The sequence below is a fragment of the Talpa europaea genome, assembly GCF_964194135.1.
Source record: "Talpa europaea genome assembly, chromosome: 10".
NCBI classification, from domain to species: Eukaryota; Metazoa; Chordata; class Mammalia; order Eulipotyphla; family Talpidae; genus Talpa; species Talpa europaea.
In genome coordinates, this window is record NC_140077.1 from 65,715,507 (window position 1) to 66,003,864 (window position 288,358).

Here is a 288,358-nt window from a genome sequence, read left to right on the forward strand (position 1 = left end):
TCCGACCCACAGAGAGGAGGAAAACAACAAACCAAAACGACCAACACGGACAAACTACGCAGCAAGCGGGACTGTGAGTGGAAAGGAACTATTGCAGCCACCACACCCCGAGAACGGGAGCTGTGGAGAACCCTGCAGGATTCGCCGCGGTGGTGAGCGAACGGCTCCGGGCGCCATTAGAGAACAGCAGAGACCACCGGAGGAGTCCCGCACACAGCCCTGGGCCGGCGGCCGGTAAGCTTGCGTGGAAAAGCTGCACGCTTGAAAAGCAAACACGGATCTCGCGGCTGCCCAGGTCCCCGCGCCTGCGACCTAGGCTTGCTGGGAGAGGCATGGGGACCCTCACTGAGGTGAAAACCCCTCACTGAGTAATCAGGAACCAGGCACCCAGGCTTGGGAGCTGGGTGCAAAAGACTCCATTTTTGCGGGCACTGAACTGGGCTACAGCCCGCGAGATGGACCTGAGGGCTTTGGAACTGAGACCCGGGACACGAAATTCGGGGTGTGGGTTCTCCACAACAGTGGGGCACAAGACAGACACAGCACCCCAAAGCTGTTGAGGTTTACCCTACCATTCCCACTCCGTTCCCTGTCCCACGGGGTGGAAAAATCAGCTCCCCATGGGCTCTAGGAGAGATCTCTGGCACCACCTAGCAACTTGAAACGAGCAGAAGGCTCCTGGAGGTGCCAGTGGCCAGCTGGGAAGTTAGCCCACGCCAGGCCCCTTCCGACCAGTAGTCTGAGCCCACAGGGGGAGCGGGCACCCACGGCCGGGGCAGACCGGGCGCGCAGGAAGAGTGTGCCTGAGACCGGACGCGCAGGGAGTGCGCCCCACATCGCCATTTTAGAACAGGGACATTTCTTCAGTAAAGACTGCTTGCAGAAGGCTCCCTCAGGAGCCAGAGGTGAGCGGGGAAGCTCGCCCACACCAGGCCCCTTCTGGCCTGCAGTCCAAACCCAGAGGGGGAGCAGGAACCCACCGCCGGGGCAGACCAAGAGCACAGGGGAGTGTGTCCCCACATCGGCATTTTAGAACAGGGACCTTTCTTCAGTAAAGTCTGCTTGAAACAGACAGATGGCCCCTGGAGGAGCAAGAGGGGAGCAGAGAAGCTCACCCAAGATGCCAGCCAGTCCCAGCAACACAGTATCCCAATGCATACGACAAATTAGAAAACAGACAGTAGGGAGTAGAAGAACCACACACAACCTAACAACTCCTCAGGAAAAAAGCACACCACAAAAAGAAAACCACCCTCCAGATTGCAACGACAGTAACTTGGAAGAACTTCTGAGCCTTCCAGAAAGAGAATTTAAAATTGCCGTGATTAAAAAAATGACAACTCATAAAGGAAAACAAAGATCAGAAGAAGGAAATTGAGTCCCTAAAGAGGGAAGCAAAAGAAACGCAGGAGATCAAAGAATTAATGGAGGAACTAAAGAACTCTGGGAAAAGCAATGAAAGCAGAATAGATGAAATGGAAGAACGAATAAGTACTCTTGAACACAGAAATAAAAAGAACCAAAACAGAAAAGGAAAGAGAAGTACGAAGGAAAAAGAACGAAGAAAGACTTCGGGAACTATCTGACTCCATGAGGAAAGGAAATATAAGAGTTATAGGAATACCAGAAGGAGAGGAGAGAGATGTAGGAACAGAGAAAATATTCAAAGAGATAATTGAAGAGAACTTCCCAAATGTGAAGAAGGAGCTGAAAATTGATATACAAGAACCATGAAGAACACCAAATTTCCACGATGAAAGGAAAAATACAGCAAGACACATAATAGTAAAGCTCCCAAAAATCCAGGGCAAGGAAAAAATAATGAAGCTGACAAGAGAGAAGAAACAGATAACATTCAAAGGAAAACCAATCAGGCTGACATCAGACTTCTCTGAAGAAACACTACAGGCAAGGAGAGAGTGGAGGGACATAGTCAACAGACTCCAAGAAAACAGATGCCAACCAAGAATACTCTATCCCGCAAAGCTCTCCTTCCTCTATGAAGAGAGAATAAGGACCTTCCCAGACAAACAGAAACTCCGGAATTTCATTACGACTAAACCCCCACTCCAAAAAATACTACAAGAAATCCTAAAGCCAGAACCTCAGAGGGACGAATAACAATGAAAGAAGGCCAAAAAAAAAAAGTTATTAAAAGAATAAATAAATAAAATCAAAGGAAAGACAAACACAATGGCAAATACAGATGCTAACATATCAATATTAACTCTAAATGTAAATGGACTAAACTCTTCAATAAAAAGACACAGAGTTGCAGCCTGGATTAAGAAACAAAACCCAACCTTTTGCTGTCTCCAGGAAACACATTTAGCTACAAAAGATAAAAATAGACTCAAAGTTAAAGGTTGGAAAACAATCCTACAAGCAAATGGACCAAAAAAGAGAGCAGGATCGGCTATACTTAGATAAAACAGATTTCAAACTGAAAAAAATAAAGAGACCCCAACGGTCACTACATTATGATCAAGGGGACAATACTTCAAGAAGAAATAATACTCATTAACATATACTCACCCAACAAAGGAGCACCAAAATATATCAGACAGCTGTTGTCATCTCTGAAAACAGACATCAGAGAAAACACATACGTAGTGGGAGACTTCAACACACCACTATCAACAATGGATAGATCAACAAGACAAAAAATAAGTAAAGAAACTAAAGCTCTAAATAAGGACCTAGAGCATTTGGGCTTAACAGACATCTATAGAACACTAACCCCCCAAAAAACGGAGTACACATTTTTCTCAAGCGCACAGGGATCATTCTCCAGGATCGATCACATACTGGGGCACAAGACAAACATCAACAGATACACCAAGATTGAAATCATACCAACCATCTTTTCTGACCATGAAGGCATCAAACTAGAAATAAACCATAAAAAGAAGGCAAGGAACTTTCCTACCTCATGGAGATTAAAAACCACACTACTGGAAGACCACTGGACTAATGAGGAGATCAAAGAAGAAATTAAAAAATTCTTTGAATTGAACGACAAGGAGGACACCAATATCCTAAATGTATGGGATGCAGCAAAAGCAGTAATAAGAGGAAAATATATAGCAATAGAAGCTCACATCAAGAAACAAGAAAGAACTCAAAGAAACAACCTAATCTCGAAGCTCAAAGATCTAGAAAAAGAACAACAAAAAAACCTGAAAACCAGTAGAAGAAGAGAAATAATAAAAACCAAAGCAGAAATAAATGAAATTGAAACTAAAAAAGTAATCCAAAAGATCAATGAAACCAAGAGCTGGTTCTTCGAAAAAATCAATAAAATAGACAAACCCCGAGCCAGGCTCACAAAGGAAAAAAGGGAGAAAGCACAAATAAACAGGATCATAAATGAAAGAGGAGAAATCACAGCAGACACAGCAGAAATCAAAAGAATAATCAGTAACTACTATGAACAGTTATATGGAAATAAGTTCAACAATCTAGAGGAGGTGGACAAATTCCTACAACTCTACAATCACCCAAAGCTAGATAAAGAAGAAATAGAACACCTAAACAGACCAAATACAAGCAGCGAAATTGAAATGGTAATCAAAAACCTCCCCAAAAACAAAAGCCCAGGACCTGATGGTTTTACAAATGAATTCTACCAAACATTCAGAGACGAATTAGTGCCTATCCTTCACAAACTCTTCCAAAAAATTGAGAAGGAAGGGACAATACCAAACACGTTCTATGAAGCCAACATTACACTAATACCAAAACTGAACAAGGACAACACAAAAAAGGAAAACTCCAGGCCAATCTCCCTAATGAACACTGATGCAAAAATCCTCAATAAAATTTTAGCTATCAGAATCCAACAATGGGGCCTCCCCGGTGGCGCAGCGGTTGAGTGCTGGGTTGCGAAGCTGCCCGCAGCCTCTGCGACGCCGGTTCGATCCCCGGCTGCTCCCCGGCCACCGGAGGAGGGTCCCACATGGCGCGCAGACCTCTCCTGCCGCCCGCTGCTCCCCTCAGCAGTGTACTTCGGTCCTTCTGCCTGCTCTGCTCCCCGCTCTGGCTCTGGTGAATTCTCTCACCCTCCCGCGCTTCTGACTGTACCCAGTGCTTGTATAAATAAATAAAATAAAAATAAATAAATAAATAATAAAAAAAAAAGAATCCAACAATGTATCCATAAGATAATTCACCACGACCAAGTAGGATTCATTCCAGGGACACAAGGATGGTTCAACATCCGAAAATCAATCAACGTTATCCAACACATCAACAAAAAGAAATATAAAAACCATATGATAATATCAATAGATGCTGAGAAAGCTTTCGACAAAGTGCAACACCCATTCATGATAAAAGCCCTGGAAATTCTTGGGATGCAAGGAACGTACCTCAACATCATAAAGGCCATATATGAGAAGCCAACAGCCAGTATCATTCTCAATGGTGAAAAGCTGAAAGCAATTCCATTAAGATCTGGAACAAGACAAGGATGTCCACTCTCACCACTGCTTTTCAATATAATACTGGAAGTCCTAGCCAGAGCAATAAGACAAGAGAAAGACATACAAGGAATCCAAATAGGAAAAGAAGAAGTCAAACTATCACTATTTGCAGATGATATGATAATATACATAGAGAACCCAAAAAACTCCACAGAAAAACTAATTCAACTCATCAATCAGTTCAGCAAAGTGGCAGGATACAAAATCAACACGCAAAAGTCAGTAGCCTTCCTATACACAAATAATAAATCTGAAGAAGAAGAAATAAAAAAAACCATCCCTTTTATGATCGAAACAAAAAAAATCAATCAAATACTTGGGAATAAATCTAACAAAAGAGGTAAAGGACCTATACAAAGAAAACTATAAAACACTGTTAAAAGAAATAGAAGAAGACACAAAGAAATGGAAAGACATCCCCTGCTCATGGATTGGAAGAATAAACATTATTAAAATGGCCATCCTACCAAAAGCAATATACAGATTCAATGCTATTCCCCTCAAAATTTCAATGTCATTCTTCAAAGAAATAGAGCAATTATTGATGAAATTCATATGGAATCAGAAAAAACCCCGAATAGCCAAAGCTCTCCTGAAAAAAAAAAGAAGGGAATGGAGGCATCACACTCCCAGACTTCAAACTCTACTACAAAGCCATAATCATCAAAACTGCATGGTATTGGAACAAGAAACAGACACAAAGACCAATGGAATCGAATGGAAAAATCCAGAAATAAACCCACAGATTTATGGTCAACTAATCTTTGACAAAGGAGCAAAGACTATGCATTGGAGCAAAGAAAGTTTGTTCAATAAATGGTGCTGGGAAAACTGGGTCGCTACATGCAAAAGAATGAAGCTTGACCACTACCTCACCCCATACACAAAAATCAACTCAAAGTGGATTAAAGAACGAGACATAAGACCTGAAACCATAAAATACATAGAAGGAAATATAGGCGAAACACTACATGATATTCACATCAAAGACATCTTTACAGACACATCACCCAAAGCAGTGATAGTGAAGGCAAAGATAAACAGCTGGGACTACATCAAATTAAAGAGCTTCTGCACAGCAAAAGAGACAATAACAAAAAGAAAGAGAAACCCCACCAACTGGGAGAACATTTTTGCACCCAACACTAATGATAAAGGACTGATCACAAAAATCTTCAAAGAGCTGATGAGACTCAACAACAACCAAGAAAATAATCCAGTCAAAAAATGGGCAGAAGAGCTAAAAAGAAATTTCTCTGAAGAGGAAATGCAAATGGCCAACAGGCATATGAAAAAATGCTCAACATCACTTGTCATCAGGGAAATGCCAATCAAAACTACCATGAGATACCATCTTACACCAATGAGAATGGCACATATTAAAGAAACTAGCAACAACAAATGTTGGCAAGGGTGTGGAGAAAAAGGAACTCTCCTGCACTGCTGGTGGGAGTGCAAACTGGTCCAACCACTATGGGGAGCTGTGTGGAGATTTCTGGACCTACTAAACATAGAGCTTCCATATGATCCAGCAATTCCACTCGTAGGTATTTACCCAAAGGACACAGAAACATCAATTCCAAAGAACACCTGCACCCCTATGTTTATAGCAGCACTGTTTACAATAGCTAAGCTGGAAACAGCCCAAATGCCCAAAAATAGATGACTGGATCAAGAAGATGTGGTACATATACACCATGGAATATTACTCAGCATTCAAAAAAGATAAACACATGCAATTTGCAGCAATATGGATGGCGCTGGAAGGGATCATGCTCAGCGAAATAAGCCAGAAAGAAAAAGAAAAATACCAGATGGTCTCACTCATAGCAGGGATCTAGAAAACTTAAATAAGGGACCTGAAAATGAATAACTATAAGAAAGTGAAAATCAAAATCAACAAAAAACTATGAGCCAGAGACACTTTTTGGGTAGTGGGGTGGGAGGGGAGGGATTGGGGTCAAAATGGGGGGGTTGCAATTGTATGGGGAATATAAAAATAAAATCTATTATTTAAAAAAAAATTAGACAAGGATACAATGGCCCTAAGTAAAGCTCTAGATCAAATGGGCCTAACAGACATCTATAGTATTCTGTGCTCTCATAAAACTAAATGCATGTTTTTATCAAGAATTTCTCTCCATGATGGACCACATATGTGCTACAAGATACACATCAACAATACATGAAGATTGAAATCATACCATCTTCTCTGGCTACAAAGACATCAAACTAGAAATCAACTATGAAAAGATAGCAAGGAACACCTTATCACATGGAAAATGAAGAACTTGCTACTGAAAGATCACTGGATTAATGAGGAAATCAAAGAAGAAATTAAAAAAACACATTGAGGGGCCTCCCCGGTGGTGCAGCGTTTGAGCGCTGGGTTGCGAAGCTGCCCGCAGCCCCTGCGGCGCCGGTTCGATCCCCAGCTGCTCCCCGGCCACCGGAGGAGGGTCCCACATGGCGCGCAGACCTCTCCTGCCGCCCGCTGCTCCCCTCAGCAGTGTACTTCGGTCCTTCTGCCTGCTCTGCTCCCTGCTCTGGCTCTGGTGAATTCTCTCACCCTCCTGCGCTTCTGACTGTACCCAGTGCATGTATAAACAAACAAACAAAAAACAAAATAAAAAAATAATAAAAAAATAATAAAAAAAGGGAAATTAGAAAATATTTAAAAAAAAACACATTGAGACAAATGAAAAGGAGGATACAACTTACAAAATATATGGGACACACACAGCAAAAGCAGTAATATGAGAAACGTATATAACAATATAGGCCCACATAAAGAAGCAAGAAAGAACCAAAAAACAAAACAATCCCGTCTCCCATCTCAAAGAACTAGAAAAAGAACAACAAAAATACCCAGAATACAGTAGGAGGAAGGAAATAAAAAAATACAAGCAGAAATAAATAAAATAGAAATAAAAAAGTCCAAAAGATCAATGAAACTAAAAGCTGCCTCTTTGAAAAAAAAAATAGACAAACCTCTAGCCAGACTCACAAAGAAAAAAAGGGAGAAGAATCAAATAAATAGGATCATAAATGAAAGAGGAGAAATTACAGCAGATACAGTAGAAATCTCAAAGATCATTATGAACATTTATATACAAACAAGTTCAACAATCTAAAAGAGATGAACAAATTCTTAGAACTATACAAACATCCAAAGCTCAATAAAAAAGAAGTAGACATCCTAAACAAACCAATTACAAGTAGCAAAATTGAAACAGTAATGAAAACTCTCTCCACCCCCCAAAAAAGCCTAGGATCACATGGTTTTACAAATGAGTTCTAACAGATGTCAGAGATGAAAGAAGGAATACTACCAAATACATTTTATGAAGCCAAAATCACACCAATACCAAAACCAAACAAACACCACACAAAAAAGAAAACTAGAGACCTATTACCCTAATTACCACAGATGCAAAAATCCTCAATAAAATCCTCTCGAGATGGTATCACCTGGGTGAAATGGGATCAACTTCCCCCCCTAAAAAACACTGTTAAAAAAATATTTGCTCAAAGCAAACCTCAGAATTTCCCTGACAGAGTACAGGGACTTTCCCATGGAGGACTTAAACTACTTTGGTGGCTTGCTGTGGAGAAGAAGTAAGAGGTGAAGGAGAACAGAGCTGGGAGAGTAGATATCCTAGCTAGCAGATAGGCTGGGGCTAGTTATCTGCAGCATGACAGAGCACCAGGAACACTCTGGGTCACTATGAATTTTACTGAAAGAAGTTTTCAGAAAGGGACTGTAGTCAAGCACAGGTGCAGGTCTGACTTAGGACACTAAGAACTCTGTGACTGGTTTGGGCAAGGAAAGGTCATTTCCTAATCCCATCCCAGAAGTAAAAGATCAAAGAGTCACCAGGCAGAGCCAGACCAGTCTCTCAATTTTGGGCACAACAGTAGAGAAAAGGACTGCTGAAAGAGAACACACCAATCCCTTTGGAAAGAATTCTTTTTTTTTTTTTTTTTAAGATTTAATTATTTATTCATAAAAGAGCTGAGGTGCAGGCGAGAGGTGCAGGGGGGTGAGAGAATTCACCAGAGACAGAGTGGGGTACAAAACAGGCAGATTGATTGAAACACACTGCTGAGGGGAGCAGCGGGCGAGACAGGAGAGGTCTGCCTCACTATGTAGGTAGCTCCCTGGCCGGGAATCTAACTTATGCTGCGATGGCTGCAGGTTGCCTCATAGTGCAGACACTTAACCCCTTGCACCAACAGGGAGGCCCTGGAAAGAATTCTTGAAATAGAAATCTTGAGTGTCAAATGGTCTCTTGAAGAATTATATTAATTTTAGAGAATTGACACCAATTCTATAAATCTCTCACACAAAACAGAAGAGGAGGGGACACTTCCAAATTCCTTTTATGTGGTATCACCCTGAAAGCCTGACAAACAGTACCAAAAAAGAAAGCTATAGGGTTTAATCCAGGTAGGTAAGACTGATTAATTTTCAAATGTTGATCAATGCAATCCACCATATGAGTTAGTCAATAAAAAAAAAAAATTACGTCACTTTATCAATTGAATTGATGTAGAGAACGCATTTGACAAAGTCCAAAACTTATCCATGATAAAAACTCTCAGGAATTGAGGGGCATTTCCTTAACTTGATAAAGACATCTTCAAAAAACTTACAGCTAATGTTATACTTAGTAGTGAAGATAGAATGATTTGACCCTAAGTTTGGGCATAAGGGACTTGCCACTATTCATCAAAATATTAGAATTTCTACTCACTGTAGTAAGGAAGAGGAAATAAAAGGTATACCAATGAAAAAGGAAAAAAATAAAGTTGACCTTGGTTTTTGGTGACATGATTATCTATGTGGATAATCGCAAGAAATCTACAAACAACTCCTGAAACTAATACGTGATTTATTGTAGGTTGCAGGTTGTTAGATATAAAATCAACATATAAAAATCAATTTTATACTAGAAATGAACATGTGGATCCTGAAATTAAAATTAACACTATTTGTAATTGCTCCAAAAAACTGTGGTATAAAAATCTGACAATATAGGAATGTGAACTGCAGGCATCGGGAAAGTGCAGCCCCTGTGTCATTGTTGTAAGCTAGGGAATCCCCTGCTGGAACTGAGAAAATGCAGAGGGAGGGTATTTTCGGGGACAGCGCCCATCAACCTATCCATAGCATCACTACCCTTATGGAGTCTGGTATAACAGTTCCAGGCTTGGTCTGGCCACCAGTTCCTAGCACCCCAGAAGGAGCACCCCAAAGAGATGCCCACCAGTACCCGTGGCACAGTGGCCCAACACATAGACCAACTTAGAAAACAAACAACAGAGGGAAGGAAAAATACAAATAACCAAGCAAGCCCTCAGGGGAAGGACATCACAAAAAGAAAATCAGCCACCAGAACTCAACAATGATGACATGGAAGAACTTCTTTACCTGCCAGATAGAGAATTTAAAATCATCATGATTAAAAAACATAAAGAATGGTATGAGAAATATAATTAATGAACTGAAGAATGAAATTGAGTCCATAAAGAAGGAAATGAAAGAAACACTTGATTAAAAGATTAATGGAGGAGCTAAAGAACTCTGGGGAAAGCAACAAAAACAGAATTGATGAAATGGAAGAATAAATCAGTACTCTGGAAGATACAGATATAAAAAGAACCAAAAAAGAAAAGGAAAGAGAAGTATGAAGGAAAAAAGAATGGAGAAACACTTTGAGAAATATCTGACACCATGAGGAAAGGAAATATAAGTTATAGGAATCCCAGAAGGTGAGGAGAGAGACCAAGGAACTGAGAAACTATTCAAGGAGATAATCAAAAAGAACTTCCCAAGCATGAAGAAAGAGATGAAAATAGACATACAAGAAGCGAGAAGAACACCAAATTATACAATGAAAGGAAAACTACAGCAAGAAAGATAATAGTAAAGCTTTCAAGAATCCAAGACAAGGAAAAAATAATGAAGCTGAAAAGGGGGAAGAAAAAGATAACCTATAAAGGAAAACCAATCAGGCTGACATCAGACCTCTCTGAAGAAACACTATGGGCAAGGAGAGAATGGAGTGACATATTCAACAAACTCCAAGTCAACAAATGCCAACCAAGAATACTTTACTCTGCAAAGCTCTCCTTCCTCTGTGAAGAAAAAATAAGGACCTTCTCAGACAAACAATCTCCAGAAATTAATTGCTACTCAATTCCTTACTCTAAAAAGTAGTACAAGAAGTCCTAAAGCCAAAACCAACAGAGGAATGACTAAGAACAGAATAAGGCAAGGAATAAAATCACAAAAAGACAAACAAAATACGACACCAACAAATCAATATTAACTTTAAATATAAAAGGACTAAACTCATATAAAAAGACACGGAGTAGCAGGCTGGATTAAAAAACAAAATCCAACTTTCTGCTGTCTCCAGGAAACACATTTAACTACAAAAAAATAAACATAGACTGAAAGTAAAAGGTTCGAAAACAATCCTACAAGCAAATGGAACAAAAAAAGGAGGCAGGAACAACTATGCTTATATCAGAAGAAACAGACTTCAAATTTTAAAAAGTAAAAAAAAAAAAAGAGAGACATCGACAGACACTGCATTATGATTAAGGGGACACACATCAGGAAGACGTAACACTCATCAACATATACTCACCAAATGAAGGAGCACTAAAATATATAAGACATGAACTTTTTCAAAAAATTGAGAAAGAAGGAACACTACTATGTTATGAAGCCAAAAATACACTAACACTAAAACCAAACAAAGACAACACACAAAAAAGAAAACCACAGGCCAATCTCCCTAATGAATACTGATGCAGAAATCCTCAATAAAATCCTAGCCAACGGAATCCAACAATGCATCAAAAGGATAATACACCACGATCAAGTGGGATTTATTCCAGGGGTAAAAGGATGATTCAACATTTGCAAATCAATTAACGTAATCCAACACATCAACAAAAATAAAAATAAAAACCATGTGATCCTATCAATAGACTCCGAGAAAGCATTTGACAAGGTTCAACATGTATTTATGATGAAGGCCCTTGAAATTCTCATAATACAAGGATAAAAACATGATAAAAACCATATATGACAAACCCACAGCAAATATTATTCTCAATGGTGCAAAGCTGAAAGCCCTTACTTTAAGATCTGGAATAAGACAAGGATGTCCACTTCCATCACTGCTCTTCATTATAATACTGGAAGTCCCAGCCAGAGCAATAAGACAAGAGAAAGATATACAAGGAATTCAAATAGGGAAAGAAGAAGTAAAACTATCACTATTTGCAGACAATATGATAATATACATATACCCTAAAAATGCCACAGAAAAACTAATAAAAAAAATCAACTAGTTTAGTAAAGTAGCAGGATACAAAATCAACACACCAACATCAGTAGTCTTTCTATATGCAAACAATCAATCTGAAGAAAAAGAAATCAAGAAAACCATCCCTTTTACAATTGAAACAAAAAAATCAAATACTTGGGAATAAACCTAATAATTTGTAATTTCCTAATGACTTTTGATAGCAAACATCTTTTCATATAGTTATGGCCATCTTTATATCTTCTTTGGTGAAATGTCTGTTCAGATATTTTGTTCATTTAAAAAATATTGGATTATCTTCCTATTTTTGAATTTTAACTATTTTTTAAAGTTTGTATATATTGCATTCAAGTCCTTTATCAGATGTTTTTTGCAGATATTTTCTCAGATCTATGATTTGTCTTTCCACTCTCTTAACAATGACTTTCTCAGAACCATTTTTAAGCCTACGTATTTTGTTGTTGCTGTTTTTGCATGTTGATGCCCAGTACTTTCAGCACTATTTGTTGAAAAGAGTATTCTTTCTCCATTGAATTGCCTATGTAGCATGTTGAAAAAACAGCACATGCATCTACTATAATATCAAACAATTGTCCTGCAGGGTATGATCTCAGAAAAAAAAGATGTAGGTTCATACAAAAACCTTAGTGTGTAATTCATTTATGTAACATCCTCGAAATAACAAATTACAGAAATGGAGAATAGATTGGTGATTGACTTAAGAGATGATAGATGAAAGGGAAGTGATATGGTTATAAAAGAGCAACATGAATTCACTTAATGAGTATTGAATATATATTCTTCTCAAGTGTGGATTATCCGTCTTCTCAGTTAAATCATAAAATAAGTCTCAACACATTTAAAGGATAGATATAAAATACAGCTTTAGCCATAATGGCATGAAGTTACATCGGTAACAAAAAGTTGGGAAACTCACAAATAAATGGACATTAAACACCACACTCTAAGTGACCAATGGGTGAGATAGAAGAGCTTAAAAAGGGAAGTTAGAAATATTTCAAATGAGTAAAAACAAGGACAAATCATATATACATGTATATAATATATATATAAACATGCAAATACAACAAAATTCACAGGGTGCTGTTAATACAGTGCCTCAGGGATTAAAAAAAATTTTTTTAAGATTTATTTTTATTTATTTATGCATTCAATAGCTGGGGTGTAGGTCAGAGGTGTGGGGGCTGAGAGGATTTACCAGAGACAGAATGGGGAGGAGAACAGGCGATTGATTGAAATACACTGCTGAGGGGAGCAGTGGGCATGTCAGGAGAGGTCTGCTGTGCCATGTGGGTAGATCCCTGGTCGGGAGACTGAACTCATGCTGCAGTGGTTGGTGATAACTTGATAGTGCTGAGACCAACCCCTACACCACCAGGGAGGTCCAAAGATTACTTTATGAAATATAAAATATTAAAAATTAGAGGAAAAAAAGGAAATAAAAAGCTAGCTCCTTGGAAAAAAAAATTGATGAAGCTTTACATATATTGATCAAGAAAATGAGGGAAAATTCAAATTACTAGAATTAGAAATGAAAAAGAGGGTATTACTATCAATCAGAAATAAAAAGGATTATAAGGTAAATAATTATATACCAATAATTAGATAACTTAGATTAGATGAATAATTTCTAGAAAGACAAACTTACATAACTCAAGTAGAAATAATCTGAGTGGACCTATGACAAAAGACTAAATTTGAATCAAAACAAAATTACACAAAATTAAGTCCACAGGCCTAGATGGCTTTACTATCAAATATTGAATTCTATCAAATAGTAAAAAAATTAATACTAATTCTTCACAAATTCTTCAAACACAGAAGAGGGAGATTCTCCGCTTAAGTCAGTGACATCCTGATAATAAAACTAGATGAATACACTAAAGTACATTGCAAAGCAGTAATTTTTGAGATTGGACACAAAAATTTAGAAAAATACAGTGATATATAAAAAAGAATTATATGCAACCTCAAAACTGGATTTATCTCAAGAATGCAAGGATGGTTCAACATATAAAAAAAATCTAAGTAATTACAAAGGCATTTCTTAGGCAGATAAAGGGCATTTGTGAAAATACCTCAACTGCTATATTACTTAATGGTGATGGATGTATTTCCCTGAAGATAAGTAACAAGTCAAGGATGTTCACTCTCATCACTTTTATTCAACATTGTACAAAAGGTTCTGGTCAGAGCAATTAGGCAAAGAAAAGAAACAGAAAGTATCAGGTAGGATAAGTAAACTTCTACTCACAGATGACAGGATCTTATACATAGATCCTATTCACAGGATCTTATACATAGAAAATCCTAAGACATTGAATAAAATATGACAAAAAACTAATAAATGAAATCAGCAAGGTTGCAGAAAACAAAATATACAAAATTGATTGTATTTCTATAGACCTGCAATGAATAATCTGAAAGTGAAATTTTAAAAGTATTTCCACTTACAATAGTATAAAAGAATAAAATACTTGGAAATAACTTTTATCTGAAAACCAAAAAATATCAATTCTGGAAACTATAAAACATTATTGAAAGAAATTTAAGAAGACTTAAATAAACAGAATTTTATGTTCATTGATTGGAAGGCTTGATGAGATGGCAATATTCCCCAAATTGATCTACATATTCATTGCAATTTCTACCACATTTGCAGCTGGCGGCTTTGTAGAAATTGAAAAGTTGATCCGAAAATTCATAGGAAAACTCAAAGTCCCCCAAATAGTCAAAACAATCTTGAAAAAGAATAAATTGACAGAGGCACACTTTCTGATTTCAATACTTACTATAAAGCAACTATAAATTGGTCATATAGTATTGATGTAAGGACAGACACAGTTCAGTGGAAAAGGACTAAGAGCCCATAAACTACCCATGTGTCTACAATCAACAGATTTTCAACATTGGTGCCAAGACAATAGGAGAAAGAACAATCTTAAATAAATTGTGCTAGGGCACTGAATAAACACACACAAAGCAATGAAGTTAGGTTATTACCTCACACCATATGCACAAATTTACTCAAAATGGATCAAAGTCCTGAATGTAAAAGCTAAAATGATAAAAATTTCTAGTAGAAAACACAGGGATAAATTTCCATGACCTTGGAACAGTTTCTTAGATATGAGACCAGAAGCATAAGCAGTAAGACAAAATAGAAAATGGACTTTATCCAAAAGACAACCCAATTTAAAACATGGCACAGGATCTTAACATTTTTCCAAATGAGATAATCAAATGGCAATAAACATGTAAGAAAATGCTCACTATATTTAGTCACTAGGGAAATGCAAAATCAAAATTACAATGAAAGACCATTTCATCCACACAGAGACTGCTATAATCAAAGTATCAGAAAAGAATTTGACTCAGAGTCCTCAAACACTGCTGCTATGAATATAAATGATGTAGCCACTTGGAAAGTAGTCTGGCAGTTCTTCAAACAATTACAGAGTCACTGTATGACCCAGTAATTCTACTCCTATTTATATATTCATAAGAAAACATATGTAAACATAAAAACTTACATAAGTTATTGCATTAGCATTATACACAATTATCAAAAGATGGAAATAACCCAAATGTCCATCAATGGGTGACTGGATAAACAAAATGTGGAATATCCTTAAACTGGAATATTAAACTAGAATATTACTTGATCATAAAAAGGAGTAGAGTACTGATATACTATATTGTTGAAGCTTGAAAACATGTTAGAAAAAGTGAGTCACAAGAAATCATATATTCTAATTCCCTTTATACAGAATATCCAAAATGGACAAATCTATAGTGACAAAATTGTTTGGTGATTGCTTAGACATAACGGAGATGGGAGGGCGGGGTATGGCAAAGGGTATGAAATTTCTTTTTGAGGTCATGAAAATAATTTACAGTAACAGGTGATGTTAACACTAAAAACCATTTAACTGTATATTTTAAATAGGTGAATTGCACATTATGAATTATAACTCACTAAAAATTTTTTTTTAAAAGGAAAACCTTCTGGTGATGAAAAATGTAGTGTATTTTTTTTTAAAGATTTATTTTTTTATTTATACAAGCACTGGGTACAATCAGAAGCGTGGGAGGGTGAGAGAATTCACCAGAGCCAGAGTGGGGAACAGAACAGGCAGACTGATGTAACACACTGCTGAGGGGAGCAGAGGGCACGGCATGTCGCACCATGTGGGACCCTCGCTGGTGGCTGGGGATCGAACTGGCGCTGCAGAGGCTGTGGGCAGCTTCGCAGTCCAGCGCTCAACCGCTGTGCCACCAGGGGAGGCCCAAATGTAGTGTATTTTTAAAAATCAAAACCAAGGAGAGAAGATCTGTTTAATTTTACAAAGAACTATCAAGCTTTATATTAAAGTAACTTCTATTTTGCCTTCCTGCTAGCTATATATGAAAGTTCTAATTGCTCAACATCCTTATAAGTATTCAATATTGAATATTTGAAAATATCTAAGCCAATATTATATGCACATTTTATCACTGTGACTTAGTGTTTTCTGAATGACTAATGATATTGGGCATCTAATGTATCTGTAATGCATAAGTCTTTAAGCTTGAAATAAATAATTGAAGAAAAAAATTGTACCTCACAAAAATTGAGAAACTAAGTCAACACACAAAATTTAAAGATGAGGAATAATCTAGGGGAAATGTTTGTCTTATGTGTGGGAGGATATACGTGTGTGTGTGTGTGTGTGTGTGTGTGTGTGTGTGTATAAGCTCCCATTGCACCAAGCTAATTTGTAAAGGCTTAGACACCTCACATGTGAACTGGAGGCAGAACTTTAAGAAGAGCAAGGCAGGCCCAGAAGATAAAGGCACCAATGTTCTGCTTGCAAATAAGACCATCAGGGGTAAATGTGGAGCATTGGTGGACACAGGTAGGAATGTCAGTAGGCACAGGCATAGATATTACGGGTCGGGATAAGGGGAAAATGGATAGTGGCTCAGGGTTCATTTGCAAGGGGACAAGGGATAAGGCAAAGCCATGGGGCAATTATTGCTTGCTGGCTATTCCTTTTTCCTCATCCCCTTCTGTTTTCTAGAGAAAATCAATTACTTGTATATTAGGGTATTTATTTTTATTTTTTAATCATTTTTTAAATTTTATTTTATATAATTCTTACATCATTTTTCTTTTTGCACATTGTATGCATTTTCATTTTGGTTATATTCCCCATACAATTCCCACCCCCCTTATTTTGGCCCTAATTCCTTCTCTCTCCTCCACCCCACCCCTTTAGTGTGTCTCTGGTTTATAGTTGCTTGTTGATTTTGATTTTTACTTTATTATAATTAGTCTTTTTCCTGGTCCCTTATTTAGGTTTTTCTAAATTCCTGCTATGAGTGAGATCATCCGGTATTTTTCTTTTTCTTTCGGGCTTACTTCGCTGAGCATGATCCCTTCCAGCTCCATCCATGTTGCTGCAAATTGCAAGAGTTTATCTTTTTTGATTGCTGAGTAATATTCCATTGTGTATATGTAGCACATCTTGATCCAGTCATCTATTTTTGGGCATTTGGGTTGTTTCCATAGCTTAGCTATTGTAAATAGTGCTGCTATAAACATAGGGGTGCAGGTGCCCTTTTGAATTAATGTTTCTGTGTCCTTTGGGTAAATACCTAGGAGTGGAATTGCTGGATCATATGGAAGCTCTATCCTTAGTAGGTTGAGGAATCTCCACACAGCTTTCCATAGTGGTTGGACCAGTTTGCACTCCCACCAACAATGCAGGAGAGTTCCTTTTTCTCCACACCCTCGCCAACATTTGTTGTTGCTAGTTTTTTTAATATGTGCCATTCTCACTGGTGTAAGATGGTATCTCATGGTAGTTTTGATTTGCATTTCCCTGATTACAAGTGATGTTGAACATTTTTCATATGCCTGTTGGCCATTTGCATTTCCTCCTTGGAGAAGTTTCTTTTTTAGCTCTTCTACCCATTTTTTTTTAAAGATTTATTTATTTATACAAGCACTGGATACAGTCAGAAGCGCGGGAGGGTGCGAGAATTCCCCAGGGCCAGAGCGGGGAACAGAACAGGCAGACCGAGACAAAACACACTGCTGAGGGGAGCAGTGGGTGTGGCAGGAGAGGTATGCATGCCATGTGGGACCCTCCACAGTGGCTGGGGATCGAACCGGTGCTGCAGAGGCTGTGGGCAGCTTCGCAGCCCAGCACTCAACCGCTGCGCCACCAGGGGAGGCCCCTCTTCTGCCCATTTTTTGACTGGATTATTTACTTTGTTTTTGTTGGGCCAGTGGAACTGAATAGAAAATCCAGAAATAAACCCACAGATTTATAGTCAACTAATCTTTGACAAAGGAGCAAAGATTTGCAATGGAGCAAAGAAAGTTTGTTCAATAAATGATGCTGGGAAAACTGGGTCGCTACATGCAAAAGAATGAAGCTTGACCACTATCTCACATCATGTACAAAAACCAACTCAAAATGGATTAAAGAAGTAGACATAAGACCGTTCCATAAAATATATAGAAGTAAATATAGGCGAAACACTACATGACATGCACCTCAAAAACATCTTTACAGACACATCACCCAAAGCAGTGATAGTGAAGGCAAAGATAAACGGCTGTGACTACATCAAATTAAATAGCTTCTGTACTGCAAGAGACAATAACCAAAACAAAGAGAAATCCCACTGACAGAAAATTTTTTCACACAACACTAATGATAAAGAACTGACCACAAAAATCTAGACAGAGCTGATGAAACTCAACAAAAACAAAGTATATTAGGGTATTTAAAATTGTCTCAATGGTTAATGATGCTATTTTCTTTTTCTTCTTTGGGCTTTTTAAAATTTTTCTGTAGTACTTTTATTGCAACGCCTTCAAGTTCACTAATCTTTCTTCTGTGATGTCTAATCTTCCACATTCCTATCCCATCTATTTTTCCATCTGGATGTGTGTGGTAGTTTTCATCTCTAGAAATTAGACCGTTTCTCTTGTTATGGTCTTCTATGTCTCCACTTTGTGGACATAAGGATTAATATTATAATAATGGTTTTAATGTCTTCTGTTAATTCTTACATCTGTGTAAATTCTGGTTCAGATTTGGTGATTGATTCTTCTCATCATTTTGGATCATGTTCCTGCTTCTTCATATGCCTGGTAATCTTTGGATACTAAGTGGTTTACCTCCATGATATATTTTTTTTGCTCCAGTGTAAACTCTTTCTAGGTAATTAAGGACTCATGTTTGGACTCATGTTTGTTTTCCATCTCCCAGGAATCACTGTCATTCTTCTGATATCCAGTGTCTTGAAACTATTATTTATTTTGATAGTCCTTTTGATTGTTTCAGGCAGGAGAACCAATTTAGTCCCTGTTATTCCATTTTGACTGCAAGTAGAATAACCTTGCCAGTCTTTCTGCTTTGCTGATAAAGACAATCAAGATTGTCATTTCTTTTTTTTTTTTTATGGGACCCTTGCCGGCGGCTGGGGAATGAACCGGTGCTGCAGAGGCTGCGGCAGCCTCTTAGCCCAGCGCTCAACTGCTGCACTACCAGGGGAGGCCCAAGATTGTCATTTCTTTAAGGGAGCACTTACTAAGTGGTTTACCTCCATGGTACCAGTTAGTTTTTACAACCAGGCAGGTTTTCGACACTCATCTCCATTTGACAGCTGAAAAATGAGCCCCAGATCATGCTGATATGAGCCCCAGACAGGCCTATCTGTCCCAAGGCTGTGCGCAGTTCTACTAAGCTCTCAGTGCTTTGTGGAGTTGCCATGGACTTCCTCGACCCAAACATTTCTGGTTTCTCATTCCTTATCTAGGTCACACTTACAGCCTGGCTTTTGAGGAATCTATGCTCATATGAACAATGTGCATTAGCATTGTCAAACAAGCCTGTGTGATAGATCTCTCTAGTCACTTGACATCCATGAGTTAGGCAGTGAGAAGTCCAATAGGCAGGGAAGCAGGCAGAGGGCATGTCAGTGGCCCGTCAGCCAGGCCTTACATTTCCAAGTCCAGAACTCTGCCCCAGACTGAGGATCACACAAAATTGACAAGTAGATGCCAGGGGTAGGGGTACTCAACCTTCACCATGCTTGGAGATTCTGTGGTTCCAGATCTCGTCTCCTGTGTGTCAGCATTTGAATCACTTTTAAAGAAAATCCAAGCTTGTAAAGAAATCTTCAGAAAACCCAAATCTATACTTAGCTGATTTCCTTCTATGAAATTAGCAAGTCAGCTGCAAAATTTGGTGCTTAGATGACTAGGGACCTGGGCCACAGTACAGCTGAAACTAAGGACTTTAGACACCTGGCTTGGGAATTGACACATGAAGCAAACTGCCTGCTAGTTCTAGTTCAGCTTGAGGTGTTGCACAACCAGGGAAGGGACCCACATGCTGGAAGATGAATTTTTGCAAGACAAGGTGGGGCTGGGGAAGGGGGCATTAGCTCTGATGTCCTATCATTACCTATTTCAAAAGAGGGATCCATGGCAGGTTGGGGGAGGGAAGGGGAGGTGGAAGTTAGAAGGAAAAGGCAAGGGAAGCAAGGATGATTTGATATCCAATGCATGTTCATTTATTTTACACTTACAAAAGAAGTTGCCCACCCCAGTGCCCATTACCCCAAAAACAGTCTCTTTTTACAAACATTTAAAAATCAAAACCAAATGAAGATAGACAAGTTAATTTCAGTACAATTATTTTTCAATGCAGTTCTCATAATTAGAGTTAAATTTCCTACAAGTGACCAATGTCCAAGTGACCTATAGGGAAATCCTGATTATTGGCCAAAAGGAAAATTCCATATTACAAGTTAGCAAATTCTAGTACAAAAATAGTCCGTGTGTTGGAATAGCTTTTCCTTTTACATAGGTTTCAGGTCAGTCTATTGACCACATAATACACTATTGTTTCAGGATTCTCTCTTTCACAAATGGCTCATTCATCATAGCTGAAGCAGCACAGCACCTGCAATGTGGCAGGCGCTAGTGTCCACAGTGGGACTGTGCTGAAGATAGCAGGCCTAAGAGTGCCTCATGAACCCAAGGCAGCAGAACAGAACCCCAGCTCCAGGTCTGCATGGGGATCCTGGAGAGAGAGACGAGTTGAGGGCACAGCTGCTCCTTTCTGAGGGAACAACAGGCCCAGGACACAGGGGAAGTCTGACCAGGGAGCTCGGGCAGCACTGGTGCAGGACAGCCCACCTCCTGCCAGTGTCTCCTCATTCTACAGTAGCCAGAAGAGGTGAGAGGTGGCTCTGCGCGTTGTCAGCGAAGAAGAGTGTGACCCTGTCTTGAGGCAGCTGGAGCAAGCTACTTGTCCCTCAGTATGTCAAGCTGTTCCTGACACTCGGTGAAGAGGCGCTGGAAGCGGAGGTTCTGCCCAATGACTGGCAACAGCTCCTTCAGCAACTCCCTCTTCCGCAGACCCTGTGGGCACAGGAGTGACAGTTGAGTGCCAGTGTTAGTGAGAAGTCCTAACTGTGGAGGAGTCCCTAGCCTGGCAGAGATCCTTGTGTTTGTTCATCTGAGAAACCTAGATGGATGACAAGAACTTCTCTGCATGCCAGGAAGCGAGAGCTGAGTTTAAATTTCCTGCAAGTGACCAATGTCCAAGTGACTTACAGAGAAATCCTGATTGTTGGCAAAAGGAAAATTCCTGGGGCATGGTGCAGTGTAGTGGCAGGGTGTAGTACAGTGACAGTGTAAGGATATGGTAGAGAAAATTAGGGTAGTTTGTGGTTCTCTGTATCCCTTAAGTCTGTTGGCATAGTCAACATTGGCCTTAGACAGCAATAAACTGTGATCACTCCAGGGTAAGATGGAAGTAGGAAATCAGGAGAAATATGTGGATAGTTACCGGGCGGGTCTACTCCCTTATATGTATGCTCTCCAGGGGCTGGAGTTCAAGTCCAGGGGTAAGGGGGTGCTAAGGCAATTAACTGGCTTTTGTTTCATGGGTGCTCTATCCTTAGCTTTTGCCTATGTCTCCTCCATATCTGAGTGCGTGGGCATCACAGCCTGCATTGGGCCCTTCTGCAATATGCACTGTTGAATAGGGTCTCTACTGCATAGACCCCTGAGGGGCACAGCAGATGCAAAGGGAAAACTATCAACTGCCAACACTGACCACTGGAAGAGAAAGACCACGATGTTAAGACAAGCATGGTGACAACAGCAGGAATTAAAGAACCAAAAGTAGACTCTGAGAATATCAAAGACAGAAAAATTTTTAAATTTTCTAAGAACAAGAGCATATCACCTACAAAGGAAAAGACATCAAGATTTACATCATAGTAGTACTTTTAATATATCGGGGGGAAAAATTCACAATCTTTACTTTTTAAATCCAGTCAAAGGCTATTCATGTAAGAGGGTATAAACAGAGGTATTCTTTGGGTTGCCACAGGAAAAGCTCACCCAGGAAATGTTTTGGAGGAAATGCTCAGAGATAATTCAGTTGATACTAAAAGAAGGAAAGTAATATGATCAACTACTGCAAAAGTTTTTGTGGGTATTAAAAAAACAAAGGGAATCAGAAAATGTAACTTGGTGATAAAAAACAATTTATCAGATCCAATAAACCAAAACCCAGACATATGATGGTAGCAAGAAACACTGGATATAGAAAGGCTGAAAGTTAAAGATGGAAAAAGATGTGTAGTAATAATTTTTAAAAAAGAAAGCTAGCATTTTATAATTATCAAAGTTACAGTCTGAAATAAAATCATTAGGGAGTAAGTCAAAAGAGAGGGACAAAAACATCCTCACAGGGAAATTTTAATACAGATTCAATTAGTTATGAGTCAGAAAGCCATTATCTGTAGGTTCAGAAAATGTAAACACATTTCATTAGTAGATATGACCTAATGCATGTATACAGAGCGAGGCACCCAAAATCAGAGAACACACATTCCTCTTTGGCATTGAAGGAAGTATGAAAAATTGCTCTAAAAGCATTTCAACAAGATAATAGGTTGCACTAGCATAGGCCAAATCCACCCTCTAGTCATGCAGTCTTGCCAATTTGTTTATATAGAATGCTGCCAAGAGCAGCTAGGTACCACAAAAATTGTATGGATTTGCAAAGCCTGAAATGCTTACTTCCTGGTCTCTTACAGAAAATCCCTGACACAGATTATGTTCTTTGACTAAAATATAACTTAGTAAAAACTCATGGATCAAATTAATTAATTAGTTTTAGTTAACTGAAATTAAAAACAATTTCCAAGTGAATGGTAATACTGCAAAACTAGTGTGATACAACAAAAGTGGGGCTTACACTGGACCACTATAGACATAAAATAACTTTATTGGAGGGCCTCCTTGGTGGCCTAGGGGATAAGTCTCAGCACTATCACCCCTGTGGCCTGAGTTTGAACCTGGGCTCGGGAGGTAATCCACATATGGCACAACAGATCTCTCCTGTCTCACCCATTTCTCCCCTTAGCAGTGTTATTTAAGGAAATCTGCCTGTTCTGCTCCCTATTCTGTCCCTAATCCTCTCACACCCTGCACCTCTGGCTTACATCCCAGATCTTCTACACAAAAATAATAAAAAAGAAAATAGCTTTATTGGAGAAGATGAGAGAATGACCAGAGTCCAATCTAAAACTCAGTGGAAAAAAAAAAAAATCAGATAAAACATTTTGAAAAATAGAATGAAAGATGATAAGAGTTAAAAATCAATGAAATTAAAAACAATAGGGAAGAAGACTAAAGTCATTTTTTGAAATGTCTAAAGAAAATAAACCTCTGGCAAGATTAATCAAGAAAGGAGGGAGAAAGCTCAATGAAAAATAAAGAAGGCACAAAATTTTAGATGTAGAAGAGATAAAAAGTAATGAGTAGTATGAACAATTTTGTGCCAACAAATAAGAATAGAGAAAATGGACTAATTCCTAGAAAAATAAAATAAATCAACTGATTCAAAAAGAAATAGGAAACAGGATTTTTATCTTACCACAATCAGGTATACTAGAATTTTTAATTGATGTCTAAGAAACTTCCAAAGAACAGACTTTTTGCAGTGTTATGCAAATATAACTCATCCTACAGCCAGACAAGGACAGCATGAGAATAGAAGATCACAGGCCAATTCATCTGTGAAGTCATATATATAAATCCTTTATAAATTACTAGCAATCAATTCTAACAGCGAATAAAAAAGAGAACTATTATCAAGAAAAGTGAGAATTAAATATTAGAAAAAAGTATAAAATATCTAAGAATAAATCTCACAAAAGATGTGTATGGTGTATGTACTGAAAACTGAAACTTTAGTGAAAGGCTTTAAAAAAAAATTTGAAGGCCTCCCTGACGTTGCAGGGGTTTAAAGACAGTGCTATCAAACTATCACCAGCCACTGTGGCATGAGCTCTATCCCTGTCAGCCAGGGAGCTAGCTACATGGCGCAGCAGACCTCTCCTGTCTTGCCTGCTGCTCCCCTCAGCAGTGTATTTCAATGAAGCTGCCTTTCTGCTCCCCTCTCTCTCTGATGAATTCTCTTACCCCCTACACCTCTGGTTACAACCCAGTTCCTTTTTTTTTTTTAATAAAATATACATATATTTATTAACTTATTTTTAGGCAACACTATTTCTTTTCTTTTCTTTTTTAATTTTTGTATTCCCCATACAATTGCAACTCCCTGATTTTGACCCCAATCTCCCCCCACCCCCCCCAAAGTATGTCTCTGGTTCAGAGTTGTTTGTTGATTTTGATATTTTCTTTCTTATAGTTATTCTTTTTCCTGGTCCCTTATTTAGGTTTTCTAGATTCCTGTTATGAGTGAGACCATCCAGTATTTTTCTTTTTCTTTCTGGCTTATTTCGCTGAGCATGATACCTTCCAGCTCCATCCATGTTGCTGCAAATTGCATGTGTTTATCTTTTTTGAATGCTGAGTAATATTCCATGGTGTATATGTACCACATCTTCTTGATCCAGTCGGCTATTTTTGGGCATTTGGGTTGTTTCCATAGCTTAGCTATTGTAAATTGTGCTGCTATAAACAGAGGGGTGCAGGTGCTCTTTGGAATTAATGTTTCTGTGTCCTTTGGGTAAATACCTAGGAGTGGAATTGCTGGATCATATGGAAGCTCTATCCTTAGTAGGTTGAGGAATCTCCACACAGCTTTCCATAGTGGTTGGACCAGTTTGCACTCCCACAAGCAGTGTAGGAGAGTTCCTTTCTCTCCACATCCTCGCCAACATTTGTTATTGCTAGTTTTTTTTATTATGTGCCATTCTCACTGGAGTGAGATGGTATCTCATTGTAGTTTTGATTTGCATTTCCCTGATTGCAAGTGACGTTGAACATTTTTCATATGCCTGTTGGCCATTTGTATTTCCTCTCTGGAGAAGTTTCTTTTTAACTCTTCTGCCCATTTTTTGACTGGATTATTTTCTTTGTTTTTGTTGAGTCTCATCAGCTCAACCCAGTTCTTGTATGCATAAATAAATAAATCTTTTAAAAAAATAAAATCTGAACGAAGACAATTTTTTTTCAAATTTTTTTCTTTTTTTTTTCTTCCAAGATTTAATTATTTATTTATTTATACAAGCACTGGGTACAGTCAGAAGCACGGGAGGGTGAGAGAATTCACCAGAGCCAGAGCAGGGAGCAGAGCAGGCAGAAGAACCGAAGTACATTGCTGAGGGAAGCAGCGGGCGGCAGGAGAGGTCTGCGCACCATGTGGGACCCTCCTCCAGGGGCCGGGGAGCAGCCGGGATTGAACAAGCGCTGCAGAGGCTGCGGGCAGCTTTGCAACCCAGCTCTCAACCGCTGCGCCATGGGGGAGGCCCAAAGAAGAAGACAATTTTTTTTTTCTGAAAGTACTTCCAATCATATGCCTGACAGTTTTTAATGCAACCTGACAAATTAATTTAAGCTATATATATGGAGTAAAAGTCAAGAACACCATAGATATTCACTATCCTCTTAGAGATGCAGGCTAATATGCCAAGCTTTGCCATAAGAGAGAAGACAAGACAGATGTGGTGGAGAACAACAGGGGATTATTCAATAAATTGAATTTGAGAACATACTGGGTTGATGAAAAAGTCATGACATTTTTCTGTTTTTCAAGCAAAAACGTGTCATGACTTTTCCGACAACCCAATATTTACCCACATGGAATACAGATTTAAAAATGGATCCTTAATCGAAAACATTCCCCTAAAGGGTTCAGAACTTAAATGTTAAAAAGTTATGCTTTTTTAAAAGCAAAATAATGAAAACAAAGTTTGTAGTTTATAGCATATATAAAAGTAAAGGTAGGGCAATAATACCACAAAAACTAGGAAGGGATATGGTAAATATACTATTAAAAGATGCTTTCAGAGTATGTGAAGTGGCAGCATATCACTTGAAGGTAGGCTGTAATAAGTTACTTAGGGTACTTACAGTGTAACTACCCTAAAGCAAGCATTAAAACAAACAAAAACCAACTGCTCCTTATATAAATAAAGCCCAAACAAAAAGGAATTAACTAATAAACCAACAAATGGATAAAATGGAGTAACAAAAAATGAAATTAATTAAAAAGTCAAGATGGTAGATTTAAAACTAAACATAAATGATCAATGTAAGTCTAAATCAATTTTATTTGGTGACACTGCGTTTTTTATTCATTAATAGTATTTAAAAGGCAAAAGCACAAAACTTCTAAATCTTTGTTAACGGTTACACAATTCTAAAAACAATTTGTGGGCCTCCCCTGGTGGTGCAGTGGTTGAGCGCTGGGTTGCGAGGCTGCCTACAGCCTCTGCAGTGCCAGTTCGATCCCCGGCCACCCATGAGGGTCCCACAAAAAAAAAAAAAAGTGACAATGATAACAAAGTGGGGATGGGTGGAGCTATAAAAGGAGTACAGTGTTTTGTGTGCAATTAAAATTAAGTTACTAGTATTACAATAAAGAAAAAATCAAAATCAACAAGCAACTATAAACCAGAGACACTAGAGGGTAGGGGGGGCAGGGAGAGAAGGGATTGGGGCCAAAATCAGGGGGGTGCAATTGTATGGGGAATATAACCAAGATGAAAATGCATACATTGTGCAGAAATGAAAAATGATGTTAAAAATGTATAAAATAAAAAAAAAAGAAACAAAAAAATTAAGTTATTAGTGGTTTAAAAGTTATTAGTGTTTTTGGTAATCCTCAGGGTTACCAAAAAGAAAGTATCTATAAAATATACATGAAATGAGGTGGGAATCAAAATATGTCTGTCACTGAAAAAAATCACCATACAATCGCTAAGATATGGAAACAACTTAAGAGCCCATCTATAGATGAATGGATAAATAAGATATAATTTATATACACAATGGAATACTAATCAAAGATAAAAAGATGAAATTATGGACTGTGAGGGGATTATGTTAAGTGAAATAAGTCAGATGGATAAAGGCAAATAATGTATGATTTCATACATTATACAGAAGACAAACAAAGTAAACAAACAAAGGCTTAGATTCTGAGACTACAATGTTGGTTACCAGAGGGAAAAGGTGATAGAAAGTATACAGAATGGGCAAAGGGTGGTAAACTGTATGGTGGTGGACAGAAACTAGACTTTTTGATGGTGATAACGTTGTATATACAGATGTCCAAGTAAAGGTTGCATACCTGAAACTTATATAATGCTATAAACCAACGTTATCTCAACAAAAACAACTTAAAAAAAAAAAAAGGACCATAGTAAGGGAAGATATGAGGGCTAAAAAAAGCTATAAAACAAAGAAAATAACATAAACAAATTAGCAATACTAACTTTACTGATCAGTAATTACTTTTAAGTATAAATGAGTATAAATTTGTATTTAAATTCCCCAATCAAAACAGATATGTAAACAGGATCCAACTATATGCTGCCTACAAGGAACTTACTTTACATCTAAGGACACACATATATCGAAAATGAACGTTGTGTTTCGTATTATGCAAATTTGCTGAATACCTTTATTCTCCAGGTCTTTTGTGGAATCTTTTAGCATTTGCAACATATGAGATCATGTTGTCTTCAAACAGTTAAGTTTACTTTTTCCTTTCCAATTTGGATTTCCAATTTTTTCTTACTGCTCTAAGACTTCTAGTACACTCTCTTAAGTAGAAGTAGCCAAAGGTCATCCTTAGCTTGCTTCTGTCTTTGAATTTAGACATAAAAGCCACCTTGTGACCATAAGGGAAAGGTCAGGAAAAATCACACAGTTGTATAGATTACTAAGTCCAAACCACTTACATTGGAGGAGAGAAAAAGATCTATTTCAGCTACCATTAGACAGGGTGTCATTAAACTACAGTTGAAAGCATCTGTCATGGACACCAGGGACCATGAGCAGACTGGCTATTTTAAACTGCTTACAGAAGGTGGAAAGGAGGTGGGGCCACACTGATGGGTGACCTGTGAAGGAAGCCACAGGTTCTCCTGTACAAAACCCTAATGAAGTGTACTGAATGGAGCTAGCAAGAACAAGCAGGAAGTAGGGAGAGGAAGATGTGGGAGAAAGGAGGATGTGTGGCTATTAACTAGTGGCACATCTGTGACTCTTCCTTTGCACCACAGTGGCTTGCAATGTTTGCTTTCAGACTGAAACAGAACTACTGTGGAGCTCTAGTTGACATCTCAGGCTAATGTTCCACCAGAGGGGCAGCTAGGTCAGAGTGAAGCCCCATAACTTGGTCAGACGGAAGGACTGGTTAAGCATATGTCTGTTTTCCACTGAAGCAGATAGCCTGTTAGGCTTCCCCAGAGGTGAGGTGTGCTTGGGAAGTGGCTCTACTCTTGCATAAGGAAACCTGAATCGGTTACCAACTTTAGTCTTTAACTTGTAATGACAAGAAGAGGTCCCCAGATGAATAGGAGAAAATATTCAAAAGCAATGACCACAATAAATGAATGAGAAATGAGAATGAACCTTAATAAGACAGATAATTCAGGGAACAAAGGTTAACATAAAAAATAAGTTCTGCTTAGTATTTGTAGCTTATATTTGGGAAGGTTTACTAACTTTTCATTCCAGTGACAGACAAGGTAATTCAGAACCCTTCCTGCTGAGGACATGGGACAACGCTGGACAAATATAAACAGACCTCACAGAGCTAACCTGCTAGTGCCAAATGATCAGGTACCAGTGTGGGGAAGGTAGGATCCAAGAGAGGAACGTCTTTATCTTGGGAGCATTTATTGATGAAGAAGAGACTAACTGACCTTCTGACAGACTTGAGGGCCTAGGGGGAACCAAAGCAGAGGCCTAGCTCCTATGAAAAGTGGGGGTCCCTAATAAATGCTCCCTTTTTTATGTTGGCATTCCAAGGGGATGCACCCTAGAATAAAGGAGAACTTGAAGTAAAACTGTTCCTGTACCAATTTTGAGTTTCCAGGGAATTGATCCTAGGACTCCATAAGGCAACAAAATTAAGATCTACTACAACAAAATAAAATGGAATAAAAAATAAAGAAGGCAAGTACACACTACACCCTCAGATCCATGTGGGTACTGACCCTCTAATCTTTCTAATCTCAACTCCTTTCATCCTCTATCACCACTCTGCTCAGTTGATCCCATTACAAGTTTTTAACCTCAGGTCTGTATTTGCTGTTCCCTCTGCTTACAAACTCTTTCTTCAGGTATCTGCTTCCCTCACCTTTCTGGCTCTGCTCTTAGTTAGGCCTATCTTGATCACCCAATATAAAATAGCATCATACCGGGGCCTCCCCGGTGGCGCAGCGGTTGAGCGCTGGGTTGCTAAGCTGCCTGCAGCCTCTGCAGTGCAGGTTCAATCCCCGGCTGCTCCCTGGCTACTGGAGGAGGGTCCCACATGGCGCGCAGACCTCTCCTGCCGCCCGCTGCTCCCCGCTGCTCCCCTCAGCAGTGTACCTCAGTCCCTCTGCCTGCTCTGCTCCCCGCTCTGGCTCTGGTGAATTCTCTCACCCTCCTGTGCTTCTGACTGTACCCAGTGCTTGTATATAAAAAAAAAAAAAAAAAAACAAACAAACAAACAAACTTAAAAAAAATAAAATAGCATCATACCTATAACTCTGTATCCCCCAACCTCTTTGTTTTTGTTCCCATAACCACCACTCCCACCATATATTATACAGACTTGCTTACTGTTTATAATTTGCCTGTCTCACAAGAACATAGCTCCATGAAGTCAGAGCCTCAGTTGATCTTATTCACTGCTGCCTGCCCCATGCTTAGACTGGCCTGGCCAGAGCAGGCACTCCATCAGTATCTGCTCAGTGAGTGAATGAAGTTATGGAGCTAACTCTTGGATCCATCATTTCTCCCATCCCTCACCAATTTGTTCCTTTTTCAAATCAATCAATGCAACAGCATCCACTCACTTAAGCCAAAAAATCTGGAGGTGACATTGTTAATAACTCTTTCCCTCACCTATTCCACACCCAACCCCACACCCTCTAAGTCTTCTTGTTTCTGCCTCCAACATACATATGGAATCGGTCTCCTTTCCATGGCCATCACACTGATCCAAGTTACCTTTATCTATTGCGGAAATGGCTACAAAATAACAAGCCATACCTGGTTTTCTTTGTCAGTTCATATCATCTCTGTATAAATTCCTCTCAGATTGTTTTGCCTTAGATTTCAGCTCCTTAAAAGGGCCCCAAGGTCTACTCTCTGCTATCTCTCATGTCACCTAACGCCATCCTCTCCTTTGTTTACTATGTTCCAGCCACAGTACTCTCAATGTACTGAGTCCTCTTTGCATTTACCATCTGTTCTACCAGGAACCTCTAGGTCTCTGCACAGCTGGTTTATTCTTATCCTTGGGTCTCATCTCCAGGGTCCTCTTCTAAGGTCTTCCCTGGCCAATTTTTCTGGTAAAGCACAGGCTTTTACTGCTCTGCTTGTTTCTTCTGAGCATAATCCTCAGTGTAAAATGGTCTTATGGACGCTACTGCTTACTTGTTCCTTATCAGACTATTGCTCCACAAAGGCAGGGAACGATCTTTTACCTTTATTATTGAACAAGCCCAGAGTCCTTGCCAGGCAGCTTTGGTCAGGCTCCCAAAGATAGAGTGGCTGAGTACTCCCTAGGCCCAACGCTGAGGGACCCCTCCTGCCAGGTCATGGAGTGCATAGCACCTTGCCCTTTTCCTGCTGCTTGGGCCCAAGTCTATTGGGGAGGAATTTTAAAGTACTTTGGCTTATTTAAAGTCTCCATTTTCATTTTCAAGAGTGAATTCTTGCAGCAAGAATGAAAGAAGCACCTACCACTACTGTTGACTCCCACTGGCTTCCAGTGGAGTAGTGAACCGGACCCAGTAAGTCCTTGCATATTTCTCGGAGTCGGTATTCAAACCCTAATTACAGAAAAAAACAAAAAACAAAAAACAAAACAGAACAGAAATAGGATCACATTACAAAAAGAAATAAAAAATCAAGAATATGCTGTTGTTGTGTATATCAAAGCAGAATGAACAAATGCTGGCTTTATTGCTTATATGGGAAAAACTCCTTGTGGGTCTCTTAGTTTGGGGCACTGCGACCCATAATGACAGATTCTCATTCGCCCAATCCCTTGACAACATAAACATAAGCTGTGCTTGAAAACTGAGATGTAGCTAGATCTGGGATAAAATTCCCAAGGTGATGGGAAATATGGGAAATTGTGGAAAGAGATCAGACTAGTCAGATTTGTTTGAGAAGATGTTCTGGCAGCTGGTGTGAGAGGAGATCAGCAGGCTTAGGAGGTCAGCCCTTAGGAGACAGGAGATAGCAAAGGTCCCAATTAGAACGAGAAGGGAGCAATTACGTGGAGATGGTGAAATAAGCTCACTAACCCAGGGTTATGGGCACAGCCAGGTGGAGTGCCAGAAAGACTAGAAGTGGAATTTGGGGGTGGCCTGTCAGCTGAACCATAAGGAATAGATAAAATCACCCAAAGACAAGGATGGAGAATAAGAGGAATGAAGCTGGAATTCGAGAACTGACTGGGATTTCCCTTTGAAAACTAAGTCTTCCTTTCCTTGTTAAGTCTGCAAGAGACAGAAGAGGCAACTTGTATATGAACACTGGGAAAGATGTGTAGAAGACGGTGGAAGAAAAGCAAGGGGTAGAAAGAAGTGATCCCATAAATGAGAGCAGGGCCTGGAGGAGGCAGCAGCTTTATGCAAGGAGTTAGGGTGAGTCCTTATCAACACCCAGGAATAAGCAAACCAAAGATGAGCCACAAGAGGGGGAATAAGGTGTGACTGGAGTGAACTCCCCAGCATAGGAATGACAAGTCAGTATCGGATAGTTACATAGACTGAGTGGGAAGAGTAAACATCAAACTCATTATTGATGTCCACTGGGGAAAGAAATGGGGTTTCATTTCATGTTGGTCAGTCATGTTTGTTGTCATCAATAGCGTAGACACTACAGTTATAGCAGCAGAAGCACATGGCATGTGAATTCTAGGAGTTACATTATAGGGGCTTGATATGTTTTTGCCTTTTCTGTACTTACATTTATTTCTCTAAACCATAATAAAAATGAGGAGGGTGATGTCAAAAGCAAAACATGAAGTCCAGGACAGGCTGCTCTGTCATCAGGCTTTGGGATGTGTGGTGACACAGGGAGTTTTGGGAGGGTCATTTCCCAAGATAGAGGCCTGGAGGCCAAGCACAAGCGGGAGGAAGACTGGTAATGTTACCCTTCACTTGCCTAGTAGAGGGATGAGAGGCTGTTGGAGGTCACTCCAAGAGCAGGTCAGTCACCTCTTCTGATACACCTTGCCTTTTGCAGACTAACGGAATGTAGTGGATGGAAGGGGGATGGAGATACAGGGGAGGGAGCACAGATGTTCTCTGAGAAGCCGAGCTCGGAAAACCTGGGCTGGAGGGCCATGGGGAGGTGCTCAACAGCAGGCTGGCCCTTCCTGGGCAGGAAGGGCTCAGAGGAGAAAGAGAAATGCAGGCCCACCAATGCTGCCAGAAGATGCTCTCCCCTGGGGTGATTGGCTTGCTGACCACTGACACTCCAAGGGTGTGATAGAGGCAGAATATTCTGGTATTCACAATATTCACAATATCACAATATCACATTTGCTTCTTCTGGAAATGTCTTCCCACACATTCTCTGCTCCTACCCCCCTCCCTCTGTTAATCCTCCTGGCCTCAGGACCTACTCCATTTAGGGCCTTGGAGTAGAATGGGCAGGATGCCCACTGGGCTTGTCCAGATTACAACTCAGGCTGGGTGACATGGGGCTGAGGGTCCATTTCACTGATGGGAGAGCAAGAAGTTAAGGCCCCTAAGAGTGACCACGGGAGACTAGGAAGGAGAATATAGAGAGCCCCAGGGCTGTAATACCCCTGCCTTGATTCGATTGATTTGAGTAGGATCATGTTGGGATGGGGACTGTATATGTTCCAGGAGGACTGAGGGGTCACTAAGGACCTCACCTTCGTTCACTAGGTACCGTGCATAGAGGAGGAGCCAATGGCGGTATTCGTGGCTGGACTGCAGTGTAAGCGCTGCGGCGACCTGATTCTCCAGGTAGGCTAGGGTGGTCTCCTGCTGCACCACATGAGGCACGGAGAAGAGACGGGCCGCCTGCCTCCCTGAACTGCAGAGACCAGCAGAGCACACATGATAAGGCAGCAGGCACCTTGGAGGGAGGTGAGGGTGTGGGCTGGAGACAGGAGGCTGCCACTATATGTCCCAGAGCACCATTGAGAACTCAGTGCTGTGATGGGGCATTAGAATCCATGCTAGCCCACCCATCCCCAAATCCTAGCCATAGCCCCCCCAGCTGCTCTGGCTCCCTAGCTGTATCTCACCCTGTACCTGTCAGATAGGCCGTTAAGGTACAGGCTAGTGGCTCATTCCCCCCACCTAAATAAAAAACTGCTCAACATGGGTGATCCAAGACCCCTAGCACCTTAGAGTGGCATCTGGGCCATGAAGTAACATGGTCTACATTCCAGGTCCCCAGGATATTACTTGACATGGGCCCACAATGCTTGGTAACCCAACCTGCCTGTGCAGGACTGGGCCTTCACAACCCAGCCACTGTTCCTGCATTCAGGTCACCTACGTGGAGGCGTGGCCCTGGACTATGGCTAAGGGTCCCGAGCACAGCATGGCATCCTGGGGAGGCAGGCTACTTCTGAAGTCCGCACACTGGGCCAGGGAGTCCTGCTTGTCAGAAACCAGGTTCCTAGGGAGGAAAAGGAAAAGACAGGAAAAGAGCTCAGAAAAACTATGAGGTCCTCCTGAAGAGATTGGTGATGAGGCCAATGAGAAACAAGAGCCATGTGACTACTACCAGAACACCAGTGAGGTTGGTGTCTGTGTTGTCAGCACTGGGTTCCTTATGGGCAGGTTTCATAATAAGGAAACATCAATGACAGTGGAGTTAGCAAGAGGATTCTCCTGTGAGCACTGCAGCCTCATGGTACTCATTCCTGAGGACAAGTCACCTGTGTGTGAAGTATGCCCAGGATGTCCATCTGCTCTAAGGGTCCTCATGGTCTGGTCCCTCAGAAGCTGTCATGGTCCCAGCCTTCCTTTGCTTCTAAAACCAGGTAGGCAGATCTTCACCTTCTCTGAACTACTCCCATCTTGGTCAAGTAAACATGCTTTACACACTTTAAAAACAGCTCAGTGTCTTTGTAAATATATCCAAGATACTAAGAGTCATATATCCCTTCCTAAATAACTGGCTTGTTTCTATTATTACCAGAGTCATATATAATAAACAACACTGGATAATTTGGAGGAGCAGGGAGTGGAGATTTGTGGGATTATCTTGCTTTTTCTAATTTAGGAAAAAGAGGATAAATATGTGACAGACAACTGTTAACAAGAAAGGTAGGGTATAGACAAATGTATAGACAAAAAAAAGCTTTTCATTTTCAGAGTGGCTGGCATACCACTTATTTTTTTTCAAAGATTTATTTATTTATGCATATAAGAACTGGGGTACAGGCCAGAGATGCAGGGGTTATGAGGATTCACCAGAGACAGAGTGGGGAACAGAACTGGCAGACCGACCGAAATACACTGCTGAGGGGAGCAGCGGATGAGACAGGAGAAGTCTGCCCTGTCTTATACCACTTACATATTACACATGCTGACTTAAGAAATTTTACAAATTTGAAATATACAAATTCCAAAAAAAAAAAACCAGAAGAAAGGTTCAGATCATTGCAGGTAGTAAGTGATGGTACAACCTTAGCTAATTCAGGATGTTAGTAATAAGTGCTATTTGGCTCGTCCTAAGCTACAAAAATTGAAAAGTGCTGGCAAGGTTACTATGAAGTCAACTTATTTCAAAGAAGGTGACCTCAGAAAATGATATAAAAAGAAAGCACCTCTGAGCATGGGCTCTGAAGCCAGAGAGGCTGTGAGCTGGCAGCCTGCCATGAGGACAGTGGAGCTTATACTAGCAGGTTTGAGTTTTGTCTCTTTAGGCTGGGCTGTTACTGTAGCTCCACTCTAGGGAAAAAGCTTGGCAGGCTGGACCATAAAAACTGAGAGCCTTTGTTTGCTACTCTGGGCTCCAACTGAGTAGGAGCATTGCATTGGCAGTGTAGTGGTGATAAGCACAGCCGCCTTGAACAACTCAGAAGAACATGGGGCAGAGGGCATGGAGAACGAGGGAGGGCAAGGTCAGGGGATTGGCTTGCTTACCATGTAGAAAGTGATGGATTGAAGCAATATGCCTTCCCATCAGACAGGTTCATCACTGGGATTCCATGCTGTGTCAGCAAGATCTGTGACACTGTCATGTCACTTCCTGGGGAGAAGGAACACACACACACGTACACACACGTACACACACATGTACACACACGTACACACACACACACACAACACGTTTCTAGGTGAGCTCACACATGTACCAAAGGAGGAACCCGAACCCTGGCTCTCATAATCCCAGCAACAGGTATCCTAATGCTAAATTCAGCAGCTAGAGAGTTGCTGCTCTGCACATACTATTCTCACTGCCACCCCCCAGACTCTGTAACCTCTTAAGGACCCAATCATCTGCACCCGCCTCCTACCCTGAAAAAGGGCCTCTCTCCCTGCAATGTAACTGTACCCTCTGTCACACTGAATACCTCACACAGGGTCCAAAGCCAGGCTCTCTGACTAGGCTGAGAAGGGCCCTTCATATTTGGATCTGGAACTTGAGGTATCCTATGCCCCTCAGCCCCCCGAGGCAGCCCACTGCTGGGGTTACCTGCCAGGATGGAGTGTAGAGATTCTTCTTTCACCACAACCACCTGTCTGTGAACATCCCTAGGAGGAAGATAGGGAGTAGTTTACTTGCCAAACAGGGTAAATGCATTAGAGCATACCTCAGAGCTCAGACCCCAGCTCTGTGGTCCCTGTTGCATTCCCAGCTTTGGCTTAGGGGTTCTGGGCCACATGTGGCTTCTACCCCTAGTATCATTACAGTCCCTCTGCACATCCACAGTAAAGCATCCAGAAAACAGAGGCATGGGGGCCTGCTACTAACACCACACCAACTATGTTAGAAGCATGGCTCTGCTGATGAAGCCCATTATTAGGACTCTGGCATATGCAGCTAGGTATTTGTCATGTGGTGTGCTTCTGTAAGGGTGTTAGCAGGAGCAGGGAGGCTGTCCCACTTCCTCTTGAACATCACCCTTCTTCCCTACCCCAAATGAGGCAGCCATCACAAGCAATGTCCAACTGCTTGGTCTCTTGAGTGCTAAAATCCTTAGGCCTGCCGTCTCCAGGGCACATCCTCTGCTTGCCCCTTTCCCTGCAGTGAGGGGAGACCACCACAGACTTGTTCCGTCCTACCTGGAGCCCACCCCACCCAGGGCCTTTCATCTCACCAGACTGACAGCGTGGCTGCAGCAGTGAGTGCCATCACGTAGGAGCCTGTGCAGTGCAAAGTGGAGATTGGGGATGGCAGGAGGATGGGAGGGAGGAGGCGGCGACCACAGGTGGAGAACACTGACAGCATCCTTTTTTCACAGGCGACACACACCACATCACTGAGAAGACAGAAATGGGGTCAATGTCAGGGGGGTTGGGAACTACAGCAGAGAGAGCAGTCCCGAAATGCAGACTTCCCTGTGCCTGAAGCAGCCTTCCCCTCAGTAGGTGTAGTAGAACGAGAAGCAGAAAGAGGCCTGGCGTGAAGATCAGGGCAGAGCCTCAGGGCTGAAGTTGTCTAGCACAGCTCTCCAATTAAAGAGACCATATTCTTCTCCAAACCAGGAGCTGCTACATCTTTTTCTGAGCTCACCCTGAGGTTAATCCGGAGGTGCGAGTACTTCAGAGAGCCATGATAGGTGACAGTGACCCAGTTAGCACACTCCACTTATCAGTGCCCACTCTTGGCCAATACTGGTAAGACTAGTGCTAAGAAAGCTTCTGCTGAGATAGGCCAGAGTCTGGGAAAAACAGAGCATGTCTCCACAGGGGATGCCAGCTGTACGCTCAGGTCTTTGCATCTGGGATAGAAGAGGTGTGTCATCTCCTGAGCAAGAAATGCTTCACAAGCAAGAGTGAGGGTGACAACAAGTGACCACCCTCTGACTGGCCAGCAATCCCTCAGGTGTGCCCAGCACAAGCAGGCTGCTTCTCAGTGAGGGCCTCTGAGGGGCCCCAGCCACAGATTAGGATGAGGTCAGAGACAGCAAGATCCTGGACCCACAAGACCACCCAGAATCCCACTCATGTAACTTCTGTTTGTTCAGCCAATGCCTGTGGTCTGCATGGGCAGCAGACTCACAGCAAGGCCGGCTAAGGAAGGTGCTCTATCAACTGCCTTTTCCTAAGTAGGCACTGCTATTAATGGCCTTTGGGCTGGGAGAAGCAAGTAAAATGTTTTTGTTTACAAGGACTATTTGAGTAGGACTGGCAATAGGAAGTTTTCTGTGACTGAATTCTGTCTGTTCATCTCTGGTGGGCAGGTTTGTCCTGAAGGCAGACCACTACAGAGGGAAGGATTTGGCCCTGCAGCCAAATCAGCTGCCAGACCAGGGACAGTGAGGGGGTGCTCACAGCAGCACGCATCATACAGGCCTCTTTGCCCTTCACTAGTTCCTGACATTCGGAGCTCTGCCCACTTATCTTGAAGTGAAACGGAAGGAAGAGAATGGAGGTTCCTTCTGAGCCCAACACCACTTGCTCAGTGCCTATGGGAACCTTGACCTAAAACAGAAAGACAAGTGTTTCCAGACACTTGTGAAAACATTTTACATGTAACCTCATGGTAAATGACTAAGAATCTAATTAAAATGATGATCTTTTTTTTTTCTAGTTCCATCACTTTTTGTTTTATATAATAAATTTTATTTTTGTATTCCCCATACAATTGCAACCCCCTTATTTTGACCCCAATCCCTCCCCTCCCGCCCCCTACCCCCCAAAAAGTGTCTCTGGTTCATAGTTTTTTCTTGATTTTGATTTTCACTTTCTTATAGTTATTCATTTTCCTGGTCCCTTATTTAAGTTTTCTAGATTCCTGCTATGAGTGAGACCATCCGGTATTTTTCTTTTTCTTTCTGGCTTATTTCGCTGAGCATGATACCTTCCAGCGCCATCCATGTTGCTGCAAATTGCATGTGTTTATCTTTTTTGAATGCTGAGTAATATTCCATGGTGTATATGTACCACATCTTCTTGATCCAGTCATCTATTTTTGGGCATTTGGGCTGTTTCCAAAGCTTAGCTATTGTAAATAGTGCTGCTATAAACATAGGGGTGCAGGTGTTCTTTGGAATTGATGTTTCTGTGTCCTTTGGGTAAATACCTAGGAGTGGAATTGCTGGATCATATGGAAGCTCTATGTTTAGTAGGTCCAGAAATCTCCACACAGCTCTCCATAGAAACCACTTTGCACTCCCACCAACAGTGCAGAAGAGTTCCTTTTTTTCCACACCCTCGCCAACATAAAATGATGATCTTAAGTTATTCACCTGTGTTAAAACCTTTGTAAGAGTATGGAACACATGGTCCTGATTGGGGGACCTATGCCTCCACAGGCACCTGAGGAAAATGCTGGTCCTCTTTCCAGACTGAGCAAAAGGCAAAGCCAACTCCTTGGCCTGGAATCCCAAGGGAAGACACTGGATACTAATTCACTGAACCAAGGTCTACTATCAAAATGCAGAATATGGAAAGAGTTGGGTTGAGGACTTGGGAGACAGGAAATCAGTTCCAACCTCCTTGGATAGATTTTGGGAGGCCAGGCAAGGCTCAGTCTGGAACCTGAGACTTCAGGAATTTGGCCAGACAAGGGAATCAGAACATGTAGGTAGAAATCCTGGCTTGGACTTTTTCCCCAATTGTCACATGGTGACAGTGGTGTCAAGGGGAGGTGTAGGGGCTGAGATGACAGATTCACATGCTTAGGGGCTAATGATTTTGCTAATACTAGGATGTGAGAACAATGCCACTCCTCACAGACAGGCCATGTTATGGGACAGTGACTGCCACGTAGTACAGTGCATTTGTTTGCTATACATTAAAAGCTGGGCCAGGGGCCTCCCTGGTGGCATAGCGGTTCAGCACTGGGTTGCGAGGTGGCCCGCAGCCTCTGCAGCGCCAGTTAGATCCCCGGCTGCTGGGCGAGGGTCCCACATGGCGCGCAGACCTCTCCTGCTGCTCCCCTCAGCAGTGTACTTCCTCAGTCTGCCTGTTCTCTTCTCCGCTCTGGCTCTGGTGAATTCTCTCACCCTCCCATGCTTCTGACTGTACCCAGTGCTTATATAAATTTAAAAAAAAAAAAAAAAAAAAAAAAGGCTGGGCCAGGCAAATATGCTTGCCCTTACCAGCTGCCAGCGGCAGTGAGGATCCGACTGGTGAGCACCGTCTCCCATTCCTTCCCTTCCCGGTTACATTTCAAGCGGCTCAGCTTCACACCCCCAACAGCTGTCACTTCATTCTCCACCTCAATGTACATGGAGGGATCAGAGCTCACCTGAATGACAAAAGCAAACATAACATCTTTCTGGGTGACAATGGACTTACTCAGAATTGGGCCATAGGACAGGTGAGATGCTCAGAGGTCCCTGAGGCATGAGGAAGACACAGAGAGGCATTCATATCTGACTGGCCAACAGGAGGGTGGTGGTAGAGGTGTTAGGGTACAACAGGGGGGCCAGAGGGCTAGACTTGCAGCCCCCAGGGTAGGGGGAGTCCTTCTTGTTATCTGCCTTGTTATTAGAGTAGTAGAGCAGAGAATCAGTGTCAGAGTGAAGACCCTAAAGCTTCCTAATCCTACTACCTCCTCTCACAAGGGAGAATATAGAGAAAGCAAGTTACTAGGTGAAGAGCACACCACAGATGACTCAGCTGGTGACAGACCTGGGAGTGGGACACTGGCTCCTGCCTCTTAGTTGAAGGAATTTTCAAAGACTGCACTGTATGGTCACAAATGAGTCATAATCAGTGGTTGGAAGAAAAGTCTAAAAAAACTCTTAAGATCCTCTCCAATTCCTTCAGTAATGAGTCTCAGTCCTGCTCAGGTGAGAACAATTTCACGGGAACATCTCCAGAATATTGAATGTAGAAGAGCCTATTTCAGTACCTGATTCCATATGAGTGCATCTCTAATGTCCAGGGAACTGACTATGAGATATTCTGTATGGAAAACCAGGCAGAACAGCTAAAGAGTTTGCAGCCACGTGGCCACAACTGTGAGTGACATGGGGCAGAGGCTGGCTGTTGTTGGGAGGCAGGCCTTCACAGGTACTGAGAAACCAGCATTCAGCTAGAAGAGTTTGGGAGGGGAGTTTGTATACTCAGCCTACATTCACATCAGCAACAAGAACAAAACATATGTGTCCCTACCTACTCTTAGTCCAGAAGGATCCATGGCAGGAAAGGGTGATATCTGCTCCCTGACAATCCTGGGATAGGGCAGTTTGTGGCCAGTGAGGAATGACCTACCTGCATAGGGTCCTAGGTTTCCTGAGGACATGCACCTGGGTTGAGGCTCAAAGGGCATGAAACAATGGAGTGTGCAAAGGCCTGACACAGGTGCTGGACTGAGTAACTACAGGGCCTCTGGTTATAAGGACTATTTGCTCTAGTACGGTGTCTTGAACCAGCACAAAATTATAAGCTTCTACTTCAAAAGCTCAAACAGCCCTCATAATGACTGTGCAGGACACTGGGAAGCAAATAGCTAGTGGGCTAGTTGGAAGCTGTTGTACTATGTGGTAGCCCAAGGAGGAGGTTCAGGAACAAGTGTGGAGCTCAAGGAGTCTTCCAGAAGGGACACCTGAGACAAGTCTTGAGAAGCTGGGAATCCAAATGATGGCAGCAGTGACTATGGGGGCAAAGTCACAGAAGATGAATAGGGGTAGAGGGCAAGGGATAGGGTAGGAGGGGGTGTGTGTGGGGTGGGGGGAAGTGTAGTGGTGCTGGGAAAGGGGCTAGTGATTTTGCTAATACTAGGTGGTTGTACTGATCAGTCACAACTTCCCCCAGGTGATGGAGAGCCACTGGAAAATAGCCCTCAGTCAGTGACAATTCAGGGTTTATACTGGGGGGAAGAGGGAAGAGAAGGTATACTTGTGAGGGAGAGGTAGGAGACCTTCTCACCTGGAGGGTGAATGCTCTCTGGGGGCCCGGCATGGGCAGCTTCAGTGCAGGTGCTGGTATAGACAAACACATGGCGTCCTTCTCTGTGGTCAGGGTAGCTGGGGACTGCAAGAGAAGAAATGTCCCTGAGCCCTGTCCCAGCACTGTAGGGCACTGTCAGGTAAAGCTCAATTACTCAGAGGTGAGGCGGGGCCTGTTACCCAGCATTTCTACCCAATCTGCAGGTGTATAAGTGCAGATTATACCCACTTTACAGAGAGATAGCTGATCCCAAGGAAATGCTCAAGAACTCTGGATCAGCTGAGGGCAGGTCTGGGGAAGCATGGCCTCCATGCTTTCTCTGGGTGAGTACATGTCTAAGGCAGTGACCACGCTGAAAAGGCAATGCTGTGGCATGGGGGTCTCCCTTCTCCCAACTGGGCATATGCTGGCCCTAGTACATAAGTCAAGAGATGGGCTAGGGAGGCGTGAGACCATTGGCCTTACCTGGACAGACAGAGACATGGGCATGAGCCGGGCGTCCTTCCGAGGCCGCCCTTTCTTTTTCTTCTCTACAGTTTCCACCTCAAGCTCCAGTTTTCTCTTGGACAGTGAGGAAGGCTTGGTCACAGGGACCTTCTCGTCGCTGTCACTGCTGCTCTCCAGTAGGTCCCGAGGCCTCAGCTCTTTCACAAGATTCTGTTCTTTTAACCTGTACAAACACAGATACCATTTTTTTCTTCATGACTACTAATTTTATAATAATTAAAAAAAAAATACTTATCCCCAAAAGTTGGTAAAAAAAAAAAAAAAAAAAACAGGAGAGCACACTGGTTTTTGCCTCAAAATGAAGAGTTTGAAATGACTCTGATCACTCCCATTCCCAAATAATAGGAAAGCTGAAAATCAACAGATCTTAAATTCACCAGAGAAGTAAAGTCACAAGGCAAACAGCCACTTTGAAAACTGGAAAGACGGATGAAGACAGAACACTCCCCAGCAGCAGATGCCCTTGGAGCTCTAACTGGTGGAATGTCTTAAAGCTAACTGATACACTACTGGTGGCTAAGTGTCATCTGGCCTTGTGAATTAAAACTGCTAGGAGTGGTACAGTCGTAGGAGGGAATCCACACTTTTGTTAGTTTTACCTCCAGCAGCTCTAAAGGGTTCTCATGTGTTTAAAGGGTTCTCAAGAATGAAAATTGGGGTGAATACCTAGCATCCTTCAGTTGAGGGAAGGGAAAAGCATTGATTTCAAACACTATGAGTTCTGTTCTCATTAACAAAAGTCTGCCCTCAAGGGAAACTACTTCACAGAAGCCTTATGGGACCTGGGTAAGACAAATTAACCAACTCTACCCTAGTCTCACATGCACATGCACACACAGAAGGAGGAACTCTTCTTTAACTTCACAGTCTAGGAACTCTGGTCTCACAACAAATCATAAGATTATAGAATTCTCCTCTTCCTTAATACCTCATTGCCAAATCAAGAGGACTCCCAACAAAATAACATTAAATTGTAACTTAGAGACCTGCAAAACAGATATTGTTTAGCAAGAAGTTTCTAGGGAAACTTCTCAAAGACAACAGAGGAGATCTAAGCAAGGACACTGGAGGAAATGGGAGCCTCATACAGATAAAGGCATCAATAAACATGGCTCAACTCTTACTCTGATCAACAGAACAGCACACTATAGGCCTTCAATCTCAATTCTGGTTATAGTCATGTGTCACTTGATGGGGAATTGTTCTGAGAAGTGTCAATAGGCGATTTCCTTGTCAAATGGCACAGGGCATAATTACATAGACCTAGATGGTATAATTTACTGTACATCTAGGCTATATGGTATGACATATGGTATATGACATATGGACTACAGTTGCATATGCAGGCAATTGTTGACTGAAATGCCATTAAACAATGCATGTACTCAATACATCACGTCCAGCTTTCACTAACCAAAAAAATCACAAGATATGATAAAAGGCAAAACAAAATCAAACAAACAAAATGAAATACAGTCTTAAGAGAGAAAGCAAGCATCAGAACCAGAGTCAGATATGACAGAGATTTTGGAGTTATTAGGGAAGGATTTCAAATATGTATAATTAATATGCTAAGGGCTCTACTGGGAAAAGTTGAACATACAAGAACAAATGGTTAATATAAGCAGAAAGAATTTAATATTAGAGTTGATAATATAATGAACATATATATTGAAAATAGTTTAAAATATATTCAAAATTAGTGAAAGATACCAAATCACAGAGTTGCTTAGAGAACTTTACTAAGGACAGTATAGGCACCGTAAAACAGAGTTGTTTAGAGGGATAAATTATCAAGTCAACACCCACACTTATCATTCAAACTGCAAAAATATGAAACAGAAAATCTTGAAAGAAAACAGAGGAAAAATAACACCTTACCTAAAAGGAACAAGGATAAGAAATACACAATCTTCTTCAGAAGCTATTCAAACAAGAAATGAATGAAATTTTTAAAGTGTTAAAAACCTGGAATTCTTTATCTAGTGATACAGACCTAATTTGCAAAAAAAAGCTATATTAAGTTATTCAAAAAAAGAAAATGATATAAGTCAGAAACTCATGTCTGCAAGATAAAAGAGTCTTAGTATAAATGAATATAAGGGCCTCCCTGGTGGCACTAGGGGTTAAGACACAACCTATGAAGCTATTCGGAGCCACTGCAGCACGAGTTCGATCTTCGGCCAGGGAGCTACCCACATGGCACGGCAGACCTCGGCTGTCGCGCCCACCCGCTACTCCCCTCAGCAGTGTATTTCAGTCAATCTGCCAGTTCTGCTCCCCATTCTGTCTCTGGCAAATCCTCTCACCCCTTACACCTCTGGTCTGTACTCCAGTTCTTATATGCATAAATAAATCTTAAAAAAAAATGAACATATAACTTTATTTTCCCTATTCTTTTAAAAATTATTTTCTTACATTGTTGTTAATTTTTTAGAGTATTTGACTTTTCCAAACCCAGACATCACACATTCTGTGATTCCAATTATATGAATGAACAAATCTATGAAGACAAAAAGTAGATTAGTGTTTGCTCAGCCTGGGATAGAAATGTTCAAAATTGTGATTGTGTTGATTTTTACATAACTTTGACTATACCAAAGAAGCGTTGACTTTAAGTGCAGAAATTGTGTGGTGGTGATTACATCTCAGTAAAGATGATATCAGAAATTAACACATATACATTCATACATATTTCAGTTTAACTATAGTAAAGGAGCCAAGACTACAATGTTGGGCCCCCCTAGTGGCCTTGGCTCAGCGCTATCACCACCTCAGCCTGAGTTTGATCGCTGGCCAGGGAGCTAATCCACATATGGTGCAGCAGACCTCGCCTGCTTCTCCCCTTAGTAGTGTATTTCAGTAAACCTGCCTATTATACTTACTCCCCACTCTGTCTCTGGTGAATCCCCTCTCACATACACCCCCCCACTTGGGCCTATACCCCAGGTCTTCTATGAAAAAATTAAAAAAAAAAAAAAAGACTGCAATGGAAAAAGAAAAGCCTTCAACAAAGGATGCTGGAATACTAAGTCTTAAAAGCATGCCATGTGGTTTGCTCCCTGGCCATCCAGGGATTGAACTCGTGCTCCAGTGGCCGAGGATAGCTTCATAGGTTGTATCTTAACCCTTTGTGCCACCAGGAAGGCCCTGCAGATACTTGGTTTTATTTCTGGACTCTGAGTTCTACTCTATATCTTTATGTTGGGCCTCCCCTGGTGGTGCAGGCGGTTGAGCGCAGCGCTGTGGAGCTGTCCACAGCCTCTGCAGTGCCAGTTGGATCCTGGCCGGCTGGCGAGGGTCCCACGTGGCGCAGCAGACCTCTCCTGTCTTGCCCGCTCCTCCCCTCAGCAGTGTATTTTGTTAGTCTGCCTGTTCTGTTCCTCGCTCTGTCTCTGGTGAATCCTCTCACCCTCCCGCGCATCTGGTCTGTACCCCGGATCTTGTCTAAATAAATAAATAAATAAATCTTTAAAAAAAAAATCTTTATGTCAATCCCTGTGTCAGTGCCACACAATTTTGATTATCACCACCTTGTACTGTTTTGAAATCAGGAAGTCTAAGTCCTCCAACTTTGTTTTCTTTCCCCTAAGACTGTTTTGGCTATTCTGGGGCTCTTGAGTTTTCAGATGAATTTTGGGATCAGCTTTTCAATACCAAAAAACCAGTTAGAATTCAGAAAAAAGACTATATTGAATCTGTAGATCAATTTGGGGAATACTGCCATATAAATAATATTAAGTCTCCCAGTCAATGAACATGAGATGTCTTTCCATTAATTTATGTCTTTAAATTTTTTAAGCAATGTGTTTTTATACTTATACTTTATTTCTTTTGCTAAATTTCTTTTTTCCTGCTATTGAAAATAGAACTGTTATCTTAATTTCACTTTTTGATTATTCTTTTCAAGTCAACAGAAACACAATTGACTTTCATATGTTGATTTTGCATCTTGCAAACACTGCTCAAGTGATTTGTTCTAGAAACTCTAGTATAGTGTTGATATGTAAGCAGCAAGAAATATGATATTCATATCTTGTTCATGATCTTAGGGGAGAAACATCCAGTCTTTCAATATTCCTATGGTCTTGTGGGTTTTCTAAAGATTCTCTTCATCAGATTGGTGAGGTCCTTCTATTCCTATTTTTTTTTCCCTTGTTAATCACAAATGGGAGTTGGATTCTAATCACGTGCTGGTTTTTTATTCTACTGATATGATATATTACATTGAATTTTATACGTTGTACCAACTTTACATTCCTGTGATCAATCTCACTTGGTTACTATATTTTTGAGGAATTTTTTGTTCCTATTCATAAAAGATACTGATTTGTAGTTATCTTTCTTAATATCTTTGTCTGCTTTTGGTATCCTGATAACAGCCTCACAGAATAAGTTGGAAAATGTTCTCTTCCCTTTTTTTTGAGGAGCATATAAAGGATTGGTATTGGGGCTTCCCTGGTGGCACAAGGGGTGAGGGGTTAAGTCTCAGCACTATGAAGCTATCCACAGCCACTGCAGCATGAATTCGATCCCTGGCCAGGGAGCTGATCCACATGGTGCAGCAGACCTCTCCTGTCTCGCCTGCTGCTCCCCTCAGCAGTGTATTTCTGTACACCTGCATGTTCTGCTCCCTGCTCTGTCTCTGGTGAATCCTTTCACACACCCCCGCCCAGACCTTAGGCCTGTATCACAGTTCTTTCCATGTAAAAATAAATAAAATTTAAAAAAAAAAAAAAAAAGAATTGGTATTGCTTCTTCAAATGACTGCTAGAATAAAGCACTAAAGCTGAGCCCAAGCTTATCTTTGTGGGTAGTGGTTTAATTACTAACTCAAACTCTTATTATAGTCTATTCAAATTATTTCCATTTGAGTCAGTTTTGGTGATTTATATCTTTCTACCTATTTTTCATTTCATCTAAGTTATCTAACTTACTAGTAAACAGTTTAAAATAATAATCTTCATCCCTTAAATTTTATAAGGTTGGTGATAACACCCCTTCTTTCATTTCTGATTGCATTTATTTTGTAATTAGAATTTGTTTGCCTTTTTGCAAATGAAACTCTACCTGAACTATTTTTCATAGTGTTTTAGTCCTCATAAATATTAGTGAGCATCTACTGACCTTATTTCCTGAATGCATCTCTTTGGAGGAAGTTGAGTAAACATTTCCACTGCAATGCTGTTATAAAAACCTCTGGACATAACAGATTTCTTGGGTCAAAGGCATCATCACTGAATTCCAGCCTGGAGCCTCAGAGCACTCCATGCCTGCCTTTTCCCTGCTAATCAGCAAGTGTAAGTAGGCCTGTTGACCCCTCCAAGGCCCCCCTCTGGGCACCATCTTCTGCTCTTCTCCACACTAACAGTCCTAGGTCATAGAAATGTGGGCATGTATACACAGTGCATAAAATTCTGAATTCTTCCCATTAGCATCCACATGAAAAATTGGGAAAAGCCAGAAACCCCCAACTCTGTTTCATAAAACCAAAAAGCCTACCTCCATTCTTCTGATGCCATACAACAAAATACATCAAGAATGTCTTAACAATGGGAAACTGTTATATAAATATCCAAATTATTTGATCACTTTCTTAGTTCATCTCATCACCGGCCTGTGAAATTTGCTTCTTTGGAAATGTCCCAGTTCATGCTGCTCTACTCCTTATGACCTGGACCACTGTGAAAGCCTTCAGGTAGCCTCCCCACCTCATGCCAAATACCCAGTCTATGTGAATTTAAACCAATGGGCACCTGATACTCCTGGGAGCACCAGGTTGTAGAATCACAGCAGTTGCTCCCTGGATTTAGATAACTTCTCAGGAAGAACAGAGGTGCTTAGAGCTCCAAGTCTACTCCATCCTAGCTTCTGTCTGCTCAAGTTAACTTAAACCCCTCTGTGTCTCTGACTGATACATGGCCTTAAAACAGGGCAGAGTGCTGGACTCACAAGTTCATCCAGAACTGCCAGCCTACATTTGGGCAGCTAGTATTTGGCACAGACTCCCTGAAGACTCTTGGCTAAGAAGTACCAGTCAGGTTGTAGGGACCTTTTTATCCAGGCCCTATGAACTATGAGGGAGCAATAGCAGGAGATAACAGACACCGCTGCTCACTGTGAGACTTGGATCAAGACTGTTTTACAGGTGCTCACGTCTTCAATCTTTGAGTCACACCCACTATGAGGCAGGTATTCTGGGGAGAGTCATTCTGCCTGGGAGGCGACAGGCTCAGAAAGACTATGTCTTGCTGAAGATCACCCCTTACCCCTCCCCCCACAATGAAGTGGGGAACTGGGATTCATCTACAAGGAGTATGGCTCTGAGTACTGTTCCTAACCACCGTATGATACTGTGTCTCAAAGGAAATCTTCCATTGATGGACCATATAAGCAGGTCTGCCTAGCTTTTGAGAATAAAATAGCCATATCAAGAAAGCTGACATTTTTACAGAGCCTTTATTTTACAGAGCCTTTGTTTTCTTGTTTTCCTCATATAAGGACCCAACCATAATTTAATCTTAGAATTTAACACCAAGCTTTTGGAATCTCTCCAGATACCTCTGCGACCTTGGAAGCAGTAAACTCGGTCCTCAGTGAATGCTTGCTGACTGCTATTTTCAAGTGAGAAATCAAAAACTACCACCTTGAGGGCATAACTGTTGAGGGACCAATCATAGTCACATAGTCAAGACTTTGCCTTTTAGCAGCCCTGATCCAAGGGTTATCCTCTGTGCTTCTCAAATCAGGGTGTACATTCCCTAAGAGATAGAAAATGGTATGACAAGTGCCATGAAATAATGAGGCAAACATGGGGTGGCAGAGGTTTCAACTTTGCATTAAGCCTATAAAACAATGATCAATCCCTCTCGACAACTGCACCACAACATGCCCTCTTTGAGGGATTCTTGCAATTTGCCTCTTTTTTTCCTCTACTCCTTACTTCCATAGCACTTGCTTAAACTAGCTCCTCAGATCAAATGCTTACTTCAATTGGGTCATATGCTTACTGGAAATGACTGATTTTTTAACTGCACTGATTTTTATTTCTTTTCTAAAATTTTTGGTCATTTTCAAATATATTTAGTCTTTTTTTGATCGTTCATTATTCTGAGTTTTATTGAGCTATCATTCACATATCGTAAACTTCAATTTAAAATTATAGAATTTAGTAGTTTTTATTATAGTCATTATGTCATGCAACCATCAACATTAATGCCAGTCTATTTTCACAAACCCAAAAGAAACTCTGTGCCCACCAGCAATCATTCCCTTTCCTCTAATCACCTATCTTCTGGCAATGACTAATCTACTTTCTCTCTCTATGGATTTGCTTATTTAGAAAACACACAATATGTGGTCTTTTGTGATTTGCTTCTTTCATTTAGCATGTTTTCAGTGTTTGTTCCTGTTGTAGCACACATAGGTACTTCATCCCCTTTTATTGTCAAACAGTATTATATTGTATATTCACTTGTTAAACCATTAATCAATTGGACATTTCTACTTTTGGGCTATGAGTTTTAGTAAGAACCTTGGTGAGCAAGTTTTTGTGTGATTATCTGTTTTCAGTTCTCTTAGATATACACCTAAGGGTGCAATTGCTGGGTCAACTGGTAATTTGGTTTAAACCTCTGAGGAACTGCCAAACTGTCTTCTAAAGTAATGGAACCATTTTATACTCCCACCAACAATCCATGAAGGTTCAACTGACCCCCTTCACTAATACTTACTAATACCTGATTTTTTTAAGATAGCCAGGCTAGTAGGTTTCAAGTGGCATAACTGATTTTGATTTGTATTTCCATGATGACTTTGATGGTGAGTGTCTTTTTATAAAGTGCTTATTGGTCACTTGTGTGTCTACTTCGGAAAAATTTCTACTCAAGTCATTTGTCTATTTAAAATTGGATCAATAATGTTTTTATTGCTGAGCTGTGTTCCTTATTTAATTTGGATCTTTGATGTATACGTGTGATTTGCAAATATTTTCCCCATTCTGTAGCTTATCTTTTACCCTCCTGACAGCAACTGTGAAGCACAAATGTTTTTAAGTTTGATGAAGTTCAATTTATCATATCTAAGAAAGGGTTGCTTAATCCAAGGTCACAAAGATTTACTCTTGAGTTTTGAAGTTACAGCTCTTACATTTGGGTCTGGGAAACTTTTTGAATTAATTTATATATGGAATAGTATATTAATCTTTCCTCACATTTCCTTTTTCATGTCATTTAGACCATATTTATTTTTATAGTTTCCACCTGAGAATTCTATGCTCAGTGTTTTACAGATGTGTAAACCTCCTGTTCATGGAATCTCCTGAAATTTGTGCACAATGCACTTTCTTTCTTCATGTTTTTGTTACTTTGTTATTGAGTAGGTAGTACTGGCAGATGGAAACACTGCACACCTTGGGTCAGGAAATGTCTCTGAAGGGTGAATTTACATTTGATTTGTCAAGTGCCTTTGGGTGTTAATTAGAACCAGACTCTCCTTTGTGTTCATTTCTCAGCTTGGTGATTCCTAGAAGACAAAGGTAGCACTAACTAATCCCAAATTCATAAGCGGGCAGGCTGAGACTGGCCAATTTGGGCCATGCTCTTGTGTTGCCAGTCAGATTTTTTCCACTTCTCCCTCTCTCTGGAGGTGCACTTTCCCGAGCAGCTTGCCTTTATGCTAGTGTCTTAGTTAGTCCCCTGCATAAATTAGGCCCATGTCACTGTCTTGAATCTGTGTGGTCATGAAAATTGGTTACCAGGTCACCAATTATCAGCCCAGTACCTACTGTGGTCCTGCCCACTGCTCTACTGTTGTGTGAACTAGTCACATATTTTAGATTTTTGCATTACATTTCTTTCAGCATGTCAAAGTGTTAGCTGCAGGAAAGTTTTTGGCTCCTCCATAATGCTGGATAGACAAACTGCTAGATACAAAGATCATATGCATTATCTTTATACTAAAACCAGCATGATCATACTAGAGTAGAATACAAGGTACCAAAGAAAGGTCACAGATGTGCCAGCTGATTTGAAGGGGGAGTCTGCCTGCACTGTATCTCAGGGCTGTTCTCCATGCAGAAAAAATCCTGCTCAGACAAGCATATTTTAGACCATGAGTGAAGCCCTGGGGTGGCATACTGAAGTCTTAGCTCCAAGACACCATGCACTGCAAGGACAGATTTCTTCATAAATGTTCATTGGGCACATGCTGGATCTGAAGCCAACTGCTCCAGTCTACATAATAGCTCTGCATTAGGCTGAGGTGGTATAGGTTAGGGTGCCCAGGGCTGCACAGTCTGAGTTACTTTATGGTGGAATGCAACCCCACAAGCAGGGCACTTTAATACCAGGCCTCTGGAAGAAGGTGACCCAGAGTATCTTAACTCTTTCAGCCTCAACTTGCTGGGCTCTGCACTAAGCTCTGTGCAGTAAGTTCCATGCCATGCAGGCTCAGAGGGAGGGGTCCTCCCAGGAGTCAGAGCAGCTCAGTGCCAATGGAAGAGGCTGACACATTTGTTCCGGTCACCTGCTGCAACTCCCAGAAATGAAAAGTGACATCTCATGAAACTTGGCTGCTGTTTGCTCAGGGAGGCTCAGAAAGTAGGTAATACAGAGCCCGCAAGTATTCAGAAGTCCATCTGACTTCAGAAAGACCTCTCCTTTGACTTGCATCAGTTTCTTACTTCCTGGTCAGTTTCTGAGCAGAAGGCCATTGCTTCCACAGTGCAACAGAATTAGAACTTTCTCTCTCTCTCACCAATCTCCTGTTTCTCTTCTGGGCAAAATATGGATTCTGATCAAACTTTATTCTCAGCTTAGCCTCTGTACCAACCTTGGGCCTGCTATGTCTTCCCCTTCAACTCCTTTCAGCCATCCACCCACTTGAAGTAAGTACTCATTTCTCTACAGAGCAGGAACGACTGCAGTCTACTTCCACGTGGGAGGAAGACAGGTTGCCTGGTGGGAAAATAACATTGCCCTGCCGGCCAGAGTCTGCATACTCCCCCAGTCTCAGTGACCCAGGCCCCGGTCTCAGCAGCCACCACCTACCTTTCCATGGCTGTTGGAGTCACACTGGTCAAGGCAGGAGCACCTGATGTGGCTTTGGACCGTTCAGTGAATCGGGAGTCAAATGCTTTCATTGGTTCAATCTTGGATGGGGTTGTTAACACAGAGGGAGACGATGCAGCAGGAATCGAGGTAGCATTCACACTGGGGTGGGGTGAAGATGGGAGAGCAAGTCAGATCCAATCTATCAAGGTTGGGAGCCCTGGTTTGTGTTACTTGGAACCAAGTGAAAGGGGCACAAAAATGAAACTTCTATAAAAAAACAATTGCACATTGTAATATATTACTCCTGCTTATATCTTTAATATTTTCATGTGGTAAAACTCGAAGTTTGGCTGAGAAGGTTGTGGGCAAACCCATTCACATTTACCTCACTGCATTGTTCTGAGAGCTTTCTGGTGTATTGTAAGACCTTGAAAGTGGTTCTTGCAACCTCTTTTTCTAACTATGTAGCCCAATCTCCACAACTCAAATGTATTATCTTAATCTCAAACCACTTCAAACACTAGTTTTTCCCATTTCAACAATGGATCTGACAATAAAAGCCCCTACCCTGGGTCCTAAAGCTACTGTCTATTTATGGCCTTCATCATCAACAAAGTGTCCTCTGGCATAGGAAGCTGCTCCCATCTCAGACACAACTACACATTCTTCATACTCTCCCTAAGTGCTTACCCCACAGGCCTTGCATTTTACACCTCAGAGGGGGACTGAAGCATAAGCTTGCCTAGTTCCTTCCATGCCCAGGAACATCCCAAATGCCAGCCCCAAAGTCACTGGGCTTCTAGAGTACATCAGGTTAATAGTCCCCCTACAGCCACCTGTCTGGATCCCACACGAGATGCCTGGGAGACATCCTGGAGAACATGCTCTCCTACTTTTACAAACTGTAGGGCCAACTATTGAAACATTTCTTAGATCTGGGCACAGCAGTACACTTATCTCCCTTCCCTACCACTTCTCAGAGGTTCAGGGCTCTGCTCTTACCCTGTTGCCTTCCCATACCCTTTACCTTGGCTTGATGGGTCCTGTTTGGGTGCCCTCTAAGAGGTCTTCCTGAGATCTGGCCACTACATTCCCCTTGGATGGCTGTTTCTGCCCTGCACCTCTGTGGTTTACTCTTCCCCCACTAGACAACATTTCCCTGGGGACGAGGACTCATGCATCAACCCTTAGTAGATGCCTGGGTGTAACCCAGCGCTGATGTTGGGCAAATGTTTACTTGGTTTTTATTAATGCTTACCTGTTCCTTTCTTTTTTTTTTTTTTTTGGCATAAAAGAACTGGGGTGTGTAGGCCAGAAATACTAGTGGTGATTCATCAGACACAGTAGGGAGCAGAAAAGGTGGATTTACTGAAATACACTACTAGGGGAACAACGGGAGAGAATGCTGTACCATACATGGGTTAGCAACCTGGCCAGGAATCGAACTTAGGTCGTAGGTTTCTGGCTTTTAATTTGGTTTCCAAGTTATGGTCACTAAAGACACAGGCTCCCTGACCAAATGTAATTCTGAGAGCGTGAGGGGAGTCTGTGCCCCTCCATCAGAGCACCCTGCCTGGAATGGTGTGGCCATGCTCCCAACAGAGTGCAGCAGAGGATTAAGTCACTTCCAGTGTAGACCTGCTGGAAGGTGAGGCTGACTTGTGGCAGGTAACGTGTTCCGTATCTTGCGGTTGCATCATCCCCTAGAACGTGAAGTCCTCACAGCCCTGTGCATCAAAGACTCACCTGAATGACCTCATTTCTGAGCAGGCCCTCATCTAAAATCAAACATCTATTTTTATTGAAGTGGCCAGGAAGTATCCCTGGAACTGTGTCCAAACCTGAACTATTTCCAAGGGCAGGAGCAAGTCTTGATGCTCACTCACCTGTCTTTGTTGACAGAATCGCCCACAGGCCTGGCGCTGCCACAGGCTGCTGTCACAGGCTCTGTGGAAGGTTTCGAAGTGCCAAAGGAGTTGGGGGTGCTGGAGTCCAGAGGCAGTAGCTGTGGACTGCTATGAGAGGAGAGCATGGCGCCCGCCAGGGAGCCAGAAAGTGGGATGCTGTTAAAGAACGCCGTGGAAAAGTCCCTGTTGTCAGCAAGAACAAAAGTCAGCTTTGGAAATCAGATACCACATCAAGTATTTTATACATTCTAAGTAATATTTTTCTATGTTCAAAGGCAATGTATTTTTATGGTAGAAAACTTGCAACAAAAAAATTAAAATCACTTCACACATTATATTTACGTATCTAAGATGAATTGACACTTATGGTGCCACTAAAAAGTAAAAACTACCAATTATAATCAACAGATACCAATGATAAGACACACTCTAACTTGTGTCTTGTAACTAAAATGTGCAAATTGTGTCTTAGAACTAACAAAAGGCAGCATGCAGAGTGGGCCTCCCTTTCACCAAAGGTTGAATGGATGGATATATCATTTACTTTATCAGACTTTACTGAAGAATGGTATTTCCTACTTTTTTCTGTGACAGATAATGCTACAAAAGGCCCAAGATACGGCAGTGTTAAGGCAAAAAAAAGGCTAAGCCTAACCAGCTAGGTCTCACTCTTCTGCCATGCCAAGTTCTAGGACCTTGGGCACTTCAACCACTCTGCTTTAGGTTCCAAGTGTGAAGCAGAAAGTGACAGGACCTTTCGGTGTGTCACTGTAGGGACTAATTTGTGCAGCACATACAACAGCTCTTCAAAGATTATAATATTTGTCATTACACCAGTTGTTTTACATATCACATGGGATAGAAAGGAAACTGCAGCAGCAAGTGGATTGGTCATTGATGATTTCTGATAAAAAGTTCTAGAATGACCTCCTTAGAGGTTTAAATTCCATGCTGTATATGAGAATGTCCCCATATTTTCAATAGCCATCAAATTTCTCTACATCTGACAATCTGCTGAAAAATGATATCTTACTAGTTTAATTTGAATTTATTTTGATGTGAGGTTGAAATGTTTTTCTTTTTAAAAATATTTATTTATTTATTTATTTATTTATTTATTTATTTATGCAAGCACTGGGTACAGTCAGAAGCGCAGGAGGGTGAGAGAATTCACCAGAGCCAGAGCGGGGAGCAGCAGGCGGCAGGAGAGGTCTGCGCGCCATGTGGGACCCTCCGGTGGCCGGGGAGCAGCGGGGATTGAACTGGTGCTGCAGAGGCTGCGGGCAGCTTCGCAACCCAGCGCTCAACCGCTGTGCCACCAGGGAGGCCCAGAGGTTGAAACGTTTTCATACAGAAACATCTGATATCCTTTGTGAACTGTTAGCTCATCTCCTTAGTTTATCTCCTTCATATATTAAAATCAGTCTTAAAATCAATAATGAAAGCTGATTTAATTTCACTATTTCAAATTTCAAGTATTTCAAAAACTTCTTATGAGCAGGAAGTATCTTCTCCAGGATTTTTTTTTTAAAAAATTATGGTGTAGGGCCTCCTCGGTGGCGCAGCAGTTGAGCACTGGGCTGCGAAACTGCCCGCAGCCTCTAAAGCTCTGTTTTGATCCCCGGCCAAACGGCGAGGGTCCCACATGGCGCGCAGATCTCTCCTGCCACGCCCGCTGCTCCCCTCAGCAGTGTACTTTATCAGTCTGCCTGTTCTGCTCCCTGCTCTGGCTCTGGTGAATTCTCTCATCCTCCCATGCTTCTGACTGTACCCAGTGCTTGTATAAATAAATAAATTAAAGAAAATTTATTGTGTAATTTTCCTTGCCAAAAGTGCTAACTTTGTGTGATCTAAATTTTGTGTCTCTGTAGAAGACATTTTTACCTGTGAGATTAATAAAAATAGTCTTTCATAGAATCTTTTAAAAATTTCAACAACAAAAGAAATTAAAAACATATATGAAAAAAAATCTCTGAGCAGTTTAGGGACATAATTTTGTTTCTAAAGGTACCAAGTAGTTCTGACTCCCATTTATTGATTAACTTAATGGTTCACCACTGATGGGAAATGCTTTAAATACTTTAAAAATTCCATAAATATTTGAGTCTATTTCTGGATTTTCTATTGCATTTTATTGCTTTGTCTATTCACATGTCAGTACCTCTCTGCTTTAATATCGCTTACAAGTTTTAATTTCTGGTGAACTTTGTCTTCATTGATTAGTATTTTTTTAGAAACAGTTCATCTATTTCTATTTATTTTTGCAAATAACCTCAGAATCAGGTATAAATCCAAAGATGTTGGCCTGTAGGGGGTTGCTTGGTTTTGCCTGCCTTCCATGTGAACCTGGGGTTCCAGCTCAGGTAGCTTTACTGTCCATTTATTTGCAGCCAAAGGTGAGCAGCAACCATCTGGGAGAGTGCCTTTTGGCCCATACACAGCATTAGAGGCCATGTACAACATCTGTGTCCTGTGTACACCCTGCGTGGCACTGTGAGTGAAGCCAAGAAGGCAGAGGGTGGGCTCAGGAGTCAAAGGTGAGCACCCTCTGGCCCACACACAGTGTCAGAGGTCACTGGATCCCTGTGCGCCTGCGCAGACTCCACCCGGCCCTGTAAGTGAAGATGCACATTTGGGGGAAGAGACACAAGCAGCACACAGACTTGGTGACTTCCAGGGCTAATGCCCATTAGGCCCATCCACAGCATGACAGTCCTTGCAAAACCTGGTGTAACTGCATTGGACCTGGCCTGGCCATCAGTACCTGACATAGAAATAGGAGTACCCCGAAGACATGCCTGCCGGCACCAGTGGCACAGTGGTCCTGTACACAGAACAAATCCCGAAGCAAACAACAGGGAGAAAGAAAAATAAAAACAGCCAAGCAAGCCCTTTGGGGAACAACTAACCACAAAAAGAAAATCAGCCCCCAGATCTCAACAACACTGACATGGAAGAATGTTTCTGCCTGACAGAAAGAGAATGCAGAATTGCCACGATTAAAAACTTGAAGAAAAAAAGGAAAAGAATGATATGAGAAATACAGTCAGCAAACTGTATTTTGTAGATGAATCTGTAAATAAGAAAAAAAAGGAAGTGGAGGATGTTAAAAGATCAATGGAGGAGCTAAAGAAATCTGGGAAAAGCAACAAAAACAGAATTGATGAAATGAAAAAACGAATTAGTACTCTCAAAGATAGAGATATAAAAAGAAGCAAAAAAGAACAGGAAAGAGAGGGACAAAGGAAAAAGAACAAAGAAACACTTTGACAAATATCAACACCATGAGTAAAGGATGTATGAGTCATAGGAATCCCAGAAGATGAAGAGTGAGACAAAGGAACTGAGAACCTATTCAAGGATATGATTGAAGGGAACTTCCCAAACATGAAGGAAATGAAAATAAATATACAGGAAGTCAGAAGACCAAATTACCATAATGAAGGAGAACTACAAGAAACAATAGTGAATCTTCCAAAAGTCTAAGACAAAGGAAAGATAATGAAGTTGAAGAAGGGGAAAAACAGATAATTTATAAAGGAAAACTGATTAAGCTGCCATCAGACTTCTCTGAAGAAACACTACTGGTAAGAAGAGAATGGAGCAACATATTCAATAACTCTAAGACAGAAATTGCCAGCCAAGAAAACTTTATCCTACAAAACTCTCCTTCCATTATGAGGGAAAAATAAGGACCTTTTCAGACAAACAAAATCTTTAGAAACTTGCTACTACTAAATCCTCACTCCAAGAAATATTACCAGAAGCCTTAAAATCTAAACCAACAGAGGAATGAACTGGAAGAACCGAAAAAAGTAATGAAAAGAAACACAAAATAATAAACAAAATGGCAATTACAGACCCCCATGTGCCAAATCACCCTAAACAGAAATGGACTAAATTCATCAATGAAAAGACAGAGTAGCAGGCTGGATAGAAAACAGAATCCAACCTTCTGCTGTCTCCAGGAAACACACCTAAATGCCAAAAATAAACATAGATTAAAAGTAAAGGGCTGGACATTATAATTAAAACAACATGGTATTAGAAAACAGACACACAGACCAATGGAATCTCATCAAAACACCTGGAAATAAAGCCACACATATATAGTCAACTAATCCATGACAAAAGAGCAAAGAACGTGCACTGGAACAAGGAATGTCTCTTCAATAAAGGGTGCTGGGAAAACTTACCGCTACATGCAAAAAAATGAAATTTGATTACTACCTCACACCATACACAAAGACCAACTCAAAATGGACAAAAGATCTGAATGTAAGACCTGAAAACATACAATATATAGAAGAAAACATAGGCAAAACAATCCATGACAAACATCTTTAAAGACTCATCTTTAAAGACTCATCCCCCGAAACAAAGAAAATGAAGGAAAAGATGAATAGCTGGGTCTACATCAAGCTAAAAAGCTTCTATACTGCAAAAGAGACAATAACCAAGATGAACAGACACCTTACAGATTGGGAGAAAATATTTGCACTCCACACAGCTGATAAGGGGCGGATATCAAATATCTACAAAGAGCTTTCACAACTTGACAAAAACAAAGTAAACATCCAAGTCAAAAAAAATGGGCAGAAGAGCTAAAAATACTCTTCTCCAAAGAGGAAATACAGATGGCCAACAGGCATATGAAAATATGTTCAACATCACTTATAATCAAGGAAATGCAAACAAATCAAAACCACAATGACACCACCTCACACCAGTAAGAAAGGTCCACATTAAAAAACTGACAACAAATAATGCTGGTGAGGATGTGAACAAAAAGGAACCCTCTTACAGTGTTGGTAGAATGTAAACTGGTCCAACCCCTGTGGAAAAGAGTATGGAGGTTTCTGAAAAGAACACAAATGGTTCTGTCCTCTGACCCAGCAATTCCATTTCTAGGTATCTACTGCAAGAACAGAAAAACATTCATTCAAAAGGAAGTCTGCACTCCTTTGTTTATTGCAGCACTATTTACAATAGTAAAGATACAGAAGCAACCTAAATGCCCCAAAAGAGATGACTGGATCAGAAGATGTGATATATACGCACAATGGAATATTACTTAGCAATCAAAAAAAGATGAACTCATGCCATTTGCAGGCAGCAACATGGATGGAACTGGAAGAGTTAATGCTCAGTGAAATAAGTCAGGAGGAGAAAAAATATCGTGGTTTTGCTTTAGGAGGAATATAGGGAAACCAAACAAAGGGTCAAAAAAAATTTTTAAAAGATAAAACTTGTAGGTAACTATAGATCTGAAGCTTAAAGCAGGGGAGGGGGGGCAAAAGGGATCAAAATGGGTGGGAAGAGCACAAGGGATCATGGTAATGGTTCACAGGTGGTAGGATATTTACAAGGACTACATCTGAAGGGAGAAATCAAATACTGTACAAAAATGAACAGCAATGTAAAAAATATAAAAAAAAATTAATAAAAGGGGAAAAAATAACCTCAGAATCAGTCTGATTTTCAAAAGCTCTATTTGATTCATATTAACTTAATCTATAAATTTGAGGTTGAACCACCCTACTTATTAAAATGGACGGCAGGCATTTCTAGTTACTTGTTTTTTGTATCTTAATAGGGCTTAAATATTTTTCTTCATAAAAATCTACATTTTTTATTATATTCTAAGCATTTTATTTGTGAACGTGATTTCTTCTCCTTTATATCTCTTAAAGGTAGTTAGTGCTACATTGGTCGTATCCAGTCACCTTTTCATGTTTTTCCAGTTGATTCTCTTATAGATCATACCATCTTTAAATAATGATATATTTTACCATCTCCTTTCCAGTTTATTTTCACTGTTAATTTATGACATGAGCTACGACAACTAGAACAATGTTAAATTATAGACACAAAAGTAGACATTTGTTTAATTTTTAAATTTAACTTGAAATAAGATAGGCTATCAAGTTAAGGAAGCATCCATCTATTCCCATGCAACTGAGTTTTAAATCAGAACATTAGGGCCTCCCTGGTGGTACAAGCGGTTAATCACCGCACTATGAAGAAATCCACAGCCTCTGGAGCACAAGTTTGATCCCCGGCCGGCCAAGGAGAAACCACATGGAGCAGCAGACCTCTCCTGTCTCACCCGCTGCTCCCCTCAGCAGTGTATTTCAGTCAGTCTGCCTGTTCTGTTCCCCATTCTGTCTCTGGTGAGTCTTCTCACCCCTGCATCTCTGGCCTGTGCCCCAGCTCTTGTTTGTATGAATGGATAAATCTTTTAAAAAAAAAAATCAGAACATTAAATTCAATAAAAATGCCTCATACATCTATAGAGATGATCACATAATTTCTTCTTTTGATCTACTGACATGTAGAAGTAATAAGGTTTTCCTGAAATAAGCCTTACTTGAACCCCCCGTTTTCCTGAAATAAGCCTTACTTGATTACAATGTATTGGCCTTTTGACATGGTACTGATATTAAAAATAAACAAGAATCAGGAATTTATGTTCTACCTCTTTCACATTTTGATGTAGTTTATTAAAAAAAAAAACAAGTCTTTCTTCTTTTTTTATGTACTAGAATATCTTCAGTAATATTAGAATGACCTATTCCTTACAAGTTTGTTAAATATTCCCTTATGAAATTTTCTTAGGTTGATGGTTTTTGGCATGGTTAGGTCTTTGAAAGCGTCCTCTATTCTGTAACTCATCTGCACAGATTTTCTTCAGTTTGGTAATTTTATTTTCTTCAAAAATCATCTGCTTTCAAGTTTATTTGCTCAGAGTCAGCAAATAAGTCTTTCATTCTTTTGATTTAGTCTTCATCTGTGACTTACTTACCACTTTAAGGATTTGTGTTCTTTTTTTGGATAAGCAAAACTAAATTATCTATTCCATTGCTACTTGGGTTTAACATGGAAATCAAGAGAGCAAAAAAGTTTTTAAGACCCAAAGAATCAAGTTCTGATATACCCTGTGGCAGGCAAGAAGATACCTACCACATCTTTGCCTCCTCACCAGGTGAGACCTGGAAGGATTCCTGGCATATATGAGCCATCATCATCACAACCTCCACGACCCTCACTCCCACAAGCCCTATAGTATTCAAGGACAGTCACATACTTGGACTCACTTGGTAGGCTGGTAACATTACTGCTTGTCGGTTCACAATGGGAAATAGGTTTGCTCAAAGGAAGCTAATATCTGTGAGAAACCACAGACTAGCTCTGATTCCACCCAATCAGGTCTTGCCCTATGGGGCCTAATGCCGGCACACCTAACACCATGAGGTCAAATCAACATACAATAAGACTGGAGGTCCCTTCAGAATTTAAGGAAGACTTGAAACAACTTAATGGATGAGCAACTGTCTATTGTGTGAAGTGCCTTGAGCCGATCAGCAGAGTATAAAAGGCAGAGTGAATAACCTGTGAAAATGCCCTTACCCGCTGGTCTGATGCCTCCTAGCATGTCTTCAAAACAAATGTCAAGTGTGCATAAGGGTTCTGTGGGGAGCATGGGGTATTAAGGTAGATGGGAAGCTGAGCTCAATTCCCTGATTTCCAGATTCTATGGGTCAGACTGGCCCAAGAGCCTGTGAAGACCCTGATTATTAAAGGGCTGACTGGTGAAAAAGAGGAAGACCTCCCTAGAAAAGGACACAGAAAGCTCAGTGAGTAGATGAGTACCCGGTGTCCAGCTGTGCTATGCAGAGAGGTGTGATTCTTCTCCGACCATCTGCTGTCCGAGTCTCAACTTGCTTCTTTAAAAGATTCTGGTAAAGTAGAATGACATTAAGTGAATGGAACAGATTTTTCCTAAATAACTTCAAATATCAAAAAACAAGACTTCTATGAAAATATATTCTAACTTCCCTTTCCACAGCCTTTCTGGTACAATTAAACGATGCCATCAGTTACCTAATCGAAGTATAAGTGTTCTTATCAGGGTGTATGCTCAACTATCTGCACAGTAAAGAAACAAGGTCAGAAAGTTCCCAGTTGATCAATCTAGCACTTTCCTCTCTATTATCAGTACTGCAGGGCTGGTCAGGTAATCAAGACAGCAACCAAATGCCAAGCTGGCCATCTCTAGCCAGCAGTCACGGGGCTCAACGAGGGAACTAAAAGAATGAGACCTGTATAGGTGAGCCACATTCTTGTTTCTAAGCCTTGATTTTCAACTTTTCTTCATCAGAGGCCTTTCTTCCACTGTGGGCTTCCACCAAGAGTTCCCACACTGTGCTCTTAATCATCTCAGAGAGTGGTTCACCCTGTACAAGGTCCTAGAGATGATGTAAGCCAACCAGATGATCCAACAGTTCCTGCCTCGTTCCTGTCCCATCTCTGCTCCTCCTCCTACCCCCATGAGGTTAAACATAGATATCCAGAGAAAGAAGATGGTGCCCACAGATATCTCTTAAGGGCGGAGTCTAAAACCCACTGTCCTCAGTAAATATAATTTCATATGAAGACTAGAATGGAGGTTTGGAAGTTCCTATAAAAGATGACCTCCTCTGGAGTTCTCTGGACAAGGAGGCCTTCAATAAAGGAGTATAGCTGATGACAAGAGGGTTCAATAGCCCCAAACTGAGTTACCCCTCTGGGTCCACTCCAGGAAAAACACACACCCATCTCCCCACCATTTGTGCCTGCATGTTCTTGTCCTGTCCTTGGACCTGTGTCCATGTGCCCAGGGCCATTGGGCAGAACCCTCACCTTCCTGATGTCCTCAAGACTCTCCCCATTGACGACACCAGCCATTGACGCAGCGGAGCCTGTCTCTCTGGCTGTGGCAGTCTTCTGGTCCAGCTGCTGCTGTTGCTGCCTCCGCTGGTACTTGAGCATCTCGGGGTTCTCAATGACGGCTGTAGAGAGTTGGGATTCGGTCATGATGGCCAAGCTCTTGCCATAGGTGGACTGGTGAATGCGGCTCTAGGGGAAACAGAGAAAAGTACGCCATGAGCAATGATGAGGTGGATCCATGGACACAAACTGGTGAGCTCTAGTGTGGGCTATCCTGGTTCTAATAGGGGTAAGAGTCCTATGCTAGGGCTCAGAGTTCTGGGTGCCAGCTCTCCATCACCTCCTACCCTCTTCTGCCTGATGTTGATGAGATGACTCTGGAGAAATCTTGTACTCTCCCTACATATAGCCTCCTATGTATCATAGCTGGAGATGAAAGTGAGTAAGTAACTGATAAGAAAATAGATGGTCTGATGCAAAACAAATGATAATAAACACTGGCTGAACTGAAATTGAACACTCAAATTATTATTACCAGGCTCCTAAATCACTCCAAGTATACCAAACACTTTTTGACAATCAGAAAGTAAAAACCAGTCTGTTTATGTTTGCAGACATTAGGTCCTGCTATTGGAGGTTACCATGGAGATGCTAATAGTGTCTCTAAGAGCAGAGATGGCACAACACACCTGAGAAGTGTTTCTCTGCCCACAACAGGTCCTGATCCTACTGAGCAGGGGACCTCTCTCCATCTTCCCAACTATCATTAGTCTTGTGTCATAACATGACAGACAGGATTCATGTGGGCAGGGATGGTGTTCCCAGCACACTGGAGTGGCTCATATGATGAGGAGCTGACTTACACAAGGATGTGCCAGTGATCAATGTGGAGGTCAGTAAAATATCTGTCTCACAGCAGTGGATGCTACACCGGGGAGGACATAGCTTGGAATCCATTGCTATACAGCCTGGTATAGCTGCACATAGCCAAGAACCTCCCTCCTTCCCTTATCATTGTGGCTCCTGCCCCACCTCTCCTGAATCCCTCCTCTGAAATCCTGAGATAGAATTTAGAGTTTGGTCCCAGTGTTCCTCAAACATGGGGTTGCTGGTGACATCCGGGAAATAAGCTGGAAAAGGTTATATATAGACTACCAATGTGACTCCCCAAGGGGAAGGGAGGTGCACAGGGATCCCAGGTTAGCTGGTGACAGTAATATGGCAGAAGACCATCTGAAGCCACCACTCAAGCCTTCATTGAAAAATGACTGCCAGATGCCAGTGTGTATTCAAGGTCCTGTCAATGAATCAGACCCTTATTTCTGAGAGGCTTACATAACAGTGGGGGGCTTACTCAGGAACTTGTACCAGCACTTGCATCACTACAGGGAATGCTGCCTACCTGCTTTGAGCTTTTACAGGGCTCCTTTCAGACAAATACATTCCACTAAGCATTGGCAAAGGTCCATTAGTAGAAATAGCAGGTTTCTAGTGTGTGGAAGGTAAAGAAGAGCCTTTCCCAAAGCCCTTGAAGAGGGGCACACATGCTTTTATTCTTGTATCTGAGGATCACATAGTTTTTGCAAAGGGTGATGCCATTTTCCAAGGGTGTCTTTATTGATGAAATAGGTACGTTCAGCCTTCAAGAGTTTTGTGTAATTTAAATGAACTAATGTGTGCAAAACAGAATCTGGCATATAATTAACTGCTAAGAAGTAACCAAATAACCATGAGAATTTCTGTTCTGGGGCCTCCCTGGTGGCGCAGGGATTAAAGACACAGCACTATCAAGCTACTGTCAGCAACTACAGCACAAGTTTGATCCCGTCAGGAAGCTGGCCCACATGGCACAGCAGGCCCCAGCTGTCTCACTGGCTGCTCCCCTCAGTGGTGTATTTCAGTAGATCTGCCTGTTCTGCTTCCCACTCTCTCTGGTGAATCCTTTTACCCCTCCCCTCTCACCCCAAACCTCTGGCCTACACCCAAGTTCTTGTATGCATAAATAAATAAATCTTTAAAAAAAAAATTGCTGTTCTCTGCCAACTATGTCAGTGAAAGACAATTGGAAAAGTAATGTTAGCAGGGACTGCTGTACTCACTCTTGCTCACTCCCAGTATATGGCTAATTATCAGTTCAACAAAAGATGCCCAAAGTATTTTTAACTCCAGAACTGATATCTGACATACTCATTCTTAAATCAATATATTTTAAAAAGAAAAGAGGGATTACAATCTATAAAAGGAAAGCACCCATTAATACTCTAAGAAGCTCTGTGTGTGTGTGTCTTTGTACATCACAAGAAGAGGGTTCAAAGGGACCTCTCAGACTAACTGTGGCCATTTCTCTGGCCCAAGAGCATGCGTAGCCATGGGTCATGTGCTAGTAGTAAGCTATTTTCCTACCTTCTCCTCCTCACTCAGGGGATCTCCAAGCTCATCCTGGGAGAAATCTAGGAATGCCACAGAACCATCCATGGAGCACACCAGGATGCCCAGTCCATTCAGAGTCCTGAAAGAGATGGCCATCAATAGTCTGGGAATAAGCTTCTGCTGTGCTTACCACAGTGGCAGGCTTGGGAGGATAGCAGGGTAGTACTTTATGTAGATGATAAACCCCCTGGTTCATTTCTGTGGCCTAGTAGCAATGGGGATTAAAGGTCACAATATTAGAGGGCCCTGGCACTCTGTAGTTCTAAGCACATGCACAAAGTATCTTTAACCATCTTCCCTGATGGCGCAGGGGTTAAAGAAACAGTGCTATCAAGCTATTGCCAGCCACTGCAGCAGGAGTTCGATCCCCCACAGGCCAGGGAGAAACCTACATGGCGCAGCAGACCTCTCCTGTCTCATCCGCTGCTCGCCTCCGCACTGTATTTCAGTAGATCTGCCTGTTCTGCTCCCCGCTCTCTCTGGTGAATCCTCTCACTCCCGCCCCTGCACCTCTGGTCTACACACCAGTTCTTATACGCATAAATAAATAAATCTTAAAAAAACAAAAACCAGGGCCTCCCCTGGTGGCACAGCGGTTGAGTGCTGGGCTGCGAAGCTGCCCGCAGCCTCTGCAGCGCCAGTTCAATTCCCAGCCTCCAGCGAGGATCCCACATGGCGTGACAGACCTCTATTGCCGTGCCCGCTGCTCCCCTCAGCAGTGTATTTCGTCAGTCTGCCTGTTCTGTTCCCTGCTCTGGCTCTGGTGAATTCTCTCACCCTCCCGCGCTTCTGACTGTACCCAGTGCTTATATAAATAAATCTTAAACAAAAACCAAAAAAAAAACAAAAAACAAAAAACCAACAAAACCCAAAATATCTCTTATCATGTCTTTGAGAATTTCACTTTTATTTATTATTATTTTTTTATTTTTAATATTTATTTATTTATTTATTTATGCATACATACATACATACATACATACATACAAGCACTGGGAACAGTCAGAAGCACGGGAGGGTGAGAGAATTCACCAGAGCCAGAGCAGGGAGCAGAGCAGGCAGACTGAAGTACACTGCTGAGGGGAGCAGCGGGCAGCAGGAGAGGTCTGTGCGCCATGTGGGACCCCCGTCTGGTGGCTGGGGAGCAGCCGGGGATTGAACCGGCGCTGCAGAGGCTGAGGGCAGCTTCGCAACCCAGCGCTCAACAGCTGCGCCACCGGGGAGGCCCTTATTTATTATTTTTGAAACCATTTAAAAAAACCATGAGGGAGTGAGTATCTAAATGAAGTCACCAAGAAGCAAAAAATATGTCTCCTGACCCATGCTAAGCTGATTCACATGATGACAGGGAGTGAAGTGGAATTAAGATCACGGCGTTCTCCTTTTCCCAGAGATGTTTGTTGGAGAAGGGGTTTTCGAGTGGCAAATTCCAGTGGAGCAGTAAGTAGAGCAGGTCCAAGCTGCCTTTCCTAAATCATGTACAAACCAGCACTGACAGGAGGCACTAGTTGCCTGCTCCCACTCATATCCAGGAGATCTTACGGTTCATTGTATAGTATAGCGTCTCCTTTCTTAGCCTGTGTTACATAACAAGAATCCATCTTACCAGGAAATATCCATAATGGATTTGTCAAACAGTTCATGGATGACAACCAAAGGCCGTTTCAGACATGTGAGCTGGAAGGAAAGAAGCAGCAAAGGTTATGAAATGGCTGAAAACCACTCTTCCTCTACCCAGCTAACACTAATACTCCTAGAAGCCATGGCTGAAGTTTTTGCCAGCCACCAAGATTCCAAACTATGGAAGCCAAAGCCAGCAAAAAATATGCATAACACAGTGTTCCCTACCTGAAGTGGTCTGGTAGGGGAATGGTGTTACATGAACAATGAGGCATGGAGAATGGGGTTCTGGAAAGGCTATGACTTGAGGTGAGGAATGGTCTAAGGTGAAACTCAGACAAAGTCTACCAAGCAGGGGGTAGGACACCAAGCCCTGGGCACAGAGCAAAGGCAGTTCCCAGGACAGAAAAACAGCTTCAGAGAAAACCTAACACATCTCTTGGCCCAAGTGGTTCTGCTACAGCGATTGAAGGCTCAGTATAAGCTATATACCTCACACAGACTCATTTTATAAAGTGCATGCAAATAGGTCACAAATGCACAAAAACAGTTTTGAGTTCCCTTAATTCAGACCCAAAGTTAACCATTATCAACACTTTGATTATTTTCTTCTGGTCTACCTTGGGGAAATATTTTATTTTTTTAAAATAAAGCATATGGTTTGTCTGCTCTATCACTTAGTACATAATGAGCATATCATTTAGCTTCCTGTAGAAATTGGTTTTGGTGACTGCTTAAATGTGTTATCTAGTTGCTCTAAGACTGGGCTGTGTATCATCTCCATGTATTCACAATTATAGCAAGATGTACTGTTTATGGACTAATGTCTAGCCATCCTGAGGGACAGGTCCTATGTCACAGAGTAGTGAGCTGGGTGTTACACAATTACAGGGCTCCCATTAGGTCCTGTAGTAGCTTCTAGGAGGCTGGGACTGCTTGTGTGGGGAAGGAGGAAGAGTGGCTACTCTAGTCCTAAGGAGATAACCAGATTCTGACCATATGTGGAACCCATAGGTTTAGAACTTGCAGATAGAGAGAGCTGACTGAATGCCAATACAAAAGTTTTTTAAAAAGGAAATAAAACACTATATGCTAGTTATGGTCCCAACCACTGAGGGCAGTCCCTGAGTTTGGACAAAAGTGCTGCCCTGGCTCATGGTCATCTTGAGCAGTAAGTACAGCAGGTCCAAGCTGTACTTGGCATCTCCTGACTGAGGCATCTCCTGACTGAGCCTAGTCTTTAGTGTTTTCTTTTGAGATGACCAGAGGGCTTGGCCCCAGGGTGAAAGCACATACTGACTATCACTGAAAGTGGGATCTCTCCTCTTCCAGGTTCTGCCTCCTTTGCCAGCCCTACTCCCTCCCCCAAAGGAGCAGCAAAGATCCTGATAGGGAGCTCACCCAGACAGAGAGAGAGCGGTCCTTGCTGCCAACAGCACAGCAGCAGTAAGGGCAGCTGGGCTTTGTAGAGCTCCCATTCTTCTGCTTCTTTTTGAAGATTTTTGGGTTGAATTTCTAAAGTTAAATAATAAACATTAAGTGACATTTTATTTTCAGTTATCAAGCACCTAGTCCATGCCAAGTGAAATATACCACAATCACAGCGTATCAGTTGAAGCCCCACATAGACATCTCTGTCCCAAGGACTTGGCATACCAGGAGGCGCTTTGCTGAGGATGAAATAGAGGCTCAGAGAGGCTAGAAATGTGTGCTGAGGCACTACATAAGTAAGTGGTGAGATGTGGATTCGAAGCTGGCTCTACCAACTCTCCATTGCTGGGCCTGCAGCCAGGTGGATGGAATGGAAGCTAATGAAACTGGGCCTCTGACTTCTTCCTGGCCAAGGAGACCAACTCTAGGAAATGGGCTTCAAGGATAATGCCTTGAGGGAAGACAAGGGAATTGTCAGAAAAAAGTCAGCCCCATCAATCCCTTCCATCCTCAGTCAAAACAATGTAACAGAGGGGCCTCCCCGGTGGCGCAGCGGTTGAGCGCTGGGTTGCAAAGCTGCCCGCAGCCTTTGCGGCACCGGTTCAATCCCCGGCTGCTCCCCGGCCACGGAAGGAGGGTCCCACATGGTGCGCAGACCTCCCCTGCCGCCCGCTGCTCCCCTCAGCAGTGTACTTCAGTCCTTCTGCCTGCTCTGCTCCCCGCTCTGGCTCTGGTGAATTCTCTCACCCTCCCACACTTCTGACTGTACCCAGTGCTTGTATAAATAAATAAAAATAAATCTTAAAAAAAAAACAAAAAAACACAATGTAACAGAGACTGGTCAGTCCTGATAATTTCACTGGGCCAGGAACGATGGCTATAGCACAGAAAGGTTTGCACATTGCTTTTGGAAAGGCTGGAAACACATGCAGGGCTCCCTGCCACCTTCCTGGGTTGAAAGGAATAGAAGCTCTTGGCTCAGACTTGGAAGCCAGGACAAGTGAGGAGAAGGGTTCCTTCAAGTCTGGTGTCAGGTAGCCTAGAGGGACTCTAACCCCAAAGAGGGCAGGCAGGAATGGCCAAGGGAGCATAGTCACTAAAGAATGTGGACCCTGAAAGCACGAATCCTGGGCTGGCTTGAGTCTCCACTCACACTGAGTCATTAGCAGCACAATCCCCCCAGAGTTGCTCTTACAGAGGTTGTGTAAGTCAAAGTACCTGCTAACTATGAAGCACTGACTTCTAAATGCTATAGCAACAAGGTATTGGTTTCAAACAAAACCCTACATGGACTCCAATAGTAAACAATTAAAGAAGCAGTATTTTATTAGGTTACAATGTATGATAATTATTATCAATTTAAACAATGGGTATGATGGGCCACTTAGATGAATGCAAAAAACTGAGATCAAGGTCTCTGGATGTTTCTTCACTTATACCAACCTAAGCCTGCCAATCTAACTATTTTGGTTTGGTGGCCAAGTGTTTAGGAAATTCTGGTCCTCAAAAATTGTTTGCAACTACTTAACAGCTTGCCTAAGGCACTCAGCACATTTTTCAAGGGAAGAATCCAGAACCACTGAAGGAATTGCTGAATATTCTTTGAAGTCTAAAGGATTAACAGTGCTCACATTTTCTGCCGGTCATGCCTGTATCAGGATTGGATGGCATGTGATCCCAGTGATCCAAAGCATGGCCTCACAGCTAGACTGGCTTCTGCCCAGGGTGGAGCCCAAGTGCTCAGCAGGCACATGAACCACACCTATGTCCCCGGGAGCCTGGCGAGTGGGCCACTTATCAGGATGACTATGTTTGAGCACCCTGAGGAGACCCAAGCATGTAAAAAAGCTAGAGGGGAACTACAATGGTGTTTCTGGTGATATACAGCATCATGTTAAAAGTTTGCCAACAGAACACATCATTTGCTCTAGTTCGTAAATACTAACACGTAAGTATTTAAAATGATGTAAGAATGGGAATACATTGACTCTTGGAGCCCACTGCCCTGGTTCCACAAGACTCAGCCATGGAGAGCATGGCACTGCTTAGGGCCTGACAGCTCCACTTGAAATTGTGCCCACACCCAGCCAGCCTGAGGCTATGCACACTCACCACGACGGTCACAGCTTTCCGGTGCCCAACGAAGTCCATGTTGGTTTTCCAGCCCTCCCGTTCAATTATCTGGGCAGTGGGACCAGAGTTATTCATGGCATGAGCAGACACCAGGTAGTGTCCATCAGGCGACCAGCTGAGTCGCAACACGTGGGTTGTCCCTCCACACTGAAAGAGACAGCTGCGCTTGAAAGGTGCTCAAGGCTAACTTCATGACCAAAACTCAACAATAAAGTCAATCTTTGATTTACAAATGTGACAGTGGAGTATGTACCCAAGTTTCAGGCTACACTGATTGCTATAATTCATCTCTCCAGATGATCCAACAAAAATGAATGTCAGATAAGACTGGGAACTGTAGCATCTGAAGCTCTTCCCCTTTGTTCCTTTCAGGGGCTGAACACAGCAAAGTAGTATAGGCCTTCAGGGGATCTGCAGGATGGTCAGCTCTGTTAACTGTCAACTGTGAGTGGGCCAAATCTATCTGGCCACTGACCACTTCCTTCTGCCTAATGCTTATTAGCCTTACCACATGAGGTCTGCAGAGCATTTGCTGCAGTAGGGAAGAAAGAATTCTGTTGACCTTTAGAAGCCTGGTTGGAGTCTCCACTCACACTGTCCATCTGTTCTCTTGAGTGTCTTCTCTACCTGAAGGCTGGTGACATTACCAACAATGGGGAAGAGGTATGTAAAGTCTGTATTAGCTATAAAATGCACAACATAAAGGCACTATTCCCCTCACCTGGAGTGAGGACTGAGACAGGGAATCCCTTCACATTGTTCTTCCTGTAAAGTGAGATGATATGGGGCAAAACCTAGTCCCCTGAAGTTCAAGGTAAGTCCAGGACACAAGCGCCTCAACTTCTAACTGGGATCCAAACCCAGGCAGGACAAGTCCACTCCAGAGGATGCAGAGTACCGTCAGTTCCTATAGTAGCTCCCAGGAGTCCCACTGCCTGGCAGTTACAATAATGAGAGCCTATAAATTTGTATGAGGCTACAAGTTAGGTGAATACTGATTTTGATGTGCCCAGTTCAGAAACTGCTGTTGGTTTGGGGAAAACCAAATACATGATTTCCACTTTCTTCCCACAGCTAGCCCTGATTAGTGGGCAAAATATCTATTTTTCCTGCAAATTTTACTCATGTCCTTCCTCTGAGAAGTCTTCCCTGCCATGATCACCCTTGTGTACATTTTTGTACATGCTGGAAAGTTCCATCACACTTACAACTGATGTGACTGTCTTTTACTTGGTCTCTAAGTTTCAAGTGAGACTCCATCTAATCCACTCTTATTTCCCACACCCCGTACTTAAGAAATGTCTAGTGAACCCTGACCTCTAATCCCATCTGATAGGAGAATTCAAATAAAGGGACAGTAAAATATTACACAAGCCAATGTAGTTCAACCTTCAGACATCTGGAAAACCATATTGCTAACTCTAGTCAAGAAAAGTCAGTTGGTCAGAGTAGAAATCAGTTAGCAAAGCCACAGCAGCATCAGCAAAACCACGAGAACTTCCTCCATCTCCACATCCCCTTTCACCCCACAGAGTGGCAAAGTATAAATTCCATAAGGTCAGAAGGTTTTATTCACACCTGTGGCCATCAGCAGTGTGATACAATGGTTGGGGGGACTCTAAGGTTCTCTTCCTTTTTAAAATCTATAAATCTTTTTCACTTCAAAGTTGCACATTTAATAGTGTTTGATAAATGAAATATTACCATCTGACTCTTTGGGCCCTAGAAAACCTTGACTAGCCTTCTGAGGTCCTGGGACTCTGCATTCACCCACTATGTATGTACCCCAGCCAGCTCTTCCTCTACACAGAGGCTAACGGCTGCCAGCTTGAGTTCTTTAGGCTGTCTTCTTACCTCATCAAAAGGTTTAGTGATACTGGTCTCCAACTGCCAGTCCAGCGTCCTCCACACCTTCAGGCTGCGGTCATCAGCTTGAGAGGCAATATATTTACCAACAGGGTCCCACGTTAACCCTTTCACCAAGCCAGAATGACCTCTCAGAGTAGCTAGAATTTCTGTGAAAAATAAGAGATCGGAAAAGTTTTACCTATGGGAAAGTGATGACTCCATATAGAAGCTTGAGCTGCAATCCCTATGGGTCATGGAATGATTTAAGCCAAAGGAAGGGACCTCAGCAATCCTCTTTGACCAGCCCCAGCCCTAGGCAAAAGCAGAAAAGTCCCTTAGTTAGTGCTCCAAAAAGGGAAAAGCAACCTGAAGAAAAACTGAAGCTAGAAAGCAGGCACCTTGACTTCCCTACAGCTAAGATTAACACTTGTAAGTTGAGGATGCACTTGGCCCTGAAAGGTACAGGCAAACCAAGGCTTAGGCTTGGACAGACCCGAATTCTACCCTCTTGTTTATCTATAGCTGGTAGCCCTGCCATTGTTTCTCTTTCTCGACAGATGCCTATGTCTACCTGGGCTTTGACATGAGCACTTCTGCTGTGAACCTCCCTGGCAGCTCTCCACTAAGAAGCAAAATTGATGGTTTGGGGGACAAGGCAATGCACTGAGTGAGTTTTATGTAAATCACCACTGAGGATAAAGATGTGCAAGACAACATCTCTTGTAATCCAAATGCTACCCCAGCCTCTAAACCTGCTTCTTCATGGCCAGGCCGAGTGTCCCCATAAAAACTGGTGGCCAATAAAAACAAAATGACTTGGACTCACATCCATTAATGGTACATTGGACGAAAACATGCCCCAGATTCCAAGCAGGAATATGAGCAGCAGCTTCCTAGTTATAAACTGCTGTGCTATGCCAGATTATACCATATGCTGTGACTAAACACATTAAGAAGAAAAACTAACCTTTCGCAAAACTGGATTTATTAGCCTGCATCTGCTCAAGGACTTCACAGAGGAGACAGTCATCAAGCTGAGGCATGAGTTCAGCAATGGGGAGGCATGCTCTTAGGGATACACACGTAGGGGATGCTGCCTCCTGGGGGCATGTGAAGGCAGAGCAGATAGGGCACTAAGGCAAGCTGAGCAAAAGCTGAGCAGAAGTCCTCAACCTATGTACCACTCTCAAAATCTGTGGCACATCCATTTTAGCACTGTTACTATTTTTCTTTAATGTAAAACTCTTGTTAAACTTTAAACAAATGTAATTGATAAAGAATAAAGAAGTGACAAGAATGAGTTAGTGACAAGACACAGGAATCTGAGTCCACTATGAGATATTTGCTGCTACCAGCCATAGGAGACAGAGAGCCCACCCCGCTCTAGACCAGACAGGCCATACTGCTGACGAATGACCCATTTCTGCTGCCACCTAGTCAGAGGCCCAGACCTGGGAACTTGACAGCGTTCCAGATGACAACAGTGTTATCCACGCTGCATGAGGCCAGCCAAGCGTCATGGGGAGACCATGCTACGTCCATCACATCTGGAAGAAGACGGAGAGCTGGCGGTGAGTTTTTTTCAGGAGTACAGCTCAGTGAGTGGGCATGCAGCACCACCCCTTTCTGCCAGTTGGCCAGCAGTCCCTGGTATTCTCATACTTGAGAAGTCTTGACCTGGGACCATCACAACCATACTTTTTTTTTTAAACGAATCTGAAAAATTCAATTGGTCATAAAGCTTGAAGTACCTGACCAACGCTGCCCTGTTCCCTTTTCAGACAAAGCGACTGAGAGCATGGTTCCTTGTGACATCCACCCATGTATTAGAACCTAGTTCTGCCACACACTGGGCCTGAGGCCACAGCCCTGCTACACATGCTTCTACAATCATAACTGAGCCTTCCTTAGGGAGCCCTTTGAGCAATGTCAGTACAGCCCTAGCAGAATGCACATAGTCGGCACACATTAGGTGCTGACTCTGGAGAGTCATCTTCTGGCCCTTTTCCTCATTAACTGGAATTCTCCTCCAAGACCCTGATAGGAGTACCCATTTCCTTAAGGAGTCCCCAAGTGGAACTGATTATGCTCATTTCTTTGTGACTTAGCTTTTACATCTGTAAAGTATAGATTAAAAACTACCTATCATCAGTTACTGTGAGGAGTAACTGTGGAAAACTGCTATTGCATGGCGTCAGGGACACACCAATGAATTGATTAAGGTCGGCCGTGGTAATGTGACCAAGCCCATCTTCCTATCTGGGTCGATGGTGTGATCTTACTGACTTTTCTAACCTCAGTGCTTGTTGCAGTGCCAGGTAAGAATTCCAGTGAGGAGAAGAAACAAACACAGGAGCAAGTATCAGTAGTCCTTTCCTCATAGAATTTAAAAAAAAAAAAAGAAGTGTAAGCAAAATTATTGTACTTCTTTGTACTTTTTTAATCTTCAGTGACAGCTTGATAAAATTTTCCCACTTTTTTTATTTCATGTAGAATATGTACTCTATGCTGCATTTAGTATAGAAATGGCCTCTTTCCATTTAGTATAAAAGCAGGGCTGCTTTTGTTTTGCTCTGCACTCTGTTGAGTGCATTCCCTGTAAGCAGATCTACCTAATTAACATAAGCATAACTAGGTTTATTTTTCATGCTCAATGAGCACACAGCACTGTCCACACTCTTGTGGATGCTGTGTCTTTGAGACTGATACTTCAAAGTGGGAGTTTGGGCAGAATTCTTGAACATTTTCATAAATGTGGATTTTTGTAACACTGCAGATTGCTTTTCAAAGACCTCTTCAAAACGTCCTTGGCTTGAGAATTATGATTTTCCCTCCTTCTGATTAACTTATTAAGTACATTTTTATAATTTAAATTTTACTTTGATTAGCAGTTAGTGAAGATTTTTCATGTCTGCTTTGTCTATGGTCTACAGTTGTTTTCTTGGACTACTTTGCACCCATCATCTGACTATTGGGAGGTCTCTTTGTCTTTAACAGTTTTCTAAGAAAAAGAAGAAAACTGGCATCGGGGCACTTACGAATCTGGAAGGAGTAAACATGTACAAATGGGAATTTCACTGGGGTAACTAAATCTAAGAATAGAGAAGGACCTAGAAAGGAGGTGCAATTTTCTTAGCAATTATTATGAACTTCAGCTGCAAATTTTACCAGTTTACTCTCCTATATGTGCAGGAGTTTTTTGTGGTAAACTCTTTGCTATTCTCCTTTATGAAGTCTTTTATTATGTGCTAATCTTAAAAAACATTCCCTCTGCTAGAGATTTGATAAATGTTCTGTTGTTTTCTTCTGCTTTATTTAGGATGTTTCTAATATCTGAAATTTATTTTGGTGCATGCTGTATTTAGTGAAGATCTAAATTACCTTCCCTTTTCCCCAAACTGCTTAATGATTCCTCTATCATATGTGGGGAATAATTCACTTTCCATTATTGATAAGCATGCTTTCTTCATAATATACCACATTCTTTTTATCCCCAAAACCATGAGCTTCAATCACCACAGCTTTTTTTTTAAACTATGGTTTATTCTGTAATATTTTTTTAATTTTAAAAATAAAATATATTTTTATTTTATATATTTTTTACATCATTTTCAATTTTTGTACAATGTATGCATTTTCATCTTTGTTATAGTCCCCGTACAATTCCCACCACCCTTGTTTTTATACTACTCTCTTCTCCCCCACCGTAGTGTGCTGGTTTATAGTTGCTTGTTGATTGTAATTTTTACTTTATTATAATTAGTCTTTTTCCTGATCCCTTATTTAGGTTTTCTAAATTCCTGCTATGAGTGAGACCATCCGGTATTTTTCTTTCTGGCTTATTTCACTGAGCATGATCCCTTCCAGGTCCATCATGCTGCTGCAAATTGCATGAGTTTATCCTTTTTGATGGCGGAGTAATTCAATCACCACAGCTTTGACTGACTTCACCTGCAACCTTACTTACCCTTCTAAATGCCCCTTGGAGTCACTACGGAGTTCTGCAATAAATCTATGTCACATCTTGTTTCCCTAAATCCCAGTTATGAAGCTTCTTTCTTCAGACTCTACAACCTTAGTGCAGAGCTACACACCCAAGCCAATCCAACCTCTGCCCCTCCCCTAAAGATTTAAGTTTCTGGTCACTGTTGTCCCCACCAACACTCTGTCCTTATTTTTTGTGATTCCAAAAGGATAATTTTTCAAACCCAAGGCTCTTGGTTCCTCTACATTCCAATTACTCTTGGCTTCTACTCTTTTGACCAAGAGAACTTCCCTGAGAAATCACTGCAATTTCTCCCTGGTCTCATACTTCTGGTCCAACCCTCCCACACTCCTACCACTAACTCAGTGCTTCCAGCTCACTCTGAACTCCAATGGTTCATTCATCTGCCAGGTAAGAACAATGCACTGATCCTACAGGCTTTCTACTGTCTATCTCCTTAGCCATCTTAGAGCCCACCACCCTCAGTTCCAAAGCACCCCGCCTTTGCTCTTATCATGTGCTTTCAATGCATCTGACAAAACCCAGTCAGGTTCAATCCATCTTGAGCTTCGCCCCAGTCTTCTTGAGCATTTAGGTTTTCAACAACTACAACATGAATTAGCCTCCACCTATCAAGTCCAATGTTCAATCCTCAGTTCCCACTTGACCTTGAGGTGTTTGCTTTCTTTTCCTTCAAACTTGCTCTCTACTACCTAAACTAGCCTGTTTGTCTCAGTCTGTTTTGCTAGTTCCTCATCTCCTCAGACTGCAAGCTCCATCTTTGCTCACTGTTCACATCCATACCTCTCTCTTATAGGCAAGACTCATATGCAAATACCAGCTGCTGCACTTACACAACTGGTAGGCAATGCAAGCTTAATACATCCAAAACTGAATTTCTAAACAAACCCCCCAGAAAACACTTCTGTCCCACTCATAAACCTCACCTATCTCAGGTAATGGCAACTACATCCTTTCCATTATTTACACTGTAGATTGGAAGCTGTCCTGATTCCTCTACTTACCTCACACTCCCTATCCCATCCACTAAGAAATCTGTATCTGACCACTTCTGTCTTCCAGTGTTATGACCCAGGTCTTATCTGCCACTGTCTCTCACCTTGATTACATTAGCAGCCTCAAGTCTCCCCACTGCTGCCTTTGGCCTCACATATGTACTCCATACAGCCACCACTGACCTCGTCACTCCTTGCTCAGAACTCTACTGGGCCTCCCCAGTTCACTTAGAGAAGAGCCCTTCAAGACCCATCCATGCTCCTCTTCCCTCCTGAGACCCTCTGCCACAGCCCCTGGCAATTTCCTGAGCACACCAATCATACATCCAGGTTCCAGGGTCATTGACCTGGGGTCTCTGCCCTGGCTGTTACTTCTACCTGGAGAGCTCTTTGACGGTTGCCTCACCTCCATCTGATCACCCCTTGGATGTTACTTTCTCAGGAAGCGCCCCCCGCCTTGAGAATCCAGGGTAAAAAAGCACCCTATTTCATTTTGTTCCCTAGCACTTATTCTCTGGTTTCTTATAGGTCTGGTTTATTATCTGTCTCCTTTATAAGAATGCCAATTCCTTGAGGGTAGGTTGGCAGCTGGAACATACCAGGCACACAATAAATATCTGCTAAATAAGTATTAATTTGCGACAAAAGTCTGTGTTTAGTCTTTCCATTTATGAAGTGTTTTTTTCTATCTCTTCAAAATGGTTTGTGGTTGAACTCTTTTTTTTTTTTTCAGATTTTATTTATTCATATATACAAGCACTGGGTACAGTCAGAAGTGCAGAAGGGTGAGAGAACTCACCAGCACCAGAGCGGGGAACAGAACAGGCAGACCGACGAAATACACTGCTGAGGGGAGCAGCGGGCATGGCAGAAGTGGTCTGCGCGCCATGTGGGACCCTTGCTGGTGACCGGAGATAGAACTCGCGCTGCAGAGGTTGCAGGCAGCTTTGCAGCCCAGCGCTCAACTGCTGCGCCACCAGGGGATGCCCCTTGTGGTTGAACTCTTAAAAATCTCATACATCTCCATAATATTATTCCTGGATATATTTATAATTTTTGATCTTTTTTTTAAAGATTTGTTTATGCATACAAGAAGTGGGGTACAGGCCAGAGGCGCGGGTGATGAGAGGATTCACCAGAGACAGAGTGGGTAACAGAACAGGCAGAATGACTGAAATACACTGCTGAAGGGAGCAGCAGGCAAGACAGGAGAGGTCTGCTGCATGATGTGGGTAGTTTGGCTGGGGATCAAACTCATGCTGCAGAGACTTCACAGGTTCATAGAGCATGCTTAACCTCTTGCGCCACCAGGGAGGCCCTATAATTTTTTATCTTACTGTATAAGAGTTTTCTTTCTATCATTAGAGCCTACTTATTTATTGCTACTGAATGATAAAAACTTTCTTACATAACACTAATTTAATGACTAATTTTTATTAGCCCTAAGTGCATTTCAATGATTTTATAAGTTCTCAGAGGGTTATTACTTTTGGCTTTTTTGATATGCAGTAATGCTATCTCTATTATTTCTCTGTATTTTTGTTTTATTTATTATTATATATACACCATCTACTGATTTCTGTATGATAACATTGCAGAAGTTCCAAGTGATAAATTCATAGCACCCCTCCTTGTCTTTTTTTGATATAAATGGGAACAAGGCCTCCCTGCCTTGCCATTGGTTTGAAAAAGACATACTGTAATATGTCAAGGAAATAGCTTTCCATGGCCATTTTTTTTAATAGAGGCATGTTTTATTTACTTATTTGTTTGTTTGTTTTGTTTATACATGCACTGGGTACAGTCAGAAGCGCGGGAGGGTGAGAGAATTCACCAGAGCCAGAGCGGGGAGCAGAGCAGGCAGAAGGACCAAAGCACACTGCTGAGGAGAGCAGCGGGTGGCAGGAGAGGTCTGCGCGTCATGTGGGACCCTCCTCTGGTGGCTGGGGAGCAGCCAGGGATTGAACCGGCGCCGCAGAGGCCGCGGGCAGCTTTGCAACCCAGCGCTCAACCGCTGCACCACTGGGGAGTCCATGGCCATTTTTTAAGAAAGCATTTTTATTAGAAAATGATGCTGTATTATCTAATTTTAGAACATTCAGTAAGATGATTTGAGTTTTCCTTATTTGTTAGCATATAAACTTAGATTCCCTTTACATGAAATTCTTTTATTATAAATATTCAGTCAAAAAGAATTACTGTTTTCAAATGTAAATTCTCTTTATGATTTTCCTGAATTTATTCATATTCATCTATTGTTTTGTTTTCTGTTATTTTTATTAGGTTTTAGAAATCTAGGGTTATAGTTTCCTTTTAAGAATAAATATTTCTGGGCCTCCCCCGTGGCGCAGCAGGTTGAGCATAGCACTATGAGGCTGCCTGCAGCCTCTGCAGTGCAGGTTCGATTCCTAGCTGGCCAGGGAGATACCCACATGGCGAGGCAGACCTCTCCTGTCTTGCCTGTTGCTCTCCTTAGCAGTGCTCTCGGTCCATCTGCCTGTTCTGATCCCAGCTGTGTCTATGGTGAATCCTCTCACCCTCTCACGCCTCTAGCCTGCACCCCAGCACTTGAATAAATAAGTAAAACATCTTAAAAAAAAAAAAGAATAAATATTTCTGGGGCTCCCTGGTGGTCTGGGGTTAAAGCTCAGCGCTATCACCATGATGGCCTGAGTTCGATCCCCAGCCAGGGAGCTAACCCACATGGCACAGCCGACCTCTCCTGTCTCCCCCGCTGCTCCCCTCAGCAGTATATTTCAGTAGCTCTGCCTGTACTGCTCCCCACTCTGTTTCTGGTGAGTCCGCTCACCTTTCTCGCAATTAGGGACTACACCCCAGTTATTCTATATGTAAATAAGTAAATAAATAAATCTTAAAAAAAAAAAAAAAGAATAGGGCCTCCCTGATGGCGCAGCGGGTTGAGTGCGGTGCTGAGAAGCTGTCCACAACCTCTGCAGCAGGGATTCGATTCCTGGCCAGCCAGGGAGATTCCTACATGGTGCGGCAGACCTCTCCTGTCTCGCCCGCTGCTCCCCTCAGCAGTCATTTCGGTCCGTCTGCCTGTTATGCTCCCACTCTGTCTGTGGTGAATCCTCTCACCATCCCACACTTCTGGCCTGTACCCTGACTCTTGTATAAATAAAATAAATCTTTTAAAAAAAGAATAAATATTTCTGTTTGGAATAGTTTTTCTTAAAAGCTTAAAACAAAGAATCAAAAAATAATTTAGGATCAGGAACCACTTCTGAAGGTAGCTTCCAATTTCTTCATTGGTACTATTTTATTCTGGTTTTCTTAACCTTATCTATCAATTTTGAAAACATTTTCTGAAAACTATTTCTTTCACTATTTTGTTCTTTTTTTAGTTTAACAGTATAAACATTACTTTTTAGGATACACTGATAACTTTTCCCTTCTAGGTTAGACCTTTTCTAGTTTTGATTAGACTTTTCTTCCTACCCCTTGATTAAATATGTCAAATATGTTTTTCACACTTTAATTCCAAAGATCTGATGTCTTCTATTCATTTATTTCTGCTTTTTCACTGACTTTTCTTAATAGTTCAACTGATACCTACTACCAGGACCACTGAAAAAAATGGGGCAGGTACTCTGTTAAAGGTGGGCAGCATTATGTGGCCAGTGAAGGAGAGCCATGGGGTGGTGGGCCAGAAGTTAGCTCATGCCTGACTCTCAGGTTGAAACCCTGTAAGTCTTCACTGAGGTCCCAGCCCATGATATGCACACCATTATCAGTATGTACACAAAGTTCCAGAGAATCCCAACTAGACTCCACTGTGTATAGCAGTGAAGAAGAGTAAGTTACACATTTCTAGTTATTGAAAATAATACACTGCTACTCTGTCAGCTTTCACAAATGTGGAATTGGTAGTCACTAAGAGGTGGGTCTGTTTACCTTTCAAGCGTCTAAGAATTTTGCTGAGCACATACTGTCAATAGATGCCAGCCAATGCCTTCCAAACCTCCTATTCCTGCCCCATCTTTCCCCAGAGCCATAGATTCAATTCCAATGGTCTTTTCACATTTCTTTCACAACTCCCTCACACATTTCCCTCAGCACATCCCACACCAAACTGTCACTGTCCCATGAGCCTGTTGCCCTTATTTCAGTAGTGGATACCACCTGCTATACTGGCACCCAGCTATAATCTCCCTTAGTCCTCCCCTTGCCCTGTCCTACTATTTCCCAAAGCAGTCTCCTTCTCTCTATCCCAATAGTTATCGCCCATGTTCAGGTCCCTGCAGTTTTCCTCTGAATCTCCTCTTCCACACAGCTGGCAGAATGATCTCCCTCTTGTGCTTTGGAGTTTAATGCTCCCTGTCTCTTCCATGATAAAGAATACCCTCCACAACAGGGAGTACAAGTTTTCCATGACCTGGCCTCTGCCTACTTAGTCAGCTCCATGAGGTTCTCTGCTTTGTATATAAATATCTAGCAGTGGTGAAATTCTGTGAATACACTATTCACAGCAAGCCTTTCTTGATTCTGCTCCCGCCTTGTTTGGAAAACCTGTGAGCTAGACCACAGGCTTTCTGAGTTAAGATTAAGTTGTGTTCTGGGCCTCCCTGGTGGTGCAAGGGGTTAAGACACAACCTATGAAGCTATCCACAGCCACTGCAGCACAAGTTCGATCCCTAGCCAGGGAGCTACCCACATGGTGCAGCAGACCTTTCCCCGACTTGCCCCCTGTTCCCCTCAGCAGTGTACTTCAGTCAATCTGCCTGTTCCGTTCCCCACTCTGTCTCTGGTGAATCCTCTCACCCGCATACCTCTGGCCTGTACCCCAGTTCTGGTATGCATAAATAAATAAATCTTTAAGGAAAAAAAAGATTAAGTTGTATTCAATCTGCTACCCTTAACACCTAACCAAGTGCACAGTAGATGGCTTGAGACTGCTATGAACTGACCTTACTCCTCTCAGTCCAAACTCTAAAATATGCTTCTTTCATACCAAGTCTATTTAAAACAATTTACAAATATACTCAAGGTCAAGTAAAAAACTTTTCATTGAGCCCCTGTGTGCTGGTTTCTGTTGAATAAATAAAGTGCGCTTACGGACTCAGTGATCCACTGATGAAGGTAGTGATTCAGTTCACCAGGATAAACAGCAGAACGTGGGAAGTTCTACATTAAAGATATAAACATATACCCCATGAGGGCAGGAGTGGGGGGCACTGAATGCATCTGGAGACAGGCAGTGGACAGTGACTGCATAACGTTGAGGGACAGGCAGGGTATGACCGATGGTGATGGGGAGGGACAGCCAGACACTGGACTGCTTTAAGGACCAAAACAGTCCACAGGGACCATGGAGTTGCGGCTGCTGATCTCAGACAGCTGCTGGGCCGACCTCCCCAATGGGCAGCCCCACTCACCGCCTGAGTGACTTCGGAGGATGGAGACACATCGCCACTGCTCCACATTGGCAAGCTTACCACTGGAGCCAAACACGGTGCTGGGGCCGATGTACCTGTGTGAGAAAGGAGTCAGAAAGGTATCCCAGGAATACCCTGGGCATTGCACAGAGATGCTCCCTGCAGTGCGACTTATCATGGCAGACAAAACAAAGCAAAATCTGACAAGGGCTAAAATGCATAGAACTGTTGAACAGGAGCTGATTAGGTAAAGTATGATCCATACCCTTGATGAAATACTACAGAGCCATCAAAAATCTTGTAGGAAAAGATATCCATTGCAAAAGAAAATGTTCACAATGCATCATTAAGTGAAAGCAGATCACAGAATATTATATTCAACAAAACTAGGTATAGAAAAAAATACATGTAACATGGATATCATGTATGGACAGAAAAATGGATTAGAAGGAAAACAGAAAAAAATACTAAAATATTAATTGTGACTTTCTTTTTTTTTAATTTTTTATTTTTATTTATTTATTTATTTATTTATTTTTGTAGAGGCATGTTTTTATTTATTTGTTTGTTTGTTTGTTTATACATGCACTGGGTACAGTCAGAAGCGCGGGAGGGTGAGAGAATTCACCAGAGCCAGAGTGGGGAGCAGAGCAGGCAGAAGGACCTAAGTACACTGCTGAGGGGAGCAGCGGGCGGCAGGAGAGGTCTGCGCGCCATGTGGGACCCTCCTCCGGTGGCCGGGGAGCAGCCGGGGATCGAACCGGCGCTGCAGAGGCTGGGGGCAGCTTCGCAACCCAGTGCTCAACCGCTGCGCCACCGGGGAGGCCCAATTGTGACTTTCTTTAGGTGGTAAATTTGCAATTTTTCTCTTCCATAATTTTTTAGTTTTCCTAATTGTATACTAAATATATATAAATATATTTATATTATGTTGCCTACAGAAGCTAAATCAGTTGTGTTTTTTAAGCCAATGAATTCAGTAATTCTGCCTTAATACCTGAGGTGAAGAAAGTACTAGAACCATGGGTACTAGGTTCCTGCCAGTTACATGGTACCCATGGAGGTGGTGCTGAGCCTCCAATTAACACCCTTCACTACTACACACTCTTCACAAACCCATAGAAAGAGGTTTCAGAGGCAAATGAGTGAGTCAAAGGCAACAATGAGCCTTTTCTTTTGAAAACATGGTCACAGGGCCACTTTGGCTGAGCAATGGGATAGGAGCTGATCCTCCAGCCTGACAGTCACCTAGAGTCAGTTGGGGAGCTGGTTACTTAGAACAGAGTCCCAAGACTAGGTTTAAAGAAAAATAGTTTTCCAGGCAATGGTTAGTTCATTGTGGGTACACAGAATGCTTTAGGGAAGGCTCTGTAGAGCCCCAGGGTGAGGCTGACACAGAATGAGGTAAATGGCTCTGAATTCCATGCCACAGAGTCCATCAGAGCACCGCGACTTTTAATCATTGAACAGGCTGGGAAATCTCACATAATGGGAAGAACAAAACAAATGAAGCTACTAATGTCTGCACTGGGAGAGATGAGACTTTCTTATTCAGGTGGAAACCCTGTAGCCACACTGAAGGTAAGAGGGCAGCTGAAGAGACAGGTGGGTGGCTTTTTGACTCCCTCCCTATTCACAATCCAGTTGCTCCTAGCTATGTGCTTCTTGCTACTTATGAAGGAGCTCTGGGGACTTTTCAGTGCCAGGACAGGGAAAAGTGACTATGATGAAGACCAGCAAAGAAAGCTTCTAAAAACAAAATGTTTAGAAAGGAAAAATGATGCTTACGTAGCCCGTTTCCACACCATAATCAGTTTGTCATCTCCCCCAGAAGCTAAATACATCCCACTGTTTGACCACCGCACACAGTTCACACATGCTAGGAAGAAAAAAAAAATAGGGTGATGAAAATCCAATAGTCATGCCCACTTGCTTTATGCAGAATTTGGCAAGATGCAAAGGGTTTATCAAAACTAATCTACCTGATCTAGTCAGGGCACCTATAGTGCGAGAGTCCCAGAAGAACAATACCATCCAAACACTATCCAACTTGTGCCATAATAACAAGTTATCAAAACAGAGTCTGGAGGGGGAAAAGCTACATAATCTGAGAGATGTTAGCACTGAGATACAGTCAACAGAAGACTTATTTCCATGAAAAGTGATCAATGATAACAAAATCTTATTACTTCGAAAGGACTATCTAATGATGACATGTATTTCTGAATAAGGATTACTCTTGAAATGAGGGCAAGTGCCAAAAAGGCCAAGATGCTTTTTCCAGCACTTGCAGGGGACCAGTTTAAAACTCTGACTTCATTCCACCTGTCAGCCTTTCAATTGGATTTTCCAAACTTGTCAGCACTGCAGGTTGGTTCATTCTGTACTTATAAACTAAGACCAGCAGGAATCCCTTTGATAGATCAGAGCTTTGGGAACACTCACAACTTAGCCTGTGGGACACTACTCAAGTTGTGGTCCACACATGGCCTATGAGTGACTTGTGCTCCAGGTCAGAGGACACTGAGAGAGATGTCTGAGAGCAAAAAACACACACAGGAAAGGAAGGGAATGAACTGTTAATGGAACATCTCAGGGGAGGCAGCTAGGTTGGAAACTAGAGCCAGGTATATAGTCACCCTGATACTCAAGGGCAGAAAACTAAGGTGCTAAAACAGGGAAGGAAACCACATAGTTCTACAGACAAAAGAGTCCTAGCAGAGGACCTCAGGGTGACAATGGCAATCTGAGACATTTTGGTGCACTTTCCTTTATGCACCCTTCCCCAGAATCCTACTGCTTTCCAGTTGCTGGCCCCAAAGCCCCATGGAATCAGGCAGTAACGACTCATGAGCAGGAAATCACCAGAGGTACCTGCAGACTGTCCAAAGATGGTTCTGTGGGCGGGCCGAGTCTTCTGCTGAATAACTCACCCAGGTGTGCAGCCAACATCTGTGCCTTCAGACAGCAGGCCGAGGGGAGTTACCGCCGCACGGGGCCTTATCTTTCTAATTACAAACACATGTGCTAACCTTGGGCACTCTGCCAACACGCAAAGCCTGCAAAGGGCCACTCTGTAATACCTAAGTGATTGTCCATCTGGCAAAGCATCTTGGGAATATTTTCATCCTTCTCGTCATCCTCCTGGAGGACTGGAGACATATTCCAGATCACAACCTTCCCAGAATCTTGTCCTGGAATGAAGAAGCAGAAATAATTCAATGTGTAAGAAGCAGAAATCTGACTATGAACAATATTAACTGTGACACAGATCCTCACTTAGACTGCATAAATCATAGATTGGTAAAGAGTGAATTTGAATGACATATTTTACAGAAAAGAAGAAGGCAAGTATCATGGGGATCAAAAAGAGTATGGTTTTAGTAGCAGGCTGAGTTTATGACTTTATGAAACCTAACTTTATGAATAAGAACTCTAGACTAAAAGTCAAGAGGGGACTGAGCTATGTTCTAGCTTCTAACACTTGTCAGCAGAATTTGTCCAGGATCTAGACTCTTTGTCTGTAAAATGGAGAGACTAGAAAAGCATAAGTCCTGGGACCCTTTCAGATTTGAGCATGGGCATCCTAGCAACCAAGGAGATAGCACAGTTCCTGCCAGCATCATCCAGATGCTGCCTGGAATTGATGGCTGTTCCCAGAGCTGACTGGACACTTTGAGACCCAAGTCTGAAATATGCCCTGCACACAAGAAAAAGGGCCCATTACCTTCTTATCTGCCCTTAGCAGTCACCGGAAAGAGGGAATTTAGGATCCCTATGGTCATAAGCTGATGTAGAGTACACTGTTCTAAAAATATAGCTATGCATTTTAGAAATGAATTCTCTTTCTAAGCTTTCCATTATGGCCAACAAAAATCCAGCCCCTCATTAACTTTCTATTACAGAGGGGCTTCCCTGGTGGCACAGGGGTTAAAGTCAGCATAATCAAGCTATTGGCAGCCACTGCGGCATGAGTTCGATCCCCGGCCAATGAGCCAACCCACATGGCACAACAAACCTCAAATGGACCTTTCAAAATTACCATAAGGCATGTCTGAAACCACCTTCCTGTCAGTATGTAAAAACATTTCCTAATCAATTTTCTAGGCTTTCATATGCTGAGCGGGGCATGAAGATATGCTACCTCTTATAAATGAGGAGAAAACCGTCTTTCCAGCTAAGTCCAGAGTTCTTAGGCAATGCCTATGGGCCCTGGCTAATGCAGTGTGCAGTATGCAGGAAGTCTGAAGTCAACGCACCTGGCCTGAGGACTAGAACTCACAGAGGCAATTTCCAGGTGCTGTCCACGGAGGCTTTGGTCAGAGAGAAGACCCTGTTCTAGAATGGGAATACCGCTTTGTGTCACCCTCTTTGTATCCTGGACTGAAAAACAACTATGTCTTTCTAAACAGCTGTTATTGCAATAATGCAACACAGCAGATGAAGTACACTGGTAATACCATGGACCAGATTTTCAAATGGTGTGAAATGTTTTACTTGCCTGTGGTTTACTTGTTCTCGAATCCAGCTGAATTATTCTGAATCCAGAAGATGGATCTAATATCTACACAATTGACTTTGCAGTTTAACCACTCTGTCTCCATTTTCAGATGAAAAAATGTTGCCAGGGTAAAGACAAAGACTAAACAGTCCTCACCTCTAGGGATGGGGTTTTGTCCATGGAACCACCAGCATTCTCCATACTTAATTAGCTTGGCCCTGGGGCTGCAAATGGACTTAATACTTGTCCAATATATAGGAATGAGAAAGAAAAACCTGCTACAATAACATTTATAGAGCATACTAGCGTTAAAAAAAAGGCTTCTGAAAAAGGAACTCTCCTGCACTGTTGGTGGGAGTGCAAACTGGTCCAACCACTATGGAGAGCTGTGTGGAGATTCTTGACCTTCTAAACATAGAGCTTCCATATGATCCAGCAATTCCACTACTAAGTATTTACCCAAAGGACACAGAAGCATCAATTCCAAAGAGCACCTGCACCCCTATGTTTATAGCAGCACTATTTACAATAACTAAGCTTTGGAAACAACCCAAATGCCCAAAAACAGATGACTGGATCAAGAAGATGTGGTACATATATACCATGGAATATTACTCAGCATTCAAAAAAGATAAACACATGCAATTAGCAGCAACATGGATGGAGCTGGAAGGGATCATGCTCAGCGAAATAAGCCAGAAAGAAAAAGAAAAATACCGGATGGTCTCACTCATAGCAGGAATCTAGAAAACTTAAATAAGGGACCAGGAAAAAGAATAACTATAAGAAAGAAAATATCAAAATCAACAAAAAACTATGAACCAGAGACACACTATGGGGAGTGGGGGGCGGGGAAAGGAGGGGTTGGGGTCAAAATAAGGGGGTTGTAATTGTATGGGGAATATAAAAATAAAATTTAAAAAAAAAGGCTTCTGACTTAATCTGTACAAATAAAAGATAGTCATATATTTAAACCAAGTCATATGCATACTGAAAAACAGTACATATTCTTTCTTCAAGCTCAATGGGCAACCAAGAGAAGCAGAGCAAGGTAGCAGGGTCATGAGCTTTCCCTGTTACACCAAGAACATACCTTGTCCTCCAGTTGCGAACTTGGTCCCGTCAGGGTGAATATCAACTGAAAATATTGGCTTGCCTGTAAATGAAGGGGAAAAAAAAAAACACAAAAACACATACAACATCTACCTTTATTTTATTGATTGGAGAATAGAAACAGACTCAAAATTTTTAAAAATATTGTTTCTTCAAATAATCTCTAATCACTGTTCCTAGGAGAACAGGCTACCCGAGAGTAAAGGTAGAATGACCTAACAGTTTCAACGACTGTTTATACTTTAACTCCGAGTGATGTTAAATTTCTCGAAGTCTAAAAGTGGCACAGTCTAAAAAGTATGCCAGTACTGAGTCCACAGGTCACCTGGACATGGACATCTGCACAGAGGTACACTGGGCAAGAACCTGGCACCTTCAGGGAACACATGTCTGTAAAGGCTATGAGCTATTCATGGTAACACCTTTGAGTCACAGGGGCTACATCTTCAGCCACCTTGCCATCCCACAATCTTTACTTGGTTTGCAGCCTGTACCCGGAGTATGCCCTGGCCTTTTCTCCAGGTTGTGTAACAGCCAGCTGCAACACATGGACATTGCTTCCTTCATCATGCTTCTGCTTCCAGAAGCCCTCCAGGACATTTGTACTGCACCTTCATGGAGTCAGACTTTTCAACCATCTTCTCTGGCTGAACCTCCTTCACAGTACATGCCCATGTTCAACTCGACATTCAGTCTCTCTTGGGGTAAGGGTTGTGGCTACTAGCTCTTGGAGTCCCCAGAGGGCCCAGTATGGGCACAAGCCTACATGAGGAGCCCATGAAACTGGATGGCTAGCTGAAGGGACCAGAATCACAAAAGTGCCACTAAGAGTTCAAAATCCAGTAGGCTGGAAGGTAATCCTAGGGTATCTTTCTGGTAGACTGGTTTGTTTCTAGGCTAAGAGCAGCATGTCAACCACTGCTGAGTTCATCACTACTTTCTCAGCTCCTAGTACTGACCTAGCAAGGGTGACACAGTAATCTTTCGGTGACAAATCAGATGCATGGCAATGAACCGAACATTAGCAGTCACTGGTAGAGACAAGGGGCTATTGTCAGAGTCTCTTAATTAAGGATGTTCTGTTTTTAACAGACAAAAGGTTGCACAGATACCAGGATGAGGGTCTAGAATCATACAGTGTCAAGTGTGGGCAGGGCAGGGAAGGTGGTGACTGCCTAAAAGCTCAAAGTCCTCCCAGATTCTGTCCAAGTATGGAAAATCAAAAAGGCAGTGATCATCTGGCCCCCAGGAAGGCCCTACCTCCTTCTTGTAGAGAACCATACCTCTAGAGTCAAAAGTGAGCATGAGCTTCTACTAGACATGGGGAAATGTATTCTTACTAGTCATTACTTGACATGGGAGAAGCAGCTATGCAAAGCTGCTCGTGAGCAGGCATGCCAAATAAAAGCATATGTAGTCCCTATTTTGTCTCAGGGAAAAGTCAAACCTTAGAAGATTTGGAAAATGCACCAAATGTTATTTCACCTTTAGTACTTACTGAATTCCAAAGCAATAAAAACTACAACAAGGTCATTTCACCCTTGCAGTTCCAGTCTGGTCCCTGTCCTCAGGAAGCTACTTAGTCACTTTCAGGCCAAGAGCCTGAGCTCTATCATGACAAGTCAAGTCAAGCAGTTGCTAACCACCTTCCTGGAACACTTGCAGTGTGCTCAGAACAGTCCCAAATACTGGAGATTCATTCATTCCTGGTTTACTCTGAGATTTTATTCCAAGGGTTTGGTTTACAAGACAAGCCCAAACACAGTTCAGCAGTCTACATAGCTTTGAAGAAGCCAGACCTAGCAGCAAAGTGCACTTATATTGGCCTGGAAAAAATGAGTCTGTGAGTTATTTTTCTTTCATAGCTTGGATAACACAGACCCTAACTAGTCCTACCTTAATCCTCATGACAAGACTCCAGAAAATGATACACAATAGTGTAACAGAAGGTAGGTGAAAGAACCAGAAGGTGCTAAGAACACAGGTGAAAGGACTAGATGTGCTCAAATTAGTGTTCCCATGTCCGTGCAGGTCCACTGGCACACCCCTGCCCTTCCTGTGATGGTGGCCACCAGAGCTTGACATGCTACCATGGGAATTTTCCACACTTTCTCACAGGCTGAGGGGATGGGAAGGAAACAGTTTTCATAAGATGGACTATGAGAAGTGTCTCACAAGAAAAGAAAGGACAATTTACGTACCATGGGCTCAAATCATGCAGTTGCTGCTGCCCTAACGTATGTGAGGAATGGTGACACCAAGGTTCATAGTCCTGCTAGACACCAAAGAATAGTGACCAACTAGCACCACGAAGACCCTTGAGAAATTCAGGAGAGCAGATATCTCCACATGTGCAAGGGAGACTCAACCCCATCAGGACCTCCATCTCCGCTCAGGCCCCCTAGTAAAGCTGTAGCAGGCCCTTGGAAGTGTCAACTGACTATTCCAGGAGAGCAAGAGCCATGATGGAGTATGTTTTTTTATTTTGGTAAAGATTTATTTTTATTTATTTATGCATACAAGAACTAGGGTGTAGGCCACAGTGTGGGGAGCAAGGGGGAAGGGTTAGAGGATTCACCAGAGAGAGTGGGGAGCAGAGCAGGAGGACCTACTGAAACACGCTGTTGAGGGGAGCAGCGGGCGAGACAGGAGAGGTCTGCTGCGCCATGTGGGTCAGCTCTCTGGCCAAGGATTGAATTCAGGCCTGAAACGGTGGTAGCATGAGAGTGCTGAGACTTAATCCCTATGCCACGAGGGAGCCCTCCCACAATGGAGTGTATTCTGAGGAGCTCTGCCTTTCCCAGGCCAGATCCTCTCTCCCCCAAGTTATAACATGCTCTCGTGTTTCTGATGTGCCCCTCAAATTCTACAAGAAGCATAGTCCAGAATAGTCCTTAAATCTCACACCACTTTGAGGTAGATATTTCTGACATTCATATGGAGGGAGAAACTGAGGCACACGGTTAGAAAAGTTGTCCTCGGCCATATAGCTGCCTGACAGAATGCCACTATCTGGCTCCAGAGCCTGAGGCTTTAAATACTACAATGCGGGGCCTCCCTGGTAGAGCAGGGGTTAAAATCTTAACACTATCAAGCTATTGCCAGCCATTGCGGCAAGAGTTCGATTTCCAGAAAGGGAGCTAAGCCACATAGCGCAGCAGACCTCTCCTGTTTTGCCCGCTGCTCTCCTCAGCAGTGTATTTCAGTGGATCTGCCTGTTCTGCTCCCCACTCTGTCTCTAGCGAATCCTCTCACCCCCCACACCTCTGGCCTACACCCCAATTCTTGTATGCATAAATAAATCTTTAAACAAATAAATAAATACTACAAAGTGTTGTTCCTCTAGGGAAAACTGAGAGGGGGTGTACATGGAGCTGCTTTGAAGGTGGGTATGACATTGTCTGGAGGGAACTGATGCCAACCCCACAGGTAGAAAGTAGGGAGCAAGAGTCAGAGTGAGAAGTATTCACTGGTCCAGATGACGTAGTTTGGGCCCTTGGATTTGCTATGCAGAGCCATGCCCCTGGATGTCCAAGCCTATGGGCCCACATGAGACTTATTTTGCATCTTCCATGGGCTTCAGGGAACCATTATCTCCCAGGACTCATGCCTGTGTGCTTTCCTTTCCTTGGATTTGGGTTAGCCCAGTAAACAGTTTTAACTGTTTCACTTCCAAGCTTAAGTCTAAGAAGATCCAGCAGTTCAACTTATGCCCTCTGGAGGAAACCATGTGCCGTGGAAGAAGTCCAACTACTCTGAGACCACTATGCCAGGAGAATCCCAAGCCGTCATATGGAAAGGATCACAGGACATAATCAACAGTGAGAATCAAGGCCCAGAAAATAGGACTACTCTTATAGTCTCAAACTATTCTAGCCACCCCAGCAGATTACATGTGGAACAAGAGGTGTTATTCCTGCTAAGTTGCAAAATTGCAAATAATAAAATCATTATTGTTTTAAGCCAGCAGGTTTTGGGGTAGCTTATAATACAGTAAGAAATAATCCCAAAGGGCTTTCATTCACTTTTTTTTTTAGAATCAAAGAAGTTCTAACTGAATCAGTATCAGTCTTGAATGGACCTCCATCAGGCAGGAACATCCACTGGGTCCTGGGAGGTCTTAAGTCTTTAAGCTCCTAATGTCTGTGATACATATCACATCTCCCATCAAAAGCTCCGAATTCACTTACTTGTAAGACACAGGTCAGCCTAACTCCCCAAGAGTATGCACAGTGAGCCAGGCCAAGCAGAGAGGCTCAGTCCTTCAGATCAACCCATTTGTAGCATCCACAGATGTTCTCTCATTCAGCTCCCATCTATGGATGCCTACCGTAAGTCTGATATTTAGCTAAGCAGTCAAAATATAAAGATGCAGAAGGCTCACCCTGACCTCAGTAAGCTCCTAGAATGCAGAAAATCTGTACTGGTATGTCCAAGGAGGGACAACTGCACAGGAAGAAAATCACCTAAGTCAGTCTGTGGATGCCTGCATAAATCACAGATGAACTGAATCCCAAAGAGTGGGGAGGGGGATTTTAGGCAGAGGAGACTAAGCAGGGAATCAAGAAATCTGACATGCTACTGTAGACAGACAGCCGGTAGAAAGTAGAGAGAGAGAAGAGAGCACAGACCTCCCTCTACTATCACCTTCAAAGCAGGGGAATACCAAGGTTAGATCCATACAGTTGTGTGGAACATGGGCTTTAGTTGCTAAGATGAAGGGAATTGTTAAATTGGAGTGGACCTCAAGCTTCCAGGGGAAGACAATAATGAAGGTTGGAAATAGGACTGTTTTAGCATAAAACAGCCCTAGGTTGAAACCATGGTCCTGTTGGTCTACTAGCTATGCAGGCTTCAGTAAGCTATTTAACTCTCAAAACACCCATTTCCTAACTTGCAAAATGGGAGGACACATTCACCCTCATAAACACCTTATAAAACTGACTAAAATGCCATGTCACATTGCTTCTAAGATGCATATGTTTCACATATGAACATTTCTGATCAGGATTTCTGAGGTCAGGATAAACCCTGGGAATGGTATGATTGGCACTGCATTTCCTTTCATAGTGATGTATCATAAGAAATATGATAGTGACGTATTATAAGAAATATGGTAGAGGGCCTCCCTGGTGGCGCAGGGGATTAAGACTCAACCTATGAAGCTATCTGCAGCCACTGAAGCACAAGTTCAATCCCTGGCCAGGGAGCTGCCCACATCGCACAGCAGACCTCTACTAACTTGCCCGCTGCTCCCCTCAGCAGTGTATTTCAGTCCATCTGCCTGTTCTGTTCCCCACTCTGTCTCTGGTGAATCCTCTCAGCCCCCATACCTCTGGCCTGTGCCCCAGTTCTTGTATGCATAAATAAATAAATCTTTAAAAAAAAAAAAAAGAAATATGGTAGTGGACCTACACAAAGCCATCAGCAAGGTGCTGGCTCCTGTCAGGCCTTTCAGTCCCAAGGAAAACATTCCCTAAATGGGAACAGATCTCCTTTTTCTAATGGGCTCTTCAAGGGGGAGCTGAGGAAAAGGCTCTTATGCTTGCTTGGTTGGAGAAGTTTTCCTGTGTCACAGCGTAACGATAAAGATGAGTTTCCAACTACTTCAGTGTCTGGCCTTTCTTTGTACAGAGACATAAAATAAACAAACATCAGGAATCTCATACCCATATACTCATACTGAATATATCAATATACTGATACTGAATCCTTATATTCTCAACTGCACATCCAACATAATCCATTCTCTCTGGGGCTCTGCTTCTTGGACAACTTTCTGGGCCCTTCCCAGCCCACACACAGTACCCTGCATACTCTTCATCTGGCAGGGAATAAAAAGTAGTTACAGAAGCTGTGGGTTTTGACAGGGTCAGTCATGTACAAACACTTCCTCTCCTGCATCACAGTAAAGATTCCTGGAGAAGGTCCAACTGTGGAAGTTATAGAGAAGGATGGCTAGAAAGAAGCAAGGAGGGCAAATAAGACAACTGTCTCTTTGGTTTGGGCTGCTGTCCCTGACCTTTAATTCGGGCAGCTCACTGGTACATATGACTGAAACATCCGTGAACATGTACTGCTGGAATGGAAATGGGGAAGTTGGGGCCTTTGCCCAATGCATCTTGTTCCTGGGAAGATTTCTCCCGTATAGCCCAATAATATTTGGTTTTAACAAATTTTAGGAAATTTGTAATTAAAATGAACCATGGAAAAATGTTGTAAACATTAAGTGAAAAATGAAGTTACAAAATAATATTAAAATATCAAATAGGTGCAAAAATATGTTACAGGTAGAATATACTAATGATTCCATGAAAAATCATAATAATGAATTTAGTAAAGCTGAAGAATACAAAAGCAACAAACAAGTATCAGCCACATTTTTATACATTAACAGTAAAAAACCCACAAAGGAAATTAAAGAAACAATTTCATTTAAAATAGAATCAAGGGCTTCCCTGGTGGCACAAGGGGTTAAGACACAACTTATGAAACTGTCCACAGCCTCTGCAGCACAAGTTCAATCCCTGGCCGGCCAGGGAGCAACCCATATGGTGCAACAGACCTCTTCTGACTCGCCTGCTGCTCCCCTCAGTCTGCCTGTTCTACTCCCCACTCTGTCTCTGGTGAATCCTCTCAACCCCCTGCACCTCTGGCCTGTATCCCAGCTCTTGTATGCATAAATAAATACATCTTTAAAAAAATAAAAATAAAATAGAATCAAAAGAATTAAATACTTGTAAATAAATTTAACCAAGGATATCAAACATGTACACTAAAAACCAGAAAACATTGCTGAAAGAAATTAAAGACAAATAAATGGAAAGACTTCTTGTGTTCATAGTTTGAAAGATTTAGTATTTTTTTCCCTTTCTTTCTGTTTTCTTTATTACATCATTGTTCATTTTTAAATAATATTTGCTTCCCCCACCCCAGATTTAGTATTGTTAAGATGTCAGTATTAGCTAAAGCTATATAGAGTTAATGTAACCTGAATAAAAACTCCAATGACTTTTTTTTTTTTGGGGGGGAGGGTGTCAGAAATACTAAAATTCATGTAGAATCTTAAGGGACCTGCAGTAGTCAAAACAACCTTGGAAGAAAAAACCTGCAAGTTGGATTTCTTAAAAATTAAAAAAGTTTGCTCATCAAACGATACTATCAACAGAATAAAAAGGCCAACAACAAACTGGGAGAAAATATTTGAAAATTATACATTTGATAAAGGATGAATGTTCAGACTATATACAGAATTCATAAGACTCAATGAACAAAACAAAAAAAAATAAGACTCAAAATGGGCTGGAGATTTGAATAGACATTTCTCCAAAGCATATTTACAGATGGTCAATAAGCATGTAAGATGTTATCATGAACTATCAAAGAAATCCAAGTCAAAACCACAATAAGCCCTCATCTTACACCCTTTAGTATAGCTACGAATATGAGAGAGAGAGAGAGAGAGAGACAGACAGACAGACAGAGAAAGAAACAAACAAGTACTGGCAGAGAAAGTGGAACCCTTGTGCACTGTTGGGTCAAAGATAAAATGGTATAACAGAGTATGTGCTATAGAAAAAGTATGTGGTTTCTCAATAAATTGAAAATGGAATTAGCTAAGATCCAGCAATTTCACTTCTGAGTATATATCCAAAAGAATTGAAAGCACGGTCTCAAAGAAATATTTGCCACTCTTGTCCATGGCAAACAGCATTATCCACAATAGCTAAAAGGTGGAAGCAAACCAAGTGTCCACTGATGAATAAATGAAAAACTAAAATGTGGTATAGTCATAAAATGGAATATTATTTAGCCTTAAAAGGAAAGAAATCTTGACAGATGTGACATGGATGACTCTCAAAGACATTATGTTACTTGACATGCCAGTGACAAAAGCACAAATATTGTATGATTCCACTTAAGTCTCCAAAGCAGTTATATTCAGAGAGATGTATTATAGAATGAGGGACTGGGATGTTGTTGTCTAATAGGGTCAGAGTTTTAGTTTTGCAAAATGAGTAAGTTCTAAGGTATGAACTTATTCATATGAATGAGTTCTAAGATATGAATTTACTCATTCATATGAATATGAATATAAGTGATACTACCAAATTATGCATCTAAAAGATGGTTAAGAGTACATTTTATGTTGTGTACAGTTTTAAAAAATGTCAAACAAAACAAAATTTTTTAAACATCCATGTGTAGAAATATACCAATAAGATGGAAGGGTCTGGGAAGGCAAGTATGGTTACTGGACTGTGATGGTGGATACAAAAAGCTACACAGGTAAACAGACTGTATAGAACTAAACACCACCCTCTACTCCCCACATACGAGTACAAATAAAAATGGGGAAGATCTAAATAAGTAGATAGGTGGATTGTATCAATATCAATGCCATATTATAGTGAAGTTTTGTAAAATGCTACCCCTGGGAGAAACTGGGCAAAATGTACAAAAGATCCTTGGTATCATTTCTTACAACTATGTGTGACTCTGCAATGATCTCAATAACAAATACACTCACTCAGTGATTGTCATAATAAAATGAATGGATCATTTTCTTGTACATACTCTAGTATCAACAGTTCTCTGGAGAAATTTTTGCCCGTAAGCTTACAAATTTAATTTTAAGCTGCCTACCAGATTAGACAGCATTGTCTGTCTGCCCATCACAGTTAAGGCCATGCCTTGGGCAGGAGAAACCAACAGGTCCAACAATAGCCACATCTCCTAAACTTTTCTGACCTCATCTCCAGGCTCCTTCTGCCCCAATGACTGGTCTTCTCTCCTTTGCTAGAATGCACCAAGCAGGCACCTATCCAGTGTTCTCTACTGGTCATTTCCTTGGCCCAGAAGTTCTTGTCCAATACACTCCACTGCTCCTTCCTGGTATCCTACTAGTCTTTGCTCAATGTTACCCTCTTCTAAAGTCCTATCCTAACCATCCTATACGAAAATATTAACCTCCTCACACTGGTCCTTTGTTGTATGCCTGTCTACCCACAGAATGTCTATTCCAAGAGCTCGGCAATTTTTGTCACTCTTAATCATGGAAGCATTCCCAGTAGCCAGAGGTGTGGCCTTAGCACACAGTAGGCACTCAATAAATTCTTTTGTTGGACGGCTAGAGAAAGTCCATGGCAGAGGTCCCAAATCCAAGCACACCTTTAAGTCACTAGAATCTCAATCTCTGGAAGGCAGGCTCTTCATTTCCTAAAGTAGGTTCTCAGATGTGACCACCACCTGCAGGCAGGAAGCACAGCTTTGACTGGCTCACAGAGCCATCTGTTGCTGGCAGCTTTACTGCTTCCAACCATAAACAGTTTCCTAGTCTTCTTAGGTAAGTACTACCACAATAACATCTCACAGCAGCTAGGAGACTGAGGTTCATAATCCTGCACAGGAAGAAAGCTGTAGCAATCATGCAACTGTTTTGTTGTGCTTTACTGTTCTGCCATTAACTAAAGTAGAAGAAACAGGTATATTCTTTCAAGATCTTTTTTTTTTTTTTTAAGATTTATTTGTACAAGAACTGGGGTACAAGCCAGAAGCACGGGAGGGTGAGAGGATTCACCAGAGACAAAGTGGGGGGCAGAACAGGCAGACTCACTGAAATACACTGCTGAGGGGAGCAGTGGGCGAGACAGGAGAGGTCTGCCGCACCATGTGGGTATCTCCGCAGTAGGACGGGATCAAACCTGCACTGCAGAGGCTGCTGACAGCTTCACAGCACTGCGCTCAACCACCTGCGCTACCAGGGAGGTCCTATTATTTCTCAATCTTAATTACTTTTTCTGCAGCATTTGCCAAAACACAATCAAAAGAGTCTTGATAACAGACACTATCTGTTTCTTCTGTTTTCTCCTTTTGCAGAACAGAGATAGTGCTTAAAAGTTACCTGCGAGCAGTCTCCCTGGTGGTGCAAGGGGTTAAGCCCAGCACTGTGAAGCTAGCCACAGCCTCTGCAGCACATGTTCGATCCCGGGCCAGTCAGGGAGCTACCCATATGGTACAACAGACCTCTCCTGTCTCACCACTGCTCCCCTCAGCAGTGTATTTCAGTCAGTCTGCCTGTTCTGCTTCCCACTCTGTCTCTGGTAGATCCTCTCACACCCTCCCCCGACACCTCTGGCCTGTACCCTAGTTCTTGTATGCATAAATAAAAATTAAAAAAAAGTAATCTGTGAATGATTGACCAACAGGCATATGAAAAAATGTTCAATATCACTCATAATCAGGGAAATGCAAATCAAAACCACAATGAGATACCATCTCACACCAGTGAGAATGGCACATATTAAAAAATCTAGCAACAACAATTGTTGGCAAGGATGTAGAGAAAAAGGAACTCTCCTACACTGCTGGTGGGAAAGCAGACTGGTCCAACCACTGTGGAAAGCAACTTGGAGTTTCTTCAAACTGCTAAAAATGGAGCTTCCATATGATCCAGCAATTCCACTCCTAGGTATCTACCCCCCAAACACAAAAATATTAATTCAAAAGAACAGCTGCACCCCCTTTTTTATTGCAGCACTATTTACAATAGATAAGCTATGGAAACAACCAAAATGCCCCAAAATAGATGACTAGATCAAGAAGATGTGGTACATATGCACCGTGGAATATTACTCAGCAATAAAAAAGGTAACCCATGCCATTTGCAGCAACACGGACGGAGCTGGAAGGGATCATGCTTGGTGAAATATGCCAGAAAGAAAAATAAATACCAGATGGTTTCACTTTCAGGAGGAATGTAGAGGATCCAAATAAGGGACCAGGGGGAAAAAAGCAATTATGATAAAGCAAATATGAAATCAACAGACAACTATGAACCAGTCCTTCTACAGGGCGGGGGGGAGGGGAGTAGAATCAAAACAGGGATGGGAAGAACACAAGGGAGTACAGTGATGGTACATGGGTGAAATGGTGTGGAAATTTCACAGGAACTACAACTGAGATGAGAAAGCATACAATGTACAAAAATGAAGAATGATGTAAAAAATACATAAAATAAAACCAAAACAAACAAAAGCTATCTGAGAATGGATTTCCATAAATATAATCATCTCTTCCACCCACTTTCATTAGAAAATTAAGAGCAATTAGGGCCTCCCTGGTGGAGCAAGGGGCTAAGTCTCAGCACCATGAGGCTATCCACAGCCATTGTAGCAGGAGTTTGATCCTGGGTCGGGGAGCTAACCCACATGGCGCAGCAGACCACTCCTGTCTCACCGGCTGCTCCCCTCAGGAGTGTATTTCAGTAGATCTACCTGTTCTGCTCCCCACTGTCTCTGCTGAATCCTCTCACATACCCCTCTCACATACCCCCACACCTCTGACCTACACCCCAGCTCTTGTATGCATAAATAAATAAATCTTTAAAAAAAGAAAGAAAGAAAAGAAAGCAATTAAGAGCTATGTTCCCTAGCCTCCCTGGTGGTGCAAGGGGTTAAGTCTCAGCACTATGAAACTATCACTGCGGCATGAGTTTGATCCCTGGCAGGGAGCTAACCCACATGGCACAGCAGACCTCTCCTGTCTCACCTGCTGATCTCCTAAGCAGTGTATTTCAATCAATCTGCTTGTTCTGCTTCCCACTCTGTCTCTGGTGAATCCTCCTACACTTCCGGCGTACACCCAAGCTCTTATAGGCATAAATAAATCTTTTTTTTTTTTTTAAAGGGGCTATGATCCCACAGAGGAGATGTGTCAGCTTAACAAGAACCACAATTAAGAAAATAACAAACGGGCCTCTCCGGTGGCGCAGCGGTTGAGCGCTGGGTTGCGAAGCTGCCCGCAGCCTCTGCGGCACCGGTTCGATCCCCGGCTGCTCCCCGGCCACCGGAGGAGGGTCCCACATGGCGCGCAGACCTCTCCTGCCGCCCGCTGCTCCCCTCAGCAGTGTACTTCGGTCCTTCTGCCTGCTCTGCTCCCCGCTCTGGCTCTGGTGAATTCTCTCACCCTCCCGCGCTTCTGACTGTACCCAGTGCTTGTATAAATAAACAAACAAATAAATAAAAATAAAAAAAATACATGCCTCTTAAAAAAAAGATTAAAAATATTAAAAAAAAAAAAAAAGAAAGAAAATAACAAACCCGGGGCCTCCCTGGTGGTGCAAGGGGTTAAGCACTGCACTACGAAGCAATCCCAGCCTCTGCAGCACGAGTTCAATCCCGGGCTGGCCAGGGAGCAACCCACATGGCGCAGCATACCTCTCCTGACTTGCCCGCTGCTCCCCTCAGCAGTATATTTCAGTTGTGTTCTGTTCCCCACTCTGTCTCTGGTGAATCCTCTCACCCCCGCATCTCTGGCCTGTGCCCCAGCTCTTGTATGCATAAATAAATAAATCTTTAAAAAAAAAAATAACAGTTTGAAGTCTGGGAGTGTGATGCCACCATTCCCTTCTATTTTTTTCAGGAGAGCTTTGGCTATTCGGGGTTTTTTGTGATTCCATATGAATTTCATCAATAATTGTTCTATTTCTTTGAAGAATGACATTGAAATTTTGATTGGAATAGCACTGAATCTGTACATTGCTTTTAGTAGGATGGCCATTTTAATAATGTTTACTCTTCCAATCCATGAGCAGGGGATGTCTTTCCATTTCTTTGTGTCTTCTTCTATTTCTTTTAACAGTGTTTTATAGTTTTCTTTGTATAGGTCCTTTACCTCTTTTGTTAGATTTATTCCCAAATATTTGATTTTTTTTGTTTCGATAATAAAGGGATGTTTTTTTTAATTTCTTCTTCAGATTTATTGTTTGTGTATAGGAAGGCTACTGACTTTTGCGTGTTGATTTTGTATCCTGCCACTTTACTGAACTGATTGATGAGTTGAATTAGTTTTTCTGTGGAGTTTTTGGGGTTCTCTATGTATATTATCATATCATCTGCAAATAGTGGTAGTTTGACTTCTTCTTTTCCTATTTGGATTCCTTGTATGTCTTTCTCTTGTCTTATTGCTCTAGCTAGGACTTCCAGTATTATATTGAAAAGCAGTGGTGAGAGTGGACCTCCTTGTCTTGTTCCAGATCTTAATGGAATTGCTTTCAGCTTTTCACCATTGAGAATGATTCTGGCTGTTGGCTTGTCCTATATGGCCTTTATGATGTTGAGGTATGTTCCTTGTATCCCAAGAATTTCAAGGGCTTTTATTATGAATGGGTGTTGCACTTTGTCAAAAGCTTTCTCAGCATCTATTGATATTATCATATGGTTTTTTTATTTCTTTTTGTTGATGTGTTGGATAACGTTGATTGATTTTCGGATGTTAAACCATCCTTGTGTCCCTGGAATGAATCCTACTTGGTCGTGGTGAATTATCTTATAGATACATTGTTGGATTCTGATAGCTAAAATTTTATTGAGGATTTTTGCATCAGTGTTCATTAGGGAGATTGGCCTGTAGTTTTCCTTTTTTTGTGTTGTCCTTGTTCGGTTTTGGTATTAGTGTAGTGTTGGCTTCATACTTCAAACTATACTACAAAGCCATAATCATCAAAACTGCATGGTATTGGAACAAGAACAGACATACAGACCAATGGAATCGAATAGAAAATCCAGAAATGAACCCACAGATTTATGGTCAACTAATATTTGACAAAGGAGCAAAGAATATGCACTGGAGCAAAGAAAGTTTGTTCAATAAATGGTGCTGGGAAAACTGGGTCACTACATGCAAAAGAATGAAGCTTGACCACTACCTCACACCATACACAAAAATCAACTCAAAATGGATTAAAGAACTAGACATAAGACCTGAAACCATAAAATACATCGAAGGAAATATAGGTGAAACACTACGTGATTTGCATATCAAAGACATCTTTACAGACACATCACCCAAAGCAGTGATAGTGAAGGCAAAGATCAACAGCTGGGACTACATCAAATTAAAGAGCTTCTGCACAGCAAAAGAGACAATAACCAAAACAAAGAGAAACCCCACTAACTGGGAGAACATTTTTGCACACAAAACTAATGATAAAGGACTGATCACAAAAATCTGCGAAGAGCTGATGAGACTCAACAACAACAAAGAAAACAATCCAGTCAAAAAATGGGCAGAAGAGCTAAAAAGAAACTTCTCTGAAGAGGAAATGCAAATGGCCAACAGGCATATGAAAAAATGCTCATTTTTTTTTTTAAAGATTTATTTATTCATACAAGCACTGGGTATAGTCAGAAGCGCAGGAGGGTGAGAGAATTCACCAGAGCCAGAGCGGAGAGTAGAATAGGCAGAGTGAGGAAGTACACTGCTGAGGGGAGCAGCGGGCGGCAGGAGAGGCCTGCGCGCCATGTGGGACCCTCACACAGTGACCGGGGATCGAACTGGGGCTCGCTCCAGAGGCTGCGGGCAGCTTCGCAACCCAGCGCCCAACCGCTAAGCCACCAACATCACTTGTAATCAGGGAAATGCAAATCAAAACTACCATGAGATACCATCTTACACCAGTGAGAATGGCACATATTAAAAAAAACTAGCAACAAATGTTGGCGAGGGTGTGGAGAAAAAGGAACTCCCCTGCACTGTTGGTAGGAGTGCAAACTGGTCCAACCACTATGGAGAGCTGTGTGGAGATTTCTGGACCTACTAAACATAGAGCTTCCATATGATCCAGCAATTCCACTACTAGGTATTTACCCAAAGGACACAGAAACATCAATTCCAAAGAGCACCTGCACCCCTATGTTTATAGCAGCACTATTTACAATAGCTAAGCTTTGGAAACAGCCCAAATGCCCAAAAATAGATGACTGGATCAAGAAGATGTGGTCCATATACACCATGGAATATTACTCAGCATTCAAAAAAGATAAACACATGCAATTTGCAGCAACATGGATGGCGCTGGAAGGGATCATGCTCAGCAAAATAAGCCAGAAAGAAAAAGAAAAATACCGGATGGTCTCACTCACAGCAGGAATCTAGAAAACTTAAATAAGGGACCAGGAAAATGAATAACTATAAGAAAGTGAAAATCAAAATCAACAAAAAACTATGAACCAGAGACACTTTTTGGGGGGTGGGGTGCAGGAGGGGAGGGATGGGGTCAGAATGGGGGGGGTTGCAATTGCATGGGGAATATAAAAATAAAATTTATTATTAAAAAAGAAAATAACAAACATATTTTACTTAAGTGAAAAATGTCCTGTAACATTTTCACTATCACAGTTATATGTGCAATGCAAGGTCTTAGTGAGGCTTACATTAAAAACATTGTGCTTGCTATGGCAATGGAATTTGGCTAAGGTTAAAAAACAAAAACAAAAACAAAACTAATTTTATGATGTGGTAGGAACTCTAAGTAAAACTGTTTTTTAATTTTATATTTTTCCAAATGGTCTTAAAGACCACATGAAAAGTTATCCTTTTCCTTTTTGCATTTCTTAACTCATCCTAAATTGAACCTGTATTACTTTTTATTTTTTTTAGGATTTATTTATTTATTTATACAAGCACTGGGTACAGTCAGAAGCGCCGGAGGGTGAGAGAATTCACCAGAGCCAGAGCAGGGAACAGAACAGGCAGACTGACGAAGAAATACACCGCTGAGGGGAGCAGCGGGTGAGGCAGGAGAGGTCTGCGTGCCATGTGAGACCCTCGCTGGCAGCCAGGATTGAACTGGCGCTGTAGAGGCTGTGGGCAGCTTTGCAGCCCAGCGCTCAACCGCTGCGCCACCAGGGGAGGCCCCAAACATGTATTACTTTTATAACAAAAAGTTATTCCACATTTTACAAATTAAAAATATTAAAACATAAAAGGCTTATTCATCCAGAGGCACATATAACACAGCATGAGAAATATCTTAATATAATATAGAAATTTACAAGTCAAAATTCAGCTATTTGTCCTGTTCCTTAACAATGGCTCTAGGGGCCTCCCCGGTGGCGCAGCGGTTGAGCGCTGGGTTGTGAAGCTGCCCGCAGCCTCTGCAGTGCTGGTTCCATCCCCGGCTGCTCCCCGGCCACTGGAGGAGGGTCCCACATGCCGCGCACACCTCTCCTGCCACCCACTGCTCCCCTCAGCAGTGTACTTCAGTCCTTCTGCCTGATCTGCTCCCCGCTCTGGCTCTGGTGAATTCTCTCGCCATCCCACGCTTCTGACTGTACCCAGTGCTTGTATAAATAAATAAATCTTTAAAAAAAAAAAATCCTTAAAAACAAACAAACAAACAAACAAACAAACAAAAAAACAATGGCTCTAGGATAGAGCTCTACTGTTCTCAAAAGGGAGAAGGGAAAGAGGTCACTCACTTAGGCAAGGCCCTGCCTGCTAGGGCTCACTTGGCCCACCCTGTCTAAAACAGAATGGCGGCTCTTCTTCTCCCTTCTGCTACTTGCACAGTCTGACCTCAGGGGACAGCAACTCTGTACTTCAAATGGAGTTGTTCAGTTCTCTTTTATCTCATACATTTGGCTCTGGTGACTCTAACTTCACAATATTATCTACAACTCAGTGCTCTTAAGTAGGTGCAAATGTTCCACACCTTGAGTAAGGAGTAGTAGTATTTCAGTTAAAATTCATCAAATTGTACACTTAAGGTCTGTACATTTCACTAAACAAAATCTACCTAAAAACAAAACATGGACCTCCCTGGAAGCCTAGGGGTTAAGTCTCAGTGTTGTCACCGCCATGGCCTGGATTCAATTCCTGGTCAGGGAGCTGACCCACGTATGGCGCTGCAGACCTGCCCTGTCTCACCTGGTGCTACCCTAAGCAGTGTGTTTTTAGGGCTCCATCTGCTCTGCTCTCGGCTCTGTCCCTGGCGAATCCTTTCACCACCTGCACCTCTGGCCTACACCCCAGTTCTTCTACACAAAAATAAATAAAATCTTAAAAAAAATAAAAAAAGTATTGTGTGGGGTAGGAGAGAGGGCGGGGGTAAGTGTATAAATTTTCTCCCTCTCCTTCTCTCCATCCGTCTCAGAATCCATTTCTCAACAGCACCATCACCAACCTGGTTGAAACCATAGTTGTTCATCTCTTGCCTGAGACAGCCTCATTACTGGCCCCCAAACCAATTCTAGTCTTAATGCAGCAGTTAGGCAGAAGGGCAAGACCCGAGTTTGATCATGTTATTCCTCTGCTCCCATGCTCTGAGAATCTAGGCCTTCCAGCAATCCACTGAGCCCTTCCAATCAATCCATTGTTCACTTCATGGCTTACCTCTTGATGCTCTTACCCTTGAAGTGTTCCAATCACAGGACAACCTTGCTATTCCTCAAACCTGCCAGGCAAGTTCTGGCTGTTCTCTTTGCCTGGAATGTTCCTCCCTCAGATGGTTGCCTTCCTCACCTCCATCAGGCCTATAAGTGGATACCAAGATACCTGTCCAGGTCCCTTCCCTCCAAGAATGATGCATCATGGTCCAGCATGGGAATCTTGACAGCTTATGTGAGCTCTCAGTTGAGTCCTACAGGAGGGACCTGCCCTCGGTGGAAAAACTGCTTCAATCAAGGTCAGGTCTCATTCCTCAGACAGCCTGCACCCAGTGATTTTGAACATGGAAGCATAAATGTCTTGGCTCCTTACCCCAATTAAAAACAACTCTGAAGGGATAGCCAGCTCTAGAGTCTCCCATGGAGTTGGGTGAAGCTTCTGTTGTATTTGTATCACAGCCCAACTGTCCCAGTCCGTTCTTGCTTCCCTCAACACTGCCACATGCATGCCCTCCTTTCCCCACTTCCACCCTACCCTCTACTCCATCCAAGGTAGCCATTCCAAGAGCGCCTCCCAATAACTCTCCTGCATGCAAAACTCTTCAGTGTGCTTCTACAAGGTCTTTGCTCAAATGGTAGCTTCTCACTCAGGCTTTTCCAAACCCTACTTAAAATTCCCTTTTATCCCATTCCTACACTTAACACTTCTCATCTTTCTGTTGTTGCTCCCTCTCCTCCCCCACACTACTAGGGTTCTCTGTAACTGTCTTGTTTATGATGTCTACTATCTCTCTAGTAAGCTCCCTTCCTACATCTTCCTTTCTTCTTACACAGAATACCCTCAAAAGATACCCCACCCAGTCCAATTGCACCTCAACAGATCCTTCATGCTGCTGTTTAAGTCACTGCTACTTTTCCAGGGCTTTGCCCTGACAATCAGCACTTACTGCTTGTTGAATGTATGAATTTACTAAGTGCTTCCCTGTGCATGGCCTTCTACTGGAGGATGCAGAAGACCTGGGGTTTGCTTCACTGAAGATCTATTCTTGACCCTCAAATGAGTCTTGCTACCTCTTCTATCTGCCCCTTACCACAGTGACCAAGTCTGTCCTTGGTTGATGAGTACATATGCCTTTAAAACAAAAACCAGGTTTTCCTTTTGCCAGAGGTATTCTAAGTAATTTGCTATGTTTTTTGTTTCATCTACTTCCTTTCCTAAAATTAAAATGGAAAGCTCCAAGACACAGTTATGTAAATGGTCTTCTCGGTAAGAACTTAGGTGGAGTGCTTCTCTTATCACTGGAATCCTCAGTGGATTCCACCAGAAAGTCTGAGCTATTAAAAGCTAGTTAGAAATTCTATGACATTAACTCTGTTAGCGAAAGATATCAGATACCGTTGGCTTTCTGTCCACGAGGCAACTTCCGTTTACTTTCTTGCAGTAGTCAACACTTGCCTTTCCCCTCTGAGAGCTTATGTTCAGTGGGGAGGTTTCTAGCAGAACCCCAATTTTACTCAGGTACCTAATCTAGCCTAATATAAGCCAGTAAGCAATGGTGATTATTGTCAGAGAGGACACATGATTTCACTGGCTCAATCAGCTCAATGGAGAAGGTTCAAAGTCCATGGTGAGAACATATAGGCTTTTCCCTTCTACTCTTCCCAGAAAGCATTCAAATGACATGTTTTCCACCACTGGAAAGTGCTTGAAAACCATATGCCAGAGAAAGCTTGCCTTAGCAAGCACAAGAAAAACCTGCTAGGTTTTAAGTCCAAGGCTTTTGAGTGGTCAAAGAAGAAACCAGAGGATGATACCTAAGCACGAGAGGGCTCCTGGTACCAAGCTGTACCATGTGGTTTCTGAAAACTTTCTCATGATGAAAAGGGTACTAAAACTCTCCAGGATAAAAGTCACCAGCTCTAACATAGGAACTATCACCTGACAAATCAAAAAGAGTGAGCTGGGGCTTTGGCTGGAGTTTGGATGCGAGTCCCAACTCAAGCCCCTTTTTATCAGAGTTCTCTTTACACGTATTTTGGCTTTTTTTATTTTATGTGGGGCCTCCCTGGTGACACAAAGGGTTAAGTGTCAGCACTATGAAGCTATAAGCAGCCACTGCTGGACAAATTCAATCCCAGCCAGGGAGCTACCCACATGGCACAGCAGACCTCTCCTGTCTCCCCTGCTGCTCCCCTCAGCAGTGTATTTCAATAGCTCTGCCTGTTGTGCTCCCCACCCGTCTCTGGTGAACCCTCTCACCTGCCGCACCTCTGGTTTACACCCCAGTTCTTGTATGCATAAATAAATCTTAAAAAAAAAAATCAGACTATGGAGAAACCAAAAGGACTCGAAAATAAAAGAAAAAATTCTTGTCCTCAAGAAGCTTATAATCTAGTTGGAAAAATGAGACAAATACATGAAAAGGCAAATAGCAATATAGATGTTTTTATCCAGAGCAGGGGTTCTCTACCTGGACATTACTGACATTCTGGGCCAGATGACTCTTGGTTGTGGGGAACTATCCTGTATGTAGAGTGGATAGATGGCAGCACCATCCTCTACCCACTAGATACCTGTAGCACCTCCCCTCAGTTGTGAAAACCAAACATGTCTCTAGACATTGGCTTGTTTGAGAACCCTTGATCTTAAGTAACTGCAAAGTTCATCTTAAGGACCACTGCAATCATAAACTATCACTTGCAGAACGCTCCACACTATTTCCAGAGATAAGTCTGCAATACCCCTCCAGCAGCTGTGTAGAATCCTACCACACCCACTGCTGACTTCATTACTGCACCATCCAGCCTGCTTTTCTCCTTCAAATTGATTCACTTATTTCACCCAGATGTAGTATATCTCAATGGGAAGTCTTAAAATCTTTTCTGAGATATAGTAGGGGGATAATTCAATTATAGGATGGGGGAGGTATAGGGGAGGGAACCAAAACAACTGCAAATCATGAAGCAATGTGATTGACAAATTATCCCATTATTCAAAATTTGACACACACCTTTTTACAACATTTCCATCATCGCGAGCCAAAGGCCAGTGGAGGATAAGAGCTCTTTCAGTCCTGACCCGCTGGTTAGAATGGACTTTACTGAAGAGCTGAGAAAGAGGCTGTCTCTGCACAGGAGTGAAAATCCCGTAATTCTTAGGAGCAAAGACCCAGGGATGAGAAGAACCATGAATCTTAATAAAATTTTCTATACATATAAACTATGTTTTTCTACAACAAAGAATCCAATCACTTTATTTTCTGATCAACATATGACCATAACACAACTTAGACATGATCCTTATTTTGCCAAACATAAAATTAAACATATAAGCAATACTATATCCAAGATTATAGAGTAAAATATGTGCATGTACAGTGCCTGGCATGTAACTTCTATGCAAGAAAAACATCACTAGCTCTTATTATGTATCTTAAAACAGTCTTTTAATATTGGGTTTCAGGGTGAAATGGAAGGTGTGAATCTTTATATTTATTCAAATTTATCAAGGCCCAGAAGGGTTACAAGCTAAAGAATTTAGTAAATGATGACAACTTAAACCCAGTGAGATTCCATATTCAAGGCTCATTTCACAGTGACATGACAACTTCAAGATTTATTAATCACTAATTGATCACCTTACAGCAGCAATTATCAAACTGGAGTAATTTTGGTCACCAGGGAACACTGGTGGATACATTTTTAGTTGTCATAAATGGATGTGTGTGTGGGGGGGGAAATAGAGGAGGAGCTACTAGCATCTAGTGAGTGAGGGCCAGGGATGCTGCTAACATTCTACAACACAAAGGACAGTCCCCACAACAAATATATAATCCAAAATGTCAATAGGACTTAGAGAAATCCAACCAGGAAAATGAAGACCAAAAGCCTTCTCCAACAGATATTCTCCTTTTCCTTTTAATCTGCCCTTTTTGAGCTGGCCTCTCCAACCTATCTGAATAAATCCCTTGTACCACAGGGAAAATGTTGGTTCTTTGCTCCTCCCTTCTTTGGAAGGCATCTGAAAATGATGTTCAAGTCCCATAAAGGAATTAGGAGACATGACTATATAGTGAGGAAGCCAGAAAGCACAATGAATTCATTCTCCAAAACACCATGGTCATTTTGGCTTGTTAATCCAAAGTAAGTGTGATTTAACTGGTCACTATCAATCATTCTGGCTTCTAGCTAAGCAGCTCCCCACTCCCAAATAGCTCTCAATATTCACCAGTCTTTAAAGAACTGCTCAGTAGTGAGCCAGACCATGATCATATCTTATAGGAAAGTGGTAATTTACCCTGGCAGTTCTTCTGAACATTTAAAGAGTCAGAGGTTGATTTCAGGAGATTTAAAAAGGAAGAAAACTGACAAAGAATAGTTTAGAAGATGTTAAATCCCATCCAGTCAGTCTCAAATTCTCTTATTATCTCTTAGATTTCTACAGCAGTTTGTAGTTGGAGAACAATACAACTGTACTGTGAAAAGGCAGAGCAAATATCATCATACCCCATTCTGGGACTGTGGCAAGGCCATAAGAACAAATTTCCCAGCCTGGGCCCACTCAGCCAGATTGGGAAGTTTGGCTTCTGTTCTGGCTGTGGACTTTCACTCATTTGCACCTTCATTGTGTAAGCATCTTGCCATCATGTACTTATAGAGGAGCTTATCACAAATTAGAAATTAAATGTCAGAAGGTAGACGAGAGACTGGAAAACTGTCTCTCCACATGGTGTATAATTGTATCTTTGTATTTTGCGTGTAAATTATATGCATAAGTTGATCTAGGCAAAGCATTTTAAAATGAAAATTCAGACCTTCATTTACAGAGCAGACTAGTTCATAATAATTTCCTTCTCCTGATTCACAAGCACCATAATTTATAATTACTAAACATTTGCCCAATTCTCCAGGGAAAGATCTACATACTATACATCAGGAGAGCAACACAGGAGAAATGAAACTAAAGTTTATGGCTTTTGCTTTCATGCACAGTAAACCTAGTTGTGTTCTTCTGAATTTATGGAAACCTCAGCTTTCTTAGCTGCTGTAGCTAACACTTATTTTATAGGCTTATTAGGAAGGCACTAGCTGGGTGAAGCAAGGATTATAGAGGCGAGTACCCAGCCTTGGGGCACATGGAAAAACATCCACAGGGAAAGAGCCTATCTAATGGAGTAACTTAGGAAGAACAGTAACAAAAGGAAAAGGTAACTTCACCTAGGTCCTGAAAATGAGCAAGATGTCACACAAGAAGATGAAAGGAGATAGCACTTGACTGAAAGAACACAGATGTTCAGCTAATGCAGGAGCAGACAGCATTCTGGGGTTAAGTTCAAAACTAAAAAGCTACTTTTTTTTTTAAGCATCTTTTAAAAAAGCACCTATTCTACATAATTTAAAAGAAAACTATAGTTCCAGCTAAAAAAAACCCCTGAACTCTAGCTCAATTGCAAAGTAGAAATGAGAAACAAGACAATCAGAGTGACCTTTTGACACAGAGTGTCCTCAGTGGAATTTGGTGGGAATTAGGGTTACAGGTTGAAGGAGTGCTCCTGGGCTTCAGTGCTGTCAAGGAGATAAGACGTTTTGCCCTCATTTCTCTGGGGAAGACCAATTCCTCTACTTATTTAACGAGGTAGAACTATGACAAAACTTTTGGTTACCACTGGCTTCCCTGTACCAGAGTCAGTTCTCAACCAGGACTGAAAGAGTCTACTACCACAGGGTGTGCATCGGGCCATGGCCGCAAAGCCAAGAAAATTCTTTTTCTAGAAAATATGTGTGCCCTGTATGTCTCTACCCAAGTCACCATGATGCCCAAGCTCATCAGAAGCCTGGTTCCTTCCGCTGGGGGAGCTCAGCCATGAGCCTAGAATTCTGGGGCCAGATTCCCCTAACTGGAAGCACTGTCACCAGATCCAGACCTTGGCAAAGCAGTATGCCTTGGCAGAGCCCTTTCAGGATGCCAGAGATGTGCAGATTTCGGGTGTTCACCAGGTCACTGAAAGGTCATAGGGGGTATTCGCCCATATTCACACATTGGACCATCTGAGCACATCCTGGACGATGCAGACGAGTGGCGCAAGTTAGCCTGGCAGGAGTTAGCCAGCGCGCAGGGCCGCTCCCCAGAGCCAGGCCACTGCCCCTCCACGGACCACAGGTGGGCACAGCTCTACAGCCAGAAAGGGATGGGGAGAAGCTGAATTAACGCGACCAGGCGGAGCACGTGCTCCGGCTCACCGACCTCCCGGCGCGGAGGACAAAGTCCGGTCTGGTTGGTTCCAAGACTCGGGCACCGGGAGTCGGGGCTGAGACCGGCAGGGCCTGCGCGCGGCTCTGACTCAACTCCAGAATCTGCCCCAACTCCGGGCTCAGCCTCCCGCGACCCCCGCGCGCACTCACCATTGTGGTTGACCCAGGTCGGCTTCAGGAGCTTCATTGTTCGGCCGCCGCCGCCGCCGCCGCCGCCGTCGCCGGGCTCAGGCAAGAGCCGCTTCCCTCAGCGTGCCCGGGCCATGGAGCCACCGCTGCCACTTCCTCCCGCACCGCCCGCCCTCCGGCCGCCGCCCGCCACGTGCCCTCAGCGCCGCCGCGCCATTGCCGGCTCGCGCCCCCCGCCGCCGCCACAGCCGCCCCCCAAGTTCGGCCGCCGCCGGCGCCGCCACAGCCTCATCCCCTGCGCCGCTCCTCCTCCGGCGGCTCCCGGGCAACGCCGGAAGTCAGGGCGCGCACCTGCCAAATCTCCCCGGCGGGAAACCGCTCCCTGCGCGGATGGGGCCCACCGGGCTGTTCTCTGGCAGCGACTGGCAGGACAGCTGCCCTCCGGGTCCGACGCGGCGCGGCAGTCACAGGGGCGGCGCGGGCAGGGACCGATGGGGGCCAGAAGACCCCGAGTTGCATCCCTGGCCGGCTAAGTCAAGCGGGGTCGGATGACGTGGACGGTCTCTAGCCAGCCCTACCTCGCCGGCTCCGAGTCGACTAACTAGCTTCCGTCATTCATCAACACGCGCCTGTCTATAGGGCATCTCGCGAGCGCCAGGCCACGTGCCAGCGTCGACATGTACACTTCTGCGGGCATCGGGGGACCGGAATTCGAACGAATGCGGGTTGGGGCTAGGAGTTGAGCTGGGCCCTGGTAGGGTGCCTGGGAGGGCAGAGGCGCGCACGTTTACTGGAAGGCGGGGACCACTTTCGCAGACTCGGACACTGGGACCCAGAGCAGCAGATGCGCGCCCCTGGGTCACTGCGCTCTACAGTGAGGGGTCTTGGCCCTCGCAAAGGCACGGGCCTGTTATCTCAGTGGCACTGAGATAAGGGCTCAGACTGCAACAGGATCAGGGGCCACACACGGTGCGAGGCGCTCGAGGGCTGCCCGCGCGCCACCAGGACGCCAAGGACTGTACTACGTGGGAGGCGGGGCCAGACGGGCTCTAAGCCGGAACGTGGGAGCGCGGGGCGGCGGGATTGGCGGACCTTAGCGCGGGGCACCGCGGGTCGGACAGCCGAGGGGCGCTCTCCCGGAAGCAGCCTTTGGGCTGTTAGAGGGGCAATGGCCGCCGCGGCGCTGGGAGCTTCCGCGCGCACTCTGCGCCTTCCAAGCTGGTGAGTGCGGATACCCGGGGAGTCAGGGTGCATAGGGCGCGCGCCGAAGTTTCCGTGTCGGCATGCCGGGCTCTTGCTTGCACTACTTCCCTGGCCATTCCTGTCCACGGAATTGTCTGGGATGAGTCACCTGATCGCGTCTTTTATTGTGCATGAAAATTCGATGACCCTGGAGAGCAGTGACCTTGCCCAGGTGCTCTCTGTTGCGAACGAGGTTTTGAAAAATCTACATTATTATGGCTGTCACATCCAGCAATTACAAACTGGTTTTAAAAACATTGTAAAGCAACTTTCTCCCTGTATAATAGGGAAAATCATATTTATGCATACTCGTCTCTTTCAGGTTTATGGGGACTTGGCAGACACAGATTAGAAACACCCACCAGCGAGCTACTTTGTTGTCCTTCTGGGAACTCATTCCCACGAGGTAAACGCTACCATGGGCCTGACCCCTTTGAGGATGTCAGAGGAAGATAAATGTGTGAGTGAATAGTGCAGAAGGTTGTTTGCAAAGTTAAAGGCTGCAGTTTCTCATCACATTTTGGCAGATTTTTTTCTTTCAACATTCTCTACATGGAAATCTGCTGCCTGTAATTAAAAAAAATGTAAAAGTAGGTAAATAAATGTTCATTAGCTCTGATGTGATTCTTTTGTGTTTCTAAGGCACAACATAAACTTATATTTCACTACGGGCCTTCCATTTCTGAGTCTCTGAAGAGATGGGGACTGCTATTGGTTTTTCCACCTAGGGCTCTGGATGCTTTCTAAAAACTTGATTCCTAAAACTTGGTCTTGATGCTACAGAATTTTATTTTCTTTGGTAAGTTATCACCATAGGAGCTGTGTTCCTCAGAGTAAATCAGATTTTTTCTTCTTTTTTTTTTTTTAAAAGATTTATTTATTTATTTATACAAGCACTGGGTACAGTCAGAAGTGCAGGAGGGTGAGAGAATTCACCAGAGCCAGAGCGGGGAGCAGAACAGGCAGACTGACAAAATACACTGCTGAGGGAAGCAGTGGGCACAGCAGGAGAGGTCTGCACCCCATGTGGGACCCTCACTGGCAGGCCGGGAATCGAACCAGCGCTGCAGAGGCTGCTGGCAGCTTCGCAGCCCAGCGTTCAACCGCTGTGCCACCAGGGAGGCCCAGATCAGATTTTTTCAATGCTCTATGTTGGGGAAATTTTTAAAGAAATCCCAACAAGTAAATAGTAAATAGTGACACACCAGTTACTTTTAATATAACATCTTATATTTATAAACCACAAATCCATTTAAAATGCGAGTAATTGGGGCCTCCCTGGTGGCATAAGGGGTTAAGCATCAGCACTATGAAGCTATCTGCAGCCACTGCAGCACGAGTTCGATCCCTGGCCGGGGAGGTGACCCACATGGCACAGCAGACCTCTCCTGACTCGCCCGCTGCTCCCCTTAGCAGTGCATTTCAGCCAGTCTGTCTGTTCTGTTCTCCACTCAGTCTCTGATGAATCCTCTCACCCCCCACACCTCTGGCCTGCACCCCAGTTCTTGTATGCATAAATAATCTTTTAAAAAAGTGTAAGTAATTAATCTGGTATTTTCACTTTTCAGTACAATGCCAGGACACAGCTGAACCTCAGCTTTACAGATGAACTTACCCTTAATTTTACTCTGACACCCCATGAAGCCTTTTCAGTCTTTTCTGGTTCTTACAAGGACCATGGGGTGAAGGATGTCGCCCTGCCACACTGAGCTCATAAAGTCAGGCCCTTCTTTCCCCACTGGAAAGTTCAGTTCAAGTTTGGGACATTACACTTAGTGGCAAGTTCTTTCAACATGTTTGATAGAACGAAGAGGAAAATGTTTAATGTTTACTTTATCCATTAGAGCAGAACCACTGAAAAAGAAGAAGAAGGTAGATCCTAAAAAAGACCAAGCAGCAAAGGACCGTTTGAAAAAGAGGATCCGAAGACTGGAAAAGGCTAGCCAAGAGCTAATTCCCATTGAAGATTTCATTACCCCTGTGAAGTTCTTCGATAAAGAGAGGTAAGGGTCCTCTAGGCTTGAGATCCTCAGAGCAAAGGAGTTCCATCATCTCCAGGAAGTTCTAGCTGCTGTTCATGCCTGTGATGGGAATTTGTGAGTAGGTTTGCATGGAGATTTAATAGGTTTAACCTGTTCTTACTCTTTCTCCTTTATTGTGTCTTGTGGCAACTGGAGAAAGCATATGTGGGTGGTAACTTTTGAATGGCTGAATGTGGGAAGGAAACTCAGAATAGTTGTTTGAGAAGCCAGGCCAAGTCAGCACTGCTCTGGAATTCACACTGTTTGTCTTTAGCAAGAGCAGTTTCAACTGGGATTGATGAGTAGGGCCTTGCTTGTGTCTTCAGCCTTTGCCCCACCTTGATGGTAGAAATCCATAAAGCATCTGCTGTATGATGCAAATGCTCATGGTTGGGATGTGTTGTATGCTAGGTTGTTGCCTTCTTGTAAAAAGTGTCTACCATTTAAAAGTAGCCATATAAGTGGGACACACATTGAGATTTAGATTTGTGGCTCCTGAGATTTTGGTGTTCATTTTTATAACACCATCTCACACTCATAAGTTACCTCTCAACAAGGTAATTTATGCCTGGGATAGATATGCTCCCAGACTCTGAAATTACTGTTTCTTGTCTCCATGGAGAGCAAATGACACTGGTTGCCAACATCAGCTGCAATTACTGCCACATTCAATAGTCCATTCCTTAATTTATCCCAAACTTGCACTTTCTTAAATCTCATCCATGTTTTGCAGTGGGGATGCATGAGTTATGAGTCACCCAGACTTCCTGGCTTGGAAGGTCAGTGCTTCACATCTTTGGGTTTATGTGTTCCCAGACAGCGACCCCAGGTGGAGCTCCCGTTTGAGGAGAGTGAGCGGAGAGCACTGCTTCTGAAGAAGTGGTCCCTGTACAAGCAAAAAGAGCATGAGATGGAAAGGGATGCCATCAGGTCAATGCTTGAGGCCCAGCAGGAAGCTCTACAGGAACTGCAGCTCACATCCCCAGAACTCCATGTGGAAGCCACCAAGAAGGACCCCAACCTGTTCCCTTTTGAGAGGGAAGGGCCAGATTACACACCACCGGTCTCCAACTATCAGCCTCCTGAAGGCAGGTACCATGACATCACCAAGGTGTACACACAGGTGGAGTTCAAGAGATAGAACTATAGACAGCTGTCCTCAGAGCATATGCTCTTGAGAACCAGAATGATGAGAGTTCAAGCCTGCTTGCCAGGCATTCAAGCATGCTGTGAATAAATATGAGTTTAATTATCTGTGTTTTATGCGTCAAAATTTACCTGATGATGCTTGGGTTGAGAGAAGCTACCCCCTTCTTGCCAGGTGCTGGAGAGAGGATGACCAAGATGCAAGCTACCTCCAGTAAAAATATTCCAGTTGCATGTTGCGGACTCTCTGGGTCAAAGTAACCCCAGCAGAGCAGAGGTGAAGCACATGCAGCTGTTGCTGACTGCACAGACTTGCAGAGAAGAGGCAGGGCTCTTCTGGTGGGACATACAGAGCACAGGAGGCCCTTGCAACATCAGCTAGCTTTGAGTTTTAAGTTGGAGAGAATGGAGCAAGCCAGGGACATCCTTGTTAACAAAGTTGCTGTGTCCCCCAGTCCTGACTGTTGCAGAGGGCTGTCTTTGTTCAAGTGCTTTTAATCTGGATTGGTATGTGTACTAGTGTACTGGGGCTGCCAAAATAAAGTACTAAGCTACATGGAAGCTGCACCTTAACAGAAAGGTGTTTTTCACAGTTCTGGAGGCTTGAACTCCAAGACCCAAGGTGTTTCCAGGATTGGTTTCTCCTGAAGCCTCTCCTAGGCTTGTAGAGGACTGCCGCAGGTCATCCTGCCTCTATGTCCTTATTTGTCCTTATTTGTTCAATGAGAACACCAGTCATTGGATTAGAGCTCATCCTAAAGACCTTATTATAGCTTACCTTTTTAAAAAAGATTTATTTATTTATGCATATGAGAACTGGGATGTAGGCTAGAGGTGTGTTTGGGGGGGGTGGGGGGGGTGCATGGTGAGAGGATCCACCAGAGACAGAATGGGGAGCAGAAGAGGCGGACTGCTGAAATACACTGCTGAGAGGAACAGTGAGATAGGCGAGATAGGAGAGGTCTGCTGTGCCATGTGGGTCACCTCCCACTGCAGATAGCTTCATAGTGCTGACGCATAACCCCTTGCGCCACCAGGGAGGCCCTATACCCTATCTCTTTAAAGACCCTCTCCAAATGCAGACATATTCAGAGGTACAGGGGGTTAGAGCTTTGGCATAGAAATATGAAAAGACAATTCAGCTCATAACTGAAGTTCCAGTGTATGAAGAGAACCTTTTCTCCCAGTGACTGGCATCAGTATCCAGAAGAAATTTGGGTTTTTGTTTTTTTTTTATATTTTTTACATCATTTTTCATTTTTCTACAATGTATGCATTTGGTTATATCATCTTGGTTATATTCCCCATACAATTCCCACCCTCCCTTATTTTGACCCTAACCCCTCCTCTGCCCCTCCCCCCCACCAACTTTGGGGTTTTTTTGGACAGATAAACCAGGGAAGCTTTTCAGTAAGAATTCAGATTGTTTTCTTAGTATTACGGTTCACTTTTTAAAAAACTCAACCAGCCCTGGATAAAAACTTTGCTTAATTAAGGACATTAAATCCCTTGGCTGTATTTATGAGATAGATGTTGAACACAGTCACTTTTCATAACCTCACTGCTACATTTTAACCTGTTCCACTGTAGCAGCCCATTCATATGCCCACCTGGGTACCCTAGCTCTTGTGCACAGCAGCCAGAGGGATCTAGAAAACACAAGTCAGATTGGACCTGTGGCTTTTTCCACCCAGATAATTGAATCCTGACCCAATTGCACCTTTCACTCCCCGTCTCCCACACTATCAGCCTATAGCACTTGTTCCTCATGACCTGTTGTGGCCCGCTCTCTGCCTTGCAGGCTGTGAGCCTCATCTGGGTCAGGGCTCAGAAACTGGGGCCTTTCCCACCTCCCTGTCCATTGCAGGGGCTTTATAGTAGTGTTTTTGAAAAAGATATTCAGTCATTAGGTTGTATGATCAATTCAGTGCATCATGGCCAGCAGTTTAACTTTTTATTCTGAAGTAATTGTATAGTCACAGGAAGTTGGAAATAATCATACAGGGAGATGCTGTGTGCTATTCCCCCAGCACTACCATCTTTTACACCATGGTAGCACCAGTACCCAGAGACTAACACTGGTTCAACTCAGAGCGTTTTCAGATTTTATGTCTGCACTCACATGTTTAAATCTAGTTCTGCATGATTTTACTAGCTGTATTGCTGTGCAAATACAACCATCACCACAGGACATCCTCAAGTACCCCTTTTCAGCCACACCCACGCATCCTTCCACTCATCCTTAACCCCCAACACTATAAAATGTTCTCCATCCCTATAATTATACCATTTCACTGAAGTTACACTTATAGAACCAGGTTATATGTATCCTTAAAATTTTTTTTCAAGCAGCATAATTTCCTTGCATTTTGCCAAGTTGCTACATGTATAATTTACAATGGCTCAGATTTGCAAATGTCTGTGTATCACATGGTATACATACTGTTTTGTGAAACTTGTTTCAGTGACAGATGTTATATGTAACAGTATGTACCAGATGATTACAAAAGTTTTGTTTAGTGTGACACTGCTCTATCTCATCAATGTCCATTTTCTTTACAGCGCTCAGCATCACTTTACACTTACTGTTTAAATGTTTGTCCCCCAAAGTACAGTTAGTACTCTAAGAAGGCAACTTGTCTGTTTCAAGACTGCAATCCCAGGGCCTCAAACCCTGCCATGTGTAGCAGGCACTCAGATATCGTGAAAGAGTAAACACGGGAGTGGATGCATGAACATCTACCCAGATATGATGATCTGTACATGTGGAACTTGTTGAATAGACTAGAAGAGATAACACTTCCTAACAGCACTCAGCAGTAGGCTGCCCACCACACTAAATAAGCAGATAACAGGAAGTATAGTTCCCTTGAGTGGGCCCCTCAGAACTGACTGCTGTGTTGGCTGCTGCTCACTCCTAGGCTTTTCCTGTATGCTTCAGTCATCCCCCGCAGCCCTCCAACCCCAGGTTACAATTCCAGGCATCCTGTGCAGTGGTACTTGACTTCCTGTGTTTCAGAGTGAGGAGAATACTTGAAGATCTCTTGCTGCCTTCCCCTCACTCCTCCTTAGCCAGAAATGCTAATGAAACCAGCTACAGCCAGAAGAGACACACCCTGGTTGGTAGGTGGACACATCAAGACTTGACCCCGCAGTGGGGGTATCCTGACTTGTTATACTCACCTCTGCTTCTGGGGTCCTATGCACAAATACCTCTACCACTCACAGGCACACACACAGGCATTCTTACAAACAGGAAAAAACACGCATGAGAGAAAATTTTGTCTTTGGTGTATGTCCTTTGGAAGAGATGGATTAGTTTGTCCCCCCACCCCGAAATGAATTTAAAGATATTTGACCCACTGTCTGTGGGCAGGTTGGGGCCTAGTCGTAAGGGAAATGCTAAGGAAGACACATGGGTTCCACTGCCTAGGAAGAAAAGCAGTGAGGGTGGGGGCCCACCTCTTCCTCAGCATCATACAATGGGGCCTGCTATGCACCCTAAGATGATAAATCATTTTATCAATAAAGAGACTTTTTTTTTTAATTTATTTATACAATAGCTGGGGTATAGGCCAGAGGCGTGGGAGAATGAAAGGATTCACCAGAGACAGAGTGCGGAGCAGAACAGGCAGACAGACCGAAAGCACTGCTGAGGGGAACAGCGGGCACGACAGGGGAGGTCTGCCATACCATGTTGGTATCTCCCTGGCCGGCTGCAAATCGAACCCATGCTGCAGAGGCTGCCAACAGCTTCACAGCGCTGTGCTCAACCTATTGAGCCATCGGGGAGGCCCAATAAAGACAGACTTCTTTGAAAACTAGTTCTTGTTGGTATAGATGTGTATTTTAAAAATATCTACAAGAGTATGAGTATACAAAATTCTAAGACTGAGCACAATATTAGGTATGAAATCTAACAATTTTAACAATCAAATTGTGAATTTAATTTTCAGCTTATATTTGGAATCAAATACGTGAACTGATTTTTGATATATTCTGCATTTTCTAAAAAACGATCAGGGAAATTTTGAGGGAAAGAGATCAAAATTCTATGACTTGTGCTTGGGTTTCTTAAGCCAAGAATCCATTTCATGCAAACTTGCCTGTGTGTAGCTGTGTGCATTTAAAAACTATAGTCTCCAAGGGCTGTATTGTAAGGCTAGGCGTGCGGTGTGCAGGTCCAGAGGCCGACTGTATCTGCAGAGGAACTGTCATGGAACTCAGCTGACTGAGTGTCAGCACTTGGCACTGCATGATCATTTTCAAGTCAAGAACCAGGAAAGCCGTTCGTTGTAGCACAACCATTTAGCATATTCTGCCCCTCCACGTCACCACACTGCTCAGGGTCACCACTCAAAAAGTTTACCTGAGGATTGTAGACCTCAGGACAACCATCTTTTGTGCTGTTGTCCCCAGGAGGAAATGTGATCCCACATGACTTGGAGGCTCAGAGACCTGCAGTGGTATTTGGCTTCCTGGAAACGGTGCAGTGGGTACAACTATCTTTCAGATTATAGCAGCAGTAATCGCTTCTCGGCCTTTTGGCTAAGATCAAGTACAGATTATAGCAGCAGTGGGGCACCCCCAGAGCAGTGAGGAGTGGGAAAAGAGGACTGCAGATGGAAGGCTCCATGTTTTAAGCTAGGTAGTAGCTCCCAGAGATCCATTAGACTGTGCCAGTCAAGAGTCCTTAGGATCACACAATAACCCCACTTGAAACTGACCAGAGGAGGTTGTGCAGGGGTACTCATCACTTGTCTTTCTCCTCCTGCAACAGAGGGAGGTGCCAGTCTGTAGGAGGGCTCTGCCTTGGGGTCCACACCTGAGCATGCTTCTGTGCAGCCTGGACTCGTGCACGTTCACTCTCACAGAGGGACCGCTGTACAAAGGAAACCATGGTCACTTCCTGCTTCATATGTGCCCACAGGGCCTGTATCCTCCTCTCTCGGCAACCTTCCAAACACAGATGGACACAGAGAGAGAACACTACACACCACTCTGAAACATGGCTACTTCCCTTTAATATGCCTTAGCAATTACTCTGTATTCACACACACAGATCTAGATCATTATTTCTCCCAAACAACTATGAAAAACTGCAGATCCCCATAATGTATGGAAAAAATTTTTATTGTTATTGAACTACCATTATTTTACATTCTTGCTAGTGTTTTGACAGTATAAGATTAACCTGCCCCCCAGGTATAGTCATCCACCACTGAAGCAGCCATCGTCCTCCATCATAGTTGTTGTGTTCCCCCCACCAACCCTGTTTTCACCCCAATATGAGGAAATTTTAAAATGTCTTCTCATAGGCCTCAGAGCTTAGCACTTTCAGTAATGAAGTTCACCTGCCACAGAGTGGGGGTTGAGTTGGGAAGAGGGCCAGAGTCCAAAAGAATGGCCAGCAGGGAGGAAGATAAGGCAAGAGACACATATCCAGGATTCCCTGGACAGGTGAGGAGTCCTGATGACAGACAACAGGTGCTGCTCAACCCATGGGCATCCCTCTGCCACTGTCTCCACCAAAATAAACACAAGACAAGTACATCACAACTGTGACAGGGCACTTGGGAGGTGCCAAGCATATAATGTCATCTTCTCTACCTGTCTGTTTTTGCTCACACCAAATTGTTTCAAATAGTATGTTTTTATTCTTATTTGAAAAGCTGTCAGAAGTGCAAAGTAGAATATGACACCCTTCGCTATGATGAAATTAAGAGCTTTGACACATTTTAGGTCCATATTTTAGATCTATAATATCTTTCTCTAGAGATGAAATAATCTGTTGGCTAAGTCTGCTTCCTGCTTTTTTCCCCCCACGAAGCAGTATGCCAGGGGAGACTACTACCTACATTAATGGTTATGTAGTACTATACAGTGTGGGAGAAGTTATTTGGTCAAATGTCTATTAGTGGATGTAGAATGGACACTTTGAACTTTTAACTGTGCACTGTTACTCAATTACTTTCCTAGGATAAATTTTCAGAAGTAAAGCAGCAGGGTCAAAGGTATACATTAGACATTTAGATAAACAGGATACCAGACGTTTCACCAACACTGCACCAGAACCCGACTCTCCAATTTCCTATAGACACTTCGGAATTCATCTGGGCAGAAACTATCACTGTTGTTTTAACTTATATACCTTCCCATTTACTTTTCTTTCTGATCAAATTCCTTCTTCAAGCACTTTGCCCACTTTTCTAGTATGAAATCACCCCCATTTTTAATACTGAAATATGAGATATATACATAAAGATTATCATTTCACCGTCATATAGGCTGCAAGCTATTTTCCTTCTTTTATTGTATTTCCATTTATCATGGATTTGTCGTCATTTTCACCTTATGTACAGCAGCTTGGTTTAACATTTAACAACTGTAGAAACAGCTGTCAGTCCTGCTTGCTCCCTTTCCCTTAGCACTTCCCATGGGTACTGCACCCTCAAAAGCACCTCTCCATGCCACAAAAATGGCCTTCAAGCTGCCACAGTACTCTAGCATAGATGTTCTATTTTCATCATTCCTGTATCTCCAAAAGTGAAATATAAATACTGCTGAATGGCTGAACAATTACAACAGAACGACAGAAAAAAAAAAATCATGCCTCTCAGCAAACGTTTGGGTAGAATTTAAATTCTTTGTAAGGTGCATCAGGTCCCTGGTTTCACTCCAACCTCATACCTGAAGCTCACCTTCCCTCTGCTCCAGGCATCTGCACTCCTCCACAGACCAGTTAATAACTCCTAACACTGTTAGGGGCCCCCCTGAGTCTCTCTACAAGTTACTCTACACCTCTTCCCCTCTTGCTGTGTCCTAAGTATTTAAAGGCATCTGAAAACCCAGTTGACATACTAATCTTTTCATTTCTCTAGAGGAGTACGGAGGGAAGGGGCTCCTGCCAAGGCGCCTCTCCAGAGCCCCCAGGGCCTGGCACTTGGGGAGGTGGTGGGTAGCCGGTGCAGCGAAGAGCCATCCGCTTCCCCGCACACCTGGGCGTCGACGCTCCGGCGCTCCTCCCAGTCTCGGCAGCTGATTAGGTCGCGTCGCCACTGCTCGCAAGCCGGCAGCTCGCCGTGGACGTAGTAGTGGTGCAGAAAGTGTCTGGCGCTGCGGCAGAGCTTCCATTCCGCGCGGTAGGCCTCGCAGGGGCGCGGCGGCTGCGGAGAGAGACGCGCTTAAGCTGGCGGCCGCTGCGCCCGGATGCAGGGGCCCCATGCAGTCCCCTTCCGGGGTGAGAGCTGGGTTTATCCCGACGGTGCTAAGAGGTCTCCGCGGGGCCCAGGTACCCAGGGCCCAGGTACCCACCACACTTACCTTCCAGCCGCCGTTGTCGGCCATGTCCAGGAGACTGCCGAGCCCACCTCCTGAGCCCCCTTAGGCAATGAAGATTGCGGAAAGCCAGAATTGCGTGACTGACGGGTAGACAACCAATGAATTCCGAGAAAAGGACCACTCAACTCCGCCCAGGGCCTCGTTTCTCGCCGGTGAGCAGAGGTCAGTGCTGGACAGCCAATTACAGCCGGGGGCGGGGACACGCGCGGGACTGGCTGCCGGCGAGGACTGGCAATCCACTGGTGCCCTGCGGCGTCCGGGGCAACCGCACTATGGTTTCTGAAGCCACATGCTTCTGGCCACTTCTTTTTTTTTTTTTTTTTCCTCTAAAGATTTATTTATTTATGCATACAAGAGCTGGGGACAGGCCAGAGATGCGGAGGGTGAGAGGATTCACCAGAGACAGAGCTCGGAACAGAACAGGCAGACTGACGAAATACACTGCTGAGGGGAGCAGTGGGCGAGACAGGAGAGGTCTGCCGCACCTTGTGGGTTGCTCCCTGGCCGGATATCGAGCTCATGCTGCAGAGGCTGCGGACAGCTTCACAGACTGCGTCCTAACCCCCTTGCGCCACCAAGGGAGGCCCATTTCTGGCCAGTTCTTTTCAGTAACTTTGCTATTTTCATCTATCTCAAAGATCCAGTTCATCAGCGCGTGCATCCAGAGCATCCACTGCGTGCCCCGAAGCACTGGCTACAGTGTTCTCCTCCCAAGTGTACACGCGAGGCAGAGATGAGCCTTACAAAGTAACCAGGTTTGGATTTGCGTGGAGTGTTGACAGCGGGGCACTAGGGTGCTGACAGATGTCCTGAGGGAACTCAGACTGGAAATGGGAATTCCAATCACAACCTAAGGCTGGTCAAAGGGTATGTGGCATTGGTTAAGGTGGGGGGCCTTTAAATCTGGGGATTACATCCTATTAGACCTGAAGGCTTTGTTCTGAAGGGTGGAGAGAGGATGGAACGTTTATAAACAGGAGAGATGTACAAGAGGCAATAAATACAAAGAGGACGCTGGGGGCCTGCAGAAATGTCCTGAATATTAGGAGGAACCCTGGTATAATAGGGTGACCATGCAGGGCCTAACTGTAACAATATAAACACAGTAAAAGGGAGGTTCCATTATTCCAGCCCTACCTAAGGAAGGGTGGAGCTGAGTGTCTAGAAGCTAGAAAGGACTGGGGAGAGAAGCTGGGAGAGACTGGGAGAAGAGACAGTGGGGCAGACATGTGAAGGAGGGCGTGCTTGCTTCTCATCTTTGGACTTGCACCAGGGACTTGGAATAGAAATGTTTGCGGATGCCAGAGTACCCCTCAGTCTACCTACCAACATAACCACCCCAACCCTAGGTTGGTCACAGAGCCTCATTTATATTCTTCAGAAGTCTCTCCAGAGGAGCTCATTTCTACTGGGGAACATGGAAGGAGACACATAAAGCCAAGACATAAAGAAGACTTCGGAAAAGCCATGGGTGAGAGAACAGTAGGGAGACTGACAATGGCACCTGTTACTTTGATTTGCACTCCGATTTGCTCCTTTCATTCCAGACTTGCCTGGCTCTTTCTGCCCCTTTCCTATTTCCCACCAGAAGGTGCCTTAGACTTGTGGTAAGTTTTCAGGTCTCAGTGGTCCTGCTTCAAGCCAACCCTCTTTGGCTGGGCATTGACCTATAGGAGGATGGGTAATTTTGGGTGTTTCATTGAGAAACTATATACTTTCTTCTCTGTGTACACTGTTGTATTAAAGTTCTTTAACACTAAGGGTATGCTTTGTCTTTATGGGGTGAATGGCAGAACTAGCAGAACCCATTTATTTTATTAAGATTTATTTATACATAGAAGAACTGGGGTCTAAGCCAGAAGTGTGCGGGGGTGAGAAGATTCACCAGAGATAGAATGGGGAGCAGAATAGGCACACTGACTGAAATATACTGCTGAGGGGAGCAGCAGGGGAGACAGAACAGGTCTGCTGCTCCCTGGCCGGGGATTGAACTTGTGCTAGAGTGGCTGGCAATAGCTTGACAGTGCTGAGACTTAACCCCTTATGCCACTGGTGAGGCCCTGGCAATACCCATTGGGAGTGTGCATGTTAGGGCGTCCCCGAGTATCCCTCAGTTTACCTACCAACATAACCACCCCAACCCTAGGTTAGTCACAGAGCCTCATTTATATTCTCCAGAAGTCTCTCCAGAGGAGCTCATTTCTACTGGTAGGTTGGAACCAGGGGCACATACAAGCAGACCTTCTTCCAAATGCTGCTTGATGGCCCAGCCACCAATCCATATAGGTGCCCAATCAAACATCTGGAGGCAATCCAAATTTTAGTCATTGCCTATTTTTTATTTCAAGGAACAAGAGATTAAAAGAGACAAGGATTAATGTCAAAAGATCTCATAGAAAGTGAAGATCTGAGATGAAATTAACACTAATAAAAAACAAGGACAGGTCAGCAGAACTTGGATAATTTAATATATTAAAACCGGGATGGAGGTGGGGAAGGAGTAAGAGGAACGTATCTTTAGTACTTATTATTCTAATATTAACATTTGTGCTTCACCACAAAGTTTTTACCACGAAACAGTTTCATTAAGCAGCAAGTTATTTCCATACAAAATCAAAGTTAAGGTGGAAACACATTCAGATCAGTTTTTCCTTTTGAGGAATATTTCTTCTGGGGGAAAAAGTCAATGTGTCAAATAAAAATAGAAACACCCTCCCTTAACTATTTAAATTGCAACCAGAGTAACAGGATTAACACTGTAGAATAAGTGTTTAAACTATTTTTTTTCAGTTTAAACCATTTTTTTTCCCTATGCCAAAGGCAACAGCTAAGCTACAGACCTGGAAAAAGAAAGAATAAATGAAAAAAAAAAAAAAGAGAACAACTCAAGTTTTAGCAATTCAATTCCTTCCACTGATTTTTATCAGGAATTGGGGAACTCGGTTTCTGCTTAAGCAGTAAAAGTGCCCCTAGAGCTGAAAGGAAGTGGCGAGGAGGAGGCCACCTCTGAGATACGAGATTGCTTTCTCTTTCCCAAGCACCCAACTGTCCAGTCCTGCTGTTCTACTTCAAATTCTTAGGCAACAATAATTATTAGGCAACTCTAAGCAAACCTATAGTAAGTAGCAAAGCATCCTCATAGGGTCTTATCCCCATCAGAGCCAGTAACTAAAAGCCATAATGTTGCAATTGATTCTTTTATTTGCCTATCAGCCAACTATCGCAATTTATGGCTTTCTTCCCTTTTTACGCAAGGATTGTCCTTCTCCAGAGAAAGCGACAAATCTGCCTCCAGCTTCATCCTAGATGTAAAGATAAAATACTATTTTCAGCATTAAAGTATTAATACTTGAAGATTTAAAATGTTTGTTGAATTGTGAACCACCCACCCATTTCCCTTACTTCCACATCACTCATAAGAAATGTCTCTGAAATATAAATATAAGTCATAACTATTGAATCGAAAAACAAAATCACAGTACACAACTACAAATCTACCACACAGCCGTTATTCTCAGTTTGAATGTATATCCTTTTGTAAAAGCATCATATTTTCAATCTAAAGAAAAACATGAAATACACCTCCAAAGGAAAATTTTACCACCCAAAAATAACATTTCCAGCCACTTTCCTGTATGTGCTTATATAAACTATTTTCATACTTAATTCCCAAGTTTCAAGTCAATGAATTTCTTATCTAGTGCACTCTCAAGGCTACAGAGATGTGGAACCAGTCTTCTGCCCATGAACATTACTTCCAGTTTACAGTATTATAAACTGCTATAGTCAGCAGCTTAATGTATTGCCTACAGCAGCTCTGACTGTTCCTAGACATGGAATTCCTTGGTAAATGGATGCACATATGTTTAAGGCTTTTGATATATGGTGACTGACTAGCTCTCAGAAACATTCTACCCAGCTGTTCTCCCACCAGCAAAAAGATAATTTGTTTTTTCTGAACCCTTGAAAAGAGCTTATATTTTTTCATGTGCTTGGTTGCTAGTCAATTGGAGGTGTTTTCTATGGAAGAGGGTTCCTTACTCCCCCACATACACTCCTGCATCCTCCCCACCCCATGCAGCTGGTGCATGAGGGGCTAGAGAGTCTTGACAGACTTTAACATGGCAACCATCATGTGAATGTTAGCCGGTTAGCCATTCAGTTCTCCTTTCCTGCCGAGCCTTCAGTTTGTCCGACTGTGCCCAACTGTGTGTTGCCTCTCCTGCATATGTTTAATCACATTGGAACAGTCCCATCAATTTTGTCACTAAAGGTATGTCCTCTGGGGCCTGCAGATTGTGCTGCCTGAATTGGTCATACTCTCATCTCAGCACATGTATTTCAGACTCTCTGTTTCTTGGATTTAAGACTATCTTATTTCTTACTCTACCTTATTATAGTGGGATAAATCCTTCAGTAGCTTCCTAAGCAAGGATGCATGAGAAATGTCTTCGTGAAATCCTACATGTCTGAAAACACACTTTTCAAATCAAACATCTTACTGATAGGTTGGTTGGTGTAAATTGCTAGGGCTGCCATAACAAAATACCAAAGACTGGGGGGCTTACATGACAGATACTTCTTTCTTTCTTCCTTTTTTGGGGGTCAGTTTTATGGTTTTATTAGTGCAAAATACTCACACATGATCTGTTTATTCATTTTCTTCACTGCACAGCCTGACATGGGATTGGTGACTCTAATGGCCACCGGGCTGCTCTTTCCACGTTGGCTTTGTGGTTCTGACAGAAGTTATGAGCAATTTTAGCACAGTAAGATCTGTTGCACATCAGCAGCATTTTGAGCTCTCTGACATTGTGCACCAGGAGCTTCCAAAAAGCCACTGGGCAGCACATACTTTTGTTTTCTTCTTGTTTCAATAACCAGTCTTGGGTATCAAGATCTGGCCCTTAAGTCTTCTATGTACCCTATTATCAAGCTTGATTTTGAATTATTGTTCTGACTGGTGCTGGATGAACTTGTTGATCCTCTTTTTGATGATTGTGGGCTTGAAGAAGGGTCTGAGGGCAGCCATGATGCTGAAGAGGAGATGGCTGCCACTTCTATCGGCAGCACTGAGGAAGTGACAGTATTTTTTTCCTCCCAGTTGTGGAGGAATTGTCGAGGTGTTGATAGATTTGATTTCCTCTGCGGCCTCTCCTCGGTTTGCAGAGGCCTGCCTTATTGTTGTGTCCTCACATGGTCTTTTCTCTCCCCTCATAAGGACACCAGTCAGGTTGGATTAGGGCCCACCCTAGCAGCCTAATTTTACCTTAATTATGTCTGTAAAGGCCTGAACTCCAAATGCAGTCACATTCTGAGTTGCTGAGAGTCAGGGCTTCAACATAGGAATTTAAGGGGGGCAAAATTCAGCACCACAAGGCATGGGCACAGAATTTGTGGAAGATTCCTCTCAGAATTTTGAAGACAATGCTTCACTATCTCTTAAATTCCTATGTCCTGCTATGGTGAAGATGCTTCCCCCACCCGGAAGCTTTCGCATCTTTTCTTTGCCTCAAAGTGGAGTTTTGATACTCAAACAGGCCTTCTCTATGGAAACACAGAGGCTTGTAGTTTGGGGCAATTATTTCCCTTCAGTTTCTCTAATTACTTTTCAGAACTCTTATGACTTGGAAGTGTGGAAGGTTTAGGGACATTCTGTGACACCTATTCCTGAAGACGAACTTCCAGCCATCTCCTGCAGTGGAGGCAGTACAGGGCTGGGCGAGAAAGGATGCTCAGGTTCTAAATGCTTTGTGACAAACATTCCATCTTTAATTCCCCATTTTCAGAGGTGTCTTCTCAGAGCTCTGCCATCTAAACCAACTACCTCTTGACTTTCCCCACAGCAGGCTCAGGGTGCAGTTTCCATAGTATATGAAGTCAGTTACCACTTGTCCTTTTGACCTGGGGTTACCAAAGTTTTGTTGCAGTTGCTTCCTCTCCTCTTCCACTGTCTTTATTACCTTGTATCAAAGTTTTTCTCAGAGCTAAGTATATGCATCTAATCCCATTTTCTATCATACACTCTTCTTAAATTCTCTTTATGGATAACAGTTGCAGCTGTGCCTGTCAGCCTTATCTCCATTCATGTATCTCTAACAGATGAGTCACAAGTCAGTCCTGCTAAGGCCACTAGGCCTGGAAAGGGCTCAAACAAGCAGTCAGAGGGTGAATTCAGATTGAGGACCACATTTGATCCTCTGAGCCTACAAGATCCCCAACACTATGTCAACTCAAGGAACTTTAAGGCTAGAAGGGGAGAGTAGAGCTGGTAGCATAGAGGTCTCCATCTCTGACCACCCGAAAGGTAAAGGAAGAGAGTGATGGTTGGGAGGGACAGTGACAGCCCTGTAACAGGATATGGCCAGTGACTGGTCACAACTGGAACCCCATCCTGAATCCTGAATGGTTCCTTGCATATCTACCCTCAGCCCTCCTCCTAGATCCCCCAGAACTGGAGTCTTGCTGAAAAGGAACCAGGAAAGCAATGGGTCTGACGTATATATATTCTAGAAATATACAGCACACAGCAATGGCTGAGTTCCAGCCATGGCTGTGGAGCATAAAGGGCACTGTTCATGAGGGCACGCTGGATTTTATAAGGCAAGTTCCAGCACCTGTAAGAAATGCCCACAAAGTGGAACCATCTCTTTGTTAACCCTTCTGCCTGCTCGCTGCAGCCTTCCCTTCAAGTCAGAGGGGCATGACTCGGGTCAAGGGTTGGGCCATCTCCTCAGAGATCAGTGGAAGTTTTTGGAATGTGGTGAAAAGGAGGTGGTTGTGCAGTGGTCAGGGGCCCTGCACCTGTATCCTTTAGTCTAAAGTATGGATACCATTGGTAGGTGATACCAGGCTTTGGCCTGTACATACCTACATAACTGCATAGCCTCTACAATATAATCAAGGCCACCTGGGAGAGAAGTGCCAACAATGGGGGAATAGCATGACAGTAACACCCTTCCTCAAAATGGAAAGAATTCCCTTAGTTCCAATACTAGCAAATAAAACTTCTCATTACCCATAAAATAAACTTACCTCTTCAACCTTTTTGACCAGTGGTCGTGAATTTCTGATGAAAGTGATCTTACCAAGTTTAAATTCATAATTGGGAATTCCTCTGTAAAGAGAGGAGAAATGTTAGTTTAAAATAAAAGAAATAAAAGACTAAAATTCATTTTTAACCATGATGCTTTTGGGGCCTCCTTGATGGTGCAAGGGGTTAAGGCACAGTACTACGAAGCTTTTGGCAAACACTGCAGCATGAGTTTGAGCCCCCGGCCAGGGAGCTAACCCACATGTGCAGCAGACCTCTCCTGTCTTGCCGACTGCTCCCCTCAGCAGTATATTTCAGCCATTCCGAATGTTCTGCTCCCTACTCTGTCTCTGGTGAATCCTCTCACCCCCTACACCTCTGGCCTACACCCCAACTCTTATATGCATAAATAAAATAAATCTTGGGCTTCCCCGGTGGCTCAGCGGGTTGAGCAGAGCGCTGTGAAGCTGTCTGCAACCTATGCAGCGTAGGTTCAATTCCCGGCCAGCCAGGGAGATACCCACATGATGTGGTGGACCTCTCCTGCCTCGCCCACTGCTCCCCTCAGCAGTGTTTTGTCCGTCTGCCTGTTCTGCTCCCCTCTCTGTCTCCAGTGAGTTCCCTCACCCTCCTGCGCCTCGGCCTGTACTCCAGTTTGTTTGTTTTTTCAAAGTTTGAGAATTTTTTTTTTTTTAAGATTTATCTATTTTTATATAAGAGCTGGGGTACAGGCCAGAGGCATGGGAGGGTGAGAGGATTCACCAGAGACAGAGCAGGGAGCAGAACAGGCAGACGACAGAAGTACACCGCTGAGGGGAGCAGCGGGTGCAATAGGGGAGGTCTGCTGCACTATGTGGGATTCTTGCCGGCCGGCCGGCCGGCCGGGATCAAACTCTGACAGCTTCACAGCGCAGAGCTCAACCCATTGTGCCACCGGGGAGGCCCGGTACCCCACTCCTTGCATACATAAATAAATCTTAAAAAAAAAAAAAAAGATGCCTCTTCTTGGTAACTCGTGCTCAGAGGTCCATGGCTGTGCCCCACCCTGGTCTTGGAGCTGCTCTCTGGTACAGCCCAGCATCTCTTTCAAACTTAAGCAGAAAGCAACTGGGGGAGAAGCCTGCAAATTCTAATGTCACCTAGAGACCATCTCTGTCCTCTAGCCTCACAGATCACCCCAAAAGGGGAGCAGCGGGCGAGACAGGAGAGGCTTGCTGCGCCCTGTGTGTTGCTCCCTGGCTGGTCAGGGATTGAACTCGTGCTGCAGAGGCTGCAGATCGCTTCATAGTGTGGTGCTCAACCCCTGTGCCACCAGGGAGGCCCCTTGATCAGTTATTTGAAGTCACAAAGCAGGAAATAGGCAAATTACTAAACAGGAACCAGAAAGGTTTTAAGAAGGTAAAAGGTCTTATCAGGTGCTGTAACAGGAGCCACCATGGTTGCTGAGAACTGCCTTAGTGACTAAGTTTGAGGGCCAGCCCAGGCAGGAGCCATGGAGAGAGAGAGGCCTGTAGCACATGTAGTCTGCCAGCCAGCCCTAGCACTCCAACTGCCTGCTCTAGCTGCTCAGGTGAGCATCTGACCCAGCTGAAACCCGTCAGTTGCAACGAGCATCTTGGCCTTTTGCACTACCAGATCTGGCTCAGATGTAGGGCCCACTTCTAACATGAGGTCACATGACCTCAGCATAGGTTGGGTCTGGACAGCTGGCCAGGGTTTCACTTATGAATATTGTGCCAGAATTGGAGACAATCAGGTTTGAGCTCCCAATGGACCAAGCAGATTCAAACTCACATCAGCACTCTTCCAGACTTTTGAGACCATTCGGGATTTTTTTTTTTTAAAGATTTATTTATTTATAGAAGGACTGGGGCACAGGCCAGATGTGCAGGAGGGTGAAAGGATTCACCAGAGACAGAGCAGGAAACAGAACAGGCAGACTGACAAAATACACTGCTGAGGGGAGCAGTGGGTGAGACAGGAGAGGTCTGCTTTGCCATGTGGGATTCTTGCTGGCTGGCGGGGATTGAACCCACGCTGCAGAGGCTGCGGACAGCTTCACAGTGCGGCGCTCAACCACCTGCACCACCAGGGAGGCCCCGAGACCATTCAGGGTTGTAAACAGACCAATATGATTGGAACTCCATCACCAATCAAACAGCTGCAATTGTAAATGGACTAATCGGGCTTGAAAAGTGGAGACTCTGAAAAGGACATAAGCAAGGGGACAGTAGCCAGCTTGACCTCATTCATCAGATGGCTTCGGATCAGATTCACTGGGACTCCTAGAAAGACCTTCCCAGACAGATTCCTCCTCTATAGATCTTTGTAGAGACCTGACCACTGCACCTTCCTCCAGCCCTGCCTCTGACATCACTGGTTGAGAGCACTGTTGGCCAGTGTCCGGTGTCTCTAAAAGAGTTGTCCACTGTTGGCATAAGTCCAGCATCTCTAAGATCTGTTTGCCATTGGCACAATGGCATTTCTAAGAGCCATAATACTGCTTACATCTGGCGCCATCACCTGTTTATTGGTGCTGACTGGCACTGCTGACCTGTGTCCAGCCACTTCTGAGAACTGTCCACCACTTCTGATCATCCAGCATCAGCTCCTGGTGCTGTTACAACCAGCATGTCTGGTTTGGTGTCTGGTACTGTCCAGCCTAGCCTGCAGACTGCTGCTATTGGCTGCTGTGGTGTCACTTCAGCAGACCCACCTGTGATCACCTTAAGCTGCCACCATGAGTTGGATCCTTGTCCACCATGTACTGGTGTGCCACCAGCTTCAGCGCCATCTTGCACAAGCAGTCTTTGTTTTGGAACAGTGGACACTACAGACATTATCTGGGGATTTAGCTACTTATGGCCTTAAAACTTGTTCCTTTTCCCCAATCTCCCCTTTGTTTATAAAATCTATTGTTACTGCACTCTGAGCCTAAGTGCTGACTTGCAATTATGAGTGCATGGGTGAGAACTCACAGTGACCTAGGCTTAGCACTGCTTTGAAGCTACCTGGAGAATAGAAGAGGCCAGATTGGAGGCACAGAGGGAAGCTGGAAGATAGCAGATCTGGGGAGAGGGTAGTGAGAGGAGACAGGAAGGCAACAACACTCTTCTTTTGGGAAACAAACCCTAGGCAGACTTTCCATTCCTCTTACCAGCCTGTCTGAAGCAGGCTCTGTCTCCAAAGTTGCAATGAGGCTGCACCACCCTGGCACAGGGGCCTGACACGAACCCTCCCTAGACTAGAGGAGACAAAGTACCAGTTGGGAGCAGAGCAAAGGGTAGACCCACCTTTTAATGTCTCCAGGCTTGATTGGGGAGGGGCTGGGCTCCACACCTTTCTTCTTCCCATCTAATCTGTTCCCGGAGCCAGAGAAGGCCTAGATGGGCAAATAGGACAGTGTGCACAGGCTGACCACTGAGAGTGAGCATGCAGGTGCCTTCTGAATCAGAGACAACTTCATGGCTATGTTCTGGGGGTGCCACCCCACTCCCTTAGGAGTAAAGCCCTCACTGCTCAGTAGCTGCAGTGTGAGCAGCCCAGCACTCCCTGCCCGGCCCCACTGGGGTCAATTAAGAGTTCAATGGAGCCCCTGGCCAAGGACATCCAGCAACCAATAAATTTGGGGTTTGGTCCCAGCCCCTTGCAGGTCACTCAACTCAGTCCTGGTGTGTGGGTTAAAGTGTCCATTCGAATCCCTATTTTCTGTTTCCTCTGCTGCCTCCCAGCCCCCACACCAGCCACCTCCATCTGTTTCCCAAGGAGAGAATCATGTTGCAACAGTGCGGGAGAATCATGTTGCAACTAGCTTCCAAACAGTGCAAGAAAAAAAAAGGGCAAGTTTTTAGACTGCCATAAAGCAAAAGTAGCCATATTCAGTGAATTTATGTGAAGAGTATGTATGTCTATTGTATTACTTTAATTTTTGGTAGGTTAGAAGTTTTAAAAAGAAGAGGAAAAGGTTGATGCTGCCTTATAGAGTTGTTGGGAGGGCAGAAGGAGAAAGTAGATGTGAAGAGGTTTGGTAATTGAGAAAGAGTCAGATATGCATGTACATGGACACCCAGAGGTCTAATCCCTGCTAAAGTCTCCAGATTATTATAGAGAACGCCTGGGAGTAGATGGTATGGCAGGAGCACCTAAGTAAAAAGTGTTTCCTGGTACTCACACGGAAGCCAAGCTCTCCTGCATAGCCACTATGGTCAGCTTCACCTTCCTGACAGGGAGACAGAAAAAAGGAAGATGAGGTTCCTAGCAGGGACAACCCCGTTTTCCCTTGAGCCTCTCATTGCCATTGCTGCTCTGTGCTCCAAGTGCTGGAACACATTGTTCCCTGACACAGAAGCAGAGAAGGTGATCATGCAGACACCTGCTGGCTGGACACAGCCAGGACACATTCCCAAAGCACAAAGACTGGGGCTGGCGAGGACTGTTGGAGAAATGACTTACGGTTGACTCCTCATGCTGGACTTGTCTTTCAGGTTCTTTGTAGCCCAGTGGAGCATCAAAGTCCACCTGTGTGCCCAAGATGGAAATTCTGAGACATGGCCATAATTAGGCTGTGTTAGCTTTTCTGGTTTTAATGAGACAACAGTGGGTTCATAGACACAGTGTAAGAAATTACTTGTACACTTTGCTCATTTCCTCAGTGTTAAAAGTACTATGAACACATACTCATTTGCACGTGTGTATGTTTAGTTCTCATAGTTTTATCATCAGTGTAGGTCAGTGTTTCCAATCCCCCAGCTGAGGTACTTTAACAGATTCAACACAAGGATCCCCTACATCATTTTCACACCCACCTCTCCTCTGGCCTTCTCTTCCACCCCTTACCTCTGGCAACCACTACACTGTCTTCCAATTCTAAAGTTTTGTCATTTCAACTTTTCCATTTCAATGGAACTGAACAGTGTGTAGCCTTTTAGGATTGGCTATTTTTGCTTAGTATCATTCCTCAGAAACACACCAGAATGCACTGTGTACCAATAGTTACTTCTTATGTAGGAGCTGAGGCTTCTTTAGCTTTTAAGAATATCCTTTCCTCATTAGGTCTGAGATGCTAGTGGATTCAGCCATCTCAGAACTGGCAGGAACTCTGCCACCTCCACTGGTTCTAGGACACATTGCAAGGTCAGTAGTCTTGCTACAAAATTCTGGCAGCATCTTCCTCTTCTCTCACCAAAATAGTCCCAGGACCACATGACACCCTCCTGAGCATTGGTCTTGCAAGAAATACTAACTATCCATCTTCCCTGGTCCCAAGAACACTGTAATTGGTGAACGCACTCACATTCATGTCACACTCAATGATGGACACGGCCTTGTCTGGCTTGGTCTCCATCACCCGCAGTTCATAGATCTGTAAGAACAGACAAACCGGTCAACAGCTCTGTGGCAGCAGTTGGGACTGTATTCATCCATGTTGTTGAGGCTCCTCACCTAGCTCATGTAGACACAGCATTCATCTCCACAAACCGCACCGCCCCCCCCCCAATACCTCTTGCTGCAACAATGCAGCTGTAGGAAGCGGTGCCCTTGATGCTCATCACAGAGGCTGTGGCTCAAATGAGGTATGGCAGTTAAGCATTGACTTCCAAAAGAGACAAACTTTAACTCAGAAAGTTTACTTCTAGGAATTTACTCTCAGTAAATAATTAGCTAAATGTCCAAAACTACAGTGATCACATGTACATTCAGTTTTATTCATCTTCTATTAAATATTGAGGAAAATTTAGAATTGAGCCTTTCTCCTTTACTTGGATGACATGCCACCTAGTGTTGAGGGTTTTTAAACAGTGGACTATTCAGACTGTTTATTATTAAAGCAAGACATACTCTAGGTGAAAAGAATGTAAAACAATGCAGTAAAGGGTGTGTTCTACCACTTTTGGTTTCTATCCTTCTGGGCTTTATTACATTCTCATTACATACATGAAAACATTCTAGATATACAGAACAAAATTGGTTTTTAACTTACTTTTCTACTGGCTGCATAGTATTCCACTAAGGATTATAATTTATTTATGTATGAATAGATTGAATTCATTTAACCAATCTAATATGCATATGTCATTTTTAGCAATGCGGGCATGTGTATTCTTACAATTTTCTTGTTGTACATTTAGTTAATTGTTTAGTTAGATTGACTTTCACGGAATTTGACTTTCTCAGGAGCTCTAATACCTCTCTTCAGTCTCAGTTTCCATGGCTTTGCTTCTGTGTGCAGAATTATTATTTCTCCAGTTTTCATTTCATTAATTCTCTTTCAGCAACTAACTCTTTGACGTATTAATAAATCTTCCTGGTCATTTTTTGGTATTTCTTTGTTGCTTGTTCATTTTTATGATTCCTTTTTTAAATTTCTTTGAACATTTTCTACATAGTTATATTTCTTAAAGGGTCTAAAACTGCCTTTTTCATCTCTGCTTTGGGAGTCTAGCATTTTTATTATGAGTTCCTATTTGTTTGTTCAGTATATAGCAATTTCAAGGGCTTGATGAAACTGGCACTGCTTTTCCCAAAGGGAATTTGGGTTCCTTTTCCTGGGATGCGGAAAGTATCCATGTCTGAGATTATTTTGGTCCCTGAAAGGGTCCCAGTTAATGCAGCAGATTCTGTTTCAGATCTCCACTAAGCACTGACATGGCCATTTGCCCTACCATGATTCATTTTTTTTTTAAAAGATATATTTATGCATACAAGAACTGAGGTGTAGGCCAGTGTTATGGGCGGGGGGGGGGGGGGGGGGGCGCGCGCGGTGAGAGGATGCACCAGAGACAGAGTGGGGAGCAGAACAGGCAGATCTACTGAAATACACTGCTGAGGGGAACAGCAGGTGAGACAGGAGAGAGGTCTATTGTGCCATGTGGGTTAGCTCCCTGGCTGGGGATTGAACTCATGTTGCAGTGGCTGGCGAGAGCTTGATAGAGCTGTGTGTTTAACCCCTGCACCACCAGAGAGGCCCTGCTGCCATGATTCTTGATGACATTCTGTATTTCTTTTTTAAAATTAATTAATATATATTTTATATTATTGTTCATTTTTGTACAGTGTTTGCTTTCTCCTGTCAGGTGTAGTTTCCGTAAAATTCCCACCACCATTTCACCAGTGAACCATCACCACAATCCCCTGTGCTCTTCCCTCCCCTGTTTTGTTCCCTTTTCCTCCCCCTCCTTACTTTGTGTATTTCTTGTGAGCCCAACAATGCACTAATAATCTAGGTTTTATTCTGATCTAACTGGGCTTTATCAGAATACCCCTTTAGACTCCCTGGTGGTGCAGGGGTTAAAGGCAACACTATCAAGCTGTTGCCAGCCACTGCTGCAGCATGAGTTCGATACCCCGCCGGCCAAGGAGCAACCCACATGGCGCAGCGGATCTCTCCTGCCTCGCCCAATGCTCCCCTCAGCAGTGCATTTCAATCAATCTGCCTGTTCTGCTTCCCACTCTGTCTCTGGTGAATCCTCTCACCTCCCACACCTCTAGCTTACACCCCAGTTCTTGTATGCATAAATAAATAAATCTTTAAAAAAAAAAAAACCCTTTAGAAAATTACCTAGTCTTTCAAACTTCCAAAAGTAGAAGTCCAAACTTATGTTTCAATTCTATATATAATTTATAACTCACTTTCCCTTTCACTGCAAAAATTTCAATTTTATTTTTTATCATCAACTTAAGAATTATATTTAGCATCATTGCCTTAATATTAAAAACAATAACATTTAGGCCTACAATTAATTATGAAAGCTTAAAGTATTCAGTTAAGGTAGATAATACCTAAAATGTTCCCCACAGGGCTAAAGGAAATGATTATTTCTTAGTTTATCAAAGAAATGTTTGGTTTTAATCCTAAAAAAATTGAAAAATAAGTATTCTCAGTATCAGATGCCTCAAATTTTGTAGAAGGAAAACTGCATTGACCCAAGGGAAAAACTTGATTCCTGCTCTTGGAGGGTCTGTCTGGACTAAGGCTCCTGTGAGCCCCAGTCCTTGAGGGGACAAGACAGTACACAGAAGAAGTGGGAGTTGCCTCAGGGAAAATTAAATTGGGGAGATGGTCACTCCTGAGCACTGGGAGGTTCACCCTGGCAGCAGTTCCGTAGTCTGTGGATGAGGGCCACCTACACTGCTGAACCCCATGCCTGTGGTGGGAATAGTTATTGGCAGGAGTGGCAAATATTTCATTTTCCTTGAGAAGCACTGCCATAATAATGGGGAAGTAGATGCTGTTTTGAATTTTTGTGGATCTGCCAATTAAGCATAAAACAAATAATACACAGAGAATGAGATATGGCATTTTACTTTATAGCTACATTGTCTAGCTTTAGATAGCTAAGAAATATGGAATCATAACTGAATGTAAGAGGCACTCAGATCTGAAAGACTCGTGTCATAAAGAGGTAACCCCAGGGGAGCTTTGGAAAAACCAAAGCTACAAAAAAATAGGAGGAAAAGCATGTGGGGTCTATGAGGAGGGGACCTCTGCCAGCACTGTCCCCAGGCAGAGCAGAGCTCTGCCTTCTGGGTATGTGGCAGGGCTCAAAGCACTGCAGGGCCAACTCCGAGAGGGCTTGTCTACCTCCAGGGCTGGAACTGCAAGGACATGGATCTAGGTTGGTTCATTCTTGTGTCTTCAGAGCCCAGGAAACGGGCTTACTTACATTTTACATTCGGTATTTCTAATGGAGACACAGAATTGATACCCTGTCACCACGATATACAGTAAGGTATATTAGAGCTCAATCACGTGTAAATGTAATCAATCAATTCTCAGAACAGATTTGTGGAGTGATTAGTGTAAGGCTGAAAATATGAACCCATAAAGACTATTTAAAAAAGCAAATAGCAGGCAGCATTTAGATGATAAAATAATCAGGGATACTCTGCTTAAAAAGATCCCCCATTCAGGGCCTCCCTGGTGGCGCAAGGGGTTAAGCACCACATAATGAAGCTAATCTGCAGCCGCTGCAGCATGAGTTCGATCCCCAGCCGGGGAGTTACCCACAAGGCGCAGCAGACCTCACCTGTCTCCTCACTGCCCCCTCAGCAGTGTATTTCAGTCAATCTGCCTGTTCTGTTCCCCACTCTGTCTCTGGTGAACCCTCTCACCCCCACATTTCCGGCCTGTACTCCAGCTGTTGCATGCATAAATACATCTTAAAAAAAAAGATCCCCCACTCAAACACAATAGACACAGCAGTGAATGACTCTTTAGAGGTGTGACTTATGCCAAGCTGCTGGCCCTGCGTGCAAGACTCTCACCTTCTCATTATAGTTGATCGCAATCACATCCCCGGTGGTCAGACAGGCAAAGTTTCTCAGTGCATTTTCTAATCTGCAGACACACACTGTCAAGGTGAGATGGATGCCTTAAATATGAAACAATTTCTACAAGGGCTTTAGACGGTCATAGTCAGAGACAGAGTGAACCACACTGGTACTGAAACATGTGGCTTCAATACAGGAGCAGTAAGGAGGGACAGACTCCAACATGTAAAAAAATGGTGAATATAACAAATGCTCTGCTAAGGGAAAAACCATCCATAACGGTTTTAAGGTTCCATTCAGAGAACCCAGAGAAAAACAGATTTGAGGATGGGAAGTAGCCACAAGGTAGCTGGGATAAGGACTGACAGAAAAGGGCACGAGGTAACTTTTAGCAAGATGGAGAAGTCCAGGTGACATGGATGTACATCCTGTCAAACTCACTGAACCATGCATTTTATTGTTTGTAAATTAGAATTCAACTAGTTGACTTTAAAATCCAATGAAAGCACAGTAGACACAAATACTAGATGAGTAACAGCCTGGTCCCCTCAAGAGTTCCTCAAAACTCAGATATTTTAATATAGTATTTTGCTGTTTCTATCTTGAGTTGGTAACCCAACTCTAGGGGTTATAGAGTAAAAATAAAAAAAAAAATTAAAAGGAAAAAGTAACCCATAAACCCTTTTTATGGTAGTAAATAATAGTGAAAATTTAAAAACTGAATAAACCAAATGCCCAGACAAGATAATGCCAACCTACATGTGATATTTTAAACACATCATCATCAATTTATAGAATTGTTTTAAAGATTGAGCATAGAAATGGATGTGAAACCCACCACTGTGTTACAGCACATCTGAGCGAGGATCTCAGTGTCTCATTGAGGGAGAAAGAGCTAAGCTGTTGAGATTCATTTCTCTTGGTCAAAAACTGTTACAGGATGACAACGGCTCTGTGAGAGGGGCCTGGTGTGGCACACTGTCTTCATCCGCTCCATGAAACATCATGCTGGTGGTGCCCTTCCCTCAACGACTCCTAGTAACCCCCTTGAGCTGTCAGACCCAGCCTACCATGACTGAAAGTGGATCATCTCCAAACCTTCAGAGCTTTGAAGGCCAAGGTAACCAGATCTCATGGCAGGACTTTGCCCTTCACCACTGACTGCTATGAGTAGAGAACCTAACACCTCACCATCACCAGGAGCCGGCTGCTGGGACCCAACATATTTGTCCATGCACACGGTCACTGTAGGTCCAAGAAGTGGCCAGCAGTCACCTGCTCGTGTGTTTGAATTCGGGACAGGGCCCAGATGGGGAAGATAGTGGCAGCTTTTTAAAAACTATCTGTTGCTCTTGTCCAACTGTGATTTTTTTCAAGTTTACATTTTTAAAAATAAAGAGGTGGTAGAGTGACCACCTTATAACATGAGCTCAAGTCAAAATGGGGTTTCAAGTAAGAGAGTGGGATCCTATTCCATGCATGGTATGCCCCTCGCTCACAATGGTCACTCCTTAAATTATAAACACACACATCTTGTTTAAGTTCACATACAAATCACTAGAACCTAAAACCTTTGCTTTTTCCTGTCAGAGAAAGAGAAATATATTTAAATCAGTGCTCCCATCGCTTTGGAGTGCAAAGTGGTAAGCCTGGGTTGAAAGTGAGGATAAGTACATGGCTCTGCTGGAGCACCAGGGCCAAAAAAGGGTTACGGGTATCAAGAGTACCCAGAGCACCTGTCCAGGTCCAGGAGGGGTGGTATATGTGCTGGCTGAATGCCATTATTCTCAAACCCCAACTTCAATCATAAGCAAATATAACGCCTGAAAAGTAGGCAAATGTTCAATAAAGCACTTGCTGTTTATCAACTGTTAGCACAGCCCTCCTTTGGCCAGAAGAATCTTTCTTCTTTCAAAAGGATACACTGCTTTGGGGTTGGTTATATCCAGGAAGTCAGGGCTCTGAGGCTGGAATTTAGAGTACGTGGCCACTTGAAGGTTGACACTCTCCACCTGAACCAGGCCTCCTTCTTCCAACAGCAAATTCTGCATCATCTAAAAGAAGAAGAAGGCATCATACCATTTCTAGAAATCAAATGGCCACCATCATTACCACGGACCAACACATGAGGCAGGCCAAAATCTGATAGCACTATGGCTTCTTCCTTGGGTCCCTGAAAGAGCAGTCTGAGATGAGGACTTAAGAACAGGCAGTCTGATTGTTATTTGATGTCCAGGAAGGAGAAGGAAGGAAGCAAGACAAAGACATGGAAGGAAGAAGATTAATAAGGGGTGCTACGGAGGCTGCTGCACAAACAATGTGAGAGGTCCCTGGAAGGAAGGGAGACACAGCACTGGCCATCAGCTACATACCTCCCGTGGGAGGAGCATTTCCCCAGGGAAGTGCACCCCACACTTCTGAGCTATCCCACAGCTAACTTAGAGGTTCCAAGGCAAATGGAGCCATACTTGAGGTAGGAACATGATAGCACCAGGCTGACCTTGCATGGAATAGCCTCACAGCTGAGGCTGCAGGTTGGTGACAAACTCTAGCAATATCCGCTAGAAGGAGATAAAAAAACTGACAAAGACATCCCCCATGCCAATAGTAAACCACCCTGTGAGGTGGATGCTGGCTATGGATTGAGGAAAAGAGATGAATAAAGGCCCATGAGTACTTGGTGTGCAGGGTGAAAGGCAGGGACTTAGGAGCTGAAGCAAAAAGGCTGGGCCAGATGAAATGACTATCCTGGAGTGGCTTTTATCATTTTATTCCTTCTTAAAGAGAATTTCAATCACACAAAGGTAGAGAGAAGTATATACACTGTCTCTCAACAACTTCTGCCCACCCCCCACTGCCCTTTAAAAAGTAATCAAGTCATGACCCTATTTGGTTTATCACCTCGCCTCCCCCTCATCCCATCCCACACTGGACTGCCCTGGTTTAAATCCTAGGCATCACAGTCCTTTAAGAACACCTCACCTAGCATGGAACCACTGGAACAGATGCTGCCCTCAGAGGTCAAGGAAGGCAGAGGCTATGAGTGAAGCTCCAGGGAAATCATGGTCCCATGGATGAACCTGTAGAGGCCCTGACACATTTGAGTTGAAGGTCATTGGGAGTAACAGAAATGTAGAGGAGATTTTTCCAGCAAATGCCACAGGCAGGCTGAGCAGAATGGAGAACAACTGGACTTGGTAAATGGGAGGTTCAGTGACTGTGGAGTGATGCTTTCATAAAAGGTGCTTTTCAAGGTTTCAAGTCAGCCTCCCACAGGCCAAGCTCACAGTTTTTAGGGAGTTCTTTGGGAAATCTGCCAGTGCAGGGAAGAATGGAAAGGAGTGGTCCAGGTCTGTAAGAGGAGCCCCCACTGATCCTGGACCAGAGATGCAGAGGAGCTTGCATGGTTCCACTGTGCCCCAGTACAACACTGTTGACCTCAGTGCAGAGCGGGCTTGATGCACCAGTGGGGTTTTGGTTTTGAAACTGACGTGGTTTTGAGCTTGTACCACCGTCAATCAGGTTTTGGAAATGGTGCCAGTTTTGAAAATGGACCAATCAGGTTTGAGACCCAGGTACCCTGAAAGAGATACAAGCTGAGGCAGTAAAGTGTTGAGACACTCTCTCTTCGAAAGACCTTCATTTCAGGTCTTTGAGACCTTTGGTTCCTGCCCTCAATTCTCTGACTCCTCACTTCCAACCACAGATAGCTGCTGTCTGACCTCTGACACTGCCACCTGACCACCTGACTGCTGCTCCTGCCTCCAGCATAACTGGTACTGCTGGCTAGGCCCAGCATTGCTAAGAACTGTCTGCCACTGGCCTGTGCCCCAAAATTGCCCTCAATAGGTGCCACTGGCCTGTGCCCAGCGCCTCTCAAAGAGCTGTACACTGGCCTAGTCTCTCTGTGTGTCCACAGGTGCCTGCATGGCAGTAATCACTGTGGGGAATGCACCGCAAAGGACAGTGCTCAACAGCATGCAAGTATTCCCAGAGGGCCCTGGGCAGGGATCTTTGTCTAGGCCAGCAGACAGGGCCCCAGGTGCTAAAGTCCTGTGCCTGTTCCAGGCTGACTCACCCTGAAGAAGCCTGAGTGCTCTGGGTCAGATGAAGCCATGCTGACATTTCACATTTTTGCCAGGGTCAAGAGACTCTCAGACCAGCTCTGAGACAGCATCTAGGAAACTGGCAACCACCTGCTCTTGTGAATAGCTAGAAAGTCATTCTAGGAAACGGATGCCAGCAACCCTCAGTCCATAACCCAGTGCTACCCAAAAAGGCTTCTCAGGGATATGATGTTTCTTAGCAAAAAGGATTCAATTAGTTTTCTGTCTACAATGGTTTGAAGTTGGGGCACGGGGCCACCCAAACTCCCAAGTCTATGAGCTAGAGAACCTTTGAGGTACAGTGTTTCCCAGTGTCCCCTTCTCCTTTCCCTCTTCTACAGTGGTCCTCTGGAGGTCTAGAGTGGTCTCAGGGAGTTGTCACTGCCCAACATACCAGCCACCCACAGCACTCTACAGTGTGAATAGGACAAGGCCCTGTGCCTGTGAGGGGGGCCTGCAGATACACAGACAGTGAGGCACTGAGAGGTAAGCAGGGAAGCAAGCCAGGCCTGATTTTGAGGTGTGAGTAAGAGTTCCCCTCAATACTGGGCAACAGCATAGGAGAGGTCAGGTGGCAGGGGAGAGGCAGCACAGGCTCCTGTGGGGGAAAGGCCTCCCAGGCTGAAGAGGGGAGGGCTATTCTCAAGGGGAAATGGGAAGGAAACCCAATGCCAGAAAGTCTTCAAACCCCGTTCATACATAATCTCAAATAGATGAATTAAGGTCATTCCTTTTGGAAGTTCAGTGACCACCAAAATAAAGGAGACATAGGGCCATTCCTCCCAAATATCTCCCTAGTGGCAGGGAGGTTTGGGGTGCATTCCTAGCTCTGCCCACACCCAGCTGGGTTCTGCGCACACTCTTGCCATAACTAACCATGAAGAGGATATACACTTCCCTCCAGGGTTTTCCACAGCCAAGCGTATCAGAGCTGGGACGAGACAGAGGGAGCTTGGATGAGGGAGAAGAAGGAACCTCTCCTGCTTAAATTCTTTCCTAGACACTGCAGTTTTGCATAATACCTCATTAAAACAAGGGGCTCTTGGGCTGACAAGACTAAAATCCCCTCATTTTTACAGAAGACAGCACTGAAGGGCACAGAAACCACAACTAATGGGCATCTGGGGGTACAGTGTAGGCCACTGCAGTGGGTCACATGCGGGTGCTGCTGCCTGCACCGCCCCTCTTGGCCCCACCTGCCTGAGGCCCATGTGGAGCCCTGGCTGGTATGGTTCTGCTGGCCTCTGAATTGGGTAGCACTAGCTTTGGGCTCTCACCTTTGATATTGGGGGGCAGGTCTGTGGTGCTGCAGCACTTACATATGCAGTGAAAATCTAACTACAAAAGGCTTTTGCTCCTGTGGCAATGAAGTTGAGTGCTTTAGAAAGATTCAGTTACAGACAAGTGTACAAATACACATACAATGTCAGAATGGGTCGGGGCGGGGAGAGACCACTAAAAACAGGGAGACAATATATAACAATCTAAAAAACTGTAGTTAGATGACTTCAAAAATACTCTCAGGCCTTTATTTAAAGAAAGTCTGACCTAGGAGGTTGCAGATAAATAGCGTGGCTATTGTAGGCTACCAGCTGAGCACTAGTGGGAGAAAAGGCTGCTGTCAAACCCTGCTGCCTCCATATGTCCAGAGCCAAGTGCGATATTTAAGGCCCGGTGCACAGTTCCTAATCCCATTCCCCCAGCTGTGTCTCTGAGGAACAGAGCTTACACACACATTGGTGGTGGTGGTGGTGGTGGGGTGGTGGTGGTGGTGGAACCTACACCATAGGTAGGTTCCTGCTTATGACGATACCACTTCTCTACCAGGCTAACAGGACACTTTCTGGAGATGTGGGTACCCCACTCACCCAGTGTGGGAGGTAGCAGATTCCTTCGTCAGCCACAAATTCCAGCACACCGCAGTGGGTCATGCGGTCTGAGTTCTTGTTGGTCAGTTTGAACAGCATGGGGTAGGTAATGTTAAGGCGGCCTAAATACAAGAGAGAGGTTACAAGGTATGAAGTCTTGAAGGAAAACACTGGTCATCCATTGCCCTCCCCTGCAAAATGGCTTCCTCAGGCACCAAAGAGGGCTCCACATAGCCTTGTCTCCCCCATCCCCAAATCCCTGTGGGGCTTAGTCCCTAGATGTCTGCCTATCTAACACAACCCACGCTCCCTGCAAAAGACTTGCAGAACACAGCACTTGGCCCCAAGAAACTGGGGAATGTTTGGTGACTCAGGAACATAGCATTGGCTTATATGTGAGATTTTCTGAAATCATATTGATAACTTAGAAAATTCACATGCTTACTCATTTATTCATCAACAATTTCAGTGCCAAACATTTGCTGAACAAAATCCCTGCCTCCAAGTTTCATTGGGAAAGCAAGACAGAAAGTGCATGAGGTGCCTGGTGCTGCAAGAGGGTGTTGAGGAACAGGCAGGGCTCCTCTAGGGGGTGGAAACACTGGCAAAGGAAGCAACCTGAGGAAAGGCAGGGAGGGAAGAGGAGCCCCACCAGTTTTGGAATGGCTGGCACTTAGGAGACAGGCATGGGGGTATGGGAATGGTCAGGTCAGATAGGACACCACATGGGGTGAGACAGGTCATTAGTGCTCCCCTATCCCAGTGCTCCCTGTGATGATATAGGCCTACATGAGGGATGTGAACTCCATGGCTCTAGTCACCCATGGATGGAGCTGAGGCTTCCACAGGGTGTGGCCACTATTGCTGGGGGCACTGAAGTGAGGCCACATGGAGGGCTAGAAGCAGGCATATAGGACAGCGGGTTTGCTGACCCAGGAGTGCAGGGTGATAGAAAAGGGGCTGGTGACATGAAGCAAAACCCGAGTCAGGGATCCAGAAAAGGGGTCTGGAACAGACTGACGTAGTAACTGTGCTTGCCAGGAGGGAGGACTTGCTCCATCTTCCTGACAGTGAGGGAGGGTACTGCTACCACTGCTTTAATCCACAGGGAACTAAGACACGCAGGTCTGGTTACACACCCAGGAGTGGATCTCCTTTTATCTACAGGGAACTAAGACATGCAGGTCTGGTTACACAGCTCAGGAGTGGAGATGCCAGTCCAAGACTGGGTTTAACCACTGAGGTCTACTCTGGCCTATTGGTATAGATAATAATGGCAACAGAAGTGGCACTCAGCTACAAGATAGACAGCAGACACCCTTGGGATCTCCCTAAAGATTCTGGTGAAGCATATCAAGTAATAAGCCTGGGCAGTAAGGCACCAAAGGGGGCAAGAATCCCTGGAGTGGCACCTCACTTTGGAGACAGCACTAACTATGGGTGTTCCCGCATCACCAAGGATGACTTAGATGCTGGCAGTCCAGCAGCCAAGGGGGTGGAAGCCAGGCCCTTTGTCTCCAGGGAACTTCACAGCTATGGAGCCTTGGGGGGAAATGACAGTCTGTCAGGGTAAACTGATTAGGCTCCAGACAAGGGTCTGAAATTCTAGCTGTTGGAAGAGATTCCTGTGTTCTAGTCCAGTGGTTTTTAAACTGTATTTTGTGATTTAGAGACGTGCCTTGGGGTTCCTGAGTTCTCTGCATCCCTCTACCTCCTCCAACCTGAGCAGCACCTAATTTTTATAAATTAGAAATCCCCTACAAGATTTCATTTGGACAGAGTTTCTTTCACAACTTCAAGTGTTTGAGCTAAACCCACTGTCCTAATCCCTGAGTCATAGACACTTGTCCCAGGGTCATATCTGGTGCTTAGCTTCTAGGTCATCATTCCCGAAAGGCAAGCTCTCTGATGTCTCACTCCCTTTCCTCCTACGAAGATACAGGCCTATGTGAGGGCTGTGAACCCCATGGCTTCAGTTACCCATGGGTGGAGGTGAGGCTTCCACGGGGTGTGGACACTGTTGTTGGGGCCACTGATTAAGCCCTGCTGGATAAAGGTCACCTCCTGCCTCTGACCAGTGTCACAAGGGCTTGGGTTGTTTATGCACACAGTAAAAGGCACTGTTAAAGACGCTGTTAAAGAAGCATGGGTGGGAGCTGTGTCCCCATTTATTTTTTTTCTCCTGCCTCTGTCCTGTGTGTCCCCTTGTCCGTTTTCCTCCTTATCCCTCTTAACCTCACTCAGAGCCCTCAGGATGTTAATTGATGTCCACTGGCTTTTGAAAGTGATTGATGTTGTTAAATTGCGTATTATGTGAATATCTAGTATTTATTTTTATTATCTGACTTACATTGCTTGTGTGTCCCCTTTGCAAGGTGAAGACACTGAGGCTCAGAGAGGCCAATTCGCTAGTCCAGGGGCAGGCCAGGCAAGGAGCAAAGCCCAGGCTAGAGTGATAGCACAGCAGGTGCCCTTCTCCAGGACACTGCCCATGTGCACCAGACACCAAGGATGAACCTGTTCACTGGCAGGCTCCATGTCTCCTGCCTTGGACATGAGAAATTCACATCAGACACACCTCCAAGTCTCAAAAGGCAATGACTGCATCCCTGGTTGGGGTTTTCAGGGTGAAGGTGAAGTTGGGCTGGGAGCTGAGGTCCTTACGTTGTCTCCTGGAATAAGTTGGGGAAAGAGGAAAAGCGTGGCCACTCTTACAACCTTTCCAGCTCCTGGCCAGAGTTAGGATTTGGCCAGAGGAGCAGCTTTTGGGGCAGAAGACAACAACTCAGGTTTTGATGTTCTGCAGATCCAATTGGGCAGAGGGGGTTAAAAACTTGGAAGGGGAACTAAGGCAAGATGTTTGGGGAGGAATGAAAATCCTACCACTCAGTATCATCTTGGGAGCTGACCACTATTGTTCAGGAGAAAAATGTAGCAACCAGAAAACAGCATTATGCTTGCAACTTCCTTAAGTCCTGACAGAACCCAAGGTAAAGGGATAGGGTGGGTCAGAGATGTGAAACCCACCTCACAAAAGAGGGACCTGGAGCTGAGCGCTCACTGGCTCCTGGTCTGGATGGCTGTCCATCACTGGCCACTGCTTTGCATGGCCCCAGCTCTCCCAGCCCAGCATGGACCACCAGGGATCATTCCTATTCAGACGTGACAAAGAACACCTGTGTCTGGACATACCAAGGAGCCTGTGACTGGCATCCATATTTACATTACCTCAGTTCTCAGGTCACATGAAATATACTTACTGAGTTGATCGAGGGCTGAGGGCGGCATAATTACTGTGGAGAGAATTACAAAGGAACATTTAGAAAATAAAAACAAAAAAAGACTCAATGAAAGCCAAAATGCAGTTTCTGTTATGTCTTTAAAAAATATTAGATAATACTTTTAGGTACTGAGAATTTAACAGTCATCTTTCATAGAAAGTCTTACTGGCTATAATTTATTTTGGGGGAACCAAATGGCTAGTAGCCATGAATCTAATCATAACATAATAATAACTTCCCTTAAATCTAACCATCACCACTACCACCACCCCCTTTAGTAAATATGGGGCGAGTGATATTTTCACTGGAATACTAGCTTGTGGTTACACATGCAATAAGGACAGTTGAAGGCTACTGACACTGCAAGGCTGAGGGCAGGAAATGTTACTAATCAAAATAAAAACAAGCACATACTCTTCCCTCCTTTCTCCACATCTGACCTGTCATTAGGCCCTGCTAACATGGACACGGAGAAGCAGCGATACTGTGTGGAGAAGCGGTTCTGGAAGACCCGGGGTATGGGGTGGTCAAACATGTTGAAAGAGAACTAGGAGGAAAGAGAAACCAGAGTTACAACAGTACAAAGGTACACTTCTTCATGTCAAAAGTCCAAAGGGGTCAGGGTAATCAACAATGCTGAATGTGCATTGATGCTCCAAAATCCTGGTGGACCAGAGTCCTGTGACTAAAGCACTTTCAGGAGCACGAATGTTAAATCTGCTTCCACTCTTCCCTCCATTGCCAGTGTTATCACTCCAATCTAGTCTCCACTCCCACAGTTTTGGATAGTGTGAGCTTATGAAAATATAAAACTGTTCATGTCAAGCCTGTCCTTAATTTATCAGCCAAACCACTCCAGGATCCTGGTGGACCTCAAAGACACCTTAGGGGAGCCCCCACAACTGCAAACCTGCCATGTCTCTGGTGGCTGATTCCTCTGCCTGGAACACTTTTCCTCTTTTAATTTTAAAAAAAAATCTCTTTCTTGTGAGCATCCCTGGTGGCTCAAGTGGTTAAGCAGCACGAATTCAATCCCTGGCTGGCCAGGAAGCAACCCACATGGCGCAACAGATCTCTCCTGTCTTGCCCACCACTCCCCTCAGCAGTGTATTTCAGTACATCTGCCTGTTCTATTCCGCTCTCTGTCTCTGGTGAATCCTCTCCCCGCCCCACCCCACCCCGTACCTCTGGCCTGTACCCCAGCTCTTGTATGCATAAATAAATAAATCTCTGGAAAAACAAAAACAAAAACATCTTTCTTGGGAGCCCAGTAGCTGATCTAGGGAAAAATCACACTAGTGTTGTTTGTTCATGAATAAAAACAGGTGCAATCTCTGAACTGGCAGAACTGACATCCAAGTAAAGGAAACCAGCAAAGTAAACAGTCTGCATGTCTAAGAGCAGTGATTAATGTTCTGGAGGTAAGAAAAGAATAATAGAAAGAGAGTTTCAGTATGCTATTTTAAGTGGGCAGTCAGGAACTCTCTGCAGTGGCCTGAATGCCAGGATAGGGAGCCAGGCAGAAAACAGGCAGCAGGAGAGCAGGTGACCAGTGTTTGCACCCTCTCCCCTAATTTCCATAACTATCTTTTCTATCTCCAGGAACCTTCCCTTCTCTGCCCAAGGCACATGTCCCTCCCATGCGCTCTCAATGTGCTAAGTTACGATACTCCCTCATGTTAGTAAGTAAAGCCAAAACATGGTACCCTCAAAAAACTAACATCCCAGCTCTTAAACTATAGCTTCTGATCATAGATATGTTACACAGCAATCTAGGGTCTTCTAAAGGTACTGCAATTACTATGACATTTAAAAAAAAGTAATGTAAGTCCTCATAATAGGGAGGACTCAATTCAAATATATCTTGAAGATGTATTTCCAGACCCATGTCCGTAACAGCACTATTCACGATAGCCAAGAGGTGGAAACACTTAAAAAATCATCAATAAATGAATGAACAAACAAAATATAGCATATACACAGTGAACTATTATTCAGCCTTAAGAAGAAAAGATATTCTGACACATGCTACAACATGGATGAACTCTGAGGACATTATGCTCAGTGAGATAAGGCAATCATGAAAAGCAAATAGTATATTATTCCACTAATATGAAGTGCCTAAGGTAGTCAAATTCATAGAGACATAAAGCAGAATAGTGATGGCCAGGAGATGGGGAAGCTTGGGCTGGGGAAGGGGAAGAATAGGGAGTTGTTTGATGGAGTTTCAGTCTTACAAGAAGAAAAGGTTCTGGAGAGCCATTACATAATACAGGTATGTCTATTATTATTGAACTGTACACTTAAAAATGGTTAAGGTGGTAAATTAATGTATTTTTTACCACAAGTTTTACCTGACTTAATGTCAAATAGACATTAAGTAGAGGGAAAACCATCTACCTATAAAATATCAGCTATTCCAAAATAAGCAAGCTCAGTCAGCTGTCTTCCTAAGGTGTAAATAATATAGCACGCTCCTGCTTAAAAATCTCAAAGGGTTCTTCATTCACCGAAAATCTAGCACAGTAGTTATCAAAACTTTTTCTCTCTTCTTTTAAGCAAAACTCTGTTAAAAAAAAAAAAAAAACAAACAACAACTTCAAGAAGCATAATGAATAAAAAAAAACAAACAAGCAGTGTTTCAATGAAGGACAGGAGTGGGAACTCCCTTAGCCCTCTTACTTCAACTCCATCTAATCCGTTTCTTCTTTTCCCAGTATGAAAGAGGAAGAGGTGCACACAGTATTTAATACCCATAACAATCTGCGTTCTATTCAATGTTGAGTGGACGTACTTTAGAAGTTAGATTCGACATTGAAACACTTAGAATAAAATCTAATAATCACCCCTAGTTTTTAGTAAAATAAACAGGTGACCTGGAAGCAGTGCTGTACAACAGTAAGGGAATGACTTTTACAACCAGACAGACTGGCTTCAAATTTCCACTCCCCGTTTTTGTGACTTCGACGTTACCTTTTAAATCTTAGTTTTCTCACGGGCAAAATTATAACACTCATCGTTGCCTCCAAAGGCACTGAGGGATTAAATGAGTTAAAGAATAGGAGACTGCAGGTGTTAAATAGAAGCTGTGTGACGGAAAGTGTACTATTATCTTTATTGAATCACTTAAACAGTCGAAGACAGACCAGGCGAAGCGGGGGCAAAAGCTGCGCGTTCCCGCCCACCGGGCGGCCTCCCCATTCAATCAATTTAGTGTTTGAGGAAACCTGTTACGTGTCTGGCACTTTCCCGAGCCGTGGGAGGACACAAACGTATATAGTTCCCATCTGCCCTCAAGGAGCTCAAGTCCAACTAAGAGGCGACGCGAACCACTACCGGGGCAAGCGGAGATGAGCCAAGGCCGCTGGAGGTCCCATGTGCGGCTCTCGCGGAAGCGTCCCGAATCCGCAGAGGAGCCGGGCTCGGGCCGGGGTGACTCGGCATCTCCGCTGCCGTCATGTCCGCCACGTCCAGCCCCAGCCCGGGTCCCTGGCCCCAGCCCCGGCCCGTTGATACTCACCATGGTGGGTCACTTCCGCAGATGCCGCGCCGTCCGGGGAATGCTACGGCGGGAGTCCGTCCACCAGCGCCCCTCAGCCTCCCCAGTCGCTCCGGCTCCGACGCCCAGGGAGGCTCACCGGAAGTGCCGGACCCGGGCTCGGGGGGAGGTGCAGAGGCCAGGAGTCGGCTGCAAAAGAGAAAGTCAGGCAGAGGCGCTAAGATCAGTATTTCCCAGGACTATATGCTAAAACGCCCTTTCATTTCCGGCCCCTCTAGATTAATATTGTAATTGTCTTGTTACACTTCGATAGCCCGCCCCTCCAGATAAATTTAGTAGGTCCCGTTCCCTAACTACACTACCCAGAATGCATGTAAATCTCCGGCCTTTGCGGCGGCCATTTTAGACTCGGGCGGAAGTAAGCTATGCATCCGCCTTCGAAATAGAGCGAAAGCCTCTTGAAGTCGTAAACTGATCCTCTTGTTCGATGTGTAAATATTCTTTATGACAAGAAAAGTTCTTTTTCCCAGAGTTACCATGGGAAGCAAAAAGATTATCTTCCCAAAGTAAAGATGTCCACTGGGCAGGAGGTTTCTGGGTAAATGGGAGTGGAAGTGGGAAACCATGTTGCGTCTCGCCTATAGCTGACCTTTCTTTGGGGGCGGGCCGAACCTTTCCAGCCCTTGAATGGCGAGCGCTGCCCCCCAATAGAACCCAATCAGAAGAAGGAAAGGCAGCGAATTAAGTAGCTATTGGTTGGTGGCCTCTGGCCAATCGGACAGTCCCTAGTTTGGCGGGAGCCTTGACCGCCGCCAGAGCTTTCGGTGTCTTAGAGCTATCTCTGGGCTGTGGTTGCTGTGGCCATGTTCGTGGCCGATTTCCGCAAAGAGTTCTACGAGGTGGTCCAGAGCCAGGTAACCCCCCTGTCTGGGACCCTTAAATTTGTCGGGGGGGAGCGATGAGCGGAAGCGGCCGTGGGAGAGTGGAAGGGGCCGGGGTTTGGATCTTTGTACTCAGTTTGCTCTCTCTTCACCCCATAGAGGGTTCTTCTCTTCGTGGCCTCGGACGTGGACGCCCTGTGTGCTTGCAAGATCCTTCAGGTTAGCCCTATGGACTTGGGAGGGCGAGGCCGGCGCCAGAGATGAGGGTACCGGGTGGATCCTGGAGGTAGTAGGAGTACGTGGTAGACGCAGAGGATGGGAAGTGGGATTGGAGTTAAGACGGAACAGAAAGGTAGGGAGTTTGGCGGGAGCTGAGAAGCAGCGTTGAGAACATCTCCCCGACCCCACCTTCATGTGACCCTAGTCTAGGGTAGGGACTGCTGCTGCTACAATTGAAAGCTGGGGAGGAGGACTGTGAAAGTTCATCTCCCCGGCAGGACAGTATTGGGTTGAATTGAGAAGGGAGACTAGTTAAAATAACCTAGACAAAAGGTGTTTACATCTGAGAGGCCTATCGTGGTGCTTCTCTCAAATGTGGGTTTGAGACAGGAAATAGTAATTACCGAGGGCATAGTGGTGTCATAAAGCAATACTGAAAATGCAGGATTCCTTTGTAAGGGAAGACCATTGGTTTGGTTTTGAATATGAGTAGTGTTTACATGAGCTTTGGTCCCATAGTTTAGGTAATTTTAAAAAATCAACAAGTTGAAGAATGATACAGTGAACACATCCCCATCACTTAGTTTTTCCTATTAAAATTTGCTAATGTTTCTCTTTCACATAGTATTTCTCAGCCAGCTTTTTTTTTTTTAATTTGCATTTCAAGGTAAATTTTAGATATTTTAAATATGAAAGACTTGGAAAATAATCTCTTTCCAGGCCCTGTTCCAGTGTGACCACGTGCAGTATACACTGGTTCCAGTTTCTGGGTGGCAAGAACTTGAAACTGCATTTCTTGAGCATAAAGAACAGGTATGAAAGATGCATTTTAGAATAATTAGACTTTTTAACTGAATTCAACTTCTTAACATTTAGCATTCTTCCAATTGCAGTACTAACTATATTAGGCAACATGGAAGTGAAAAACAAGTTATGTACATTGGTGACTTACCCTCAAGTTGTAGGACAGCCCTAAATCTGAACTTGTGTTGGAGACATTGCATTGTTAGGTGCTTGGAGAATTAGTTGGCTTTGATATGGCCTAGTTAGAATTATTTTATATTAGAGCACTAATTTACATTATCCAAGAAAATATATTCCAGTTTGCAGCTTGATATCAGGACTTGTCTTCTCCCATTTTAATTTAAACAGTAGAGGCCAGGGTGCCTCTCACCTCTGCATGGGGCTGTAATGAGTGATGGGACAACTTAAACACCATGGAGGGGGAAGGGCTGGGTTATGGAAACAGGTCCCTGGAGTATCTAGTCACATCTAAAAGTGTCTGACCGAGATAAATCCTTGCCTGGAACTCCTGTCATCACAGATGGACCTGTACCAGTTTCTTATTTATAAGGAAAGGATTCTCTAAAATGACAAGATGTAGTAAAAAGCTTAATTTGATATTTAGGTGCCCATTAATTATAAGCTGCTTGAGATATGCTAAATATTTAAACCTGTACAATGTTACTAACATGGAGAGGCAGTGCATCAGAGCAGTGGCCTGGTTATGTATTTGAAGTCTTCATGCCCACTATCAGCTTCTTGACCCTATGTGTCAGGCTCTGGCATGCTGAAACTCTATGTACTCTCATTGAAGCAGGGGTAGCCAGAGGACCTACCTCATAGTATTGTCATGAAAATGAAATATCATGTGGAGGATGTTAAAGCACTTAGCACAGGCTAGTTGTGGCCACATTTAGAGCCTTTTGTCATCCTTTTACTGGAAATGCTGGTCCTTCTGCTTGTCACTACTGATACTAATGAGCAGAGACAGGAAATGAATCTATAAGAAGCATGTTTATTTAGATAACTGGGCAGCATCTGAGAGTGATGGGCATATCATTCTGAAGAAGCCATTCTAATATCTCATCTCTAGCTGACTGTTTTTAGTGAGCTGAATAAAAACAATCATAAGTGAATCAAAACAGCTGGGCATAGTTGATGTTCCTGATATTTGTCATGTTTAGCCCCCAGAGTTTGTTATCAGCCTCCCAGTTTTCTTGACCTTCATACTTATTGGCCTACTGAGCTTGGTTTATCTCTGATGGCACCAGTGTCCAGCACTCACTCAGGCATCATAGGGGCAGGGATCTCAATTCAAAGCAAGAGCTTTAGTTTAAAGAAAACATCATTAGGCATATAGTGTACATGTAACCTATGCTGTGTGTGTATGTGCAGATTCCTGTACTAGGTATGGTACCCTTCCTTTCCTCTCTAGCCACCTATCAATCATGACCCTGCCAAAGGTCAGGGTCTTAGTGTGTCTCAGCAGAAGAACTCAGAGGCCTAGTGTGGTGAAGGGAACAGGACCTTGTCAGTATACTTGTTTTACAGTGTCTCTCTTTTTTTTCAGTTCCGTTATTTTATCCTCCTAAACTGTGGAGCAAATGTAGACCTATTGGATATCCTTCAGCCTGATGAAGAAGCCAGATTTTTTGTTTGTGACACCCACAGACCAGTCAATGTTGTGAATGTATACAATGATACCCAGGTAACTAGACCTTTGGGACTTATCCTCCTCCAAGATCTCCTATCTGTCGGTACCTTTATATGCCATGGACAACATTGTACTTGATATCCACCTCCCTGACAGCCTGAGGACAAGAACCTGGCCTTATCCATCTTTAATGTGAAACGTGGCACCTAACCGTCAGAATGCATTTCTGAAATTCACTTGACCTAGGATTTGAAGGGACAAAATCCTGCACTTAGTCTGCCCATGGAATTAAGGTCCAGCTCACCCTCATTGACTTCTCAGTGTGGGGCTGTCCATCTAAGGGGTGATACGGGGACTATCAAGAGGCAAGTTTGCCGAAATGACTCTGCTGCACTTTCTCTCTGAACCCCTGAGCACGGAGCAGTCACCTAACCATTCTTTGAGTGGATTTTCCACCCACATCAACAAAGTGTTGACCCTGAAATTATCAAATGAAATACCTCTGTAAGAGATGTTAGCTCGGAACTGCTTTTAGAGATAGGAGTTTGACTCACAGAAAGTTGCACTTTTTCACATCCTCTATGAGAGGCCAAGTTGGGGGGTGTTCATTTCATTGGCTTGGTGTGAAGCATACAAGGGAGAATTTCTCCAGATTTAAGTAACTGTAAATAACGTTCAAATTTTTACAATTTCTGCATACCTCATCATGCAACTCCAGCACCTCTCTGAATAGAAATGGAAACAAGAAAATGCCTGAGATGTCTGGAATTCTTCTCAAACAAGAGGCTATTTGTATGTACAGAAAATTTATGAGTCAGGGCCTCTCTGGTGGCGCAGGGGGTTAAGCACCGCACTATGAAGCAATCTGCGGCCTCTGCAGCATGAGTTCAATCCCTGGCTGGCCAGGGAGCAACCCATGTGGCACAGCAGACCTCTCTTGACTCTCCCACTGCTCCCCTCAGTAGTGTACTTCGGTCAATCTGCCTGTTCTGTTCCCCACTCTGTCTCTGATGAATCCTTTCACCCCCCCCACACCTCTGGCCTGAACCCCAGCTCTTGTATGCATAAATAAATAAAATCTTAAAAAAAAAAAAAACTTATGAGTCAGCTACTTAGGAGATAATTTTCTATCAAGGAGAGAGGAAAGACTTGATTGCTCTTTGTTTTAATCTTAGATCAAACTACTCATTAAGCAAGATGATGACCTTGAAGTTCCTGCCTATGATGACATTTTTAGGGATGAAGAGGATGATGAGGATCATCTGGGAGATGAAAGTGAAGATGGATCAGAGCCTTCTGAGAAGCGCACACGGTTAGAAGAGGTGAGTTTGGACCTCGCTCCATTGTCTTGAGGAGCTTTTCACTCACAGAGGCCAGAGGTCAGCAGATCCTGCCAGATCCAGGCAGAGCTGGGATACAGTGGGTGTGGACCCTGATTTTGGACTCATGCAGGTTATAGGATTTCTCTGAACCACAACTACTTATCTATATAACAGAACCCCATGAGGTGAACTGAAACTTAAGACCACTGAACCTAAATAGCAAACAATTTTAACAAGATATATAGAGAAGCAATAAATAGCAAACATAAGCATCCATTCCCTTCCCTATTCCTTTCTAGAATCACTCTCTGTACAGTCAGCTTGGAGGGGCAAATTGGGTCTGTGGCTCTTTGCCACGGTTGGTTCTTTTAATTATTGATCAACTATTGATTTTCATTGGGGCCCCAAATATCAGATGGTCACTCTAGGGCATCTTGAATGCAAAGATATGAGTGGTCTTGAGTTTGAACCACTTACTAGATATGGTGCCTGTCAATGGAAGGGGCCTGTCTAAGGCTGGTGACTTTTGCCAAAAGTAGAATTACTAGGTTTTACGCGGTGTTCAGTGTTGCAGTGTTGAGGAAACATGCCATCTGCTCCCTAGCCTTGGTGTACAACCTAAAACTTGCCTCTGGAATGGAGGGTCTTCGTCTATGCCTGACATTTCACAATAATATGCTTTAGTGGAGCCCTTTTAAACCTAGGTTTCAAAGCCAAGAAATTTCTCTCTTTGCTTTCCTTACCTTTGCCCTTTCCTTTCTCTGGAGTTTTGGGTAGTCTGATCTGAGACCTCTCAGGCCCACTCTGAAATTTTATTTCCTCTTTCTCAGCCTTTTGTTAAGCTTTCTGCAGACCGTGGTCTTTACCTTCTAGTCTTTCTTTTTTTTAATCTCTGAATGTTTCTTTCTTTTTTTTTTTCTTTTTTTTTTTTTTTTTAGATTTTATTTATTTATGCATAGAAGATTTGGGGTATAAGCCAGAGGTGCAAGGGATGAAAGGAGTCCCCAGAGACAGAGTGGGGAGCAAAACAGCAGATTTACTGAAATACACTGCTAAGGAAGGCAGCAGGGGAGACAGGAGAGGTCTGCCGCACCATGTGGGTTATCTCCCTGGCCAGGGATCGAACTCATGTTGTAGTGGCTGGCGATGGCTTGATAGTGCTGTGTCTTTAACCCCTGTGCCACCAGGGAGGCCCCTTTAATAGCATTCTTTTAATTATTGATGAACTATTGATTTTCATTGGGGCCCCAAATAATCAGTATCTGGTAGAACTCTCCCTGGAAACATTCATTCATGTATTGCAGACAAGACTCTTGAAATTCCCCACACTAATAATTATTTTTGAAGTACCTACTATGTTCCAAGTATTGGCCAGACTCTGGGGTGCCAGAAGGATAACAAATTCCTGACTTCATGAAACTTCCTCTGCAGTGGGGGAGACAGGTGAGGAATACATGAATGAACATGGATAGAGGATGGTTTCAACTGGAGATAGATACTAGAGGGAAACTACAAGAAGGCAGGGACTAGAGAGAGAACTGACTGCCAGTTTATGAAAGTGGCCACAGACACTTGACTGAGACCTGAATGAGAGGGGAGGAGCCAGGAGCTTTCCAAGATTGGAGTCCAGGGAAAAGCATCCACAGTTGCAAAGCTTCTGAAAGAGGGGAAGGGCAATTTCTAGCGGGTGGCCAGCAACTTTGAGCAAGGGTATGCGAGAATTTACCAGAGAGTTTGATGATAGTGATGGTTGGTGGTTTTGATTAGATGCAGAACGTGTTAGAACTTTGTTTACATGTTTAGGGGCCTCCCTCGTAGCACAGAGGGTTGAGATGCAACCTATGGAGCTGGCCACAGCCACTACGCCGTGGGTTCGATCCCCAGCCAGGGAGCAACCCACATGGCGCAGCAGACCTCTTCTGATTCGCCCGCTGCTCCCCTCAGCAGTGTACTTCAGTCAGTCTGTCTGTTCTGTTCCCCATTCTTTCTGAATCCTCTTAGCGCCTGCACCTCTGACCTGTACTCCTGTTCTTGTATGTATAAATAAATAAATCTTTAAAAAAAAAAAGAACTTGTTTACATGTTTAGCACATCTAGAATCTAAGTTTATGAATGTTTAATATAATATGGTATATAGCATGCATAATTTCCCATATTTTTCATTTGAAAATTTTCAAGTGTATTTAATAGTTGAAAGGAAAAAAGTACACAGAATATCTATAGTAATCTGCCATCTAGATTTAACAGCTGTTCACATTTTGCCATGTTTTATTTTATTTATTTTGAAAATATGGTGCAGGTGGGGATACCCCCCCATAAATTCTTCCATATGTATCTCCTCAGAACAAAGACATTTCCCCCCATAAATACAATACCATTACTATACATAAGAACTTAATGTCTTAATATCATCTACTATTCAGTCCATATTCACATTCTTTTTCTTTTTTTTTTAAAGATTTATTTATTTATACATACAAGAACTGGACCACAGGCCAGAGGTGAGAGGGGTGAGAGGATTCACCAAAGACAAAGGGGAACAGAACAGGCAGATTGACTGAAATACACTGTTGAGGGGAGCAGCGGGCGAGACAGGAGAAGTCTGCTGTGCCATGTGGGTTGCTCCCTGGCTGGCCAGGGGATCAAACTTGTGATGCAGAGGCTGCGGATAGCTTCATAGGTTGTGTCTTAACCCCTTGCGCCACCATGGAAGCCCCATATTCACATTCTTTAATTGTCCCCAAAGTAGATTTGTGACTATTTTTATTCTGTACCATAATCCAATCAAGGTCGACACATTTGCATTATTTAGTTACTTACCTTTCATTTATTTATGTATTTTTAAGATTTATTTTACTTATACAAGAGCTGGGGCACAGTCCAGATGCATGGGAGGGTGAGAAGATTCACCAGAGACAAAGCAGGGAACAGAACAGGCAGACTGACGAAATACACTGCTGAGGGGAGTAGCAGGTGAGACAGGAGAGGTCTGCTTGCCATGTGGGTTGCTCCACAGCTGGCGGGGATTGAACCGGCAACGCAGAGGCGGCGGACATGCTCACAGCGCTGTGCTCAACTGCCTGTGCCACCGGGGAGGCCCTAGTTACTTATCTTTTAACCTAGAACAATATTCCATCCTTTTTGCTTTCTTGTTTGATTTTCGTTTATTTTTGTTTTTGTTTTTTTAAAGATTTATTTATTTTTGCATACAAGAGCTGGGGTGTAGGCCGGAGGTGCGGAGATTTGCCACAGACAAAGTAGGGAGCAGAACAGGCAGATTGACTGAAATACACTGCTAAAGGGAGCAGCAGGTGAGACAGGAGATGTCTGCTGTGCTGAGGGTTAGCTCCCTGGCCAGGGATCGAACTCCTGCTGCAGTGGCTACTGATAGCTTCATAGTGCTGAGACTTAATCCCTTGCACCACGAGGGAGGCCCTCATTTGTTGTTTTTTTTCAGTCAGGTGGTCTACATTTATTGAAAACCAACCTGAATGCATCAAACCATACTATTTATCCTCAGAAAGTAAAATGAAAATAATCTCGAAAACATATTGACCCTGGGTTTATCTGCACATATATTTTCTAAATTTAGCTTTTCCCTGATCACCTAAAATGACCCAAATATTTACCATTGCCTTATTAAATATTTAGAAATATTCCTCTTGAGGGTTTTAAAATTCAGCCCTAAAAGTCATAGTAACACTGCAATTATAATTCTATTGTATCTATGTGTATCTACTGTATCAATTATAATTCTATAATATCTATGTGTTTTGATATTAAAAAATCAAAAGCCGACTATATCCATTGTACTTATTTTCATGGCATAATTTCCAAAAATAGTCCCCATCCTATCCCACGATTTTTTTTTTTCAATTGAGTTATACTGGTTTAAAACATAGTATTATTTTCAGGTGTACAGATTTCTATTTTGATACCTGTAATAGTATATTATAATCATCAGTGAAAGTCTAGTTTCCATCTAGCACCATATAATTGACCCATTTTACCCACTTCCCATCTCCCTGCCCCTTTGGTTCTACAAACATTCTGTTGCAAAATCTAGAGTAGGTTTTTTTCTTTTTTGTTTGTTGTTTTGTTCTTTATCTTCCACATATAAGTGATGTCATATGGTATTTGTCTTTCTCCATCTGATCTTTTTTAATTGTTGCATTTAAACTGAAATTTATTTTAATTATTGGTATATTATGGTTTATTCTGAGATTTTTTTCTCTGTTCTCTACATTTCTACTTTCCTTTTTGAAAATTGTTTCTAAGTATAGCTTGTGTAATTTTTTTTTTTTTTTTTTTTTTTTAGTTTTTACTGGTTGCTCCAGGTATTATAAGTACATAACATATCACAACTCATTAATATTATCATTTTACCAGTTTGAGTCAGATGCAGAAAGCTTACCTCCCTTTATGTTCCTTACTCTCCCCTGTATATAACATAATTTTCTTATATATTTCCTCCACCTGCATTTAAAACCACATCATACAATGTATTTTTGTTTCAATAAACATTTTTTTTTAATTTTTTTTTTTATAGAGGCATGTTTTTATTTATTTTGTTTGTTTGTTTGTTTGTTTGTTTGTTTTGTTTATACATGCACTGGGTACAGTCAGAAGCACGGGAGGGTGAGAGAATTCACCAGAGCCAGAGCGGGGAGCAGAGCAGGCAGAAGGACCGAAGTACACTGCTGAGGGGAGCAGCGGGCGGCAGGAGAGGTCTGCGCACCATGTGGGACCCTCCTCCGATGGCCGGGGAGCAGCCGGGGATCAAACCAGCGCCGCAGAGGCCGGGGGGCAGCTTCGCAACCCAGCGCTCAACCGCTGCACCACCGGGGAGGCCCACAATAGTTAAACATTTTAAACATTGTAAAACTCAAAAGGGGGCGGTGGCACAAGGGGTTAAGTCTCAGCGCTATGAAGCTATTAGCAGCCACTGCAGCACAAATTCCATCCCAGCCAGGGAGCTGACCCACATGGCACAGCAGACCTCTCCTGTCTCACCCGCTGCTCCCCTCAGCAGTGTATTTCAGCCAGTCAGCCTGTTTGCTCCACACTCTGTCTCTGGTGAATACTGTCACCCACCTGCACCTTCAGCCTATACCCCAGCTCTTGTATGCATAAATAAATAAATCTTTAAAAAAAAAAAAAAAACTCAAAAAGGGTAAAGAAAGCCTATTGTATTTACCCAATTTTTGGTTATCATCTTCTTTCTTCTTGATAGTCTAAGGTTTCTTCTTTTGTCATTTCCTTTCTCTTTACAAAACCTATTTTAACTTTTTTAGGGGAGATATGCTGGTGATAAATTTTTATTTTTCTTATTTCATTCCTTTCATTCCTGAAAGATAGATTTATTTATTTATTTATTTATTTTTAAAGATTTATTTATTTATGCATACAAGAGCTGGGGCACAGCCAGAGATGGGGAGTGGGGTGGGGTGAGAGGACTCACCAGAGACAAAGTGGGGAACAGAACAGGCGGACTGACCGAAATTCACTGCTGAGGGGAGCAGCAGGTGAGTCAGGAGAGGTCTGCCTCGCCATGTGGGTTGCTCCCTGTCCAGCCAGGGATCGAACTTGTGCTTCAGAGGCTGCGGACTACCCCATAGTGCGGTGCCCAATCCCTTGTGCCACCAGGGAGGCCCTGAAAGATATATTCAAATGGATGTAGAATTCAGGTTATTATTTTCTTTCAGCACTTAAAAAATGTGCCACTTCCTCTGGCCTTTATCGTTTCTGAATGAGAAATCTATCATTTGAATTGTTTTTCCCCTATAGGTAGTGTATCATTTTTCTTTTGCGGTTTTCGAGACTTTTTATTTTTGGCTTTTATGTTTGCAAATTTAATTATGATTTGTCTTGGTGTGGTTTTATTTAGGTTTTCTATTTGAGTCTTTGCTTCTTGAATCTGTAATTTTATGGTTCTTGCCAAGTTTTCAACCATTATTCTTCAAGTATGTTTTCGGCTCACCTTCTTTCTCCTCTCTTTCCAGGACACTGATGCCTTGAGTGTTAGATCTTTTGTTGAAGCTCCATAGGTTCCTGAGGCTGTTTTTATCCACACACACACCCCCACCCCGCTCAGCCCTGCAGATCTCTCTGTTGTTCAGGTTAGGTGATTTCTCTTTCTCTCTCTTTAGGTGGAATCAGCTTTACTGAATAGTTACTAAGAGAGCGAAGGTTTTTTTCTTGTTTTTTTGGTATCATTTCTATTGAGCTAACAATGATTTATAACACTGTATATAATATGGGGGTATAGGTTCACCCATCTTCATATGTGTGTTACTATACCACTCCTACTACTGAAACACCCAAAATCATCCACAATAGTCCATTTGAACTTCTACTGCATTCTCCCCACTCTGTCCCTCTCTGGTAGCTTCAATTCTATGGTCAAATTTCTAGGGCTTGTTTTGGTTTAGTTTTTTTACTCCTTTGTTTTTGTTTCTCTATACCCCACACATGAGTGAAATGATCTGTTATTTGTCTTTCTCCTACTGGTTTATTTTGCTGAACATAATCTCCTCCAGCTCCAACCAAGCATTCATCTTTTTTATAGCTCAGTAGTAGTCAGTGTGTGTATATATACCACATCTTCTTAATCCACTCATCTGTCATTGGGCACTTAGGTTGTTTCTATAACTTGGCTATTGTCAATAGTGCTGCAGTGAACATAGGAGTGCATGTATCCCTATGAATTATTGTTTTTGCTTTCTTCGGGTAGACACCTATGAATAGGATTGCTGGATTATAAGGTATTACTATTTTTAAAATTTTGAAAGACCTCCATACTATCTCCCAAAGGGGCTAGAACACCACTGACAGTATACAAGGATTCCTTTTTCTCCACTCTCTCATTGTTATTTCTAGTCTTTTTGATGTGGGTCATTCTCACAAGAGTGAGGTGGTATTTTATCGTGATTTTGATTTGCATTTGCCTGATAAGCGATGATGAGCATTTTCCATGACTGGAAATTAGGCTGGCTAATTACTGCCATTGTGTCTGCTGGTTCTTTCCTTTCTCCATTCTGCTCTTAAGTCCATTCACTGAGTTTATATTTCATTTATTGTATTTTTCAGTTGTAAATTTCTATTTGCTTCTTCTTTTCTCATGTTTCTTTGGTGAGGCTTCCTGTTTTTTAATTCGTTCTAGGTGTTTGTAATTATTAAGGTGTTTTATGATGATTGCTTTAAAAGGTCAGGTAATTCTAACATCTTGGTCATCTTAGTATCAGCATCTATAGATTTCCTTCTTGTTAGGATGAGTGATTTTCAACTGAAACCTGGACATTTTATGTTGTGAAACTCTGGGTCTTATTTAAGTCTGTTCTGCTTTCTCTGAGCTCACTCTGGCAAAGAAAGGGTTAGGGGGCATGGCCTCTTTATAGGCAGACTTCCCACTTGACCTGTATTAACTCCGGTGGGTAGTGCCTCCTTTTTAACAAGTCCCTACTTGGCCTCCTCTGCCACCAACCTGCTGTGGGTGTTGGAGGGTATTATAGGTAGAAAGGGAGGTGTTACAAGTGGAAGGTATTTACAAGGATGGGTCTAGGTTCCAACTTCAACTTTTGCTGGGGTGAGTGGGCTTGGAGCCACAGTGTTTTTTGTGGTTGAGGCTAGAGTGGAGCATTTATAGTGTTAAGTTTTCTAATTTTTAAGGTTGCTCCTTCCTAGTCCTTTGATTTTTGTTGGGGACTTTTTTGTCTGCATTTGTTGGTGTTGCCAGCTTCATTACAAACAAGTCTGGGCTATGTGAGCCAAAAGAAAGTCCAGGGACCTCATCACTGTTTTATTCCTCACATCTCAGGGACCTTAGCTGGTCAGCTTTTTTCTCCACTTTTTACTTTTATTTTGTGGTTTTTTATATATTGTCACAGGGTTTAGGTATATTTACCCCTATCTTTCTGGAAGCAGAGTCCTGGGACCATGGATTTTTAAAATTCCCATACTACTTCATGCCTTTATTGTGAGAACTAAATGGGATTGTGCTATAAAATTAAAATAGTTAATCCCGATGGGAAAGCTGGCACAAGGTACGATTGGCTGTATGCATTTCCTGGGTCACACAGTGGGAGGGGCAATAGAAAACTGGGACCAACTACAGAGTTGGAAGTTGGTGAAGCATCCATGCCCATGGAGTGGTCTCCCTGGTTCTGAATGGTCAGAAGGGGTTCCAGAAGTTCCCCCACCCTCAGTCCCTCCCTTCTGGAGGAGCAGACTGCTCAGAGCACAGGAATGACCCACATCAGTGATCTGAGCCCAGTAACTCAGATCAGAAGGTCCAAATCAGTACCTTCTTGAGCTTTGTAAATAAATTCTTGGCTTATTCACTCAGCTTTTTGTTCATTTTGTTCCTGTGTCAGGAGGTAGTGGAGCAAACCATGAAGAGGAGGCAGCAAAGAGAGTGGGAGGCCCGGAGGTAAGTATGCACATAAGAAGCACCCATGCCAGGGAGTCCACTCTCCCTGTGAATGTGTGGGGTCACCAACACTTATTTTTTCCTGGGGGCTGCATGCATTTTTTCTTCTCTAGGGTAAGTTGTTTAGTTTAGAGCCTGGACCAGTGGCTGTAGGAACAAGCATGTGGTCTCTGCGCTGGGGAAAAGGTCAGGTCCCCTCAGTGTTGCCCTCTGATCCTATGAGAAACAGGAAACATCTAAATAGAAACAGGTCCATCTAATATAAGCCATTTGTTAAGGGTGATGGACCCTGCTTGTTTATTTTCATAGTTTTCTAGGTGTAGAGACATGTATTTACAATTTCTTACACGTGAGATAGATGCTAATTGTGTAATACTTTTTGAAGGAAAAAAAAGTTTGAAAGGAAACTAAGTTATCTGCAATTCCTCTTCATATTGCAAAACTAAAAACTGAAGTCCTTTAAAATAAAAATAGGGCCTCCCTGGTGGCACAGGGGTTAGGACGCAACCTATGAAGCTGACCGCAGCCACTGTAGCACGAGTTCGATCCCTGGCCAGGGAGCTACCCACATGGCACAGCAGACCTCTCCTGACTCACCTCCTGCTCCCCTCCGTGGTGTATTTCAGTCAATTTGCCTGTTCTGTTCCCCTTTGTCTCTGGTGAATCCTCTCACCCCTCTCACCTCTGGCCTGTGCCCCCGTTCTTGTATGCATAAATAAATAAATCTTTAAAAAAATAAAATAAAAGTATTTAGGGAGCCTCCATGGTGGCTTTGGAGTTAAGTCTCAGTACTATTGCTGCTATGGCCTGAGTTTGATCTCTGGCCAGGGAGCTGACACACATGGCACAGCAGACCTCTTCTGTCTCGCCTGCTGCTCTTCTCAGTAGGGTATTTCAACAGATCCACTTGTTCTGCTCCCCACTCTATGTCTGGTGAATCTTCTTACCCCCCCCCTCCACACCTCTGGCCTACACCCTAGCTCTTGTACACAAAAATAAATAAAATTTAAAAATAAATAATTGAAATATTGGGAAGGCTAGTCTAGCTTGAGGTGAACATGCAGCAGTGCCCTTGAACTAGGCATTCCTTGCTTTACCTGTCCTTGAAGGTCTCCCCTAGCATTGGCCATTGAGGTGGGGACAATGTCACCTGCTGTTATAACTAAGGGTGTGTGTTTGATAGTCATCTTAGGACAATGTAAAGCCATTTCAGGTAGTGTAAGGAAAGAAAAATGGATGTAATCCATTTTCACCAATAGGACAAGATTTCACAAGATTTTATTTTATAGAATCATAATCTACCTATAATTTTGCACTTCTCCACTTAATATAACCATTTTATATAGTACCAAACAGCCTTTACAACCTGCTTAGTACTTAACTGGCCATTCCTCTTCTTTTTAAACTATAGGTTACTTCCAGTATTTTGCTGTGGCAAATGAGGCTGCAGTAAACAACATTTGCACATAGTGAGTTTTGCCTTGCTTGTTCCTTTGAAATTGTCTTGTGATAATTTCTTAGAAGTGGGTTCTAGGACTGTATCACTTTATATTTTCCTTTTATTTTAAGATTTATTTTACTTAAAGATTTATTTATATATGCATACAAGAACTGGAGTACAGGCCAGAGGTGTGGGGGGTAAGAGGATTCGCCAGAAACAGAGTGGGGAACAGAACTGGCAGATCTACTGAAATACACAGCTGAGGGGAGCAGCGGTTAAGTCAGGAGAGGTCTGCTGTGCCATGTGGGTAGCTCCCTGGCCAGGGATCGAACTCATGCTGCAGTGGCTGCTGATAGCTTCACAGTGCGGTGCTTAATCCCTTGCGCCACCAGTAGGCCCACTTTATATTTTCCTTTACCACTAGTATTTTGTGTCAGTTTTACTCTTTCCCCAGCATTGTGTAGATACAGTAGTCCCCCTTATTGGTGGTTTTGCTTTTCATGATTTGTTAGCCATAGCCCAAAAATATTACATATAATAAGTTAGTCTGAGTTATTTACATAACTTTTATTAGAGTATATTATTATAATTAGTCTTTTTATTATTGTTAATCTCTTCCATTGCCTAGTTATGTATGTATAGGAAAAAACAAAGTATACATAGAATTCTGTATTATTTGCATTTTTAGGCATCTACGGGGGTCTGGGAATTGTCTCCTGTGGATAAGGTGGGCACTGGTGTACAATCCGTGGAAGGAAGAGTTTATAAGGAAAACAAAGAGCACTGTGGTTTCATTTGCGTTTCTTTGAGTACTGTCAAGTTGTAAGACTTCCAAGTGTCTGTCTCTCTATTGTTTCCCACTGACGTGTCACATTTTTTGTCATTGCAGAAGAGACATTCTCTTTGACTATGAGCAGTATGAATATCACGGGACCTCGGTGAGTATAGAAATGTGGAATTCACTGTGAAGTTCTGCCTCAAGGGGTCAGTGTCTTAAAACTTGAAGAGAAATGAGCCTAGGTTTTAACGCCAGGAAAGCCTATTTGTATCTGAGCTCCACAACTTCTTGTTGTGTGACCCTGGGCAGGTGGTGCAGTCCCTTTGAGCCTTGAACAAGCCTTTCTCCTTCATAAAATGAGAGAATAATCTTTTCAGAGGCTGTTGTTGGGATGGTCCCTCATTCCTAATAGGTGCTCAAAGAGCTAAAGCTATTTATTCATCATCAGAAATATAGAATTGGTCTTTATGCAAGAAGATAAAATACTAGCGCTGTACAGGCCAATCAATGTGTTTGCATTACAGAGCAGAATTTTGTATAGAAAACCTACTGTGTTGCCTCTAGTAGTGGTAAGTCAGGACCTTAAAGAACTATAGAAATTAACTATTAAATAAAGCATCCAGTATTTAATTTTAGAATTTGACCCTGGAACATTGAACTGTGAGTATCATGTTTCCAGTGTCCTTTATTGTCAACGCCCCATTATCCTTCAAAGAATCATCCTCACCCCCTTTCTGTCTGCCGTGCTTAGGAATCTCTAAGCAGCTGGTGGAGTGGGTGGGGCAACAGATCCATAGATATCACCCTTGAAAGTCCTCTCTGGTGGGCAGCCCATCATCTCCTGGCTAAGGGAAGTCTTCCAGTCAGACACTAATGCCCCCTTATCATGTCCACCAAAATCCAAGCCCTCTGCTCATAGGGAGCTAGATGCTTTCACCTGCAGACAACCCTGTTAAAAAGACTTTCGCAGGGAGTCCTAAGGCACTCTTCCTCTCTAACATCCAGGTAACTCGAACCGAGGCCCTGCTTGGCCTGGCCTTAGGAATGTTCTAGGTTGCCAGCCAACCAGGAAGAACACATGGACACAGTTACACAGACGACAGAGTCCTGACTTCCTGGATTCAGTGCCTCCCTTAATGCCCGACAGGATGTATAGAGACCCCCAGCATAGTGTTACACCTGGCTCCCTGCCCTCCCTGCTCAGTGTTGCATGATGAGGTGTGCTCATAATGACTTTACTAGCAGAGGAGCAGGTGCCAGTCACAAATTATTTTCTCATTCTTCCTCACTTTAGTCTGGAACCCACTCAAAAGCCAGGACCAGGCAAATTGAGGAATTTGCAGGGATTTAGCTGGGGCCTGGGCAGCTCAGATATGGCTTTTAGCATGCTGTGAGTATCCTTGCGTCCTCTCTTTCTGCAGTCAGCCATGGTGATGTTCGACTTGGCATGGATGATGTCCAAGGACCTGAACGATATGCTGTGGTAAGTAGCCCACAGCTAAAGTCGGCTCTTTATGTGTCTTCTCCAAGCAGCTCTCTCCCCATGGTGAGGGCAGGATCTGAAGGCAGATGTCACTGCCTGAGCCTCACCAGAGATGGATGCATCTCCTTTCTGGAATGTGCATGGCTCTGGACATAAGACAGCCTTCTCTGTACACTAACTCTTGGGGTAGTGGTGGTGGAGGGGGGTTGTGGGGGCTGGGGTAATTGAAGAGTCCAGAGGATAGGAAGGTGGGACTTGGGTCCATGCTTCCCATAATACCACTCAGTTTTGCTGCCTAGGAATTTTAGGAAACAGAAGGACCATGAGATTTGAACAAGACAGCACTGGTCAGGCATCTTTGCCACTCTGTGCATTGTGAAATATGCAGGGAAAATCCTCCTGTTCACCTCTAAGTTGCCTAGAGCAGAAGCTTTAGGCATGTTGCCATAAACTCAGATTGATTTAGAAACTAAACCTGCAGAGTCTTTCTGATTGAAAAGAGTATAGTCCTGGCCTGCCCTCTGAGCCCTCTGTTGTAGGTTCTGGTTTTCTAGAGACGTGTCTTCTGGCCCTGAGTGCCCATTGTGGGGCTGTAATGGTCTGCATTGAATTAGGACAGTGACTGTGGCATTGGTCACACCTAGGCCCAGAGATGCTTTGTTACACCCTGAATCGGTGCCTGGCTGAGTGCCTGCCTGCTGTCCTTGGGCAGCTGTCCAAGTCCTCATCATGGATTGATAGCCCCCACATCCTGGGATGGGAGCGTCAGGCTTTTACAGTAAGGCCAGGGGCGAGCCCTGTCATGCATCCTGTAGCCATGGACACACGACTATCATGTCAGCATCTAAGAGCCTATGGTGTGTGCCTGCTGTGTGCTCAGTGGCACCCTGGACAGCGCACCCAGTACTGCAGGTTCCTTCAGTTTGGTCGTGATATCAGAATATGCCCCCATGAAATGCTTCCACTAAACTCCAGAAATACCACAAGAACAAATGCAGGAAATTATGCAAAAGGCACATGTGAAAGAGTTGAGAGGATGTGCAATCAGTCAGGGAAGATGCCTCTGGGTGGCATTTTCTAAAGTGGTCCTTCTGAAGCAGGAAGCACAGTGCACTGGGAGAAGGTGGGTGGTTTGGCGCCCTGCCCCTCCCAGGTGAACTTTCAGGGCCTGTTCCACCTCACTTTGCGTATGCAGCATCCCAGCTCTTCACATCTGTAGACCCAGAGGGGTGCCTAGGGACAGCACACCTGGGGTATCTGTGACCCTGGTCTTGCTGTAGCCTGACCGTTATCCCAGGATGGTCAGGCCAACTTGGGCCTCTGTCATCTCATGTCAAAGATGAACTTGTAGACAGAATCTCAAAAAGTTCTTAAGAGGCCTCCAAGCTGTTACTCTGTCCTCGCCATTTTACTAGAGTAACATGGGCGTGAAGTGATCTGCTGTGCTGCAAGGTGTGTACCAGAGGGGCGGGTGACACTGTAGGCTCAGATGTGGTGATATAGCATGGCCCTTCAGTGCCAGGGCACAGGTATCTGTTGCAAGACAGGCAGTGAGCCAGGACACGGAGAGCTGTGTCCTTCATCCTTATCCTACATCTTCCTCCTATTTATCGAAAACTTCCATGGTGGTGACACTGCCAGGAGCTCTGAGTCACCCCCTCTCCACCCCACACAGGGGAGACCTCCTGTCTAAGGATGGGTCTGAGTAAGGACATACCCATGAGAGCTGTCTCACCCTCCCTGTGACCCCTCCATCACACTTTTTTCTCCTCCCAGGTGGGCCATCGTTGGACTGACAGACCAGTGGGTGCAAGACAAGATCACCCAGTAAGGATACATTCCCTTGGGCTGTTCATTGTTGACCTATGCAGCCTGGCCACAGTGTACAGTGGGGAGATAGGTGGCAGTGTCTCTGTAGAGTCCCACGTAGGAGGGGGTCTGACTTTGGGCCTGATCCTTACCACCAAGAAAGGGCTTAGGTCCAGGACCCCTGGAGTAGTGTTTGGGCTTGTGTGGAGCCACCCTCAGGGCGCCCAGCAGGTGGCGCCAGTGGGAAAAGCAAGTGCATGGTATTCTCTGCTCTCTGTGCCATTTGTATTCTGTGCTGCTGCAGGATGCAGAGGTGCATCCTAGGGCAGGTAGGAGGAGGTGAGGTTCCCAGGAGTCCTGTGAGGGAAGGTGGGGATGGTCTCAAAGGCAGGGGAAAGACTACTGTAGAGAGCTGCTAGGTGGGCTGGCATGGAACTGAATTCTATCCCCTTGATGGGCAGGCTTTGATGCTCCCTGTCAGTCTGAGCTGATGGTGAGGTAAAGGGCCCCCTCTAGAATGCACCAGCTCATCCACACTCTGGTGGCTGTCAGGTGGGAATTCTTAAAGGATCCAACAGGGACTGCAACTGTGGTCCTAATCCTCCCCTCGGGGCAGGTCTGTCACCTGGCACCACCCCAGGTATAGTCACTACTGATAGATGGCAGAAATCCCCATCCAAGTCCTATAGTGTGGGAATGTTTTGACAGGCCAGGGGCTGCTTCCTGGACACCTGCCCTGCTGTTGAAGGGCAGCATGAGCTGTGTGCAGCACCAGGAATCATCAGGCATGGTAGAGATGGTGGCCCATGGTGAGGCCTCATCATCATTCTGCTTGGTGGCCACTTGCAGGTAGACCTGGACTGGGGCCCTCCACTGTACTCTGGAGCGCTTTCTTTGCTGGGTCCACATCTGCTGTGGATTATTGTCCACTTGGCTGTGACTGGCAGGTCACATGGCTTCCAAATTGTCTGCTCTTAGAAGGCCTTAAATAAGTAAGGATAGGGCAGCTGTGGCCCAGAGCAGAGAGTAAGGGGGAGGCAGGTGAAACTTGAGGCCACACTTCCTGGTTCCGTCTGCTCATGTCTTCCTAGCCGACACTGCGTGGCTTCTAAGAGGTGGCAAAGCTTCCTCAGTTCTGGATAGGAGCAGCCCTATCCATGTGGTAAGCCAGCCTCTGAGTATGGAGGGAGGAAGCCCAGGCCATGCTATATGTGAGGGGGAGGAAGGAGCCAACCCAGGCCAGTATACCTTCTTTCCAGAATGAAGTACGTGACTGACATTGGCGTCCTGCAGCGCCATGTGTCCCGGCACAACCACCGGAATGAGGACGAGGAGAATGCCCTCTCTGTGGACTGCACACGCATCTCCTTTGAGTACGAGTATCCTTGTGGCTCGGGCCTAGGGGGTGCCTGTAGCACTACTGCCCTTGGACACTTCCCAGTGGCTGTTTGCTTTGTCGAATCTACAGGTCCCAACCCATATCTCCAGTGATGGTATGCCTCTGAGTTGTGGGGTTAGGCTATGTGATTGTGGTCACTGTGTCCCCAGGATGGACAGCAGACCGGTCTAGAGGTTTGGGGGAAGAAGGTCCTGCTCTACTCCCAGTCTGGCAAAACCACTAGCACCCTGTTCATACTGATACATCTATATGGCTTTGGCTTCTAAACACCAGAGCTTTTAGGAAGCAGCATGCCCCTATTTTGAGCTCATTGTTTGAGCTCATAGATTCACTGCACCTATGCAGTGCAGGCAGCTTGGCAGCAATCACAGCAATCTGCCATGTCAGTTAGGAAACAACTGAGTTAGCATGTGACTACAGAGTACAGGAGTGTTAGTGAAGAGAATGAGGGACATGTTGGAATGAGTGCCCATCTCAGGAGAGGGCGCATCTTGGGCCAAAAGTTGGCCATACTTGGTGGGAGGGAGAGCAGCTGGCCACAGACAGCCAGGTCGATGCCCTGGGGCGAACCTGAGGAAAGGACTGGAAAGAAGGGTGGTGTCTGGGAGTCAGAGTCCAAAGCAAGTAGCCCTGTGAGCCCAGAACAGTGACCTGAATTCAGATTCTTGTGCTTAAAAAGTTACCAGGCATCTGACTGCAGGTGAGGAGGCAGGAACAGTAGCTCAGGCCAGACTAAGGTAGTGGCAGCAGCATCAAGTACAAGGTGTGACTGGGGCCTCACAACTTCAGTGGTAAGTAAAGCAATGGCAGGGATGGGGTTGCCCTGTCCCCACTGGGATGGCTGGGGACAAGTAAACAAGGGTTTGGATTGGTTGGGTGGGAGGTGCTCACAAATCTAAGAGCTGGTAGGCAGGGGACCACCAAGCCCCCAGCAAAGGGGCCACAGCATCCCGGAGCCTCCCAGGAACAGACGTGGTGTCCAGGGACTGGGTGATGCCCACGGTCCAGTCAAGAGGGTCAGTGCTGAGATCAGAACTTGCCATGTGCTGGGGCAGGTGTGATGGTAGCATGACTGCAGGGGGCAAATAGGCCAGCCCAAGATCCTTGGGGCATGGGAGGAAATGCCTCACACTGCTGTGCTTGCAGCCCCGCAAATGGTAAAGGGAGTGGAGTGAGGAAGGGGGCTTCACTGAGGCATCCTGACCAACTAAAGAGTGGAAAGGAGGGTATTTGGGGAACAAATGGAATGAAAGCCTGGCCTCATGACACCCATTGGACCTGCTGCATCCTGTGTGGCCATGAGGCCTGGCAGACCTCTGCGCCTCATTTTCTCTGTCACATGAGGAGATTGGTGTGTCTACCAACTCATAAGTTCTCTGTATGAGTTAAGTTAAGCTAAGAAGGTCAATGAGATCTAGGTTGCTTCTGTGATGGCTTGTCATGCAGGTGGTCCCGGGGTGGGTGGGACAATGTACTGGAGACGCCTGCGTCACTATAACAAATGCAGCTTCCTTGACTACAGCCTAGCCTCCGTCTGGCTCTCTACCAGCACTGGTCCCTCCATGACAGCCTGTGTAACACGTGCTACACTGCCGCCAGGTTTAAGCTGTGGTCTGTGCATGGGCAGAAGCGGCTCCAGGAGTTCTTTGCAGACATGGGGTGAGTAACTACCCCTCTAGTCCACCACTGTCAAGGGAGAAACCCTTCCCCTTCACCATGACCCACTTGGTCGTAATATCCATTTGCTGCCTCTTTCTGCCCTAACAGCTGTGATCCCAGAATCTAGCCTATGGCCCACATTGGGATACCCTTGTATATACATTGTGGCCCTTGGCAGGCTTTTTCCCACGCTGTCGTCATTTCAGCAATCCTGATTTGAAGGCAGTTTGCTCTCATTACCAGCACTTGCTGTCTTTCCAGTCTCCCTCTGAAACAGGTGAAGCAGAAGTTTCAGTCCATGGACATCGCCTTGAAGGAGAATTTGCGAGAGATGATTGAAGAGTCTGCGAATAAATTTGGGTAAACATATTTTTTTGGCTTAAGTTTCAGCTTTAACCACCTTCCTAAAATAATTCATAAAATAAGAATGCATAAATAAATGAGCATGACCTGAGTCTGGCCATTCCTGAAGTTTTGAGTTCTCTTTGGGCTAAAAATAGAACTTTAAGTGCCCAAAAGATCTGGAATTCTTAAATCCTGGGACCAAGATATAGACCTTTGACATCGCTCCAGGCTCCTCTTCTGTAAACACATGAAACAATGTTGGGAAGAGCCTACTGAGGCCAGTTTCAAACCTCTGCCACACTAGGTCCTCTGGCATCCTGGACATGTGCCTAGCTGCCGTTGGTTTACCTGCTCCCTGCAGCTGGAATCCTGAAGCTTGGAGAGGCCCACATGCGCATTCTAGCTGACACCTATTTAGTGCTTTGCCCTGGTCATCTAAGCAGCTTTGGGCGGACAGGCACTGGTTTGAACCCCTTCATTCTCTGACCAGAATGACCATGCAGTGAATGCTTGTGGGCTGAGGAGAGACAACTGCCCATCTGCTGGCCTGGCGTGGTGGTGAGAGCTCACTCACATCTTGAGGACACTCCCACATGCATGCCAAGTGACAGCTGCATTGCTTCCTTCCAATGCAGGATGAAGGATATGCGTGTGCAGACTTTCAGCATTCATTTTGGGTTCAAGCATAAGTTCTTGGCCAGCGATGTGGTCTTTGCTACCATGTCGCTGATGGAAAGCCCTGAGAAGGATGACTCAGGGATGAATAACTTCATACAGGCTCTGGACTCTCTCTCCAGGTAGGTAATCGACAGAGCTGTGGGTCTCCCTCCTCCCAGACCACCTTTGGTCCTCAGCCTCACACTGCCAGAGAGGCAGGTCTAAGGGTGTGGGAAGGACCATGCTCTGCAGAACCTGCTTGAGTTCAAATTGGAATCACGGTTCACCAGACCAGGAGTACATCCAACACATTTCCTGTTCTTTAGTACATGTCACTTTTTTCTTGATTTTTTTTTTTAAGATTTATTTATTTATGCATACAAGAATGGAGGTACAGGCCAGAGGTGCAGGGGGGTGAGAGGACGCACCAGAGACAGAGTGGGGGACAGAATAGGCAGATTGACTGAAATATACTGCTAAGGGGAGAGCGGGCAAGTCAGGAGAGGTCTGCTGTACCATGTGTGTTGCTCCCTGACCAGGGATCGAACTCCTGCTGCAGAGTCTGCGGTCAGCTTCACAGACTGCGTCTCAACCCCTTCCATCACCAGGGAGGGCCCCCTTCTTGATTCTATTTTTACCTCTTCTTTCACCTTGGATTTTTTTACCTTTTTTTTTTTTTTTTTTTAAGCATTTCCTGTGCCTCAGAAGGCAGGCTTGTTTATTCATTCTTATATTCCTTTTAGTTTAATTTCTCATTTCTATATTATATTTTCTGTATATTTTTCCTGTATTCTAATCCTTTCTTAGTTTCTGAGATATATTTTTAAAAATTTGCTTACTTTGAAATAGAAAATCATGGGTCATGTTTTTCTAGGGTAATTTCATTTTCCAGAGGGATGCTGTCTGCTCCTTAATCTTTTTTTTTAATAGTAACTTTGAGGGGATTTGACCTTAGTAATTGTTGCTGTGTTTTTTGTGGGTTTAGTTTGCCTGACATTTTAGGAAGGAGACACCTTTCCTAACTTCATAAAATTGCCAATTCTGTTGCTTTTATGCAGTGTTTAAAAATGCAGGGGCCTGCTTTCTGGGCACCCTTTTTTTTTATGTTTTTTTTAAAGATTTATTTATTTATACAAGCACTGGGTACAGTCAGAAGCGTGGGTGGATGAGAGAATTTACCAGAGCCAGAGCGGGGAACAGAACAGGCAGAATGATGAGGTACACTGCTGAGGGGAGCAGCGGGCACGGCAGGAGAGGTCTGCGAGCCATGTGGGACCCTCGCAGGCGGCTGGGGATCGAACCGGTGCTGCAGAGGCTACGGGTAGCTTCGTAGCCCAGCGCTCAACCACTGCACCACTGGGGAGGCCCTGGGCACCCTTTTTTTCTTAAAAAAAAAGTTTTACTTATTTATGCATACAAGAGCTAGGGTACAGGCCAGAGGTGTGGGGGATGAGAGAATTCACCAGAGACAGAGTGGGGAACAGAATAGGCAGACTGACTGAAATACACTGCTGAGGGGAGCTGCGGGCAAGACAGGACAGGTCTGCTGCGCCATATGTGGCTCATCTGGGGATCAAATTGATGCTGCAGTGGCTGAGACTTAACCCCTTGCGCCACAAGGGAGCCCCATTGGCATGCTTTTTCTTAGCTTCCTTAGCACACCTTTTAAAATAGCTCTCTACTGTTTAAAAACTTTAATTTTAAAGTTTTGGTTTTAACCTCTTAAAGCTCTGAAGTTCATATATCACATAATTCACCCATTTAAAGTGTGCAATTCACTGGATTTTATTATATTGACACAGTTTTGCAATCATTGCAACTATCCAGTTTTGAACAGTTTGTTGCCCCCAAAAGAAACCCTGTTCCCCTTAGCCTTTACCTCTGAAATCTTTCAGTCCTCCCAGCACCAGGCCACCACTTAACTACTTTCTGTCTCTCTACGCTTGCTATTCTGGAATTCTCCTATCAGTGGAATCATCAATATGTGGTCTTTTATGACTGGCTTCTTTTTTTTTTTTTTTTTATAAAATTTTATTGTTATATTCCCCATACAATTGCAGCCCCCCATTCTGACCCCAATCCCTCCCCTCCCGCCCCCACCCCCCTAAAAGTGTCTCTGGTTCATAGTTTTTTGTTGATTTTGATTTTCACTTTCTTATAGTTATTCATTTTCCTGGTCCCTTATTTAAGTTTTCTAGATTCCTGCTATGAGTGAGACCATCCGGTATTTTTCTTTTTCTTTTTGGCTTATTTCGCTGAGCATGATCCCTTCCAGCGCCATCCATGTTGCAGCAAATTGCATGTGTTTATCTTTTTTGAATGCTGAGTAATATTCCATGGTATATATGTACCACATCTTCTTGATCCAGTCATCTATTTTTGGGCATTTGGGTTGTTTCCAAAGCTTAGCTATTGTAAACAGTGCTGCTATAAACATAGGGGTGCAGGTGTTCTTTGGAATTGATGTTTCTGTGTCCTTTGGGTAAATACCTAGGAGTGGAATTGCTGGGTCATATGGAAGCTCTATGCTTAGTAGGTCCAGAAATCTCCACACAGCTTTCCACAGTGGTTGGACCAGTTTGCACTCCCACCAACAGTGCAGAAGAGTTCCTTTTTCTCCACACCCTCGCCAACATTTGTTGTTGCTAGTTTTTTTAATATGTGCCATTCTCACTGGTGTAAGATGGTATCTCATGGTAGTTTTGATTTGCATTTCCCTGATGACAAGTGATGTTGAACATTTTTTCATATGCCTGTTGGCCATTTGCATTTCCTCTTCAGAGAAGTTTCTTTTAAGCTCTTCTGCCCATTTTTTGACTGGATTATTTTCTTTGTTGTTGTTGAGACTCATCAGCTCTTTGCAGATTTTTGTGATCAGTCCTTTATCATTAGTGTTGGGTGCAAAAATGTTCTCCCAGTTGGTGGGGTTTCTCTTTGTTTTTGTTATTGTCTCTTTTGCTGTGCAAAAGCTCTTTAATTTGATATAGTCCCAGCTGTTTATCTTTGCCTTCACTATCACTGCTTTGGGTGATGTGTCTGTAAAGATGTCTTTGATGTGCAAATCACGTAGTGTTTCGCCTATATTTCCTTCTATATATTTTATGGTTTCAGGTCTTATGTCTAGTTCTTTAATCCATTTTGAGTTGATTTTTGTGTATGGTGTGAGGTGGTGGTCAAGCTTCATTCTTTTGCATGTAGCGACCCAGTTTTCCCAGCACCATTTATTGAACAAACTTTCTTTGCTCCAATGCATAGTCTTTGCTCCTTTGTCAAAGATTAGTTGACCATAAACCTGTGGGTTTATTTCTGGATTTTCTATTCGATTCCATTGGTCTGTATGTCTGTTCTTGTTCCAATACCATGCGGTTTTGATGATTATGGCTTTGTAGTATAGTTTGAAGTCTGGGAGTCTGATGCCTCCATTCCCTTCTTTTTTTTTCAGGAGAGCTTTGGCTATTCGGGGTTTTTTGTGATTCCATATGAATTTCATCAATAATTGTTCTATTTCTTTGAAGAATGACATTGAAATTTTGATTGGAATAGCATTGAATCTGTATATTGCTTTTGGAAGGATGGCCATTTTAATAATGTTTATTCTTCCAATCCATGAGCAGGGGATGTCTCTCCATTTCTTTGTGTCTTCTTCTATTTCTTTTAACAGTGTTTTATAGTTTTCTTTGTATAGGTCCTTTACCTCTTTTGTTAGATTTATTCCCAAATATTTGATTTTTTTTGTTTCAATAACAAAAGGGATGGTCTTTTTGATTTCTTCTTCTTCAGATTTATTGTTTGTGTATAGGAAGGCTACTGACTTTTGCGTGTTGATTTTGTATCCTGCCACTTTACTGAACTGATTGATGAGTTGAATTAGCTTTTCTGTGGAGTTTTTGGGGTTCTCTATGTATAATATCATATCGTCTGCAAATAGTGATAGTTTGACTTCTTCTTTTCCTATTTGGATTCCTTGGATGTCTTTCTCTTGTCTTATTGCCCTGGCTAGGACTTCCAGTATTATATTGAAAAGCAATGGTGAGAGTGGACATCCTTGTCTTGTTCCAGATCTTAATGGAATTGCTTTCAGCTTTTCACCATTGAGAATGATACTGGCTGTTGGCTTGTCATAGATGGCCTTTATGATGTTGAGGTATGTTCCTTGTATCCCAAGAATTTCAAGGGCTTTTATCATGAATGGGTGTTGCACTTTGTCGAAAGCTTTCTCAGCATCTATTGATATTATCATATGGTTTTTATATTTCTTTTTGTTGATGTGTTGGATAACGTTGATTGATTTTCGGATGTTAAACCATCCTTGTGCCCCTGGAATGAATCCAACTTGGTCGTGGTGAATTATCTTATGGATACATTGTTGGATTCTGATAGCTAAAATTTTATTCAGGATTTTTGCATCAGTGTTCATTAGGGAGATTGGCCTGTAGTTTTCCTTTTTTGTGTTGTCCTTGTTCGGTTTTGGTATTAGTGTAATGTTGGCTTCATAGAACGTGTTTGGTATTGTCCCTTCCTTCTCAATTTTTTGGAAGAGTTTGTGAAGGATAGGCACTAATTCGTCTCTGAATGTTTGGTAGAATTCATTTGTAAATCCATCAGGTCCTGGGCTTTTGTTTTTGGGGAGGTTTTTGATTACCATTTCAATTTCGCTAATTGTAATTGGTCTGTTTAGGTGTTCTATTTCTTCTTTATCTAGCTTTGGGTGATTGTAGAGTTGTAGGAATTTGTCCATCTCCTCTAGATTGTTAAACTTGTTTCCATATAACTGTTCATAGTAGTTACTGATTATTCTTTTGATTTCTGCTGTGTCCGTTGTGATTTCTCCTCTTTCATTGATGATCCTGTTTATTTGTGCTTTCTCCCTTTTTTCCTTTGTGAGCCTGGCTAGGGGTTTGTCTATTTTATTGATTTTTTCAAAGAACCAGCTCTTGGTTTCATTGATCTTTTGGATTGTTTTTTTAGTTTCAATTTCATTTATTTCTGCTTTGGTTTTTATTATTTCTTTTCTTCTACTGGTTTTGGGGTTTTTTTGTTGTTCTTTTTCTAGATCTTTGAGCTTCGAGATTAGGTTGTTTCTTTGCGTTCTTTCTTGTTTCTTGATGTGAGCTTCTATTGCTATATATTTTCCTCTTATTACTGCTTTTGCTGCATCCCATACATTTAGGATATTGGTGTCCTCCTTGTCGTTCAATTCAAAAAATTTTTTAATTTCTTCTTTGATCTCCTCCTTAGTCCAATGGTCTTCCAGTAGTGTGGTTTTTAATCTCCATGAGGTAGGAAAGTTCCTTGCCTTCTTTTTATGGTTTATTTCTAGTTTGATGCCTTCATGGTCAGAAAAGATGGTTGATATGATTTCAATCTTGGTGTATCTGTTGATGTTTGTCTTGTGCCCCAGTATGTGATCGATCCTGGAGAATGATCCGTGTGCGCTTGAGAGAAATGTGTACTCCATTTTTTTGGGGTTTAGTGTTCTATAGATGTCTGTTAAGCCCAATTGCTCTAGGTCTTTATTTAGAGCTTTGGTTTCTTTACTTATTTTTTGTCTTGTTGATCTATCCATTGTTGATAGTGGTGTGTTGAAGTCTCCCACTACGTATGTGTTTTCTCTGATGTCTGTTTTCATAGAGGACAACAGTTGTCTGATATATTTTGGTGCTCCTTCGTTTGGTGAGTATATGTTAATGAGTGTTATTTCTTCTTGAAGTATTGTCCCCTTGATCATAATGTAGTGACCATTGGGGTCTCTTTTTATCTTTTTGAGTTTGAAATCTGTTTTATCTGATATAAGTATAGCTGTTCCTGCTTTCTTTTTTGGTCCATTTGCTTGTAGGATTGTTTTCCATCCTTTAACTTTGAGCCTATTTTTATCTTTTGTAGCTAAATGTGTTTCCTGGAGACAGCAAAAGGTTGGGTTTTGTTTCTTAATCCAGGCTGCAACTCTGTGTCTTTTTATTGAAGAGTTTAGTCCATTTACATTTAGAGTTAATATTGATATGTTAACATCTGTATTTGCCATTGTGTTTGTCTTTCCTTTGATTTTATTTATTTATTCTTTTAATAACTTTTTTTTTTTTTGGCCTTCTTTCATTGTTATTCGTCGCTCTGAGGTTCTGGCTTTAGGACTCCTTGTAGTATTTTTTGGAGTGGGGGTTTAGTTGCAATGAAATTCCGGAGTTTCTGTTTGTCTGGGAAGGTCCATATTCTTTCTTCAAAGAGGAAGGAGAGCTTTGCGGGATAGAGTATTCTTGGTTGGCATCTGTTTTCTTGGAGTCTGTTGACTATGTCCCTCCACTCTCTCCTTGCCCGTAGTGTTTCTTCGGAGAAGTCTGATGTCAGCCTGATTGGTTTTCCTTTGAATGTTATCTGTTTCTTCCCTCTTGCCAGCTTCATTATTTTTTCCTTGTCCTGGATTCTTGGGAGCTTTACTATTATGTGTCTTGCTGTATTTTTCCTTTCGTCGTGGAAGTTTGGTGTTCTTCTTGCTTCTTGTATATCAATTTTCAGCTCCTTCTTCACATTTGGGAAGTTCTCTTCAATTATCTCTTTGAATATTTTCTCTGTTCCTACATCTCTCTCCTCTCCTTCTGGTATTCCTATAACTCTTATATTTCCTTTCCTCATGGAGTCAGATAGTTCCCGAAGTCTTTCTTCGTTCTTTTTCCTTCGTACTTCTCTTTCCTTTTCTGTTTTGGTTCTTTTTATTTCTGTGTCTTCAAGATTACTTATTCGTTCTTCCATTTCATCTATTCTGCTTTCATTGCTTTTCCCAGAATTCTTTAGTTCTTCCATTAATTCTTTGATCTCCTGCATTTCTTTTACTTCCCTCTTTAGGGACTCAATTTCTTTCTTCTGACCATTGTTTTCCCTCTCTAGGGACTCAATTGCATTCTTCTGATCGTTGATTATTTTTCCCTTATCATTGTTTTCCTTTATGACTTCTGTCAGTTTTTTAATCACGGCAATTTTAAATTCTCTTTCTGGAAGGCTCAGAAATTCTTCCAAGTTATTGTCGTTGCAATCTGGGGGCTGGCTTTCTTTTTGTGGTGTGCTTTTTCTCTGGAGAGTTGCTAGGTTGCGTGTGGTTCTTCTCCTCCCTACTGTCTGTTTTCTAATTTGCCGTATGCGTTGGGACACTGTGTTGTTGGGACTTGCCGGCATCTTGGGTGGGCTTCTCTGTTCCCCTCTGGTTCTTCCAGGAGTCATCTGTCAGTTTCAAGCAGCCTTTACTGGAGAAAGGTCCCTGTTCTAAAATGCCGATGTGGGGACACACTCCCCTGTGCGCCTGGTCTGCCCCGGCGGTGGGTTCCTGCTCCCCTCTGGGCTTGGACTGCAGGCCAGAGGGGGTCTGGCGTGGGCGAACTTCCCCCGCTCACCTCTGGCTCCTGAGGAAGCCTTCTGCAGGTAGTTTTTACTGAAGAAATGTCCTTGTTCTAAAATGGTGATGTGGGACACACTCCCTGCGCTTCTGGTCTCAGGCACACTCTTCTGCGCGCCTGGTCTGCCCCGGCTGTGGGTGCTCGCTCTCCCTGTGGGCTCAGACTACTTGTTCAGAAGGGGCCCGGTGTGGGCTAACTCCCCAGCTGGCCACTAGCTCCTTCAGTAGCCTGTGCTGGGGTCAAGTCGCTAGGTGGCACCAGAGATCTCTCCTAGAGCCCTTGGGGAGCTGATTTTCCACCCTGTGGGACAGGGAGCAGAGCGGGGATGGTAGGGTACACCTCAACGGCTTTGGGGTGCTGTGTCTGCCTTGTGCCCCACCGTCGTGGGGAACCCACGCCCCTAATTTCGTGCCCCGGGTCTCAGTTCCAAAGCCCTCAGTTCCAGGACGCGGGCTGTAGCCCAGATCAGTGGCGCGGGAATGGCGCCTTTTGAATCCCGCTCCCCTGCCTGGGCACCTTGTTCCTGCTCACTCAGGGAGGGCCTCCGCTGTCTCCCCGCAAGCCTAGGTCGCAGGCGCAGGGGCCTGGGCAGCTGCAATCCGAGCGCCGCTTTCGCGCAAGCTTACCGGGCGGCCGGGGCTGTGTGCTGGTGCTGGTCTCCTCCTGGTGGGCGGGGCTCTCTTTAATTGCGCGTGGAGCTCACCTCCGCGGTGGATCCTGCAGGGTTCGCCTCAGCTCCCGTTCACGGGGTGTGGTGGCTGAAATAGTTCCTTTCCACTCACAGTCCCGCTTGCTGCATCCGTTTTTCTTGTTGGGCGTTTTGGTTTGTTGTTTCCCTTGTCTCTGCCGGTCGGAGAGTGCCGCCTCTGTGGGCGGGGGGAGGGGAGCAGGGTTCTGCGCTTCCCTCCCTTCTCGTCCTCTTTTATGGCAACTTTCTTCTTCGGGCAGTTTGCTGGAGTCGTCCGTTTATCTTCCGTGTCCCAGTTCTCACTGGGACCTGCCGCTTTTCCTCCCTATTAACTTTTTTTAATGGGAGATCTTACTCGCAGCGTCTCCTCGCCGCCATGTTGCTCCGCCCCTTCCTCTCTCTTCTTCCTGACTGGCTTCTTTGACTTAGAATAAATGTTTCAAGGGTCACCCAAATTGTAGTATGTCAGATTTTCTTCCTTTTTATTGCAAACAATGTTCATTCTGGGATATAAGACATTTTATTTGCCTATTCATCTATTGATGGATGTTTCTACTCTTTGACTATTACAATTAATGCTGCCATGAATGTAAATCCATACATTTTTCTCTTGGGTGTATTCCTAGAAAGGTAATTAATGCTAGGTCACATGGTAACTCTTTAATCTTTTGAGTAACTGCCAGACTGTTCTCCAAAATAACTCCTCCATATTAGATCCCCAGCAGTTGTCAAACCAAAGAGTTTGAATTTCTCCACATTTCATTAGTGATTGTTACTGTCTTTTTTATTATAACTCCCCTAATGGGTGTGAAGTGGTATCTGATTATGGTTTTGTTTTTCTGCTTTATTTTATTTTTTTTAAAGATTTATGTATTTATTTATTTATTTATTTATACAAGCACTGGGTACAGTCAGAAGCACGGGAGGGTGAGAGAATTCACCAGAGCCAGAGGGGAGAGCAGAGCAGGCAGAATGACGAAGTACACTGCTGAGGGGAGCAGCGGGTGGCAGGAGAGGTCTGTGCGCCATGTGGGACACTCACCGGTGGCAGGGGATCGAACCGGCGCTGCAGAGGCTGCTGGCAGCTTTGCAACACAGCGCCCAACCGCTGTGCCACCGGGGAGGCCCTGCTTTGTTTTGTTTTAAAGATCTATTTGTTTATGTATGCAAGAACTGGGGTGTAGGCCAGATGTGGGGGGGGGTGGGGGGGGTGAGAGGATTCACCAGAGTCAGAATGGGGAGCAGAGCAGGCAGGTCTACTGAAATACACTGCTGAGGGGAGCAGCGGGTGAGACAGGAGAGGTCTGCTGTGCCACATGTGGGTTATCTCCCTGGCCAGGGGTCAAACTCATGTTGCAGTGGGGGTATGATAGCCTGACAGCACTGTGTCTTTAACCCCTGCGCCACCAGAGAGGCCCCTGATTATGGTTTTGATCTGTATTCCTTGATGGTTAATGATATTAAGCACCTTTTCATGCACTTTTTGGCCATTCTTTGAAGAATTGTCTATTCAAGTCCTTTGTTCATCTTTAAACTGGGCTTTTTATTACTGCGTTGTAAGAATTCTTTTATATTTTCTAAATATAAGTGTCTTTTCATTCTTGATTTTCTTTGAAGCACAAAAGTTTTTGATTTTGATGATGTCCAAGCTGTCTTTTTTTAATTTTGTTTCTTATACTTTCAGTGTTATCTGTAAGAAACCACTGCCTAATCTAAGGTCATGAAGATTTATACTATATTTTCTATACGAGTTTTACAGCTTTAGGCTTTAAATTAGGTATGTGATTCATTTGAGGTTAATTTTTTTTTAAAGATTTTTTTTTTATTTTATGCATACAAGAGCTGGGGTACAGGCCAGAGGTGTGGGGGGTGAGAGGATTCACCAGAGACAGAGCGGGAAACAGAACAGGCAGAGCAACTGAAGTACACTGCTGAAGGGAGCAGAGGGCAAGTCAGGAGAGGTCTGCTGTGCCATGTGGGTTGCTCCCTGGCCAGCCGGGGATTGAACTCGCGCTGCAGAGGCTGCAGACAGCTTCACAGTCTGTGTCTTAACCCCTTGCGCCACCAGGGAAGCCCAAGGTTAATTTTTTTTATTGTGGAAAGATATTTGTAAGTATGTGTATACTTGTATGTGTGTATGAATGGAGTGATAAGGTGCTAAATCACTACTAGTAGGAAATTGTTTTTTCTTGTTTGATTTGCACTGTTTTCCCCACCCCCCGCCTTATGCTCCTTTGACCCTCTCTCCTCCTTTCTTCTTAACCTCAGAAGCCTCACTTCATTTATTAGTGTCTGCTAGTTTTGTTTTTTTTTTTTTTTTTTTTTTTTTTTATTTGTGCAAGCACTGGATACAGTCAGAAGCGCGGGAGGGTGAGAGAATTCACCAGAGCCAGAGCGGGGAGCAGAGCGGGCAGAAGGACTGAAGTACACTGCTGAGGGGAGCAGCGGGTGGCAGGAGAGGTCTGCGCGCCTTGTGGGACCCTCCTCCGGTGGCCGGGGAGCAGCCGGGGATGGAACCGGCGCCGCAGAGGCCACAGGCAGCTTCGCAACCCAGTGCTCAACCGCTGCACCAACGAGGAGGCCCTATCTGCTAGTTTTTAATATGTATTTTGCTTTGTTGACGCATGTGCTATAAAAATGGTCAATATCTGAGTTTGTTATTCTGACTTGCTTTACTACACATATTTCCCTTGAACTCCTTCTGTTTTCCTGTAAATATAACAATTCATCTTTTCTTAAGGCTGAATAGTATTCCATAGTGGATATGTGAATCGACCACATATTCTATCCAGTCCTAGTGGGCACTTAGGTTGTTTCCAATGTCCTAGCTACTGTAAATAGTGCTACAGTAAACATTGCAGAGCATATAATTTTTTTTGAGTTGATAGTTTCATGTTTGCATGATTGGTTTCATCCTCTTAGAGTGGGATTGTTAGGTCACATGGCAGTTTTATCTTTAGTTATTTAAGTTATTTTGTAATTCAGATAACATTACAAAATGGCTGTACCCAGTTTACATTCCCACCAACAGTGTGATAGGGTTTTCTTGCCCAGTATCCTCTCCTGCATTTGTTGTTGGAGGTCTTTTTAATGTGCACTATTCTCAGGTGTGTGAGATGATATCCTATTGCGGTTTTGACCTGCATCTCCTTTAAAAGTGGTGAATCACCAATGTTTTCTTCTCTGTGATTTATGTAGGTCTTCTGTCTTTGTCTTCATTCCATTTGGAATTTACTTTTGTGCATGGAGTTAGAAAGTGATCCAACTTCATTCTTTTACAATTTTCCTAGCACTATATAAGAGACTGTCCTTTCCCCATTGCATGGTTGTGACTCCTTTATCATAAATTAATATTGCTATATAAGTGGTCTTTTGATTCTGTTCCCTTGATCCAATACCATATTGTTTTAATTACAGTTGCCTTGGTTTCTTTCTTTCTTTTCTTTTCTTTTTTCTTGATTGCTTTTGCTATGTGACGTCTTTTATGACTGCATATAAATTTTAATCTTTTCTGGTCAATGTCTTTGAGGAATACTGTTGGTGTTTTATTGTTTGGATCATGTTAAATTTATATATTGCTTTTGGTAGAATTATCGTTTTGACTATATTCTACCCACCTATGAGCATGGCATGTCTTTATACCACCTTATGTCGTGATCTTGTAGTTTTATTGTATGTCTTTTGCCTCTTTGGTTAAATTAATTCCTAGGTATTTGATGAGGTTTCTATGTGTGGTATTAGGAAGTTGTTCAACAGGTCTTTGTATGTGAAGATGATGTTATTCCATCACCATTTGTTAAAAAGACTCCTTTCTCTCATTGAATTATTTTGCCACTCATGCTGAAATCAATTGACCATAAATGTGAGAATTTATTTCTAGACTCTCAATTCTGTGTATCTTTTTGCCTATACCACTGTTTGGATTACTGTCACTGTTGCCATTTTTGGATATTTTCAGTTCCTTAAATTTTCATATGAATTTTAAATCACTATGTCAATTTCCGCATAAGAGTCAGATTGCTTTGAATCTATACATCAAATTGGGAAAGTATTGCTATCTTAACAAAATTTGTCTTCCAGTCCATGAACATGGTATGTTTTTCCATTTGCTTAGATCCTCTTTAATATCTTTCAACAATGTTTTGTAATTTTCAGAAAATAAACTTTTGTTAAATTTATTTCTAAGTGTTTATTCTTTCTGATGCTATTGTAAATGGACTTGTTTTCCTAACTTCATTTTTGGTTTGTTCATTGCTACTTACATAGAAATACTGTTGATTTTTGCATATTGATCTTGTATCCAACAACATTGCTGAACTTGTTTTATTACCTCTAATAGTTTTAGGTGGTTTCCATAGGGTTTTCTTTGTACAATTGTATTATCTGCAAATAGAGATGATTTTACATCTTTCTTTCCAACCTAACTGCCTTCTATTTAATTAACTTGCCTGATTGCCCTGACTAGAATATCTACTATAGTCCCAGTGTGTTCTTATCTGTACCTTCTCTTTCATTTTCTATATTATTCCTATCTTGCTCATTTGTATATCTTACTGGTTTCTCCTCAGTGCCAGACACAATATGGAAAAGAGCTATGGCCAGTCAGGTGGGACTCCCAGGGGTTAGACAGCTCTTGCACCCTATTTCTTACCATGACCTTCTTGCACTCTTGGGTGGGGAAAACATCAGTTGTGGCTAATCATTTTGTGTCTCACGGTTTCTCTGCTCCCTCCCCTGCTGAGGCCAACAATATCCACTCTTGTCACCTATTGGTAGTCTATTTCCATTTCCTTATATATTGGGGTCTGTCATATTCCATTATTCTCTGATTGTATTATAAATGTATGTCTTAGGTTCTTGGTTTTGTAACCTAGTTGCTCTATTTTTACCTGGAAATCTGGGGAAATCCAAAACCTAAACTGCTGCGGCCCTCATCTCAGAATTGATGAATCAGTTTTAGACATTGTCTACTGAGTTCCTGCTATGACAAAAGAACCTTTTTTCCCCACATTTGTGCAGCTCTGTCACTATTTTTAGTGCCTTTGTAACTGTAACATTCTTAAATCTGTTCTTTTACCAGTGTCTCTAGTCTCCCTACTTTGTAAGAAAAGGAAATTAGCATCCCTGCTTTTTCCCTCTCCCATGCTTCTCAGTTTCTAAAATCTATACTTTTACATCTTCAAGGTTAATTACACTTATTCTTGGGCTTGAGACTAGAATGCAAGTTTTCTCAATAAGTAGTGTTACTTCATTCTGCTAATAAAATATTTCAGAATCACTATATTTCCTGGAGCTCTTAATTGCCTCTTTATCATATCCAGTTGTTTTCCCAGCTTCCTTCAAGGAGGTATTCCCTGAGCGTCTTGTCAATTAGAACCAGAGGCTTTGTTTCCTGACTCTAGTCTGGGCCCTCAGATCTCTACACCTGCTCACCTGCTGCCCTCTGTCACCACCACTTAGACTGTACCCCTGGGTTAGAGCCAACATTTCTTTATTTATTATTATTATTTTTATTTTTTTAAGTGTTACCAGTATTTTTGTTTGTTTGTTTTTTAAAGATTTATTTATTTATATAAGCACTGGATACAGTCAGAAGCACGGGAGGATGAGAGAATTCACCAGAGCCAGAGCGGGGAGCAGAACAGGCAGACTGACAAAATACACTGCTGAGGGGAGCAGTGGGTGCAGCAGGAGAGGTCTGTTGTGCCATGTGGGACCCTCACCGCTGGCGGCCGGGGATAGAACCGGTGCTGCAGAGGCTATGGGCAGCTTCGCAGCTCAGCACTCAACCACTGCGCCACCAGGGGAGGCCCAGAGCCAACATTTCTTGAGATCCTTGTCTTTGTTTTTTTTACTGACACCAGCACCAAAGCTTCCCTTCTCTCATGTTCATCGCTGTGAATTTATACATTTTTTTTAATTCCTTCACGTGAAAGGAAATTCTGAAGGGAGAGTTTTGCACATACCTTCGTGATCCAGAGACGTTTGTGTTTGTGACTCAGCTAAAGTCATGTGTCTACTGTGTTGTGTCTGTTACAGGAGTAATCTGGACAAGCTGTACCATGGCCTGGAACTCGCTAAGAAACAGCTGCGAGCCACACAGCAAACAATCGCCAGTTGCCTCTGCACCAACCTTGTTATTTCCCAGGGACCCTTCCTCTACTGCTCCCTCATGGAGGTCAGCCTTCTTTTTCTCTGACATGGACACCAGGGCATGCCTGTTAGTAGCTCCCTCTGATTGTCTCCTTCCCCCCATCAGGGCGCCCCAGATGTCATGCTGTTCTCCAAGCCAGCATCCTTAAGCCTGCTCAGCAGACACCTGCTCAAGTCCTTTGTGTGTTCGGTGAGGAGACGGGTGGTGGGTGTCAGAAGTCAGGAACTTGGGCTGGGTATTAGAAACTTGACTACATGTAGCCTTTCACTAGCTGCAGGGCCTGGGTGAATCCCTTACTTTATCTGAGCTGTGTATTCCTCAGCTGATCCCTAGGAACTTTGTGGTTCCCACAAGTTCTGATTTCATTACTCACTTAAGGTGATTAGGGAGGAGCCTAATGGAGCACATGAAGATGGATAAGGGACTTATGTTCAGCTATGGCAAATCAGGGAAAGACAACATTGGTTGGAGCATGAACTTGCTTCCCAGCAAAACTTTATTTTTAGGGCTGACTTTCCCTTTTCTGTGTGTGGCTCTGTTTTTGTGTTTGGCCCAGGATACCCACTAAATCAGCTCACACTTAGGCAGAAGTCCCTTGCCTGCTTGTATCATGTTCCTGAGTGTGAACATGATAGGGATAACCCTGCACATTTCAACCATGAAAGTCTTTTTCTCTCCCCAGGTCAGCAATACATGTTTATTATTATTCATGAATGGTCCAAAAACTTACAAGGCCCATTACCATTATTATTACCACACAGATGAAATATCACTTATTGACATGGAGTGGAAATGACAGTTTCATGTATATTTATAAGATATATACACAAACATACGTTCCCCTCCCCACTTTTCAGGGCTCATCACATACTGCTACAAAAATGGGAGGCATGAAGCTGGAGGAGTTCCAGTATACACAGCTCATTGAACTAGCTCAAGCATAAAAACTGAATTTTCACTGTAAAAATAAAGCTTCTTCAATCATTTTGATCTGACTTCAAACAAAGCAAATAATGAGTACCAATGATTTTCATCCTGTTCAACACAATTTAAAATGTAAAAGGGTCAACAGTTATGAAAAGTCCAGAAAAGGTAGAAGTTATTGGAATGAATAATGCATTTCACCAAAAAAAAATCTAGAGAAGATCATTTTTGCCCTGGCTCTCAAGTATTTAGGAGTCATAATTTACTAAACTCCAACAAGTTAAGCCAGAACAAACAGATGATAGAGAATTTATAATTTCACACTAGGTTTCACTAGTAGAAGAGCATCATTTACCTGGAAGATCATGAGTCACAATTAAAGAGCACATATACAAAACTATTTACTTTTCTCTTTTAAAAGTGCCACATACTATACTTATTTAAAAAAAGTGAACTAACAAGAACCACACATGGACTAATGAAAGAGAATCTTATTCTTCTTCCAGGATAAGGGTTTATGCCAGGAGCTACCTTAAACAAAACATTTAACAGGAGATAGCATCATTATCTGAATGTTAGGTAAAGGTGATCAAGTAATACCAAAGATGAACTAAGGACAAAACATGAGCTCTGAAGTCCTGTAGGCTGGCTTTTAATCTCAGCCATCTCAAGGCCAATTATTTGACCTTGAGCCTCATTTTCTCTACAAAACAGTTGAACAAATACCCGCTTCACAGGCTCCATTCTTTAGTCAGACATTTATTAAGCAACCACCTGCCACCATCTGCCAGGCTATAATGTAGGATGACAAACCTTTGTATTCTTTGTATCCTGTAAACCTCTGTCCTAGACAAATCAAAACAGTTGGTCACCTTTGTTGTAGGGTATAGTGCCAGGGTAAATAGTGAAGTGAGGCTTCATAATGGAGTACTCAGACTAGTGAGAACAGATGGAGGGGTGGGTACTTGTAGCATCAGAGAGTGGCACATGCCTAGAGAAGGTAAAGCAGTGTGAGGGAGGGAGCTGGTGGGCGAGGGCTTTCTGAAGGAGGTCACAATTACATCAGGACCTTAGGGAGATAGGTAACAGCCTGGGACATTGGGGGTGGGCTTTGGTACAAGTGAAACCTAGGGGACAAGTTATTAGGGCCCTAAGGGCAGCAGCATGAGGATTTGAACTTCTCTTCCAGTGAGAGGGGCCCCCTGGAGCCTTTGGGGGAATGAGCAGCTGGTGCTGTTGAGGCATGTGGACACTGAGTGGTGCACTCACACTATGTGGGGCCCTGCCTAAGGGTGCACTTTGCCTTCACAGACAAAGAACCGGCGTTGTAAGCTGCTGCCTCTGGTGATGGCCGCCCCGCTAAGTGTGGAGCAGGGCACGGTGACCATGGTGGGCATTCCCCCAGAGACTGACAGCTCAGACAGAAAGAAGTGAGTCACCTTTTGCTTGTCCTGGGGCTACGGGGCCCTTGTGTATCATTGGTCCTGCTGCTTGGGGTGGTGTTTGCCTTCAAGCTGCAAAGCTTTTCTACTACAAAGCACAAGAAAGCTTAAATTCACAGGCTGCAGGTTAGCCACCGAACCTGTTTTTCTCCTTGATTGTAGACTTCTGAATGCTTTTAGTTTGCTTTCCTAAATGAGTGATGAAATCAGCAAAGGCAGTCATTAGTCAGCCTCCAGCATTTACACTGAGCAGGACACCTGGGATGGGCCCAGGCCATAGCCATGTGAGGTACCAAGCATTGGTGGATGAGAGTGGCCAGTGTATGGTGAGACTGGTCTGGAACTACCCCCCACTACTTTCCCTGTGGGTCATGTCTCAATCCTGAAAGAGGTTGTCAGGGCCTTGTTCTGAAAGTGCACCACAGAAACCAGCAGATGGAGGCCTCCGTCCTTGGGCTACAGGTAATGGGTTTTGCTATAAATTAACTTGAGACCTGTTAGTAGCCCCACCCCATTATAACATAGCTGGAGGAGAGCAGAGGAATGGTGGTGCACTTGCTGTTCTCTGTCTCACCCTATGCTCGAGCTGACCAAATCTTCCCAGGCCAGGATGTCTGGCTTCCCTGGGCAGACCAAGTCAGATCAGCTGATGATGTGTGACACCTGCAGTGGGGTATAACCTGGTGCCCTGGTTCTGTGTGACCTTGGGCAAGAACCCCAGTACTCCCTGGGACTAAACTCTCTTCCGAGAAATAAGCAATAATCAGGAGTTTCAGGCCAGCCATCCCAGAAATTAAGCTTCACTTGCAGGGTCCCAAGAGATCAACTGTGTGTGCATTGTCTTTGAAGCCATCATGGACAAGCATCCACTGTCTTCTTGGGGCCTCATGTTAACCTTTGGGGCTTCAAAATCTATCCCTGTGCCACCCCCATTTGTCAGGTTTACTGTTTGCTGAAACCCAAATTGAGAGATGTGCCAAACACCTTTAAAAGTTCAGCCACTCAGGTTCAATTCCCAGCCAGCCAGGGAGATTCCCACATGGTGCGGCAGACCTCTCCTGTCGCACCCGCTGCTCCTCTGTCGCACCTGCACCCAGTGCTTTCGGTCTGTCTGCCTGTTCTGCTCCTCCTCTGTCTCTGGTGAATCCTCTCACCCTCCTGCGCCTCTGGCCTGTACCCCAGCTATTGTATAAATAAAAAATAAATTAAAAAAAAAAAAAGTTCAGCCATAAGAGCTGAGGACAGTCCACTGAGGTGCATGGGATATGCCCAGAGCACATGGCCGTGCCCAAGCAGAGTCCCCGTACCTCCCTGGTTTGGGCAGCAAGTTGTGAGGGACTTTGCCCTTGCCCTCTCCTGTCACAGTGTTGTGTTTCTTCTTGCTTACTACATCCAGGTCAGTTGTCACCAGCAGGTAGGGCCCATGGAACTCCTGGGTTCTTCCTGCCCTTACCACACTCTGCACAGCCAGGGAAACGTGTGGCCCATCCCACCGGCTCCCTGTCACTGTCCTTAGGTGCTTGCCTCCTAGGTGGAGTCAGGCCTATGCTTTCTAGCATATCCTAAGGGGCATCCTTGGTCAGATGATGAGTGATGGCAGGCAACAGGACGCTGCCACCTGGCACCCCAAAATGACTAACTCCATGGGCTCTACTGGGGCAGCAGAGGGGCTGAGGATCACCCAGAGTCCTGCGCCCCTGGGTGTTTCTAATTAGCTCCCCTTGGTCTCTGCTAGTGAGGACACTGGTCTTGAGTCTGGATCAATCCTGATTCAGCTGTCTTGAGCTTGGAACTTCTGGGTCTGCAAAGACCACTTAGCAGTAAGTTGGGACAGATAATAGACTTTGTTTGAGATAAGTGCTTTCATGTTGACACACTGCTTTCCAAAACTCTGCTGTGGTCTCAGATTCATAGTCATGCTGGAGTTTCCAAGGTGCCAGCAAACACTGCCCTCAGGGGCCATTATGGTGGTCTCTTCACTGGTTGTCCGTCACTGTGCTTTGCTGGTCAGCAATCAGCTCTGATTGATCAGTCTCCTGTGACTTTCCATGAAGTTTCAAAGTATATATATCCCTCTGTCCTCCATGACACTCCTGTTCTCCCTTCCCCACAACATTCCCTCCACTGGCAGCCCTTGCCAGTGGAGGTTCTGCACTCTCAGAGGGTAGTTCTGACTTTTTGCTGGACTTGGTCCTCTTGGCAACTCAGGCTGGGCTGCATCCCTGGGTTCTCCCTCCCTGCTGCCCTTACCATGCCACATAGCAGCTGCACTCCACACCCAACCCTGGAAGTTCCATCCAGTCCTGCCATGCTGTATGAGTCCAGGTCTCAGCTGAGACCACCCCCCCCCCCACCCCAGGTGACAGCACAGGGCTGTGTACTGGGAGACTGCAGTCAGCACCATTGGCTTGAAGCCCTGAGAAGGCAAAGGATGCACCCAGCCTGAACTGAGAAGCGCTCAGCTGGAGCAGGTAGAGAGTAGCAACATAAGATGGTGATGGTCAGTGAGTGGAGTAAGACCTCAGAGGGTGTCAACCACTGGTCGAGGCAGTGGCCAGGGTGGAGTCTGCACTAATTCTTATATCCTGGGGGTGTGAGAAGGGTCTCCCATTGCCTCTCGTGTGTCCACAGCTTTTTTGGGCGGGCGTTTGAGAAGGCAGCAGAAGGCACTAATTCCAGGACACTGCACAACCATTTTGACCTCTCAGGTAAGAGTGTCCTGCCCAGGAGCCCCCTTCACGGTCATCTGATCTTGGAACCAGAGAAGCTGGCATCACTGGAGCTTCTAGCTGGCAGCCTTCTCATTGTCCTGGAACCAACCCTGGTTGGTTTCTCCTGCGGTCTTTCACCCTGGCTGTAGTCAGCCACCTTCTCACTGTGTCCACCCATGGTCATCCTCTGTCATCCTCTTTGCCTACTGTGTTTATGTCCAAATCTCCTTTATAAGGACACCAGTCCGATTAGGTTACCCACCCTAATGACTTCATTTAACCATAATTCCTTAAAGGCTCCATCTCCATGTAGTTAGATGCTAAGTTGCAAGGAGTTAGAGCTTCAACATTGAGCTTATTAGGAGGGATATACTTTGCCACCTCTCAGAAAGGACTGTCTCACATCACCACCACTGATTCTTTAATGGTGACAAGTCACTGTCAGTGGATACCCCCATTTATTTCATAATTTGTTCGGGTATCTAGAGCTAGGTTTTTCACTCTGGGCCCACACTGCAGCTTTAGGTTGGATGGGCCCAATAGCAGCCATGCTCCCTGTTTCCTGCCTACCACACAGGAAAGATTGGCAGCTGACCTGCAGAATGTCCAGCCTGTTCCACAAAGGGAGGATTTGGGGACCAGGAACTGCTTGGCTTTCCCTGTGGGTGGAAAGCTGGAAGGTGGAAAGTGGGGTGTCGGGTGGATTTGGAGGATGCTTTTGGGCTGCGCCTGGGGTACCTGGAGCCATTGCCTAAGGGGTGAGCTACTCTCAGAACCAGCCAGCCCAGTTTTGCTCTGTCTGATGATCTCCAGTGTGTCTGCCTGAGCCTGTGGGCCCTCCAGAGACATGGGCAATTGCATTATGGTCTCTCCTATAGAAGAGGACATGGAAGCTGAGATACTGGCCTCCTGCTGAATCAGAGGCTTAGGGGGCAGGGCTCTGCCAGCAGGGTGGGAAGGCCAGTCTCTGACCCAGGTCTGTGGTGTTCTGAGTCCCTGGGTGCTCTCTGCTGACTGCCCTGGCTGCCCAGAGGGTCCTCCCCACAGACCACAGCTCCAGCCTTGCCAACAGCAGCCAAGAATTTCTGAGGATTAAGTACAGAGAGACAGAAAAATGTAACCTCTAAGTCCAGGATATTCCAAGCCATTAAGGAATCTTGTACATTTTGGAATGTGCTGGAGTCTTGTTCCTCTTAGACAGTTGGGGAGAGGAAGTTAATATGCTTGACTTGTTTTTCTCATCGCTCCCTCACTCCGTCCCTGCTCCTCCCGTCTCACAGATGTTTTTCTTTCATTACTTCAGTAATTGAACTGAAAGCAGAGGATCGGAGCAAGTTTCTGGATGCACTTGTTTCTCTCTTGTCCTGAGGGTAAGTTGGGAGGGGCAGGAGCTGACTGGGTTCCCGTGGAGCTCCACAGAGGACTCAGGTGGTCCTGCTGCAGGGCTCGGCTCCGTCCAGGTTGTCACGAGTGTCCCTGATATCCTGCTTCTCCTCAGCCATGGTCCTCCTCAAGCCAGGCTTCTGCTTGGGCTTCAGATCTGAGCAGGGCTCCTGAAGAAACTTGGGGCCAACAATTTTTCCCCAGAAATGTCTGTCCCTAGGCTGCTGTCAGTGCCACAATGAGCCATTTTTGAGAAAGCTAATTTCATTAAACTCCTGGAATCCCTTCTGAAAGAACCAGCACTTACTCTGGTCACACAGTGGGTGGTCATCAGCATGCACTGCATGTGGGACACACAGACCTGTACCTCCAGGAACAAGGGCTGCCTCTTGTGGGGTGGGGAGTACCTGGAGAATTGCTCCTTTTGAAACTCCTGGAATCCCTTCTGAAAGAACCAGCACTTACTCTGGTCACACAGTGGGTGGTCATCAGCATGCACCGCATGTGGGACACACAGACCTGTACCTCCAGGAACAAGGGCTGCCTCTTGTGGGGTGGGGAGTACCTGGAGAATTGCTCCTTTTGAAACCTTGCTTCAGTCTCTGAGTGGGAGCCCACAAAAACATCTTCCTGGGCTGCTGTATGCCTAGTTTTTGGGAAAGCAAAGCTTTGGGCAGCTACTTAGCTAAGTACTATAAAATGTCTTCTCTGCTTGGCCCCTCACTGACAGCTTACTGTGATACTGGATGCCTCACCAACCAGGGCTTTCTCAGTGCCCCTACATGCCACCTCTTTCTTGAGGAACTCCATAGGAAATGGGCCAGGGGCCTACTCAGTGACTTTTTTAAGCCAGAGTTTTCTGCTTTGTGGATGCCCATGCCCAGCCCTGTATCTCCTCAAGCCCTGGCCTGAAACCACTGTTATGGCAGAAGGGCCCTGTTAAGGTAGTAGAGAGGGTCCCCTTCTGCTGGCCCAGGGTCCACCCAATGCCCCGGTGTGTGGTGAGCTGAAAGCTGCAAGGGGCGGGTGCCCATATCCCTGTGGAAGTCCCAGTGGGCTCTGCTAAGAACAGCATAGGGGTTCTCAGGGATCCAGAGTCCCTCAGGGTGAGCTGGGGTACACAGGATCAGACAGTTGGAGGAGATGTGGGGTCAAACCCTTTGGGTACCTCACAGACAAGCTGAGCCTGTTTTCTCATCTCACCCCTTTGGACCTCATGATAGGGCCTTAGGGTCAGAGCAGAGGTGAAAATCTGTGACTCAAATCAAAGATTACAAGTGGGGACTCTTCTGTGATGTGTTCTGCCACCAAGACAGTGCAGGTTAGGTGAGCTGGGAAGGGGAAAAGCCATGTGAGTATCCCCCCACGAGGTGGCGTCTGCAAGGTGAAGAGGTTCTGGGGACACCATAAGACCATACATACAGCAACCTGGACCTGCCCTAGGGAGAGGTCCTCTGCCCATGGGCCCCCCCACCCCTATTCACACACACCCCTGTGAGTGGAGGAGGTGACTCAGAAATAGCCCAGCTCGTTGAGGGGAAGGCCTGGGCATTTGTTTATTTAATTTGGGAAGGCTTTAAAATTGTTTGAAATTTACTTCTTTCTTTCTTCTTTTTCAGCATTTGATTTCTTCAGAAATGACTTCCTCCTTATTTATGTTAACTGGCTTTTATTTAGATAGTAAGTTATAGATATAGTTTTAGAATTGGGGACAGTTGGTTTTTAATGAAATAAAATGCTTGTTTTAGTTTCCATTTTTCCATCTTTATTCCCATCACAGAGCCAACTCTTGATTGTGCCCTAAGCCTTCTGTGGGTCCAGAGGAGTCTTGATCCTGTGTGCTGGGTGCCCTTGGAAGGCCAGCAGGAAATCAGCACAATGGGTACTTGCCCAGATTAGTTCCGGGGACAAAATTGTGATGCACTGACCACTGCCCAGCAATACCATAGGGACCTAGCTGTCCACCCTCCCACCACTTCCTGTGCATCAAGCCTCAACAGCATCGTTTGACCAATCCTCCGTCAGTCCCCACCCACCCACCAGAGCCCTCATCCATTATCCAGGTGCCCACCACTCCCACGAGCACACAGCTGGTCCCACCAGGCATCTGGGTGAGTCAGGCACAGATAGCTAGAGCCTAAGCTAAGATGGGCAGGCTTGTCTGAGTGGCCGCGGACAGAGACACCATGTGCCCATGGCCTCACCCATATGCTGGTCACAGAAGGTCCAGACTGGGTGGGACCATCGCAGCCTCCAAGATCTTCAGAGCATCAAGGATTTCCAGTTAAGAGAGCTGTGGAATCAGCGGGTCCTACCTGCCAGATGTCTCTGAGCACCTGCAAGGGTAGAGGGGATCAGGAGACGAGGAGGATGCCATGAGGTTCCTGGCCTTCGGGGGAGAAGAGTGCTGTTTAAACAAGTGGCAGAGAAGCCATCTGTGACCCCCACCTGAGGCATGGGTACTAGGGAAGCAGGGAGGCTGAAGGGCCATCCATGATCACCTGGCTGTGGCACCTGAGGCAGTGGGAGGAGGAAACATGGTTTGGGCAGGCATTAGTTTGGGGGTGGGGAAAGAACCACTCAGAAAAGAGTGGCCTACAACTGAGGATGCAGGTAAGTGTAGCCATCTTAGGTGGTCATCAAAAGTGGCCAGCAGGCACAGTGGGGTCAGCTGGATTGGAGGCCAGCTCCTCTCCCTGACCCAGCAACGGCATCACCAGGAGCAGGGCTGCCTTTCCAGGCTTGGGTCAGCTAATAGGAGTTGGCCCTCCCAGGACTCTTAAGCTGCCTGCCCTGGCCATTTGCAAAAGCTGGTGCTGTGCTGATGCTTGGGGCCTGAAGGAGTCAGAGCTCTGTACTGGGAAAGGGCTTGCACTCCTGGCCCAATACCGTGCATGCCCAATTTGTGTGCCCTGAGCTGGTTCTTGGTCCGTGCTGCACAGAGCGGAGAGAGGGACAGAGGGCCTGCTGAGGGCTGCCCATATGGGGGTCGTCCCGTTGTTGGGAGCTCAGGTCACCAGATAAACTGACTTTCCTGAAAGTCCCACTCCCTGACTGACTTCCCTGAATCTGCCTGGGATCTGGAGCAGTGTTCATAGCATCTGCTAAGCCCATACCCTCCGATTCTCCCCTTTCCTTATGATAGGGAATCTGGTCAATCTTGGGAGAGATCTTGCTGCTGGATGCAACCCAGATACCTAAGCTCAGCACTGGCGGCAGATACCAATCTTTCCTACGTGTGTTTGAAGCTCCTTTGCAGCACCCACTCCATGTACTGATATCTTCTGCCCTTTGGCAGATGTAAAAGTGCATTTTTAATTCAGAATACCTAATCAGGCTAGAAGCAACAAGCTCTCAGTTGTAAAACTCTGGCCTTTTCTGCCATGCTGCAACCCTCCTCCCAGATGGCTGATCAGGGCCAGCACTGGCCCTCAGGGATCCCAGCCCCTTCCCTCTGACCCCCAACACACACAAGTTACATGGTGCTTCCAGCATGACTGGCACAGAGGTGCTGATGTCTGGGCTGGACACCAGGCTAGAAGGGTGTGTACAGAGCTACATAAAGACTGGCCAAAGGGCCTGGGGTTGGAGCAGAGCCTAGGCACTCAGGGCAACTGGCTGCCAGTGCCTCCTTCCCATGGCAAAGTGTTCATCCTATAGCTAGTTTTTCTGGAGCCATGCACACATCCCGAATTTGTCCGTTTCCACAGCACTGTTGGTAGAAAGGGCCTGGTGGGTGTTGTACAGATGTCCGTGACCATTTGGTGACCTGGAAATAGAGGCCTGAGAGGGATGTGGGAAGCACCCCCACTGTGGTTCATGGAGCTCAGGCTCTTCCAGGCAAAGCCAGCAGCCTGGCAGCTCTGCCTCAGTACTTCATTCCAAGATCCCCACTTACTGGCAGGAGTTGTAGGAGGGGTGGGCTCGGCATGTCTGCTCAGAAAACCCCCCAGGGTTCAGCAGCTGCTGCTGTTGACTACACATCTCACCTTCCTGGGTTGCTGTGAGCTGTGACTGTTTTCCAGCCTGTAGGAAGGTGTCTAGGAAGCTTGGAGGGTCCAAAAAAAAGACCATGGGATCTTCTGGACCTCAGAGGCAGTGCTGGGAAGCCTGTTCGGGAAGGAACAGTGGGTGGGTGGATGAACGGGGCTGCTGAGGACAGGACAGAGAACATGACACAGGAGGGAGGGTGTTGAAACCATTTACTAAACAAATTATTACCCTCCCCATAAGCTGCGCAGGGCCCCAGCCCCACACCCAGGGTCCGGTGTCCATAAGCCTCCCTTTGGGAGCTTGCGGGTGAGGTCCAAGTCTCTTCGTCCTGGGTTCAGGTCCATCCTACGGGGCCAAGGCCGGCTGTACATTTCTCCCGCAGCCTTGGGTTCTTTATTCTTTTGCCTCTCTGGAATCAGGAGGAGCCCCTGGGGATGACTGCGGCATCCAAGACCCGCGGAGTCAGGCAGAGAAGAGGCATTTTCAGTCCAGTGGCTACAAGACAGGTGGATCGCGCGCCCCACAAAGATAAGAGTCGGCGGTGCGCACAGAAAGAGAAACTGAGCGAGTCCTCCAAGTTCTTTCGCTGGCTCGGGGCAGGGCGCGGCTGGTGGCTGACGGAACAGGCTGGGAGCAGATTTCTGCCTGCGGGCCGCGTCCCGGAGTAGTGGGCGGTTCTGCGGAGCCCGTGTTCGGCGCCGCGCGGCCCAGCGGAGTTCGCCGTCCATGCAGGGCTCCCTGGGCCAGTGTCCGGCTCGCGGGCGTGATTGGCGCGAGGAACCCGCGGTGCTCGGCGCGCTCAGACGTAGTTCTTTTTGTCGTAGTCGCCGCTGGCCGCGGGTCGCCGCGGCGCGGAGTACTTGACCGGGACCGGGAAGCCGAGGTCTGGGCGGCCGGCGCCAACCCAGGCGCCGCAGCACACGAGGCCGCCGCCGCACATGAGCAGGGCCGAGGCAGCCCAGCCGATGTACAGCGCTGCGCCCAGCTCATACTTCTGCGACATGGGCACGCTTGGGTCGTAGAACTCGCGGACCACGATATTGGCGAACCAGCAAAGTGGCACCAGCGCCAGCAACCCGCAGAGCGCATAGAGCGCGCCGCCCGTGAGGGCCACGCGCGCCTTCCCGGGGCCGGGGGCCACGCAGGTGGTGCACTGCGCGCCCGCCAGGCTCACAAAGAGCGCAACCAGCGCCAGGAGCACGGCGCTGACCGTGAGAGCCCGAGCCGCCTGCACTTCGGTACTTAGGGCTAGCACTGAGTCGTACACCTTGCACTGCATGTGCCCGGTGCTCTGCACCACACACGACATCCACAGCCCCTTCCAGGTGGTCTGCGCCGTCACGATGTTGTGGTCCAAGAAGGCGGTCACCTGCCACATGGGCAGTCCGCACGCCAGGATCAAGCCCACCCATCCCACCAGGCACAGCACCAGCCCGAGGATCTCCAGCGCCGCGGACCCCATGGCTGGAGGCAAGACGCGCGTCCGACGGTCCAGGGGCCTGCGGGCGGACGCCGAGGTACCTCCCGCGAGGCGCTCGGGCCCTAAACGGGCCCTACTACCTCCGCGCCCGCGCCTCGGCTCGCAGTCCTTTCTGTCCGTCCGCCCAGCGGGTCTCCAGCTCAGCCTCGGGTCTGAGGGCGCCTCCAGGGGGGCTTCCCATTTGAAGGTCGGGGGTGGATCTGTCCCCCGGGCCCGGCCCCCCGGCCCTGAACAGCCAATCCGCGCGCGGGTTATCGACCCGCAACCAATCACAGCCCACCCCCCTCCCCGTAGCCGGAGTTAGAGAAATAACAGTGTGTGCCGGGAGCGAAAAGTGCAGGGACCCCCTCAGCCTTGCCGCCACCCCTAGCCCCACAACCACAGTTGTCCTAGTCTCCGCCGAGGGCGGTAGGGGCTGCCCTGGGGTGGCCGCACGCACACTCCGCGAGCCTCTTCCCGCGTATCCCTGCCCAACCGCTTCATTAGCTGACAAGAACCTGGGCTTGCACTAACATCCCTAATCATAGCCCTGAATATAAGCCTGAAGGTCCCTACTAACCTTGCCCGCTCTGAAGCTTGCCCTGGATTCCATGTTCAGCCCAGGTCCTTTCTGTGCAGTGCCCCTCCGAGTCCTGGCGCTGTCTGTCCCATTGGTCAAGCCTCTGCCGGTCAGGCCAGGGGCTCCAGATTCTTCCAAGATCCTACCCAGCAATACTGCCCAACAAATTCCCTGCCTGCCTGGGGCCAGAGGCGCCAGCAGGAAGCAGGCGGCACAGTGGCCTTCCCACTGCCTCCCTGACCCTTACTGCCCTTGTGCGCCTCTAGGGCTTCCCAGATGGCGAACCTTCCAAACAGCTGCTCCACTTCCTGAGATATTGCCCATCCCCCATCCTCAGAGGTCCAGCTCAGGTGACACCACTTCAGGAAGTCCCTAGTGTTCCCCAATATACAGCACACAGACTTCTCCCCCTAAAAGCTGCTGGTGGCTTCAGGCCTAGCTGCTGCTCTGACCCTTAGATAGGAGAGACACAAAGGGATATGTTGGGACTGTGCCCTCCCACCAGTGGCAGTTTTACCCCTGGTACCCCAGCCTCCAGGCCACCCTCCGGAAGCCAACTTGGAGTTTCCTGGTTAGGAGGAAGAACCCCCATCCTCACTGGAGGCGGAGGTGCGGATTTCCGGGCTTTCTTCTGCACAATGGCCCAGCCATTTCTTGAAAGGCCTATGGGGATAGCTCTGGGACCCCCAGAGGCTTAGGTGGGGATACTAGGCCTGAAACTTATAACCCCATGGGGGCACCAGCAGCCTTTCTGGGAGACCTCTCCCCATTCCTTGTCCCCACTGGTGTGGTGAGAGGCCCCTCTGCAGAGGAAGCATGGCATGGAAGCCTGCCACACGCCCAGAGCTTTGACAAACCTTCCTCCTAGGTTCTGCTTTCTTCTCCCTCCTCACATGGTTCCGAGTTAAAGCCAGCACCCTGACTGTCCAGTGTAGGGAGGCACTAAAGATAAGTTTGCCTGTGGGTGGGGCCTGGGTTTGGGGCAGTTTTGCCCCCCTTCTTAACCCCCATCTTCACCTCAATGCACAGGATGGGGCTCTGAGGACCAATGCCTCCGTCCTCCCAGACACCACGTCACTTGTTGCTTCCCTCCTACAGCAGACCCATGGCCACTTCCCCACCAGCCTGCAGACCTCCCTGGACACCCCTTCCCCACATCTAATCCAGCAGACTCAGTGGTACCACTTACCCTACCTTCTCACTGCCTCTCCCCCCTGGCCCAAGTCCTTGCCCAGGATCCTCCCACTACCCTTCTCACTGCTATCTGTCCATGGTAACCCCACTGCAGCCTCTCTGGCCTCCTGGCCTCTGTTGAGTTCTCTTGAGTCTTTCTCCTGAGGGCAACTGTGTCATCCCGGCAGGCCCCTCTCCTGGCTCACACTCTGCCTAAAACATCTGTGGCTCAAGATGCCTGAAGACACAGTGTTGAGTCCCAGGAGTGGTTCATGGGGATGTGCACCCACCTGTGTTTGGCCTGGACAGTCCTGCTGCACACACTCCACACTCCATCCAGACTGCACCCTCAGACTAGTGCGTCTTTCACCCACGGCCTCTTCTGCCCACAGTGCATGTCTCTTGGGTAGGGGCCTGTTCTCCCTGTAAGTTGTGCCAGTGAGGCCACTTCCTCCTGGATGCCTTTCTACAACCCCACCCCAGCATGGTTCCTAGAAGCCCACTGGAACTGTCCATGTGCTTGCTGGTCTTTCCAACAGTGTCCAGGAATGAGCCTCAGCACAGTGACTATCTTCATGCACCTGTCCTGGGCACAGGACTGCCCGTGATCACAGCTGACCTATGGCTGCCTGAAGCCGTGACAGCCAGCTGAAGACTGCAGCCAGCAGAAGACGCCCCTCCTTCATCAGTCTCCTCTCTACCATCCCAGCACCCAACTCCAGTCTGGAACCCTGAGGTGGTACCAGCAAGTCCATGTCTCTTTGGGAACAGGCTCACAGTATCTTAGGAGACTGATGGAGGAACCTCAGCCTCATAATCTGACTTGCACCCCAAACGACCGTGTTGGTTATGGCCTTAGCCCACAGTTGATCCAGAGCCCTTGCAGAGAGGTCTAACCCAAATCTGGGAGAGGCATGAAGACTCACCTACCCTTCCTGCCACTCTCTAGGATCTCCTGGCCACCTGCTGTGTGATCTCCTGGCCAGATGATACCTACTGTATACCAAGCTCTGTCTCTGGGTAGAGTGACACCCAGAGCGCTCCTGCCCACAAGGGGCTGCCAAATAAAAACTCCCACCAGTAACTGGGTCAGGTCATCTTAGATGTGCTTGTGGCCATAGAAGAAAGAGATGGCAATGTGACACAGAGTAATGAAGGTCTCTCTAAGGAGGTGATGGTTCAGTCTGGGAGGGAAAAAGTTTTGTGCAAGAGTCCAGAATTGGGCTGGGCCTCCCTGATGGCGCAGCAGTTGAGCACTGGGCTGTGAAGCTGCCTGCAGCCTCGCAGTGCCGGTTCGATCCCCGGCCACCGGCGAGGGTCCCACATGGCACACAGATCTTTCCTGCCGCGCCCACTGCTCCCCTCAGCAGTGTCTTCATCAGTCTGCCTGTTCTGTTCCCCTCTCTGGCTTTGGTGAATTCTCTCACCCTCCCGTGCTTTTGACTGTACCCAGTGCTTGTATAAATAAATAAATAAATCTTAAAAAAAAAAAAAAAAGAGTCCAAAATTGGGAAGCAGTGTGGCTACCAAAGGGCAGAGGAACCTGGGCAGGCTGGGGCTACACAGTGGACTAACGCCTGAAGGCCCAGGTCAGAGGTTAGCCTGGAACTGGGTAGGGTAGTGAATCCATGATCTCTGGCAAGGGGCTTGAGGGCCAGCACATTGGCCAAGGCCACCTGCTCATCTACAGCTATTGTTCTACTTTCCCAGGGGAAGTGTGGCAGGATCTCATTAATTGTGAGGGAAAGGCCTGAGTCGGCAGAAAAGCAAAGTTTATCTTGAGCAGCTGCAGGCTGACCCTACGCCAGGGTGATCCTGTGACCTTCCAAGGACAGTCTAAATTTAGGTTCCGGATTCCTAGGGATTGGAGTTTGGGAAGCTCCTAGCTGAGATTTCAGTTCGGGAAGTGAAAAACAACATTCCTCCCACCTTTCAGCTTTGAAACAGTTAAGGATGTTTCCCTTCAGTGTAGCAGATGTTTGCAGAGCCTGTCTCCTCTCTAAGGGTCAGAGGAAGAGCACAGAGCTCAGTGTCCTTTCTGGATGTTTGAGAGGCAGCATGGGCATTGTGGCACCCAGTTCTGCTCTGGAGGCATAAGGTGCCTTGTGTGGGAAGGACACTCACTGTGTTTGTTCACAGAGCACCCTGCCTGGGCAATGTCGAGCCTGGGTTATTGACGTTATTCTTTGTGGTCCGGACCACAGCATAGAGTCAGATTTGCCCCTACAAACAGTAAGCTTTTCAGACTAGTAAACTTATATTGTCTTGGTTTCCCCACTAGTAATGAAACCCTCCAAGACAGAGGTTGTAGAGTGGAGGGGAAGTCATTGTCAATCCCAGGTCCTCTGCTGTCCCAGAGTGCCCAACAGCCTCCTGAGACATCCTCCCTGGCTCCCTTGACCTTCAAGGCTCATCTGACATCAGTCCCGTTCCTCAGAATGGGCATTATCAGCTGTTAGTCGAAATCTGAGGGCACAATGGCTTTATCTTCACCCACAGATTGGGAAGTGAGGGGCAGGGAACTCTGGTTAACAAAGCTCTGGTTAACAGGGTGCTCATGTCTTCACCATAGATGATAGTCTCTACAGGATCCATAGTTCCCTGGAAGTCCAGGTAAGGCCAACCAACATTCTGTGAAGTGGCAGTGGTGCCTGTTGGGGCCAGAAAAACACCCTTTACCCCTGCACTGTCTCATGGCCTCTCTGTCCACCTTCCCACCCCAGATCCTTCCTTCTCTGCAAACTGCATTTTGCAATACTTTTGTACTTTTTCCATTTAATATCACAGAGTGATTCTAGCCTCCTTTTTCATTCAGCGTCAGTGTTAACCTATTCCTGCTTCCTTTCTAACTACAGGGAATATGGCCTAAGGGTTGAATAGAGCCAGGAGGGAGTCATCTATATGCACCACTGATGGGGAAGGACAGCAGGGTATGACAATCAACAATCTGTTCTGAGGTTGTGTAAAGTGGGGATGATAATGGAATGCTTGACATCAAAAGGGCTTAGTGGAAATCACATCCTGGTTCAAGGTGGACACTGGAGTTAACATATTTGATGTCAAGATACTGTTTCAAATGGTAACTTTTCTATTATAAATAATGCTACTATGAATGTCATTATTCATAAATCTTGGTATTTGGGGGTGATTTCCTCGGGAAAAATTCCTTGAAGTAGAATTTCTGGTTCACATCCAGGAGGTTTCAGTGACTGCTGCCTGCCTTGCATACTCAGTTTTTAAAAGTGTGCTGAGTAAGTAGAAAATACTCTATCACTTTAACTTGAACTTCTTTGAACACTTAGAAAGTTAAATTTTATCCCCACTTGATATTGGTCATTTTCACATCCTATTTGGTGAGTTGTTTATGTACCTACATCCAGAATTGGTGTTTTGCTTAATTTATATGTTAGAAACATTACTTGCTGTCATACATGTGGCAGATACCAGTTGCCATTTGCTACTTAATATTTTAATGATTATTTCCAGGGTGTTATAGAAGTTAAACTTTTTGAGTATGTGAATCTGTTAAGGTTTTCTCTATATGACTCTTACTTTACTTTTTACTATCGAAAAGTCCTTCTTTAAGGAAATGGAGGCATCACACTCCCAGACTTCAAACTATACTACAAAGCCATAATCATCAAAACTGCATGGTATTGGAACATGAACAGACATACAGATCAATGGAATCAAATAGAAAATCCAGAAATAAACCCACAGATTTATGGTCAACTAATCTTTGACAAAGGAGCAAAGAATATGCATTGGAGCAAAGAAAGTTTGTTCAATAAATGGTGCTGGGAAAACTGGGTCGCTACATGCAAAAGAATGAAGCTTGACCACTACCTCACACCATACACAAAAATCAACTCAAAATGGATTAAAGAACTAGACATAAGACCTGAAACCATGAAATACATAGAAGGAAATATAGGCGAAACACTACGGGATTTGCACATCAAAGACATCTTTACAGACACATCACCCAAAGCAGTGATAGTGAAGGCAAAGATAAACAGCTGGGACTACATCAAATTAAAGAGCTTCTGCACAGCAAAAGAGACAATAACAAAAACAAAGAGAAACCCCACCAACTGGGAGAACATTTTTGCACCCAACACTAATGATAAAGGACTGATCACAAAAATCTGCAAAGAGCTGATGAGACTCAGCAACAACAAAGAAAATAATCCAGTCAAAAAATGGGCAGAAGAGCTAAAAAGAAACTTCTCTGAAGAGGAAATGCAAATGGCCAACAGACATATGAAAAAATGTTCAACATCACTTGTAATCAGGGAAATGCAAATCAAAACTACCATGAGATACCATCTCACACCAGTGAGAATGGCACATATTAAAAAAACTAGCAACAACAAATGTTGGCGAGGGTGTGGAGAAAAAGGAAATCTTCTGCACTGTTGGTGGGAGTGCAAACTGGTCCAACCACTATGGAGAGCTGTGTGGAGACTTCTGGACCTACTAAACATAGAGCTTCCATATGATCCAGCAATTCCACTCCTAGGTATTTACCCAAAGGACACAGAAACATCAATTCCAAAGAACACCTGCACCCCTATGTTTATAGCAGCACTATTTACAATAGCTAAGCTTTGGAAACAGCCCAAATGCCCAAAAATAGATGACTGGATCAAGAAGATGTGGTCCATATACACCATGGAATATTATTCAGCATTCAAAAAAGATAAACACATGCAATTTGCAGCAACATGGATGGCGTTGGAAGGGATCATGCTCAGTGAAATAAGCCAGAAAGAAAAAGAAAAATACCGGATGGTCTCACTCATAGCAGGAATCTAGAAAACTTAAATAAGGGACCAGGAAAATGAATAAGAAAGTGAAAATCAAAATCAACAAAAAACTATGAACCAGAGACACTTTTTGGGAGGTGGGGGGGCGGGAGGGGAGGGATTGGGGTCAGAATGGGGCGTTTGCAATTGTATGGGGGAATATAAAAATAAAATTTATTATTTAAAAAAAATTAAAAAAAATAAATTGCTATTATGAAAAAAAAAAGAAAAGTCCTTCTTTATCCAGAAGATACAAATTAAGTTATATTTTCTTATCTTTTCTTCTATCTGATTCTGACCAAGATAGATGGGACTAACAGCAGCTTACAGTTTTTGCTCAACAGCAAATTGGAGGTATAGAAGAAACAGCCAACTTGAAGATAGAACAATAGAATTATTCCATTTGAATAAGATGGAGACTGTGACTGGGGTGGGGGGGGGGTGAGGGGAACAGAGACTCAAGGGAATGTGAGACCCTAGAAAAACAACTAGGATTCGTGTCATTGGAATGCCAAAAGGAGAGGAGAAGAAGGGTGGAGACTAAAAAGTATTCAAAGAAATATCTCAAATATCCTAAATTTGACAAAAAGAAAAAAACTAGATTCAAGATATTGCTCATAAACCAAATAAGACAAACCCAAAGAAATCTAAACCAAAGTGCATCAAAATTAAACTTCTGAAAACAGAAAGTAAAGAAAAATATATAAAAGAGTCTGAGAAAAGGGACATCTCACTAAGAGAAACAAACCAAAGGGCCAAAGATTTCTCAGAAACTACAGAGACCAGAGAAAGTAGCACACATTTTTTGTGCTGAAAGAAAAATAAAAGACAACCCAGAATTCTATTAAATATATTCTTTTGCTTTCCACAAATACTAGGACTAGTGTGGCAGAACCTCTACAAAGTACCCTTTCACATATTGGGTCACAAGACAAACATCAACAGATGCATTAAGATCAAAGTCATTTCAACTCTCTGATCATAAAGGCATCAAACTAGAAATAGACCATGAAACAAAAACAAGGAACCCTCACATTTCATGTAGATTGAAGCCCATACTATTGGAAGACCATTGGATTAAAGAGGAGATCCAAGAAGAAATTAAAAAAATACTTTAAGACAAATGATAATGAGGACACAACTTTCCAGAATGTACGGGAGACAACAGAAACAGTAATACAAGGAAAATACATAATACGGGTTCACATGAAGAAACAAGAAAGAACTCAAAAGAACTCTAATCTCCCATCTCAAAGAACTAGAAAAAGAACAATCAAAAAAACTAAAACCAGTTGAAGAAAGAAAATAATAAAAAGCAAAGCAGAAATAAATGAAATAGAAATTTTAAAAAAATTGAAAAAGGTCAACGAAACCAAAAGTTTGTTCTTCAAAAAAATACATACAATAGACAAACCTCTAGCCAGGCTTACAAAGAAAATATGGGAGAAAACACAAATAAATAGGATCATAAATGAAAGAGGAGAGATTACAATAGACTCAGTAGAAATCAAAAGAATTACCAGAGATTACTATGAACATATATTTAGTTATTTTTTAAAGATTTATTTATTTATGCATACAAGAACAGGGGTACAGGACATAGGTGCGGGGGTTGAAAGGATTCACCAGAGACAGAGTGGGGAACAGAACAGGCAGACTGACTGAAGTACACTGCTGAAAGGAGCAGTGGGCGAGACAGCAGAGGTCTGTGCCATGTGAGTAGCTCCCTGGCTGGCCGAAGATAAAATGCGAGCTGCAGAGGCTTCAGATAGCTTCATAGTGCTGTGATTAACCCCTTGCACCACCAGGGAGGCCCCAACTACTATAAACATTTATATGCAAACAAGTTCAACAATCTAAAATATATGGACAAATTCCTAGATCAATATTATCATCCAAAGTTAGATAAAGAAGAAATAGAACACCTAAAAAAGCAGTGAAATTGAAGCAGTAATGAAAACCTTCCCAAAAACAAAAGCCCAAGACCAGATTGCTTCACAAATGAATTCTACCAAATGTTCAGAAATGAACTAGTGCCTATGTTTTTTAAAAAAAGATTTATTTATTTATGCATACAAGAATGGGGATACAGGCCAGAGGTGCGAGGGTGAGAGGATTCACCAGAGACAGAGTGGGGAACAGAATAGGCAGATTGACTGAAATACTTTGCTGAGGGGAGCAGTGGGATAGTCAGGAGGAGTCTGCTATGCCATGCGGGTTGCGCCCTGGCTGGGGATCAAACTCGTGCTGCAGAGTCTGCCAGCTTCATAGGTTGCGTCTTAACCCCTTGCGCCACCGGGGAGGCCCCACTAGTGCCTATCTTACACATTCTTTCAAAAAATTGAGAAAGAAGGGCCTCCCCTCTGCCGCGCTGGTTCAATCCCTGGCTGCTCCCCGGCCACCAGAAGAGGGTCCCACATGGCGCGCAGACCTCTCCTGCCGCCCGCTGCTCCCCTCAGCAGTGTACTTCGGTCTTTCTGCCTGCTCTGTTCCCTGCTCTGGCTCTGGTGAATTCTCTCACCCTCCCGTGCTTCTGACTGTACCCAGTGCATGTATAAACAAACCATCAAACAAACAAACAAATAAATTAATTAATAAAACATGCCTCTATAAAAAAAATAAAATAAAATTTAAAAAAATAAAATTAAAATAAAATTAAAAATTGAGAAAGAAGGAATACTACCCAATACATTTTATGAAGCCAGCATTACACTAATACCAAAACCAAACAAAGACAACACACAAAAAGAAAACTATAGGCCAACCTCTCTAATGAACACTGATACAAAATCCTCAATAAAATCTTAGCTAACAGAATCCAACAATGCATCAAAAGGATAATACACCATGACCAAGTGGGATTTATTCCAGGGGCACAAGAATGGTTCATCATCTGAAAATCAATCAATGTAATCAACACATCAAAAAAAAAAGAAAAATAAAAACCATATGATTATATCAATAGATACTGAGAAAGCATTTGACAAAATTCAACATCCGTTTATGATGAAGGCCCTCGAAATTTTTGCAACAGAAGGAACATACCTTAACATGATAAAAGTCACATATAACAAATCCACAGGCAATATTATTCCCAATGGTGAAAGCCTTTCCTTTAAGATCAGGTACAAGACAGGGATTTTTACTCTTGCCACTGCTTTTTGATATAATATTGGAAGTCCTAGCCAGAGCAGTAAGACAAGAGAAAGACATACAAGGAATTCAAATAGGGAAAGAAGAAGTAAAACTGTCACTATTTGCAGAGAGTATGATAATATACATAGAAAAACCTAAAAATGCCACAGAAAAATTAATCAAAATAATAAACCAGTTTAGTAAAGTAGCAGGATACAAAATCAACACACAAAAATTAATGGTCTTCCTGTATGCAAACAATCAATCTGAAGAAGAAGCAATTAAGAAACCATCCCATTTATAATTGAAACAAAAAAAAATTAAATACCCAGGAATAAACTTAACCAAGGAGGTGAGTGACCTTTAAAAAGAAAACTATAAAATGTTGTTAAAAGAAATAGAAGAAGACATAAGGAAATGGAAAGAGACCTCCTGTTCATGGATTGGAAGAATTAACATTATTAAAATGGCCATCCTACCAAAAGCAATTTACAGATTCAATGCCATCCTGAAAAAAATCTCAATGACATTCTTCAAAGAAATAGAAAAAATATTGATGAAATTCATATGGAGTTGCAAAAAACATCAAAATAGCCAAAGCTCTCCTCACTAAAAAGGAGGATGGAGATATCATACTCCCAGACTTCAAACTATACTATAATTAAAGCAATATGGTACTGGAACAAAAATGGACACACAGATCAATGGAATTGAATAGAAAGCCCAGAAATAAAGCCACACATATATGAACAACTAATCTTTGACAAAGGAGCAAAGAGTATGCAATGGAACAAGGATTGTTTGTTGAAATGGTGCTGGGAAAACTGGACCACCACATACAAAAGAATGAAACTAGACTACTACCTCACACCATGCACAAAAATCAACTCAAAATGGATAAAAGAATTGAACAGAAGACCTGAAATCATAAAATATATAGAAGGAAATATAGGTAAAACACTACATGACATACATCTCAGTAACATCTTTAAAGACACATCCCCCCAAGAAAGTGAAGGAAAAGATAAACAGCTGGGATTACAGCAAACTAAAAACCTTCTGTATAGCAAAAGAGAGAACAGCCAAAACAAAGAGATATCCTACTGACTGGGAGAAAATTTTTGCACTCCATAGAACTGATAAGCGAATGATCACAAAGATTTACAAAGAACTCACATGTCTCAACAAAAACAAAGTAAACAATCCAGTCAAAAAATGGGCAGGAGGACTAAAAAGTCACTTCTCCAAAGAGGAATGCAAATGGCCAATAGGTATATAAATAAAGGTTCAACATCCCTTATCATCAGGGATATGCAAATCAAAACCACAATGACATACTACCTTATACCAGTGAGAATGGCACATATTAAAAAAACTAGCAACAACAAATGTTGGCGAGGATGTGATGAAAAAGGAACTCTCCTGCACTGCTGGTGGGAGTGCAAACTGGTCCAACTACTATGGAAGGCTGTGTGGAGTTTCCTCAGACTACTAAAAATGTAGCTACCATATGACCTAGCAATTCCACTCCTAAGAGTCTACCCAAAGGACACAAAAACATTAATTCAAAAGGATACCTGCACCCCTATGTTTATTGCAGCAGTATTTATAATAGGTAAAACCTGGAAACAACCCAAATGCCCAAAAATAGACAACTAGATCAAGAAGATGTGATATATATACACAATGGAATACTATTCAGCAATCAAAAAAGATAAACTCATCCCATTCTCAGCAACATGGATGAAACTAGAAGGGATTATGCTCAATGAAATATCAGAAGAAAAAAGAAAAATATTGGGTGGTTTCATTTATAGGAGGAATATAGGGGAACCAAATTAAGGGATCAGGGGAAAATAATAACAAAAAAATTGGCAGGCAACTATAAATAAGAGACATTCTGTGGGGGAGGAGAAAGGAGAAGGATTAGAACAGGGGAGGGAAGAGCATAGGGAACTATGGCGACGATGCACGGGTGAATTGGTGGTGAGAATTTTATGGGGACTACACCTGAGAGGAGAAAGCAAACATTATAAAAAAATGAGCATTGATGTAAATATATATAAATAAATAAATTATATTAATAAAAAGTTGTCAGGGACATCTAACCAGACATTATCTAGTGATAACAGCATAAATCTACCTACAAGACACAGTAATCCTAAATGTATGCACCTAAAAACAAAGCTGGAAAATGTGATGGAAAAATAAATTAAAAACTAAATGGAAAAATAGACAAATACACAACTATAACTGAAGTTGCAACACTCTTCTCTCAACAATTGATAGAACAAAAGGTAGAAAATCAGAAGGATAGGACTCAACAACATTTTTAAACAATAAGATCTAGCCAATATTTCTAGAACACTGCCTTGCAGAATACACATGCTTTTCAAATGTCCAATGAACTTATGCTAAGAAAGATCATAAACTGGGCCATAAAAAGAAATCCAAGATGAATAAAAGTAAAAGGTGAATCTTTGAAAAATGAGCAAAACTGACAAATTTTAGTTAAATTGACCCCCCAAAAGAGAGAAGACTCAAATTGCTGAAGTTAGGAAAGAAAGATAATGATATCTTGCTAATAATGAAAGTGATGATAAGGGAATACTATGAGCAGTTGTATGCCAAAAAATTAGATAAATTATGAAGACAAATTCCAAAATACAAACTATTAAACCCGAGCAAGAAGATATATGAAACTTGACTAAATCTGTGACAAGTAAAGAGATTGAATTAGTAGCCATGAAAAACTCTCAACAAAGGAAAGTCTGGCTTCACTGGTAGCTGCTAACAAATGTTTAATGAACAATAAGTACAATGGCAGAGAGAGAGAGAGAGAGAGGAAAGAAAACAGATTTTCTTCCTGCTACTTACTAGGTTTATTAGCCTTATACAAGAATGATCGCACATACTAAGCAGAGTATAGAAGAACTCTGTCAGGGGCCTCCCTGGTGGCACAAGGGGTTAAGACACAGCCTATGAAGCTATCCGCAGCCACTGCAGCACAAGTTTGATCCCCTGCCAGGGAGCTACCCACAGGTGCAGCCAACCTCTCCTAGCTCGCCCACTGTTCCCATCAGCAGTCAGTCTGCCTTTTCTGTTCCCCACTCTGTCTCTGGTGAATTCTGTCAACCCCCCCCCCCGCACCTCTGGCTGTACCCCAGTTCTTGTATGCATAAATAAATAAATATTTAAAGAGAAAAAAAAAGCCCTCTGTCAAGGTGGAGCCCACAGGTTTTGGTACTGAGGACCCCTGTATATAATTTGCTGTTAGTAAAAGTTTAAGTGTGATAAATGGATTTGCCTACTTCATTCTTCAGAGTCCAATTACCTTCATAGTTTGGGGGAACTTATTCATTTCCCCTTCCTCCATTGTCTGGTCAGATAATAAAGATCTGTTTTATAGACCTTTCAATCACCAGGCAATGGTCGTTCCTATTTAGGAAGTTGGTAATAAGTCTCTTAAGACTGACCTCTACTTCAAATGTAGGCATTAGGCCCCAGGGAAGCTTGTGCTTCTCACCGATCAGCTATAGATCAGAGGTCCCCATGACCCCTTCTCAGATTTTAGGTGCCTGCTGCAAGCCCCGATTACTATCTGAGCTTTGGACCAACTGGCTATAAATCAGTTTCCCAGTACACCCTCCTGAAGTTTGATTAAATTTCTGGAGTGGTAGACAGAATTCATGAAACCCATTTACTCACTCAAATCAGATAAATACCACAAATTCATTACAAAAGATACCAAAAGATATGAATCAACAGCCAGATGGAAGAGATACATAGAAGGAGCTTCCATGTCCTCTTCTGGGCCTTTCTACCCAGAATCTTCACATGTTTACCAAACTGGAAGCTCTCTGGAGTCTTAGACTTTTATGGAGGCTTTATTGCATAGACATGATTAAGTCATTGGCCACTGGAAACTGATTCCACTTCAAACCCCTCTCTCCCCTCCAGAGGTTAGGGAGGTGGAACTGGAAGTTCCAACCCTTTATTCCAGTTGGTTTCCATGGGATTCAGTACCTATCCTTAGTGATTTCCAAAGTTATCTTCATTAAGGTAGCAAAGACAGTTTTGACACTATTAACATATTCCAAGGGGAACTGCGAACCAGGAACTGTAGAAGACCAAATATGTATTAGAAATATACTTTGATCATCAGAATGGCCAAAATAGATATTCTTTATAAATCACAATATCACAGATTCCATTCAAAAAACTTTTTATAATAAATTATCCAGTTCATCCTTTTTCAAATTTGTTGACACAAAGTTGATTAATAGCTTCTTATTTTCCTGTTCACCCAGAGGAGCATTAATTGTTAAATCTCCTTTTTTTCCCCCTAAATGTTTTCTATTTGCCCCTTCTTTTCTGGTTAATGTTACCAGAAGCTTGGCTTTGTATTTGTAGTTCCATCAAGTCAACATAGTGCTTTGCTGTCTTAAACTGAATTTCATCTGGTATTGACACAGCTTACAAGTTTACTTTTGCTTAGTCTTTGTGTGGTGTGCCTTTCTCTCTTGATCTTCAGTATTTTATATCTTTGTTTAAGGAGGGCCTCATGTAATTGCAGAAAGCTGGAATATTTTTCATACAATGTGATAATCTGTTTTCTTTATCTGGAGTATTTGTTGCCTCTACACCTTCACATTCCCTGTGATTATAAGTATATTTAGGTTTATTAGCATCAGCTTAGGTCCAGCTCCCCCTGCCCATTCTCCTTTCCGTCTTTTGGATTTGTGGGTTTTTTGTTGTTTTTTTTTTTTGTCTTTTTCTTATTCCATCTTCCCCTTTTACTTGTTTCAAAATTATACTTTCTGCATCTATTTCAGCGGTCATGCTCTAAAGGTAATGACCTCCAAAATGAATCTTTGCCCTTTTCCTTTGCAATACTGAAATCTTAAAATGTTTTAACCTTGTCACCTGCTGCCAGCTTCCATGCTATTGTTGCCTGTGCCCTGTGATTGTTTGGAAACACTCAGGGCTAGTATGCAGGGTCCACCCAGAGAGGATCTCCCCCCACTCCCAACCTCCTCAATGGTGGCCACACCCAGCTTGCCAGATGGAAAGCCAGGAGCAGGAAACTGCTATAAACACAGATTGGGCACCCACACTGTTCCCAGGAGCTGTTCTCAGACCATATCTGTACTCCCCCTGCCTTTGTCAAGCCCTCAAGACTTGGCACCCGGGCCAGTATTTGGACTCACTCCAAACAAGGAGTGAGTCACAGTTGGATATCCAGGACGAGGCTGACCACTCCAAGGACCTGGTGACGCTCTCCAAGCTTACAGTCCTTCCCAGGATTGGAGGAGGTGGCTGCCTGCCTGCATAGCGTAGGCTGGCAGGACCTGAACTCACCTCTGGGATGCTCTTGTGTGAATTCGCCTCTTGGCTGCCCTTGTTTCTTCCTGCAGACACCCTTTCTCTTCAGAGCCAGGGGGTTCAGTTGGTCTGACCCCAGCAGCACATGCTGGCCTAGCCAATGTACATAATGCTCAGCATGCTGCCTCAGACGGCCTTCAGCTCTCACTCCAGACTCCAGTGACTGAGTAGCAAGGGGTTAGAAAGGGCCAGTCAGAGAGGTCACTATCACCTACCTGGGAGGCTAGGAGGTTGTGAAAAGATGCCCTAATGTGGGTTTGGAGAAATAAGTAAGGACTTCACCAGGCTGAGGGTGGGAACAGGCCGTCCTGACAATGGAAGACCCTGAGCAGGGAGCAGGAGAAGTAACAAACTTTGGCTGGCAGTGTTGGGGTGGGAAAGGGGACACATAGCTGACAACAGGAGGGTCTGTGCTGCTGGGTGGGGTGCAGAAGAGATGTTTTTTGGGAACAAAATCCAGAGCCCAGCTTGCCAAGATGTTAACCTTTCCTAGAAGCCGCCATTTAATAATTGTCATTTGGCCATATCTAGCTGCCAGGAAAGGTGCCACTGACTCAGCAAAACACAGGCCTTCTATTCCCAAGGGAAGAGACATCTGTGCTTTGTGCTGAGTTCTGAGGTCAGAACTCAGGATCAGAGAGATGAAGTGAGAGAGAGATCCTGGACAGAGATGCAAGCTCAAGAGTGTTGGCATATCCTACCCTTGTGTTCCCCTCCCTTCCATTGCAGGTGTACTGTTGAATCTAACAGTTAAGATATCGAAAACTTAAAAAAACCATAGCAATATAGAAAATAATAAAGAATTTCATCAGTGAAACTCAAATTTTGAAAGACTTTTAAGAGTTTTAGAAGCACAGAAGGAGATGCAGCCAGACTTCACTTATTAGCTCTACTAGGGTTTTTTTTTAAGATTTATTTATTTATGCATACAAGAGTTGGGGTGTAAGCTAGAGGTGTGGGGGGTGAGAGGGTTCACCAGAGACAGAGTGGGGAACAGAACAGGCAGACTGACTGAAATACACTGCTGAGGGGAGCAGTGGGCAAGACAGGAGAGGTCTGCTGTGCCATGTGGGTTAGCTCCCTGGTCGGGGATGGAACTCATGCTTCAGCTGATAGCTTGGCTGTTGATAACTTCGTAGTGCTGAGAGTTAACCCCTTGCGCCACCAGGGAGGCCCCTCTACTAGGGTTTTTTTTTTTTGGTAGTTTCTTTAGGGAGTTCTAAGATTATATAATGTGCAAATAGAGGTAGTTTTACTTCTTCCTTTCCAATATGAATGCCTTTATTTCTTTTTCTTGTCTATTTGCTTGCTTAGAATCCCCAGGACAATGTTAAATAGAAGCGGTAAGAGGTAGGTCTCCTTTCTTATTCTTAAAAACCTTAGTGGGGATGTATCCAGTCTTTCAGATGCCCTTTATCAAATTGAAGAAGTCCCTTTCTTTTGGTACTTTGTTGTATGTTTTTATTTTGAAAGGGTGTTTGACTTTATCAAATGCTTTTTCTGTGGTTATTGAGATGATCATATGTTGCCCTGCCCCCACTTATTCTATTATATAATATATTATAATGATTTTTCTATACTAAACCCACCTTGAATTCCTGGGATAAATCCCACCTGGTCATGGTATATAAATCCTTCTCATATGGTGCTGGATTCAGTTTGGTACCATTTAGTTGAGGATTCTTGCATCTATATTCATAAAGGATATTGACCTATATTTCTCTTATGATGTCTTTGTCTTCAGTATCAGACTAACAATGGCTTGATAATACAATTTAGGAAGTGTTTCCACTTTTATTTTTTGGAAGTTTCTTGAGAAGGATTGGTATTAATTCTTTAAGCATTTGATAGCTCTCACTAATAAAACCATCTGATCCTTGGTTTTTCTTTGTTAAAAGTTTTTTTACTACTGACTCAAAATGATCAAATTTGAGAAGATTTCAGTCTTTATTTTTTACTGGCAACAAGTCATTTCTCTAGAATAAGTTTACCCTACTTTGCTACAAGCCTTTGGTTGATTTTCAAACTTCCAAAAAAAAGTTGATCCTGTTTTTGCTCATATCCTCGCTGCTTTTAGAAAGGGGTGGAATATGGAGGTCCTTATGCCTCCATTGTGCTACATTACTCCTTAGTTAGATTTCTGATAAGGCAGAAAAAAGCATTGCTACTGAAAAGAGTTGTATCTAATTATAAATGTAAGCTTTAAGATATATTTATCTAACTGTAATGTCCCTGAGAATTAGAGTTGATTATATGGTTATATGATTTATATGACTTTGTGATTATAGATACATATTCCTAGGTCCCATCACAAATTCTGGTCATTCTTCCAGGGCCTGAGAATTTGGATTTTAGGCAGGGGCTCTGAACATTGGATTTGAAAACTAAGAGTAATAACAAACAAGTTGAGAGGTTGAGATGTGGAGAGGTCTTATAAATGTGTTCTTTTCATTATTTTCATAGAACAGAGCTAAAAGAAACTGTTTACTGTTAAGAAATCAAGACATGGAGAGCCTCCCCTGGTGGCGCAGCGGGTTGAGCGCAGCACTGGGAAGCTGTCCACAGCCTCTGCAGTGCCAGCTCGATCCCCGCCAGCCTCAGAGTAACCCACATGGTGAGCAGACCTCTGCTGTCTCACCCGCTGCTTCCCTCAGCGTGTATTTAGTCAGTCTGCCTGTTCTGCTCCCTGCTCTGTCTCTGGTGAATCTTCTCACCCTCCTGTGCATCTAGCCTGTACCCAGGACTTGTATAAATAAAATAAATCTTAAAAAAAAAAAAAAAAGAAATCAAGACATGGAGTGTGCACTTTAGAGTTATGGAAGTAACTATAGAAAGGACTGGAAACAGAAGTGTTGGAGGGCAATAACTCCCAGGGAGATGTTGGAGTGGCACAGGGCAACTTTAACTTCTTCTCTTTGCAATTTGGATGATCTTCCTCAACTGCAGCTATTTAGAATAAAACAAATACAGGTGTCCCCTGCTATGAAAAGTAGAACATTCCTATTTCGTATGATTTGGTTGGTTACTTTGTGGGCCTGGGAATGCTGCTACCATCAATTTATATGGAAATCTTTTTTTTTATCTTTTTTTTTTTCATATTTCCAGACCCAAAAACAGACTACCAAATCAAACAGGAACTTTGTGCATTAGGATGGCAGGGGAAACCTGCACAAACACAAAAGTGATGAGGAAGTCAGGAGGAGGCAACTGTTGGCCAACAATTCTGCTGTCCCTTCTTGGTGCCTCAGCCAGCCTGGCCCTGCCTATCACCCCCTATCCATCACCCACTGATGACACAGTGCACCTGGCACCTTGTGAAATGTGCCACTGATCAAGGCTCCTTTCTTTTAGCAGGGATCATACCCTCACCTCCTCCCTCCAGAGAAATGGCCACTGGAAAACAAAATGAGAAGGATGCTGTAAATGAGCAAGTAATAAAGGACTTGAAGTCATAAAGCCCTGGCCTCTCAGGACAGCCCTGGACCTTCCCAAAGTCACACAGTGACACAGTCCTTCCCAGAACCAGTAGTCTTTGGGACTTGAAAACATAGGCATCATATTAAAAACAAACTTTGTTTTTGGCTTAGCTTACACCGTGGATTCATTAGCCAACTGGTTCAGAGGTCTAGGCAGGGGGCCACCTGACAGGATATGCTGGGGAGCCAGAATTTTGGAATATCCAATGGGGTTGCTACTTCTGGGGGAGGAACTACCAGTTACAGTCATGCCCTTGGGCAGCAGAGAGATGGGCCCCCATGCCCCATCCCCTGCTGTCCCTCTGCTCTGCAGGGCTGTTTTTAGGGATAAGGTTATCTAGACCGTCCAGTCCAAAGCAAATGCCAGAGACTAATCATCCTTTTCCATGGTGGCATTATTTCTCCCTTCCCAAACATCCTGTACTAGCATGGGAATTGCCTCCAAATAGTTAGTTCAAAAAACTTTCCTTCTCTGTGGCACTCAGTATCCCTGTGGAGCAGGAATCAGAAGGGAAAGCTCAGCAGGAGCTGGGGCAGATTTCAGTAATGTAATGTAATGCCTCCTCCCAGGGTGACACTGTCCTTTGGTGAGTTGAGTGACACACTTGGGAGGTAGTGTTTGGGGATTTTCTCACAGTGGCCTGAAAAGCCAGAGGAGGCCACTGCAGCAGCAATGTTTCTCCCAAGAAATAGAAGTTGGGTGAGACCTGGAGACTGGGCCAGCTTTGAACCAGAAAGGTACAGGAACTTCATGCTTTACTCAAACAGGGAGGAAAGTACAGTGACATGACAGACCTGCCACTCAATCTTGTTTCTTGCCCAATGACCCTTCTGAAATGACCTGAGAGACCCTGGCAATTCTAAAGGCCATACCAGATATAACTCCACCTTAGAGTTCCCAGTCCACCAGCAAACACTGTGCTTTTAAACCAGAATTCCTTACTAGTATTACTTGTTAGTATTGAAGCAGCTCTGGGTCTGCCTCATTCTAGGTTAGGTGTGGGCCAGCATTTCCCACCTGCAGCTTCTTTACCTACCTGCCAAATGGGTTGATAGGTGTGTCCCAGGGATCACTAGCACAATGCCAAAAATCCATCTGAGTTGGCCAGCCACTGCAGCAAGCACACACACACACAAGGTGCAATTCAGAGTAATGCACAAATATAACTCTGCGGAGTTTCCCCCACACCAAGCAATTCTTCAGTAGCAGCTATGTATCCTACAGTGTAACTCAATTCTGAACTATGTACCTGGAATGAGCATCATATCCTACTGGGTAAGTGTTGAATCTCATGAGACTGTCCCTATACAGCTGCCAATTTTAAGTTGTTACTTGTGCTTCTGACCAATCAGTTATAGATTGGAGGTTTAGTGACCCCTTCTTCAGTCCAATTAGTTGCTAGAGAGGCTCATGGAACCTAGAAAAGCATTTTGTTCACCAGATTACCAGTTTATTATAAAAGGATATAACTGAGGAAACACCAGCTGGAAGAGACACATAGGGCAAGGTATGGGAAAAGGGCATGGAGCTTCCATGCCCAATCCAGGCTTGCCACTCTCCCCAAATCTCCATGTGTTCACCAACTGTGATTATCTCTGAACCTGTCCTTTTAGGATTTTTATGAGGGCTTCATTACTTAGGCACAATTGAGTCATTGGCCGTTGGCTGTTGAACTTCAAGCCTCTCACCCCTCCCTGGAGTCCTGGAGGTGGGACTGAAAGTTTAAATCCTCCAATCAGATGGTTAGTTTTCCTGATAACCAGTCCCCATCCTTATTAGGTGCTTTCCAAAAGTCACCTAGCCAACATAACAAAAGACACCTTTGTCTCTTTCATCACTTAGGAAATTCCAAGAGTTTAGGAGCTCCGTGCTAGAAACAGAATGAAGACCAAATACATTTCTTATTAAAATCATAGTACCACAGACTCTAACCCTTCGGCTCAGCCACTGTCAAGAAGAGGGCACTGTGGTAAGCCTCAGAGCTAGGGAGAGGGTGAGTCAGGATCTGACTAGCAGCTGCTGCAGTCAGGACTTTTGGCCAGTTGCTTTTTGCCCCTCATTTGTCTGCAAGACTGGTCATCCCTGTAGCAGCAAAGAGTGAGACAGTGTTTGATGAATGAAAGAATGAAAATTACTATCCACAAACATCCACTTCATGAAATAGACTGTTATAACTGCAGTAGACAAGGGAGATTAATAGTGCTGGAATAGACAGGAAACATCCCCCTACCCTTCTGGGCTCTTCTTGGGGTCGTCAAACAATCAAATTAACCTGAGACAGATTAGTAGGAGAATCTACATAGATGAAGATTTTCAAGTCAATGGGGTAAAATTGAAGGAGGGAGGGGTTGACATGATGTGGAGAAGGTGGCATATGACAAAGATATTTGCCCTGACATACAGATTTTTTCCAACAGAAAGGTTATTTCTGGTAAAAAATCCTAATTCTGGGTAATAGTCCCAATTTTCATTCTTCTAGGTAGTTAAGGGAATGGTAAAAGATTCTTATGAGACCACTTGAAATAATCCACGTGCCAAAGTGACACATCTTGAGAAGAACTATCTAAAGATCTTGGGGAAGCCTATCCTTTCCACCCTTCAGTAAAAAAGCGGTCAGTATGCACTCAAGAGCCACAATAAGATGAATAGAAACAAGTGCTTGAGTCAATATGACCAATTACAACCGTCACATCAGAATTGGAGGTCCAAATGAAGACATGAGATATTTACAAACAGTTTACAGGTGCAAAAGGGCAAAAACATGTGTCTCCTCCAATGTGTGTCTATTTCTTATCACTGTCATAGCACATTACCATAAACCCATTGATTTCAAGCAACAAGGAGAGATCATGTTACAGTTCTATAGATCAACAGTCCGGGTACAATGTGGTACAGCTGATTCACAGCTTCAGGTTTCACAAGGCTGAAATCAAGGTGTTGGCAGAGCTAAATTCTTTTCTGGAAGCTCTGGGGATGAATCCACTTCCACACTTACTTAGGTTGTTGGCAAAATTCAGTTCTTTGCAATTGTAAGAATAAGGTCTGCTTCCTTGTTGGCAGTCAACAATGACAGTGGCAGCTATAGTCCTCATGCTTCAGGACTCTGACACTCATCTCCCCCACAATTATGTCTGACTCTTCTGTCTTCTGCTGCTGTTTCTATGGGCTCATGTGATTCCACTGTGCTCACCCAGGTTATCCAGGATAAGCTCCTTATCTAAGGACAGCTGATGATACTCTTATTGTATTTGCAAAGGTCCTTCACAGCAGTATGAAAGTACTATTTGCTTGAACAAATGGGGCAAGAGGGTAGGAATCTTAGGGAATCCCTCTTAGAGTTCTGCCTACCATTTAGGTTTTGGGAAATTAAACCCAAAGATCACCAAAAAAAAGGTGAAAAAAACAATGCAGAGAGAACAGCCAACAGTAAATTTTTTCTTGTCCACTCAAAAGGGAAACCAAGCTCTGGGCTCAAAGGTAGCCTAAATCTTTAGCAGCAATGGGAAAGGGCAGGGTTTTCAGAAAGGATCAGTGATGGAATTGTGCAGACAGGGCATGGTTGAAACTTCCATGATCACACACAAAAACCAAACAAAGAACTAAAAAGCCTTTGTATAGCAAAAGAAACCACCACAGAAACAAGAGATAAAACACTTAATGTGAGAAGATATTTGCAACTCATACATCCAACAAGGGATTAATATCACACAACTCAATAATAATAACAATAAAACAATTCTATCAAAAAATGGGCATAGGATCTTAATAGACACTTTTCCAAAGCAGACATACAGATGGTCAACAGGGACATGAAAAGATGTTCATCTCTTATTATTTGTGAAATGCAAATCAAAACCACAATGAGATATTCTTTCACATATGTCAGCATTACGAATATCAAAAAGACCAAAAACAGCAAGTGTTGGAGAAGATGTGGAGAAAAGGGAATCCTTGAATTCTGTTCGTGGGAATTGGTATAGCCTCTATGGAAAAGTATGGGCAGTTTTCTAAAAGTAAAAATAGAACTACCATATAATCCAGCAATTCCACTTTCAGGTATCTATCTGAACAACATGAAAACACCAATTCACAAAGATACCTGTATCCCTATGTTTATTTCAGCATTATTAACAGTAGTTAAGTTATGGAAACAACATAAGTGCCCATCTAATGGATGAGTAGATAAAGAAGACATGGTGTACACACACACACACACACACACACACACAAATACTACTTAGCTATGAAAAAGATGAAATCTTGCCATTTGTGACAACATACATGCACGGGACTTGAGGGGACTATGCTAGTGAAGTAAATCATTTGCAGAGTGACAGAATATGATTTCTCTCATATGTGGAATACAAAGAAACAAATTAATTGAACAAACAAAAGCAAAAGAAAACCTTTATATTCTGACAATAGAATGGTGATTACTAGAAAGGTGGGATGGGGGAAGTGGAGGGATTTTATTGGATGGTGGTGGATGGAAATTAGACCTTTGTGGCTGGTATGATGTGGTATATTTACATTTGTTGAAGGGTGAAGTTGTACTCCTGAAACTTATACAGTGTTGCAAACCCACATTAACTCAATAAAAAAGTAAACAAAGAATTAAGAGCCCCACCTTAGCAATAGCCCTCAGAGAAACATGTTCCCAGGGGCTGCCTTCTGACAGTGGAGGCAGAGAATAAAATCCAAAGTGAAGAGAAATGAAGGAGTTCATGAAAATAATGAGCAAAAAAGATGTTCTCAGATCCTAGTTTTTTAGTGTTCACTGAATCATGGTTTTTGCTTCTTATTTTAATTTTTTAAATTTCAAAAATCTGTTTTGGTGAACTATGTTCTTGGGAAATTAGCAAAGAAAATGGAAGTAAAACATATTTTAATTTTAACAATTGCACACTTGTTTTTTTTTTTTTTTTTTTTTTAATTTCTTTTTTTTTTTTTTTTTTTTTTTATAAATTTTATTGTTATATTCCCCATACAATTGCACCCCCCATTCTGACCCCAATCCCTCCCCTCCCGCCCCCGCCCCCCTAAAAGTGTCTCTGGTTCATAGTTTTTTGTTGATTTTGATTTTCACTTTCTTATAGTTATTCATTTTCCTGGTCCCTTATTTAAGTTTTCTAGATTCCTGCTATGAGTGAGACCATCCGGTATTTTTCTTTTTCTTTTTGGCTTATTTCGCTGAGCATGATCCCTTCCAGCGCCATCCATGTTGCAGCAAATTGCATGTGTTTATCTTTTTTGAATGCTGAGTAATATTCCATGGTATATATGTACCACATCTTCTTGATCCAGTCATCTATTTTTGGGCATTTGGGTTGTTTCCAAAGCTTAGCTATTGTAAACAGTGCTGCTATAAACATAGGGGTGCAGGTGTTCTTTGGAATTGATGTTTCTGTGTCCTTTGGGTAAATACCTAGGAGTGGAATTGCTGGATCATATGGAAGCTCTATGTTTAGTAGGTCCAGAAATCTCCACACAGCTTTCCACAGTGGTTGGACCAGTTTGCACTCCCACCAACAGTGCAGAAGAGTTCCTTTTTCTCCACACCCTCGCCAACATTTGTTGTTGCTAGTTTTTTTAATATGTGCCATTCTCACTGGTGTAAGATGGTATCTCATGGTAGTTTTGATTTGCATTTCCCTGATGACAAGTGATGTTGAACATTTTTTCATATGCCTGTTGGCCATTTGCATTTCCTCTTCAGAGAAGTTTCTTTTAAGCTCTTCTGCCCATTTTTTGACTGGATTATTTTCTTTGTTGTTGTTGAGTCTCATCAGCTCTTTGCAGATTTTTGTGATCAGTCCTTTATCATTAGTGTTGGGTGCAAAAATGTTCTCCCAGTTGGTGGGGTTTCTCTTTGTTTTTGTTATTGTCTCTTTTGCTGTGCAAAAGCTCTTTAATTTGATATAGTCCCAGCTGTTTATCTTTGCCTTCACTATCACAGCTTTGGGTGATGTGTCTGTAAAGATGTCTTTGATGTGCAAATCACGTAGTGTTTCGCCTATATTTCCTTCTATATATTTTATGGTTTCAGGTCTTATGTCTAGTTCTTTAATCCATTTTGAGTTGATTTTTGTGTATGGTGTGAGGTGGTGGTCAAGCTTCATTCTTTTGCATGTAGCGACCCAGTTTTCCCAGCACCATTTATTGAACAAACTTTCTTTGCTCCAATGCATAGTCTTTGCTCCTTTGTCAAAGATTAGTTGACCATAAACCTGTGGGTTTATTTCTGGATTTTCTATTCGATTCCATTGGTCTGTATGTCTGTTCTTGTTCCAATACCATGCGGTTTTGATGATTATGGCTTTGTAGTATAGTTTGAAGTCTGGGAGTCTGATGCCTCCATTCCCTTCTTTTTTTTTCAGGAGAGCTTTGGCTATTCGGGGTTTTTTGTGATTCCATATGAATTTCATCAATAATTGTTCTATTTCTTTGAAGAATGACATTGAAATTTTGATTGGAATAGCATTGAATCTGTATATTGCTTTTGGAAGGATGGCCATTTTAATAATGTTTATTCTTCCAATCCATGAGCAGGGGATGTCTCTCCATTTCTTTGTGTCTTCTTCTATTTCTTTTAACAGTGTTTTATAGTTTTCTTTGTATAGGTCCTTTATCTCTTTTGTTAGATTTATTCCCAAATATTTGATTTTTTTTGTTTCAATAACAAAAGGGATGGTCTTTTTGATTTCTTCTTCTTCAGATTTATTGTTTGTGTATAGGAAGGCTACTGACTTTTGCGTGTTGATTTTGTATCCTGCCACTTTACTGAACTGATTGATGAGTTGAATTAGCTTTTCTGTGGAGTTTTTGGGGTTCTCTATGTATAATATCATATCGTCTGCAAATAGTGATAGTTTGACTTCTTCTTTTCCTATTTGGATTCCTTGGATGTCTTTCTCTTGTCTTATTGCCCTGGCTAGGACTTCCAGTATTGTATTGAAAAGCAATGGTGAGAGTGGACATCCTTGTCTTGTTCCAGATCTTAATGGAATTGCTTTCAGCTTTTCACCATTGAGAATGATACTGGCTGTTGGCTTGTCATAGATGGCCTTTATGATGTTGAGGTATGTTCCTTGTATCCCAAGAATTTCAAGGGCTTTTATCATGAATGGGTGTTGCACTTTGTCGAAAGCTTTCTCAGCATCTATTGATATTATCATATGGTTTTTATATTTCTTTTTGTTGATGTGTTGGATAACGTTGATTGATTTTCGGATGTTAAACCATCCTTGTGCCCCTGGAATGAATCCAACTTGGTCGTGGTGAATTATCTTATGGATACATTGTTGGATTCTGATAGCTAAAATTTTATTGAGGATTTTTGCATCAGTGTTCATTAGGGAGATTGGCCTGTAGTTTTCCTTTTTTGTGTTGTCCTTGTTCGGTTTTGGTATTAGTGTAATGTTGGCTTCATAGAACGTGTTTGGTATTGTCCCTTCCTTCTCAATTTTTTGGAAGAGTTTGTGAAGGACAGGCACTAATTCGTCTCTGAATGTTTGGTAGAATTCATTTGTAAATCCATCAGGTCCTGGGCTTTTGTTTTTGGGGAGGTTTTTGATTACCATTTCAATTTCGCTAATTGTAATTGGTCTGTTTAGGTGTTCTATTTCTTCTTTATCTAGCTTTGGGTGATTGTAGAGTTGTAGGAATTTGTCCATCTCCTCTAGATTGTTAAACTTGTTTCCATATAACTGTTCATAGTAGTTACTGATTATTCTTTTGATTTCTGCTGTGTCCGTTGTGATTTCTCCTCTTTCATTGATGATCCTGTTTATTTGTGCTTTCTCCCTTTTTTCCTTTGTGAGCCTGGCTAGGGGTTTGTCTATTTTATTGATTTTTTCAAAGAACCAGCTCTTGGTTTCATTGATCTTTTGGATTGTTTTTTTAGTTTCAATTTCATTTATTTCTGCTTTGGTTTTTATTATTTCTTTTCTTCTACTGGTTTTGGGGTTTTTTTGTTGTTCTTTTTCTAGATCTTTGAGCTTCGAGATTAGGTTGTTTCTTTGCGTTCTTTCTTGTTTCTTGATGTGAGCTTCTATTGCTATATATTTTCCTCTTATTACTGCTTTTGCTGCATCCCATACATTTAGGATATTGGTGTCCTCCTTGTCGTTCAATTCAAAAAATTTTTTAATTTCTTCTTTGATCTCCTCATTAGTCCAATGGTCTTCCAGTAGTGTGGTTTTTAATCTCCATGAGGTAGGAAAGTTCCTTGCCTTCTTTTTATGGTTTATTTCTAGTTTGATGCCTTCATGGTCAGAAAAGATGGTTGATATGATTTCAATCTTGGTGTATCTGTTGATGTTTGTCTTGTGCCCCAGTATGTGATCGATCCTGGAGAATGATCCGTGTGCGCTTGAGAAAAATGTGTACTCCATTTTTTTGGGGTTTAGTGTTCTATAGATGTCTGTTAAGCCCAATTGCTCTAGGTCTTTATTTAGAGCTTTGGTTTCTTTACTTATTTTTTGTCTTGTTGATCTATCCATTGTTGATAGTGGTGTGTTGAAGTCTCCCACTACGTATGTGTTTTCTCTGATGTCTGTTTTCAGAGAGGACAACAGTTGTCTGATATATTTTGGTGCTCCTTCGTTTGGTGAGTATATGTTAATGAGTGTTATTTCTTCTTGAAGTATTGTCCCCTTGATCATAATGTAGTGACCATTGGGGTCTCTTTTTATCTTTTTGAGTTTGAAATCTGTTTTATCTGATATAAGTATAGCTGTTCCTGCTTTCTTTTTTGGTCCATTTGCTTGTAGGATTGTTTTCCATCCTTTAACTTTGAGCCTATTTTTATCTTTTGTAGCTAAATGTGCACACTTGTTTTTTAAACTATAACTCTTTTAAAGAGTATCCCTAGTACATGCTAGGATAAACATTCTATAAAACATTGTATGTAAACATGCCCAAGGTCATGGAAAATACATGACAGAAATATATTATGACTTCAGTATTATTTTAGGTGATTCTGTATGCTATTAGCTGCAATAGTACCAATAAGTCACTAGAAAAAGTGTTATATATGAGTGATACATTATACACTCTGCGTGTGGTTTACAATACTAATTTAAGGACAAATACAATCCAATGACTAAACTATCTCATCTCAGTAGATGCTTTCTCTAACTACTTTCTTCAATAAAAGTTTATTTTCCAAAACCTCCCCTTATTTATAATTTAGGAGATCCCATAATTTTCTAATGCTTAGTAGTTATTTGAAGTCTAGACAGTTCAATATCAGCATCTTCCATGCACTAATTTGCCATCTGCACATTTTCTTTGGTGAAGAATCTTTTCTGCATATAATTTTTATTATAAGATTTGTTGAGTTCTTTATCTCTTCTGAATAGAAGTTTTTTTTTTTTTTTGATCTGATATGTGTTTTGATTTCTCCCATACTGTGGCTTGCCTTTCACTTTCTTAATGGGGGCTTTAAGAAAATTAACTCTTTCAGGGTCACTGAGTTAGAGTTTACATACAGTAACATTCACTCCTTTTAGGTGTAGAATTCTATTAAATCTACCACCACAATTAAGATATAAACTATTCCCATCACACTCCCCTGTCTGCCCAAACCTCACCCCCAAGCCTGTTCTGGTCAATCTCTTTGGTTAATCCCTCCACTTGCCCCTAACATCTGGCAACCTCTGATATCAGTATCTTTTGAAGTTCAGGAGTTTTAATATTTAATGAAATCCAACTGATATCTTTTTTCTATTATATTTCCTGCTTTTGCTGAAAACGCTAAACATCATTGCCAAATACAAGGTCACAAAGATTTTACTCCTAGAGATTACATAGGTTTAACTCTTACTTGTAGGTCTATGGCCCACTTTGAATTAATTTTTGACTATGGTTTATAGCAAGGGATCAAGGCTTATTTATTTTAAGTGGGTGCCTAATTAGTTGTTTCAGCTCCATTTGTTGCAGAGATAATCCTTTCTTGGCACTTTCACTGAAACCCAATTGACCACCTATATGTGGGTCTCTTTCTGGATCTATTCATTTTTCTATTTATCTAGATCACTGAAACTTTATACTGTCTTAAAGTCAGGTAGTCTAAGTCCTGCTGACTAGTTGATTTTGACTTTTGCGAGGAAAGTATGGATGTTGGCTTTCTTTCATTAGTTTACGAAAGTTCTTCCAGAGGCCCTGTGCATTGTACTCTGATATAGGGAATTGGGCTCCAGCTCAACCTCTTTCTCTCCCATTTCCAGTGAGCTCCTGCCATCAATGGTACTGGCTGTTTTCATCCAGAGGCCCTGCTCTAGAGAGACCTAGTGGATAAGTTTCTGGCATTAGAGAGCTTAAACAATGATAGGCGTGCCTGCCACAGCCCCTCTGCCCATTCCAGAGGTCATTCTTGAATTCCCTAGCCTTCAACGTGTCCTCAGAAATACCAAATTCTGGTCAGGTTACAGCAACAGGGTTAGAGTATTACAGCTCCTAGGTCACAGCAGAAGTATTACAGCTCTTATGTTTAGCAGTAGTATTACAACTCTTGCTTGATATCTCTCGCTTGCAGCTCAAATACTTCCCCAGCTTCAGGATTGCAGTCCTGGGAATACAGACTCAAGAAGCACTTGAGCTGAATGCCCCAGGGAACTCTGTGGGGAGCAGTTCCCACAGCTGGGCCTTGCCGGGGAGGAGGATGTTAGGTCTGTTGCATACAAATGAGGTTTTCAGTCAGTGCAACTCTGATTGGTAGTTCGTCAAGCAGCATCTCCTTTGCCAGTGTGGTTTCATTTCTTCTCAGCTGTGGATGTGCTCATGCCTAAACCTGCCCTGCTGCCTAGACTTGCTTGGAACTGGCCCTGGACAGCCTGCCAGCTCTGGTTATTACCCAGACTTAGGACAGCTCCATGTTTATGTTTCTTATTTATTAAAAGTTAGGTACACACGGGCTTCCCCGGTGGCGCAGCAGTTGAGCGCTGGGTTGCGAAGCTGCCCGCGGCCTCTGCCGCGCCGGTTCGATCCCCGGCTGCTCCCCCGCCACCGGAGGAGGGTCCCACATGGCGCGCAGACCTCTCCCGCCGCCCGCTGCTCCTCTCAGCAGTGTACCTCGGCCCTTCTGCCTGCTCTGCTCCCTGCTCTGGCTCTGGTGAATTCTCTCACCCTCCCATGCTTCTGACTGTACCCAGTGCTTGTATAAACAAACAAACAAATAAATAAATAAAACATGCCTCTATTAAAAAAAAAAAAACATTAAAAAAAAAGTTAGGTACACGGACAGGCTGTCAAATCGGCACAGTGCTAGACCTATGGTAGACCTCTTAGAGCCACACTGTGCTGGCTTTGGTAACAGCAAAATACCCTTCCTAGTTCTGTACCCAGAAGGGTACTAAGGAAGGTTCCACACTTCTTCCAGCCCCAAGTCTCCTAGTGTCTAGTTATGCACAACTGAGAGTGGGGAGGGGGTAGTTCTGGTTTTGTTGACCTTCAATAAGCTGTCAGGGATGTCAGCGATTCTCCTTACTCTGTGAGACACTATTCACTGTGCGACACTAACTTTGTGCCTTCACTTGTAAATTCCTAGGCAACAGGAAAAGGCCCCTTAAACATCCTATTACACACAGCTCCAGTAAAAACAGTAATAACAACACCTGCAAGCTCATATGGTGCTTGCCAGGCACTATTCTCATCACGTTAACTTACTTGACCTTCATAACAACCCAGCCCAGTGAAGTAGATCACTAATCCCGTTTCCAGCCAAGGAAACTGAGGCACAGAAGAAGCACTGCCCATGTTCTCAGGGCTAGTGGCCCACAGAGCTTCAATCCACACTCCCAATGTGGCTGAAGTCCACAGTGCCTCGGACCTAAGTGCGGCCGAGGAACGCTGTACCCACAAAGCCATCGTTTCAGGTGCGTGTTTGGTTGAAACAATGAATAAGGGCGTCAATGGGAGGGGATAAGAAGGTATACAAATCTCAGCTAGTCATCTCCACTCTAACTGCCGCACACACCATTTTAAGGTGTGTGTGTGTGTTGGGTGGCGGGTCCACGCGGATCTGGATGGCTCCGCATGTGGCCCGCTCTCTCTTTGGCAGCCCTGCTCACCTGCCGCCCCTAGCCTGCTCATCTCCTCCACCAGAAGGGCCACCAGCCCCACAGCCCTTTGAGGGGCTGGGCTCCCATCAAGGTGGGACCATAGCAGCCCTCGAGGGCACAGAGACTAGGCCCGGGTTGGGGGAGGGCTGATCCGTCACCGAAGGAAGCTGGTTTCCTGCTTCCTCAGGGATTGGGTCTCACAGGGCTCCCCTAACACCAACATTTCCCGGAACAGGGACTCCGTGGCAGATGAAGTCGGACGTGCCAGGCCTCGACTCCACAGCCACAAGCCTGGGGGTTCGCGCGGCGGAGCCTGCGCATGCGCACGGAGCCGCGGGAGGCGGCGTGGCTGCGGCTCGGCTCCGGCGGGCGGAGCAGCCGGCGGGCTCAACCTCCCGCGGGACCCCGGGGACCTCAACAGTAACCCGCCCCCCAACTTCTCCTGATTGACCGCGGAAAGGAGACAGTAGTTCCAGCCCTTTCAGTGTGGAAGGATCCCAGCACTCAGTGCCGCGGAGCGGAGGCTGCCCTTGGGCCGGCCTGAGTCCACACCAGTGGGCGCGCACCCGCCGAGGTCATCTGCACTGAGGAGTTTTCACTGTTGGTGAAAAGATTTCTAATTGCATGGTCTGAGTCCCAGCTCGGCCCGACAGCATGGCTTTGAGCCAAGCACGTCACATTCCTGGAGCTCTTTATTCCCATTGTTAAAAGGAGGAGGGTGAGCAACTATTTAACACTCCAAGCCATAAAATTGAAGGACATAAAATTGAAGGATGGCCGCTTGTCTGACTTTGTGTGCGCACGTGCAGTGGGTGCTGCAGCCTGTGCCTGGCCTGGCTTACCCGCAAGGGTCTCGTGAGGGCATTGGATCGCCCAGACCTTACGCTGAAACGCGTAGTGTCACAAGCACTGGAGGACAGAGTGGAGGTCAGGTGAGAGTTCTGCCTGGGAGTAGGGGCAGGCAGCGCAGGCTTCACTGAGGGGGTGACCTCCGAAGGCTCTTGAGATGGTAGTGGGGTGCATGTGGCAGAAGGCGTGCCTGAAACTCTGCACCGGCAGTGGAAGTGTCTGGAGAGTTCTGGGAATGGCTGCCAGAACAGAGTTGGGGAAGCAATAGGTGAGAGGCGGTGGGGTAAGGCTTGGAGGGGAGCAAAGGGGAGGGGAGAGCAAGAGTGTGGAGGACCTTGAAAGCCTCTGCAGGCGGTGAAAATTTGCAGAGGCTCTTTAGGGTGGAACTAACGTCAGATATGTGTTCCAGTAAAGTAACTGGCAGGAACCAGACAGGAACTGTAATTGTACAAGGGGATGTTGGAGGAAGGAAGTTAATCTCATAGTCCCCCGAGTAATGAGGGCCTGAGCATGGGAGTGCAGTGGAGGTGGAGATGGAAGTGGGGTTTCAAAGAGATTTTGGAGATAGTAATTGACAAGCTTCACTGACTCCCCATCACTGTCTAGTCCAGGATGAGTCCTAAGTCTGTATAAAAGGGGAGTCAGGGGGATGGAGTCATTAAGACTGTTGAGTTTCTATCAAGTGCAGACTTTGTCCTAGGCACTAAGCCACAACTGAAGCTAAAGTAGATAGAGTATTTGCCCTCAAGGTGTTTGTGGTTGAATAGAAGAGAGAACACATAACTAGAAGATTATATCTTTATTTGTGTGGTATAGAGAGTAACAGATGTTCTACATATGCCAGAGGTTGGGGTGGGGGCTTCCTGGAGGAGGGAGGTCATGCCTCAGGGAGACAGGAGTTCCCAGGCAGCATGGGTATCCAGGGCACTGATGGTGCATGAGTGGGAAGGCCAGGCCTGTTTGTGAGTGCACTGGAAGCAAATGCTGTGGTGTACACTCCAGTTTATAGAACTTGACGCTGGAGTGTGAAATGGTAGCTGGAATTTTGGTTTTGTTCTATAGGGGTTAGAGAGCCATCACAGGACCCTACTTACAGATTTGGCTAGGGATAATTTACCTTGGGTGTGGAAAGGGGAGGCACTTGTAACAGGAAGTGCTAGTAAGTGAAAAGGGGGCTGAACCTGGGTAGTGGTGGCAGGAGCTGGGCTGTCATGGGGAGTGTAGGAAGACTGGTGTGGAGGCAATGGGGAGAGTGAGAGACAAGAGGAAGTGGGCCCTGGGGACCTCCCAGTGGAGATACCTAATTGCACAAGGGGATGTTGGAGGATGTTGGCTGTTCTCTTAATGTTGGTGAGCTTGTCTGTTCACGTGCAAAACAGGGATGGAAGTACCTGCCTAGTAATGTTGGGGCTGTTGACTCAATGGTATTTATTTAGCACCGTCCAGTGTGCTAGGTGCCTGATGACAGTGTGCTACATGCTGAGTTGCCACAGCATAAAATATGTATTAAATAGAGTGCCCAATTAGAGGTACAGATTTGGCTATCATCCACATTAAGCTCCCAGAAGAGAGGCAGCTGCGCATGAAAGAGGCAGTAAAGGAGACTCCCCTAAGTGTAGGCAAGACTGAGGCTCTCTGATGGCAGTTTATGGGCAGGTGTCTGAACGGCGCTGGCAGTAGTCTTGGTCTAGACAATCTAAACTCTTCCCTGGTATCATTATTATCAAATCACTATCAAATCACCATTATCATTATTAGATCATCTCTGTCCTGTGAGTTTAGCCACAGGAATCTAAGATCCTTGGAGTCTTCTGGGAGGAGCCCAGACTGGTGGAATTATGCCAGCAGCCTCCCTTCTCTCAACTGCTTCTGTATTTGCTAGGTGCATAAGAATGACTTTTATTACTTCTTATCAGCACTCTTCTGAGTATGTTAATTGTTATTCTCTTTTGTAGTCCAGAAAATTAAGGCACAATGAGATTAGGTCCCTTGCCAGAGGTGAGGGAGTTTTATCTGAAGGAGTTTTTCTTTTCTATCTGATTAGTGTCCCAGAAGCATTTCATAACTCCAGTAAGATCATGTAAATACCAAATTAGTATTTTTTAAAATGAAATAACTAATCATTAAGTTAATTTACAGCCAATCTTGGGGAGCTTTTATTCTTTTTTATATAAAGAGCTATTTTATTTATTTATGCATGTAAGAACTGGGGGGGGCGGGTAGGCCAGTGGTGTGTGGGGGAGGGCGGTGAGAGGAGTCACCAAAGACAGAGTGGGGAGATCTACTGAAATGCACTGCTGAGGGGAGCAGCAGGTAAGGCAGGAGAAATCTGCTTGGCCAAGTGAGTTAGCTCCGGGGTGGGGGGGGGGGCAAGGGGAGGATGAACCCAGGCCACAGTGGCTGGCCATAGCAATAGCTGATAGCCTTGATAGCGCTGAGACTTAACCCCTGCGCCGCCAGGGAGGCCCTGGGGAGCTTTTATTCTTAGTTTTAAACCAAAATAAAAATATTCCAAGGCTAATAAAAATAGTTCATATTTACTGTGTCATAAACACAGTACTTCATACGTATTTTTTCATTTATTCTTCGCAACATCTTATGAGCTTGTTGTAACAATCACTGTTTTTACTGACAGTAAGGTCTGAGTAAGTGTGTAGTGAGTATAGAGTGAGGAGGGTGAGAAGGAGTGAGCTGGGCCCAGAAGGAGGGAGGTGGGATGGGGAGAGGAGGGTGGGTTAAGAAGGAAAAAGGAGGGATGAGGTCAGGTGGGGTGAGGTTGGAGGGCGGGCGGGGAGGAGTAATAGTGAGGAGGAAGTATGAGGGGGCTGGAAGTCAGAAGGAGGAGGAATAGGATGAGTGAGGAGAGTGAGATTGGAGTGATCGGGGTGGGGAAGGGTGAGGTGGGGTGAGGAGGAGTAACTGGTCAAGGTTTTTTGTTCCCTGAAAGGTAGAGCCATTGAACTCAGGTTGGGCTGTGAAGAACCTCTCCATCCTGAGGCATGCTGCCCCTTATTGCCTTTGTCTTGAGTAACTCAGTAACTTTAATTATTATCCTTAATAGTTGACGTCATCTTTGCAGGCCTTCTCTTGTCCTTTTTTGTCACTTAAGCTAAATGAGGAGGGGCTTTTTCCCTTGATTTAGCCAAAGTTGGGATTGCTGAGGGTTTGCCCAAAGTGTGCAGCTGGGTTGGCCTAAGAGAGGCGTTAAGTTGCATTGGGTCTGCCCAGGAGAGGCATAGTTGGTAATATGGCATCTCCAGGTGGCAGTGTGCTGCTGGGCTTAGTGGTATGTGAATGAAAACTCATTGCTAGATAGGTGTATTCCAGGAGATAACTTTCCTAAATTTGGAAATTTTGAGAGGTTTTTTTTTTTTCTGAAAAATAAGATATAGTTACCCAAACACCTCAGAGTTTCTGTAACTGACTTATTAATTCATTTGCCTCCATTTCCCTCCTCACTGCTGCCTTGTCTCTGGGCTTCAAGACTCCCTGTATAATGGGTGGAGATGGAGCATGGTGGCTGCGTGGCTGGTGGGGAGTTCAGGGCATCCCTGGGAAGAGGGAACTGTGGGCCAAGGAGCCTGCAGGTAACTGGTTCAGGTGGTTCCAGGAGACAGAATGCATCACCCTGGGATGTCAGCAGGGCATGTGGCCGCACTCATCTGGCTGAAAGGTGGCTGGAAGTGGTCATGTGATGAATTGATAAGTGGATAGGTGTTGGCACTAAAAAAATCACTGTCTCATTGAGCTTTTTATAAAACACCTTTCCTGTAGTTTTACTATTAAAAATCTTATTATATAAACCTATTTTTCCTTTAGACACTTCTGTGCTTTTGGCATATGAATTTTTGCCGGAGATGAAGATACAGATGTTTGCCATGAACCCCTGCTGCTTCCAAAGTGGTGGCTGCCAAAACAAGCAGCTGTGAAATCATTTGTGATTGCGAAGGATAAGACACAGGTCTCCAAGTTGTGAGTTTGGGCCCCATGTGCAAGCATGCCTTGCTCTTTGGTCTCTGTGAGATTGGGCTTTCCTGTTTTTGTCATTCTCAGTGACTTCGTAGGCATGCTTTGTGTAGGGGAGAAAAATACCCATGAAGGAAGCTTCCCAGAGGATGACCAGGTGCACAGTTCAGCCAAGTAGGTGACTCGGTGGGTCGCTTCTCTTTGTGTTTGTTCGGGAAGGGTGTGACAGTGCTCTGAAAGAAACTCGGCTCAAGGCCAAATAACTTTACCACCTGAGCTAGGAGCCACCATTCAGATGGGCCAGCTTTAGCCGCCTGAGAAATGGAGCATGTGGAGGCTCCCAAGGGGCACTCACATCTTACAGAGCCAGGCTGCCTTGGTGTTGTGCTCCAGGCACCCCTGTACCTCTGAAGAGATACACAGAGATCCCCCTTTATATGCATTTGTGCATGTGAAATTGTCTATATACACGTGGCTATTTTTGTGAGAAGAACAAGAAGAAAAAAGCTGTGAGGGGTGGCAAGATAAATGGAAAGTTAATAGTTGGTGAAGCTGCATGGTGGACACTTGGGGGGTCCTCAGAATGTTCTCTATATTTTTTTGTTTACTTGAAAATTCCAAGCTGAAAAGTTTTGAAATATGTGTAGTATTTAAACACACGTGGGCATACATTCATCCAGGAGGCATATATGCTTACCACTTTGCTGCAAACACGTGCTAGGTGTTTGGCTGCTGTGATGATTCTCCTCCTTCGTGGCACTCAGAAATTGGGGGCTGGGGGACAGAAGTGAATTTAACATCACACAAATACCAAATTTTGAACAGAGAGGAATTCTTTGAAGAATAGTGAGAGGGTATTAGGAAAACCTGAGCACCAGCAACTGTTACAGGGGGTTTTAGAATAAGCTTCAAAGGAGGATTGAGGACTGAGCTGAGGTCTGAAACATGACTGGGGATTAACCAGATGCCACAGTGCAAAAGAGAGGGAGAAGAGTGTTCCAGAAGGCAGGGTCCCCTTGGAATCAACCACAGGATCTGCGGTCAGGGTAGATCTAGGATAGAGCCTAGAAGGAAAGGAGAGACTGACAGGTAGATTGTGCTGTGCCAAGCCTTGTAAGGAATTGCCCTTGGTCCTGGAAGCCATGGACAGCCACTGGATGCAGCAGGAATTGGCTTTGAATTCTTTGAATTCCTGTTCTCAAGCTGCTCTATAGAGGGTGAATGGGGCATGAGCAGGAGTTAACTTGCAGATAAGAGACCCAGACTGTGTGTGGTGGAGGTGAAGTGGGAACACGCTATGCTTGAGAGAGATGTAGGACTTGATGACATTTGGATATGGTTTAGGGAGAGGTAGGGTCAGTGTGGCGGTGGTGGTCTGTCATGTGCTGAGATGTGACACCAGGAGAGAGGGCCTAGTATGGTGGAGAAGTCCAGCCTTTACTCATACAGAGTCGGAGCGGGATGTAACAGGTTATACAGGTTATATAGATTTGGAGTACAACAGGAATCTGGGCAGAGAAGGACTCCTGAGGGGTTCCTTTGGCATAGATGGTAGATGAGGATGACAGCCAGATTGCTGCTTAGGGACAGGCACGTGTGGCAGAAAAGTGATGTTGGCCAGCCTTGGCCAACTCCAGAGAGCATTCCAATTTGCCTTGGGATTTCCTTTTTAAAATTTAACCAGTTATTCTTGAGTATGTTAATCCTAAAAGTACATAAAGCTACATATCCTTTCAGACCCTTCCTGTACAGTTACTTTAAGTACAAATATATGTTTATACATAGTTTTGTATTTTACCTAAATAGGTCCATTCCCTCATCTTAGCTAGTTTGGTTTTAATTTTTTCCCTGATTTTTCTATAACATACAGTTATAATTAAAAGCCCATCTTCCAGTGGACATCACTGTTAACATATTCCTTTGACTTTTTTTTCTGTATCTGTGTAGTATCTTAGCATATTGATGCATCATTATTCATTATTCCTCTGTTGAAGGGCAATTAGGCTACCTACAAATTTCCTGAGTTTAACAATAGTGCTGCAATGACTGTCCAGAGAGTATGCGTTTATTTGTGTGCATTAGTGAGGATTTTCACGTGTTAGCACTGGGTCAAAGGTCTGCACATTTCAGAATTTAACAGATCTTACCCAATTGCCCTGAGAAGGTCTCTTTCATCATACAGCAGCACTGGATTTAGCCTTCACTGCTTTAGTTTACATTTCATTGACTACTTGCAAATTTAAGCATCTTTTAAAATGTTTATTGCGTTGGTTATAGACCTTTTTCATGAGAAAATTGTATCTCTCACTCATCTTTCTTTTGAGTTGCCTTCCTTTATCTTTATCAAGTTGTAACCATTCTTTTCATGATAAGGGTAGTACTTGTTATCAGCTTAAGCCTAAGGATGTGTCCAACTTTAAAAAACAGTCTGAGGGCCTCCCTGGTGGCATAAGGGGTTAAGCACCGCACTATAAAGCAATCCGCAGCCTCTGCAGCATGAGTTTGAACCCCGGCCAGCCAGGGAGAAACCCACATGGCGAGGCAGACCTCTCCTGTCTCGCCTGCTGCTCCCCTCAGCAGTGTATTTCAGTCAATCTGCCTGTTCTGTTCCCCACTCCGTCTCTGGTGAATCCTCTCACCCCCCGCATCTCTGGCCTGTACCTCAGCTCTTGTATGCATAAATAAATAAATATTTACAAAAACAACAACAAAAAAACCAGTCTGAGACCTCCCCTTCTGTGTTTCCCCTATGGCAATCTTCACTGACTTTACTTACTCTCTGGAACATCTTGATGATTCTGTTCTTGGCCCCTTAAGTTTGGGACACACTATAGAGCATCCCCTGCAGTGTTGCCATGGGGTGAGGTGACCTGCCAGGGGCTTGCTAGAGGACAGAACCCTCATCTTGGCTGCAGTGACAGCTTTGGATTATGTGATGATGGGTGTGGATTCCAGCAGGTCTCCTGGATTCAACTGCACCTGGAGTGTCACTGGAGAGAAGCACCTCAGGGCACCTCTACATTGCTATTGTGAGCCTGGCCTCTGCCTGCACCATTAGTTCATTTTCCCAGGCAACAGTGAAAGAAGAGTGACTTTAATATGTTCCAAAGATGTCTGGTTTGAAAACACGGAATACAATTTTCAGGAATGTGGGATCTTCCAGTCCTTAGTGATGTAGAACCCAGGGACTGGGGTGATTCATTCATATGGGATGCAGGTTGTGATGTAATGATTTCAGGAAGATGTGAGTCATTGCTAGAAGATTCTTGGTGTGGCATGCTATGCTTGTTGGTTCTACAGTGGGGAGACCAGGAAAGGGAGTGATTTTCCTGATTATATTCTCTCTGAGTTTTCTTGGTGCTGTGTGTGTGTAGGGGGGCAGGGGAGAGGGACAGGGGGATGTCTAGGGCTTGCATCACCACCAGAATCCTGATGAGCTGACTCCTGACCCAGTGATCCACCAAGTAACCGACAGTCCTGGCTGGATCCCCTCCTCTCCAGGTCCGTGGCCCCTGGGGTTGTCCAGGTGGAGCGCAGTGCCCTCCATTCTTGTGCTGACATCTCCCTTCTTTCCTCTGTAGCCAGTTCTCAGGATGCTCATGGACAGCTCTAGCTCATGCCTCTTCAGACTGTCAGCCTCTCCTGTCACTTCTCCTTTCTCCGTTTGTTTTGTTTGCTTTGTAACATTTTATTGAGGTAAAATTCACATACCGTACACTCCACCCATCTAAAATAAACAATTCACTGTTTTTTAGTGTATTCACAGAATTATGAAACTGTCACCATGATCAATTTTAGAACATGTTCATCACCCCAACAGCAACCCCGTAGTCATTAAGCAACTACCCCCATTTCTTCCCACTGCCCCCAACCCCTGGCAATTTCTGTTTCTATTGATTTGCCTTTTCTGAACATTTTATATCAGTGGAATAAGACATTTTGAGTCCTCTAACTTTTAAAGTTGCAAGCAGAGTCCAGGCTGCTGAACATCCAAACCATGAACCCTGGACATGGTGGCAGCTAAATTATTACTGCCTGGGCGGGATGCGTGAGCTGGGATTTCCCAGAACCGAGTCCCAAGATTCGAGCATCTGGGGCAGGTCTGATGAGTCACAGCCACCCCAGGAGATGGGAACTGGGTGGGGAACAGGGATGGAAATTCATGGGAACTCTGTAATCTAGAAACCCAGAACTTAAGCTGTCTTTTCTGTGTGTGTCCTGAACCCTGTACACACCTCTTCTTTGATGTTATATATGGCCAAAAATTTATTCTGCTGGAAATTTTACCAGTTAGACTTTGGATACTTAAATATCTTCTTAAATTTCTCTGGAGATTTTGACATTATTTTTTATCTATTCACATCTTAATTCAGATACCTTCCTCTCAACACCTTCAATAAATCCATTAACCTGTCTGAAAGTCCCTAATCACTGAGTTTTGGTAGTATGTAGTAAGAACTGTAATTCTTTCTCAGATGGTATGTTAGAGAACCATTATGGGAAATACAAGCAAAGTCAGACATATTTTTGTCAATTGTGTTCAGGATAAGACATGACTAACTGATCACTTTGTTCTGAACTCTGCTGTGGCCCCTGGTCACTCAGTACACAGAGGCCCCATGATGGCCATGGCCTACATGACATGCTGCTATTTCACCCCCACTGGCTGCTTTGGTCCCTGCAGACCAGACACACTCCTGACTCAGGGACTTTCCACGGGCTATTCCTTCTATCTAGAATGGACTCTGTCCCCGTTCACTGCCCCGAAGTCTGCTCAGAATTTGCTTTCTTGGTTCTTTAATATAGGGCCTTGTGGTTAGTAGTCACCTGGTAAGCATCACCTGGGAGATGGAGTGAATGACTAACAGGAATATGGAAAGTCAGGGCCCTCGTGGAGAGTTGCTGGACCCATTGGGCCTCAGGTTTCTGCTGCCAAAAATTCTAAGACTGCTCAAGTTTGGGAGTAGGGGGATCCCAGACACAGTTTCCATGTGAATGTATGCAGTTTCCCTAGAACAAACAATCCTCAGATACTAGCAAACTATCCAAGCTCAACTCAATTCTGACATTGTTTACTCCAAGATAGCCTCAGATCCATAGGAAAAGGATTCAGTCTTCCAAGACTGCACCCCACTTCAGATGCCAGTTGTAAGTCCAGGATGCCACCTATGCTTCTGATAACTGGTTATTATTGGAGGTTCCCACTCTACCCTCCACAGACTTCAGGTGCCAGTTGCAAGTGCAGATTGTTACCTCTATTTCTGACCAACTGGCTACAAGACAGAGGTTCCCACAACCCCCTCCCTCCTCAGGTTTGATTTGCTAGAGAAATTCACAGAATTCAGGGAATCTAGATTAGTGATTTAGTACAAAAGAATATAACTCAGGAAAAGCCAGCTGGAAGAGATGTATAAGGCAAGGTGAGGGTAAAGGGCACACCACTACCCCAGCATCTCCACTTGTTCAGCAACTGAGATACTGCAAAGCCAAACCCAAGGTACTGCAAAACTCTTGGGTTGCTGTGGAGGCTTCATTACATACGCATGCTTTATAAAATCATTGACCACTGGCAATTAAACTATCTCTAGCCTCTCTCTTCCAAAGAGGCCTCAGGGTAGAAATATAAGTTTCAACCTTCTATCACATGGCTGGCTCTCTGGGCTGCCATCCTTAGGTGATTCCAAAGTCATCTCATTTACTTAGCACAGCACCTTTTTCGTTCTCAACCCTTGGGAAATTCTGAGGTATTTGGCAACTGTGAAATGTGACCCGTGAATGAAGACCAAATATATATGAAAAACATATATTTTAGTCATCTGAATGACCATGTTTGTATTTTTTTCTTCTAAGTCACAATGTCAGAGGAGAAAAGGGATCCTGAGAATTGGCCTTTGCCTCCTGAAACTCTTGGGGGTTGTAAGCCCTGAGCAGGGGCTGGGATCAAGCATCCTCCCTGCTGAGCCCAGCTCTGTGCCTTGAGGACAGTCCATGCTGCCACCTTCCCTGGCCAGTCAACTGTTACATGTTGGCTGTCAGGCTGTGGAGAAGGCCCAAGTTGGGTTCCTCCTGCCCTCTGGTGGATCCCCAAGTCTCCAGTTGAGTGGGGTCCCTCTTTGTCCTGGTAAAGTAGCAAACTACAGTTGGACGTGGTTCTTCAGGCCTGTGTGAAGAGGGTGTACACATTTCCTGGATGCCAGTACAGTCTTTCCAGGTCCTGCGAGGCCTCCCACCCAGCCCAGCCAACTTGCAGCCTCATGGAGCCTCAAATCCTACAGCTGGTCCTCACTAGGCTCTGCTCCTCTGCCCACACTTCCTGCCTCCGCTTCCCCCCGCCCCCCACAAGACACCTGCTCCCTGTTGGTGATGGAAGAAAGCCAGTCATTTCCCAGGACACACTGAATGAACAAAATGAATGCATTTATAAGACTTTCTCTGGCTTGGTTCAGCTAGAGTAGGGTTGAATCATCTCTGCTAAAATGATCACTTTTTAAAAGAGCATTTGAATGCTTAGAAAACACCAAGGAGAAAAAAGGGGGGAATGAATATTTTTTTAAAAGCATTGTTATTATAGAAAAGTGCATTTATGTGCACAAATAAGATAGTAGGTGATATCATCCTCATGACTTATGTCCAGTTCTAGCAGGTACCAAATCTTAGCCATCTTGTTTCATCCAGCCCACTGCCTCCCCCCTGGATTAATTAGAAATGAAGCCCAGATACCATATCATACCATCCACAAATATTTCAGTCTGTATCCAAAACTAGGTTTCTAGAAGGAAAGAGTGAGGGAGAGATAAACTGCTAGTGTGTGCTGTCTGTGGCCAGAGCAGGGTGTGCTCTGCATCCTGTCAGTCACCAGCCAAGCAGATGTGTGTGCTGTTTGCAGGACATCCAAGAGAGTCGAGCCTGACTCTGGCAGCTGCTCAGGTGTCACCATGGTCATTTCCTTCCTGTGCTGGTCAGGCCATTGCCAGCTTGCAAACTCTGAAGTATTTTCCCTTTTCCCACTTCCTGTCACTGTTTTGAAACTCAAAGGAAGAGAGGTACTCTGACCTGATAACTTTTCATTTACTCTCAAAGGCAGTACCACAGATTTGCAGGCAAGTGTGATCTAAGATCATTCATATTCATCATTTGAAGAACACTAACATTGCAGCTTTCAGGAAGAAATTGAGATTTTCTTTGAGGTTATGTGCTAACTGTTTTCTCCTACATTGCTGAATATTTAAAGGTCTTCCATGGATTATCACATGAATGATGGAGAGAAATGTAAATCTTACATTACTATACCTTTAATCACTTGAATAGAATGTCAAACCTAGTTAAAAATTGTGGTGCTGAATGGAAAGAAGAATGCTCTACATCGCCAGTTGTCAAGGAAATGCAAGTCACAAAAACAAGGCTATCATCCAACACCCATCAGGATGGTCACTTTTTTAAAGCGCTTTTAGGTGCTTCAGAAACACCAAAGAGGAAAAAAAGGAGAAGGGAAGGGATGACTGTTATCAACACAGAAATAACCTGTTCATAAAAGTATGGTGAAATTGGAGCCCTTATACAGTGCTGGTGTGAATATAAACTGGTACAAGAGCTGTTGAAAACAATATGGCAGTTCCTCAAAAAGTATACGGGAATATCTATGCATAATTCCTATGTCTGCTCCCAGTGATATGCCCAAGGAAATTGAAAGCATATACTCTTTTATACACATATGTTCATAAACACATTTTTCACAATAGCCGAAAGATGGAAACAATCCATATTTCCTTTGACAGATGAGTAGGTAAATAAAATGTGGTATGTATACACACTAGAATATTACTTAGTCATATGCTCTGACACATGCTATAACATGGATGAACTTGAAGATATTCTTGATTATTGAAATAAGTCATACACAAAATGACAAATATTATATGATTCTGCTTATATGAGGTATCTAAAATAGCAAATTCATAGAGACATAAGTAGAATAAAGGCTACTAGGGGCTCAGAAGAATAGGGGGGAAGTGATTGTTTAATGAGGACAGTTTTAGTTTGGGATAATGAAAATTTCTGGAAATGAATGGTGGTGATGGTTACCCAACAAAGTAAATGTACATAATGCCTCTGACTTGTACAGTTTAAAAAATTGGTTCAATGATAGTTTTTTTTTAAAGATTTATTTTATTTATACAAGAACCAGGGTACAGTCAGAGGCGTGGGAGGGTGAGAGGACTCACCATAGACAGACCGGGGAACAGAACAGGCAGACTGATGAAATACACTGCTGAGGGGAGCAGCGGGCGCAACAGGAGAGGTCTGCAGCGCCATGTGGGACACTCGCCGGCCAGCCGGGATTGAACCGGTGCTGCAGAGGCTGCGGACATCTTCACAGCGTGGTGCTCAACCCACTGTGCCACCAGGGGAGGCCCAAGATTCTTCTTTTTATGTGTATTTTACCAAAATAAAAATGCAAAACAAGATAAGCAAATGGAATAAGATAGATCACGCAAATATGACTAATTGACTGTTAATATCTGACTAAGCAGGGCCTCCCTGGTGGTGCAAGGGGTTAAAATGCAACCTATGAAGATGTCTGCAGCCTCTGCAGCACCGGTTCCATGCCCGGCCCGCCAGGGAGCAACCTACATGGCGCAGCAAACTTCTCCTGACTCGCCCACTATTCCCCTCAGCAGTGTACTTTGGTCAATCTGCCTGTTCTGTTCCCCAGTCTGTCTTTGGTGAATCCTCTCACCCCCTACACCTCTATATTATAATTAAAGCTGAAAGACTACATAAACCCTCAAGGTCAGCAACAAGACAAAAATGTGTGCTGTCACCATTTTTATTTAATAATTTAGTGGCAATCCTAGCCAGAGGAATAAGCAAAAGAAGGGGGACATGTAGTGGAAAGAAGTGAAATTGTCTTTATTCATAGACATATTCATCTTAGGTAATACATGATCATGATCATTTACAATGAAAATTCCAACAGCTCTTGCATGCATAAATAAATATATCTTTAAAAACAAAAACAAAAGCTTTACTATTTCTGAAAAGTGACTTCAAGAAAAAAATATTGTAAAAAAAAATATCTGACTAAGCAGGCTTCAGAACAAAGATTACTATGAGAGGTAGAAAGGTATATTTCAGGGCCTCCCCGGTGGTGCAGCGGTAGAGCCCTGGGTTGCGAAGCTGCCCGCGGCCTCTGCGGCGCTGGTTCAATCCCCGGCTGCTCCCCGGCCACCGGAGGAGGGTCCCACATGGCGCGCAGACCTCTCCTGCCGCCCGCTGCTCCCCTCAGCAGTGTACTTCGGTCCTTCTGCCTGCTCTACTCCCTGCTCTGGCTCTGGTGAATTCTCTCACCCTCCTGCGCTTCTGACTGTACCCAGTGCATGTATAAACAAAACAAACAAATAAATAAATAAATAAATAAAACATGCCTCTATTAAAAAAAAAAAAAAAAGGTATATTTCATACTGATAAAGGGTTCAACTCATCAAGAAAACATAACTATCCTAAATATATATGTGCCCAGTATAGACTTTCAAAATACTGACACAACTAAAATGATAGATTAATGCATAATTGTAGTTAGGGATTTCAGCATCTCTCTTGGTAAATGATGGAACAAGTAGGCAGAAAATCAGTTTAAAGATTCAAAATACCTAAGAAACTCTGTCAAGCAAGTTGACTTATTAGAAATACAGAGTATGTTTTCTGACAACATAAACTAACCAGTAACAGAAAGATATTTTTAAAAATCTTGGAAATTAATACACTTTCAAATAACCCATAAACTAAAGAAACCATGAAGTTAATTAGAAGATATTAATTAATTAAGAAATATTTTCAATTGAACAGACAAAAAATAACATTAAACTTGCAGAATCCAGCTAAAACAATGTTTGGAGGGAAAGTATAACTTTAAAATGTTTGTAGTGGGAAAGAAGAAATGTCTTAAAAAACAGATATCTAGATCTCACATTTTACAAAGCTAAAAAAAGAAGGGCAAATTAAACCCAAAATTGAAAAAAGAAAATAATTGCACTCAATGAAATAGCAAATAGACAATAGGGAAAAATCAATGAAACCAAGAGCCAATTCTTTGAAAAGTTCAATACAATTGATAAACTTCTAGTTCGGCTGATTAAGAAAAAGAGAATATACAGATTATTAATAGGGACAATGATGTAGTAAATAACAACATGGATCCCCCAAGCATTAAAAGGAAAGCAAAGGAAGATTATGAATAACTTGATGCTAAAAAATCCAAAAAATTGGATGAAATAAACTACCTAAAATATTCAAATTACCAAAATGGACTTCAGGAGAAAGAGAAAATCTGAGTAACCCTAAATGTACTAAAGAAATTAAATTAGCATTTCATAACCTTTCTATAAGGAAATTTCTAAGCTGCTGTGACTTCAACGATTAACTCTACCCAATAACTTATGGAAGAAATAATGCTAATCTTACATAGAATCTTCCTGAAAACAGAGGAGGAGGGAATACTTCCCAACTCATTCTGTAAGACCAGTACGACCCTAGTACTAAACCCCGCCAAAGATATAAAAAGAAATCTATAGGCCAGTATCTGATGAAGACAGCCATAACAGTGCTTTCAAAATATTAGTCAATTGAATCTAGCAACATAAAAAAGGATAATAAACCTTGAATATGTAGAGTTTATCACAGTGATGCAAAATTGTTTTGACATTCAAAATTCAATGTAATTCATCCTATTACCATATTTGCCTTCTAAAAATGGGGGAAAACACATGATATACAAAAAAAAGCATTAACAAAATCCAACACTATTTGTTTTATTTTTTGACCTTGTTTCTGAAAATTTTATTCTTTTCCCATTATAGGTACATTGAACTCCCACCAAAGATTTAAGAATACACACACATAAGTAATATTTTGACTTGGTCCCTATTTTCAGACATTTCATATTTTAGGACTTTAAATTGAATAAATTACCTTTTATAAATTCTCTTGAAATTAGAGATTTTCTGCTTTATATGCATCCATCTTTTTTTTTTTTTTTGGTTTTCAGAATTTGTTTTCATTTTTTAAAAAAATTTTATTTTTATATTCCCTATACAATTGCAACCCCCTTATTTTCACCCCAATCCCTCCTTTCCCCACCCCTCTTTTTCCCGCCCCCCCCTTCCAACACTATTTATAATTAAAAAACAACCCAGAAATCTCTCAACAAACCAAGAAGGGAAGAAAATTTTCATGACCTCATTTAGGGCAACTAAAAACCTAGAACTGATATTATAATTGAAGTTGAAAGACTACATAAACCCTCAAGGTCAGTAACAAGACAAAAATGTCTGCTGTCACCATTTTTATTTAACAATTTAGTGGCAATCCTAGCCAGAGGAACAAGCAAAAGAAGGGGGACATAGAGTGGAAAGAAGTAAAATTGTCTTTATTCATAGTCATATCCATCTTAGGTAATACATGATCATGATCATGTACAATGAAAATTCCAATAACTCTATAAAAAATCTACTAGAACATATAAGGACTTTAGCAAAGTCAAATCTTTGTTAAAAGATTTGGAGGACACAAAATTAATATTCAAGAATCTTATATTTTCAAATACTGGCCATAAGCAATTGGAAATTGAAGTTTTTAAAAATGCCATTTACAATATCATCAAAATACTTAGGGATAAATATTACAAAATATGTGCAAGACAGTTACAGTAAAAACTATAAAACATTGCTGAAAGACATTAAAGACCTAAATAAAATAAATGAGAAGCTATGCCAAGTTCATGCATCAGAAGTCTTAATATTGTCAAAATTCCAATCCCCTCCCATATAGATTCAACACAATCCCAAATAAAAATCCCAGTAGAATTTGTGTAAAAAACAGAAGTTGATTCTAAAATTTATATGGTTATGCAAAAGACAGAAGCCACGTTAGGAAAAAAAAAAAGTCAAAACAAATGAAAAGTAAAGTTGGGAGATTTACACTACCTGATTTCAAAATTTACTAAAGAGCTATAGTAGTCAATACAGAGTGGTGCTAACATAAAAGTAGACATCTTCACCAAAGAAACAAAATAGAGAGCACAGAAATAAACCCACAGATCCAGATCCAGTTGCTTTTTGACAAAGGTAATGAGTTCAATGGGGAAAGGACTGTCTTCCTATCATTGGTACTGGTACTACTGAGTATCTAATGGAAAGAGATGAACCTTGATTCTTATCTGATACAGTACACAAAAATTAACTATGAAGATTTTTGTGATCAGTCCTTTATCATTAGTGTTGTGTGCAAAAATGTTCTCCCAGTCGGTGGGGTTTCTCTGTTTTTGTTATTGTCTCTTTTGCTGTGCAGAAGCTCTTTAATTTGATGTAGTCCCAGGTGTTTATCTTTGCTTTCACTATCACTGCTTTGGATGATGTGTCTGTAAAGATGTCTTTGATGTGCATATCACGTAGTGTTTCGCCTATATTTCCTTCTATGTATTTTATGGTTTCTGGTCTTATGTCTAGTTCTTTAATCCATTCTGAGTTGGTTTTTGTGCATGGTGTTAGGTAGTAGTCAAGCTTCATTCTTTTGCATGTAGTGACCCAGTTTTCCCAGCACCATTTGTTGAAAAAAGTTTCTTTGCTCCAATGCATATTCTTTGCTCCTTTGTCAAATATTAGTTGACCATAAATCTGTGGGTTTATTTCTGGATTTTCTATTTGATTCCATTGGTCTGTGTGTCTGTTCTTGTTCCAATACCATGCAGTTTTGATGATTATGGCTTTGTAGTATAGTTTGAAGTCTGGGAGTGTGATGCCTCCATTCCCTTCTTTTTTTTTCAGGAGAGCTTTGGCTATTCGGGGTTTTTGGTGATTCCATATGAATTTCATCAATAATTGTTCTATTTCTTTGAAGAATAACATTGAAATTTTTATTGGAATAGCATTGAATCGGTATATTGCTTTTGGTAGGATGGCCATTTTAATAATGTTTATTCTTCCAATCCATGAGCAGGGGATATCTTTCCATTTCTTTGTATCTTCTATTTCTTTTAACAGTGTTTTATAGTTTTCTTTGTAAAGGTCCTTTACCTCTTTTGTTAGATTTATTCCCAAGTATTTGATTTTTTTTGTTTCGATAATAAAGGGGATGGTTTTTTTCATTTCTTCTTCTTCAGATTTATTGTTAGTGTATAGGAAGGCTTCTGACTTTTGCATGTTGATTTTGTATCCTGCCACTTTGCTGAACTGATTGATGAGTTTAATTAGTTTTTCTATGGAGTTTTTGGGGTTCCCTATGTAGATTATCATATCATCTGCAAATAGTGATAGTTTGACTTCTTCTTTTCCTATCTGGATTCCTTGTATGTCTTTCTCTTGTCTTATTGCTCTGGCTAGGACTTCCAGTATTATATTGAAAAGCAGTGGTGAGAGTGGACATCCTTGTCTTGTTCCAGATCTTAATGGAAATGCTTTCAGCTTTTCACCATTGAGAAGGACTGATCACAAAAATCTACAAAGAGCTGATGAGACTCAACAAAAACAAAGAAAATAGTCCAGTCAAAAAATGAGCAGAAGAGCTAAAAAGAAACTTCTCCACAGAGGAAATGCAAATGTCCAACAGGCATATGAAAAAATGTTCAACATCACTTGTAATCAGGGAAATGCAAGTCAAAACTACAATGAGATACCACCTTACACCAGTGAGAATGGCACATATTAAAAAATCTAGCAATAACAAATGTTGGCGAGGTTGTGGAGAAAAAGGAACTCTCCTGCACTGTTGGTGGGAGTGCAAACTGGTCCAGCCACTATGGAGAGCTGTGTGGAGATTTCTGGACCTACTAAACATAGAGCTTCCATATAATCCAGCAATTGCACTCCTAGGTATTTACCCAAAGGACACAGAAACATCAATTTCAAAGAGCACCTGCACCCCTATGTTTATAGCAGCACTGTTTACAATAGCTAAGCTTTGGAAACAACCCAAATGCCCAAAAATAGATGACTGGATCAAGAAGATGTGATACATATACACCATGGAATATTACTCAGCATTCAAAAAAGATAAACACAAGCAATTTGCAGCAACATGGATGGCGCTGGAAGGGATCATGCTCAGTAAAATAAGCCAGAAAGAAAGAAAAATACCGGATGGCCTCACTCATAGCAGGAATCTAGAAAACTTAAATAAGGGAACAGGAAAAAGAATAACTATAAGAAAGAAAATATCGAAATCAACAAACAACTATGAACCAGAGACACTCTATGAGGGTAGGGGGCGGGGAAAGGAGGGGTTGGGGTCAAAATGAGGGGGTTGTAATTGTATGGGGAATATAAAAATAAAATTTAAATTAAAAAAATTGAATCATAAAAAAAATTAACTATGAAAATGGATCATAAGCCCTAAAACAGAAGCTAAAACTATGAAACCTGAAGAAAAAAATATTTGCCACCTTGGCAAAGATTTCTTAGGACAAAAGAAAGCATATGCCAGAAAAGAAAAGAAAAGGATTAACTGAACTTCATTGAAATTTAAGACTTCAATTCTTTTATTTTATTTCTTATTTATTTTTTACATCATTATTCATTTTACATCATTTTTCACTTCCCCAATGCACTCGTGCACCATCACATCAGTCCCCTGTGCTCCTCCTTTCCTATCCCTGACCCCTCTCCCTCCTACCCACTGCAGGACATCTCTGATTTATAATTGTCTGTTTTTGTTTTGTTGTGTTTTGCATTGTTATTATTTTTTACACTGATGTCTTATTTTGTTCCCCTATAGTCCTCCTATAAGTAAAACCATCTGATATTTTTCTTTTTCCTTCTGGCTTATTTCACTGAGCATAATTCCTTCTAGCTCCATCCATGTTGCTGTGAATGGCACAAGTTATCTTTTTTGATTGCTGAATAGTATTCTATTATGTATATATACCACATCTTCTAGATCCTGTCATCTATTTTTGGGCATTTGGGTTGTTTCTAGGTTTTACCTATTGTAAATTGTGCTTGCAATAAACAAAGGGGTACAGGTGTTCCTTTGAATCAATGTTTTTGTATCCTTTGGGTAGATCTCTAGGAGTGGAATTGCTGGGTCATATAGTAGCTCCATTTTTAGTAGACTGAGGAACCTTCAGACAGCTTTCCATAGTGGTTGGACCAGTTTGCACTCCCACCAGCAGTGTAGGAGAGTTCCTTTTTCTCCACATCCTGGTCAACATTTCTTGTTGCTATTTTTTTTTAGTATGTGCCATTCTTACTGATGTAAGGTCATTTTGTTTTGCATTTGCCTGATTATAAGGGATGTTGAACATTTTTTATATGCCTGTTGGCCATTTGCATTTCCTCTTTGGAGAAATGTCTTTCAAGTTCTTCCGTTCATTTCTTGACTGGATTGTTTATTTTTGTTGGGTCGTGTGAATTCTTTGTATATCTTTGTGATCAGTCTCTTATTAGTTGTATGGAGTGCAAAAACTTTTTCCCAATCAATGGGGTGTCTCTTTGTTTTGGTTAATGTCTCTTTTGCTGTACAGAAGCTTTTCAATTTGATGTAATCTCAGGTGTTTATCTTTTCCTTGACTATTTTTGCTTTGGGGGATGATGTTACTGAGATGTATGTCTTGTAGTGTTTTACCTATATTTTCTTCTATATATTTTATGGTTTCAGGTCTTATGTCCAGTTCTTTTATCCATTTTGAGTTTGATTTTTGTGCACAGTGAGAGGTAGTGGTCTAGTTTCATTCTTTTGCATGTGGAGGTCCAGTTTTCCCAGCACCATTTATTGAGCAAACTATCCATGTTCCATTGCATATTCTTTGCTCCTTTGCCAAAGATTAGTTGTCCATATAAATTGGCTTTATTTCTGGGCTCTCCATTCAGTTCCATTGGTCTATGTATCTGTTTTTGTTCCTATACTATACTGTTTTAGTTATTTTGGCTTTATAGTATAGCTTGAAGTTTGGAAGTGTGACACCCCATTCTCCTTTGTTTTCATCAGTAGGTTTTGGCTACTCGTGGTTTTTTTGCTTCCATATGAATTTCATCAGTATTTTTTCTATTTCTTTGGAGAATGTCATTGAGATTTTTACTGAAATAGTGTTGAATCTGTAAATTGCTTTTGGGTAGGATGGCCATTTTAATAATGCTTAATTCTTCCAATCCATGAACAGGGAATGTCTTTCCATCTCTTTGTGTCTTCTTCTATTTTTTTTTTTAAGATTTATTTATTTATGAATACGAGAGCTGGGGCACAGGTCAGAGGTGCGGGGTGGGGGGGTGAGAGGATCCACCAGAGACAGAGTGGGGAACAGTACAGGCAGATCGACTGAATCACACTGCTGAGGGGAGCAGTGGGCGAGGCAGGAGAGGTCTGCCGCACTATGTGGGCAGCTCCCTGGCTGGCCGGGGATCAAACTCGTGCTGCAGAGGCTGCAGGTTGCTTCATAGTGCTTAGATTAACCCCTTGTGCCACCAGGGAGGCCCTTCTTTTTCTTTTAACAGTGTTTTATACTTTTCTTTGTATAGGTCCTTCACATCTTTTGTTAGGCTCATTCCCAAGTATTTGATTTTTTTTTTTTTTGTTTCAATTATAAAAGGGATGGTTTTCTTGATTCCTTCTTCAGATCGGTTGTTTGTGTATAGGAAGGCTACTGATTTTTGTGTGTTGATTTTGTATCCTGCTACTTTACTAAATTGGCTGATTATTTTGAGTAGTTTTTCTGTGGAGTTTTTAGGGTTTGCTATGTACATTATCATATTGTCTGCAAATAGTGATAATTTTGGACTTTAATTCTTTTAAAAGACCATTAAGAAAAGGCCAAAGATAAGCCAAATCTGTATCTCTAACAAAGGACTTTTTTATGCTGAATATATAAACAACTCATAACACAAAAGACAAAATTGCATTAAGAATGGAGTAAAAAATTTGAGTAGACACGTCACATAAGATATATGGGTGGCCAGCGAGCACATGAAAAGACATTCAGCATCTTTAATTATAAATAAAATGCAAATCACAAGTTGCCACTAGACACCCATTAGAATGACCCAAATTTAAAAGACTCATGAGATCTCGCATTGCCACGGAGACAGAGCACTGTAATACTCACACCCCGCTAGTGGGCATGTAGAATGGGGGCAAGTAATTTCCTTTACTTTCAAACATTTGTTTTCTATTGACAACCCAGCAATTCCACTCCTAGAAAACATATAACAGAAAGTGTCTGTCCTTACTGACTCCATGCAGCTTTTAATAAGGGCCTTGGTCAGCCACTTAGGGCTGCACCTTCACTTTCCTCACCTGCTAAACCTGGCTAGGTCACAGCAAAAATCCAATTCATTTGGAGATAAGGGTTATACCTAACGATGTTTACAGAAGAGTCTCTGTGCTTCCCAAAGCAAGGTGCAACACTTGTTCCCTTATATGACCAGCAGCTACACTTGTTCCCTTACATGGCCAGTATCTGGGCATTTGGTATGGTCTAAAATAACATTATCCTCACTTAAAGTGAAATTCTGATAACTTCAGGAAGAATGAAATCAAACTTTAGTGGATGGGTTGTAAGGAAAAACTCACTAATTTTGAACTCACTAATACATGTTTTTTCTAAACATTTGATTTATCAATTTAAGTCATAGGTTCATAATTAGAAAACCATTGCAAAGATTTATTAAAGTCCATGAACTTGAAATATATATGTACACATATGTATGTATGTATTCCAGAAATTTCATTATCCCAAACTATGTACCCATTACATAAGCCACTCCTCACTTCCCCTCTTACAAGTTCCTGAGTTCTACTTCTTTCTGAATTTACCTATTTTAGGAACCTCCTATTTAATATTTGTCATTTTGTGTCTGGTTTTCAAGGTTCATCCTTGTATCAGAATTTCCTTACTTTTTTAGAAAAATACCGGATGGTCTCACTCATAGCACGAATTTAGAAAACCCAAATAAGGGACCAGGAAAAAGACTAATTAATGCAAAGTGAAAATCAAAATCAACGAGCAGCTATAAACCAGAGACACACTGGGGGGGGGGGTGAGGGGGAGAGGAAGGAGTAGGGTCAAAATAAGGAGGGGTGCAATTGTATGGGGAATATAACCAAAATGAAAATGCATGCATTGTGCAAGAGGTCAATTTCTCCAAAGTCTCTGATATAGTGAACAATTTTGGGCATCTCTGAAATATGGGTAATGCTAGTATTATCATTCTTAGGGTGATTGTGAAGTTTATTTATTTAATATTTTTTTGACTCAGTTGATGACTCACACAGACCACAGAAAAAAGAGTAGAGAAAAGTCCCTGCTCCTCATGACGCTTGTGCAGGGTGACATTGGAGAAGAGTGACCAGATATGGCAACATGGATGACTGGACACCTGTGCTGGGCTGCTGCCCTGCAGCAGCTAAGCCTTGAGGTGGGCGTGCTGGGTTCTCAACCCCAGGCCAAGAGTCACTGTGTCAGGACAGCCCCCTGGGAGACTGGGGAGGAGTGGACATGGCCAGGCACTCATGTTCCAGGGGGTGGTCTGCCAGAACTGAGATTGCCGTGGTTCAAGTGTGACCTATGACCGTGCACGTGGGGCCTCCTCTTCAGATGCTCCTGAATGTCCCTCAGCTCCCCATACCACACATTCAGGGACCTCAGGACCTTAGCATCCCAGACAGACTGGAGCTTAAGAGTCCCAAGCTTTGGGATTTCCTTTCTTCTCTCCTGGCTCCAGAAATGAGGAGCGCCCCGCTGGCGTAAGGCTTCCTCCGGCAATGGCGGCTCCATGCCCCCGCGCACTATTGGGCTCTGTTGAACACTGCTGGTAAGTGAAGTTTAGGCCTGGTTGTGAAGTTTAAATAAACAAATATGTCATATCATAAGGGGCCTGGCGTGAACGCTGTAGTAAGTGCTAGCTGGTACCAACGTCATCATTACCGAAAACCAGTATGACTAAATCCGGAAATTTCGCGGTCCACTCGCCTGGCCTGGATCTCCTTGCGCCCTGCAGCTCCTGCGCGGGGAGGGCAGCGCGGTGGCCAGTGGTGGGAAGCTGAGTCTGATAAGCCCCCGAGATGCACGCAGCGGTACGTGCACCGGAACAACTGAGAGGGTGGGTGTCCGGGAACGGCCCCGCTGTGCGGAGGAGCTGAGCATCCCTTTATCTTACGTAACAGGAAGGCGAGGCTCAGGAGGCTGAGCAAGTGCTCCGGCTCACGCATCCTGTGATGGCATGGCGAGGACCGGGAGCAGGCTCCTCGTTTCCGGCTTCCGCCCTGCTCTTTTCACACGTGCTCGAGGAAGCAGAGCAGGCAGCGGGGAGCATTGCTTCTGGCTGCGTGCCAGGCGCATGCAGGGAGCCGGGTGGAAGCCCCTGAATGGTGGGAATGAGCCCTGGCAAGGCTGCAGTATTTCTGACCCGAGCGCGGCATTCGTGCATCTGATGTTCCGTGGGATTACTTTCACCAGTTTGGTTACTGTGGTCAGAAGAGAATGTTCTCACGAACAGAGCATGGCCTGCTGGGAATACTCCTTGTTGCCTGTGCCATCACCCGTTTATCATTGCTATTCCTATGGGCTTGTTCAAAGTGAGGATTTGTGACCTGTTTCACAAGATGTAGAAAGCCCCCGAACGGTAAGTTTCCTAGCCTACAGCAGTATAGATTTTTCGCTTTAAAATATGACATTTACAAGGTGTTGTTTTGGGGCACTTTGTGGCTCTTCATTCCTGATATCTCTGCTGCCCTTTTCAGCTCCACAGGAGGCCTTGGGCGACAGGCTTTGTCCCATCAAGTGCTGGGGGGAGGGTCCTGCCAAGAAGGGCTTTGTTCCCAGCGTCCTGGAGCTCATGGGTCACTGCCAGGTTCTTTCCTATTATTGCTGTTTGTTAGTTTTGAATGGCACTGAAGGTGAGCATTAGGTAGTTTTCTAAAACCTTCTTTCTAGTTATTAAAAGTTTATTACAACAACATTTGGGAAAAAAAGAAAAAGAAAAAGCACATTACCCTTATTCCCACCACCTTAGCATAGGATCTGCTTTAACTTCTCCGGACTTTTTTCTGGTCTTTTCTCATGTTGGCACATATTTTACATCATTATAACCAGCACATATGGGCAGTTTAGCTTCTTTCTTCTTAACTTTGTTCATAAACGTCTTTTCAAGTCTAAGTATTTTAACAACTCTATGATAATTTCAGGAACGGGTTGCTCATGGAGGCTGAGCAAGTCCTCCAGTTCACACATCCTGTGATGGCATTGCTAGAACGGGGAGTGGTTCTAAATATTTGAAATTATTTAGATAGTTTCTATAATTAGCATTTAATTTTCCCCCAGTTTTTACTATCATGAATTTCATTTACCTATTTTTGGTCTTATGCAATTCGTAAAGAGATGTAGGTTTAGATGTAAATGGTAAAAACTATAATTAAAATAAAGCTAGATTCAGTTGTAGTCAAATACTGAAATAATTTTTACTGACATTGTTTTGTACAATGAAAATCATTTTTCATAGTTTATCCTTCTGAACTTTTCCAAGGGGTTATGCCACAGAGTTTAGAGTGGGCACTGCTTTACTCCTCTTGTATCAGACTTTTGGAGAGAGCCACCAGCAAGAAGTGCCTGGGAGACATGCTTTGGAATGACTCCCCCTTTAGTGAGGGCCACTGTTGGGCTAGACACATGGCTCTCTGCCGGTGTATGTTCCATGAGGTGGTGAGCTGGTCAAGCGCAGGTGCATTACTGGGCTGTCCTGATGTGGATCATCCAAAGTCAAGTCAACAGATGGGGTAACTGTACTGCATGTACCCTGCTGCTCTGAACAACTGGAAACCTGGACAAAATATATGAATCACCCATTTCCCAATGTTGAACAATAGGCAGTACAAAGCTGTGATCCTTGGAAAAAAGGGAAATAAGAAAAATAAGTGCTACTTCTGACAAGATTTCTGCCTGAGTACACTTCATGGATGCAGCAGCAGGGGGTACAAGGACCCACGTAGTGTGTGGTGACTTTACTGCATGGAAGGGTGGGGTTGGACATGCAGGAATTCAGCCACAATTTCTTGGGCAATCCTCATGGGTTACCTGGGACATTTATGGGTACTGAGCTGTGTACGTGCATTATGTGGCCCATAGAAACAGGCCGACAACACCTGCCAGGGCTCTATAGAAGATTAATCCCAAGAGCTCAGCAACAGAGAACAGCTCTCACTGACTGCCAAGCTGCTGTGGAGACCACTGAAAGGTCCCACCTTAGTTGTGAGGTAAACCATCCTAATAGTGAGGGTACATTAGAATGACACCCCCCCCAACAGAGTTTAAAAACAAACCTCAAAAAGATCAAGCTAATCTGTATACCTTGAATGCCTGCCTGAACAAACTTGGAAGAAAGGAAAATTATAGACCAAGATCCTTTGTGAACACATATGTAAAAGTCCTCAGAAAGATACTATCGAGTCTAATTCAATCATGTGTAAAATGAGTAATACATCATGGTCTGTAGAGTTATCTCAGGAATAAAAAGTTAGTTCGGGCCTCCCTGGCGGCACAAGGGGTTAGGAACAGCACTATGAAGCAATCCGCAGCACGAATTCAATCCCCGGCAGGCCAGGGAGCAACCCACATGACGCAGCAGACCTCTCCTGATTCATCCGCTGCTCCCCTCAGCAGTGTATTTCGTCAGTCTGCCAGTTCTGTTCCCCACTCTATCTCTGGTGAATCCTCTCACCCCCCGTGCCTCTGGCCTGTACCCCAGCTCTTGTATGCATAGATGAATAAATCTTTAAAAAAAAAAAGTTGGTTCAATATTTGAAAAGTCAATCAACATAATTCTTTTATTAATAAACTCAGGAAGAAAAGCTGTGATCATCTCAATAAATACAGAAATAACATTTAACAAAATTCAACATCCATTTGTGATAAAAATTCAGTCAACCAGAAATAAAGAGATTTTCCTTAACCTGATAAAGGCTTTACAAAATCCCCCACCCTCAAGGATGAAAGACTAAATTCTTTCCCTCTAAGATCAGGAGCAAGGTAAGAGCTCACCACTTCTATTCACCATTGTTCTGGAGGTTTTAGTAGGTGCCAAAGGGAAGAAAAAGAAATAAAAGACATACAGGACTGGAAAGGAAGACATAAAACCATCTTTATTTGTAGATGACATGGTTTTTTACGTAGGCAACACAACGGAATCTATCTACTGACATGTTTTTTATGATGAAAACTATTTTACAGTGTATCCTTCTGAACTTTTCCAAGTGAGTCATACCACAGAATTTTAGAGGGGTGCTGTTATCCCCCTCCAAACCTCTTTTATCTGAGATTGTGTCCCCATCGACAATCAGTACTGACGCTGGGCTTCCAGCCATGCCCTTTCCCACCACGCTTTGCTGCCCTAGCACAGGATGATTAAGTAATGACTCCGGAGGTTGAGCGTGCTTCCAACGACATCCTGTGAGGCTGCACACCTGCTGCAGGGAGGCCTGAGGTCCAGTGAGGGTGGACACTTCTTCCCACACAGTTGGTCTAGGGCCTCCACTCCTCACTCCTTGCTGTCCGCCCCTCCTCTGCTTAGAATCAGATGCCACCTGGTGTTCCCTCCAGAGCAGCCTTGCTCTGTGCTGAGGCGACTCCCCAGCACCCAGCTAGAGTTCTTTCCTCCAAGGGCTGGTTTTGAACCTGTGAGGGCTACTGGAGATGCATGTGGCTCAACACGTCTAAGTATAGATTTGAATTTGAAAGGGAGGAAAAAAGACTTGATCCTAAAATGTCGAGGCACATTTATTTGAATGACTGATTCTTTGACCTAAAAGAAATTCAAAGTTATTTCCAAGTCACTAAATAGCCATAACCTTTTTTAAATCTGTGTGTGCAAGATCTTCAAATGTATGTCCATTATGGGGGCACAGGAGGTGCTTAACAGCCAGTCTCTTCATTTCAAAGTCATCTGGTATTTTTGGTCTCTGTACCTTTTGTAACTTCCTCTGAATAAGAGGAAATATAGTTGCCACTTGTGTTTAATTTATTTTAAACAAATCAAAGTACTGATTTCTACTTCCTGCCTGTGTAATACTTGAGCTGCAGGCGGCTTCAAAGGGCAGATTAACTATGTTTTTGAGTGATTGTGAGTTTGTTGTATTATATTATAAACAGTTCAAAGCTTTGCATTGTATAGAAGTAACTGGTACAAACAACAGTTAGATATCATTTTCTATATGAGAACAGGCAAAGAACTCCATGCGACCTTTTGATTTGACTTGTGCTAGTTACAGATTAAATTTAGAATTAGGTAGATATGTATTTATGTAAAGACTCAATTTATTTTTCCATTTTCTCTAGCTCTGCTTTACTTGTTCTCTGAAATTTTTGTCACAAATGGCAGGTAGTTGCAAAGGGTAGAGGAAAGAAAATAAAACTAAAGTAAAAACAAATACTTATTTAGTGCTTGGTGTCCTCACAGGTCCATGGGATTTAGGGAGCTCCACCTATTTTAGCAGCGTGTTTCAGACAGGCTTCCCCCCACCCCCAGAATGGACTCCTGGGCATAGGGGCTTCAGGATGCAGAATCCTAAGAGCTGCACAGGGCGGGTGCGCCTCACATAGATTGTTATGACAAAGATATTAACAGACTTGAATTCTCACAGCAAGTTCACTTGTTTTAAAAACAGTTCCTTGAGCTGAGCTGGGGCTGCTTAGCCTCTGCTGCGGCTCAGCCAGAATGGCCCGATCAGCCTTCCATGTGTTCTGTGCCTGGTTGTGGCTTTCCTCCAGGAATGGAGGAAAGTTTGCTTGCACATGGTCACCACACTGCCACACTGGCCACATGGGGATGTCCTCTCCCGGGGCATAGGGCCTGAGGATGTGTGGAAGGAACAAGCCTTAGGGAGGAGTCACTGGGGCCTGCCAAATGCTAGTTAGTGCCTGGGGTGCAAGGCACATGCACATCATGTCCTGGCATGGACACAGCTACCATCCTGTCTAGGGGGCAGAACTGCCCACCCACCACAGCCTCTGTGGGTAAAGCCCAAGTGAACTTGGGAGGCATTTGCTCTCAGGAGCACAGTTTAGAGATACAAGGTAGCTGCTGCCTTCTCATCTGCATGAGTTGGAGAAAGGCTGGAAGACTCCTGGGTGGGGCTACAACCCCCCCCTGTTCTGACCGGTGACCCGAGGGTGCCCACATCCTTGTCCCTGGACAGGACAGGGCAGGCCTGGCAGGAAGTGGGTTGGCTGGCTGCAGTGGATGCTGGCACTTTAATCTCTTGCCTATCTTTGCTCAGTGACTGTGAGAGCTCCAATTCCCTGTTTTCACTTCTTTGCAAGTGCTGATAAGCTGGGAACAGCATAAATCAAATGCAAAGTAACATGTTTCCTGGCTTAGGAAGCAAAAAACTAAGTATGACCTTGGAAGTGCTCCCGGACACTATTATTTCTAAATTTTTTCCCTAAGTGATTTTTCCTTCCTTTTTCTTTTCTTTTTTAATTATGGTAAAGTAATACAGAACATTAAATTGACCATTTTCTCCATTTCTAGGCTTAGGATTCAGAGGCAATAAGCACATTCACATTGTTTCACTGCTATAACCACCCATCAGCCACCAGAGATTTTTCATCTGCAACAGAAACACTGCCCCTCTCACAACCTCCCTGTGGTTCTCTCTGGAGCTGCCCTGAGGGCTGAGTGCCTCTGGATACAAAGGAAGTGGAGCTGCAAAGGCACCACTTTGGTGGGCATGCCAGGGGGGAAGATAGAATCTAAGTGGCCTGGCATCGAGGTCCCCCTGGTGTGGGCCAGGCAGGGTGTTCAGGAAGGGTCACCCAACAGTCTGGCCATGGATGGAACCTCTAACGAAGGCGATCTTTTGGGTGTCCGTCATCTTTTAAGCAGTCACACTGACATAGGCGAGTGCCTGTGTGCTGGGTGCTATGCTCAAGGCACAGCATGCGGTTCTTAAATCACCATTGATGTTATTCTTAAAACTGGATAAAGTGGGCCTCCCCTGGTGGCGCAGGCAGTTGAGCGCAGCGCTGTGAAGCAGACTGTCTGCAGCCTCTGCAGCACGGATTCGATCCCGGCCAACCAGCGAGGGTCCCATATGGCGTGGGAGACCTCTCCTGTCATGCCCACTGCTCCCCTCAGCAGTGTATTTCTTCAGTCTGCCTGTTCTGTTCCCCGCTCTGTCTCTGGTGAATCCTCTCACCCTCCCGCGAATCTGGCCTGTACCCCGGTTCTTGTATAAATAAATAAATAAATCTTTAAAAAAAAAAAAACTGGATACAGCAAGAAACTAGTTTAATTAATCCACACCCTTGACTCCAGTGGAGGGAGGGAGGGGTTCCTGGGTTCCCCAAGGTTGGGCTGGGGCTCTGTTTTATTCTGTTTTGTCCCAAGCCCAACAATGACTGGCAAGGGATATAGATATTCCATTCCCGTTTTGCAGATGAAAAAACAAGCACAAAGAAACTAAATCTAGGGGACTGTTTCTGGATCCTGATCTGGGAAAGGGTAGGAGAGGATATTCTGCCTGGGTTCTGAGACCTGCCACAGTTGTGCACAGATGGCAGGTGGAGAGACAGAGGACCAGGCCGTGGGATGGCTGCCCAGGGAGCGTCCCCTCCTGGAATAGCCCCCACCTGTCCCTCACCCTTGGATGCCCCCATGTGTCATGGCCGAGATGCCATCTCGGTGCATCCAGGCCAGTGTGAGTGCTCAGTGTGGCTTTCTCTCCTGAGGGAGAGTGGCGAGCTTGAATCATTTCTAAGTAAATTTTCTGGTGCAAGGATCCACTATAGGTCTGCAGGGATATGAATCAGTTCACCTCTTTTGAGAGCAGCTTCTGGGAGGGAAGGTGTGAAAGATGTGGGGATGCGGTGGTTTGGTGAGTGGCAAGTTAGACTCTGGGCTCAGGCCAGGCCTTGGTGTGCATGAGCTCTGACCCTGTGGCCCCACTTGCTCTGTTTTTCCACTCTGCTTCCTGTGCAGCTGATATCATTGTGGTCTCATATTTTGCTCTGGGCTGATTCCTGGGGTGCGGGGTTGGGGGAGCAGTTGGAGCGGGTAGCCTATGGATAAGGACCCACATCCCCCAGACCCAGTAACTCAAGAACTAGAAATGATCTTTCCCATTGTTAAGTGGTTGAAAAAATAAAAAGATTTTTTAGCACCCATGAAAATGATAGGAAATTCCAGTGTCCATGAATAAAGCGTTATTGAAATAGCCATCTCCACCAGTTATGACCTGCGACTGCCTGTGTGGACAACTGAGACTACGTGGCCCATGGAGCTGAAAATATTTACTCTGTGGCCATTTCCTGAAGAGTTTTGCCAACCCCAGACATGGTCATCCCCCTTCCTGTGATGACAGAAATCCAGGCTGGTGAAGCATTTTACATTTCACACTCAAACCTTTGGTTCTTCGTCAGAATAGATGGAGTAGTGTGCTGGAGGGGCAACTGCATGGTTCCTCAAGACAGGGCAGTGGCCAGGCCACGTGTGCCACAGAGTTGGCCCATGCCTACGACTGCTCAGGGCAGAGGCCTCTTAGGGAGCACCTGTATTTTCATGGAGAAGACAAGGGTCTGCTGGAGTCCCACAGCCAGTCTATGTCCAGAGCTCACAGGATGCTTTTTGAAGGGCCACTGATTGGAAAAACTTCTCTGTGCTCCCAGCAACCCAAGAGAGTTTGTTCATGTGCAGCACCTGTGAGCACACAAGGGTCTGTCGAGAGTGATGATGGCTCCCCGCCTTCATAACACCATTGGCTCCATGGTGTTGGTCCTAGATTTGTTCTGGAAAACAACCCTGCAAGACAGCAGGGATTGCTGAGAAGTCATTGAAGGATTGTGCAAGACCCCAAGCCATCAGTGCGGAAGCAGGCCCAGGGGAGGGGAGACATCAGGAAATTTGGGGTCACATTAGCCCACGGATGACATTTCCTCAGAAACGGGGGCTCATGTGGAAGAATCTAGCCAGAGTAACATTTCTGCTGCCCCCTCCATGTTTGGGTGAAAATTGAGGAAAAGATGAGGGGGTTATGCAAAGACCCTTGCCCCCTTGCTGTGCAGTTTTATTTTTAATTGTGGTAACATATAACACAAAATTTATCATCACAATCATTTTTCAGTATGTACATCAGCAGCATTAAGTATATTTACACTGTTCTGCAGTCACCACCCCCATCCATCACCAGAACTCCATCATCCTCCCAAACTGAAACTCTATCCCTTTGAAACAAGAGTTCGCCTCCACCCTCCCCCAGCGTCTGGCTCCCATGCTCTACATTCTGTCTCCATGAATTTGACCACTCCTGGGACCTTTTGTAAGGGAATCATACAGTACTTGTGACTGATTTAGTAACTTGGCGTCAGGTCCTTAAGGTTTATCCATATGAACCTTAAGGTTTATGTGTCAGAATTTTCTTCCTTTTTAAGACTGAATGATATTCAATTGTATATATTTTGTCTATTATATTGCTCCATTTTGCTCCTTTACTTATCTGTCAATAGACATCTAGGTTGCTTCTACCTCTTGGCTATTGTGAGTAATGAGGCTATGAACATGGGTGTACAAGTATCTCTTCAAGACCCTGCTTTCAACTATTTGGGGTAGACCCAGAAATGGAATTGCTGGTCATACGGTAGTTTTTTTAATTTTTGAGAAACTTCCATACTGTTTTCCACAACAGCCACACCATTCCCACCAACAGTGCATAGAGGTTCTGATTTTCCACACTTTTGTGGACACCTGTTATTTTCTGTTTTTAGTTTTTTTTTTTTTTTATAACGGCCATTTGGATGGGTACAGGGTGGTTTTATTTTGGTTTTAAATAAGGTATACTTTTCATGCAAAGAAATGCACAGATCCTGTTTCCCATTAAAGACGTTTCCCATTAAACACACTCATGAAAACCGTTTTCCATTAGGGACAGAACATTCCCAGCATGTCAGAAAGTCCCCTTTCACCCTTGCAGGCCAGTCCTTCCCACCCTGCCAACAGATCACCATCTCCGTACAGGAACAGTACCCATCTTTGCACTCAGTGTAGCTGGACCCACACACTGGAAACTGCGAGGGGCTTCATGGACCTGAGTTTGCCTTGTGCCCTGAAGGGTCAGGGCTGCTCTCACCCCTGGGAGGAGCTGCACTGTGCTGTCAGGAGCAGGAGAGGGTCTCTCTGTGGTAGGCAGAATTTCTCTCTCAGATCAACTGCGTTTGCTTTTGGAGGACTGTGCACAGGATGCACCATCCTCTGCGGGACGACAGGAGAGTGATGTCAGTCCAGGTGCTTCCTGGGCAGAGCTAGGGGAAGGTTCCTGAAAAAGAAGGCCGGGACACTGAGCTTCGGTGATGCTTATAATAGCGTTTCCCCTTGTTTAGCTGAGTTTCTATTTGGACAGTCATGCCCCTCACTGGCCTATTCTCAGTGCCCCGCCCACTGCCAAAGGGCAGTTCATCTTCAGAACTGACTTTTGGATAGAATGCCATCACTAGCTAACCAAATATGCTCAACTTTCAAAGCAGTGTCACTTTAAAAAGCATCGGGTTCCAGAAAAACTGCTGCCCCTAGGCCAGAGTCTTAGGGATAATCTAGGTCTTGCCCTCACCGAGGACCTGCTGCATGACAGTAGACGAGTCTTCTTTCAGAGCCTTGCCTTTTCATTTACGCTTTGACAAATGATTATTTCTGCGAGGTGTTTGGAATACAGAACTTGAATACAGCAGCCAGGGAATGAGTGATATTTCTGGTAACCAATTCTGACACAGGCAGTTTCCACTTGCAAGTTTAGCTTGTCACCTGTGCTTCCAGTGACCTGAGGTAAATCAGAGGTTCTGATAGTCCCTTCCTTGGTATCAACCAGTTTGCTAGAACAGCTCACAGAACTCAGAGAAACATTTCACTTACTAAATCACACGTTTATTACAAAAGGATATAACTTAGGAACATCTAGCCAAAGAGATGCACAGGACAAAATGTGGGCAAAGGTGCAGGGCTTGCACACCCTCTGCAGGAGTGCCACTCCCTCCATATCTCTATGTGTCCACCAGACAGGAAGCTCTCCAAACTATCCTTTTTTCTTTTTTTAAAGATTTATTTATTTATACAAGAACCGGGGTACAGGCAGATGCACAGGAGGGTGAGAGGATTCACCAGAGACAGAGCAGGGAACAGAACAGGCAAACTGACTAAATACACTGCTGAGGGGAACAGTGGACAAGACAGGAGAGGTCTGCCGTGCCATGTGGGTTGCTCTGAGGTGGGGATCGAACCGGCACTGCAAAGCCTGTGGACAGCTACACAGCGCTGTGCCCAACCGCCTGCACCACCAGGGAGGCCCCTGTCCTTTTGAGTTTTTTTTTTTTTAAAGATTTATTTATTTATTTATTTATTTATTCATTTATTCATTCATTCATTCATTCATTCATTCATTCATTCATTTATTTATTTATTTATACAAGCACTGGGTACAGTCAGAAGCGCGGGAGGGTGAGAGAATTCACCAGAGCCAGAGCGGGGAGCAGAGCAGGCAGAAGGACCGAAGTACACTGCTGAGGGGAGCAGCGGGCGGCAGGAGAGGTCTGCGCGCCATGTGGGACCCTCCTCCGGTGGCCGGGGAGCAGCCGGGGATGGAACCGGCGCTGCAGAGACTGTGGACAGCTTTGCAACCCAGCGTTTAACCGCTGCGCCACCGGGGAGGCCCCCTTTTGAGTTTTGATAGAGGCGTCACTACTTGGGCATGACTGAGTAAATCATTGGCCATTGGAAATTGAGCTCAATCTACAGCCCCTCTTCTGCCCCCTTCTCCCAAGAGGTCTAAGAGTGGAACTGGAAGTATTTTTTTTTTAAGATTTTTTTTATTTATGCATACAAGAGCTAGGGCACAGGCCAGAGATGCCCGGGGCGGGGAGAGGATCCACCAGAGACAGAGTGGGGAACAGAACAGGCAGACCGACCAAAACACACTGCTGAGGGGAGCAGCAGACAAGACAGGAGAGGTTTGCCTCGCCATGTGGGTTTCTCCCTGGCTGACTGGGGATTGAACTCATGCTGCAGAGGCTGTGGATTACTTCATAGTGTGGTGCTTAACCCCTTGAGCCACCAGGGAGGTCTGGAACTGGAAGTATTAACCCTCTAATCACATGGTCAGTTCTCCTGGAATTCAGCCCCATGCTTGACAGAGTTCCAAAAAGTTACCTCATCGACATTACAAGACACTTTTATGTCTCTTGTGACCTAGGAAATTCCAAGGGTTTTAGGAGCTCTGTACCAGAAACAGGGATGAAGACCAAATACATATTTATTATTATAAATCACAACATCACAGTAGGGAAGGTAGGCTTCAGTGCATGATAGCGTGATATAGAAATATGTAAGCGCAGTGAGGGGGCTACATTTGGATTGGGGGTGGCCAAGCAGGGTCCCTCTGAGGACCTCATACCTGTAGGACAGTCAGAATCACAATGACACAAGTACAGGGTCCAGGACTCACTGTCTCCTTTGTGCTATTGGTGAAAGAACTCTGAGACGGCCATGCGGCATGGCCCCTGGGCACACAAGAACCCCAAGGGAAGGGGTGTGCCAGTCCTAACCAGATTTCTCCTAGAGGGGTGTAGGCACCTGTTTGCTCAGGAGAGAGACCCTGGGGGCAGCGATAGGCCCAGCACCAGAATCGTTCTTTGAAGCCTCAGTGGTTGAGATTTCAGTAGCTGCAATTCCAGGTGGTTTGGTCAGGAAGAAATGAACGTTTCTTTTTCAATTCTCTTCCCTAAAATTGACTTTTCTAACACTGGTTTTAATGATTTTGCTAAGTTTCATGACTCCTTTTCTTCAAGATGTGTGGTAGAATTGAAGTCTTGCCAGTGGGAGGGCTGGGGTCACAGTCTGTTCCTGTGTGGTGCTGAGATCCAAGGCAGCCCCAGTAGGTCTGGCTGCTGACCCTGGTTCACTGGCGGGCTGTGCGTTCACACGCCCCATGCCCCTTTCACCCAGGCACATACAGTGCCCCATCTGTGCCCGGCGCCTCTCAGCCCAGCTCTGAGGCCGCTAGAGAATGGCTGGCCACTACTTCATGCATTCCTCAGAGTTCTAGTTTTTAAAGCATAGCAGTAGATTGAAATTTGCAGAAGCAAATGAAAATGGGATGGAATGTAGAAAACAAATTGACTTTTCAGAATTCTACTTTAAATCTGAGGCATCTCCCTCCCTCTAGCCTCCAGGCTACTCCCCCCACTGTCCCCGAAACACACACACACTTTAAAGAAAAATTGTGATATATTTTTAATTTGTCAGATACTCTTTCAATGAGATTCACAAAAGACAAAAAGCATTTTCAAACTGCCTTTAAAAAAAAATCAGCTGCCAGAAGCCAGAGTTTATGCTCTTGGCTCATTGCCTCTCTCAGCTACCTCCTGTCCCTTCCTACCAGCACCTTGTGGCCTGCTTTGGCTCTGGGCTGCTGTGGGGCCAGGGGCACATCACAGTGGTTGCTACCTGTGTAGATCTGTGGTGGAGTCTTCCCTGTCACCTGCATGTTTCTGAGTAAGTGAATGGTGGTTCTAGAACCACTATAAAGCCAGGTGACAGGTGGGACATGGAACCCACATAACCCCCGTGGACTCCTGCACTTTGAGAAGGCCCGGTCTCTGGTGGGGGCCCCTCAACACCTCACCGCTAGTGACACCCACTGGCACCTCTACCTCAGGTCCTTAAGACGTCTTTAATCCATACTTTGCTTCACACTGTGAGCATATGGTCACTTTAGGCTGGTGATCGTGAAAGACTGGAGCCCTGTGTCTCAGTATTATCATCACTTTCACTTTGTGGTTTTTCACTCATCATAAAGTGAGAGGGGGAAAATACAAGAGACTTTCAGTTTGCTTTGATATTCATTTTTTTTTAAAGGAGGAACATTTTATTTTTAAAGACTTATTTGTGCAGGCCAGAGGTGTCGGGGGGGTCAGGGGCGGTGAGAGGATTCACCATAGACAGAGTGGGGAGCAGAACAGGCGGATCTACTGAAATACACTGCTGAGGGGAGCAGCGGGCGAGACAAGAGGGGTCTGCTGTGCCATGTGGGTAGCTCCCTGGCAGGCTGGGGATCGAACTCGTTTTGCAGAGGCTGTCGACAGCTTCATAGGTTGCTTCTTAACCCCTTGCGCCACCAGGGAGGCCCTGTATAGGGTAAGGTAAAGTATCAGGCTTTTCTGCCCTCCTGCCATTAGGATTAATGATGGACCCTTGTGGTCCTGAATGCATGCCTGAAATAGGGTGTGGGCATGTGTAGATGAGATTCACCTGGGCTGAGAGACTGGGCTTATAAGGGCAGCTGTAGGGGCAGGAAGGGGCCACAGTGCAGGTTTTCTATGATCCCATGCAGACGGGGTAAAGAAGGAAAGAGTACTGGAGCCATCAGTGGCTTTGCAGGCTTTTATTGGGATTTACCAGGTACATAGTAGGCAAGGGTACTGGGGGTCGGGAGGCTGGCAGGCCTCCCAGCCCCCAGCAAGTCTTCACTCTGTCTGGGTTCTCTGGCATTCTCTAGTTCTTCTGCTGCTTTTTTGGCTTCTGCTGGCATCCCCATGATGTCGCCCTTATAAACTCATTCTCAGCCCAGGTGTACCCACTTCAGGTGCCCGCCATCAGGCATGCATTCAGGAACACCGGTTTCCCTCATCTAGCCTAATGGTGGGAGGGCAGAAAAGCCTGATACTTTTACTTTACCCTACAGCGGCATCACGGGGATGCCAGGAGAGAGAGAAGTACCACGACGAGAGCAGAGAAGCAGAGAGAAGCAGAGAACACCAGAGAGCCCAGAAAGAGTGAAGACTTGCTGGGGGTGGGAGGCCTGACAGTCTCCCAGCCCCCTGGCACCCCTGTCTGCTGTGTACCTGGTAAATCCAAAAAAAAGCCTGTAAAAGCCACTGAGGACTCTCCAGGACTCACTCCCTCCTTTACCCCATCTGCTCAGGTCATAGAGAACTTGCTCAGTTGCCATTCCTGCCATTACACGCTGCTTTGATATTTATTAAATGGAGCCTTTCTTAAAATGAAATTTTTCAGGCCTCCCCTGGTGACGCAGCGGTTGAGCGCTGGGTTGCGAGGCTGCATGCAGCCTCTGCAGCACCAGTTTGATCCCTGGCCACCGGTGAGGGTCCCACAAAAAAAAAAAAAAATTTCATGGCTGTGTTGTTGTATGAGAAATGAACAAGGTTCTCCGGTTGAGCAGGCTGGAGCCTGCTCACACCTACCTGCAGCCCATGTGCCCTGAGGCCTCAGCTCTAAACCCCAGCCCAGTCCCAAACCTTTGCAGGCATCTCACAAAGTGGGCAGTGGGTGAGCCCCCTATGGTGATGCTGAAATGGAGAGCGCCCCAGCCGTGAACTTACACCCAAATGTCTAGGTTGGGACCACAGGGTGGGAGTGACACCACCTAGCACAGGCGGGTAGGATTTGCTTTCTAGTTAATGCAGAAGGTTAGGTCTTACCTGTTGTAAGGTCAGGAATGACCACTGAGCAGGTTTTCTGATCCCATGCAGACCAGGTAAAGGAGGAGTCAGAGTCCTCAGTGGTTTTGCAGGTCTTTTATTGGGATTACCAGGTACACAGCAGGCAGGGGTGCTGGGGGGCCGGGAGGCTGGCAGTCCTCCCAGCCCCCAGCAAATCCGCACTCTCTCTGGGCTCTCTGGCGTTCATTGCTTCTGCTTCTGCTTCTTTGCTTCTCCCTTGGCTTCTCTTTGGCTTCTCTTTGGCTTCTGCTTTTGGCTTCTGCTTTTGGCTTCTGCTGCTGCTGGCGTCCCCGTGACGCCGCCCTTAAAAGCCCAGTCTCAGCCCAGGTGAATCCCATCTACCTATGCCCACACCCTACTCCAGGTGCCCGCCATCAGGCATGCATTCAGGACCACAAGGATCCATCATCTATCCTGATGGCGGGAGGGAAGAAAAGCCTGACATTTTTCCTTACCCTACACCTGTACAGTAAGAAAATAAAGAAAACTTACAAGTTAAGATGGTGAAGGGAAGTATAGAAACTCTTTCCTAATATCTAGAAAAATAAACAAAAACTAATAAAATAAGCATTCAAAAAATTCACCAGCAGCAACCAATATAAGAGTAATGCTGTAGACCTCAATCTTCAGAAACAGGTGGTCAGGGAGAAAAATAGAAGGCACTGGCGAGAACAGGGTCATGGGACTGGTTCCCAGCTCCCTGGCCTAGTCCAGAGGCGGCAGCAGGAGCTGCATCTGGGGCTTGAGAGGTCTGGTGTCGACCTGCTAATTTGGAGAAAGGAGAACCAAAGGAGTAAGAGAAAATCATGAGCAAACTGGGGGTCTTGGCACCAATAAATAAAGTCCATATCCCAAAACCCTACTCCCCCAAAACTATAGGGTCTATTCTGAATAGGGTCTATAGGGTCTATTCTGAATGATTTGCACATTATATGTGTGTGTGTTTATCCTTTCAGTACCTGGGTCCATGCTCCTAAGTGACCCATAACCACTGTGTGCAGCAGCACCTGATGAATCTATGCTGAGCTTCCCCACCTGTGTTGACATCGAGATTGACGTCTCTACAAGCCCCATTCCTCACCCACAGTGTGTGAACCCATCATTTTCAGTGTTGTCATGGGAACTATAGTTTAATCATATGTGCCCGTGGGGAGTGGGGTGCACCATTCCTGGGGACCCATTCTGCATAGAGTTGACTCCAGCAGTCTTAGGAACAAGACAACAGGCTCCAAACGGAGGCGTGTCTGCTAAACTCCACGCCACCAAATCAAGGCCTGCTCAAGTCCAGTCTTAGGACTGGAATCTGAAACCAATCAGGAATCCCCTGATCAGCACAATTAGGTAATCTGCCTGAGAAATCCCTGCCACCTCCTAGAGGAAAATAATTTTGCCATAACCAATATGCCTTTTTGCCTAGTATAACATCCTGTCCCTGCTCATTTTTGCCTAAAATGCCTTTAGTTTGTGCAGCCCTCGGACCTCCTTTCTGTCTCAGAGACTGGATGCTGCCTGATGCATGAATCACTTGATGAAGCCAATGAGCTCTTATTCAGTTGAATTTTGTCTTTTCACAGTAGCATGCCACTCTGAGCGCGTTCACTCATTTTTCTACTGATGGACCATCAGGCCGGGGTCCAGTTTTCTGCTCCTCTTGAAAAGCTTCTCAGCCAGCGACTGGAGCGCCCAGGTGTATGTGGTTACGCATAATAATGCCCAGGAGGGTGTCCCGGGTCTGGGTCTGCCCCTGGTCAACGTCTTTTTATACTTTAAAAAATCATGTTCCTTGTTGTTGTTGAGTCTCATCAGCTCTTTGCAGATTTTTGTGATCAGTCCTTTATCTTTAGTGTTGGGTGCAAAAATGTTTCCCAGTTGGTGGGGTTTCTCTTTGTTTTTGTTTGCCAAAAATAGATGACTGGATCAAGAAGATGTGGTACATATATACCATGGAATATTACTCAGCATTCAAAAAAGATAAACACATGCAATTTGCTGCAACATGGATGGCGCTGGAAGGGATCATGCTCAGCGAAATAAGCCAAAAAGAAAAAGAAAAATACCGGATGGTCTCACTCATAGCAGGAATCTAGAAAACTTAAATAAGGGACCAGGAAAATGAATAACTATAAGAAAGTGAAAATCAAAATCAACAAAAAACTATGAACCAGAGACACTTTTAGGGGGGCGGGGGCGGGAGGGGAGGGATTGGGGTCAGAATGGGGGGCTGCAATTGTATGGGGAATATAACAATAAAATTTATAAAAAAAAAAAAAAAGAGAGGGACTGGCTTATAGTGGTCACAAAATAGATCAGTACTCACAAGTTCACAAAGAAAGATAAGTATATTCCACCTCAATAAAACAAATATATAAATGTTCAAAAAAAAAAAAAATCATGTTCCTTGATATGCACATCAAAGACATCTTTACAGACACATCACCCAGGCAGTGATAGTGAAGGCAAAGATAAACAGCTGGGACTACATCAAATTAAAGAGCTTCTGCACAGCAAAAGAGACAATAACAAAAACAAAGAGAAACCCCACCGACTGGGAGAACATTTTTGCACACAACACTAATGATAAAGGACTGATCACAAAAATATACAAAGAGCTGATGAGACTCAACAACAACAAAGAAAATAATCCAGTCAAAAAATGGGCAGAAGAGCTAAAAAGAAACTTCTCCAAAGAGGAAATACAAATGGCCAACAGGCATATGAAAAAATGTTCAACATCACTTGTAATCAGGGAAATGCAAATCAAAACTACCATGAGACACCACCTTACACCAGTGAGAATGGCACATATTAAAAAAACTAGCAACAACAAATGTTGCCGAGGGTGTGGAGAAAAAGGAACTCTCCTGCACTGTTGGTGGGAGTGCAAACTGGTCCAACCACTATGGAAAGCTGTGGAGATTCCTCAACCTGCTAAAGATGGAGCTTCCATATGATCCAGCAATTCCACTCCTAGGTATTTACCCAAAGGACACAGAAACAGTAATTCCAAAGAGCACCTGCACCCCTATGTTTATAGCAGCACTGTTTACAATAGCTAAGCTTTGGAAACAACCCAAATGCCCAAAAATAGATGACTGGATCAAGAAGATGTGGTACATATACACCATGGAATATTACTCAGCAATGAAAAAAGATAAACACATGCAGTTTGCAGCAACATGGATGGAGCTAGAAGGGATCACGCTCAGCAAAATAAGTCAGAAAGAAAAAGAAAAATACCGGATGGTTTCACTCATAGCAGGAATCTAGAAAACTTAAATAAGAAACCAGGAAAAAGTGTAACTATAAGAAAGAAAATATCAAAATCAATAAACAACTATGAACCAGAGACATTCTATGGGGGGGTGGGAGGCGGGGAAAGGAGGGATTGGGTCAAAATAAGGGGGTTGTAATTGTATGGGGAATATAAAAATAAAATTGAAATTGAAAAAAATAAAATAAAATGCAAAAAAAAAATCATGTTCCTCTCTCTCTTCCCACTCCATCTCACTCACTGGGTGAGGTTACCTTTTGACCCTCAGACATGGGTACAGAGCTCTTCCATGTGTTGCCATTTAACAAGAGCCTGGGAAGTTAGTGACTGCAGCTTACTGAGCTGTTGCTCAGACACATGTCTTGATGCTATTGCCTTCTCTTCTTTCACCTGCTCCGTGTGCTGCAGAGAGTCCCTTGGTTCTACTCAGGGCATGGGTATCCCCTCTCCTCCCTCTGTGGTCCCAGGACCTGTCCATGCATTGCAGGCAGCGCCAGCAGCACTTTCATGTGAGCATGCTCCATCCAGTGCCCCATCCAGGACAACGGGCCATAGCAATTGGGAAGGACATGAATGAAGGGGTTCATGTGGATGTGGGGTACTTCTTGGTTTGTGTTAGCTGGAGTTCCAAATCATACCTTGAGCTTTTCACTGAAAGGGTTGCAGTGCCAGCAAGGCACAGGGCGGGTTCTCTATGGATCGGGCAGATGGTAAAGGAGAGTCTTGGAGCCCTCAGTGGCTTTTTCAGGCTTTTAGTGATCTTTCTACACCATTTATAGTGAGACAACCAGGTGCAGGGCAGGCAGGCAGGGGGATGGCAGGCTTCCTGGCTCCCTCCGAGTCTTTACTCTTTCTGGGATTTCTGGCATTACCTCAGGGTCTCTTTGCTGGCCTCTACTGCACTCCGCTGCACGACTCTCTGTGCACGCATGCACCACACTTATTGTGTACACCTGAAGTATAGGTGTGCGTGCGTGTGTGTGAGAATAAACGTGTTAAGTGTGCACACCTGAGCCTGGAGGCTGGGATAAAAACAGCGGCAGTGGCAGCTATAAAGGGACGCGCAGTTTGACTCCAGGAGAGGCAAGGCCATGAGAGTACACCAGAGAGAGCCCAGAAAAAGAGTAAAGATTCCTGGGGGGTTGGGAGGCTCAGTTGCCTGCCTGCCTCCCAGCCCCTGCTGCCCGGCCCTTGCCTGCCTCCTTGCATGCCAGCCTCCCTGCCTGATGTGCCTGTGTACCTGGTTCCCTGAGAGAGCATTAAAGCCGAAAAATCCACTGAGGGCTCAGGAACTCTCTTTATTCATCTGCTCACATGGATAGTGAACCTTCCCTGTGCATACTGGCACTAGAGGGAGTCATCCCCAAGCTATCAGAGGGCCTCCTCAATCAAAGCAGTCTTTGGGATATTTTTGCTTAGTATATTATACTCCTGCATTCCATATATCATTTGGAAAAAGTTGGCATTGTTGTTTTACCTAAAAGTAGAAAAGAACTATGTTGTCATTCCAGATACTTCATAGACACTGGGATGGATGGTGGTGTTATCACTGAGGTTTGATTTGGGGGGTGGGGGTATTAGTATAAAAAAACAGAAAAGTTACCATCTTAACCATTTTAAAGTATTCAATTTAATACTGTTAAATATATTTACATCATTGTTAAAATGATCTCCAGAACCTTTTCATCTCTTATAACTAAAATCTATATCCATTAAACAATTTCCTATTCTCCTTTCCCACCCCTGGCAACTACTATTTCATTTCTTGTCTCTATGAATTTGATTACCTTAAGCTCCTCATGTAATTAAATCACATAATGTTTGTCTCTTTGTGACTGACTTATTTCATTCAGCATGATGTCCTCAAGGTATGTCAGAATTTCATTCCTCTATTAAGGCCAAGTAATATTCCACTATATGGATAGACCACTTTTACTTTTTCATTTATCTATTAATGAATACTTCCAACCATTATTTTAAATAATAAATATGAACAGGCATACAAACATCTCTTTGTCACCCTGCTCTCAATTCTTTGGCATATATGCCCATGTGGTCATATAATTCTATGCTTAACTTCTTTTTAAGAACCATCATACTTTTTTCCACATTGGCTGCAGCATTTTACATTCCCACCAAAAATGCACAGGGTGCTGATTTCCCCATAGTCTTTCTAACATTTGTTATTATCTGTTTTTTTTAACAGTAGTAATCCTAATGGGTTTGCTAATATCTTGCTGTGGCTTTGATTTGTATTTCTCTGATGGTTAGTGATATTCAACATTTTTATATGCTTATCAGCCATTTGTATGTCATCCGTGGAAAAATGTCTATTCAATCCTTGCCCATATTTCAACCAGGCTATTTGATTTTTTGTTGTTGAATTGTGGGAGCTCTTTATATATTCTGGATAATAACCCCCTAGCAGATATATGGTTTGCAAATATTTTTTTCTTATTTCTTTTTACTCTGTTTGAATGTAATTTGATGAACCAAATTTTTAAGTTTTGTGTGGCCCTCCATGGTTTTTGTTAATTGTATGCTTGTGGGGACCAAAACTCTAGTGATTCTCTCCCATCAGATGATGCATTGCTGAGCAGGGGCTTTCTCTGTTCACATTTGACAGACTTTTCTTGATTTTCTTCTGGCACAAAGCTCTTAGATGTGGAATTAATGAAAGTTCCTTATAGCAAAGTGAGTATTGTCCTTGAGATTTTCCAAAGTTGATACCCTCACGTGAAGGATAGAGAGGTACTCAAGCTTAGGCTAGGCAGCTGGTCCTAGTTGTCTTTCTTTTGGGTCCATATGGGCAGTGCAGAGAGCCTAGATTCTTGTTTCAATTCTATAAAGAGTGAACACCATCAAAAGAGTAAGCATTATGGGCAGAAGCACTAGAGAGACACTTCCCAAAGAAGAAATGCAAATGGCCAACAGGCATATGAAAAAATGCTCAATAGCACTTACAATCAGGGAAATGCAAATCAAAACCACAATGAGATATCACCTCACACCAGTGAGAATGGCACATATTAAAAAATAAATAAATAAAAACTGGCAACAAGTGCTGGCGAGGATGTAGAAGAAAAGGAACCCTCTTGTACTGCTGGTGGGAATGCAAACTGGCCCAACCATTATGGAAAGCTGAGTGGAGGACACTCAAATTACTAAAAAATGGAGCTATTGTATGACCCAGCAATTTCATTCCTGGGAATCTACCTAAAAGACACAAACACTAATTCAAAAGAAACCTGCACTCCTATGTATACTGCAGCACTATTTACAAAAGCTAAGATATGGATACAACCTAAATGCCCAAAACCAGATGACTAGATCAAGAAGATGTGGTATATATATATATATATATATATATATATATATGCGATAGAATCAAAAAAGATAAACTCATGCTATTTGCAGCAACATGGATAAAGCTAGAAGGGATTATGTTCAGTGAAATAAATCAGAAAGAGAAAAAAAAAACTATTGGATAGCTTCACTTATAGGAGGAACATAAACCAAATAAGGGGTCAGGAAAAAAAGATAAAACGAGCAGGTAAACTAAAATTGGAGACATAACCAGGGTAGGGGGAAGGAGAGGGATCAAAACGGGAGAGAAGAGCACAAGATACTATGATGATGGTTCATGGGTGATTTGGTGGTAGGAATTTTATGGAGACTATACCTGAAGTGAGAAATCAAGCATTATACAAAAATGAATAATTACATAAAAATATTAAAAGTTTAAAAAAAGGGGGGCCTCCTCGGTGGTGTAAGGGGTTAAGATGCAACACTATGAAGCAACCTGCAGCCTCTGCAGCACATGTTAGATCCCCAGCCAGGCAGCAACCCACATGGCGCATCAGACCTCTCCTCACTCGCCCACTGCTCCCCTAGGCAGTGTATTTCAGTCAGCCTGCCTGTTCTGCTCCCCACTCTGTCTCTGGTGATTCCTCCCCCCCCACACACCTCTGGCTTGTACCCCAGTTCTTGTACACATAAAATAAATAAATCTTTAAAAAAATAAAAGTTAAAAAAAGAGTGTTACTTAATTTAAGGGTCTCCCCTGGTGGTGCAGCTATTGAGCTCTGGGTTGCGAGGCTGCCCAAAGCCTCTGCAGCACCAGTTTGATCCAGGGCACTGGCGAGGGTCCCACAAAAAAAAAAAAAGCAAAATTAAAAAATTTTGTATTAGTCACAGGGCATATCTCCTGAGGTTCTTGATCATCTTTGCTCAGCACTTGAAGGGCACTTGGAGTCTGCCCTGTTCTGGGTCCCGGACAAGGAACTGTGGGCAATGCCCTGTGGCTTACAGGGGGACACCGCTTCCACACAGGATTAGCATCCCATTCTGAACCACCACCTCGCTTATCTCTGTTGACACAAACACAAACCCACAAACTGCCCTGTATCCATCTCATTCACACACACACATCTGCAGCAAGGATAGGCATTAGAGGGGCTTTGTTGGGAGGTAGGTCTTGGAGCATGCCTCCCTCCCCTATACTTCTCTCATCTGTCCATCCAAGTCAGAAAATAAGTGGAAAGAGCCACAGGGACTCAGGTGGGGCCTATTTTCTTTTTCCTTTTTTCCTTACCATTTCCTTCTTCAACAACAAAGTGATGCCAAAATTTTTCTGTGCCCCCTGTTAAGGGCTGAATTGTGTTCCCCTATAGATTCATGTTGAAGACTTTATCCCAGTACTCAGAAAGTGGCTGTATTTGGAGACAGGGTCTTTAAAGAAATAATTAAGAAAAAAATGAGGCCTTCGTGTGGCTCTAATCCAATTCATCTAGTATCCTTATAAGAAGATCTTAGACAATGAGGATAATGACACAGAGAGGGTGCCAAGAGAGGACACACAGAGACAACAGCCATCAAAAGCTAGGAGAGAGGCCCCGGCCTCACCTTGCTGTTAGACGTCCAGCCTGGAAAACTGAAAAATAAGTTTCTGCAGGATAGACTGCCCAGTATGTGGTACTTTGTGACTGCTGCCCACACAAAGTCACACATCTGCCCCATCCCGCACTTCTTACTCTCAGTATTACAGCTGGAGTAGCTTACTAACTCCAGCAGCAGTGTGTCACTGTCAGCGCTGCCATGGCAATTGACTGGCAAGTGGCTGGGCTGCAGCCGCATCCTGCGTGAATGGCTGCATCCCTTATTGAAATGCCACTTGAAGCTCTCTGTTTCTTGGTGCTTTTGGCAACAGACCAACTTTATGTTCCAAGTAGGAAAAGGCAGATTGATTTAAAGACTTAGCCCTCATTAGGCGTTACCTTGATTTATGTAAAAACAATATTAACTAGTTGAATAACAATGGCTCGCCATTCACCTGCCGCCTGTGAAGCCAATAAAACAGGCACATTAATCTTTATTGTGATGACCTCAATTTGTACCAGCAATTCTTTCAAGTTAAGAAACCTGTTATGTTGTTCCAAATGTACGTTTACTAGGTACAGGGTTGTGTCAAGTGGTTCCAAAAAATGAGGGTATATTTTCTCTAGGGAAACTCTTGTGTATTATTTCAGCTCAAAACATCTTTTGCACACAATTACTAATCAGGACTAGAAATCAGCATTTGTGCTGCCTGGCTCAGCTGGACCATCTGCAGCATTAGATGTGTCTGCAGGCAGCAGACTGCTGGGGGAGGGAGTTTTGGGTTCCGTTCTTTCTGACTAGGCAGAAGGGGCTCCTACCAGGCTTCAGAAGGAAGCCTGCTTGGGGCTGTTCCTGTTTTGTCTTGCTGGAATTCAAAGATCTTTCTGAAGCCTTTCCCCCCTCTTGAACTGAGAGCGCCTGGGAGCAGCTCCATGGGCTCTTCAATGTGGATGTTCTGCATTGAGGAGGCCTGCTCAAAGGAATGGCTGCATGAGACCCACTAACAGTTGCTGTTTCTTCTTCTTCTTCTTCTTCTTCTTCTTCTTCTTTTTTTTTTCTTTTCCTCGTTTCCCAAGGGAACGCTAATCTTTGGAAACACAGAACCTCTGGAGGCCAATAAAATTGAGCTGGGAGAGAAGTGAAATTGTTTCATTGTTGTAGCCATGAAAGGAGTTTGTTTTTATTGTGTCTCTTTTTCCCTTCAGGAAGACTCTGGGTTAAGAGCCCTGATAGATTATTCTGCACCCCTGGTTCTGCCTTTCCCCCCATTGTTCCAGTTGCCTTTTTATCACCAAGATCTCCAACAAGTTCAATGCTGTTCTTGTTTCATGTACTTGTTCCCGCTGCTGGGCTGCCCTCCCGCCTCTCCCGGTTCCCAAAGGTGATGGTGTGTGGCCTCATTACCACCCTTTCTAGTCACAAACTACTTGAGTGGTCCTGAAAGCAACTCCGGGTGTCCCAGAATGCTCAGATGCACGACTGCTTGGCAATTCCCATCTCCACAGCAGGAGGTCAAACATCTGTCTTACATGGAGTCCACTTTGCACCCATGGGTGCCTCAATGATGGGGTTCACAAGAACCTTGCTGGGTGTGAGCTCACTGCCTATGGCGGTGTCTTGATCGCGAGAAAGCATTTATGACATGGAAGCGTGAGGCCCAGGGGCAACAATAGTATTACATGGATGGTTTGGTCACTACCCTTGAAAGCCAAGTCAGGGGATGGGGTGTGAGAATCTGGAACCAGGAACTGACATGTTTTCATGTGCACAATGGCAGTAAATGCTTGGGAATCTTGGGCCCAGAACTAAGGTCTGACAGTGGGGAGTGTAGGCCGGGAAAGGAGGTAAAGGTCTGGACCCAGGTAGGGTGGGGTCTTCCAGGTAACTTAAGGGGACAGGAACTGATCCCTGAGCCTTAACCCTTACCTGCAGGATGAGCAGAGGGGCGCTCCCTTCCTACTTACTGAGGAAGATTAGTATTCTGACTCAGAAGATAGTGACATCAGCAACAGGTGGGTGAATAATTTGGGAAGATTAAAATTCATCAAGTGAATCCCTGTGTAACCTCCCAGAAATGGGTGTTGCAGGGTGCCTAGGCCCTCCATTGACCAGGAGCACAGAATCCCCAATGCAAAGCTTCACACCCTCCTGCATCTGCCTGACACTCCAAGTCTGGCTGTTATGCCTGTGTTCTGCTCCCCCAGACGTCCCCAGACAGTTCTCCACCGTCCCACCCACTATCTTTCCCAGGGTCAATGCTAGCATGCTCTCTTAACTGTGTAGAAAGTTAAATCCACCTAGAAGGAGCATTTTTCATATGAAAATATTATCCATGTTGTGATAGTTACTTTTGTCACTGATGCCTTACTTTTGTTTTTGAAGTATGCTAAGATCAGATAGTCTTAATCCTCAGAGAAGAAAACTGTCAAGTCCCTCCCTGGCTGGTGTGCCTGATTTGCTGTGAGGACACTTCTCCCCCTTGGGGCTCTCAGGTTGGCAGGGGTCCCATCAGGGCAGGCAGAGTGCCAAGCTCACAGGGTGTGGCCACGGCTCCGGTGATTGCTAGCAGGCCATTTGTCAGAATACTGAATCCTTCAGAATACCGAAGCACTGCTTGGAGAACACGCTGAGCCTCCTGTGCTCTCAGACCTTCTGGTGAGGCTCTGGTCACAATATTTTCACTCACTCATCAATACATAATCTAGTGTGTTTTATTTAAAGACACAGTATTAAATACATGCTGTTGATTCAGGCTTATCACAGCCTTCCTCTGCTTAGGGACACCAGTCAGCACTTCCGGTCTTCAAATGTCAGTGACCTGAGGCCAAGCAAGAGGCCATATTTAGGGGTACCAGCAGGTGCCCAAGGAGCTGTCAGGTCCACCCCCAAAGCTGGGCCTGGCACTCAGGCCACACAGGCAGCTGGTAAGAACTCTACCAGCAGGCCCTCAGCCCTAAAGGACTCTGGGGTGTGCAGGTGAGGGGACTTCAGGCAGGGATCACAGGATCCTGTCCATGCCTGCTGCACACAGGCTTCTACACCCTGGGCTGGCTTGGTCCATTGTCATACCCACAGGTTTGGTGGACCATGGCACAGAGGACACACTTCCTCATGATTGTGTGCTGCTTGTCATGCCCTCACCAGGCCAGATGACACTGCAGAGCAGTGGGCTAGGTGCCCAAAGGGATCACTGTGGTCCATTTCCTCTCACCTTTTAAAGATACAATGTATGCAGGGGCTTGAAGCCTCAAAGACCCTGACCAGGTGGGAGGACACAGGGTGGCCTTTTGTGACCAGCCCCCCCCACCCCACAGGCTGTCCAGAAGACTTGGCTGCAGAGGGGGCTGCATATCTCCCCTGCCCACTTGTCTCTTTGTTTTCTATCCATCCTCCCCCCGACCCAGCTGGATCAAGCCCCAGAGTCTTAGAGGGAAGTGTTATGTGGCCACTGGGCCTGCCAGGGCAGGGGCCCAGAGCTTAGGGGCTTGCTCCTGCTCCTGTGGTTGGCAAAGTCTCACTTGCAGTCAAATTGAGTACCTACTCCCATTCTGCCACCAGGCTTCTTCCTCTTCTCAGCCCCATGGCCTGAGCAGCATTTGCAAAAGGAGGGCGCATCCTCCTGGCCAGCCCTACCCTCCCAGAGTGTGCAATCCTGCTGAAGGGCACTGAGAGTGAGAGCACAGCTGACCTGCTAACCAGGTGTCTCGGGAGGCTCATTCCTTTTTCCTGTCGCCTGGTTCCCTGTAAATACTCTAGGACATAGCAGTCCTTAATCTCTTTGGAGAGCCATGGACCCCTAAAGTAGGTTGGTGAGCCCTACTGGCCCCCCTAAAACCATGATCTTTGGCACTTGCATTCATAGATGGAGGAAATGCTAAACTGTAGTTAGAGGTTAGAGAAAATAAAGACACATTTTTTTCCTCATCCAAGTTCATGAATGCCCTGAACTCTCTTCAGAAGCCCTACAGGAAACATGGGCCCATGTTTGAAACATGGGCCCCGGGACAGGGATGAACAAACAGATTGATGTCAGGAGTTGAATACAGCAGCCGGGAGAAAAATTTGCAAAATGTATGCTCTGCATAGAGGGCCGCCTTCTCCACTGCCATGCCCTTTCCACTTTGCTCCAGACTCTGCCTCCACCCAGGTCCAGATGGCATGGGGACTGGAGTTTCACATTTGGTCAGGGGCAGAGCCCACATCAGCTTTAGAGCCTTTTATGGGGGGAGGGGCAGAATAGGAACAAGTGGGGGTATATAACCTGCAGAATGAAGGCAGGTGAGCAAGCGATGGGCATCCCAGAGGCACCCAGGCAAACCTTCACCCTTCTCTGCAGGACAGTATGGCCTGCTGGATGGAAGAAGACATGATGCTTTTGTGAGGTGGGTGTAACGCTTCCCCAATGGTGTGTGTAAGTTTTGGGATCCCCGATCCTGGTCATCCACCAGCCTCAGGCCACAAGCTTGGACAGACAGTGCCAGGTCTCATGGTCCCTTCCTGATGGCTACTTTTTGTGTGGTCATATTTTTATTATGGTGAAATATAAACATAAATTTTACCATTTTGAACATTTTTAAGCACACAACTCAGTGGCATTAAGCACATTCACTTTGTTGTGCAGCCATCACCACCCTCCATCTCCAGAACTTTTTCTTCCTTTCAAATTGAAACTCTGTCCCCATTAAACAAGAATTCCCTAGTCCCTGTGCCCTTCAGCCCCTGACACCCAACTTCCCCTTTTCAGTATCTAATCTGACCGCTTTAGACACCTGATATGAGTGGAATAATACAGGTTTTGTCCCTTTGTGACTCAAGGTTCATTCATGTTGTAGCATGCGTCAGAATTTCCTTCCCTTTTAAGGCTGAATAATATTCCATTGTGTATCTATGCTACATTTTGTTTATCCATCATCTGTCAGTGGACACTTGGGTTGCCCTCACTTTTAAACTACTGTGACTAAATGCTGCTATGAAAAGACCTAAAGGAATGGTGATTTTAAAATTTGAAAGTTTCCTGCATTTGTGAATGTTATCATTTAAGATGTTTTTCTTACCATTAGAAGACTGGCCATAATCCCAAGTTATTTTAGCTACAAGGTATCATGCAACTTCCTCAACCTGGCTGCCCTTTGCACTGGGCAGTGACCTGTAACCTGTGTGCTCACTCAGGACAGTGCTCCACCTAAGGCCTATGGGTGGCTCTAACAGCTCACAAGGCAAAGATCAGCCAGATGGGGGTGTCTAAATCTTAGATCCCACACAGGTGGGGGAAACTCTTTTCTTATGGGAGGAGCATGACCTCTTATGCAGATGGAAAGTGACCCCTTTGTAGAAAGCGGGGATTAAATACAGCTCCACCCAATTCTGAAGTCAACTTGTAGCAATGACCACCCTTGACTGCACAGCAGAAAGCGAAGATGGGGGCTACATGCATTCGATGGCATGGCCATTAACGAAAGGGACACAGGAGAGCAAGTTCTCAGACAGAGAGACAAGGTGGCAGGGGTGCCAGAGAATTGGAACAGAGTCATCAGGGGGTAAGTCACCCTTCCTTGTCTGATTGCTGGGATTACAAATCAGTAAATCCACCATTTGAATTGCTGACTTCTCTGAGTTTTTCAAGAATCTGTTTCGAGTCTCAGCTACCTGTGATCCTGGCCAGCTCTAGGACGTGTGACTGACCCACAGCGGGCAGGTACAGATGCTGATTTGCACATCACCTGCCTGGGGACAGACATCTCTCCTCTTACAGAAAACAAGAGAGGTCCATCCTAGTGATGCCAGATCTGTGGGGACTTTGCAATGTGTCAGCAGGTTGTGGAACAAGGAGGAAGAAAACTCCACCGCTCACAAGGGGTCTCCACTGCGCAGCTGGGAGTGCGCCTCCAGGTCCCGCTCCGTTGATGAGCGCTCGCTGCTCTCTAGTGGTAAGAGGGCCTCATGACATGCTGTTTAAGAACCTGTTCACCAGGAAGGGATTTGACCGTAGTCACCTTGCACATCTCAATGATCTTTGACGTACATGCCGCTTCAGTTCCTGCACATCAATATTATGTGTTGAGTGCTATGAGCATGTGAAATTAGTCGCACATGGTTACTGTCGTCTAAATATCCCTATGTCCCAAAGCCCTAGTACTTCAGGGTGTATTTGGAGATGGACCATTTACAGAAGTTAGGGTGTGTCCTAACCCAGTGTGACTGATATCCATGTAAGAAGGGAGAGGAACATAGACACACCCTGAGGAGACACTGTGCGGACGCTTGGAGAAGGCGCACCCTCTACACATCTCAGTCAGGATGTGACTTGTCAGCATGGCATTGCAGACCCATGTGCCCAGTGAGCTGAATGCTGTACTCTCGGAGCAATGGTTTGTTAGCTCTGCAACACCAACTGTCCAGCTTCCCTCTTAGCCTAGGCACAGTCTGTTGTCCCAGGGCCATGCCCAAGGACTGGCTCTGCTCTGGGTGCTGGAAGTGAGTGGGGGGTCAAGCAGGACCTCTTCTCACACCGCTGGCAGATTTCCTGAAATGTGTATCTGGGGATGGTCCAGCCCTGAGGCAGGAAGACAGACTCCAGAACTGCTGTGGGCAGGTTCCCCACTCACTCATCTCTCAGGCTGGAGTGGGGCCTGGAAACTTTCAGGCCATTTGCCCTTCAGCTCTGCCTCTGACCCAAGGGGACTTGAGCAAGGCCATCCATCAGGTCAGAGAAAGGAAACTAAACGTGGTTACCAACCTAATACATGTGCAGGCTGGGCACCAGGTCTGTTGCGCTCACTGTCTAGAAAAGGTTATGTCCAAAGTGCAAAGGGGCTAGACTTGTAAATCTCAGTAGAACTTGACCATTTTATGTAAGGTGATGAGTCTGAACATAGGTAACAGGACTCCTGTTCACCAGGAAGTGGGGCGAGACACCTCAGACCAACCTAGTGAGAAAGGTTTAAGCATGCTCTTTCTAAAGAGTACAACCTTGTCAGCTGGCAGGCCACAGGTGTCTTTCTGTGGCTTTCCCACTTCACCTCCTGTTCCTCCTCAGAACCTTGCCCTCTCTAGCACCTCCACTCCACCAAGTTTTCTCCCAGGTCCCCAACGCCCGGGAGGGCAGTTTCAGTCTTCCTCTTACAGGCTGGCTGACCTTTCCATGGTATAGCAGTCTCTGATTACTCCTTTCCTCAGGAAGCTCCCTCCTCACAAGTCTCCTCCTAAGTCCTGACTCAGTCCTCTGCTGGACGTCTCATTCTGCTTTCTGAGGAAATGTGCCAATGTTTCTCCTCCCCATGTATTCATCTCTCCCAATCCCTTGCCCCCCACTGTAGTATGGGGCCCCCAAATTTGTTTGGCACCATGGACCCACTGTCCCCTGCTCCTTGGGCCTCTATACCTGGGTGGATCAGAGTCACTTTCATTTCACAGGTCCCACTTGGCCCCCACTGTGCTTCCTATCAAGGTAGGTGGACAGGACCACTGTGATCTGCCCCTTAGCCAGTGGCTGGGGCTGCCCATGCTCTGGCAGCCTGATTCCACCTCACCTCACACCTCGACCTGCTTACCCACCAGGACTGCCATGAAGCAGATTCCCTTCTACACAAGGACATGTCAGCTGAGTCGGTTTCCGGTGGTTGCTTTATTTTTTTTTTTTTTAGTTTTATCATTACATAAAATACTTTTAATTTTAGTTTTATTCAAAATGTATGATTTATACATTCTAAAATCCACTCATTGTATTGAGTTTTAGTAAATTTATAGAGTTATATCACCATCACCTCAGTCTAATTTTAGAACATTTCCCATCATGCCCCAAATTTTCTTGAGCCTGTTTGCAAACCCAACTCCCTGCTTTCATTCTACCTCAAAGCAACTACTGATCTTCTTTTTGTTTACAGATTGACCTTTTCTGAATATTGAACATTTGCTTTTCATCAATTCACTGTGGAGACTGAGGTTCCATTAGGTTAAGAGACTTGATCTAGTGTATGACAATAGCAAAGAATGTTGAAATAAGGACCTCAAAACAGTCACTTCTCTATGAAATCAGTAAGAACAAAAATAGTCAAAATCAGCTTTTTCAAAGCTCTGGAAATTTACCAAACTGAGGAGTGTTTATTCAAGAAAAACAGCTGATTCTCAGTAAGAACAGTGAGCTGTATGGTGTTTTAACTTACTCAGTTCTCATCCTCCTCTCCTGAGCTCAATGGTAGCCTTGAAAAACTAACAACCCATAAGCCTGGTTAAAAATTAGCAGCGTGGCAGCCACTGAAAATATAGAACAGGGCTGAAATTCCTCCAAAGACCCATTTCAGAGAACTGTCATTATATGACCTATTTGGTGGTTACCTATAGCCCCCATCGAAAAGGCTGTCTTTATTTGATCTGACTTCAAGCATGACCAGTACAAACAGCATTTTTCCCAGGAGTGTTTGCTTAAAACAATCAGAGATAATTGTTGAACACTGATGGATGCCTGAGATGGTTTATAACAGTTGGACAAACAATAGACTACTCAAAATACAAGGAAAACTAGGAAGTGAAACCTCTTTCAGGAGCTTTGAAAGGATCTAGCATAGTCTTAGAAAGCTAGAAGACCATGAGTAGGGCTATGTACATACTCAGGAGAAGATAAGCTCTTAACTTTGCTAACCTTGAGGCTCTGAACACAGGAAAATAAAGGTTATGGTGAAGTTGTAAACTGTCTGGCTGAGTGTTGAAAGTGTTTTCCAACCCATATGCAGAGCCCATTGGCGAAGACTCTGAGGCATATTGGTGTCATGCAGCTAAAAAGAATTATCTGTGTAGTCATTAGGGGACCATTAAGCTAAGGTAGGCAGAGACTTGAGTGACCACATGCAAAAAAGAAGATAAAGTTAACATAACTCATTTTTATAAGTCACTAAACAGACAAATAACTAACGAAAAACCTAGATAGAAGCAGCTGGGAATCTGATTTCTAAGTTGCTACAATATATTATTTAAAATGTCCAGTTTTTTATTTTAAAAATTCATAGTAGTTATACATAAACTATTTTTGAACTTCAGCATTGCTGATCAGAATGTGGCAAAAAAAAAGAGCCTAAATATTTTAGATATACATATACTATCTTTTAGATTCTCAAAGGAAACTGCCTATACCTCCACCAGCTTAATACTGATTTTCCTTTTTTAAAAAAGAAAAAAATATACATAGGATAGTTGACATGCTTACCCAACATTATAACATCCTAGACTAGATCCTAGATCTTGGACTGTTCCAGTCACAGGCTAACATGACACCCAACAGCCAGGGCTCAGCCCTCACCAAGGCTCCATAGAACATCAGGCACTTCCTAATTTGGTAACTCTCTATAACAGAGGCAAGGCGTCACTCTGTAGACTGAAAGAAAAAAAAAATGAATGCTTCTTAGAGATGTCTCTGCTCTGGGAAACAGCTGAACCAACAGCTGCAGAGGCTTGCAGTTAGAGAAAAATAAAATAACTGTTTTGCTGTGAAGAAGCCATGAAGCCAAATCAAACACTAATATCACCATATCCCTTGTCACACTGCTAGTTGCTGGAGGAAGGAAACAGGATAATTGGCACAGCCTACCCTTCACCTGTGCCTAAGCACATTCTGGTACAGAAATAAATCCTCATAAGCCTCAGTTCTTGTTCTATTCCCAAAGCAGATAAAGACTGTCTCTGCAGAGTATGAGATCACTTTTATAACACCCTTTCTTTTTCATTAGCCAAGGATGTAACCAGATGTTTCCTTTATCTCTGCTGTAGAAGAATTATGAAGCTCCTCTGTAACTAGCACAGCCACACAGTGTATAACCGAGAGAACACCTGAAGGGTGGAACCCACACTCAGAGATCTGGTGCTGTCTCCCCAGGCTGGAATCCT

At 43.7% G+C, this 288,358-nt stretch overlaps 6 protein-coding genes across 12 annotated transcripts; 2 read left to right on the forward strand and 4 right to left on the reverse strand.

Moving 5' to 3' along the window:
- Nucleotides 1–21,164: 21,164 nt before the first annotated feature.
- On the reverse strand, nt 21,165–111,680 carry HIRA (histone cell cycle regulator; the record flags this gene model as incomplete). Its single annotated transcript, XM_084245220.1, has 25 exons — nt 21,165–21,281; nt 31,095–31,183; nt 33,268–33,431; nt 33,903–34,025; nt 35,501–35,606; nt 36,054–36,112; nt 36,679–36,840; nt 39,628–39,776; nt 41,405–41,509; nt 41,891–42,095; nt 51,982–52,143; nt 53,871–54,074; nt 61,545–61,630; nt 62,574–62,789; nt 65,004–65,109; nt 66,637–66,707; nt 68,052–68,165; nt 70,194–70,361; nt 72,069–72,229; nt 73,514–73,609; nt 82,460–82,554; nt 84,248–84,338; nt 85,543–85,653; nt 88,054–88,116; nt 111,644–111,680. The coding sequence occupies 25 exons, from the start codon at nt 111,678–111,680 to the stop codon at nt 21,165–21,167; spliced, it is 3,060 nt and encodes a 1,019-aa protein (XP_084101346.1).
- A 1,110-nt stretch (nt 111,681–112,790) lies between these two features.
- Nucleotides 112,791–116,026, forward strand: MRPL40 (mitochondrial ribosomal protein L40; the record flags this gene model as incomplete). Its single annotated transcript, XM_084245814.1, has 4 exons — nt 112,791–112,843; nt 113,187–113,270; nt 114,709–114,867; nt 115,702–116,026. The coding sequence occupies 4 exons, from the start codon at nt 112,791–112,793 to the stop codon at nt 116,024–116,026; spliced, it is 621 nt and encodes a 206-aa protein (XP_084101940.1).
- Nucleotides 116,027–120,784: 4,758 nt separating this feature from the next.
- LOC311178749 (synaptic plasticity regulator PANTS) lies at nt 120,785–123,378 on the reverse strand (the record flags this gene model as incomplete). The annotated part of the gene is made up of 3 exons (XM_084245482.1): nt 120,785–120,913; nt 123,030–123,214; nt 123,327–123,378. The coding sequence occupies 3 exons, from the start codon at nt 123,376–123,378 to the stop codon at nt 120,785–120,787; spliced, it is 366 nt and encodes a 121-aa protein (XP_084101608.1).
- A 3,200-nt stretch (nt 123,379–126,578) lies between these two features.
- UFD1 (ubiquitin recognition factor in ER associated degradation 1) lies at nt 126,579–149,465 on the reverse strand (the record flags this gene model as incomplete). Its single annotated transcript, XM_084245980.1, has 11 exons — nt 126,579–126,674; nt 130,408–130,489; nt 133,699–133,787; nt 134,577–134,624; nt 134,858–134,923; nt 135,699–135,767; nt 139,670–139,742; nt 141,599–141,729; nt 145,650–145,771; nt 148,910–148,942; nt 149,345–149,465. 11 exons carry the CDS (start codon nt 149,463–149,465, stop codon nt 126,600–126,602), a joined length of 909 nt encoding a protein of 302 aa, XP_084102106.1. The 3' UTR covers nt 126,579–126,599.
- A 3,827-nt stretch (nt 149,466–153,292) lies between these two features.
- CDC45 (cell division cycle 45) lies at nt 153,293–195,956 on the forward strand (the record flags this gene model as incomplete). 7 transcript variants are annotated; one of them, XM_084246311.1, is made up of 18 exons in its annotated part: nt 153,293–153,343; nt 153,470–153,529; nt 154,250–154,342; nt 155,883–156,020; nt 157,142–157,288; nt 165,661–165,716; nt 168,047–168,095; nt 169,357–169,418; nt 171,195–171,245; nt 172,487–172,606; nt 174,154–174,285; nt 174,547–174,645; nt 175,266–175,427; nt 189,397–189,535; nt 189,617–189,700; nt 191,747–191,865; nt 194,509–194,585; nt 195,892–195,956. In XM_084246311.1, 18 exons carry the CDS (start codon nt 153,293–153,295, stop codon nt 195,954–195,956), a joined length of 1,704 nt encoding a protein of 567 aa, XP_084102437.1. The 7 variants fall into 7 exon arrangements, with proteins under 7 accessions (XP_084102437.1, XP_084102440.1, XP_084102439.1 ...); XM_084246314.1 differs by having other exon boundaries at nt 172,487–172,600; XM_084246313.1 differs by having other exon boundaries at nt 169,357–169,415.
- Nucleotides 195,957–200,763: 4,807 nt separating this feature from the next.
- On the reverse strand, nt 200,764–201,455 carry CLDN5 (claudin 5; the record flags this gene model as incomplete). Its single annotated transcript, XM_084245290.1, has 1 exon — nt 200,764–201,455. The coding sequence occupies exon 1, from the start codon at nt 201,424–201,426 to the stop codon at nt 200,764–200,766; it is 663 nt and encodes a 220-aa protein (XP_084101416.1). The 5' UTR covers nt 201,427–201,455.
- Nucleotides 201,456–288,358: the final 86,903 nt, after the last annotated feature.